This window comes from Linepithema humile, chromosome 2 (assembly GCF_040581485.1).
Source record: "Linepithema humile isolate Giens D197 chromosome 2, Lhum_UNIL_v1.0, whole genome shotgun sequence".
NCBI lineage: Eukaryota > Metazoa > Arthropoda > Insecta > Hymenoptera > Formicidae > Linepithema > Linepithema humile.
In genome coordinates, this window is record NC_090129.1 from 23,962,716 (window position 1) to 24,214,498 (window position 251,783).

At 37.6% G+C, this 251,783-nt stretch overlaps 11 protein-coding genes and 1 long non-coding RNA gene across 22 annotated transcripts; 6 read left to right on the forward strand and 6 right to left on the reverse strand.

Moving 5' to 3' along the window:
- Window positions 1–261: 261 nt before the first annotated feature.
- Window positions 262–26,443, forward strand: C15 (homeobox protein C15). 3 transcript variants are annotated; one of them, XM_067350336.1, is made up of 4 exons: window positions 262–2,817; window positions 18,709–18,937; window positions 19,729–19,777; window positions 23,781–26,443. In XM_067350336.1, the coding sequence occupies exons 1-4, from the start codon at window positions 2,043–2,045 to the stop codon at window positions 23,925–23,927; spliced, it is 1,200 nt and encodes a 399-aa protein (XP_067206437.1). In that variant the 5' UTR covers window positions 262–2,042; the 3' UTR covers window positions 23,928–26,443. The 3 variants fall into 3 exon arrangements, 2 of the variants coding, with proteins under 2 accessions (XP_067206437.1, XP_012215100.1); XM_012359677.2 differs by lacking the exon at window positions 19,729–19,777 and having other exon boundaries at window positions 266–2,817; XR_010888715.1 differs by lacking the exon at window positions 19,729–19,777 and having other exon boundaries at window positions 269–2,817; window positions 18,709–19,458; window positions 23,781–23,918.
- Window positions 2,819–87,519, reverse strand: LOC136998116 (uncharacterized). Its single transcript, XR_010888719.1, has 4 exons — window positions 87,108–87,519; window positions 86,914–86,953; window positions 12,746–12,857; window positions 2,819–3,528 (listed from the first exon to the last, which is right to left on the reverse strand). It is a non-coding gene; the product is annotated as an uncharacterized lncRNA (long non-coding RNA).
- Crz (Corazonin) lies at window positions 32,510–35,955 on the reverse strand. The gene is made up of 3 exons (XM_012359878.2): window positions 35,796–35,955; window positions 32,908–33,120; window positions 32,510–32,717 (listed from the first exon to the last, which is right to left on the reverse strand). Exons 2-3 carry the CDS (start codon window positions 33,118–33,120, stop codon window positions 32,607–32,609), a joined length of 324 nt encoding a protein of 107 aa, XP_012215301.1. The 5' UTR covers window positions 35,796–35,955; the 3' UTR covers window positions 32,510–32,606.
- On the forward strand, window positions 36,717–52,632 carry LOC105667818 (lateral signaling target protein 2 homolog). Its single transcript, XM_012359872.2, has 6 exons — window positions 36,717–37,253; window positions 42,927–43,349; window positions 43,856–44,200; window positions 44,377–46,748; window positions 47,377–47,666; window positions 48,411–52,632. Exons 1-6 carry the CDS (start codon window positions 37,215–37,217, stop codon window positions 48,689–48,691), a joined length of 3,750 nt encoding a protein of 1,249 aa, XP_012215295.1. The 5' UTR covers window positions 36,717–37,214; the 3' UTR covers window positions 48,692–52,632.
- Window positions 53,420–64,277, forward strand: LOC105667714 (cilia- and flagella-associated protein 58-like). The gene is made up of 12 exons (XM_067350347.1): window positions 53,420–53,620; window positions 53,970–54,056; window positions 54,439–54,567; window positions 54,708–54,940; window positions 55,973–56,249; window positions 56,899–57,131; window positions 57,235–57,646; window positions 59,709–59,979; window positions 60,801–61,060; window positions 61,444–61,698; window positions 62,061–62,285; window positions 62,602–64,277. Exons 1-12 carry the CDS (start codon window positions 53,579–53,581, stop codon window positions 62,878–62,880), a joined length of 2,703 nt encoding a protein of 900 aa, XP_067206448.1. The 5' UTR covers window positions 53,420–53,578; the 3' UTR covers window positions 62,881–64,277.
- Window positions 81,781–181,363, forward strand: 5-HT7 (5-hydroxytryptamine receptor 7). 3 transcript variants are annotated; one of them, XM_067350309.1, is made up of 7 exons: window positions 81,781–82,544; window positions 121,215–121,555; window positions 124,601–124,896; window positions 126,449–126,692; window positions 129,320–129,538; window positions 170,202–170,246; window positions 173,212–181,363. In XM_067350309.1, the coding sequence occupies exons 2-7, from the start codon at window positions 121,418–121,420 to the stop codon at window positions 173,890–173,892; spliced, it is 1,623 nt and encodes a 540-aa protein (XP_067206410.1). In that variant the 5' UTR covers window positions 81,781–82,544; window positions 121,215–121,417; the 3' UTR covers window positions 173,893–181,363. The 3 variants fall into 3 exon arrangements, with proteins under 3 accessions (XP_067206410.1, XP_012215298.1, XP_067206411.1); XM_012359875.2 differs by lacking the exon at window positions 170,202–170,246; XM_067350310.1 differs by lacking the exon at window positions 121,215–121,555.
- Window positions 181,364–181,650: 287 nt separating this feature from the next.
- Window positions 181,651–187,444, reverse strand: bic (bicaudal). The gene is made up of 4 exons (XM_012359996.2): window positions 187,143–187,444; window positions 186,232–186,603; window positions 185,306–185,430; window positions 181,651–185,172 (listed from the first exon to the last, which is right to left on the reverse strand). The coding sequence occupies exons 1-3, from the start codon at window positions 187,218–187,220 to the stop codon at window positions 185,320–185,322; spliced, it is 561 nt and encodes a 186-aa protein (XP_012215419.1). The 5' UTR covers window positions 187,221–187,444; the 3' UTR covers window positions 181,651–185,172; window positions 185,306–185,319.
- A 1,424-nt stretch (window positions 187,445–188,868) lies between these two features.
- Window positions 188,869–193,497, reverse strand: LOC105667887 (uncharacterized protein C2orf42). The gene is made up of 7 exons (XM_012359995.2): window positions 193,349–193,497; window positions 192,115–192,503; window positions 191,707–192,030; window positions 191,298–191,517; window positions 191,006–191,211; window positions 190,001–190,910; window positions 188,869–189,834 (listed from the first exon to the last, which is right to left on the reverse strand). Exons 2-7 carry the CDS (start codon window positions 192,499–192,501, stop codon window positions 189,665–189,667), a joined length of 2,217 nt encoding a protein of 738 aa, XP_012215418.1. The 5' UTR covers window positions 192,502–192,503; window positions 193,349–193,497; the 3' UTR covers window positions 188,869–189,664.
- Window positions 193,498–193,597: 100 nt separating this feature from the next.
- Window positions 193,598–195,270, forward strand: RpL19 (ribosomal protein L19). The gene is made up of 4 exons (XM_012359689.2): window positions 193,598–193,725; window positions 194,073–194,179; window positions 194,316–194,479; window positions 194,894–195,270. Exons 1-4 carry the CDS (start codon window positions 193,721–193,723, stop codon window positions 195,218–195,220), a joined length of 603 nt encoding a protein of 200 aa, XP_012215112.1. The 5' UTR covers window positions 193,598–193,720; the 3' UTR covers window positions 195,221–195,270.
- Window positions 195,271–195,725: 455 nt separating this feature from the next.
- On the forward strand, window positions 195,726–199,216 carry eIF2Bdelta (eukaryotic translation initiation factor 2B subunit delta). Of its 2 annotated transcripts, XM_012360030.1 has the most exons (6): window positions 195,726–196,973; window positions 197,198–197,325; window positions 197,492–197,669; window positions 197,927–198,107; window positions 198,573–198,784; window positions 199,140–199,216. In XM_012360030.1, the coding sequence occupies exons 1-5, from the start codon at window positions 195,990–195,992 to the stop codon at window positions 198,782–198,784; spliced, it is 1,683 nt and encodes a 560-aa protein (XP_012215453.1). In that variant the 5' UTR covers window positions 195,726–195,989; the 3' UTR covers window positions 199,140–199,216. The 2 variants fall into 2 exon arrangements, with proteins under 2 accessions (XP_012215453.1, XP_067206408.1); XM_067350307.1 differs by lacking the exons at window positions 198,573–198,784; window positions 199,140–199,216 and having other exon boundaries at window positions 197,492–197,744; window positions 197,927–198,071.
- A 1,334-nt stretch (window positions 199,217–200,550) lies between these two features.
- Window positions 200,551–209,879, reverse strand: Lgr3 (Leucine-rich repeat-containing G protein-coupled receptor 3). Of its 6 annotated transcripts, none has more exons than XM_067350285.1 (22): window positions 209,810–209,879; window positions 207,750–207,869; window positions 207,625–207,637; window positions 207,320–207,385; window positions 207,137–207,239; window positions 206,876–206,947; window positions 206,747–206,818; window positions 206,535–206,678; window positions 206,383–206,451; window positions 206,243–206,314; window positions 206,091–206,159; window positions 205,598–205,669; window positions 205,276–205,347; window positions 205,029–205,100; window positions 204,753–204,823; window positions 204,436–204,597; window positions 203,752–203,897; window positions 202,598–202,748; window positions 202,242–202,371; window positions 201,959–202,149; window positions 201,632–201,790; window positions 200,551–201,315 (listed from the first exon to the last, which is right to left on the reverse strand). In XM_067350285.1, exons 2-22 carry the CDS (start codon window positions 207,867–207,869, stop codon window positions 201,158–201,160), a joined length of 2,184 nt encoding a protein of 727 aa, XP_067206386.1. In that variant the 5' UTR covers window positions 209,810–209,879; the 3' UTR covers window positions 200,551–201,157. The 6 variants fall into 6 exon arrangements, with proteins under 6 accessions (XP_067206386.1, XP_067206384.1, XP_067206385.1 ...); XM_067350283.1 differs by lacking the exons at window positions 207,625–207,637; window positions 209,810–209,879 and adding an exon at window positions 208,622–209,726 and having other exon boundaries at window positions 200,551–200,716; window positions 201,190–201,315; XM_067350284.1 differs by lacking the exon at window positions 209,810–209,879 and adding an exon at window positions 208,622–209,726.
- Window positions 209,874–219,677, reverse strand: hrg (hiiragi). The gene is made up of 12 exons (XM_012359951.2): window positions 219,157–219,677; window positions 218,560–218,795; window positions 218,239–218,482; window positions 218,041–218,145; window positions 217,811–217,961; window positions 217,528–217,739; window positions 217,028–217,325; window positions 216,345–216,521; window positions 216,159–216,280; window positions 215,753–215,920; window positions 215,524–215,622; window positions 209,874–215,051 (listed from the first exon to the last, which is right to left on the reverse strand). Exons 2-12 carry the CDS (start codon window positions 218,766–218,768, stop codon window positions 214,998–215,000), a joined length of 1,839 nt encoding a protein of 612 aa, XP_012215374.1. The 5' UTR covers window positions 218,769–218,795; window positions 219,157–219,677; the 3' UTR covers window positions 209,874–214,997.
- Window positions 219,678–251,783: the final 32,106 nt, after the last annotated feature.

A 251,783-nucleotide genomic window follows, 5' to 3' on the forward strand; every position in this document is an offset into this window, starting at 1 on the left:
AAGATATACGTCTTCCCGACGTGGAAAATGGCGGGTCGAGCTTGTCGACAGTCACCATTTTAAACGGGCTCATATAAAAGGACGCGCCCGCGCATTTACGCGGGTCGGACAGCCACCCCTACAGGGTGGTGCGACTAATCGATCGTTCGTAAGGAACTTCCCGGTAAGAGATATCGACCCGCCCCCTGAGAGAAAGATCTTGGCGTGCACCTCGGAGGATAATTAGATGACGTTGAAGACTTGGATAACAATGGAACAGGATTATTGGATAATAGGTCATAGCTCGTCGTCGTAGCCTCCCGCGGTCTTCGTTTTGTACTCGGAATTTAGAATTAATAAACGTTGATGAAAAAAGATACCCTTCTTTTTTTTTAATAGAACGTTTCGCTTATACATTAAAGAGACGCAACTGCTGCTCCTGCATTCTCCTCATGGCGTCCATGATACGATAATACGACGGGGCGAATAAACGCGAAGGGGAGAAAGAGAGGGAGGAAGGGAGAGAGAAAGAGAGAAAGAGAGAGAGAGAGAGAGAGAGAGAAAACAGTAAGAATATTCTTCGTAATTAAGTCCCGCCGCTTGCACGACTTGATGCGGCGCGGCGCGTCGCTGCAGCGAGACGAGGACGCGAGTCGACGGCGGCGGTGGAACGAGCGAGCGCGGGAGAGTCATAAGGATAGTCCAAGCGGAGAACGCGGCGGGAGAAGAAACGCGCGAAGGAAGAAGCGGCGTGGAGAGCGAGCGAGCGAGAAACGAAGGAGGCGAAAAAAGGAGGCACGACGATCGAGCAATAAATAATACAGGGGGAAAAAGGCGATCGCCTGCAACATTCTGCTCAAATGTTAAATAGGTATCAATTTAACGGCGACCAATGCGCGCACCCGTGGGCGTAGAGCGCCGTCGTGCGATTGGCCGTGCAGCCGACGGTGGGCAGGCACCGGGGGCGTCCGGACGCCGGCAAGTCGGCGACGCGTCGCGTCGTTCTGGTAGGGATAAACCACCTGGTTCCGCCGGTTCCCTCACAACGTTCCCGTCTCTCTCTCTAGACGCGATCCACCGATCCGGATTCACGCACTCGCAACCGGCACACTCCAAAGGTGGTTAAAAAGCCAAGGGGTCCGAGTTTTTCGGGGAACGGCCGGACCCCCCAGTTTCGGCAGTCGCGCGAGCAACCTGTTATGTTTTGCACGAGGTGCGAAATCCTGCGGTTTTTGTACAGTGCTCCGTGAAAAAGTCGGATTGTTAGTCGAAAACTGAGACCTGTCAAAGATCTCGTTTAGATCGCGATCGCAGCATCCGGGGAATCCGAACAATTTTCTCGGCACAGTGAAACGTTTCCGATCAACGTGGAGTGGCTATTCACGAAATAGTATTCTCGTTTTTCTTCAAGATGACAGAGAGACCAGCCTCGAAAGAGGCTCGCTGGTCCCCGACTTATCTTACGGAACAGAGACGTGATTCGAGAATGGATTTTAGTTTCTGAAGACAGAGCTGGTGTATTTCGATAGACAGGATTGTTGTTTGTTAAAAAAAAAAAAAAAAAAAAAAACAATCGACGATCAGTGAACAAAAGCAGTGAAATTCGTGGTTGGAGTGTTACGCCTCAAACTATCTGAAAAAGCGCGAAGAGGACAGTGGATTCGGGAGGAAAAATCTTACGAGGGATAAACATCTGGTGAGAGATCTCCGTTCAATGCACGAATGGTACCAGCGTCGATATACATACGTAGAAACAAAATGGCCGCCGTTCAACGGGAGATTTACGAGGTGGCCGGAGCTAAATCGGTCGCGCAATAAATCGAAACGCTCGCCGCATCGAACTTGATTTCGTCGTAATCTAGTCTTTGACGAATTCTCTCCGACTCTACTGCCCCCCTTCCTCCCTCCCTCCACCGACGTTGCATTCTTCGACCGTTCTGCGCCATGCTGCGTCATAAATTACTCTAAACGCATGACAACTCGATGAGGATACCTGCTGCTTGAAGCACGTCATTTTCCAAGTCCATTCCGAGCGCCGAGTTTCTCGCGAGAGTGGTGACATCATGTCGGAGCACGGCGACAGCGACGTGGACGCGACGGAGGAGATCAACGTGGACGACTCGGACTCCCGCAGCTGCAGTCCGCGAAATTACGCGGGCCACGACGGCCGCCACGTGTCCCAGGAGACGTCCGAGTGCTCCACCTCGCCGCCGCCCAGCCAAACCGGCGCGAGAACATTGCCAAATGACTCGTCGCGGAGTCATCCGTTTAGCATAAGCCGCCTGCTGGGCGAGAGCGGCGTCCAGAATCCCAAGAGCCCGTCCTCGGAAGAACCGGACAGCGACAAGGAGAGGAAGTGGTCCTGGGAAGAGGGCAACAACAACAACAACAATAACAACAACAACCAGGCGTCGTCGGGCGGCGTTCTGGACGACGGCAGGCGGTCCTGGGGCCACGACGCCGAGGAGAAGCTGTCGGAGAAGGACGACGACGACAGCACGCCCGACACCCGCGCCAATTCCTCCTCCTCGTCGTCCGTGCACTGCGCCTCGGCGGCCGATCTGCTCGCACCGCACTTCAGACTCTTCCCGACCGGCACCGGTCTCATCTACACCGGCGGCGGCGTTATCAGGGTGCCGGCGCATCGGCCGCCGGGCACGAACGGCGCTCCGACTGGCGCCCTGTCCGCGCAGACCCTGATACCACCCTGGAGCCTGCAGGCTCTTCAGCACAGCCAGCAGCAGGCCGCAGCGGCCGGTCTGCACCGGGCGAGCCTCCTGGCGAATCTCGCCGCGCATCCTTTGCAGGCGCATCCGCATCTTAAGGACAGACTAGCAGGTACGCGCATATTTACGAATAGAAATCAGTCGGGCTTATTTCAGGTAAACGACGAAACAGGCGTCAAGCTGTGTGAATTCGAGATACGTCAGATAAGATAATCAGGCACGTTGCTCAACGATTTTAAAAACCAAACATTCCGTCACTTCTCAATTGATTTTATAAAACAATTTAATTTTCGCCCAAAATTGAAGATGTTAAATCCGTTTACTATTAATGAAAAAAATTAATATTGTGAAAAATATTATCTCAATCAGAAGATAAACTTTTAGGACTTTATATTTATTTAAATTGAGTTTATTGAATAATGATTTGTTTGATTTTTACTTAAAATTAAACACATCAAGTTTATTTACTGCTGATAAAAAAATGTAGAAGAATCTCTTATAGATTTCTTGATTTTCCGAGGAAGCGTCTTATAGCGTGTAATTCGGTCACAAAGATTACCATGATATTTCTTGGTAATTTAAAAAAAAAGTTATATGTGTTTTATATACTTCAACCGACTACTTTTTTCGTATTACATCTAATATTAATATAAAGTAAAAAATGAGAGCATTTTGCTTGTCAGATCGGCGCGCGCTTTATCTTGTTATTTCTGTGAAATGAAATAAGATTCTCGGTGAATGTATGTTGATCATTATCGACTACGGTACTCACTGTTACTGTTTCGTATTGCTGTTATCTCGTTGCGTGAGTTGTATCTTGATGCTGAAGCGAAATGATTTTGCCTTGAGTAAATCGCGTTTTAAGCGTATTTTCGAGCGTAATGAGAACAAATGAAATTTAAGTATTTTGTTCCACACGTTTGCAAGCACATGTTTGTAATTTTGAGACCGTGATACACTTTAAATGTACATTCGCTACTTCGTTAATTTGTCACGATAACGGCGATGTTTTAAAATAAAAAGCTGGCGCTTTAATTTTTAAATCTACTAAAAGCAACGTCGCGGCTTTATTAGATCTCTATAACTAGACAAATCAACAATTGGATAATTTAAAAATAATCCAGCATAACGATATTTAATGAAAGCATCGTCCGCAGTGATTATTCAAACATGCTGCTATAAATGCATATTTCGCACAAATATGCATCCGTTTCTGATATCTCGGACGAAGAAAAAAATATTAGCCGTTAAGCATTGCCTCGGAACATTAATTGGTTTATTTATCTCTCTTACTCTCTATCGCGATATCATTATTATTAGACCGTCTCTGCGGTGAGATAAAAATCGTAACGCGGATGCATGTACCATTACCTACATGACTGTCGAATTATACGTGTCTCCGCGCTAACATGATGCAGAAGGAGCAGATGATTCATGCAATTAGCGAGATTGTCGGATATTATTAATTCCGCGTTATTCCCCCGGCGGGGATTGGAGCGACGACCGGCCGGCGCTCGATAGAATCGAGTGACGAAATATAAAGCGACGAGAGAGCGACGAGAGGCGTTCCCGGTACTCGGTGTCGGCGATCACCGATGTCAACTCCTCTAATTGGGATAGGTATATCTTTAGACGGCGACGACGATCGGCGCTAGGCGTGGGTCTCTCTACTTGGTGTCATTACTGCGCTTCGCGACTGCTAACCGTATATAGAGGATATCAATTATATATTAGCGGCGAATTATTCACTCGCGCCGTCGTCGCGATCAGCCCCAAAGTACGAAATCGAAGTCGAAGACACGGGTGACACTTTAATGGTGTGCGAACAAGTCCAAGTCGTCACGTTACGTTATCCCGCCGTCCGCTCGCGCGATAACCCTTTTTGTTCTCCGCGACGCTTTAGCGATCGGCTAATTCCTATTTTTATCCGACGGTGTATTACGGAGATGAAAAACTTCGAACCTTGAATTAGACATTCAATTTGGAAGATGGGACAGAAATATCAGTCGTTTGTTACAGCGAACAGGAATGATAAAAAGTAACGTAAGAGTTTCGTCTGATTTATAAGCGTAATATTCTCGAAAAAAAAAACTACTTATATCTTGCTCGTTACCTCATGTTTCACCTCATGTTTTCGAGATATCTGTAATTTACAAAAGCATTTTTTAAACTCGCGCACGTATTTCTGTCTCTCTCACAAGGTATAATTTTAATTTGCTTTAATCGGGAGAAATACGGTACGGAAAATGTTGCCGGTTGCGAGGGATCATTAAGTGTACGGCGCGATCATTGCACGCGGGAAAAAGGACATAAAAGTGTAAATGTTAAAATGCAGGTACGTGCAAAATACATAATTAGCGTCTACGCCGGTGCATTCTCGAATGCCGACTTTTTCGTGCGGGTAATGAAACCCGCTATTACTTGCGTGGCGTGAGTGAAATGTATTTATGCGTACGAGCAACATTACTCTCGCCCGATTATTTCGTCCGAAGTAGGTACACGCTTAAAAAGCCCAAAGAGAGAAGGAGGCACACACGCTATAGCGCAACGAAACAAAGTGATCCTTCAAATAATCGTTCTCATGTAACGTTATTTCACGATTATAATACAATGCTCGCAATAATATTCGCAGGGCGTCCTGGTTGTTGCCGTACTTTCTCTTTGACATAAATGGATTGTAAATATATGTATATGCATAAAGACCAGATGCAAAAACACGTCATGTCGAGCACTTGTCGTAAAACACAGTGCGTCCCATTAATTTTTGTTAACGAGATTCATAGCCGAAGGAAATCACGCGATGCCTATAAAACATTTTATGTAAAATGCTATAATATGTTATTATATATGCGTGTAATAATGTGCTACACGATTCAATCAGTTTCTCCGGCGGTGAAGAAAACATCGCGTACGATGCGTGAACGATGCGTGTTATAATTAACGCGATGCACGATGTACACTTTGCATAATTAAAACCCTCGCGACTATTCTCGCCGCGTCTCGCTTGAACGAGGCGAAAACGCAAATTGCATTTGCTGCCATTTATTTGATACATTATCCGGAAATATCGAATCGCGCGGAACATCAGTTGGATCGATCGCGACGCACTTTCCGAAAGCGATTTGACTCGCGTGAAATATAAAAGCGCAACGTTCCGTTCGACGAGAGAACAGTAGGCAACCGTCGTTATTCGCTTTGTGCGCCTCCTCGCCTCGATTTACGTCCCACAACTTGTCATTTTGACACTGAAATGACACGCGGCACTCGATTAGGACTCGAGAGAGGGTCGCCTCGCCGAGCCGGAAACGCCATGCAAAGACGCCGCGCGCTACGTAAATCCGAAATAATTATAAATAGAAATACGACCACTAATTACCCAACTGCTCATCAATATTATTAAGCTGGTTGATCGATCTCGCAGCGTGTGAATCGTAGAGAAACTCGACGCGAGTTCGAAAGGCTTCCGTCAATTAGGCGCTGCGGAACTGGCGCTATAAAATTCGGACGGAACTGCTGCGAAACTAGGCTGCAATTTACGTTCAGAGAAACAATCTTGCCGATTTGACATAATGGTCTTTCTCGCTCCGACCGTAAGTCGAAACTCGACGAACCGTTTAGTCACTAGCGTAGTGCGGAGCGGAGTGGTATCGTTTTATCTTAATATTCAATTTCGATAACAATCAATGCTTCTGTACAAATAATTTATCGTTTCTTTTCATGTTTCGTTTTTCTCCGTCGTATCAGTAAGCCAATAATCGGAATACATTGTTCGGATATACAACAGCTGATAATAATAGACGATTAATTATAGAGATAAAAGTAAGGAAGCGATTCCTCTTCATTTTTTGCGTTAACTTTTACCTCGGATACTATTTCATTACATTTGTTCAACAAACAAGTATACGATTGAATCGGTCCTTGCTATATTGACTGGAATTTTGATATAGCGATAGCGTTTTAGGAAAGAAATCTTTTCATCATGCACGCGAAAGAAAGTTGCATGCAGAGCTACGCCAATGCCAGCTTGGCCGAATGCGCTCGTCGTTAAAAGTGGGTTCGAGCGATTCTACGAATGCTACAGAACCCGCGTCCACACTTTGCGATACTTCTCCTCGCAAATTGGTAGAAGAGTGCATTTCGAAAATTGCAATAACCCAAACAGTCGCCGTGAAGAATCGCGAACCCGCCGATGCAATGACTTCCTTAACTCTCATTTTAGAAAAATAGTCCGCGAAATCAGTGCAGAAATTCACTTCGGGGCTGTTTTATATCGCCAATTAATTGACGTGACGCGTCGAGATTTCTCGAGAGGTGAAATTATCTCAGAATAATCTATCGCATTTTCAGTAGATTGACACTTTATTGACTTGATGTCAATTGAAACGGAAAGTCGCGAAAGTGGGTCGCGATTGAAGAGCCATAAAAACGAATCCAGGTGTCAAGAATATAAAGATTAAGCTAGTGAAATTATCCATTAAAATTCGCGACGTCTCCGCTACAACACATTAAATTTACGGCGTCAACCGTTTTTTTTTTTTTCTTCTTCCCGAGCTGAAAAGTATAATAAAGACGACGGCGATTGGATTGCCTTGGAATGACACTAGCGTCTCGGTGGAACGCGTTTCGACTATTGTCTCAATTGTTTAGCTCTCGGCGTCCGGACCGGTTTCTAATTGAACATCTTCAATTGTAGTACCACGCAACGCAACGCGGGAACGGGTCCGAGCTGGATCCTCCGGGCGATGCGCGGCGCTGAGTCCGGGGATGATGCTACCCGGCCACGCTGGAAACGTTATCCCGCAACAGTAATTTTCTACAATGTACGCTCCGCTCGTCGAGGCATTCAATAATAATTAGGCCTTTCGCACTTTTACGTCCGTATATTACGTCCTCAGATCTGCGCCCTTCTGGGAAACGGCACAATGGCACGGGCGCGGCGCGGCGCGGCACGAAATCGCACTTCGTTACGTAATCGATCCCGAAATGAATACGCACTCGGCGATACCGCGATTGGCGTGGATAAAAAACGCGATTCTCGCGTTTCTCCAATCACGTGGAGAGCCGATCGATGAAGCGCTACCGCCGTCGAGCGCTATCGAGAGGCGAGCCGCATCGAGCGAACGACGGAGCGTCGGAGTTAACTTACGGCCGACAAATACACGAGGCTGCGGAAACGAACCGTGATACGCCGTGGACGAGCGGGCGCCTCGGGCCGGAGATAAGCGGGTACCGGGAACAGAGAAAAAAGGCATCGCGTGACCGAAACCTGAAAACCAGAATCCGCCGATGCCCGCGCGCCGCCGATGGCCGGCGCGACGCGGCGCCTTCGCCGATGATATTGTCCAAGTGTGTACGTATGTTGGACGCGCAAATGTGTACGAATGATTAAGCGCGCCGTCGTAACCCGCAATTTCTAATGTTTCAGCGAGCCCCGGGGCGATACGCTCGGCCGTGCGTTTTTCCCGTTTTAAATGAAATATTAGAAATTACGGGGTAGGCAAACAAAAACGCAACACTTAATCGCGCATACGTGCTCGTTTTGTGCTCGATTCGCCGGCGAAATCCGGCGAGCCCGCGAATCCGGTAGCGTTGCGGACACGTTATTACGAATCACGGTAGGCGTCTTTCTTGGCTACCGGAAATTGGAAATTCGAAGGGTCGGATATCGAGGCGTCGTGAAGGCTCAAGGTCGGGTCCACCGGTCGTCGGATCGGAGGGCAATCTTTTTGCGCGCGCGGACACCGTGGCGCGCGGTGATGGCTCACGGTAGCCGCGGGTTCGCAAATTTCTCGCACAAAGATATCCCGTGAACGGCCGCGGGCTCAAACGCGAGTGCGGCAAACATTTCTCGGTATTCGAATGTAATTTGCACCCGCACCGTAGCTCTGGTTACGCCGTGTTATTAACGCTAGACGCGCATTTCATTTTTCAGATCGCTTACAGCGGAAGCGTAACGCGAGAGAGGCAACTGACCCGCGCTGGTACTCGATTCGCGACAGGCCGCTCTTACTTTGTTTAGTGCGAGCTGTTCGGATGATACGCCAGCGCGTTGGGTTGTTAATGCAAAAATGTAATACAGAAATAACTTTTGCCAAAAAATTGACTCAATTTCTGCAACTCAGCGATTCAGACAGCATTATATTTGCACGATGCGGATAGAAATGTCGTCCTTAATGATTTTATTGAGTTGAATCACAATTTCCAATGCAAATGACAAATATTGTTTTTATTAATACGATATTTACACTTTTTCGGAAGAGACGTTCGTTTATTAATAAAAAGAAATAACTGTGATGTAAAGAAATTAAGTTATTAGAAATCTGTAGGAAAAGGTAAATATTTGTTGTCTACGCTAGAAGTTTATAACTCACACAACTCAAATGTCTGAAATGATTTAAACTTATTTTGCACACGCAAAGATGGCACGCTCGCTCTCGGTTCTTACAGTGTATACCGTATTGAAGATACTAAAGTACCGAAAAAATTTTTAAGTTGCGTTCAAAGTAAAGAGGAATGCGTATTCGAAGAAACGATCACCGCAACAAATGACTCGTGTAAAACGTAACTGCACTCGCGTTCAACGAACGAGTAACTGTAAAATCGAAATATTAAATTTTCCATTTTGTAAATACTTAAAGTATTTCGTTGTGATAAAATTGCACGTTCCAATTGATCATCAAATCAATTCAAATTACGGCGAATCAAATTTTCATTTAAATCGAAAGAGACGTTTAGCAAATATTAACAACATAATACGCTTCTCACTTGAACAGATAAAGATTTTAATAACAAGATGTCTCATGTCACTTTACTGCACGTTCTATTCTACCACAATTATCCTCGAATCTAATATAGCCTAATGAAATTAGGTGTTATTCGACGCGAGAGGTGTTCACACATTTTGAGGGAAAGCGCGAGGAGAGGAGCGGCGTAAATGCGTGGCGCCGCGAGAGCAACACGCATGCGAATACGAGTGCGGGCGGGTTTCCGTAGAAACGATAATTATTCAAGCTGGCATTACGTAGTAATTAATCTGGAGGCAGATTAGAGCCGAGCAACGAGGCACGGCGCGGGCCACGGTGGGCGTTGACTGATCGAGTTAGCGTTGAGTTAGGGATTTCGCTGGGCGAGCTTGGCATCCCCCGTAAGGTCAGGCGCGCTCGTCCATCATCGCCCCCGTTGCTCACCGCGTTCGTCGGTCGCGGATATGCCAGCCGCCAGCCAGCCACGCCGATGGGCCAAACAATAACGCGGGCGCGGGGAGAGTTATATAATTAACGTGACTTCAGTTTAATTTCGCTGCAGACAATTAGCGCGTAGAGGCGCGAGCGAGTCGATCATCTCGTAAAATCCCCGGAACGATTACGATTGGGGCGAGATAACGCGAGCTTGGATCATTTTTCTCCTTCCGCCTCTGCGTTAGTCGAAATCGGGAGTAAATGGTATAATTTCGACATACCTTATTATAATTTAAAAGACATCCGATATCCCACTTGCGAAATATCGAAACGACAATAATTTGCCAAGTTAAGTAATTAATTCACTTTGAATGTGTCTAATATTCAGTTTTCACGTTCTCTTTTTCATTTTTATGCATTCTTATTTTATTTATGAATTTGATGCATTTCTTTTGGACTTTCATGTACTCTTACTTGTCCTTTTTTTCTCGTTATGTGTACATTATTATATTAATTTGGCTAGTAGCCTTTTTGCACTATGCTTCTGTTTTAGAAAAGCGTGCATATTCGCACAGAACAAAGTATTATTATTACTGCTGTGATATTTGTTCGCGGAAAATTACACACATTAATACGCGTTCTCTTTATTTCAATAATCGTGTTTCCAATCTTGAGCAACTTATTGGAAAGTCTTGTGCAGACTTCATCATGCTTATAATAACTCATCATTCTCGAAACGTGCCGCCGGCCGTGTTTGCGAAAGAGCATGACAGGACGAATCGCGTGTGCAAAACGCGATATTTTCGCGGGGTCAATTGATTGAACCGGGCAACTTGAAACAAGCGGCCTGCATTCTCTCGCGTGCGAGACATATGAGAAATCGGCCGAATCTGCCCCTATCTCTCGCGTCGATCGAACGTCCCGCGAGACCACGGAAAAACACGGGGCGCGGCGAATCTTTTGACCGGCGCTCGGTCGTCGGTACGTTGAAAAAACGCGGAGCCGCACGATGACGATATTTTATCGCGAGACAGAGCGCGGTGCGGCGCGCCGGGGCGTTACGGTTTCCGGCATATCATTCGCGATTTTTTTCGGGTCCCCGGAGAAATCGACGGGATTTGCTGGCGGGTCTTCGGCGGCACGTCAGAGCGAATTTCGGTAGACCTTGATCGCGCGCCGCGCACTCGTCATAACGTATGGATGACTGGCGAACCCGCTGGGCTCGCCGCGTCCCCTGTGTTTCCTCGAGCCGTTTCAGTCGCCGTGATAGCGCAGTTAACGGTATAACATTTGCAAATACCGGTCTTAAGATTTATTGAACCTGAATTTCGAAAACCCTTAAAATTAACAACATCCTGTAATAAAATTTTCAATCGTTCTCGTCGGAAAAGAATAAAAGAGATAATTGAATAGTTGGACGTTTGAACGATGAAATGTATGAAAAGCTGGCTTTTATACGTACATAAATGCGGGGGAAACATATATGCCACAGTTTACGATATATTTAGAATATATATGATAGGCCCTTTTCAGGGTAACTGTAAATAATACAGCGAATTTTCGGGCTTATTTAAAGCGGGAGAGAATGTACTCGGTTCTTCGATGCGCGTATGAATACTCAATGCGATAACGGGGAAACCTGATAACAGCAACATTTAATTAATTAATATATTTTACGATACTCGTGTGTGATACTTTGCACGCAAAATATGTACAGCGAGATTTTCAATCATTTTTAGAACGTTAACTACAAGCGTGTCGCACTTGGCAACTTTGAAAAAGCAAAAAGTCGCGACTGTGAAGAGTTGAGAATAATGAGATCAGATGGATCAGAACACTTAACTACAGCGTCGCTGTACAACCTCGTAAGAACGCTGTAAAGACGTTCGCCAGCGGATTAAACGCTCGTTCGCGGCGGGAAAGCGGATGTGAGAACCACTGGCGGAACTCACAGGCTAAAGGTATTGAGTTTTATCGCGAACACGTGCGAGCTTGCTTAATTTTATGCGATTTTTTATCGACGCCTCGTAATATCGATAATGTAAGGCACCGCTGCTTCACCTCGCGCGCGTCCGCCCGCCCCCCACCGCCGGCAGCCAGGTCGAGGGGTCTATATCAAGTTATGGAGTTTGAGAAATGATCGGTGCTCGCGCGACTCTCTCACATTTCCCTTTTCCGATCGACGCGAGTGGTGCCCGCATCCATGCGTTCCCAAGTTTTCGACGTTACGTAACGATCAGTTAATTAAATCCTGAAGTACGAGGCAAGTTTAGCCAAATGGAAGATCTCGCGGGTACCGCAGCGCGTTACGCCGAGATAAAGTAATCAATAAAGTGTATATGTTTATAATCTTGCTAATTACTACACGTAACGCGGATGTACGATTAATTAAAGTCTGTCGCTAGCAAGATATTTTATTACACTTAATTTCTATGCGCGGAGTCGTTATTCCCGGATAAATGGATTCACAGGATGGAAAAGTTGTCCATCTCTTTATCGCGATCTCCACGTCGCTTTTTACGATCAAACGAATATCGGCAGGAAGTAAGATTTTTCTCTTCCCCGTTTCTTTAATCTTCTCCGAAGCGATCGGGAGTAAAGTTTAAAGAGTTGTAATTAACTCTCTTTATAGGCGCTTTCTTAGGTAATTTTCTCAATTGGAACCGCATCGGCTTTACATTCTTCGAAACACTTAGTTTTCATTTGTCTAGTTAAGTACTAACAAAACACCACCGCTCTCATTAAAGCGCCGCCGTTATCCTCGCAGGCTTTGCAGGCCTGCAACATCGTATGTGAGAATGCGGCGTTCACCGCCGCGATTCCTCGAAAGACTTTAATTACGGAAAGAGTGTCTAAACTCACCTCGGATGAGTTGCAATAACACGTTGCTTGGAGAAATATTATATTCCACTTATTCCTCCATCTCGTCCGATGGATCGCAAAAGTAGTGTTGCGGTTTGGTTTGTTTTCCTTCCTGAAACACATATTAAAACGTAAGATCAATATTAATTAAATTCATATTAATTATAATTAATCGCAAGAGAAATATCTTTGCAAAGGAAAGGAAAGGTGCTGCCGAGAAGCAAGCGGGGGGGAAAATGAGTGGCGGACAGTTCGAGCCGAGCATACGGAAAGCGTATCTAAAGTCGGCGATATTAGAGGGGTGGGCTAGAGAGCGTAATTTTATGGAATGAAATATGCTTTCTACGAATCCGTTTACTGCCATTTAACTATCGGCTACGCCGGCTCAATTAACCGTCGGCAGGTGTATATAAACGTACGCGCACGCACATGATCGTGCGTGCACATATCGGCGCTTTCTAAACAGATCCACGGTAAGTCGCGTTACAGAAGCCCGGTAATTCTTACAGTATACGATCCGTCGTAAAGATTCTGGTACGGTTGCACTTGGAATTGCGTGTCGAGATGAGAAGTATCGCGGCGCTATTACCCCAACACGATACCGAACGCGATGTCTTTCGACGAGTTTTGCACCTTTATTTCATTTATATGTCCCGCTAAGTCCATCCGTGCAGTTAAAATCGTGCGCGGGATGAGCGATATCTCAACGGAAATGGCAAGACAATATCTGTTAAATCAGCAGTGGAAATTTATTTAAGGAGAAAGAAGGACATAATACTTTGCGGCAATTCAACTCCGCGTAATTCAAACAAATAAAACACTGCGTGCGATCACAATTAGCATATATTTTTCTAATCGTAGACTTAAACAGAATCGATTATTACATTTGTTTTACTCCGATAGTATTAAAGTAAAAATAAAATATTGAATGCTAAATTAATTCGAACCGCAAAGAGTCGAAATAAAGAAGAAGAGAATTTTGTTTACGTATGGCACGGCGACGAACAACGTTTGAGGACTATCAACTTAAAACTAAAGAGGATAAACAGAGGCACAGAGGGATTATTTGAAAGGATTAAGAGGGTTCGGGTCGAGGTTTAGCGCGCACCTTCGCGACAAGTACCTCGAGCGCGAAATTTGCAAGAACCGGCGGGATCTTCTCCTTCAGCGACGACCGCAGTTGCCCGGTCGCCGTTGGAATCCGCTGTGCGCAGAAAACAATTTACTTTGAAGGCCGCAAACTCCATTACCACAGGCAGAACGTGCTCAAAGTAATGACTTTCTCTAGCTCGCTCCGCTGTCGCAGCGGCGCGGCGCGCGATTGCATCACCAAATCATTTCAACCTGACTCTTTTCTCGGTCGCGGGAGGAACCCGTCATCGTTGCACCGCTGCAAAGGTTATGTTACAAGCTCAGTGGGTCACCGAAGACGAAACCGCTTGCTATCGCGCGGAAAACCGCCGATTTTGATTTCGAGTTTATCGCCTTCTCGATCTTCCTCTCGTCACGTAAGCTCGCCATGCGACAATGAGACTTTGATCTGGTATAAAAAAAAACCTAGTTATTTCAGATATTCTTTTATTGTTTCATTGTTCTTAAATTCGGGGTATGGAAGTGTATATAAAGGAAACGGTATTTCCGTAATCATAAGCTGCTACGGAATGATGGATATCGTCGGTGGACAAATGGTCCACTTCCGGCGCGACGATAAACCGGTATTCGGCAATAAGTACTGTAATGTGCAATTTCGTATTCGAATAAGTCACTAAAATTATACAGATTAAAATCAACAGACGATTGTTATTTTAGATTTAACAGATTAGCTAACGAAAATATTGGCATTTGAACGACAATACGTGACGACTGATCGACAAATAGAACACAATGATCTTCTAACATGTCGATTAAAAATTTAGATTTAACGATAATTGTGTTGCATCGAAGGTAAAAAGTAGAAATCACAGCGATTGATCGGATGCAAGCGTTTCCGTTTGACGAGTACGAAAGCGATTGGCCCGACAAAACTTTGAACGCGAACAAGAAGCAGCCGATAGCTTTTGCTAGGAGGCTGTGTGCGCGTGTTGTGCCGTTTATTTATGCCGACCATTTTGCGGCGACGTGCCACCATCTTGTTTTTACGACCACCCCACGAGGCATACCGTGGTCTTCTGCGGCGAACAACCTTCTCGCGGTATTCGTACTTGGCGAGATAAATCTTTAAACTGATAATGCTCGGATCATAATAAGAAATAAAAATAGTGTCTAAATTTCGATAGCAATAACGAAGGTGCTGAATATTTGTTTAAATTAAACTGTTTTTCAATCATCACAAAGAGAAAAATGAATTACGTATGTTAAATAGACTACTCTAAAAGACATTTTTTTAAATTTGAACATGAAGAACAGATTGTGCAAATTATTACATCGATGAAAATTACTCAATTAATACTAAAATGTATAAAGAAACATTTTTATTTTTATTTTAATAATTTTGAAAAATGAAAACATCATCTTATTTAAGAATCCAGCGTTTCCTAATATAGAATGGAAATTATTTTTTGGAAGCAATATTCCAAAATTTGAAGTGATAAAGTAATTTTGTTTCGTAGAATTTTATTTCTAAATAATAAAGTGCAAAATCACTGTCTATTGGAACATTTTATTTCATTATTCGGCTATTTTAAGATTTCTCTTTTAGAAATATAGAAATTTTCCTCGGCGACAGTGATCTCTAACGTTCGAAAACAGTTGACAAAGTTAAACGCTTTGACCGCAAAGATTCGCCGGTGAAGTATCCCGACCGAAATTGCGCGGTAACGCGGCCGCTCCGCGATGCCGGAGTCGCTTTAACCGTCCGACAAATCGCGACGACCGAACTGTCGTTAAACACGCTAACGATACTAACGACGGCAACCGGGCGGCCACCCCGTGCGACGATATCGTTGAACACGAAAGCGCGGTCGAGCACGAACCAATTTCATATAAACGGACGTAACAAAGTAAAGATAAACGCTTCTTGAGAAACTATTTCAAACGATAAACGATAAATTTTATCAACTCTTCGGTGGATATGAAATATATTTGACTTTTTCGAATACTGTTGCGAGCCCGCAGCCTGCGCCTACGTTTAAACGTCACGATCGAAAACAAGCGGCGCCTTAAATGCAGTTAATTAACCGAGATCGAGAGTGTTATCGTCAAACGCTGAGTTATGGCCGGCAAGCGGAGTCTAATTGGTTTTACGAAACGATCGCCTTCTCTCTTTCGCGATAGCGGAAGCTATCCGGTTATACTGCGGTCGTCTTCTTCCATCGCCACAACAAACACCAATTAATTCTTTATTATCGATCGTGTGCGTTATTCGGATAATAAACATCGTTACTCGTTGAAACCGCAATGATTCGTCAGAGTGTCTCCGATGAGAAAATACAAATACAGAGATACGTATTTAGCGTTAAATGTGGAATACGAATAGCGGTCGAAGAAATCGCTATGCGGTGATTGCGAGGATCAATAATATAACAGACAGCGATTTGTTGTTTGCCATTTGTTATCATCAATATATGTAATACGTTGTTTATTAATGTTTGCTTCGATACAAGTAAAAGACGGACAGCTCGTGTCCCGCTATTTCTTCCGTTCGTGGACATCTGTGTCTTTTTTTTGAGTAAGAATATAATGGTCGGTGAGCGCCTATTTGCGTCACAAGCGACTCGTGTCACGTGAAACGTTTCCATCATCTCGTCTGCTCTATGAGAGTTTCGTCGGAGCTTTGCGGGATCCTTGTATCGCGCATGTTTCTGACCATTCCGCGAAGGCAGGTAATTATGAGTGGATTACAAGAGAGAGAGACGGAGAGAAGCCGCGTCGGCGCGGCCGCTAGACCGGTGAGTGCGCCGCGATAATATAACGAAGTATAATAACTACTAGCGCGATTATCGTCCTAATAAGCGCAAGCGGTGACGCAAGAAAGCCTCTCTCGCGCGCGCGGAATAAGAATGTGAGAGGCCAATGCGGTGCCGAAGCTCAGCCGAGTGCGAATTACGCGATTGGCCGCGAGGACCAAACAGGGGAGTCGGTGAAATATGGTGCGAGCGAGCGAGCGAGCGAGCGGTTTGCCCTTTCACGATGCTCGTTGTATTCGCAGCAATTACGCGCCATTCGACGCCGACTGCGGACATTGCGCAAAGGCAATGTTGTGAGAAATCAATCGGGAATATTCGTGCGGTCTCGAATCATTCATCAATTGTAGTTATTACATATCGTGTGCATGCGTATGTATGCACCGGCCATAATCGCGGCCTCGCTGATTATACGGCGCGTAAATCATGCATTTCTCGTAAATCACGAGAAATCAAGCGAGAATTGAACGGACAACTAATGAATCCAATTATGAGGGTTTTTTTCCCCCCCATTTTTTTCCTTCATTTACATAATTCGCGGTGTTATTGGAAGAATCATTAAAGTCACTTATATATAGATAGTTAATTATTTTAGGCGCAAGGTATTGCGGTTCATTTGATACACATTTTGACGTTCGCGGATCGATAAGGAATCGCAAATGAACGCGTAATGAGATTATTATTTGGATCGCTCGCGATTACCGCGCGATGGCATCTATTTCTGGGACGAGGAGCCGGCGATAAAGGACGGGCGTAAACGGGAGGGAGGGGAGGTGAGGTCGGGGGGAAAAAGGGGGTGCATAATGGGATAATGTTCGCTCGATGGCCCTTTTACCCTTTAACGATGATTCCTCGGTTCCCAGCAAATTGTACGGAAGAGGGATTCGGCCGACAGTCGACGAGACGAAGAGAGATGTATTTCGAATAGAAATTTAACGGATCTTTTCTTTCACGCTGCTGTTGCGTCGATAAAAAAAAAAGAACATATCTCGATAGAATATAGTTTCAACATTCATTCGTGTATTCGTATAAATATCGCTTAAACGCACGCGATCCTTCGATCGAGTTCGTGCGAGAGAGGCGTAATGAGAGGGTCACCGGAGCGTATTACTCGTGTTATTTAGCAGTAAATCAAACTTGGAAAAATATAGACCGTTATTGTACACTGCAAAATCTCTCAGTTCCTCGTCTCGAAAATTGCACGGAAAGAACGCTGGCTGTCGGTCTTGCGAGCGAAACTCGCGGGCTTGTTAGGACGAACGTGATTTCGCGTTATTAATTCTTTAATTAATTCGGCCAACAGCTTGCAAAGCTAATCGAAGAATAATCACCGAAGCGCAATCGCTGAATTCAGACTTAGCGTCGAATTCCCTTCGGATTAGCGCGTTTTAATCCATTAGCGAGACCGTCGCGGACGTCGAGGGTGGCGATTCACTCTCGCGATTCCCGATACACAGGTATCTAACGGCCAGTCCTCCGTCGCTTCTTTATTGGTCTCGTGAAATTGGTAATATCGCGCACTTACTCATTACATATGCAAATCCGCGGTGCTTAAAGCGTGCTGCGTCTGTTATTCGCGCGCTATTACTACAAGAGAGATAAGAGCTTAATGAGTCCGATAGCTGCCTATCGGACGTAATAGAAGGCGGAACGAACGGATATTGAACGCGAAACCGGAGTGATGTTCAATGGATATAAATTACATGCAAATTACGATATCTCGTCCGTCAAAAACTTTGTCCGTCTGCCGAGCTGTCGATTATATTATTAACATTATAACGATTCCGATATATGAATAATAAATGCCGTCTTATCTTTATTTGACAAGCGATTCGAGTGTAAAGTTATTTCAAATAAATTTCTCTTAGCACATACAATGTCCTGCCATTACGTATCTCCTCAGCGACGATTTCTTTAAAGATAATCGCGACAGGCTATTCAATTTAAGTGCTTCTCTTCTGAAATGCATAAGGGACACGCGCTGACGTAATAGCGACAGAATGTCGCCAGCAGTGTCACCGAAATGTTCGCTTATCAAGTGCTCTTTTTTTCTGAACGCAGTGGCCGGCGCGTTCCCGAGGCGGATCGGCCATCCCTATCAGAACCGAACGCCGCCGAAGAGGAAGAAACCGAGGACGAGCTTCACGAGATTGCAAATCGCCGAGCTGGAAAAGCGCTTTCACAAGCAGAAATACCTGGCGTCCGCCGAGCGCGCGGCGTTGGCGAAGTCGCTGAAGATGACGGACGCGCAGGTGAAGACCTGGTTTCAAAACAGGCGGACGAAATGGAGGTGAGTTCGCGATATTTTATAATGAAACAATCACGAAAAAAAAAAAAAAAAAAAGAGAAAACCGCGCCGTCTTCCCGTGACGTTTATTAGCATTCGCGTCGATGTTTATACGCGGCGATTTGTTGAGACTCGTTGTTTCGGGCGACGAATGAATTTTCGTTTGAGAGAGAAAACGGAGAACCAAGCTCGGAATGTTAATAGCGCGTTAGTTGCGGTCTGACACGTATATCTGTAAACGCATTGGCAGTCAAATGTATTGGAGTCTCTTCAAGATAAGGAAGGACGAAAACACGTCATTTAGATAAAAACGAGAGGGGGGACGGCCCGATCCGCAGCGCAGGTTAGCCCGATACCGGGCCCGTCTCGGCGGCGAGACGGCGGGGTCCTGGCGACATTCTCGAGAGGAATCCTCGTATATACCCTCGCACTCTGCCCGTCCCTCGACCTCGCGTCAGAATTTCTAAAATCGTCGCGCTGTGAAGTCCTTGGCATCGCTTCGTTCTACGAAGCGTGATAAAGAGGTGAACTTAAGCGGAGAAATTTTCGACGACGATATTAGTTCCCAAACGAGCTGCTCGATCGTGGACCTTTTCAAAGTTTATTCCATCCTTCGGATTCCCCCGCCTTTCTGCTTTCGTATTTGCTGTATTAATATTGCATGGTCTATCGACGATTAAAATCGATTAATATTTTCAGTCCGTCTTTCCAAACTACTACTCGTCGCGACAATACTGGCGTAAATAGCGTTCGTTAAAATTAAGAAGTCTTTGTTCTTCGGTCTTTTTTTTTAGACATCGACGTCCTGGCGACAATTTAGACATCGACGAAAGGACAATTTCGGTGAGTTTAATTTTTAATGTTATAATTGCCGGAGAAGGCTACCTTCGTCGATGTTTTCTAAAAAAAAAATACGAGAGAGAAAATCAGAGATTCCTTTAATTTTAATAAACGCTATCGCCAGTATTGGCACGACGTGGTGTTATGTTTAAAACGCTCAGGATGGAAATATGAACATTTCTAATTTTGCTTGTGATAATTTTGACAATATCTCGCAGACTGAGTTACAGGTATTATTCAATTCTGTGATCAGTTTGGATGTCAAAGCGATTTAAAAATGACACATACAATTTACAGATCGTAGCTTAAAATGTGCATTAGAGATTGTGTATTCTGAATTACGGATTGCAATAGAAATAAATTTCTTCAATTTGCCATCGCTGTTTTTGAAATTTTAACGCCGCGAAATTGACATTTCGAAACAAAAAGCGCACGTTTTTCGGCTCGATTTCTATTCTCTCAGAGAGCAAACGGGAGTTCCGAACCTTATCTGTACGTATCTCGTATGCATATGAAGGCGACTGAGAAATTTTTTGTCGTCGCGAGAGAGAGAGAAGCGGGCGTGAAATTCAATTTGGAATCCGACGACACGCGTTATCCGTCTCGATGTACGCTCGGAAATGTTATCGCCGTGACAGGTACATTTGTCTAGAATGTTACGACGAGTTAACTTCACGCAGGAGTGACAAGTACATCATTTTTAATTAAAGACGCACGCACACGACAGGGTAATCATGCGCGGCGATCAATAACGCGTCACCGCGCACACACGACAGACTTTTCCTCTTCGACTCACGGCCGCTACGGAAATATAGAAAAATATAAACGTACGAAATGTTGGAATTCTTTTACTCTTACTATTGATAATTTTTTTATTCGAAGATTTTTGCAATTTTGTACAGTGCACCCTAAAATTTGCGAATGTCCTTTTAACAATAAATTTTCAGATCAATTTCTGAATAGACTTTTTCCAAGCAAAACTGTCAAGAGAAGATATTATTTATCTCATCCCCCAATTTTCAATGTTATATTTTTTTAATCTTTAAATTGAGATTCTATTAAAGTTCACCTAAAACTGAAGAATTTTTTTCTTATTTATATGCAAAGTCTTTCTTTTTTAATCGCTTACGAATTCGAAAACCATCGACTGACATTTTCACTCAAGAAATATCGACTTTAAATTGATCAGAGAATCCATCCAGTAAAAGAACACTCTGCGTAAGACGCTCGCGAGAGAGAAGACGAGAAAATCGCAGGGATTCAAAGAGAATGCGTTTTTCGACGGAGTGCGTACAAGCGCGCCGTAACGAGCCTAGCGCGACGCGGCGCGATGCGTCCAGTGTGTGCAGCTGCGTTTAAAGTAACGAGATGACTGTAGGCAGAGATGAGATAACTCGGTCTCAATAATTCAGGCACCTAACAGCTTAGCCCTGTCCCGTACATAATGTAGTCTCTTCCCTACCACCCGCGCGCACCTTCCCCCCCCGGATTCTCCGCCGGTCGTCCCCCGGCCGCCCCTCCGGCTTTGACTGCCAATCCTCCGCGCGCGCCCCCGTCACCTCTTTCAGCCCCTTTCAGCCTCCGCGCGAGACGCGGGAGAGAGCTCCTTGGCTTTTAAACTGTCAAACGCTCGAATCCGTTGGCTGAATCGTTTCGATCTCCGCCACCGCCGGGCCGCCGCACCGACCCCACCGATTCGCCTCGTTAAACATTCATCGGTTACAGTGTAGGACCAGGCCGGTAACCGTTCGAACACGCATTCGCAGGGTGCGACGATACACCGCGCGCGCAATACAGCGAGGTGGTGTAAGAAAAATCAATCGGCATTAGGCATGCGACTCGCGATTTGCAAATAGTTAGAGTTTCATCGACGACTTCTGTTCCGCTCCTTGTCGAACTCGATGTTTTTATTCGCGTTTTAGAGCCACAGCTGCGTCGAAACGGCGGGGGGGGGGGGGGAATAGTAGTAGGAAGATACAGCGCGGTCTGCGACAATTTTAACTGTTAATAAAATATAAATAATGATAAATCACAGAGATATACAACGGGCTAATTGCAGAGAAAGAACCGTGAAAGCGTGCTCTCTATCCGCGAGGCGAGCTGTATATCGGGGCCTGAGCGTACGCTAAAGTATAAAGATAAGAGTAATGTGTCCCAGGTTGCGAGAGAGGATATGGTTATGCCGGCCGCAGCGAGGATGGGGCGAGGCTGGCTGCGTCGGGGCTGCAAAATGTAATCGGCACGGTGTCGTCAATTATTAATCGCTAACCGCGTTAATTACTTGCAGAGGCGTAGGTGCACCTGTCACTGCCGCAATGGCGTAGCCGCAATGGATTCGGGCTGGAGATGGGCGCGGATGAGCGAGATTCAATTGCCCCTGGCGGCTAATAAAAGCGACAAGCGCTAAATCTTGCTCGTTTTTACTCCGGACGTTCTGCTTTTTCACGACAGCGCGATAAACGCGTTTAACGTAATTTCATTAATAATAGAACTAGTTCGCATCGACCGTGACACATTACAAATGTCAACGCGCTGTAATTAAAATATATAAAGCCGAAGCGCGAGTATTATGTGGCGAGCTAAAAAACGAGAGAGAGACCTGCGAAAATACAATATATATATTTGTATAAAAATTTATTTTTCGTCTTTTATCGAAAAAGTGAAAAATTGAAAGGCAGATTTTACGAATTGCGCAGCTTGTAATTCTATTTTGCAGAAATACATATTGCTCTTCAATCACGAGTTTATTAATTACGCGTCTTAAATGATATAATAAATGAAATGACGTTTGTATTAGATTCTCAGGAGTTAAAATTTGTTTTTTTCAGTATGTGTAAGTGTTACGTGAGTTTGTGAAACGCTGCGCTTTTCACTTAGCAGCCAAGCAATTCGTTAAGATCGATTCGAACGATAACGAACGAGAATTTTACAATGTCGAAGTAGGTCGAGGCTCGAGAAAGAACCTCCGCGGCGACTTTTGGGAATCGGAAAGTATATTTCAAAGGCGAGTGTAATCGTCGACGTCGGTACCGGGTAGCTCGTTTACACGGGTATCGGGCGAAGAAAATTACAGGAAGTTGTCGAGTCCGGTGTGTGTGTGTGTGTGTGTGTGTTGCTCAACTCGCGGCCCGAAAAAGACGGGCAAAAAGAGGGTCAACGAGATAGTACCTGCGCCGCGATACCGTCGCGGCGTAATTCGTGAGGACACGAGGCGCCCGCGCCACCGGTCTTTAGAAGGTCCACGGACATTATACGGCCGAAGGAGGAACCAGTTTTAGGAAATTATAACGATCGCCGCGTAGGAGAACATCGGAATCAACTTCGGACCGGCTTTGCCGCGCACGCTCCGGCTTCGTCCTGTCACGCGGAGGTTTGTCGGCGAGGCGAAACCTGCGTCCAGAGCGAAGGGAGCACTCGCGGAATAGGCGATCGAAATGCGTTGCGAAATATGTTTTATAACAAACGGCGATGCACCGAGGAAGAAGGTTCGTTGTTCGCCACCGCTGGGCGGTCGTGCGCGCAAGCTCTATCGACCTCACCGACGGGTCGGCCATTTTGCGGCACCCTAATAGACTTAGCGCTAGAAAACAGACATCGCCCGAGCCACCCTGCGGCAAGGTGGTTCCTCCGCTTGCCGCCATAGTGACGAATCGAATTAACTTTATTACATCCGTCTTCTGTTTTCCGCCCAACGACCACCACTCTATTTTCGCCGTCCTTTACTCCGCCTCGTTTCCTCTCCGTACCTGTTCCGTACGGAATCGTCCTTATCTCGATCCCTGACGCGCACTTGTGCGCTTACTGATGGATTTTAGCTATATATAAATTATTTCCAACACAATTTCCTTGACGAACTACGCTCTTACTCGTTTAACCGTGCAAAAGAATTCAAGAATTGACGATACATTAAGCATTTTAGATTAGGAAGTTTAAGGTTTTTTCTTCTGCGAGAAGCGATTTTCGACAATAACCTAGAAATAATTCCGAAATAACGATTCTGTTGCAGGAGACAAACGGCGGAGGAAAGGGAGGCCGAGAGGCAGGCCGCGAATCGGCTGATGCTGTCGCTGCAGGCCGAGGCCCTCGGCAAGGTGGCATATCCGACGACGGTGTCCGGGCATCCGGGTGGCGCGTCAGTGTCGAGTTTGGATAGGCAACCGGCATCGGCGACCGCGCTAACCCATCCGGTGGGCCAGTGGGCCTCCCCTTACGGCCCGCCGCAGCCCCTCGCCGAGCCGATTTGCTGAAGCGCGACGACGATACGAGAGATTCCCGCCGAGTGAATCCGCGCGTTCTCGTGTTCTTTCTCGCGTTGGAAATCGGAACAAAGCCGGAGGACGAATCGGACATTAAAGCGACTCGCTCGTTCGCCACAATTTCAATCTACATTTCCGTTTTTTCCTTTTCATTATTAATTTACGCTTTATGCGAACGAAAGAATACTCACTCACCGACCGATCATAAGATAACATAGCAGAGATTTTTCTTTTCTTTTTCTAGAATAGTTATATGAACTGTAGGCTATACTAGCATCGCCTTCCTTCTGCCTTACGATATTCAGGCGACCATCACGAACATGAAACACGTCCTAAAAGAGCACCGCGAAATCGATTGTACATTGCCTTACACAGCACGTATTCGGAGCTGTCACCACTTATTAGCCACGGCTCGTAAGATTTTTGCCATATAATTGTTACGGTTTAAACAGTTAATCAGCGCGGCCGATATCGCGCGTGGACCGATAATCGTGAATTTGTCATGTACGAACAATCGGGACGCATTTAACAGCGTCCGTTTACCCGCGCGAAGTGACGATCATCGCAATTAGCTCCACGATTGACGCGACACATTATCGACACATTATACGTCTTGGAATTCGATGAAATAGCGTTTCGGAGATGAAACGCCTCTTCGAAACGTTATTTCCAGATCGCATTAAACGTACCGGACGTTCGATAATGTCCTGACCTATTCGATCCTTTCCGAAAGAGAAGTTTTCCGCATCGTGCATCGTCGAGAAGTGCATCATCGATTGCGAAAGTGAGAACTAAGATCCGTATTTACATCTTTATTTAGCATCGCGTTTGGCGCATTAAATCCGACCTGCTAATTCTGATTTTTATCGTAAAATGCATCAGCAAATTATCGCGATATTGTTGATAATTGGAATTCCTGAATTATATTACAGGTCAATAAAAATTATGATTTTTAATAAATTTAGGAATCATCTTCGTGCTTAACATGTTTTAGTCCACCTTTAAATTTTTAATAGAAAAAATATCCATCTCTTATTGGCCTATAATATATTTAAACAATTGAATACTAGTTTTTCTTTTCCATTCCATTCAAATCATCTATTTACCGAATGAAAATGTTTTCCTGGTTAAATGTGAATACTAAATCCAAGACGGAACAGTTGACGTGACATATCTACGTGTAAATACTAGGCGCTATAGTTGTAATTAGGCATCATACTTGTACGATACGAAATACTTGTATACGCAAAAGCGCTGTCGTGCCAACGTACCGACGGCGTACGTTCTCTCTTTCATTGTTAGATACGTCCTGTATATAATACTTCGTGCGCGCTGCAACGCGGCGAGATGCAATCAAGATTATATTATATCACGAAATATTATTATATATATATATATATATATAAATATATATATATTGCTACCACCACACATACACACATACACACACATCCTACGATCGTCGTCGTCGTCGAAGTATGATTAGGTATATTTTAAATTAAGTTCAGTCGTAATTATTATTATAGCGAACGATGTGATGTTATGTAAGTACATGTAACGTTGTATATACGAGAAAAAAATTGAAATGCATATAAAATGATTTAACTGCTACACATACCTCGGTATCTTTAACTGTAACATCCTTGTGTGAAAGAACGACTCCGCCGACGGTTCGCGTGGGAAGAGCCATGGAATTACGCCGATTACGGCAGGAACAATTAGTCGTAATTTCAGCATTAACTTAATAAGCAGCGATCCATTTTTTGATATACGGATAATTGTCGATCTTAATGATTTCTTTACATCCCGAGGTTGGCCGTGTCGACACTAATGAACGTTTCATTTGAAGCGAAACGATTGTCACAAAAGTTTCCGTAAAAATATAAGAATTCGACGCGACGCGGAATAATATAGATTAATAATTGAATGAACATTGCGAGGAAGCGACGCCTTCTCGTTATTTTATAGCTCGCTTTCTTTGCGGAGAAAAATTCTGTCATATCTTTGATTATTAAAAATATCTCTCTTCTTTTCGACATGGAAAACTTAGGGAGAACGAAATTACAAAGAAACAAATATCGTGATTAATAAAATTTTTTCCTCACAGTTACGATTTTTCGAGATTTCAATTATATTAAATTTTTTTAAATAATACCATATGATCTTTTAATGTAAATTGAGTTTTTTAATTATTCAGACGGAATCATCAAAGATTCAATACGAAATATTCTATATTTTACTCTGACATAGTCGGACATAAAATATGAAATACATCGTGAGATATTTACTCTTCGATATCTTCATCTTAATACATTTATGCAGAGAAAAATGATTGAGGTCCGCTTGATGATTTTCGCACAGGTGCAGCCGCGCACCTGGAACGTGTAGTTGTGTACTTTTGACGTTATTATTTTCCCTTATATCAATCGGCTCATCTCATTATTTTGTGCAATGTCATTTGCGCGCGTGCAATTTGCAGCAAATACGCGGAACGAGATACAACGTTTCATTTCTTCCGATGAGATCGGTATATCGGGGCCTGTGTAAATTGCTCCATTTAAGGAATACGAAGAAAGCAAGACGATGGGTTATCGTAACGAGAACTCATTACTTTGTGTCAGTACACCGTGTAATGCCCATCTATCATCTTCGGAAGCTTGATTTCCGTTATTTTTGCTCTCAAACGACTACCTTGTCACACGATTGCGGCGTTTTGATTCTTTACATCCGCGATACAAAACAACTACCAGTCAGTTTTCCGTTTTCTCTCTCTCTTTCTCTTTTTTTTTCTCTTTCTCTCTCTCACACCTCTTTCCCCTAACAACGTTCATCAAAGGACGCGGGTCCTTTTTCTCTCCGATCGCCTTAATCGGTGTCTTTCCTCGTGAAATTATCCCGCTTCACCTAGGCGAGCTCCCTGTACCGGATGTGGCTGCGTTTACTGCCTATAATTGCAGAGGAGATGCGGCGCGCCGTCCCACCCAATTATTTGGGGACAAATACCCGCGCCGCCACAGGAACGAAAAGGTCCCGAATACGTCGCGCAGGCACATCTCCGTGAATCGCTGAGGTATCCACGCGATACGCAACACTCACGTCTTGTCAGAGTGAATGAGTTTGAGAAATATTTTCGGATGATTAATGTGAATTAATGTGAATAATGGAAATGTCTCCGAGATAACATTGTTAAGTTTCTCCAATTTTTGTTCTCCGTTTTTCATTTTAATAATACACCGTAATTTAAGAAATAATAACAACACATTAAAACTAATTTTATCACTTTATGTGCCGATAAAATACACAGAATTATTTGAATTCAATTACTCAGCGATGACCAATTCACTGCTGACTTAGCTATTCTGTCTGGAGACAGATCGTACATACTTTTGAAAGAGCCACAGATTAAGTCTACAGATAAAGTGTATATTTCTAAAAGAGCGCATTCTTGATACGGAAGTATCTTAAACGTTTCCGCTGGTTAACACAGAAAGCTGAGTGTGAGCGAACCGTTCTCGACAGGTACCGAAAATCTACACCGACCGAATGGCGCATCATCGGCGCCCTGTAATCTCGGAATGAGGACCTTCCTGCGGTATATCTCTAGTTTTTAACGTACAATGCCGCGCCGGTGACCAATTACGAAGATCCCCGAGTATCAAGACGTTTGAAGCGGCTCCCAGAATCGAAACGCTGCCCGACGAGTCGTTGACCGCGACTCTCTGGACGTCAAAAAAAAAAAAAAAAATCAGGCAAATTAAAAACATCGTTCAAAGGCTTGGCAAATCCACTTTGGAAATGAATATGAATATGCGTTTGCGCCACGGACAATTCTCTAATGATGCGTGAAGCGCGATTTTCTCACGCACGACAGTGTAATTATGTTGGAAAAGCGCCCGGAGCGATTTCCACACCTCTCGGGAAATCTCCGTTCTAAAAATATACCTACACTTCTCTAAGCCTCGAATTAACTCTCGCGGGACAGCGGGACTCGAACGTCTTCATCGTTTAGGATTTCTTTAGGCTAACTAAGTGTACTCAGCCGCGTCGTCACGAATGGAACGTGTAAATAATACCGGCTTTTCGAGAAAATTGTAAGTCCTGAGCGGCCGGCGCGCCGATCACCGTGTAATCTCGCGAGTCACGCGCAAATCGACGCGGAATTATGCAAATTATTGATGTCGCTTTTACTGCCCATTGCCCTCTCCGACCGGATCGTATGCACACCCTGGAAATTAATCTACGCTCATGCACGCTCGGCACGCACACGCCACCACCCCTCGCGCGGCGCGGCGTTGCTCCGAGCGGTTGGCCGAGCGGAGGGATGGCACGAATTAAAAACTAATCCAATATTAGGTGCCCCCCTCCCCCCCACTACTCTGCGCTTCTTCCTTCCGCGCACTTTAGCCGGCCTGATACGACGTTTAACAATTATCTCGCCGCGTCGCGCCTCCTTCGCCTCTCGAAGCACCCGCGCGCTCTTCCGCAGAGATGCTCGCGATACTTCGATACCGCTGGCGGTGAATGCGGAGAAACGCATAGGGAATTATTCATGCATCGCGGTTAATTAGGGACCAGGTTTACATTACGTTCATTAATTTCTTGGGAGTACGTAAAATCATCCGCTTTGTCGGGCTACCTGGATTTCCGCACAACCCGACGTGGGAACGTCGTTGTGTCTTGAGAGACCCGTTAATAACACGTCGATCTCTTCGTGTACAATCGCGATACGCGCGAATAAAATTTTCAATGAGATTCACTCGGCGGAGAACAGCGGTATAAAATGAGTCCATAGAGAATATAGAAGCGGTGTTAATAACGTCGTTCCGTTTGATCGCCATTTCTGAGCACTATATTGTATGGTACATCCGCGCGTTGCCACACATAAAGCACGCGTTTGCATGTTTGTGTGTGCACGGGTGTACGCGCACACACGCATGACACGCGGAGCGCGTTTATAAAATCATGAGCGGCGCGCTGCCATATTTACACGAGCGTAGAAAATTTATTGTGATTGCACTCCGCGCGAGAGAGCGCGCGCGCGCCACGCTTTTTCCTTGCCACCGCATCGCCGAATGGCGGCTCAATTTCCGCGACGGCAGCAACGAGTCGCGCTTATGGAAATTGATAGTTTCGATGAAAAATAAATCCGCGAACGCGACGCGCCTATCCGGTGTTTCGAGATATTTTTCAGAATTATTGCGCGCGAGATAGCGACATTATAGGACTTTCGAATAATTCCAAAGAATTTCAACAACATTCATTTCAATCGTTACTCGATATTCAATGAATTTGACATTAGAAAACATTAAAAAATTTTCTAAAAAAAAATCGAAAAAAATACATGAAACAAGTACGTAAACAAAGATTCTTATTTAATAAAAGCGTGGTTTCGAGAAAGAAAAAAATACTGCCGGCGATCTTCCGGCGGAGAAAGTACTCCGATTTTGTTTCGGAGAACGGCGCAACAACACCTAGTTGGGTGGTATTTTGATCGGACGCGGGAGACCGATCAATTTTCGTGGCTGCTAAGTGCCTCGTGCGCGTTTCCTAAAACACAGTGTCGAAGCACCGTTCATTTCCTGCCCGTAAAACGGGTCCCCCCGCAACTATCTTGCGGGAGTAGTTTCTCTATTTCCGATCGTTTGCGGTTTCGCGGCGGCGGGAACAGTCGAGTCGTGTTAAAATCGAAACCGCTTTTTTTTCCAACAGACGACGCCAGACAGACTGTGATCACATCTATTCGTTCCCAGATTATCGACGACACCGAATCGTTAGGAGTAAATAAGGCCCGTGTTTACGAAGGTCGCCTGCTTAGCGGAAAAACGGGGAAGAAAGTACAGCACGATATTAATTAAAAAAAAAAATATTTAAGTACTTTTTAACACGTAGACATAATTTCATAATAAAGGAATAAATGTTATCGTTATCTTAAGAGTAAATTAATGCCTCCGCTCGGCGCTTGTGAGACAATACGGTAAACGTTAAACGTTAAACGTGTCTCCTCGCAGAGGGAAATGGGTGGAGGCGGCGGTACGAGCGAAAGTAATAAAAGCAGCGAGCGAGCGTGACGTGCCCGAGACGGAAATTGTACTTGTCAAACGCTTTTCCGTCGTTCCACGCTTTTTCGTTTTCAACTACGTGGCGCGGGAACTGCTGCTGCGCTCCCTTGTCGCGCGACAAACGACAGGCGACAGACGACAGCTCGAAAAAGGCGACAGCCGGGTTCCTGATCCGGTAGCGAGGCGCCCATTTAGGATGATTGCCCGATTTTATGTATTTATACCCGAGCGAGCCGTCGGGCCGCTTTTCACCGCGCCGACGTTTCTGTTTCTCCGCTGCTAATAGGAATTCGTTTCGCAGCTTGTATCTCTGCGGAAAGAGCGGCGTTAAACTTCGCAGACGGGCGTAATTCCGGAAATAATCCTCAATGGACTTTCGAGAAGAATGATACAACTATTATATAATTTTCGTGATGTGATTCCGTAACTTTGAATCGTCACACATTCCACAAGAATGACACTTTGATCTCTTATTGCATTATAATAGGCCTCGTTAATGTATTATCGATTTAGGACCTTTCTCATGTAGATTTTTTTATTACTCAAGCTATATTTAGATAATGCTGAGTTTTTTAACAAACAAACATGAATGTTAATTGAAAAGCATACTTTTCTCGATCCTATGTCGAAATGAACTAAATAATGACAATCGTCCGTATAATTTTTGAAATAGTTAAAGCGGCGCTGCTGATTTTTCAATTAACAAATTACGTTTTCTAAGTTTCATAAAATTTCTTATTATAGTCAGAATTAATTGCTACATTTGCGACATACTTCGACAACGTTAAGATAAGGCTTATTTATTAAAATTAATTCTAACCGCGAAGAATTTCTGGTTACTGTAATATTATTTTACTTTTAGAACCAAGCTTCGCTTTATTTCCATGCAAAATAGATATTATTTATATCTGGAATATTAAAATTTGCAAGGGACACAGGACTGTACATCATTCTTGTTACGACTCGTATATATTCAACGAGGTTCCATCAAGTTCTACATTATTTCTCGACAGGTTATATTTCGCGATCGTCGCTATTTATTTTATGAGACTGCAAAAGTTGTCGACCATCAGGCTTTATATTACTGCAACATGTATACAGATATATAATTTCGCGACGCATATTTATATCGCCACAATAATTTTACATTTTATTAGACCAGTAGAGCGGTGAATATTAAACATTTTTACTTTTTATAAACTGCCCTTAATTGATGTCCTCAGAAAGATACAGTTTATTCTGTCCAATTCTCGACAGCTCAAAGTTGTTGTCATGGAAAGCTCTTCGTTAGGAGATCAGACTCATCCGATCTGGCATCTTCAAAATTCGATGCAAAGTATTAGCAGGGACAAAAGAGGGGGGTACAATGGTTGTTCATCGGCCACTCCCGTGGGTATTAAGACGAGAAAATGGCTGAAGCCGAGCGGCACGTGCGGGTGTGTGCCACCCCGTGATGACTGACTTGTACGTCGTATTCGACAGAGACACCGGGTATACGCACGAACACGCGCGCGCACGCTCTCTCTCTCTCTCTCTATCTTTCTCTCTCGACGATATCGTCAGGACGTTTTAATATTTAATGCGATTAAACTCATTTCGTCCCGCCCGCCGTAATTGGTTTCTGATTAACAGCTAAGTTTAAGTGCATTAGCCGTGTGCAATAGTTACGTTAGAGCCCGACGTCGTCAACCAATAATCTTGAGTGCTACCGAGCACCTCGGAAATCGTCGTATCAACGCCCGACACTGGTCTCTTTAATTGAACACACCAATTATAAAGATGGCGATGAGCTATCCGTACAGTTCGTTCCGAACGCCTCGCGTTTCGTAAGGAAATACGGAGCGTAACGTGACGAAATATTTAACTGGCGTTTCCGAGCGAAACGCCCCAACGTGAATCGTTCGTCGCTTCCGAGCTTCAATCAAAAATTAATCTGTTATTCCGCTCAAACGATCCTTATCGCTAACATCTGATACTCGGGCTCGAGCATGAGCCCGCCGTATTGCAGCGGGAGATAAGTTGTCCGTAGGGATAATCCACGGACTCAGCGGGTGTCTCTATTCGGCACGGTTTCACTCCATCTTCCGTTGACAGACAAAATCCCCCGCGTGTCGAGTATCCGCCAACGACCGTCCGCGATCTATTCTATCGACCGACTGTCCAATTAAGAGAGCGAAACTTAATTAGCCGTCACGACCGAGCCCGGGTGAGAGCGACAAACCCGAAGAAACGCGCACGATAGCCGTATGAATTTAATTCCAACGCTTCCGATATCACGATTTATCGATCGTGTTCTCGGTGTTGACGATTTCCAGAGATACGAGCATCGAACATTGCGTGGATAAAATATAGCGATATTAATAAGGATATGATGTGGCGCTTTCTTGGCACATTCGTATTATAAAGGATATGAATTGTCATAATTTAGCGATGTTCGTTTATTTTGTTTTGATTAAATGCCTAAATTACATGTCGAGTACTTTCTTGCGACAATCATAATCAATGTGTGACGACCGTTCAGTAATTATCGTCATTCTGTCCCTTTTCCTGGCGCAGTTGAAGAATATAATTAACCTTCTGAGCGAGTTTTCTCAGTTTTTCCATGAAATCACTGCTGATCAACAGCGGCTGCGAAGAAGATATTAATATATTTATCAAAGTTCTCATCGTGTTAAAATTTGCAAGCAGCATTTGCGGAAGCCTTTAACATCGTTGAGACATTTAATTTCGTGTAGCGTTTACGATTTATACAAAATTCATCGCATTTTTTTTAGCGGATGCAAGCTATATATTGTGTATATTGCTTTAAAAAATTTACTTGCTCGTCGGCGTTCCCGTGCAACAGCATCTTCAATGTCTTGAATTCGCCGCTGGTGAAACGTTCGTTCCCCAGATTGGAGATTTCCGCCGTGTTCGGAAATTCGGATCGCTTGCCGTTGGTCCATCCGCGACTATATTGGAAGGTTTGGCACAGCACGGTACTTGTAACCAACGATAGAACGAAAAGGGCGAATATAGGTTTATTGGCCATCTGCAAAAGGGAAATACGGCGGCGATGCATGGCGAAAGTGTTTTCTTCGCAAATGCAGAAATGAAAATGAAAGAAATGAAAGACAGAAGGAGGACGATCAATATATAGCTTCCTTCTTCGAACATTCGCCGTATTAGTCCGTTAAATAATTGCGCAAGGACAAACGAGTCGGAACTTATTGGCAGCTTTCAAAGGCGACTAATGACTTTCAGACGTTAATTATCGCGAAGCAATCGTCGGTAACTCGCCATGAGTGACGCTCGAATAATTCGACGGATATTATTAAAACAGTCCTTCACTTTTACCGAACGGATTTCGTCGAGAGTAGCTTTAGAGTAGCTCGGCCGGATTATAGGCTATCCATTATTATCGAAGACAAGCGTGCGCTCGAGACGAAGCACAGCGACATCGCGATAATTGCAATTTTTTTAACATCGGCAGCTTCGCAGAAATCCGCTTGCGGCGTCATGAACTTCGGAATCTCATGCAATTGTAATCGAACCGTTTCGCTCGCGCAGCACGGAGGAAGAGGAAGTCTTCGCTCGTTTACAAGTGCAGAAGGAAAAACAATAGGCCACTTAACTGTCACGGTAGACTTGTCGAGGCAACGATCCGTACGAAGCCGTGCAATATAAAATTGCGCGATCACGAGTTTATGCTACAACCGCGCTGCGCGCTTTTTCTCATCGGGATATCATTTTTGATAGACCAATCGCCGGCGACGACGGTGATGCAAGCGTTGCAGCGAAATGATATCTGGAGTATTTTATACACCGCAGTTAATACTCTCTCTCTCTTTCTTTTCTCATTCACGTATTTTCAGATTACTTATGAGTGTTCGATAAAACGTTCATAAATATCTTTTCACTTACAATTAGCAGACACAATATATCCTTAAATTTAATTTTTGCTTTCCATTATTGTTTATTTCTAAAAAAAATAAAATAATTTATAAACTTTTACTAACTGCATGCTGAAGTGTTTAAACTTTGGTATTTATTAAAAAAAAAAGAGCAACGCTGCATTACCGGTGCGTGTATAAAGCGACGACATTTTTCGAAAATTTTCAGCGCGCGCCCGATTTTGTTCCGCGTGCTAATTTTAAGAGGACCATTAACGCTACGAGCGTCCCTGGTCATTAAGATAAGCGTAAGTGCTACTAAGTGTCCGAGCGGATAAGAGACGTGACCAGCATCTCCGTTGCATAGAGATGAAGCGTTCCCATCCGAGCCCGCTGCAGGAACGCCGGCAAACACGCGGATGCATCGCGTTCACCAGTAATATTAACCGATGTTTAATTTGTAGCAAAATGAGGAGAGAAAGACTTGGATCAAAACAACTTGAAGAAACGCACGGTGTTGATTATCGATAAATTACTTTCCACATGCAAATTTAAATACCTATATTATTTTTCTCGTTATCAGTAAGCAAGATTCATTATTAGATAAGAAATAAATCGCGGAGTTACTTGTTTTTCGTAATTGATAGCGTCTGTTACTGTCTTGTTGCTCATCATAAAACGGCGGTTATTTCCTAAGATAAGAAAATTTGACATCGGATATTTATTAGTTCCAAGTCGAGATGCTATTAAAATAAAATTTGTTTATATCGACGAAATTCTAATGTACATTGAGAATTAATTGGTTTGACAAGATTACAATAGCGGAATAATTAGCGCTTTTTTAGCGCTGAGAGTTTTTTTGTCGAATGCGCATTAAAAGCACATACGTGTTTCACGGAACGAAATTAAAAAAAAAGTTGTTAGAGAAGCAATTTATTTCGTCGTGCACACCGCGTCGAAGGTGTATCGTGGATTTTCCATTTCACGCTGACGGGCAATTTGTCGTACGTTTCGTAATCCATTAGCTTCATAACTGGATTGTTCCGTTCCTACGTTTTTTCCCGTAAGTCTATCTGTCCATTATGTATCATTTTCTCCATTGATACTTCTATTATCCGTATACGATTACAGACAGTCTTCCCACGATATGCGGATCTATAATTTGCGATAGCGGCAATTGAATTCTTTCGTTAAATCGCGTTTGCAGAGCAGAACTGACTTCATTTAGAAAGTAATATAACAATGACGAGCGATACAGTTTCTCCTTTCTTTGAATCACTGAAAAGTGATTGTTTAATGCAAATGAAAAATATTATTATTATAAAAACAATATCTCAAATACGATGCACTAAAAAAATTAAATAAGAATGACTTTTTAAAACAGAACCTTACTTTTCTGTCAATCTTAAACAAATTTTGCTGCGCCAAAATATCGTCTTGATATCAAAATTTTCTTTCTACTTTAGAAAAAATTATGTTTAACAGATAAAAAATATCTTTACATGTGTTTAATATTTGTAACTTTACGTGAAATCATATTATTGGAAAATTAATCAAATTGCGGCAACAATGTAAACGTCACGCCATCTCTATTACACATTGTAGTTCTGTATATATTCTTACGCTTTCACGTTTTATCCTGTACAATTCTACACCTTCGTTCACAGTACACTGTTACATCGATCGTTGATAAAGCATGTAAGTGCCGTGTTCTGTCGTGGATAAGTCAGATCTTTCTCGTAAAATCAATATTTGTAACGAAAAAGTTTTCAATATAAAAAATGAAAAACTAAAATTTTTAATTAATAATTCTTATAATTGTAATTGATAATACCTGGATGAGCTTTCGTCTCGTCGCTGGAACAGTACGCTCTTGTAGAAAATCTGCCGAAAATGTGCTCTGATTTGACCGAGGAGAAGCTTTATATACGCGTTAAGGTAAGAGGTGTGTTCTGTGGTTCAATATCGAGTGACGGACGATTATATTCTTAGACGGCAGCACACAATAAGACCGTTCATTATTAGTAATTAATATTAGTTGACATTGTGCGGAAATTGGTCTAACTTTGCACTTTCATCAAACACGGCACCCTACAACGTTACAACTTTTAGAGTGATTAGGTAATTACATAGTGTTATGACTCGCGAGAAATTACACGGCAAATTTGCATGATCCAAAATTTATACAAAGTGTCTTAAAACTCCAATTTTGTAAAATTTGTAATTTATATGTATATTAATAAAAAAGATAAAGCTAACATTATACACTTTTTGTTTGCGGAACGATGTAAATTGAAAAAACAACTCTCAGTAGAAATAACTGAGTTAATTTGTTACTAAAATTAGAAAAATTGCAATTAAAAATGCAATATTCCTATAATTTTCAAAATTTAATCTATTTTATTATTATTATTATTATTTTGTAACTTTTATACTTTCGGCTATAGAAAATAATCAATTAACTTGTCGTTAAAAATGAGTAAAATTTTAAAAAAAATTTAGTATATCTAAAATATCTAAAATTTAGGTTTATTTTATTTGTTTCTTGAAAAAATTGATTCTATATCGATTATACAAAATAACTCAGTTAATTTGTTGTTAAAATGAGTAAAAATTTCAGCTAAAAAATATTCAGTATCTCTAAAATATTTAAAACTTATGTTTAATCCATTTTTTTTTCTAAGAATTAATTGGATATCGAGATGGGACATTTCTTTAGCATGTTAGAATAAAATTACAGTGATTGTGTAAATTTCTCTCGATACAGAGAGAAAAACTGTATATTACGCGCGTTTATTGTAGTTCTCAGGTTGAACCGCTATGCGGCCACACTGGCGAGTCATCGTTTCACTATCATTCCGCTATCGTGTGGAACGCAAGCGCATTAGGCAGCTGCGTCTTTTTGCGGACCGTGCCTCGCGCTTGTCACCTCAGTTTTACGAACGCGTGTTTCGTTCAACACGCGTTTCCGCTGGTGTGCAACGGGAAGGCAGATCAGTTGCGCGAGGTCGTCGTCGTCGTCGTTGTCGATGCTTGTACGCATAGGCTGCGTCGCGTCATCGTCATCGTCGTTCGTCATCGCTCGGCGCAGCTCATCGTCGTCGTCGCTCGTGCGGGAGCTCGTGTCGCCCCAAATCCCTAGGGTGGAAGAACCCCGGAGGATAGCGACATGTCGACATCGCGAGTGTCTCGATCGCGACAGGCATAGTGACGATTATACAGTACACACCGATGACGTCAGCCGCATCACGATATGATGGAGTCCATCAGAAAATGGTTTTACAGGCCTAAGGTGAATACGTCACGCGCTTTGGTGTGCCCTCCAGTTTGCTTTGCACTCTGCTCGACCCCTCTGCGTTTCCTCCTCCCCGCACTTTGTTACACACATCTGTCCCATTCTCTTTCTCTGTCTCCCTCGTGGCTTGCTCTCTCTTTCTGTTTCTCTCTCCCTCTCTATATTGCTCTTTGTCTCTCTCGCATGTGTTTTTGCCGCTTTACATAGTTTTCTTCGCATTTTATTTTGCCTGTATTTCATTTTTCTTTCAATTTTTGACGCATGATTCCTTAATTTGCACCACATCCCGAGAATATCTTTCGTACTACTATTGAATAGATTCTATTTTCTCTTTCTCCCTTCTCTCAACACCGTCGTGCTGATCGAACGCGTGCGCTTGTTCTTTTTCCTCCTCTCTCTCGTCCTCACCGCGGACTCCTTCCTGAGCGCTGTTGCCACCTGTTTCGTGAAAATTTCGCACGGCACGACGTGCGTATTGTACACCTGCGTGAATGCGCTCGCTCGCGCGTGCACAGCATCACGTATATGCGCGCATCGCGAATCCGAATCGCGACTTTCGTTCAATTCGTTTGCAAGAGCGATCTCTGCCTCTATTGAAAGCCAGCATCGAAATATCGTACGAAATCCCAGTGAAAGTCGACGTATTCACAACTTGATTCAATGTAATCCGAAAAGATCGAGCTTTCGAATCTCGATACAGTGCTGTAAAATCGTCGGTAATGCCACGGCCTCAGCTGTTAATGAATTGAATTGAAATCAGAACCGAGTAATAATTGTGTGTATATATATATATATTAACATTATAATTATTAAAATACTGACGCATCCTTTTCTTTCCCAACCTCCCCTCCTCATTCCTCATTAAATCGCACGATGTGTTTTAAAGCCAGTGTCACATGGTATACATAATAAAGTATTCCGCACGAGACTATCTTTCGTTTATTTTCATTAACGCTCTATCTCTCGCCTGTATGTCATCAACTGAATTACATGGTCGTATTTGCCGGTGGGGAACAGGTACCTGTAGATTATGGGAAGTAATTACGCTTTCGCATATGATGATATGGCGCTTTATTAACGCTATAGTGCATCTGCAAGCTGCGTTACACTTTAATTAATAGTTATGCGAAGAGAAACAAGGATTGAAGAAGTAGCACTTTGCAAATGCTAGAGAGCGAGGTATGAAGCATTTCATTAAGATTAAAGCTCTCGATATGAAAATGAAATTCATAGTATTTAGGTCACTTCGAAAAGTTCTCTTCCGAAGTCCCTTTTAATTCGAAATTCGTCCAATTTTTTTTTTTTTTTTTGAACCGTATATAAATCAATTATTGAGAAACGATGGATAGTCGTCGAAAGAGAGAAGATTTATATTGATGTTATTAATTCATTATATTATATCATATTTATTTTTGTAATAAAATTTAGAGAACAACGCGAGGACTTTGATGTGTCCCAACGCATTGTAACAGACACGTGAAGCAGATTTCCAATAACAAAGGCAGAAGTTATCCCGGATGCAATTTAGCGTTCACGTCGCGTCTCATCGAGACAAGATGAAGCGTGCCTTTAATACTGTACGCGTGATATGGCATGATAAGTATCGTACACATTTTCGCCCGAGTGGAGCCGATCCTCGACAATTGGCGCGCAACGAAGTATTCTATATGCATGTATCATTTATTTTCAGTGTCGCGAATTTTTAAACGCGATTTAGCGTCGAATGTGAAAATTTATACGAGGTATGGAACGCACGAAGTCAATTTCGAAGTAAATGATATTAAAATCAGAGCGGGCAAATTCCTTGCGGTTAATTTCTAAAGAGCGCATAGCTCAGGCAAGATTTGTAGGGCTGTTAATGACCGCAACGCTATTAATAGCCGGAGAAATGAACACCGTGTGTCTCTGATAACGCGCACTTTGTCGTGCTTTGTTTCAAGAAGACTGTATTATCAGAATCATGGATTTCTCCTTTAGGCGTCTTTCAGAAAGTTGTCCGATTTATTTTCTGTGAATATTGAAAGAAGTTTTATCGTAAGAAGAGCCAACTAATGCAAAATTAATTTTTAATAATCTGAGATTCCTAGATGGCGAATATTTTTTCATGCCTTAATAAGATCCGATGCGGGAGAAACATCGCTACCTACGTACCTCAGATTATTAAAAATTAATTTTCCGCCGTCAAGCGCGCTCTTATTAGCTTAAAATATATATAGCTTATTGATTGCATATTCCAGAAAGCCTTTATTCGTACTTCCTATTATTTCTTAATAACAAATAACCGTGAAAAGAAGGAGAAAAACGATGTTATTACAACGCCGGCGTTATTTTATAGGGCGTTTTCGTTTGGCAGGAAGAAACTCATACATGCCGAAACACGCGGGAGCAACGAAGAAAAAAGGGACGGGGACGTGGGGTGAAATAAGGATACAGAGAGGGACCCGGCAATATAGGGTGGTGGCGAAAAGAGGGTCAATGGTGTGTCGGGATGAGTCACGGCGGCGCCCGGCGTTTTTCTCCCGCGTCTGATGACACTGCTCGTGCGAAACGAACGCGAAATGCAATCTGCCGCTGCATTGTAGAATCGATCGATGCGTCTGAGAAATGCGATCGATAGCCTTTGACGCAATAGTTTATTACTATTTTTTACTCGATTCGCCAGTGATGTAAAAACGATACCAGACGCGTCCTCGTACATTGAATTTTTAATCCGCGGCGAATTAATCACGCCTCGTGGATGACAGTTCGTAAATCATGAGCCGCGTGCTCGGCGCAGGAACACGCAACTTTCTATTAAATCGTCGTTACGAACCGTTGAGTACTTAGCGAAACCGCTAAGTAACGCAATATTCTGGAGAAGTAAGCTAGCGAGCGAGCGAGCGAGCCCGAGAGAGTGGGTTCGTCCGAATTGTTTCTCTGCCCCTCTTTATCGGATGACAGTGATCGCCGTTTTACGGTTGCAAAATAGGCCACAGTTAATTCGCCATGCACGGCTCTTCTAAGCAGCCTAGCGACAATTTGGAATCTGGAATTCTGAACTGTAAATCTTGAAGTCGTCGATACATCCAAAATTTTCTTTCCAATTAAACACTTTCTTCTCAAGGTGAGAAATATTACTCAATGGAGATATGATAATCGCCCACTCGGTAAACCGATTCATTCGATCACCAATTGAACGTATAAAAAACGCATAAATCGATTAAACGACCGTTATTACTTGCAATTTAAACCCAAGCCCCGAAGACGGAAGAAGAATGCCGAAGTGCATTTTTCAGTCCGCTAAATAAAAGACGGTGGGACGCCGTTGTAAAGTACGCGGTAAAGCCGCTCGTTTTCCGGTCATCGTGTCGTGTCGGCCGCTCCGTGGCAAATTTATTTCTCGTAATTGTGCGCGTTCCACGAATGTACAAAGTAAACGATACTGTCGCGAAATCGCCTCGTTCATTTAATCTGCTCATTTAACGATAATTGTTATCGTTATCGATAGCACACACGTATACGAACGTCCGAAAAGCGAAGACGCACAAACATTCGTGAGTGCAAATATTAGAATTCTTCGTGCACAATCCAGGAAGTCTCACAAATGTGGAATCTTCAAACCCATCGTAATATCCTCTTAAAGACAACGAGATGCATAGAAGCGCGAGATGGGTTTTTACAGAATTACCGCAAATGGCAAATTTCTGATTACATTATTTTTCACACTTGCAACGACAAGCTCCCGCGGGAGACAGCTGCTGACTATGAAACCTGGAATTTTACCACACGCTGGCAAGTTGCGTTGAATTTGCTTGTCTTTGACAAAATAAATTTTCACTCTCGTAATTATATACTATTTTAAGAAAATTGTTTCTGCTTTGAAATTGTTTTCGAGAACAAGGAGAGATACCTGCGTGTTTTTTTTCCAGACACGAAACACACAAACAAACATAGCGCTTTGTCTCGATATCTCGAAGTCGGATTGGATCAATGCCATTGTGTCAAAGCGAGAAGAACGAATGCTCCCTCCTATCGCGCGTATCGTTTTCTTGTTCTTTTGCTCGCAAACCGCAGCGTGACATTGTTTCTAATTCCACGATATCGATACAAAAGGTTAACCGATTTATTTATCGCGCTGCATATTTAAACGCGGCTCCTTGAATCATTTTCCGTACGTGATTCAATAAGAAGTATATTCGTGCAACGATAAACACGTTTCATTGTCATAATTCTACATGCATCTAAAGCACGCGTAACATTATCTAGCAGATAATGAGGGATGAGTCAACGGTCTAACACTGTGTAATATAAATGGGAATGTAATAAATGGGAATAGAGATCGTTGCGATCGTTTTTGTCTCTCCCGAGCGAGAGAGAGATTGCTTTTCCATCTCCGTGGGAAGAAACCCGGTTTCACTCATCAAAATTTAATGGACTTGTTAGCGTTAATTTGATCCATAATAAAAATTCACGTTACAAATACGCGTTTTCTTATTATAAACGTACTCTCCGCAAGATAAAAACTTATCGCTGTATCGATAAGACAAGAATAAATTCATATTTGAACTTTGCGCAATCAATGATCTGTGAGTAATGATGTTGCGATCGCGATCGGCTTATCTTTCCTTCCAATACATTTTCGCCCGATAAATCGCTCGTTACAGGCTGACTATTCTTCACGTAAATAACATTTTCGGAGCGATTGGTCTTGCGACTAACGTGAGTTCGAAGCGTTAATCGCATTCTGCAGATCGGATTCCGCCGTAATCGGATTGAAAAGTGGCCTTTTCTCAAAACGAGCAGCTTCGACTCGCCGCTTTGTCGAAATGGGCTGTCAACGGGCGCGATTTCGCAGCTCACGGTCGTCACCGTGACCTATATATCTCCCGCGAAGTATTAGATTCGTCGTTATCTTCGAATGCCACATGTTGCTTACGTGAACGCTGCAATTCCGCTAATAATTCATGGCGTATTTACCCGCTTTATCCTCGCGTGACGTCGACATCATTATTCGCGTTACGAATAAAGCGCTCGTTAGATCGACGGAAAATGTTGGGGGAGGGAGGGAGGGGGGGGAAGCTTCATGAACGATTAAATCAACTTCACCCTTTACCCTATACGCTCGACGTCATATCGGTAGTACAAACCCGCTCAGGGGGAACAAATACCGGCAGGTCTCATCGTTGTACCCTTTAATCGTGACGTGGGTCGCCCTCTTTCATTATGACGTCGACGTGCGATCAGTGTCATTGTTCAGACATGGGTGCGTATCGTGAGTTTATAAATATCGCGGACGCGGACTTATCCCTCGCGGGAACGTGGGTGGAAAGTCACCTATCTTTTTAATATCAAAAGGAAAGTTACGATACAGCCTCGAGCCTCGGTTAATCCTTTCAATGCTAAAATACCTCGCCATTCAAGCGCTTTATTTTTCTAATTAATTCTTTAACTCATTATGTTAAACTTCACACAGTTGATATATTGATGATATTTGTATGGAATATTCGCGTTTAATTATAAGAAACGATCAAGCCCGACTTGTAAAACTGAGGAACTGAGGAGATTTTGACAAATATTATTTTCTAAACGCCGTACTGGCAATATATCAAATTGCATACCATAAATGCGACATAAACGCAGTTACAGCGCTTTTGCACGAGTCGAAGAATTAATGATCTCTTTTCATTGCAGAGAGACGACACGAGTCTGCTGGCTCAGTTCTTTTATGCCGACGAGTCCTTGAACGCGGTCGCCTGCGAACTGGACTCCTTCGACGGCCGACAAGAGCCGGAGAGATGCACGTCATTGGTGAACCAGCTGCGGCACTGTCAGGACAAGGTGCTGACGATCTGCAATCAGATCATGGACGATCTGATACCGGAAAGTCGCGCCAACCGAGACTTCAGAGTGAAGTTCCCTGATGACGTCATGCAGGAAAATCTAGCTGGACAGCTTTGGTTCGGCGCGGAATGTCTCGCAGCCGGCTCTTCCATCATGAATCGCGAGGCCGAAAGCTCGGCAATGAGGCCGTTGGCGAAAGCTCTCACCAAGTCGTTGGAGATCGTCAGAAATTTACTTAGAGAACACGCGCTCAAAGGTCACATGAACTTGAAGGTATTAGTCGCGCATTATTTTAGGAAAATTCATTTAGCTGTCAATATCGCTCTTTCGAAAATCAATAACGGCGCTTTTCCGATGCGATTTGCAAAATAAGCGTAACTCACATTTTTTTCCTTTTGTTATTTTTATGTCTTTGTTACGTTATTTATTTAGCTCTGTTATATATTTCTATTATATATTCTAACTACTATTATATATTTCTGTGTGAGTTGAGAGATAAATATAAAATATCACCAACAAGTTAAATTCCAACAATTATATCATTTTGTTGCGGTTGAATGTGGCGGTAATTTTCAAAGGAAATTTCGTAAATTCTGCGTAATCAAACGACGAAGATATAAGTTATCCGGTTACTATTCCGGTTTCTTGCATCCTGCAGCGCAAGATAAATAAAAAGTATTTGCGAAAGCTGACGGGGCTTTCCACAGAACATGCTTAATTAATGACTAATTTCTTGTCTTTAGTTGAGCAATCAAGTCTATTAATAGCACCTTTTTCAGACGCAAAATCCACTCGAGCCGTCTCTGGAGAAACTCATCGAGTCGTTGAAAATTTTCGATCGGCTCTTCGCGGATTTCGAGCTATGCTACGTCGGCGCAATGGTGCCGGTGAAGTCGACGAAAGAGTACGAGCAGCAGGAACTGGTATGCGTACTCTTTTCGGAAACTTTGCAGCGAGCGCTCGAGCGGGGACTGTTGGACCAAGCGGATGTAGATAACTATGAGCCGGCTTTAATGTTTACTATTCCACGCCTGGCTATCGTCTCGGGACTATTGGCACCGCCTGGAGGACCGCTGTGTCTCAATTCGCCCGACACTATTAGCGAGATGTTTAGGCCATTTCGGGTAGGTGACAGACATATGCAATGTAACGAATTTCTTCAAAATCTATAGACACATCTTAGAAGCTAAATAAAAAAAAAAAAACAAGCTCTTGCGTCTAAGTTTGCAACGTGATAACAAAGTTATTTATTTTTACATTTAAAAGGCTTGACAAAAATATTCATACGTTTCACTTTCAGACTCTGCTGCTCAAGATAAGAGAGTTATTATGGACGTTAAACAAACGCGAGCTGTACATGCTGGAAAAGTTGCTATGCTCGAACGAGGAGCCGTCAGGCTCGATCACACAGTCGACGAAATCCGCGTGTCAGGACATACCCGATTTGGAGGAGTACGTGCACAATTTTTACAGCGGTTACCCGAATTGCAAGGAGTTCATTGTTGACTTCTACACTGTGACGAGGAATACGGGTAACAATATGGACGAGGTGGCGAGTGATGCGGTTCAGTCACTGGACGAAGAGGGCAAAGCCGATCAGTCGTCGAACAGGAAGCGCGAGGATAGGGACGGGCGTAGGAAGAGGAGGAACGGCGCGGAGAGCAGGCGAGACGGCTTAAACATATCGTTGGACGGATGTGATAATAACGTAACGTGCGACAGCAGCGGCGAAAAGGCGCAGCAAAGTGACGGGGAAAGTGTCGGTGAACGAGTGCGATACGAACGGGAACTCTCTAACGCTTCGTGCGACGACGGACCGTTCTCTCATGACTGTGATTCCGTTTCCAACGGCGAGAACAACGTTAGCGAGCACTCCGGCTCGATAGCGCGAAACGACGCCGCGGGATCAGACGCGACGGAGAGCGGCGCTTCGAACAGCGCCGAGGACGCGCGGAACGAGGGTAATTTTATGACGCTCGACGTGGCGCAGATGCTCGAAGGGTGCTCCGACAACATCGAGATCCCGCAGACTCAGTATATGCTTAATCAGGTCACCCGCGAGAGCAATATAGACGGCGAGACCGCGCACATAGAGAATTCGCTGCCCGACCTGGACTCGAAGAAGCTCATCTCGGAGGCGAATAAAACTCTCTCGAATTTATTGCTGGACTCGGGCGAGTGCCAGAACGAGATCTCGGAGCAGACGGACTCGGGCATATGCACGGTGATATCGTCCGAGAACACGAGCTTGTACGACAAGAGTCCGGAGGAGAAGAAAACGTTCGCCAATGAGATCGAGCAGGACGGATGCGGCATCTCGGACGAGGAAGATACGCAGGAGAACACCAGCTACTCGTGCTCTAACATGAACTCGCCGAAGAAGAAGAATCCTACCATCGCGGAAAACTCGTGCGTTTGCGGCATGAGGGGCGTCAGCAAGATGGTCGCGCCTGCCTTGGACCATTCGATCGACGGTCTGCACTCGAACGGCGACGGGGAGCCGGCGAGCAAGAACGTTCCGCGAATCTCGTCGAATTTCGACGGCACTAACGAGGAATTTATCGGCGTAGCGTACGGCAACGGCCAATTGACGCTCTGCGATTCGAATCAGTCGACCTTCCAAATAAACTACTCCGAGAACTGGGAAAATCTTAATCTAAACATCGACGCATCGAGCTCGAGGAAGGAGTTCTGGGGCGATCTCAAGTGCGAGAACTGCCCGTCCACGTCGCAGAGCATCGACAAGATCGGCAGCAAGATCGAGAAATACGCGCAGGAGAAAATAACGGCGAAGAAGACGCGGGACGAGAGGCAGCGGCGGCGGCATCAGCACAAGCTGGAGCGAAACGCGCAGCGAGCGCATCACAGATCGGCGGAGAAGAGACACAATTTGCAGATCATGCGGTCGGCCACGAGCACCGAGAGCTCCAGATCCAATTCCACGGATCGGTGCTTGAATCCCCGATTGACCGGCTTCGGCGCCAGCCTGCATCTTGGCCAGAACACGAGGCAGATACCGAATTTTGGCAGCCACAGTCCGCACATGAGCCCGCGGTTGCATCACTTCGAGACGCGCAGCACTCCGGGCTCCGGACAGCACTGCTGCAATCTCGGGACGCACGGGACGACGAACAGACGCTCGTCGCCGCCGAGCCGAAAGTTGTTGGATCACAGGCGATCCAAGTCCGAGCAGATCGCGCGAATGAAAAGGAGAGACGTCGAGAAGAGGGAGAAGTACGATCGGGACAAGTATGCGCGCACCGAGCACAACAAGAGAAAACTGGGAACGGGCGGAAGCTCTTCTAATCTGATAAACGACGGATTAGGCCCGCGGACGGATAAGAGCGGCTTGGTGACGGAAATCGCGTCCTCGAACGCGTCGCACAATGTAGGCTGTCACGAGTTTCAACACGCGCGGGGCAGTCACTTGCGGAGATCCGCCCGTGCGAGATTGGTCAACGCGTCAACGGTATCCGGCGTGTCGTGTTTGAACACCGATCAGTCGTCGAGCTACAAAGCCGACATAGTTTCGAGCTCCAGCTGCTCGAGCTGCTGCGAGTCGAGCTCGGAGACCAGTGAATTTCACAGCGATTGCCAGGATGACGAAGAGATCGCATTAGCGATGCAGGCCGCTGAGATCGCAAATAGAAATCAAATTAGAGCCAAGTTTCGGTAAGAGTACACATTGTTGCTTCATCCGCGCGTTGTTAACACTAACGTAATTGTGCATCAAACCTGAATCTATTGGCACATATAAATGTTTATATTTCTTGTGGTTTCATGCAAGAACGACCAATGCCACTTTTCAGTCAAAACAAGTTATGCGTTGCATAACAAGTTCCGAGATGAACACGATTCCTCACAAAAGTTAGCCTCACGAGTGAAAATAAAATGATTGCAATTCAGACTCAATTTTCCAAACATTCTTTAAATTCTGTCATGAGAAACAGCATTATTTTACTTTGTTCAAATTGTTCTTGCATTTAACGATATTTATATCATTATATTCACTAAATATTCAACAATAAGAATTTGTCAATCTAAATAATTAATTTGCTTTGTATTTTTAATGTACGTTCTCTACATCTTTTTATTTCTCTCGCGTATTTTTACCTTATGGATTTTACGTACTTTTATTCTCTTTTCTGTCTCTTATATATTCTTATTTTTCACTTCCTATATCCTCTTTTTCTCTTCATTTACGCACGCAATCTTCGCGTTATTTTATTATAATATTTTTTGCTACGCTTTTTTGTGCTATTCTTAAAAATATTCTTCTCATATATTATTATTTTTCCAGATCTTCGGAAGATTTGGTTCATCGCCTCTTCGTTTGCATAGCTGGCGTGGCGGATCAACTGCAAACAAATTTCGCATCGGATTTGCGGAACATTCTGAAATGCGTTTTTCTCATGAATAGTAGTCAGATGATCGAAGACGCTGAAGGATCGAAGGATCAAAGTCCGAACTCCACGAATCAATCAATAAATGCGCCGCTCGACACGGTGGAGACTGGAAGTATTCACGAGCGGCAAGATTCATTGGCTGAATACGAAGATATGGATGAAACCGCTTTGACACACGACCGAAGTACGAACATTTTTTTTCTTTCTTTATATAACAGAATTTCACCTAAGATTACATATGTGTCTGTCCATCATTAGCATTCAAATATTTATCATTAGACAGCCTAGATATTTTCTAGACAGTCTTATATTTTAAATATCCTTGCTTTACGGTTTAATTTAGGCACAAGGTTGCGCACACACTGGGATAAACAAAGATATGAAATATGCCACTGATATATCACGAGTCCGATTCGTGTTTCTTTTGATTGACCCATAATACATACACACACGAGTCCGACTTGTGTGTTTCTTGTGCTTGGCACCTGTAATTCATGCCGCGAGTCTTACTCGATATTAGAGGGCAAGAAGTTAAAATTTAAATATTGCAATAGTATACAAGTTAATGATTTTTTCAGTTTGTTACATTGCAAAATGTTTTATCTTTCTACGTCAAAATGCACGATTTTAATACTTTAACAACATTTTTTTTGTAAAACTGTGCGCTACTTGTAAAATTATATAATATTACTATTGCAGTCATACATGTAAAATGGAACATTTTTTATTGAATTTAGACTAAAGTACAATATATAACTTTTGTTTGGTGTGAAATCTCGTATAAAATTGTTCATCCAATTGTGGGCAGACACATATTAAAAAAATATTATTAAGTTTCTCTCCGCGAAATATGCGGACGTATATCACTCGACACATAATTACACAATTGCGTTAATTATTACCACGCTCGTGTTTCTCGCTTTCACAGCTTCTCCCGTGACCGAGAGGGGAGAGGAGTGCGTCGAGAGAGCGCCTGCTTGGGTGCCAGACAACGATGCGCCGCGGTGCATGGCATGCCAGGCGGGATTCACGGTCGTGCGGCGCCGGCACCATTGTCGAAACTGTGGCAAAGTGTTCTGCGGCCGTTGCAGCAGCAACAACGTCCCACTGCCTCGTTACGGGCACACGAAGCCTGTGAGAGTGTGCAACAGGTGTTTTCTGTACCAAGTGACACCTTTTACGGTCTCCCAGGTCACGTCTACCAGCTGAATGTTTCTGGAATGGCTCGTAAATCCGATTATTTTTTATTGAGCTCCCTACGCGCCCGTATCCCTCTTTCAATGTGCAACGTATTCACGCAAATCTGACAATTATTAATAGCGTTCAGAAAGTCGCTATTCTTGCAATAGGAACAATATTTCAATACATCCTCTTCGTAGAGAGGGGATACAAATCATGTAATTATGTGATATATTCGCCCGGTGTTAAGAACTTTAGTCCAATGAATTTAGCGTCGCTCCATTCGGAAGCTGAAATGAATTTGTCAAGCTATTTCGAACATTGTCTCCTTTTCTTCTCTTCTATCTCTCGAGTGGTATAAATGCATATATCGAAAAATCTGGTGGCATCTTCGATTTGCCCGATTTCGTCAATGTATAGTTTGTAAAAAAGAGAAATCGTAGAAACGCGTTTACCGTATAATAAGCGAGAAGAGAAATTGGAGGAGGATCGCTGCCACCGGATTACTTTCGCGCGTTGTTTGTACACTCACGTGCACTTAAGCTATAAAATTTAGATATATCGGCGCTAATCGCTCATATTTTTACACATCGTGATTAGATATTCCTGAAGAAAGTTATTCCAATTTGTGACAAATGCGACAACGCAATTTGACTTGGCTAGGTAATAAGATTTCTTGTAAAAATTGTTAAAATTCATTTAAGAGAGTTGTGTCTTCGTATTTAAGGTAAGCGATTGTACAGAGAATTATACTTATCACGAGTACCTTATGTTATTATTATTTTGATTATTATTATTTTAATAATTATTATTATCGTTACTATTATTTTTATTATTTCACTACGTAAATGTAGTCCTTAGAAAGATTTGTTGTTTAAATTAAATAATTCTTAATTGCTTAAGTTATAGTTCTAGATTATTTTCATTCTAATAAAATGATTATTGTACCATGGTTTATTTCAGAAGATGATAAAACTTCTTCCGCGCGTTCTCTTTTCCAAAAAAGAATAATAAGACTAATACGAATACGTTATCAAGTTATCGATATGTTCATAGTAATCGCAATGTAAATAATATTTCTTGGTATATGGTCATAAATTTCTAATATAAATAATAATTATTTCAAGTTATATTAAAGCGCCGCGCGCACATATTTAAAAGAATTTGAACTTTTAGCGTAAAGTGTTATCGATTGCAGCAAGACTTTAGGTCAACACGCAAGTATCATTACATTGCTGTAATCTCGATGTGAAGATTCGTTCAGTTTTAAAATGTCTAGAGATTTCTCTCCAGAATATCTTAATAATTATTCTACGCTTGCATATTTTCGGTAAACTTCGGTTGATAATTGATAAATAATTTTCCATAGAAAGTAAGCCTTCTCACGCGGAGGCTTGCGTTATTCTCTAAGCGTGAAATTATGTCTAGTGTATATTCACTCCTACGATGTATAGCGTGTACATGTCTGGAGTACATACACACACACACACACACACACACACATTTAAAACGAATAATAATAATAATAATAATGTTAAGGAAGAGAGTGCGGAAGGAAATTTTTGCATTCAACGGTCGGGTCACGTCATAAACTGTCACCGAGATAAAATTTCTAAGCATTCTACTGCCCGCTGAAACGTTTCGACGTATATACACAGGTGCGCGCTGGCACACAACACGACTAGCTCCTGTGCCAAATTTACGACAATAAGTTTTCTCTTTCTTACAACACGCACGAATTTGGTTCCTATCGGAAAAGCTTGGGCCGATACTTCCGATTAGCATCCGATTAGTTGTGTTGAAGGCAAGACTGTGACTAATAAAGGAGGAGCGGTATTTCGACACAGACAAACCCGACGTTAATGTGCACCTCGATTAATAAAAAGACTGGAATGTACAGATCGTTCGCTTATTATCGTTTTCCGAGCGTTCGTTGTAATTGATATAAATTCCAAATAATAGATTTACGTCATTATTAATTTTGTTTCCAATTATATTCTATTGTACGAATGTGAGCTGTTCATAAGATGCGAAAAAAAAAATGATTATGATTAATTTCACCAATGTCTTCTCAAATGCTCGTCGAATCTCATTTCGACGCTGCGTCGATGTTCGAATGTCAGTTAAAATATACTGAAATTGTTTGACCATTATGCACTTGTTAAAAACGATATTTAACGGGAAAGGTAGGCGGAATCGAATATTATGGTCAATCAATGTAGAAATGGAAACACATCACGTTCATATATAAACGATTGTATAAATTGGGTGCCGAGTCGATTTGCTGCGGTTGGCGTTAGCGAAGGGACGACGTTAATTGCAACCGACGTGTATCGATTAATTTGACATTTAGAACCGTATTTACATCGTTGTAGTTACGATTATCGATTTCGCGTACGGACGTAATGCGTAATAATGTTCCCCAAAATGACGAATAGTGATATCGATTCGGTGAGAGATCGGACTTCAAAATCGTTCCCAGACGACACGCGTGTCTTAAAGATATTTAAAAGACGTTTAAAAGCGACGTCTTTTAGACGTCTTTCCGATATCTTTAGGACACGCGTGTTGTCTGGATTGTGTATTATACTAGCGTGTGCGTTGTATAAATTATAAGTAGGTATTTTCACTGTTTAAAAACGAAAAAAAGAAAATAATGTACAGTATCCGTGGAACAGCGAGAGAGCGGTTGTAAGACGTGTAATAAAATTAACCAGCGAGAAAAAAAAAACTTATTTCCTTAAGAAGCACATCGAGTAGAGAATATAACTTTAAGATTACGAACACTTAGACGAAAAGTTATTTTTTACACGTAATCGATGCCTTGCTAGAATATCGTGCTTTCGATTTCGGACGCGAGGAAAAGCTGCTGGTGAAGAGGTCCAGCGGCCAAGTGCGAGGGACCGCTGGCAACATCTCAATCTCCCCTGTGCGAATCATTTTGGTAACCAGGATTTCCCCTGTGCCTAATGTCGCAGGCTAGCCTGTGAATATATTATAGAAGCAAAAAAAAGGCGAAAGAGGAAAGTGGAGAAAACCTCAAACAACACACGCATGTCTGAAAGACGTCTGAAAGAAAAATGCTGTCTTTAAGATATGCGTGTTGTCTGGAAACAGATATGTAAAAAAAAAAAAAAAAATTCAAGATGAAATAAAATGTAGAGTGGATCAAAGATCACAATCGTCGTGAATGAATTTGAATAAAGAAGCATCGAATAATATCTCTATCGGCATAATAAGAATATAAAGTAAGTAATATTAAATTAACAATAAAAATATAGATTTTATAGAGTGGCGATTGCGGAACGAAATCACGGCTCATTTTAGATTGACAATTCTAAAAGTGTTTATTGATTTTTCGGCGTGGTGATTTTGGTCCACTCGCGTGATACATCGAGGGGGTCACGATCTGCCAATAAATTAAGAAATTCCGATTACGAGGCGACAAAATGTACCTCAGAATTATTTTTGTATTATTTGCCTAAGTGTATGCGTAGAGGCGTATCCTTAGCGCGTTTGACGTTATGAGGGATCGTCTTTCAAGTGGAAGAGCGTGTAATATCGGTTTGCCGGAATGATCGATAAAGCGATGTAATTATCAATGGAACGACGTTAAAAGCGTTTAAAACGTTTAAAACGTTCATTGCCATCAGCGACGTGGCATCTGACACCGAATTTACTTGCGATCGGTAGTCGGAGAGCTAACGATGCGTCGTGATGTTATGTCAATGATTTTGGATTAGCGCGAGGAATGCGATGGTACTTGTGGACGAATGCAACTGTCAGTGTATACATGGTATATGCGTGTGTGCCTATATGTGTGCGTTACGTGCGTGCAAACGATTAAGCTATTCGCAATATTGGATCATGAGACGAGATGTCTCATCGATATACTTGAATGCACTGTGGTTTCGGTAATGGACGTATTAAAACACGAATGTAAATAAAGTTTGTTATTCAAGGTGTTTAAATCGCGTGTTTATTACTCTGCGCTGCCTTCTTTAATTATAGTCATATGTTTGTAATTTTTTTTACTTTATCTTCAATTTGAAATACATAAATCTCGATTTTTCAAAGCTTAAAATTTAACTCTTTTATGTAAAATTGTATTTCATGTAAAGAAATCATTTATGTCCACCATCAAAATTACATTTTACAGAATTATTATCGTCTCCAAAATTACATTCTTTACATTTTATTCGCCCTATTTTGTAATTCTGCTGAAACTGTGTTTTGACGGGAAGGAAGATACTATATTGATTGCTTTAATGAGGTAAAGACGAGAATGTCTTCGTTGTCATAGTGACTAGTCAACAATCTGGAATCACGACACTCGCAGTCTATCAGAAACATTCCTCCACCCGTTACATTAGCATCAACACGTTGCAAAAAAGCTTATAGAATTACGCTAATCGGTTGATATAAAAACTCGATAAAAAAACTTCAGTCTTTCGATCATAAAATTAGCATTTTATGACAAAATATTGTTTAGTGAATAAAATATTACAGGATTCGTCCGCTTACTTTTATCAACAAGTTCTAATCTCACCGATTCATCATGATGGAAATGGAGATGAACGCTGAATTGGACGGTGTAAGTAAATTTGACAGTTATTATATACATTTTACATATTAAACTTTTTTGAACTATTCCATATATGTTTGTAAAAGATTGATCGCTTAGTTCCTTACAGCATTGCTTTATATGTTTTTACATTTTCTTAAAATATCGCATTGTAGATCATTATCGAACGCGCTGTTATCGATTGTGTTCAAATAGTTGTCATTAAATATGCAACATTGACTCTCACTTATCTTTGACATCTGTGCACACGTAATGCCGTGACAAATATACGATAATTAATCATTTCTACCGGCTTCCAAATACGGCGATAATCGTTTGATAATAAGGATAAAATGGAGCGCACAGAGCAGTGGACGTCGAAACAGGACGACGATGTTATTAAAATAGAATTAATTATCATAACTATAACCTAACCGCGCGACTTTGGAGCGGTAAGCACTATAATATAGAACTTACCAAGTTCGTTTGAAAGCTGCTCGCGTGACACCGGGGCAGAGATTGTCTCAACTCGGCGCGAAATCTGGCTCGAGAGAGCTCTTGAATCTATATCAAGAACTCCGTAAGAGCGCAATTTGATACTTTCGCTTGTCTAATTGGAGCTCGTTCTATCTTGGATGTAATTAATATCGGGGCCGTCTATATGTCAGTGGCGCGGATAGGTGATGATCGAGGACACTCACGTCGAAATATCCTGTCACGGCAACTCAACGATGCTGCTTTCAGGATGACGGAAGCGAAAGCAGTCAACCGTCCACGGAGGGGAGCTCGGCGAGCAGCACGTTTTGTACCTTGGAGAAAGATTATGCGAGGGTAAGAGCCTTTGTTCGCGGAAGTGAGCATCAAAGCATATTTTCCCGTCGTGAGTCCTGGGGAAATTCCTTGACGATAATTCGCCATTTAAACGTCAATATTTTCGACGGCAAATTTCTTTCAATTAAATGCGCAACTCCCTCCGCGTTATTGCGCTCAATTAATTTTCTCGCGACAGAAATACGACCTTCGCGAGTTTAATCGCAGTTACGTCGCCTGAGAGAGATTTATACACAATCAATCTTAAATATAATTCGCCGAGCGAACATAATGCTATTATAACTGCGTTGTGAATTTTCGGTTATCAACGTACCAATTAACGTTCTAAGTCTAAAGGTACTTTATATGCATCTTAGATGCACAGTCTTCCTTATATGCGCAGATAACGAACGAAATGAAAGCTAACGAGGCATTAGCTCCCTTTGAGGCCGAGTACGCAAGACTCTACGAATCTTTGTACAAAGCGCATAGAAATGAGAAGGAACTGTCGGAGCAGTGCACCACGCTCAAGGTAAATTAGAATTGTATCCGAATTGCGCTAGAAAATCAAATCTAGTCTCTATATATCTTTCTCTCTCCTTCCGTCTGCGAGTTATTCATAATAATATTGATCGTTCACGTTTGCCGGGATCCAATCGAGTGCTTTTCCAGGACGAGATCGTGGACAGCACGTACAAGATGTACGAATTGAAGAGCACGGTCGAGACGCACGAAGACGAGATAGCCAGATTAAAGCAAGAAGTTGTGAACATGACAAAGCTGGCCGACGCAGCGCACGCGCGCGAGCAGAACGCGCAGGAGATGATTGAAAATCTGCGGCTCAACATCACAAAATTGGGTCTTGAGATCGAGCAGAAGAACAAACAACTGGCGGCCGAGAAAGAGTGAGTCTATTTTTGTGCGCAGGAGAGCCTCACTGCCGCATCGCGCGATGGAACTTCGACGTAAAAAATAACGCAATTTCCGGCCAAATTGCCGACTGACGCTTCGGTGATATAGCGAACTTTTATTTTCTCCTTTTTCTTTCTTTTATTTTCTTTCTTCTTCGTTTTTTTTTTTTTTTTTTTTTTTTTGTAACACACCAACCGCCTCGATTAATTCGGTCCATCGGATCGATGCGCCCTGTACACAGCGACGCGTGAAAGTGTTCGTAAACGGCCGGCCGAATAAAATTTCAGGAGCGGTCGTGCGCGAGGGTGCGTCATTATATCGGAGATTATATCGGAAATTCAATTATTAGAGACGTGAAATTTCGCTCGAACTGTTTTGCGATCGGAAGGAGTCGTGATGTCTGGACGTGTTCAACGCCCGCGCTCTACAATATGTTGCCGCGCGTTGATTTCTGGCCAGCTTTAATATCGGTCGTGAGCTTGCAACAAGCTCAGCTTTACATTAAGCTGAGCATTATGCACAGCTTACAAACACAAAGCTGAAGTATCAAGAATCGACCGCAAGGTGTTAGCAGCAGCAAATTTTGCGATTTGTTACTACTACTACTGGTTTGCACTGGCTTATAACTGCTACAATAGTTCCGTTCATTTTTTTTCTCTGATAAAAAAATCTTTTTAATATAAAAGAAAATCTTAAACGCGTCACTTTTATCGAATTAAGAATATTACAAAGGCCCGATGATTAAAAAATCAATTAAATCGAGTACTCGTGTCCATTGAACGATGCGACGATTAATACACCCTCGAAGTAATTTATTGTAACGAGAATTTTCAATTGCATTTAATGTCAGCACTTAGCGTAACGATGCCGAAAAAAAAGAAAGAAAGAAAAAAAGAGAAGGAACGAAAGAGACGTGTCACGTCTTGAAAGCATGGGCTTGTGGCAAATTCATGCTCCCCAATGAACTCAGTTGCTACTGTCGGGAATATGGGTTGGCTTCGTTGAGAGTTTTACGAAAATTGCAGCACCACCGTTAGCAAACAAAAGGAGGTTCTGCTGAAGGAGAGAGAGAGACTCGTGAGTGAGATGGAGACTATGCGGCAGCGCATGAAGAACATGTCCGCTTACACGGAGGAACTCGAGAAAAAGAACAGCGAGATCGATCAGCGGATAAGCGAAATGCAGGAGACCCTCGGGATGCAGCTGAACGAGATTTCGCGAGAGAAGAGGGCGCGAGAAAGGGCGGAAACAGAGGTTCAACAACTTCAAGAAGAGATCATCGTGAAAAAGGATGAGCTTGAGGTAAAAAATCGTTAGTAATTAGAGATAACGTGCTCATATTGATTAATATAATGAATGTATGTGTAATATTGAATATAATAATAAATATATGTATAATATTGATAATACTGATATGTATAAATTTAGAGAATAATAATTTAATTATTAATCGTAATTTTATTGGATTGAGTATAATGATCCAGATAAATATTTATATTTTTGGATATTCTAAATAATTCGGTTCTATTAAAAACGAATTTTTGCACCATTTAAAGTAAATGTAAGTTATTTAACGTTGGTTTTATCGACATTTATAACATATTACTTATTTCTATTTCTTTTTCCTTTCTTTTAACAAAATCAAAGGGAAAATTAAATTAATTAATTTAATCATTTATATATTACGATAAAAATCACAGAAAATCTCAGAAAATGTATCGATATAAATTTGAATAATTTTTCTAAGAAATTATAAACCAGTTTGATTGCCTTTGATAATTCTACTATTAAATTAATTAGCAGAATTGAGTTAATTAGATTGAAAGAAGTATTAATATTTCTTACATACAATTTATAATTCAAATTACTTATAATTCAATCCAATATTATTCCGTCCATTTGAAATCAATCGCAATTAACAAAGATATTAGGGAATGATAAATGAATGCAGATTGCAAACGCATCTATCGAGGCCGGCACGAGTAACGCAATGCGGCTGGAGATTCTGTTGAAGGAGCAAAAGGCAGCGAGTGAGAAGATGCAGAAGGAGATTAGCAAACTCATGTTGAAGAGGATGAATCTGCAGACGGATCTCGACAACGCAAACGTCGAGACGGAAAAGCTGGTGAAGGAACTCTTCGATAGAGAGAAGCAACTGCGGGATATCAAGCAAAAGATTACCAGGTAATGAGAAAAGCTCACGCATTACACATACAAATATTAGTCAATATTCTGAAGACAAAAAATTCTTCACACAATCAAACGTCGCGAACGAGGAATGCTTTAGAGCGCAAGAGGACAACGTCAAGTGCCATCACGAGAAGGACCTGGTGGACAAGCGGTTGCAGAAGACTGAGGCCGAGCGGGCCAAAATGGAGAGCGAGCTGAAGCAAGCCTTGATCGACGTCAACAATACAGAGCAGAAAATGCAGACCTGTCAGAAGGAGCAGCTTGACGACAAGCAGCGCATCGAACTTCTGCTGCGGGAAAAGAACACTATCGCGCGTAGCAAGGAAAGCGCTCAGGAACAAATCAGGCAGATGCACCGCGAGCTGCTGGTATGCGAGAACAGCAGAAAAAAGCTCGAGAAGGAGCTCGACGCCGCGCTGCACAGCGTCGATGATGTGAAAAATCAGATAGAAGCGGTGGAGAAAGAGAAGGATAAGTACATCGCGGTAGTGCAAGAATTAGAGCAGAAGGTAAGGTTTTACATGGCGCTGAAGATAATAGCGAATATACGCGAATACGCGAGAGAAAGTTTCCGGTGGCCGTTAATTCCGACGGTTTTGCAAAAGCGTAGAGTACGAGCGTCGAGCGGTACTCTACGCTTTTGTAAAACCGTCCTTTCCGCAAATTGAGAGGGAAGAATTAAAAATATTTTCCGCTATCATTGCACGAGAGGGATAATATTGCGGTAAAATAGCGGTACATTTTGTTGCTTTGACGTACAAGCTGTCCTGAAATTCGCGGACGTCATTTTAATGAGAGATTCTCCGACCAATTTAGAGCCAATTTTTTTCACTCTGTTAAACTAGCACCCCCACCACAAAAAATTAAAATAAAATATATACCAAAATAAAGTGTATAATATACATTATACAATAAACTGAGGGTGGATTTTGTGCGATAAGGGTTAAATATTAAAATTTATTTTTTTATATTTTGTGAACACCAAAATCAGGGAATATTCCAGGATTAAAATAAATTTTCCAATTTTATTTTTTTTGGGTACTTTACTTTTTTACGTATTCTGTTCTTAGCTCATATCTTCTAAATTTCTATAGATAGCTAAATTCTGTTAATTGCTCTTGAAAGCACTTAAAATTTTGTGGTGGGGGTGCTAGCTTAACAAAGGTAATTTTTTCTCCGTAAAAATCGAGGATGGTCATCATTCAGCGCAGCTTTCCAATTTTTAACATCATATCTCCTTAGTTAAGCAACAAATTGAAGTTTTATTAAAGTAGTAACTACTTGAAAGTAAACTAATTGAAATTGAAAAATATGGCTCTGTTATTTATTTGTCCCTGTGAGATTCAATCCCGCGAGAAGCCCTTTTTTTTCAATCGCTTACAATTCGGAAATTACATTGTCGCTGCAGAAAAATCGACTTAAAATTGGTTAGAGAATCTCTCTAAGAGAGAATAATGTTCAAAGAATATATTCTTAATTTTCGGGACACCCTATATAGTTCGGCTTATTTTTTATTCATTATTCATTATTTTCCCATGCTACATTTAAACACGCTTTCAACTTTGTCTTTATTAATTACGCAGGATATAATTTACTTGAATAAATAATTAGATTGACAATTGAGCAAACAATTAATAATGTAGTCTGTTCCGCGTAGAAACTATCGTATATACAAAGTTAAATGATCCCTTCGATATTTTTAGTAACAAGCAATTAAAACAGTAAATGAGTGGCGAGTAATTAGCCGTCTTTATTAGCTTATTAGAGCATGCAAACGTGCTTTCAGCAGGAAGAATAAACATTTATCAAAAACCATTTGTCATTCTGAACGTGAGGCGAGTTAGTTTTTGTTATTACGCTCTTTTCTTTTTTTTATTAATACTTTATTTAAAAACCAGAACTCTAATTTTTTAATCAACTCTGATTTCGCTCGGAACTGCGATGATTTTTCCCGGCGGTTAAAAGGAAAAAATTACTCAGTCGCAGCAAACATAAATCCTAAGGAGACCCGTGTAATTCGCTAGATTAGATTTGATTCTCTTATCAGGAGAATTTCACGGTCCCGCGAATTTAGAAAAAGCTTTTTCCACGGTGACCGCGTGGTCGAAATGAAATTCTCAATTCTAGGAAATGCTACGTCGAGAGATAATGCGGATAGTGACTGAGAAGTAGCGGCATAAAATGCAAAATGTAAATCTCGTAACGGGTCATTAAAGGACGAGGAGAGAGTTCTTGTTACAGTAATTCTCATCTCTCAGCCGGTATAACGATCCGCGCGGAATATCGCTGGGATCAACCGTGAATATTTGTTCGAGGGAATGATAATACGCTATTGTTCATTAAAATATCGCGATACCATCTCGTGAAACTTTTCGCATTGTGCGCCGTGATATTTTATATTCCGACAATTCATATAAATTTCGAATTTAGGTCGACATACTTTAATGAATATCACGCGTCTGTGTCCGTGCGCCCTCGACGCGCTCTGTGGTCATTGATCGATCCCGAATGAGCGCGAGTAAGCTGAAAGTGATGCGAAACGGCGCGATTGATTTACGACACGTTTGGCAGATAGAAGATTACATAAAAGAGGCTAAGCTAAAGCAAGCGGAGATTTTCGATTATAAGAAGCGTCTGGCGGAGGCCGAAACAAGGTACCGTCAGCAACAGAGCTTATCCGAAGCCGCCCGTGCAGAGCGGAACCTGTGCAGTAAGAGCCTGGTCGAGGCGCAGGAGGAGATGCGGGATTTGAAGAGCAAGTTGAAGATCACGAACCAGCAGGTCGAGCAATTGAAGGAGGACGTTGCGACGAAGGAGGCCAGTCTCATCAAGAAGGAATTCCGTAAGCCAATCCAATTTAACGTCTCTTGGACCCGCCGTTCGTTTCAGCCGGTTTATTTTAACTACCAATTTCGCCAAATAATTAACCTCGTCGTTCATAACTTTTTTTCTTCTCAATTTTCATCGCGATTTAGCGTATTTTGTTATACCGATGTCGAGAGAATGAATACATTATACTGTCGTATTTGTTAATTTATTTTCGCTCATGTGCTTCCGCAATAGTACGTCACATGGATTCTTTATTGCGATAAACAAATAACGGCAGCGCAAACGCAGGTGTTCTCGCGCTTTATTTTCATATATTCAACGCACATTCTGAATGTTTTACGTCGAAATTCACCGTTCATCACAATTTGTATATCGACTCGTTGTCAGTCCGCCAAATGTTGAATTGCGTAAATTAATAAATAACGAACTGCGCGGAGTACAATAGCGAAACGCGGACGGGACATGTGTATTTCGATACGCATGTCACGTCCAAACCTTGTTTAGCTGACAAAACAGAGAGACGCACTCCAGTGCGCAGTGGTGACGTTGTAATTGTCGCAATGCACTCGCATTGTTTATCATTTCCGTCGCCCATTCTCATTTCCGTCATTTTTACCGCCCACTCTCGCGACGACAGATATATTCCAGATATCGACGCATCTGAAAAAGAAATATAGAAACGGCCAATCGGAACGCGCGATAAAAACCTATCGCGGCGAATTTCTCATTTATCACAAAGGGAGGGAGAGGGGAGGGGCACGTCAGTGCCTCGTTTAGTCGGAATCCAGGGTCCGTGAATAAACAGGCACTTTCGGAACACCGTTTGTCTTCCAGTGCTGGGACGGGCGGAGAAAGAAAAAGAGGATCTCAAGGTCGATCTACGTGCCTCTCACACGGAAATGTCCGGCTTGCGGCGGGAAATTGAGGGGGCGAAACAGGAAGAGAAGCGCCTCAGGCAGACGATACAACAGGCGGACGTGGACATCGGACGTCGGAAGAAGAACATCGACCATGTTATGAACGAGCGCGACATACTCGGCACGCAACTGGTCCGCCGGAACGACGAGCTCAGTCTCCAGTACAGCAGAATAAAGGTTCGCTCTCGCGTGCAAATTTACTCGTGGAAAATTTACCCGTAATTCAACAAGTAACGCGCGCTGGAATTCAGCGTTTGATTAATTGGAACAACCGTGCACCGAATGACTCTGAAACTTCGTGTTTGCGTATGACGGACAAAACAAAAAAAAAAAAAGAATTACAATATGGCCACGATCGGGGTTGCCGGCGGCGGGGGGGGAAAAAAAAAAAAAAGATTGAGCTATGCGAACGCGAAACTTTTTACCGCATTCTGGAAAAAAGCTTTTATTCTCTACTCCGCTTCGGTCCGGAAAGTACATTCATTCCCGCCCTTAAAAAGGAGGATTCCGCGAATCCTTTCTCGTGCATGTCTGCACGCGTGTGTATCCGTGTGCCGCAGATGCTGAATAGAACGCTGCAGCGTGGCGAGGCGCAGTACAATGAGAGATTGGAAGATATTAGATTGCTCAAGTTCGAAGTGAAGAGGCTCAGGACCGAGAAAGCACTGCTCACGAAGAACACCGCCAACGTTAGCGACTTGCGCCAGGAAGTTTTCCACCTGAATCGCGATCTCGCCAGGGAGAGGCTTAAAGTCACCGCACTCGAGGAGGAGATTCAAACTCCATTGAATATACATAGGTGGCGAAAGCTCGAGGTGAATCTATTTTCCTTCGACACGATTGATTATTTTAACTCTTTCGCGACCAACTGGACACATATGTCCCATTTATTTTTCCACTTACAATTTTATCTCACCCAGAGTTCAATAGAACAAATACGTCCCACATACTATTTTTTAAAAAAAGGAGATATAATAAAAGTGCTTAATCATTTGACATACATTCCAGTTCTGAAACACAATCCAAGGACGAAGGATAGGAAATTCAGTCACAAAACAGTTAACATGAAGAAATTTCAATTCTTTTACGCTATGGACATTTTAGTTCCGAATAAGCGATTTTCATTTCTTAAATGTCTAATAATTTCATTGTAAACATGCTTTTTTCTCCATAATAGGGAACAGATCCTACCACCTTTGAGCTCGTTAAAAAAGTGCAAATTCTGCAGAAGCGCATTTTAAAAATGTCCTCCGACATGATCAACAAAGAGAAGAAGATAAAGAACACCGAAAAACTGTATATGAACCTTCGCGATGTTCTGTCGAAGCAACGGGATCCGCAAGCTGTGACGAGCTTGGACAAGGTCCAAAGTGCCTTGCGCAAAAGAGGGGAGAAGCTTAAAGTAAGAAATAGGACTTGTAGCTTAAACGCGTTCGAAGAAAATGTTTTGCTTCTCGACTCCGTCTTGTTAATATTTGCTTCAAGCCATTTACTTTTATTCCATTTTTTACCTCACTTTATCTTTGTCATTTTTACTTTATTTCAAAGTAAAAAAAAAAATATTAACGTTTTAAATTTGCAGTAATACGTGAACATATTACAAGACTAATAAAATTCTTACTCTTATATTCATTACTGTTACTATGTAAAGCAATTAGCGCACAATGAGGTTTTTAAGAGCTTTGTGACGAACACGCAAACGTTCCTTCTCCGCGCAGTGTCTCGTCGCTGAGCTGAATATGTACGAGGCGCAGGTAGGAGAGTACAAAGGCGATATGGCGCGAATGAGCAGCGAGATGTGCGACTTGAAAAAGAAGTACTACGCGCAAAAGAAGAAGCTGCAGAGAATGAAGGAGGCGACTCCGAAATCCACCCACTCTTCTATTCTCCCGGGCATCCTGGAATCTAGCAGCACAAAATTCTGCGGGGGTGGCTTCAAGATGACGACACCCACGCCGCGAAGTTGTTGCATTCTGGATTCTTCGGAGAGCAGATAAAATCAGATTGATAACGGATGAGCGAAGAATATTGCTATCAGACGTGGATGTTTTTATCATTTTTTTTTTTTTGCGGAGCGTTCTTAAATTATTATTACGCTCATCTGACGCGAAAAACGATGTACAAGAGCGGAAATCAATTTTATATTTTATATCAATTATATTTTACATTTTTCCTTTGCATAGCATCGCAATTTGATGCTGCAAATAAATACCAAAAATACTGGTATTTAAATACGATACTGCCAATAAAAGCCCGAAAAACGAAAACCGATACAACACTGCGGTGTTTTGCTAAGTACAAGTAACAAAATATTCGAACGATTTTAAAACAATTTCGGAACAAAAGGTTTAACGCGAAATCAGTCCATCGAACTCTGACCGAGTAAATTATCAAAAAAATTTCCTTTGCCCGCTCGAACTTCCATCGACCGCCTTCGGAAATGTAATACGGGGCCACTTATTGTCTTGAATGACGAATAACGACGTTGAAAACGTGCCGGTATCTACTTCGAGTAAATTCTTCAATCACGAAGAATCTCGTAAACGCTTGATACGCGAATCCCGCGATTTATGGCGCAAAAATTTTTCACGAATTCAAGATGCGCTACATATCACAGCCCTTTTTTTTTACTCGAATTATGCGGCCGTTACGTGCCCGGAATTCGCGGGTTGATATAATTCCTCTGGATATTCGCGCCAAGCCAAGCGGAGAGACTGCGAATTACCGAGACCGCGAGGAGTTTTCGACGAGACCGTTTTTAAGAGTACCCGGGAGATTCGGCCGGGAGCTTCATTCCGGGGAGTAAGTAATGTCTCAGCCGCGAGATGAACTCGGTAATCTTCCGCCGAACTCGTAAATCCGGATCACTGACCACCTGTGTCCGACAAAAGCACGATATTACTTTCACCTACACAACGATATTCGAAACAGTCGAGGCGCGACTGCAAATCGCCTTGTATTTGTAGCGTCGGAGCCAAGAACACGAGAGAATTCCCGATTGAAGAGAATAAATATGAGAAATCGGTTCAACGACCATTCAGGGAATTAAAAGCGATTAATATCTACGAGATATACGAGGGTGGATGAAAAAGTTTCCGGAAAGTCTTCATATTTTAAATCGCAACTAAAAGATAAGTTAACAGGAAGACCATTAAGAGCCAAAGCGCGGTAATCGGTGAACGGCATAAATTATATTTCAAATAAACATGAAATTTAAATATTAATCTGCGGTTTAAATTTGATGTGAAATATAATTTATGCTATGCACTAATTACCGCGCTTTGGCTCTTAATAACTTTCGCTTTAATTTATTGACCGTATATTAAAGAATCTGTATTATTTCTATTTGTACAATTAAATTTTTAAATAATGACTGTCCGAAAGCTTTTGACCCACTTTCATATTCATTTTGGAAAAAATATTCAAAGCAATAAAAATTTTATGACGTTTTCTTTTCAAAGTAATATTTTTCTGGAGAGAATTAACACCGCTCGTCGAGTTGTGGCCTACATAAACTAAGCGGAAAACAACACAATCATCCGAATCGGGAAGTACGTTATTACTCGTTCAACCGTTAATTGGCTCATACATATGCATACATGCCTTCATCGAGCATCCAGCCGTAACTCGAGCAACCAACGAATTCCTACGTGCTATATAGAGACATTGTATCGGTAATACGTTTATTATAGGCTGACCATAGAGCCGGAAGAGTGCGTTCATTGGCTTCGGATAAATCGATATTAGTCCGCAAATAATTTGCGCATTCAATAAGTAAACAGGCATTAATTGTACTTTACGTATCGATTCTTTGTTTCTGATTGTACCGTACGTTTATGCTTTTTCCGGTAACGTGTTTGCCACAGATTAAAGATTATAAAATAATACGATCCCGGAGCGCACAATGCGTATTGTTGCGAGATTGCGTATCATAGATTCCGATTCGAGTATTTAGCGTGTTCGAGCTCAACCGCTGACCGTTTCGCGCGAAATTCCACGTTATTGAAAGAGTCGCCGCCGCCGATTTTCTCTCGCGGTGCGATACTACTGGTGCTGGCTTTTCCAGTATTTCCGGACAGGTATACGCACGTATGTCCGAACGATTTGGGAAAACAACATGTTCGCGGCCGAACGCCACGCGGCGCGAGGTTGGCAATTGGGGTCGTTTGCCGGCGAATTCCGGAATTCGGAAATTTCGCGGCCCACGATTTGTTATCGTCCGCTCGGAAATTCGCCCAGCGTTCAGCAAAATGTTCCCCCTGTATATGCGCGCGGTGCGGTATGGTTTAACCCATTACTATTCCGAGTTTGCCACAACCGAGCAAAATCTCGGTTCACTCGCCGGTTATTTGGCAGATTTGCAAATCGATCGCGACTCCGTAATTCTTTTTCCGATAAACAATTCATTGATTTTAATGAATTTTGATCAATTTCTTTTTCTCTCTTGAAATATACATTTCAAAAATTATATATTTGATAACGCAAAAGATTGGATAGTGCTTAATAGATTTATAATAATAAACGTTAATATATAATAACAATATAAGATCGTAACATAGTAAAATAAAATAAATTAAGACTCTGGTAGCGCTTGATTATATTGTCTTTTCAAAGAGCGGATAAAGTGGCTATCTTATAAGGCACCCCCTTTAATTTAGTACATGTTCCGGATGATAATACTTTGATGAAGAAAGTTCATTTTATTTCGCTGATTAATTAAGTCGCCGTCTATCTCGCGGTCTACTCCGCCTCGACTCGCCGAAAACTTATATCCTCTCTCAAAATTCAATTCATGGAGTAAAGCGTTGCCGGCGGAAACGCGTCAAAGGGTCGGTGCGGGCGTCAGTTTGCGAGAGTCGCTCGAATAATCTCCCTAAGACGCAAATAATTTTCCGATCCAAATTGCAGATTATAACGCGTCCGTAAATTTTGTAAGTCAGAAAGTCGAAAGGTAAACTACAAACCCTCGACGCGTCCCCAATTAAAAGCTTCAACGTCTTACGGAAAGCGGGCGAGCGAGCGAGCGCATGCGCGGTTACAATTCTCATCTTATTTTCCCGCCGCCACGTCGATATACTATCCTTTTAACGCGAACTATTCAAATGCCGGAAGGATATTCCCGGAAGGATATTCCCGGAAGGATTAAAATAATTCACAGACTCGAAAATTCGTGCTGCAAAGGCCGTTGGCGATTCTACAGGGACTTCCGTGTTCGCGTTCCTAACATTCTGTACTCTAAAATGCCTTAAAGCGGAATTACACAGTACAAAGTGGAACACGTAAATGTAATAAGAGTTGGATTCACACAGGATATTCCGTTACCGCGGAAAAATTAGAACAGATTTTCCAAAATTCAATATTTTCTCCTCGATAAATGCTTCCATAATTCTCCAACGAGCGTATCGCGTAAACATTTTAATAAGTAATAGGAGTGTTAATAATTCTCATTTGCATATTTTTAACCCACCATTCCCTAATTAATATTACAAGAGAGCACTTTCTCCTTCTTTCAATAAATAGAAATTGAAACGAACAGTATAATGAATTTTTATTGCGCACCGCGTACAGTGGAAATTAGATTACTTCGAATATATATCGTCTAGCAAAAAGGAAACTTGGAAAAAACTCCGGCTTAACGCTCCGCTATCCTTGATTGAAAATTTAACCTTTAATATGCGCGACCGGCGTACACAGCTATAAATCATAAGTGTCCCCGTTCTTTTTTTTGCGCTCCAAGATTTTCTCCATTACGTGTATCGTGGATAAAAAAATTTTTTCGCATAATTCTAATATGACACGACCTGCGGTACCAGCCGGCTGAAATATGTGATGCATATTCACGAGCGACGTCGCTCGAGCGTTATCTCCGCGCTCGTCACCAATTATAAAAGTTCATACGTTACTTAGAAACGTTTCATCCCTCCTGAGGCGGGCAGGGTAAAAGCTCGCTATATTCCTCGGGTTTATAAATTTAAGCCGCAAAATCATCCACCTCAACTTATTAACGGAGATAGACGCTTTCTCAGGATATTAATGTTCCATGGAGACCCCGGCTTCGCCACGATTCTCCGAGATTCGCTAAACTCGTGACGACGCGACGTTTTTCAGCTGCTCATAAGTCGCTAATTTCACCGCTCGTGCCGAGCGCCCGCCGCGTTTTCCGATCGGATTTAGTCCGGACTAATCTGATATGCCGCTTCAACCTCGATCAATTTTGCGTTAACTATTTAACAGACGTCCGGCGAGGAATTACGATCGGGCCGAGCGCAGCGATTTTCGATTATGCGCGCAGCGAGCTTACATTTAAGTGCAAGCTCTGATTAACAAGTAAATTCACCAACATTGCGAACGCGCTGCGTATAGAGTGCAATTAATATAGCGGTTATTATTTATATAAATTAATACGTTTCTCCCATTATATGAAATAATTGTATTCGTATAATTTATTTACATAAATTAATTAATGACATCAATTAAACCGCATTATAAACTGTCCTATTTTAGCTTTAATATTTTTCAATAGTAAATATTATCTATTATCTAAATTTCATGAAACTAATTTATCGGCTTTTATGTTATCACTATCCGTTATTTATCAACTATCATTTAGACGTAAATGCAAATTGCGCCGCATCCTTGCAGCAATAACTGCGACGTTAAATACGCATGCAATCGATCGAGCTCTAATTTAGTCCGCTAAAAATGAGGCGTACAACATTTCGCCAATAACCGCATGCTTGGAATACGTCCGTGTAAAATATCCGCGTGTTGAGTCATTGCAACTATTTAATCGGAAGATCGATAAAGTATGCTGGAAAAAAAGTTCAATCTCGATTTATATCAGCAAAACTGACATATTTTACTCGCGTCACGCAGCAACAAGAAAAACACAAAAAAAAAAACTCAACCATCTTGGAGCTGAAAGATTTCCAGGTTATTTAAAACTCTAATCTTATCAGATTATATTCTTTGAATTCTTACGCGAAGCTTGAAAAAACATAGCACAGATAATGAGGCATAGTATTCAGCATATATGTCGTTTATCGTCTCCATTAGACGTTATTCTCTCCGCTTTGTTCTATACGAGATCTTGGTTATCATTTGTTCTACTTGGATCTTTCTAGCTGCAAAATGAAAGCGTATCAAAGATGCTCTGAAAGTACGACTTTCTCGTATTTTATTTGAAAGAAAAAAAAAATATTCTCTAAGAAATTGCTTTTTCGAAACATTTCATTTTCGTTTATTAAATTTATACTTTTATAATTAATTTGCCTTCTATTTATATTTCTATGTAATTTCTTCGAAAACACGGTCAAGAGATATTCAATTATAATTATTCCGCGCGTTCATGTAAATATGGTCACGGACGTCAGGACACGTTTAAGTGTGGTTGCCCATTAGTACTGCGATTGTTGGATAGTGGCGAGCTACGTCTACTCATGCGGCAGGATCGTGCTCGAGCAGAACTATGTTCGAGTATTACTACTGCTGCTACTGTCTGATCATAACTAATCATCAACCACTGGAATAAACGCGATACAATAAAATTGTTAAATACGAAATCTTGTTTAAAGTATTTTTTTTTTCCTTCTCTTTTTCAGGAAACAGTCAGAGTTTTCAAATCAAGAATAAAGGCGAAATTACCATGCCGTGCTTTTACGTCAGAAAATGTAAATAATTCTTCATATTCTGCAGCGCAATGGCAATAATGTTGCTGAATGCCTTTCTCCTACTCGTTGATTAAATTCCATCTGACGTTACATACGCATTCGTGAAATAACTCATTTCGATATATGAAAATTATTGAAATTGTGCGAAGGGCAAATTGGGTCGCGGCGTACATCAGTCCGCCGATTTCGCTACTTCGCCGGTATTTAACACGCGCCGCCACGCGCGCTAACCTCTCCCCCCCTCCGCCCCCTCCTCTCACGCTATGTAACGTCGAATATATTAATTAAACAGACATGTCCCGAGATCCGACAAGTACCGATAAGTGCTCGGCGTCACGAACGGAGGAAAATTAATGTACCGTGAAGACGAGTTAATAATTCGATTAGATATAGAACGATGTCAAATATTTACGCGCTTTAATGTGTTTCCCGGGTAAATATGCCCGCGCTATCCGTCGTCGTCAACCTTACGTCCGTTTTAAGCTTTAGGCGCACGTTTCGTCTTAATGAACTCGGAAGAGTCATCTGCTTAGTAAGCGTTCCCGAAGAACACGGTGCTGACGAAGGAGCTCTCCGACGGAATTCCATTGTTTAAAACAAAGATATTTACGCTGTCATTCGTTACGAGGAAAACGGCTACGCCGCTATTTGCAGCCTGTCAAGCGACATCGCCGCCGTCGTTCCGCGAATTCTCCGAGTTGTTCTGACGACTCCACGCCAATGTCGCAATACTTTCCAGGGTGGTTGGAATACGCGCTAACTCACGCTTCAACGCATATTATTCACACAGTTCGTTTAAGACGCGATAGAAGCGGGAGCGGAGCGGGAGCGCACCTAGCAGTTGGCGTTTTACGCGCTTCCGCGACGATGACGCTCGCGGAAGCTGTCGCGCCGAGCGTTGTCAGTGCAAATTACGGGTACAAGCGAGCTAAATCGCATAATTTCGTGGTTAAACCCGGCGAGATTGCGATGCGGCGCGGTCGGCTTACGCCGAACGTGAGTACCACTCAAAACTCCGCTAATTACCACTGTAATTTGATTGTCTTGGATGGAATATAAATTGGCGAAAGGTGAGAAAAGTGGGCTGCTGGTAAACGGAAATGGCAAAGTGTCAAGAGCGTGACTTAAATGGCACTTGGCGCATTCCGCATTCTGCATAAAAAGAAAGGTGCACAAGTTTATCCAATTAGAAAAGTTCTAATGTCATTCAGAATTCAAGGTATAGAAATTATATATATTGTGCCGCATAACTGAATTTTATGGTGATTTTCTCGTTCAGACATGAAAAAGGGTATTTTTTTAAATTTAATAATACGCATAAATGTTTAATAAAATAACTTGAAATAATAAAATTACTATTAAATGTATAAATAACTTCATTGCTCAGTTTATATTGCTCACTTTCTATTTTAAAATTTCAATTTTGAAATATAAAAATCTGAAAAATATCGAGTTAAACGAAGATTAAACCAGTATCAGTGATAGCACTCGTAGCAATAAGTTCTAATATTGATACCAAGATATTTAAATATTGAAAGAAAAAAGGGGTATTGGAGTCCATTGGTAGCTTAAAGCTCGCTCGTTTATGCATTCGGGTGCGGATTATGCGGATTACGCGATGGATGACTGCAAAAAATCGATCGCGCGATTAATGAAGCGCTATGCAAATAATCCTATTACGGTCGATTATTTGCACGACGCGATACAGCGTAACGCTGCAGGCACATCGCTTGCGAGATATCAACTTTAAAATAAAAAAAAAAAAAAAAAAAGAAGGACACTCGGAACAACCATCGTTCACCATTTCACTTCGACGAAGACGCTTTTAAAAGAAGAGTGCGGTTGGCTTAACTCTTTCAGTCACCGGTGCTTTATTGAAAGAGACGTACAACATTTTACTGCAATGTTATTACGAGTCTGTATACAAACAGTAAGGCCATTAATTCGCGTTGCCGTGTGTCTACTTCTAAGTAGATGAAATTCTAAGAGAAGAGGAGCACAACGAACAAGGCTTCGTCGATGTGTGCGTCATCGTCGTCGTCTCGCTTTGTCGCTTTTTAGACACAATGTCCCGGAAAATAACGATCCGGGTCGTTAAACGTTAAGTGAAATGTGCGCATTAACGTCCCATCTACGTAATGGTTGAATATAATCCTTCACATTGTAAAAATATCAAGAAGGATACATTTGCATCATTATATATTATTCACGTGGCAATCGAAACGAGAAAAGATGTGGCGAGTAATTTTCATCTAGAGTTGAACAAAGCGGTGAAGCAATTATTCTCATTCGCGAGAAACCATTTTGTAAACGCGCATCATCGCGAAGAAACAAATTCCTCAACGAATTCTTTCGTTCTTCGGGCAGCGAATTAGTTAACTATTGTGTGATAAATAGTCTATTTACTAGAAGCGAAAAAGTGTCATTTATCGCGTCTTTTTCATACAAGGACATTTGTGAAGGACGAAACGACCCGAAATCAATCAATATCCGAAATAAAGGAAGCTCTCGTTATTGACTCCGAGATAAATGACTGTCTCGCTGGCAATATGTCCAATCCATTTGGAACAAACTATTCTCGTCAACTTATGTTTCAATATATTACAAATACGTAAAATAGTAAACGACATCGCAATTAATAATACTTATTCAATATATATACATCCACACATACGTACACGCTATAATTATTTAATAATACAAAAAAATATAATTAATAAATAAAAACATGGTGAAGAAAATATTTTTATATACAGTTTTAATTTCTATTACTTTTTATTTTAGCTTTTAGGTATTTAAAATAAAAAAATATATTAAAAAGTTGAAGCTAAAATTATGTAGAAAAATATTGTCTCTTCTCTATATTTTTATTAAATTTGTATTTTTAACATTATTAAATAACTGAGAGAAATATATCGTCCAATAAATTATTCATATATAAAATTAGGAAGGTAGATAATAATTGTGAAACGTGTCGCGAATACGTCAGAAACTAGAGATACTCCGCGTAAGCCTTGCACCTGACCGGACGACATCGTTCGAGATAACAGACGCAGCGTAATATCATAGATGATGCGCGCAATTTATTCGCATCGTTTAATATCGAGCTCCTAATTATTCTTTTACGGGAGGGAGATTAGCGTGCGATAACATTGGTTCACCGTGTACATGTGTTATGTCGGTCGGACTTTCACGACATACACACGCGTGTGGCTGAAAGCCGAGGTTATCGCGGGTCTGCGGTCCTGACTATCCAACCAATTCCAACCCTGGCGGTGAACGGCCAGGTCGGCTCGCTCCGGCCGATACGTCGAATGCGATAGCCCGAGAGTTTCGGCCCGGCCTGGTCCGACGGCAGCTGCCCTGTCCCGGAGATTAATTGTTTCAGCCGTCATGTTAAATTTAGCGCGAGCGCAAATTGCCTCGCTTGTTGTAATGTCATCGGTTAGACGGACGTACGAAACCGCCGATTATAAAATGCATTGACCCGACGATTCGCGACGATCGGAAAAAAAGGGGCGCGATGACGTCAGAGAGACGTCCCTAGATTTACTATTTACGGTTATTTCGCGCTGTGAATAAAAATACGTTTTGCGAAGGAAAAACTTCATCCGCGTCGAAAACATGTGGCGCGATTCTAAGAAATGCAATCTTCTCGTTAATCATTACAACGTGCTATAAGCGGACGGATAGATATATAATCGATAGTTTTCCGATGACCGAATAACGGCACGCTCGCAATCGTTGGGTGTTATATCGAATGGTATCGGCGTTTCCAGAGAAACGTTATAAATAAATCTTGCGAACCGGTTATGTTACCTCTGTTGCAAGAATAAACGGAGAAAATGTTTCGCGTTATCATAGTGTTTTCCGCAACATGTACGGGGCTTTAATTTCTCACGAGATTTTACGCCGCGTCGTAAATCATCGGTGAAAACAACGAAACACAAATCATTTGCGTAAAATCGAAATGGCGGGGCTGGCGCGTTCAAAGATGAACGAAGCTAGCGGCGAGGCCGGTCGGGCTCGTTATTAGAAAATGGAACCGACAATGTATGGGAGCTGTCGGGTAGACTAACCCAGCAGACATTTCCCGTGCGAACGCGTTGCAACGGACAAATGAGTAATGAAGAAAGTTCTGTCTCCGTAAGGAGCAGCGAAGTTGCGCGAAGAGAACGCGATAACTTTGCGCGATGGTTTACGTGACCGTGATGTCTGCGACAGAAATTTTGCGTCAAGCGTCACCCGCTGCACTGTGCGAGATAAGAAAATCAAAACGACGTAACCTCGCAATTAAGCTTTTGCAACGCAAAAACCAAACTTTCGCGGTCGGATAAAACATGCGTAAAAACAAAGCTGCTTTTTTGGACTTGAGCTATTACATTTTTCTAATCTGATAGCCGCGATTTGCGCGACTAAAAACTTAAGAACAAACTGAAGCACGATACTTTCGAGTAAAAAGAAGGAAACGCTGTAAACATGAAATATTTTCTACCTATTGCCGATGTTATGTAACACTGTATATATACGAGATCTAAAACACGCAGATATTCTTTTAATAATAGATTCTTTAACCAATTTGGAATCAATTTTTCCGACAGCAAAAGTATCGAGACACCGATAATACCAAAGTTACGAATCATAGTAAAAGAAAGAAAAGAAGTTCGCTTTTCACTAAGTTTCAAGACAAACAAATGGTAGCTATGTTCTTCAGTTAGTTTCAAATATATTTTACTTTAATAAAATTTTAAAGCTTATTTAAAGAAATGTACGTTGGGAATTTAAAAAGATGCGATAAACGATCTCTCTGGATATTTTCGCTGAAAAAGAGAACCGATTTCAAACTTCTAAGAATTTTGAGATATTCTGCGTAATATAATTTAGTATTTTCCTAGTTTTTTTAAAGCTTTCTACGAATCATCTTTTTGCCATTGTTTGGATTATTGCTATTGCAAGATTAAATTTTCCTAGAAAGACGTAGTATAAGCGGATTATCTATTTCAGATAGCATTTTCGTTTCCTATGACGATAACTGGGGCTTATCTCTTTGTAATATGCATCTATGCAATCCCCTTGCTGAATTGATGCCTTAGAGACTACATCGTCGTGTAGCTTGATAAGTGCATCTAAAATGCGTAACCGCACTTCTCCCCTCTTGTCACCGACGTCGTTCTCACGGCAGCAGTTTATAAACCTTATGCGCGGAGCAAGTTAAAGTAGACACAGACGCACACACACTCACCTTATATTATTCAGTTATGTAATCCTCTCACGATACATTTTGGCTTTTCATAATCTTTTTTCAGTTTTCATTGGAACGAGTTAGAAAAGTATTGCATCTCGTAAATCCTCTTTTAAAATTTATATCTCAAATAATCGAATATGGCGATATATAAAGCGTGCAAATATGTAATGCTAAAATAATATGATAAATGATAAACTCGTTGGAAAAAATTTTACATGTTCAGAATGGAAATACGCGTTGCTGGATATCAGGATATCTAAGAACTTTATACGAGAAAAGAGAGCTCGGAGAGACCAGGCTCAGAGAGGAATCAAATGTCACAGGAGTGTACCGTGCGCACACATATAGTGGTAAAATCCGCGAAAAGCGATACGGTATTGGACTTGCTATGTGCGTATGCAGATCCATTCTGCGTGCGAGTTGAACGCGCCAGCAAGCAAACACGTAGCCGATAAATGGCGGCTGGTCGGGTATTGTGACGCGAATGAAACATTTGCGCGATGATGGTGGCGGCTCTCGGCGCGATTAATGCGCTTCATCACGTGGAATCCACTTTGACTACGCGCGTAAAAAGTCTCTGAACGCGAAATTATCGGAAAATCACTATACGCGCCAGCCGGCGGGACGGCGCATTATGCGCGACGGCGCACTTTTCATTGAGTTACATCATTATTTTAATCATCGGCTTTTGACGTTTGGTCCCCGCGTCTTTATGCGTTTTAAGCGACTTCGGCAAAAAGCTCGATTGATCTATTCCACGAAGAGTAAAAAAAAATATGAAAATTCTTCTACGATTCGTGACGGTCTGAAAGTTAGAAAATTGCCAACAATCGCGTGGAAACTAGCCATGAAAAATCCAGCTCTTTCTTTTAATAAATAGAGAAGCAATTTTGAAATTGGCTTAATGCGGTCTTTTTATTACAGCCATCTACACCGGAAATTATGCCCATTTATCCGGCGTCGTCGTAATTTGAGCTAAAAACACGCGGACGCAACTCATTCCGATCGAACAAAAATGGCACGTTTAAGCCGACACGCGGCTACTGGCTTTTGAATCGGCAGCGGATCGATAAGTCCGAAGCACGGATTTGTTGAAACAGCAAATCCGCAAAAATAAGCTTTCCGCAATGGTGTGTCGCGGTAGTCCGTATATGCGTCTATTTCGGAAAAATGTAATCGCGGTCGGATTTAGTTTCAACGGATAAATAATGTAATCGCATCGTCGCTACGGGAAGAATCCTATTCCGATCTCTATCTGGAACGAAATCGAGCGATGGCCAATCGATAGCCGGTTGGAAACTTCTAAAATACTTTCGGGATGAGGCCGCCGCGCACACATCGAAAGCGACGCGATGTCGCGGTTCGACACGCTGCGGACCGATACGCGAGTTGGGAGGATTCCAACTGTTGTCGAGTGGTTCGAAAACCAAAGGTTATTTAGGTCTGTGTAGACATTTTATTTTCCCAGTGAGCGTTTCAATTCCTATTCCGACATGAAAGGCCTTAGAGCTAAAATAAAAAAAAATCTTTAAACCGCTTTGGTTTGTAACAAATAAAACTTTAACGTTAATTAATGAAACGTTAATAATTTCTAATTCGTTGCTAAAATCACTGCTATGTCGTTTAATCCCCTTTCGGGTTGGAGCTGTCGCGCGGAAACAGAAGTTACAGCATTACAATCGAAATACCGCTTTCAAGCAATATTGTTAGTTTGCCAAAAAGCTCACGATCAGCCCCGCTAGTTACACTTAGTTACGCTACCTATTCTGGTTGTTATTGATGCTGATGCAGTCGAGGTCTCTCAGTCCCAGCGGTCTCTCTCGGCTCTCTCAGACGCTTCACGACGCAGTTTCTGAAAGGCTAACGACGGGCAACGGCGGTTCTAAGACGAACTAAATGATCACTTAGGTTCTCTAACGAAACTCTTGCATGCCCAAAAGCCTCACGCCGACCGTAAGGTCTTGCGTATGGAACAACGTTTCCGATAGTTCCTTGATTAAAGTGTTAATGAAAATAGATAGCCACTCCTCGACTAATAATCGACTTTTATTTTTACATAGATTAACTATTCCACGCTCATCTGTTTTAGTGAGAGCAAATTCCGGGGATATCTTTATTCCGGAAGTATGGAGCGTTCGTGTGTTTTCCCTGAAAAATGCACGCCTCCAGACTTAATTGACTTTTCTTGTTGGTTCTTTAATTGGAAGTTTCTCTCGGGATATTTTACAGCGCGCTTGCATTAGCGAAATGAAAGCTCTACGGAAGATTAGGAATGGTTACATAGCAACAGTTATACTATGCGTTAGTAGAGGAATCGATAGATACCAGTCGATCGGTTGCTCGCTCGCTCGCTTGCGTATTCGCAGGAATATCGTTGCGTGGAATTGACGGCTGTGTCGAACGGCTCGAATTTCGGGGATCAATTTTGCGTCGAAACGCGGGAACACCGAAACGCACTATGTTCTCTCTACGCCCCAAACGCTGCAGATTCCAGGTATTCCGTATAATCTTGATGGACACTTGCGGGAACGTGATATTAATTCCAAAATCCGAATGTACCTGCGAATTTAGCCAGAACGGGAACTGTTCCTACTGTTCCGACTGTAATTAAAGCGCGAAGCGCGAAGGCTTTGTAGGCGACTTCGCATAAAAAGACTCGTGAATTACACACACACACACACACACACATATGCATATGTATATAAGTATATACATTTGTTCCGCGTGCTCTACATTTTTTATATATTTTATTTAATTTTAAAAGTTCTTATCTCTCAGCACAACTATTAAGTGCACACTGGGATTTAGCTACAAGATTTAATTATTCTGTAATTTGCCTTCCTGTTCTGTTCTCAAGAGAGAAAAGTAATATTCTACTCGTTGGAATTTTAGGAGATCAGATCTTTCGGGATTAAATTTTATAATAGATTAGAGTTGTAGTTGAGCCAAAGTCTAAAAGGATGTCGGTCCAAAAATATTAGAAATGTTTTGCCTTTCGTGTTTTAATAAAGTATTATGTATTCAAATATTTCACATAGATTTATTCAATTATCCGAGTGAACGAATTCAAAAATTTATATTAATAAAAAATCGCTCGATAAAATTTATAGGTATCGTATTTCAAGTTTTGCAGCCTTCTAATTGACATGCGTCTATTTGTGAACCTCTCGGACTATATAAATGCAGATTCGAGTAGTTTAACTAACGCTTACGTGAGCAAGCAGGCGGATACTTCCGCTATACGCCGTTCGCAGCCGAAACTACCGTAGATTCCGAGTCGGGGGCGACGTCACCGTGAGATTCATGGCGAACTCTCGGGCATGTAAACTTCATAATTCCATTCAGCCGCTATCGATTGCCGCACTTTAACGACTAAGGAGGCTCAATATCACGCCGCCGGATCGGGACTCGTGTCGGTAAATTAACGGCAGTTCGCGCTTTTACGACTTTCGGATTTGCTTTGGCGGCAGGCAATCATCTTCTGCATTATGCGCACATAGAAAATCGATATCACGCTGCCAATCTCGGAAGATAACGTATTCCATGGCAAGAAAATATTCATTGAAGAAAACTCGAGAGAAAAATAGCGTTAGAAAATAGAGAATCGCCGCGAAGAGACGTGGGCGTCCTTTAACTGTGGTTAAATTTTTCTAACCCGAAATGCAGGTTCTTATTTTGACAAACGATGAATAGCGTATGAGCAAGATCCAGATATAAATCAAATAAAGTAAAATGTGAAAACTTTCAGAGAAATTTTACATAAGATGATTAATTTGCTACAAGAGCGCGTAATGTATCTCGCGCGTTATACGATTTATTACTTTAATTAAAGTTCATGTAGATTTTTTTTATACACCTGCGGTAAAAAAAAGTTATCGTTCTTTATTATCGTGCTCTTTATCGTGCTTCTCTTATGCCGGTTGTTCGACCAATTCGTCCGCGTTCGAGGGACAAAAAGAGAGAAAGACGTTCTTTTAATTAAAATTTCGTTACGTATTTTAATAATGTACTTACAACAAGATTTCCTATGAGAATAATTTATATCCGCGATGTAATTTCTATTGCGGATTATACTCCGGGAATATTGTAATTGCGTGCGAGTTCTAAAACGTCCCGTTTCTATGCCCCAATTAAAAACCGCGTGCACATGGCGACGAATAGCCTTTTATACATCACGTCTCGGATATTTTAGACTTAATGCGCAATATCGTGCGGCCGTTACAATGAATTTTCGGTGAAAACATTATTTTATTTTCATAGCGCTCGTCTACCTCTATCTTTCTGCCATTGAGGTTGGTTTATCGGCACTTACGAGTTGCCGTCAGGTGCTCACAAAAGCTTGAATATCCATGTATCCGGATTTTATTTCTCTGTATTAAAAATTCTGGTCAAAAAAAAAAAAAAAAACGACCGGAATTTAATAGATTCGATTGATGCTAACTATGAAAGCCCGATCGATGCATCATGTCAGTAATTTCTGTTTTTTCCTGCCATCAATCTAACGAACGATACTTCTTTCTTCATGAATAACGACGTCGATTACATCCATTAATACATGATAAATGAAACGCCAACATACGCTCTCTCCATTCGAGCGAGATAAATATGACGCTTCAAGAAAAGAAATATACGGCAAAATAGCTATCTTTTTTCTTTGAATTCTGCTACACAAAAATACAACAATAATAAATTAATTGAAATTGTGGAGATGAAATTATTCATAAAGTATATTGAAAGTATATTGATTTTCAGATGTTTGTAAAATGAAAAACAATATTTCCATTAATCCGCATTCATTAATTTCTGCTTTTAAAAATATTTTTTTCAAAAAATCCGTTTTTGTCTCACTATTATATCACACAATCAAGTAGCAATATAACTGTTGGGCAGCCGCTGATAGCGAGACGTTTCCCATCGCGTTTAATATTATTCGCACGCTAATGGAGCTAGTCCGCTAATCGAAACGCGCGAGCGCGGTCGAAAGCCACTTCAACACCCGAATGCGATATAACGCGCAGCACACAGTGGATTTCTGTTCTGCAATGATAACGAGAGAGCGACACAATGAGTATTCAGAGGTGAGAGAGTACGAATGGCGCGGATAATTCGGTACGGTGCGCGTCGCGCGGCCACCGTGCGCTCGATTCTCCCAACACTTGTTGCTGCGAACGCGAATGCTGAGCTAATATCAGATGAAAAATCTCTCGTAGATGCGTGTATCTGCGCGTATAAAGCTATTTTAAGCAGTCGGAGAAAGGATTTAAGTATTCGAGCTATTCCCTGCGTCGAAAAGAATATTTAACGGGTTAAATCAATATGCATAAAAAAATTAAGTCAATTTTAAACATTGTCGTGTTCTAAAAACTTATATCATTGATTATCTTTATGTAAAATTTTGTATAAAAATTTTTGTAAAAATATTAAAAAATAATATAGCTATTAATTTTTTAAACTAACATTTCTAAAAAATTGACTCCAATTCAGCCGCGAGCAGTAAAATAAAAATATCAAATTTCTTTTTATTCTTACAATTATCTATTAATATAAGAAAATTTTATAATTTGTTGAAATAGCAAGAAACATGTTTGTAAACTTGAGAAACTAAACTAATATTTAAAAAAGACTATTAATTTGCTGATAAGAGAAAACCATTCTATCGAAAATCTGTTACGTGACTCGATATAGAATGTATCTAAGAGTATGCGCACGAAACTTGAAACAATTCTTATTAAAAAAGTTACAAATTTTAAAGAATGCCTGTGTCTAGAAAAAAATAAGATTAAAATCTGCATTAAAAATTATTATTATTACACTTTTCGACTAGTCATTGATGTGTCTGAAGTTTTAGAGAACTATTCTCGCGACATAAAACTTTCATAAAGTGTGACAAAATGCCTTTTTCAAACTTTTCAGTTACTTAAGTTAGTTAAAGTAAGGATATTCTCTTTTTACATTTAAATGCATTCATTCATTTTCCTCATGTAATTGTAATATCTATGTATTTCGAGATGGCCGGTTATATACAATATATGATCGAGTATATAATTATAAGTTAAAGTATAATAATTATAAGTTAAAGTTAACTCTAGCGTCCCCAAGCACCATCAATAAATGACGGATGGTCTGCTGTAATCGAAACCTTCGATCTCTGCCAGATACGTGAAGAATGATGTAAGAAGAAATCCGGGACTGTTTTGCGCAGCCTTGTGACAGGCTCTTCAGTGACAATGGCAGCTTTGTATGAAAAAGAGGGAAAGAAAAAGAGAGAGAGAGAGAGAGAGAGAGAGAGAGAGAGAGAGAGAGAGAGAGTGTGTGTGTGTGTGTGTGTGTGTGTGTGTGTGTTTGTGGGAAAACTCGTTATCGGCGCTCAGTGCGCATGCCAATTAACGAATTATTTCTTGTATCTCGAAATTGAAAAAACAATTTTCTTTTTTTTTTTTTTACGCAACACAGAGAGAGATTTTTAACAGATTTACTTCGGTCGGCTCTCTCCGTCGCTCTCTTTTCTGCTTGGATAATCGAAAGGCTCTCGGCGGAGTAATCCGTCATCGTTTACTGAGTCAAGCATCTCCCCAGGGTATTTTATCTCGCATTATCGCGCCGTCGCGTCGCGAAGGAGCGACTTGCAAAAGTGCAAGATTTTCGAAAGCTCAACTCAACCTGACCTGACAGCGCGCGATGCTCCTCGACGGTTCTTTGCGACGCGATACCGTAAGATCATCTCGAATTACTCTCGCGTTTGGATTACTGTCGCTCTTTCGCCCGAGACCGTTTATTTAACTCAACGAGGGAACGACGTGAAAGCATCCCCCTGAAACGCGACAGCCACCAACGCTTGCTCCTCTCTCTCTCTCTCTCCTCTCTCCGGCGTCGAAGTTTGAATTACCTGCAAATCAATCGTCACCGCCGTGTTTGCAGATGCCTCGCGTTTCTCGCGTTCACGAAGGTAACGTGAACGTATGCTGCGTTTTATCGCAACGGCTCGCGTAAAGTTTCGACGAAAGCAAAAGAGCAGCCTTGACTAAAAAAATGATTATGCGTATATATGTATAAAATGTCTCAAAACTCGCATACATCCCTTTGATGACAAATTCAGAGCTAATTTTTTCTCAGCGAAAATATCCAGAAAGATCGCCATTTGTCGGACTTTTTTAATTTTCGACGTCATTCATCTTTTAAACTAGATTCAATAACTGACAAATTGAAATTAAAGTAAAGACCATTTAAAATTAATTGAAAAATGATCGTTTATTTGTTTCTTCAAAACTCAATTTATCCTTTTTTCCTCATAATTCTTATAACTTCTTACAATACTTTTTCTAAAAATATCAATGTTTCGACATTTATAGTGAGAAAAAAATCGACTCCGAATTAATCAAAGAATCTCATTAAAAGAATATGCGCGAGTGTTGAGGCAGCTTGCATAACTTCTTTTCCAACGGGACCTTGACAGAAACTGACATTTCCTTTCTCAAATATATTCTCATCCTCCGCTCTCGCGACATTTCTCGTTACTGAACGAAGGGTCGTGTGCTTATCAAAAGATTCAAGATGCGCGGGTAAAAGTGCATTCTCGTGTATGCATTACGAAGGGCATTTAGATCGCAAATATTCCATGTGACGTTCCAAATGTCAAATGATATCTGTCTTCAGCACAGAGAACAGTTGCTATTCTCTCGGATCGTCCGGCGGCGCCGATTCTCTTCCCGACTCGCGCTTTCGACATTCTGCCGCCCACTTCCGACGGAATATTCGTGTGGATGGAGCCCACATCCGGGCTCTCAGATTGCGAACACGCAATTTCGCGGACAAAAGCGTAAACGTAGGCGCGATTTCTCTACGTAGGGCGTTACGATGCAAGCGTTGCGTCATACATCGGCCGGCTTTTCCGGATAGGGCAGTGTAATTTGGCGACGCGGCGCTTGCGCCGCGCAAGGCGGGTCCGGGTCAACGGCAAGAACCCAGTCTAGTCGCACGACGAACGTTCAGCTGGCCTGGTTGCGTTGCGTCGCGACGCTCCGGAGTCGCGAGTCGCGAGTGTCCGCGTTTCTTTCCTTCCCTCTCTCGCACGCGCTCTATCCCCCCCTCCCCCTCTTTCTTTCACTGTTTACCCGTCCACCCTCGTCCCAGTCGCCCTTCCACCGGCAATGCGAAAGCCCGCCACTCCGCCGACGGAAAACTCGAAGCAACAGGATGCGATTGCGCCAAACGAAAACGTGCAATTTCCCGCGAAATTTTAGCCGCACGCCAAGACAGACGACGCAAAAGCCTTTCGGCTGAACATTGAAGGGAATCACCGGGCCGCGAGTGGATCGTATTGGTTTCCCGAGGGAAGAGTAATGCGCGAGTAACTGTTGAGAGGAGGAAACGCGAAACAGTGCTCTCGATAGATAATCGATTTTGGCCGCGAGCGATCAACGACAAGTTTGACACTTCCGCCGCTTCTGCGTTATCTCGAACGGGCGGTAAGACGCGGAAATAGTTAATCCGTCAAGAGAGAACGAGCGAGCAGCTAACGAAGCGGAGGAGAAAACAAGGTCGATGGACCCCGTAGTGCTGTGAAACTGTCTGGTGATGCGTGATCGAACAACTTCCCGAACGGAGGCTGTTGCTACTACTGTCATCGGCGGTCTCGCGAGCGAGCTGGTACGAAGATCGTCAATCGATTGCGACGGCGACGGGGCGGCGAGCGCGGAACCCGGCTTTCTCGGCCTATTGGGACAATCGCATGCGACGGCTTAAGCCGGTAGGTGAATCTTTCCCTCCTCCTTTCTTTTTTTTTCTTTTTCTTTCTTTTTTTTCCCTTTTTCCCTTTACTTACGCCTTTTTAATGGGAAACTCAGCGCACGGCGCTGCAAAAAAAAAAAGAAAAAAAAAGAAACGAATAAAAGCTCCGGGTGCAGCGCCGGAGAGAGGAAATTGGTTCGTATCGACCTCTCGTAAGTCCCGATTTCTCGAATCGTATGGTTGAAGATGTTTGCCGAAGGTAACATCTCACATTGTCATCATTATCTTCTCAGATAAATTCTATCCTCGGAGAAATTTATTCGCATTTATTCGGACGGGGAATAATATCACCAGCCGGCACAATTCTTACCGCCAATGATTTTTACGCTCTTCGCGACGCGCACCGCGATGATGTAATAACTCGAATGTAAAGACGCAATAGAAATGATATATCTTTTCCTTCACTAAGATTCCACTTGCGACTAGTAGAGGATGTGCATAATGGTATCATGTTGCAATATTTATAACTATTATACGAGCACGGAGGCCGAGGTTAGAGGTTGCTTGTTATGATGCTCATTGAAGAACGCGGAAATAATTGATTAAAGCCTTTTTAAAAGCTACTCCAGCGTAAAGCCGAGACGCGGCGTCAATAGAATCCGCGCTGTGTATATCCGCAATACCGGTTATATTAAAGCGTATGTTACGCATGAGTGTCGCGAAAAGATAATGATATAATGGCGATGAAAATACAGCTAGTTTGAATGTGTTCTAGAATGACATGTCTTTTGAATAATAAATAAAAATATAGACAAGGAAAGGCAGTCACGCGAAAATAGTTACAGCAAATTATAAAAATGTAATAATGAGCTCGCAAATTACAGAATTAAGTCTGGCCTTCTAGTCACGCGGAAAACACGGATTTGCTTTTAAATCTAGATTCGAATTATAAGGAAATATGTAACAAATTGAATAGCATAAAAGAGGTGAAAACTGATCACATGAAGTATATACAGAGATATATAAAATGGTATAAAGGAAAGGTTACGAAACACAATAAGGCGATGGAAAAGATAAGAATGAAATACGACGCAATATATTATATTTCGATAATGCAAGTCCTTATCGAAATTGTAATGCTCCAGATGCACGTGTGTCCCAAGTATTACGACTGCAATATGTACGGCGGCCTTAATATCTATGTAAATAAAATATGATGCAGCTACATTCGTGAACGCGACGCTTTGTGTTTACGATCTGTTTCTCTCAATCCACAAGAGGCTGCAGCAACTTTGCAATCTTATTAACTGTGCAGCTACAAATTATATCGCGCACAATTGTACTTCACGAGTATCAGAAACGCGACTTTTTCTTTTAATTCATTAAATTGTTAAGTCAATTAGTTGAGATATCATCTGCAAATTAGGAGAGACACGGAAGAGTGGAGTGAAAGAATAATATACAATACGCCGCGCGCAAGATTTATTAAGAATAATATATCTGAACGTACTTCAAGAGCATTATCGCGCGGTTACATTTATCAAACGCCGCGCGCATTCAGGTGAATGATTTATTTCGAGCAAGGAATAGCAATTAGTCGTTTTTCCGTGTTCAGCGACAATCTCGTCGTCGCACGAAAGCTTCGAAACAAATGGAAATATCATGGTAATATCATGGCACTATTAATTATCGTTACGTTGGGCAGTACATGCGCAGGGTATGCGCCACGTCGCTCACTACCAACTCCCATTGCCGGTACATTAATGCGACCGCGCTTTTTTCTAATGTACAGGCTCTCGCACCACTCTAATACCACGGCGGTTATTGCAGCGTGGAGTATTCCGTAATAACGGTACGAAATTATTCCGGAGCAGTTTCGTCGCACTTCGATCTAGAGAGCACATAATTTTTGTATTGACTTGGGAATTTAATTCCCCAAACGCTCAACGCTCAGAAATTCATAATCGATAATTGATGCCGTGGCGTGTTCTAAGTGCGTTCATGATTATTAAACACATTTATTACGTATTAAGCATATTAATAAACATGATCATTAAACTTCAGTTTCGATTAAAATTGCACGCGCGTGTACAAAAAGAAGAAAAAAAAAGACTCGCCGAGGCAATTTCTGATCGGATCAGGCTCCACCGAAGTTGCCGCGTGAATTATTCAACTCCGGAAGGAAACGCGGCGGATAAAGCGGCGATTACGAGGGAAGGGTTCCGCCGTCCCTCCTTATACAACGAGATTAGCGGCATTTTATAAACGTGATGAAGGATGAACAGTCGAAAGGCGAGAAAGATAGCGCGACGCGACGCGGTAGCCTGCCTTCCGAAATATTATTACGCGATCATATATCCTGTGGCAAAAATAAATGAAATTGTTTCATGAAAAACGTGCTCTTTATACGGTCGTCAGCGAGCTTCCTAATAAGCCCAAGAAAATCTTTTCGACACGCTGGAACCTTTAATAAATCAGCGAGAGTTTGCGGCATATGTAGTATCACTCGGCCTGTCGTCGCGTGTCTCGCGATACAGAACTTCAAAAAAATCTCTCCGCGGAGAGAAACTTCCGGCGAAAGCAAAAAGTTTCCGTTATCGGTGCACACGTCTCACCGCATTGGAAAAACTCCCTGGTATACTTTCGCGGCCAGAGACGTGGCCGATATATGTACGAAGCGTTGGAAAAGCGTGGAGCTCTGCGCGGCGCAATACGAAAGTAAGAGCTCGTTTAGCGTTAATACAAATGATCGAATTTCTGCGTTAAAAGGTTCAATGCTTTTTCGCGAAAAGAGAAGAAAATAATTCATCGCTATTAGAGAAGAAAATAATTCATCACTATTAGAGAAAGAAAAAGAAGAAAAGGAAGATGTATACAATCGCGATATAATAGAAAAATAAGAAATCGCATTAATACAGACGAGGGGAGAAGCTGAATTTTGCATCAAACGTCTGTCCAATGCTGTCTCGTGAGAAATATTGTTTTTCCAGAAAAGACATCTTTACATATGTATGCGAGGAACAAAAAAAAGAAAAAAATTGCGACGTTATTATTCATAAGACAGATGCGAACCTACCGACAATAAGTTTTTGCATACAATCGTAATGCAATAAAAAAATAAGAAATCATATTAATATAAACGAAGGGAAAAGCTGAATTTTTCATCAAACGTCTGTCCAATGTTGTCTCATGAGAAACATTGTTTTTCCAGGAAAGACATTATCTTTACATATATATATGCGGGGAACAAAATATGAAATTGCTACGCTATTATCCATAAAACAGATGCGAGATTACTGAGTTTTTGAAGCTTGGCTTGCAATTCGAATAATGAATGCGACGTCCGGTTCGCATTAGACATTGTGCACACTCGGTTGTATATTTTCTTCTGCATCTGTACGTATTTTCGCACGGTCTGTTCTCTATGTTTCCCGACGCTTACTCTTCCCGGACGGTGATAACTCGCGTTAGATGCCAACGCCGACATTCAGCTAACTGGCGGCTACCGCGCCCCACGTTTTATGCATCTCTCTCTCACTCTCTCGCTCTCTCTCTCTCTCTCGCTCTCTCTCCGCCCACTGGCAGCATCATGGTCAACGGGCACGTCCGTGTGCGTAAGATTTCTCCATTGTTACGGATGCTCGGTGTGCCGTAAATTACTAAACGTATCTCAATGTTGCAGCGCAATGCAAACTCGCGCCGTATATACATCATACGTGTAGAGATAGGGAAAATGTAGCGTTGGGAGAACGTAAAACGAGAGAGCTACTACTTCGCAGTACTGTACGAAATTGCAAGATATACCGATGCATTATGAAGGAATAGTACGAGCCATGATGCTTTATGAACGGACGGCACGGCGATATCTCAAATAGCGGATTTACACAGCAAGTATAGAGAGACGCATAGCAATATCTCAAGTAATATGTCTACGGAAAGAGCAAATAGGAAATTTGCTGCAAATATAGCTTATTTCAGATTCAAAACGAACGAGATGATGACGGACTTAATTTCACATCTCTTTAAATAGATGTCTTATAGAAAATTCGTTTAATTAAAACAAAATTTTATGTCTTATAGAAATTCTGAACCCAATCATAATAATTTTACTGCTTTTGTTTCTATTATTTAGAATGTTCTATAAATTTTTAATGTAAAATTTTTAATTCTCTTTATTTGGAAATATATAGAAAATCAAAATAAATTATTTTATATAGCTAAATATTTAATTTTTTGCAGACTACAAAAGATCAAAGTTAAAAATGTATGTGCAGCAAAAATAAAGATAATTAATTTTACAATATTCTGTATACTTTTCTGTATATTTCTCAAATTTTCGTAAATCTACTTACTTTTAAAATTAAAACAGTATTTTGATCTAGACTTACCAATACGATGCGCAGCGGTGGAGTTGGTGGCTACGTTGATCTGCAAAATACAAAAATAAATACAGATTATAATTAAACTTAAAATAATTTTCTATAAGTATAATAATTATTTTTTAATGATACAAAATACTATGCAATCATCATGAGAACAAACAATTAATAAAACAAGCAACAAATAATAAGTAATAAATTACCTTAACGTTGCTCCACCGCCTGATGCCCCCCCCCGGCCTCCTTTTCCTCTCGGTAGTCCGTCGATGGCTGCTCCTTTCTCACTCGCGAAACTATGACGATCGCGCGATATTTTAAACGGCACTATCCGATATTAATTATTTTCTCGACGCGAGCTTTGTACAGCACAACAAAGCAAAAACTCGAGAAAACACAAAATCGCATGCAATTATAACCTACGCTCGCAACGTCGAAGCCGGCGGCCAAAGGGAAATACAATATACAATCTCAGTCACTAATCACGGAAAGCTAAGTCGTACGATTACTGCATCAACAATTATTTGTAAGAAATAATCTTATAATATTTGTCGCAAGCGCAATATAAGAGAAAATGTAGCTAGTTAGCGGAGCGGTTCCCTTTGCCGTCTGCTCGACTTGAATATAGCCATGCGAATAGTAGCAAGGTGATAGCGCGGCTACAATAGCACTCGTACGGCGCGAAAATGTAAACAACTGACGTCACGAGCTAGTGTCGAAATTCTTGAAAATACTTTCACGCGTACTTGTTTACACATTACTCTGCTACCCTCTGCGATCTTTCTATTATTTATCTTAACACGAACAGAATATTAGAATATTATATTATTTCTCATGTATGGCAATAAATATAATAAATTATTTTCTACAAATAATTGCTGATTCACCGTTCGCGCGTTTGATCAACTAATATATCGCAATCTCCAGTTGCAAAAGCTAAACAATCAATAATTTCAAAAGGATTAAATCATTTTTATATCACAATTGCGACAAATATTATAAGATTCGTAATCGCTTGCGCGTATATTACCTCACGGGATAAAATTCCAGCGTCGAGCGAGTGCGTTTAAAATAGCGTAGGTCATCGTATCGATAGACGTGTTATTGACGAGCACGTAACTGACGACAGCGTAGGCAGGGCGCGAATCGTCATTGCGGCTGACAACTTTTATCGACGCGAGCAACATATAGACTACACACTTAGAAAGAAATTGATAAATCGATAAAACAATGCTCAGCATGAATACGAAAGCGGAAATGCGAGTTTGTCGCGCAACACTCAAAGAGAAAGAGAGAGAGAGAGAGAGAGAGAGAGAGAGAGAGAGAGAGAGAGAGAGAGAGAGAAACAATCGATTCAGACTATTCTCTTGATTATCTTTGGTGAGATTGCTATCACGCGTCCCAGGATAACGAAACAGTCTGCTTGAGACGGATTGAAACCTAACGAAATTAGGGACGCCGCGAACTTCTTGTGACGACTGTACTTGTTCTCTCTCTCCGAGGACTACAAGATGTATATCCCATCTGTCATTCCATCAGTATAGTGCACAAATTGAATATTAATACCGAAGTTTCGCCCGCTGTCCCCGAAGAAGCAGAAACGACGAATAAGGAAGACAAAGAAAAGAGCGAGCGGAAGCACGGAAAACTTCTTTCCTCCGAAATCGCGCAGTTTCTCTCAATTGATATGCCGCCTACGCAACCGCTCGAAAAAAAAGGATCTGAAATAGATGACCCGTATATGCGTAACTTTCACATTGAATCATACAACTATACGTGGGCATTCGTACGCGTTTGCGCCCCCTCAGTGCGGAAAACATAAAGGGTGTATTAATACATCGTTGTGCGTATATTAATTTATATACTGATATTTTTGTAATACCAAAAATGCGATCAGAATGTCCCATTTCATTCGTAGGAGGCGATAAAATGATTTTTAAAACGTTTATAAAGCGACTTAAATTAAAAGCTCTTGTTTTAAAAGCTTTATAAATGGCAAGATACATGTTGCCGAATGCGAAATCCATTCAACGAATAAGTCGGGAAATTAAACAATTTTAATAATTATTATTATTATTATTGTCGGATACGATTATCATTATTGGATACAATAATTTCATACGCAAAATCGCTGAACTGGAAAATAAAAGAAAAAAAGAATTTAACTGAAATTTTTCACGATCTGACATTTGTGAATCCAGTTTTTAATTATAATACGTAAAAATGTGCGCGCGCGCGGACTCTTAATGGATTACATTAATTATTTTGCCACGCGATAACAATAATAACAACGCGAGTATTATATTTCCGCGCTGATCCTCTGACATTACTTTGACGCGCTCCTCGGAACGGCGCAAACGCGCAATTTAATATCGCATCCCGCGCCATAAAATCTCTCTTCGGACAAGAAGCGAGCCGTCTCAAAGGTATTCTTTCACCTCGTTTAAGCTCCAATCCCAAAATGCACTAATGCGAGATTCACCGTCCTGGCACGCGACGTATTTCGGCGGAGCTGCGCAGCGCGACGTATCTTCCGCTACGCGCAATCATCTATTTCGCCTGCGGGGCATACCTACGCTGACCGCTCGGGCTCCATCGAATATTAATATATCGAGGGCTCTCCACTACGTGAGATCGATTTTACGAAAAAGCAGTCCCGCCTTCTTCGCCTGGCCTCGCCGACGACGCGGCGCGAGAGATAAAGCGGTTATAGTCAGATCTGCAATTTTATCGGCGCGCGGATGAATATAACGCTCGTCGCGAGTAAAACCGTCCAGGCCTTCGTCAGCTGGAAATATTGCAGTATTTGCATAACGGTAAAACGCGGCGCACTGTTATTTTTTTTTTTTTTTTTTTTCGGCGTAATACAACAAACGCACGCGCTCGTTGCTCTCCATAGACGCGTGCACTCGTGCGTCTTTGTCGTGTTATATGGATTAAATATATCGACACCGACCGAAAGCGCGGAGGTTTTTGAAGAGTAAAAAATGTTCTCTTCCACCGCGCTGCCAGCCAGCGGCGTGAACGTGACACGAAACGCCATACCGAGCTGCAATTTTTATCGAATAGAGGTGGTAGATGGAATTCGAGGGTTGTGCATGAATATATTATTGAGCGCACACGAGCGCGACCCGACAGGAATACGCATCGCTTTATGAGAATCCAAGAAAACGGTAAAACACGATATGCGCGGCGATAATTTTACTCGCCCCGTCAACGAAAAATTTATTTATTCAGGTGTAATCTTAAATTAAAAAATTTAATGAAATTATAACTGCAGTTGCGAATTTTTTGCTGCATCCCGCTCTTTATATATGTTTTAAAGTAATATAAATAATATAATTTTCTCCCAAATGAGAGATAGAATAGACATAAATTTAAAAATGCTAACATATAATATTTATCGTGAATTGTACATCCTTTAATTAGTAAATTAAATTTCAGATGGTAATATTCTAGTGATGATTTATATGAAATGTACAAAGTTTAAAGAAAAATTCAAAATACTGACTCTTGAAATTGAAAAATTACAATTTATTGAGTCACCATCGCTCTAAATTCATGTGGTTAACTAAATTATATACATGATTATGATGATACACATTTGATTAAAATTTTAAAATTATACTCTAAATGTAGCGAATGACATCAGTATTTTGAAAGATCATGCAAGCGTAACGAATAAAATTACTCACCGGTCGTGGTATCCTAATTAAGTGCGCTCTCACAGCTAGTACCTAGAATAATAAATTAATATTTTAGTTGTTGCAAATGTCATATATATGTTATTTATGTTAATAATATCAAGTTACAATTATAATTATACAATAAATGTTTATAAATATTTCAAAAAATACTCTTTGAAGCATGTTGACAAAGACGTAATACAAATTTTGTAATTGATAAGACTGTGTTGTCATATTATACATTTTTAAATAATGCACAAATAATTGCACTAGGATATGCAGTAACATAAACTTAACTGAAACCACAATTGAATGCGCCCGATCTGTTTGCACCAGTTAAAGGATTAAATCTATCCCTTGAATCCTTGTTCTTACGCTCCATTGTGGTTAGTACATTCAGTCTATCAATCGACAAATGTACCCCGTGCGCGAAAGGCCGACCTTCGAAATGGATGGCGTTCGGTGAACGAGCGCTATTAATTCATTCCCCCCTAACGATTTCGCTCTCAATCTCGTTCGCTCATTCACACGCTCGTGTCCGAGCGCGGCCCTCGAGCGTACGCGGCTACGAGAGAAAAAAGGTGCCCTTAACTGCGCTATTACAGCTGAGTTGAGCCCTGGGTAAATTTTAATAAAATTTTACACACGACCAACCGCGAGTCCGCAAAAGGATATAAAAATCATCGGAAAGCTTACTTCTAATGGAACATTAATGTTAAGTATGTTGTATACGACGAGAGAGAAACTTCTAATGTTTCTTTCACGTTAATGCCGGCTCTGACATTTCTGAGTGAAAAACGACCGGGTTTCGTAAATATAATATGCGTCGCGGATGCGCGCCGGAGTCGAGTTTGCAAATACTTTTGAATTTATTAATCGCGTTTCTTCGGCCTCGCGCGTGGCATGCTACGATCGAGTTAGATTTTCCGAACCGATATTTCCCTGCATGCAGAACCGCAATGACTCATTTGCATAGACGGCTTCACATTCGTATCTGCAGATTCGACAGGCGATGTTAGTCAAATAACTTTCCGTGAAAATTCATATGCGCTTTTTTTTGGATTACACGTTCAATCTATCCGCTTGCAAGTTATATCTCTTGCGCTCGCGATGGTGTTTCAAATGTCAACTCTGCCTAAATTAGATAAATTTTCTATCGACCTTTTTTTGTTTTTTTTTTCATTAATATTAAATCGTGCGTATTCACTAAAACTTGGTTAATTGCCAAGTCAACGCGGATGGATTCGTTGAAAAGAATTCTTCGTTAAAATTTGACGCTTTTAAAGAGCACGACTCTCGCAAACACGTGCAGAATGGAAAAAAGCTTTTTGATGTCCCGATAGATCCCCGTCAATTTTAATACGCACGGTTTTTGGGCGCGCGACGCCCAATACACCTGGTATTTGTCGAGTAAATATTAAACCGGTGTCCGAAGCTCGCGGCAAACGTCGTTTTTCACATCGTTTAATCTTTCTGATGTGAGACTAGGGAAACTACTGCAATTTGTCGGAGTTTAATATCCAATCGTTTCCGTGTGCGACAGAGAGTAAGGGAGAAAAAAAGAGGAGATAACGTGACAGAAAGCTACCCTCATCCGAGTAGATAGGATAGAAGCGCGCGAGCGCGCGCGACTTGATTTCTTTAAGTGAGACTCTTTTACGAAGTAATTCCTTTCACGCTGCACTCTCCATTGCCTGTAATGCGGAGGTAATTTCGCGAGGGTCATTTTCGTCGAGAGTCGATAGGTTTATGAAAGAGCAACCGACTGTTAATTCAGAGCTATCCAACGCGCTCGCGCAATGGCGGTGGCAATTTTGTCAAAAGGAGGTTGGACGGGAGCTTTAATCTGTTTGCCCGCGCAGAGAATTGATTCGCAATGCTCTGGATAGCGCGATAGCGCGTTTATCACGCCCCCAAATTGCTGTTTAACATTTAACAACGTGTCGGATTTACTGCGTTAATTAACCAGTGCAACTGATGTACATGGACTTTAAGCGAAATTAGATTTTATAGCTGCTTACTTCTCTATTCGGTTATTTTACTTATTTATTTTTCATGAAAAACGTTATAGTCGTTTTGTCGTAACGATGTGATAAAAAATAATGTACGCTATGAAAATATTTCTCTTTAACAGGGCAATCAAAATGCGAGGCTTGAAAACGAATCGATAATAAAATGGCTCAAAGTGCTGCAGCTATAGGCGATCTTAACGAGTCGCAACCTTCGTCATAATCTTACGGTACGTTGTCGTCTTTGGCGCGAGCGGAAAGAAACTATTTTCTTCAATGACAGCGTCTCTTAATTTCAAGAGCGCTCGAAGCACTCGCGTCTCTCGGCCGCATTGAACGCGCTCGATGCGCCGATCTTACCTTTCTTACCATTTCTGGCGGCATAAGCCGTCCTCTGAACCGCGTAATTAATTAGATTAGACGGTTGACCTTTTAGACAGACCGCGCTTCAACGCTCAGCGATTAATTAAACGCAAAACGGACGAATGAATTGGACCGTTCGCTGCACGAGAATATCTATTGCTCGATCATCGCTCGAAAGTTGTTACGAAAGCGTATTACCATTCTTAATATAAAATAATTTCGCTGGTGCGATATTCCATAAACGGAGTTAAGCGCTGATAAAGCGGATCACTCTCGCGAATTATCTGTCTGACCTATAAATAAATATCGGACAAGTATCCTTAATCCTGAAATGCCACGAAATTCAATCGAAACTAGATTATTCCAAGTTGCAAATTGGCGCGGGGCAAAATTGTCAAGCGATCAAGGAACGGCGGGCCGCAGTTCCCGTCGGCCATCGATCTACGCGTCTCGATAACTGGATAATGAATGACGTAATTGATTTTCGGAGTCACGCAACTGAAGTACGAGACGGCGATCCTCGCGATCGATGCATTCGCGTGGGCGTGAATACATATTGCGTACTCACCTTAGGACCGGGGCATTAATTACTGTCACCGTGTAACCCTACATCCTGGATTAAGTAATCTACGGATTATGTGTTACACATACCAGATATTGCGCAATGCCACCGAAACTCATCCGAAATTCGGACGAGGCACAAGAAGACGCAGACACGTAATCCCTCGGCTTCGTGCAATTATATTTTACAAATACGAAAGCCGATTGATTCCGCCAAAGGGAAAATTGGCGACTCTTAAGCTTAATAGGACACCGACATACATATTTAATATCGAATTATATCGTCAATATTTTCAAGCGCGCCGATAAAATATCAATTGCTTTCAACAATCGAGAAAAGAGAAAGAGAGAGAGAGAGAGAGAGGTTGAGAAACGCTGCCGCAGCATATCGCAAATAGTAATGTTACTTGTAACTGCGTAGGTCGTGTCTAACATGACGTAATAGTGATCTCACTTGTCGCCGTAATTTTCTCGCGCGGCATGTCACGCGAGAATTCGAGAGGATCGATTCGACGTGCGGGGAACGGCAACTCGCGCTTACGAATGCATGAAACGCCTGCATTTCGCACCGGCGTGAAAGATGGGCTTTTAACGATATTACGCTGAATCCGTCCCTCATTCGATTTGTCTCTCGAAATTTCTATGACACGCGTAGGTCGATATTGTAAGCATACGCGTTGTCGCGAAAGCCTCCGCCGACAGGATTCCTCGTAATCCACGTGTGGAGGACGAGAGAGCGCGCATCCTTATGCGGCCTCGTTCCCGCGCGCGCTACCGAGCTAAATGCATTTATACCGCTACGAGTCAGATCGATCTCGTTGAATTGTTATCGCGTGCGTGCCGGGCTTTCGCGATCGCGTTTGCCGGCGATTCTACGCGACGCGCTTCTCCAAACAGCGCCTCTCGCAATCCCCGCGACATTTTTATCTACGCAGAACATTTATGTACTTCGCGATTCTTCGTGAAATCGAAGTAAAGATTTACTTCGTACAGAACTCTCCTCTCGAAAAGTACTTCTCAAAGTAATACTCTTAAATAAAGATTTACTTCTTTCAAAAAGGAAGAAAGAAAAAAAAGAGGAAAAGAAAATATCAAAACTCTGATAATTTTTTTTATACGGTAAACCGAGTTGGCTTCAACAGAATTCCGAGTGAGAATTAATTACGAAGATATATATTACGGCCTTAATCATTTTAAACTTTATTAAATATAATATATATAAGTTACGCGATAGTTTAGTTAGACTGCAAGTTAGACGGCGCAAAATGTAAAGTTACTTTTGAGCCGCACCGTTTATTCTCGCTCGCGTATCTTATATCCATTCCGTCAAGTCTTACAAGCTTGACTCTACAAACTTACGATCACTCAAAGTCTCGTTACACCACTATTTGACTATACACCGCTGTTGCCCTCGGCATTGCACCTGTCTCGCCCGACGTTTGAAGCAACATATTGTACAACGAGACTCGCAGAATTCATGGCCAAGTTTTTCCCGCTACTCGTATACGCGCTTTTTCAACGCGTCACTCGGTGCAATTTTTAACAGTGACGCGAAGCTGTGTCTGCGTTATGCTATCAAATATTTATACTACGCGATTTTCAAATATTGTACAAAATTATCTCGCGCAAAGATCGCAGCTTTACAGTCCCTGATAACATCGTAGCGCGGCAATTATAAATAACGCCCATTTGATTAAATCTTCTGAAATTGAATCGAGGATTTTTAAATGCATTAATAATTACGGAAAATCGCTCGAAATTGCATGACGTCCGCATTATGTTACATTCAACAATTTATTCAAACGTCATACAAATCATATTTGTTATTGCAAGTGGCCGATAAGCACTCGTCAACTTTGCGGAATATATCGGCGACTGACAAACGAGCATCAGCAGTTAAATTGCGATCGGCCGATGCAAATAGTTCGGCTGCAGCGACGATTGAAACATCGTCGTACGGATTACCGGGACGTTCCCATAATCCGAGTGGATATTGCGAGAATGGATATTTCGATATATATATCAATATCGTTGTTTTCTAAATACCCCGTATTTCTGATAGAATTGCATGATCGACGGTGAGCCAGTTATCGGTAGCTCAGAATAATTTTAGTCACGATTAGAAATTTGCCGAATATAAATTACAATTGTCGCTGATTATATCACATAATCAATGTACATGTTAATAATAATTATAATTAATTATTTAATAATTAATGCAAATATTACAATTAATAATTCATTAAGCACATACCGCATTCTAAACAAAGAAGCAAATTACAATTAGCGCTAGACAATTAGCATTGCTTTTAGTATGCAAAGAAATCTCGTTAGACAGCGTCGCACTTTTTCTGCGCTTTGAAATTATTTCTCATTTTCCGCGGTATCAATTATGAATGATTAACTCGCACAACACGCTACAACCTAGCCGCGGTAAATATAACATTTTTATAATCATAATTTTATACTGTATTAAGTTCTATACGATTATCAGCGAGCGGCGTAATTGTGTTTCGCAGCGTTATGACAGATTTATCGGCGCAATGCAAGCGGAAAACTCCGTTTGCGTATTTGCATTCGTAATATTCGGAGCACGCAATCGGCGTAGTCAGTGCCCGCTTAGTATCCGCAGTAAAATGAGCAAGCACGGGTATAAACGCTTAATCCGTAATGTTGATTAGCGCGATTACGGCTAATATATATTGAACCTGTACTATCGGACAGTACGTTACCTCGATATTATTCGATATTGGTTTATTCACAGTCATCGAGATCGCGCGCGCGCGCGCGCGCGTGTGTTGCTCTTGACCGGACATAATCAGAGAAAAGCCGAGAATGTAGCATCGGGCGTCGGGCTTTCAGATTCTCTTTAATCTTTAAATTAAACTGAGGCACTGCGCAATAGCATGTTTTTGATTGCTGTTTCTATTAGAATGTTAACAACATATTAATTAATATATGAATAGTTTTTAATTTTGTACAAACAAAAAACTGCTTTGCCTTTCAAAGGTTATAATAAAAAATGTATAAAAAACTGTATTAATTATTTTAATTAATTTTCCATAAAACTATTACGGACTCTACTTAGGGGGGAAAAAAACTGTATACAAATTTACGTCAGAATTCTAAAGGTTAACAGCAATAAGTGCCAATAACGTTAGCACGATAATTGCGTTTTGAATGCACCCCGTACATTTTTTTCGTCGACGCTGTGAACACCGCTGGAGTAGTAAATTATCAGCGAGATCTCTCTCGGGCCGCAGAAAGCGTACTTTTAATTAACCGCTAAGCTGCAACGTGCGCGGCTAAACCGCAACGGAATATCTACGGGCAATCATGAAAGAGAATTATAGTGCAACAACGAGTGGGCGGACGGGTCCGGTAGAAGCGCATTAACGACGTAAGTGTATCGTGCAAAATTTACGGAAAGAAGGAGGAAAATATTAAAAAGCTCTCGCTCCGATGGAATCAAGACGATATTTGCCGCAAAAGCCGACGAGCCACGGAGAAAAATCATTAGGCTAAGGCGAACGGTCAGCATTGTAGACTTATCGGGCTGAAAGTTATTAAATCGGTGCCATGCCTGAAAGAGTTTGAAGTTTATCTTAGAAAATTCCACTTATCGATCGCGCCGCGGTTGGTCCGTGTTGCCGTACGTGATTTACTAAAGGCAAAAGGAAACGAGAGAGAGAAGCACGCCGCGCGCGTGCTGATGATACTTTTATAACAAAAAAATGAAAAGAGAGAAAAGAAGGGAGCGCTCTCGCGCTTACTTGCCGTTTGCATCGTATAACTATCTCGACGTCTAAGAAGAGAACGCGAGAGAGGAGACCGAGTTCGGTCCATTATTAGGATCGATAGTGCATTAGGAACGTTGACTGAATTTCACTGACCTGGCTGACGACGACGACAGTCGGTTTCTCCTATAATGCAACCGTGCCAAAACGTCACGACGATAACGACCGACCGGTGAGAACCCGGCGCCGATATCCGATGGGAATTGAAAATCTCGAGGAGGAAAAAAATTCTCGAGCTTAATTAACATCCATCATGTCCTTTTTCTTGGCGCGCGAAGCGGAAATTTGTCTTTTATTTCGCATTTCGGTGAAATTGCGAGTTCAATTAACGTAATTAACGGGAGGCGATATACATCTCGCGACTAAGATTTCAATTTTAACGACACGTTCGGTTGCCGCGACACCGATCATTTTTCTATTACACGCAATTGAACAATTTGAAAGAAAAATCTCTTTCGACAGATCGATATCGCGAATTTGTTATGCAGATAAAAATCGGAAATTCCGAAACACCTGGTATAAAGCGTTACTTCGTGAAATGAAATATTACTTCAAGAAATGTATTGCAAATATAAAGGAAAGATAGTGCGACTGTCAGCTCGAGGATTTTCATCAATTTATAATCGTAAAAAAATACAATTTTTCACGTCGATCAAAAATCGTGATAGAGAATGCAATAAAGGTTTAATGCTTCGTCAGTGGCTATAGAAAACATGTTGACAGAAGATGGTCGCGCATTTTCCGAGGTTATCTCTAGAGACTTGAAATGCTATTGTACAATATCTCAGACAGGATTTCGAACACATAATTCGAACTACATACCGGTTTATAAAGTTTTGACGTAAATGCGATAAATTTTCGTTTGCAGAAAACATTTTACGCGCTAAGACCGGTGTGTTATATTTCAGAGTCACGTGTAAATAGTGTGTCGAGAAAAAAAGCAAACAATTGAAAAATGATAATACAGTGGCGTGTCTTGTTCCGGAATTTGAAAGATTATAAATTTTAATGACAATTTGGCTCACTTTGATCGTTGTGAACTAATCAACAAGTTTCTGTACATCTCGCGAAGCGTATAAAGTAGTCGCGTATTACACTCGCTTACGTAAGTTGCAAATTGTTCTCGCAAGGACGAAATGCGACGAGATGGCGAAAGTTGCTCGAATTCTCGGCTTCGTCAAACTGGCATAGAAAACTCACGAAGAAGAGACTTGCATTCCGCGCGCCTGGCATAGCGCCCGGCGCTACAATGATGTTCGGAGTATCCAAAGTTGGACTTTTAAACTTCCTCTCCAGACGCGGAGAAAGTCTTTTTCGCAAAGCCTAGCGTGTACAAAAACTCTTTCGGCACGGTCCTGGGAAACGTCTTCGCATGACAAATAGGATGTGAGAAGGTGCCACGAATTCGTTTACAACGGTGCAGCGGATCGTAAAATGCGGCGCGATCGTCGAAGCTTGCCTCTTCACAATTACGACTGGCTCCGACTGGCATTTGCGCGATTAATTCCACAGTGCATGACAATAACGATGCTTCGAAGTCTAATTATTCTCTCAAGCGACTCAGCGAGGTATCATTTACGCGATCATCCCCATTACACAATTTCTCGAGCAACTACTTAAGGGGATAAAGAGAAGGTTTATTCAGTTACGGTATTATCGAACGACGCGCGATACTCCGTGCATAAATATACGGATATATTATATATATATATATATATATATATGCGCGCCGTCGACTCATGACGTTTAATTTATTTGTCGAAATAGCGAGTGTAGCGAAGTTAATTCCCTTAAACTGATAGGCGGTCGGACTTTGATGTATTACGACGAGGGGAGGCGACGTCGTCGTCTGCTGATATTTTATGTATGAAGCGACGAAAGCGGTGACGAACACGGAAAGCGCTCGATAATATTTGAATTTCCGTCGCGCATCATTAGAATAGGCAGGTAGCGGAGGCAAGCAGATAGTGAGTACACGACGACTATTTCGATTTCGCCGATCCGATAAGAATGAATTACCTCGCGGACGCTTCGCTCGGGACTTTTCTCCTAATTAATGCCAAAGGTGACGCCTCCGCGCGCAAATATCGCCGGAATATTCACTCGCAAACTGAAATTTTGAGAAAAATCCTAAAGAAATGATAATATGACATATTTCCATTTTCTATATCACGTAGATGAAATGCAGCATTGAAAGCTGCATTTTCGCATCCTGAAAATCTCATATTTCCTCATTTCTAGTAAATGAGCAACAAACATTCTTCTTCTGAGGTGCTTTAGAAAATTTTCGTTCCAGCTAAAGTTTCGCTTTTATAAATTTTAAATATTTTCCTCCAGCAATTTCCGAGAGATACCTGGTCACGATGCTACATCAAACTCCTATAGTGCTATAATTATTTTAATGAGCGCCTTTAATTAATTAATTTAACGAAGCTGATAGACACTGATTACTGAACGTCATGATAAACGTGTGTTATTGGAAATCGTAATCACTCGCACGATGTGTCGCGATAATCCTCACGTTAAAATTTAGTTAATCGAGACTATGTATAGTAAACAGAAAAAATAAAGAAATGTTAAACTGGAAAACAACTACTATTTTACTTTTTTAGCAATAATCAGCCATTATATCTAAAAATTTAATTACTTGTACATTAAAAGGTTGTATTTTATGCAACTCCATTTAAAAATATAAGAAATTTACTTGTATTTTGGACATACTGAGATGCAAATGGTGTAATCTCGTTAATATGCAAATTCAAAAAGAAGGTATAGAAAGTTTGTTGCGACCTTTACAAGAAGCTTACGAATGACTCTTAATCCACTACAAGTTTATCACACAAATTTTCAAGACACACTTAAAACTTGACAAAGTCTTCTCGGTGACAATGAGATAACATCATTTCCTATCCGGTTTGTCATACGAACCGAAATATTTAATTTGAAAACTCGAGGAGCTTCGTACGCGGAAAGAGAGAGAGAGAGAACTTTCATAGAGGATGGCTGCGAGAGCTCGTTGCTGGATTTACCTCGTTATCGCTTTTGGATCGATAAATCCTTCAATTCCGTTCGTTCGTTCGTTCGTTTCCATAACTTCACAAATAGCATTTCCGAACTTTGTCGTGCAAAGAACAATCTTCGCGCAATGTCCGCCCCAGTAAATTCACTCGCCCGCGTTACAAATGAAGCGCGATAAACAGTGCACATTCGCGATTTCCCATGCGCTTCTACGCAGTTACAATTTTCGGTGGATTTTTCGCGCTACACCTGTTTCCAGATCTGTTATTAAGTATATATCCGCTTTCACCTTCGCGCAATAATTACTTCCGAGCGTATCGAACTCCATCATCGTAATATCCTTCCGTTATCAAAAGCGGGCGCATGATTCGCTTTCAGATTAAAAATGCATTTCAAACCGTATATCGCCGCAGTCTTGTTTTTCTGCGGCTGATGCCGCGCGAGATGGTTTACATAAAGACGTACACTTTCATTATTCTGATTAGTAATCCCGATAATGTGCGCACACGTGTGCTAGAGCTCTCATCGCTTTTAGAAGTAATATCTGCAGAGGTCACGGTTTTTTTTTTTTTTTTTACACGGCGTCCTCGAATAGAAACAATTTTAATATTCGTGATCAGCATTTCATGCTGAACGGAGTAACAGCGGGAGAAAATCAAACAGGATATCGACAATCTCCCCGAAATACCCGAGACGGTGAATAATAAATGGCTTCTTTGCCGCTGCATCCCGAAACGCTTCCACATTACCGTTTCCGTCGAATGCGGGCGAATTTTTCGCTGCCAAGAAGCACGAAAGAACGTAGGAATCCATGTCGTCCCTAAAGAGAGGTAATTTGCAGCGAACACGTATACCGACCTCATACCCACTTCTTGTTCTAACAACCGCAGTTTAGCGTAACGATGATGCAGTAGCGCAACGCTGGCCGTATGTTCGAGAATACTGCTCGTTTCTCAAAAAAAGAATGGCATTTATCTCCGAGATTTGTGAGTTTTCACCATTTTACGTGTTGCACCCAAGGCAACCGCTTAGCACAATATATCGCTCGAATAAAAACTAATTAGACATTATATCGCGGATGAGTAATTTTACCAGTCTTCGTCCGGCGAGTGCGTAACTTTAATCCGAGCTGCACGAAAGCACGTCGAGAGAGAAAACAGCTTTATTCGAGAATACTCTTTATCTCCAGTGGGCTCGCTCGCGTTTTTTGTACAACACCTGCATTCGCGGTGCTTTGTAACGTTATATTTGAAAGTGACCCCGGATTCTGTTTGATCTAATGAAACTTCATTCGAGTGGCGAGGCGGCTATGTACGCAGTGTCCCCGTGTCAAACGAAGCTCCGATCGCATCATTTGAACGCCCGTTTGGATTAACGTGAAAGAAGACCGTCGTCTTGCCGGCCGTGATAATGGTTAAAGTTTAAGTTTACGTTTTATTCCCGTGAGTATGACTGTTTTATCCATCGTGACAGAAAGAAATTATATTTCACACGAAATTTACATTTTCATTACCTTCATCGTGAAATTATATTTATCATAAAATTTGCAAGAAATTATATCTAGTACAAAATGTTTTCGCATTTTGATATATTCGATTAACGCGGATGAATCCCCGGGAATAAAAATGAAATTATAATGTGATAACTTTAAATGTCAATTTTTTAATATTTCCAATATTTTATATTCAAATTATACTTTTAATATGTATAATTTTGTATTTTAAATGTCAATCTCGTTTCGGTATTTTAATCTGATGCAAAATAATATCCATTGGTGTTTCATGTATCATTCTCGATACGTCAGACAACTTTTATATTATGCTAATTCCATTATATCTCTACAAGCGGGAAAGCTTAATAACACGCATAATATCGCAACTGACAACATAATCGCGCGAACAGCCTGTAGCCGATATTTTGCAAAGTTCGCCATTGTTCCGACGACATGAGCAGTACCAGTGCGCAACAAGGAAACAGCTGCGTTAAAATTAGGTTGTCAATTATAGCGGGCGGGAATGGAAAGTAATAAAGATGAGTGGGGGAGGAGGGTCAGCGGTGGACATCCACTCGCGGTTGAAGGGTCAATTACCGAGTGTGACACCCGAGAGGGTTTGAACTCTCTCGACGTACCAAATATTGGAAGAGTGTTCGGGACACACGAAGTCGATAGTCGCGTATTGAAGGCGAGCGGTTGTTAAGACAACACAATAGTTTGCACGCATGCTCCGACGATCGTGCCTGCGGCTTCTTTTTTTTTTTCTTTTTTTTTTAATCTCGTCCAAACTCGCCTGTTGCATTACACCGCGAACTCGATACAGGCGCTTTCCAGCTCTCCGCACACAGAATGCTGGAATTAGGGCGCCTATACATATCGCCTCCGGTCGAGTCACGATAACTGACCGAGCAACTGGTAATCTCATCCGCTAATCAAATCAATCGCATGAAACTCGGGTCTGCTACATCTTAAATTAAACGTCTGCTCTTACAACCAATTAGCGTAATACGAGAGCTGACCTGAAATTTCGTACCTGACACTCCACGGCCAGTTTCGAGCCGAGTTTGTTGCCGGTAAAAAAATGTAACGCTAATAGTTTTGGATCGAAAATAAAAGACTCGTAGCGTTATTCAATACTCAGAAGTGGCATGATAATATATTCTAACAATATGCAAGCCTGTAGCCGATATTTTGCTACGTCATTCTAGCGTGTAACAAAAAACTATAAAACGATACGGGGTTAAGGACGTACGGAGTAAAAAGCCGGGCAGCTCATGTGTCGACCGATCCCAGTTGTTCGCGAACCCGAGAAAATTGTGCTCTCGTTTGTTTTTCTCATTTTACATAGTCACGACGGAGATATTAAGTGAAAACGGTCTCCTTGGCGAGTTTACACCGAAACTTTTATCCTTGAGCCACACAGCCGCATGGTTAAAAAGAACTTTTTATCACGATCATAAATATTCATAGCCGGACAAAGAATAACACGAAAAGGAAATGTGAGTCCTCTTTCTTTTTAAGCAACGGAGGAGGAAAGATTAAAATTTTCCGTGCGATACATTTTCTGTGTGCTTATGCAGAATTGATATGCGAAACTTCATGACCTTCGCGGAAAGTGATTTGTATAAATAGTTTCAACACACACACTCACACACACACACACACACAACTGCACGGCGAGATCGTTTATCTCGAAAATAATAGTAGCGCGCAAAAGCGTTTCTCGCAACGTAATCTATGCACCTAACGTATACGCACAGTGTACTTTATTACAACAAGCTTTGAATAACAGTGCGGAATTTATGAAGCTCGATATATGCTGTCCGTTTTAACTTAAATCACTCGGATACAACGCATAAACATGATCGTACTTGTTATCGACATGATGCGCGCATATTGAGATGGACGGTAATGGTCTAGAAAGCGTTTGTAAAGCCGGTATCAGTGGTAGATATAGAGGTGCGTTCAATAGAAGGATAGATTAGAATCGCACAAAACCTATGGTCGCCGAACAACACAATGTAATTTGTAATACAAATCGCGAAAGGTCAAATGCTACGCTATATGTATATTGAATGAGTGTCTCTTTAGGAATCGATTCCGCGCAAGACAAACGCAAAGTAACTAGATTGTCGAGGAAACATTGCAGTGTCTATTAAATTCAATCAATTGTCGATGAAATTTGATCGAATTATGCAGGAATAGCGTTGCACATGAAGTGCCAATTTTGGAAACAAGGACGTGTATCTTTAGATATTCGTATGAAGAATTAAACATACAATATAAATAGTAACTCACATAATAATTAATCAATAATGAAAATATAGTAACGTGTAATTCTTTAAACAGTGATAAAAAGACAATAAGAACTAAAAGCACGGATATTGAAATGCGAAAAGTATTATAAATCAATACACAAGAATTACAAAATACATTTCAGCTACAATTTCGAATTGTTCTCTGTTCGACAGAATGTAGAGAAGAAATTAAAGTTCAGATTACACGGATAATTATAATTTCTGACCAAAAATCACAATGCATAATATTCAGATATGATTTTCAACACGCCCGGAATTATTCAAAACTGATGCAACTTTATGTTAAAGTAAGCCTGTTTGCTCATATATAATTTGATCCAATTTTCACGGATCAAGAAACACAATTATAATTCACCCCAAAGATGCAACATTAATTAGTAAGATTAAAGATCTAAATTTCACGGATCGCTTATAAGCGAAGCGATTATAATTCACCCTGAAAATACTACATTATTTAGTAAGATTAACATAATTTCGAAATGTCGATTTCCGACAGTGTTTTGACTTAAATCGGTATGGCATACATCATACTATATATTTGTTAAGGACATAATATGCATAATGGCGCATCCAGAGTAATGGCACGCGGTATGCTCGTAAGCTGTTCCACGAAGACAGAGACAGCCGGCAGATAGTTCGATGATATACACGAGACGTTGTCATCCAGAGCGCGCGAGCGAGAGAATTCAGGCAAGTTCGTTGCCAAATATTGCTTCGAAACAAACGTGCCGAATTAATCGTGAACAAACTGTTCACCGCAACATTTGTACATATAACACATTTCATTACAAGTTAAATTAGATGAAGATTAGATTTAAATCAGAACGCGTTACATAATAAGAAAACGTTGCTATAGATAATATTTTGCATCGCGCGTTTCGTCAGTCCAGAAACTCAATTTTTTAAGGAGTTTGTGAAAGTTTATAATATTTATATATAAATGTGCATCTTTACGATAAATTAAAAAAGTAATAATTTCGTGAATTAAAATAAATTAATGTAAATAATACTAATTGTCAAAATATTATTTTAATATTGATAAAATAAATTAATTAAGCAAATGTTAGAATATTTAAACCATCTCTGCAATCATAAATATTCCGTAGCATCATTCAATAAAATAACCACGAAAATATATCGAAACTGGAAGTATTCATAAGCAAATGTCTGAGAAGTTTGTGGCTTCGACTATAACCCGTTAGGCTATGCATATATCAACATTCAAATTCCTGCTCGTTCCGCATACCAAGTTCGGGCGTCTTCCGAAGGTATTCTTAGCGAGAGGCTCCCTTTTGTACTTCCTCAAAGCGTTTTCACGAGAACTTGACGGGGAAACTTCGGGGAGCAGCACTCTGCTTCAACTTCGCGCTTTGACCTATCATGAAGAGAGCTTTCACGGCGCAAAAGGACGCTAGAATTGTCAGACGAGACGAACGGTGGCGTGAACACTTTAAGTGAGATTGTGTTCGCGAAGTAGATCGCATTATGCAAATTCACAGTTACTTAATATAAACAACGCATTGCACTTGGTTTTGCGCTTGCGTTTTGGAGGAATAGAGACTCGGTTTCGAGTTAATCGCGCGGCTAATCGCGTTACCGCAGGCGAAACCGATAGAGCTTAAATGACATCTAGGTGCATTAGGAAACACCTATGAGTATTACTGTTGCATGACTAATATACAGATAATAGCGATCCATTTAGCTCGAGACTCGATGAAGGCAGCTGCGCCATTATGCAATTCTGCGTTTCGTCTCGTACAGGAGTCGCTGGATAATTGACTGTTTTTAAGTCATTAGTCCCCGAATTATACACGCGCGGCGACAGGAATAGCTGTGACAAAACATATCGCCGCAATGGATAAATTTAAACGTCAAGTAATTAAGATGAAAGAGGAGATATTTTATATTTCAATCAGTGCGGAAAGCGAAATTCTGTTCACATGACAATATTTTTATAATAAAAGAGACGGAATATTAATAAACCAGAAAGGAGTTTAAAGGACGAGTTGACGATTCCATAAAAGAATATCATGCGTAAAATAACATGAAACTCGAAGTACTTTTAACGCAAGAAAGCGAGAGATCAAAGCGCGATTACACGCCGACATGCGTGACATTTGCCGCAGCTGCACAGAGTGGCGGCAACGTTTACGCGAGAATTTTTTTACTAAAGATTTTCTTCCTACACGCGCTGCCATGCTAAGCCTCTTACAAAAAAAAAACTTAGCGTTGCAATTAAAATTCCAATTCGATTTTCTTGCTTCTGTCGTACCTGTACCTTAATAATCGAATCAATTCCACTTTAACGATCTCCCGAGAGCAGACTCGTCGGAGACAAATTGAAATTCCGATAAAGAGTTACATTTCCGTGCTAATACTTCTGTTCGCGTGGGCTAATAGAAGCAAAGGAAAAAAAATCGATTAACTCCGAAGAGTTTTAGAACTGTGAGATTTTTCCGCGATTGTTCAATAGCTATCGTATCAGATTAGCGTTACGCGCGATAATGATAGTTTTCTCTTTTGATCATTAAAAGCTGTGGGTGATAACAGTGCGGAAAGGTGCATTCCATGCACTTTCAACGTATCTAGATCCTAATGGTATAATCACGAGAATATGATCCCTATTTTTATTCCCCCTGAAACGATAACGAAACGCGATAATTGACGATAAAGTATACGAAGATGAATCCGATTTCCGTGCATACATTAATGAAAATTGAAAATTATCGGAAGTGCGGGTTGAAAAGGTAAAGATCAGAATAATCGGCTGCGGCGAAGTGACGCGAAACTTAAACATCAGATTTGCGCGCAACTCGTCCGCGCGCTGCGTACGTATCAATTGTCGGATCGCAGAGAAGCTGATTGCGTTACCGAAGGCAAATACACGCGAACGTAATTACGGCGCACGATGGCGACGAGGACGACAACGGCGACGGCGGTGCGTACATATGTATATATTCTGCCGGCAAGGCATTACTGTCAATTCCGGTATGATGCAGGTAATGCGATAGAGCGGGTGTGCTCTATGCACACAGCGACATAGAGTAATAAAGATCGAACGCGATGTTGATCGTGTTTAAACCTCAGTATATATATCGGTGCGCTGCGGGACGTTGCTCCGAGCGGAATCCGATTTGTTTACAGTTTTGCTACATTCCGCATTTACTTCTCGCATCGCGAGAAATTTAATTGATACGATAGATATTGCGATACAAATTGAAAAAGTTCGTTCGGGAGAAAATGTTTAACCCGCTAGTTGCCAGACAAGATAAATTATCTGTTTAGTTCTATAAATAAAAAAAAAAAGAAAAATTATCGTGCTGAAAGTCCCGTAGGCAAATTGAATAATGAAGGATTCATAAGCATGATAGCGCCACTGATGAGAACTCTCATTAGCGATGTGCGCCGCGTGCGAGATCTTGCCGAGTTTAAAACAACGTTAATAAACTTTGGAATGTTGCCGGTGAGATTATCATAGAGCAGAGTTTTTTTACAAAAAAAAAAAAAAAAAAAGAGAACGAACCAAAATTTACGATAATCATTCACGGGAGACTTTCAGCAACACCCGTCTGCAAGGTGTGCCGGTACTGACAAATATTATTTGAATAAGCGTTATTAAATTCTACTCCCCTTCAGAATGAGTAAATAAAAATGTAAAATGTAAAAAACCACTCAGGTGTCTATTGCGAAAAACCGACGAAATTGTTTGCTGGCGTACCGCGAAATTAATGTCGTGCGGTCGCTGGAACACTAAACAAAAGGCGGAGGGAAATAAAGAACGATATTTCCTCAAAAATCTCTGCGCACTACATTTCATTTTAGTTTAACTCCAATTTCGCTGAAATTAAGACAATATTAGTACGAAATATACGGAGCGTACTGCTTAACTTTGTGTGAATTAACACAACTGTTCACACAACAAAACAGGACATATATACACACACACACACACACACACACACATATTTTGTGCAAGTTTACTGTAATATGTAAATTTTAAGATATTAAAAATTCTATAAATATTAGAAATGTTTCGTTCATTATTGCGTTGTTTTAAAATATTAAACGTCTCTCGCTCTTTCTAATGCTAGCACCTAAATTAATAAAAGCTCCAGTAAATTCTATAAACTCTTTTTGGCAAATAAAAAAATACATATTTTATCAAATGCATTTAAAAATTAATTTTACAGCGTATGACTCGAATCGTGAATTGCACTCTTCAGGAATGCAGATTTGATGGAATTAAAAAAATGTTTTCCCAGTAAACGCATAACTACGCTTGGTCTTTATGTCGTATGTCGTGTAAAAATCTCGAGGAATGCATGCTATCTGTAAAAGTTATCGCTACGCTCTGAGAAAATGTTCTAAATAAAACTAGAAAAGTGCACCATTGCGAATGACGACGGTATGCACAGATGAAAGGTACGTTTAATATGTTTTATATGGCGAATGTTAATTTTCGTAGCACGTGTACAAAGAGAAGGCAAGATTTTCTGTTTCTAGAACGCCTGGTATTTTAATTCTAAGAAAATTATTTCGAAATTTTATTTGCGTACCTTCAGCATATCTCTTTGAGCAATTATTGATCGTAAAAAATTGATTTTTAATCGTTTAATTTTTAATTTCAATTCTTGAATTAATCAATGAATTATATGGAAATAATGGATGATCATTTATCATCCACATTCATTTGCGCGCTTTATTTCTTTGCGGCATTTCTCCGAGGTACAAAGCTTCATTCCTTTTACAGCGGAGAGGACGTCTTGAAAAGTGGAGGCAATTAAAAAGCTGGCATCTATTTTTAATCAACTGCTCGCTCGGCGATCCGGCGCATACGACAGGCAGAAAAGAATTAAATATTCATTCCATGCTGTAGACGTCAGCTATATGTGCAAGTAATTACACGAGCAGAATCTTATTTGCAAGCTTATTTTCAAGAGAATGCGCGAACCTTGAGAAATTAATTCACGAAAGATACAAAGAGAGATGCATACTCGCGAATCCAACGAATCTATTTTCTTTCTAACTGCAAAAAAGAATTACATTGCGGCAATGCGATAAATGCCATACACTTGCTCTTCAAAAGCCGAAATGGACAGCGGAGATTCGCGGTATTGAAAAGCGCCGCGTTGACTCCATTTGGCCAAAAACGTGACTTTTCAGAATAAACGAGCGCTATGTGGCGAGACTGAATTTGATACCCACAAAGCATTATTGACGCTGCCCGGTCGGAGCCTGGACATTTGCACCGCCGCTGCTGCCGATTGCTTGCTTTGTGCGCGTGCCCTTAAGCGAGATCGGAGTACAGTGCGATGCGTGAGTATGCGACGTAGAAATATCGCGCACATAAGCGCGCGTTTCCGGCTGGCTCACGCTGGACCATAAAACCAGGCTACCTGGGTCGCGTTTCGAGGAAATTTCAGACGCGGAACTTTTTATCGCGTGGAAACGTTGTGCCCGTTCCACTTGCTCGCTTGAGTCACGACAGCTGTATGTGCAATTCTCCGAGGAGAGTCGTTCCACGCGATTGGCAGTCTGTATTACGACGCCGTTTCCCAGGTTTTTCCGTCTTCAGCGAAAAGAAATCGAATGTGGAAAGTTACGTGTGAACGGAGTATTTTGCGGCGTATACTAATCAAACCAATATATTTGTTGGAACTTAGTTACATATTTTATTTACAGCCAATATTTCTCTCTACTCTCTGAATTTAACCATATCACGATACTGCTAAATTCAAATAAAAATATTACTTTTTTTCAACGAGTATATTTATCGAGCAGCATGTAGTGTCGTGTAAAAAATATTTTTTTTCTCTCTATCTCTCTCTCACACACATACACACACTTTCTCTTTCATAAAAATGTGTATCCTTCACGAAACACGTCCCGTAGGAGGTGTCGCTTATTATCTTCTCTGAGTATTTTAACAGAAGCTTAGCACCCTCACTCGTGCGGCGGTCTTTTGAATCAGATTACACATAGAAATCCGGGTCACGTCTCTCAGAAAGAAGATTTTAATATACTGTCGCGGTTTTACGTCATGTAATCTGCCGCGATAAACTGAGAACGACGACGGCTCTCGACAGAGATTCACTCGCAATTGTTTCGGAATTCGGTCTCTATCTCTTTCTCGTTTTTTGCCGCCTTTTTACATAAAAAAGGAAACGTGAGAAAAAAAGGGCAGTGCAGTTAAACACGATGCAAAATTCCTGTTACGCAAATGTTTTACCTCAATTTAGCGGAAGCTGCAAGTTTGCGGTCAATCCGGTTGCGCCTCGCGTGCGAAATGCGTTTATAACACTGCCGGGAGTCGCATCAATCCTGTTTTGATGCATTAATGTAGCGTATGTTGTTGCGTACTCATCGTTAAAGGATGATACGCGCGCGATGGGGTTAGCCGTTACACAATGCCAATCGCATACACGATGGAAATATGGAGCAAGCTTCCCGGATAACAGACGATTATGCGCTGACGTACTGGTACACTAAGGATATCGTGAAACCGCAGTATCCCGACTCTACTTTGACGTTGTAGCTTATAGTTTACATAATGAAATTTCACATAGAATATGGAAATAAAGCACAAAAGTAGTGGTAGTGTGCATAAAGAAATTTTATGCATAACCGTGCAAAAATAAAAAAAATGCATATTTTTTATTGCATTATTTTACGTAGTGACGTTAACAATTTTTATGGAAATAAATGGAAAATAGTTGTACATATTTACAAAAAAAAAATCAAATAATTAATTAATTATTCTTTTGTATTATAATATTTCTATATTAATTATTTTTCAATACTTTTTCCAACCGTTTTCTAATTATGTATTTTCTAACTCATCGAAAAAAATCATCCGCTCGAATTCAAAATATAAAAATTTTCCTGAAATTTTTTCACTTTATCCTTATAAAAATCATCACATAATTATTACGTTAAATTTCCAACGTTAATAATCAAGTATAACATTCATACGTCAAACAATATAATTTAATGACAGAGAAATACGATTATAGAAAAGTTGAATACGCTTGAAAAGGCACTTGAAATTTCTCTGGAAATACGTCTCAGATAAATCTAAAAATAATTGCAACTTACAGTATGAACGAGAGACAACAAGATCGTTATTTTCTTTCTTTCCAGGATAATGCAGTTGAAAGAATTAGCTCTTATCGCCGTGTCGTGCTAGACGGTGCAGAGAGAAGAGCTCGGTGGAAAGAGCTTCATAAAGAGTAATGAGTATCGTAACTCGCTACAATGGCTCGTCACCGCTCGGTATACTACGCTAGCTAAAGATGTCTATATCGCGCTAGAGCATTGTCGCGCGAGATGAAGGGCCGCGGCAGGATGTATAAGGACCGAGATACCTTCTCGGCAGAGAGAAGACGCGCCGCATAGTGATCCCGCTTGATGGAAGAGATTCGCGGAAATAGTCCACCTAGGCACGTGATCTCGTTTGGAAGATACATAGTCCGCCGAGGAAATCGGCTCTTCGACTCCTCGAAGCGAATCCGTGACGTTTCAGAATATTCGAAAAATCGCAGCGGACGGGAGGATTCTGAGAAAGATTACTTTCGTCCGCGAGAATATACGTGTCTCCAGAGTAACGCTTGTCGGGCGTATTATCTCGGGCGTGAAAAAGATCGATTGCGGTATGCAGCCGATGCTCTCGGCGTTTACGATTCTGGTGATATCAAAAGCGCGAAGCTTTCTCACGGCGCGATGCGCACATAGTGCAAATACCGCGGAAACTCATTTCGCGCGGAACGCACGATACAGAGGCGTCGTTCGTCGTTCGTGGCGCGTACGTGCGCCGTTTAATCGAATTTTAACATGCGCTAAAAGCAAATAAAAGGAAAGTTTTTCATATCGTCGCGTACACATACGTAGTGTATCAAGCGGCAGCAGCACGTTTCCTGCGCGCACGATTGAATTTAACACCTGCCACCTGGCACCAGCGATTCGTTTTAATATCAATCGCTTGAATGCGAGCAAAGGTCGAAAATCTCGTCGTCGCGCAAGGCAATCCGGAATTATCCCGGGTCGCAATTTCGGGCCTATTCGGCGGCGATCGTATCGTCAATATGTCGCGGTATATAGGTGAAATTTATTACCTTCCGCACGTGAAATTGCCTCTTAAAAACGTTAATTAGAAATATAAAAATAAATTTATATATAGGATACATCTATTATATTGTCAAAATAAATTTATTACACAATAAATTGTGGAATAGATTCAGTAATAAGCGATGTTGATGCAACTGCTAGTTTGTCATCCTACGTTGTCGCTCAGCCCGGCATTTCAGACGGCCGTTTGACGGATCGTGCAATAAAATGGATACAGGAAGTTTGAACAATAAATGAATCTGTTGCGCGTCGAGGTGAGAGATACGAGCGAGGAACGACGAGCTATCGGACGTCTATCTCGCGCATACAGAGCTGGCCTATGCGGCAATAAAATCGAAATCCAATTTACAGATAGGATTGCAAATTTTTGCAATAAAACGCGACGGTGCTAGATCTCGCGATGGAACGATCGGGTTACAGAATAGTCTTCCCTCGCGCGGTATTGTTTCGCGATACGGTATTAGTATGGGCATTTAATAACGTATCAACAGAATTCGATTTCAAGATGTAACGCGATTTCGTTGTTTGTGGAAAATCCACAGACATCGCGTATGTAATGTTATCTACATTCCAAATTGGAATTAGTAATTAGTTGTACATAATTTTATTACAACGGACACGATGTCTCTAAAACTCACAGATATTCTTTTATTGCCAGATTATCCGATCAATTTAAAAATATCGAGGCGTATTATAAGGCCTATTAAATTATAGACAATTAAAAATGTGGATTTAAATAAAATTTGAACTTTTGTTAACAAGATATACAATGTTAAATATTGAAAAGGCGCGATAAATCGACGATTCCTCTTTTGATATATTATCTGAGGAAAAATTAACTGCAAATTGACCAAAAAATCTGTCATTAACAGAACATTCTCGAGTTTAAAGGCACTTGACTCAAGTGAGTCTTACGATGGGCAATATTTTTCCCAATGCGCAACACCAGCCATTGTCATAAACGTTGCAGTAGCAGTGAAAAAAGAATTATAGCTCTCTTAGCACTCCCGTAGCTAACCCATTGCTCATAAAGTTAAAATTTTAGACCCGTTTCGCTTTGTTATTATTAACACAAGGTAGAAGGGTGTGCGCGTTCATAAAGTGCCAAGTTTCAACAGCGTTTTCACTGCCGGCACTAAATCCTTGCTTAACACTTGTCACGTAAGTGTGACCCTTATATGTGTTAGAAGTGGACGTCGTCTACATCGTCATCTGCGCCGGTAAAACTTTTGTCTGTTTAGGGAAAGCATCCTCCACCTCCTAACGACAAGAAGAGCAACATTGTCAAGAAGAGAAACTTTTGACTCGTCTTAATTCTGGTGTGATTTATTTGGTTTCTGCAGATAATCGATTCAATTATATTTAGCAGAAAGTTTCGGAAAAGTTTTTCTTGTTTGTATTTAACTTTAAATTGAATTTTGCTTGAATTATATTTAGCCAAAAGTTTCAGCCGAGTTCTGTCTTTCGTGCTGTTCAATTTTCCTGACCTTTTTATGTTATCCAATTTTTTTTCCACCATTTATTCTCACAATCAAAAATGGAACTTTTACATGGACATTGAGCCGAGTGTCTCTTCACGCGCTGAGTCGTTTGACTGATCAAGTAGTGTATTCCTAGGTAACAGGATACTTTTATCGAAGGGTTCTGCTAATGGGTTAACATTGTTACGGCTCTATTTAGTCTAGCACTCTCTCTCGCGCCGAAAAAATATTAGAATCGATTTTCCGTAGCTGCCGATTATTCGTTTTTTGCCTCTCGCAATTTCTTGAAAGTGGGTCGGAGGCTACGTATTTACCAGGCAGCTTCCTTCTTATCGAGAATCTTGACGCATACCCATGTCAACGTACACAAACACGCACACGCATATATCTACCATATTTGCGCGCAAACAAACGACTGCATCGATCAGGTCTGCGCGAATTCACTCGCTAAAAGCACTTACGAAAAGGAAGATTAATCTGCCAATGAATTTTGCGCGATTCTCATAATATTTTTCGAAAGACTATTCCCAATATCTTCTTGAGCGTAATTTTAGCGGAGCAAAAATTAACTTTAATGGTAATACGAGCGGAAGTTTAATTTTGTTCGATTGCATTGGAATTGAAGCAACTTGGTGACATTTATATCTCGTGTAGTATCCTTAATTTATGAAAACCTAAGGATAAATGATTCCAGTTGCGGGAAGGTTATTGAAACTTCAGAAATACATTTTTCTCTCTTGTCCGATGCATCCGCACGCCGTTCAATAATGATTTCCGTGATTTATTGAGAGAAATTACCTTCGGAACGAAGGGAATGCGCCTGAAACAACATTTTTCTTTATGCCTGCGAGTTCGGTGCGGCACACCACCGCATTGTTACGCAAGAACGAATTCAGCATTGCACGGAAAATATTTATCTGAATTAAGTGCACGACGGAGGTTCATTTAACGCTTCATCAGACAATGCGGAGCAAAGCGAATCGATGATGTGGAAAATCACAGCGCCCAGTTTGAAAGAAACTTTGCAAACCTACGGTAAATATCTCAATGACGAAGTAATAATGTCACAGCGAAGTGTGTGCCAATATACATTACAGATTTGTAAACAACAAACTTTCATATCATACAATTCCATATTCCATTTCAAAACAATTATTTTCACTTCAAATAGAAGCGATATAAAATATTTGAAACAAAATAGCTTTCTCTATTTTTTTTGTATTACTTCGGAAGATCCAATTGATCGATCCAGCGTAACGCGGAATTGCGCGTCAAAGTATAGAGCAGTATTACAATCAAATAAACAATGAAATGCAAGTGAATGGTACGAAAGCTCAATTTCGCGTGACTGCGATAAAAGTCTAGCGGAAAATTACACACTTTTTTATATCGATACCCCGGTTCGCGCGTCAGCATGACCGATCTAACAGAAAATTACGCGAAATAATAATACACGCGCGACCGGGTCTTTTACGCGACAAAGTTCTGTGTACAACTTTTTCCGAATCCATATACTTGGATCGAAGCTCGCGCTTCTCTCGCTCCTGGATCTCTCTCGTTGATTTTTATTATCTTTTGACAGAACCGGCGCAAAGGGTTACTTTACTCAATTTTTGCTTCATCACCCTTTCTCTTTTCCTATTTTTCACTTATCACTCTTTAGTCTCCTACTCTTTTCACTGTTCTAATCTTCATGGTAAAGGAGCACAACAATCGTCTACGTAAATGCAAGGCAAAAAGGGATCAGCCGGGAATTTGCGTTTCTTTGTCAAAGCACGATATTAACCTGTCTCGGAGTACTGCGTCCGCCTAGTCGTTAAGCCCACCCTGTCTTTTGACGACGAAGAGATTTTCCCTGTAATCTGGCTGTAATGGAGCCCTGTCCCCGACCGAAGACCCCTTCACCTCCCGCCTCACGACTCGGCGTTCGTCATTTCCATTGCACTTTTGCGCCTCTTATTTTCTCACCGAAAACCGATAAGTAGATTTGCGTCCGTCTCTTTATATACAAGGAAGAAGTCGCTAGTCGGGATCGAAAAGTGAACGCATAGTATTTTAATTACAATGTTAGTAATCTTCCCGCAACCAGACGACTCCGCAAATAACGGTAGCGGCCTTACGTAAATATCGGCAGAATGTCGGCAAACACACGAAGCGAGCGGTTCAACGTCCAAAATTGCCACAGGTTGAGTCGTGACTGACGTACGATGTTACCCGAATCGTTCGCAGGGATATCGTGAAAAACGACAAAATTCTCGGCAGCGAATTCGACAGCGAATTCGACAGCGGAGATAAAAATGCGGCGAGAGTGAGAGAGCTAAAAGCTGGACTCCAATGATTTTTAATAATTCTCCACCGGCGAACACATTTCGAGGAAAATTTCGCTCTTCAGAACGATTAAAAGATATCGAATATAGCGTAAGCTCGATTGTGCGGAATCCTACGAACGATGCGAGAGCGCAGGAGAGCGCGAGTAATTAAATTGGCCGGTAATACCGTAGCTATCCATAGTCAATCCGTCAATTCTCGCCGATGCTATCGCATTTTTCGCGCGTACGATCCGCGGAAGGTATATCGATGGCCCCGATGCGCGTCATTCCGAACGATTGATCACAATTGACGAACGACCGGTGCACCGCGATGCGATGGTGCCGAACCTTCTACGCCCGTTGCTATTCTTCCACACCATTCACGCGTATAATTCCCGAGAGCGATTGTCTCTCGCATTTACTTCACGACGATGCGCCCTGAATTCGTTCGCTTTTTCTAAAGTACGATTACGCAGAAGACTTCACACAAAGGCAATATTTCAGATCTCATAAAATGTTTCATCTAAAATTAAATGAAAATCTATTTTGCATAATGTATTTCATAAAATGTACTGTAATTGTAGATTTTACATTATTTTATTTTATTTTATTTTTTTTCACTTTTAATATTCCATACTATTATTCTATTCAATATTATCTTTTATTTCAATTATTTATCTTAATTCACATCTTAATTTATTATTACAGTAAATTTTCGATTGCTAATATATGTATATTTGATTAATCTACTATTTCGAATGTTCTTGATGTTGTGTGTGAAGTTTCTTTCGAGGAATATCGATTGTTCTCTTACGACTGCTTTAATAAAATATACTTATCAGAAGAGAGCATCTGATTCGAAGTATAAATGATATAACGCGAATACAATAAAATATGCATTTTCGAGAAAATTAAGAGTGTCGAATGTAAATATTTTTTGACGAATCGCAAATTTACTGTAATAATAAGTTAAGATGTAATGGGATAAAATATTTTGGATTTTATATACAATATGTATCAATCTGCTGCATTATTATATAACAATCAAAGTACGTTTATAAAAAATAAATGACAAAAGTATATAAACAAAACAGAGGGAAATTAATGCGCACTATTGCGACAAACAATAACGAGCGAGTGTGTGAGTTTTCATCAGTCAGCTTTTCGCTTTTACGACGTTTAATCGAGACCATGATGAAGTTAAATGAGGATTGATAGTATAAACAAACAAGATAATGTTACAAATTACATAATCAATCTATTAGTCGTGCGATCCGCAACGCGCAAATTTAACACTCGCAACAGTAACAAGTACACTGTCGCATCGTTGTCATTTGGTTTAATCATTTGCTGCAGTTTTCGTTCGAGATTCGTGTTGTTTATTCGAATCCACAATTTCAATGTTATCACGCAGAATGTCCTCTCATTATACATCGTACAAGGCGATATTCCATGTCAAAACTGAATACAATTTTCTCTGAATGAAAATTTAATTAAGCATTATATATTTGTATTTACATTTACATCTGCATTATAATCTCACAGATCGATTTATCGAAACCCAGTTTCTTCTGAAACGTGCCAATAAATGTACATTTCGTATAATAAAAATAACGATAGACATTTGATTTTCAACGCGGACGATAGAATATGATAACGTGGCGAGTCGACACGTCTGCCGCTTTCAGAACGAAACTGACGGACGATTGCAAAGGAAAGTTTGCCGACGATTACGAAAGTGCATTCAGTGGTAGTATAGCAAAGCGATGTGCGCGAGCAATTTATTCCGAAACATTGAGACAAGCGCGGAACAGTCGGGAACACCAGCGCAGAAAAACGAATAAACACGCGGGCAACGATTACTCATAGCAGCCGATGGAAACTGCGCGGGTAACGTAAAAGCACGTAAAATAAATTAATCCCGCTGTACTGCGTATCGCGTATCGAGTTGCCCCGAGTATTCAGAATTTTTCATACAAATTTCATTTATTAGACGGCCCGTGTAATTTCATGCCGCTACTGCTGAGAGAAGATTCGCGATTCGCAAAGCGACGGTTTGCGTGAAATTGAATTCACTTTAATTTCTTTCTCATTCTCTTCGTGTGTCAGGCGCGTAAGTCGCCGGGACAAGCGTTCGGATTTGTTTTCTTAGTAGACGAATTAAACCGAGACGAATAGCCGGGCTCGAGTTTGAGATATATTTTATTTGTTTCCTTATTTATTCATTTGACGTTTATTTCTTCTACCCAATGCTTTACTTATTTGATCATTTATCCCGCAAAATTTCCGCGAGTCTGTCATTGAATTATTAGTTAAAATTTTATTTTCGAAATTTCTAACTTATTAATTTCCTACTGATGCTAATTTTTTGAAAAATGCGCTTACACCTCTTTTCCGAGGCATTCTGTGTACGCAATACAAACGATTATTGTGATGCAGCTCTAACGGGATGAACGGTTATTTTCGACTATTGTTTCAGTTAATCCGGTTACGTGGTAATTTCGTTTCCGTTCCATGTGTGCCGTATCCGTGCTCCGCATACGCTCGGCGTATATACCACGAATGCGAAATCAGATAGAGGCTGAAGAATATTTTATGAGTCTTAGTGAATTCATGCGAATTGAAATTATCGTCACTGTACATTGCGTTCGATTTCAGATAAAACGAAAACGCGCGGCTTTTCCATCTCTTGAAGATTGAAATAGCCAATAGGTCGACGACTATCGGTTCGAATTTCATTTTCGCCTCTGTGAAATTATGTGACGCGATCTCTTGAGCGTTCGACCTCATTACTTCAGGTATAAGAAAGAGATTCGCGGCACTTTTCCGATAAATGAACGATGATGACTTTATGTGACTATCGGATGGGATTTATGGATATTCAGAAAACTTGCATTGGAGAATATTTCAAGAAACTTAAGGTAAAAGGATTTATAGGAACATTTAAGGAACTTTCAGATTAATGCCCGCAAATATGTAACAGCTTACTGCATGGAAAAGATATCGAAAACGTGATCGGTAAATTTAATTGAATATTTTAACCAGTCGGACAGAACTAACGTAATGCTCTGCTAATTACGAAACTTTACCATTATCCATGCGCCGTTCATCTTGAGTCTATTGTCGCTCTAAGGTCAACTAAAGTCAGCCGACTAATTAATGCCACTAACTAACTTCCGTTCTAACTATTCCCAATTATTACCGGACGGTGTTGCACGACGAAACCGCGACGTTACTTTGAGATAAGAGACGCCAAAGTTTCGTAAATTGTACAACAATCTCTTTTTGAAGCGATACGACATGCAGTTAAATCTCATGTTCCGAGATACAATCTGATTCGCGCGAATAATTTAGCGAATTACGTTCCCGCGAGTCTCCCGCCGCGTAACAACTAGAGCCCCAGCACGTGACTGCTTAACATGTCAGCGTAATAGCAGTTTCTTCTACTTCATAAAGTGCCACCTAATGCACGCCTCGCGTGCATTCCCATCGATTTAATATCTGGAAATATTTTTCACCAACACATGCAATCCGAAGCGATTAACTGGAGCAATATACGGTCCATATTTTTCTTCATCTTTTTAATTCCGATAATTATAATTGCAACTTATAATTCACTCAATTTTAATTATATTATTCCGCCGCTTCGCCGTTATCGCTCCTCTGAGCCTGTTTAAATTTGACGATTTAATGCAGCGCCGGTATAATCGGATATAACTTGTCATATTTTTCTCGAAAAATGCAAAATTTATTCCATATTTGCGAATGCCGATCGCGCACTTGGCGTAAAAATTTTATTCTCCTCTTCGAAGGCAAACACATTTTTCACACACGTTTATACGGCGCTTAAGGCTATTCCGCCCGTAAAATGCTAACAACCGAGCCGTTACCTGCGGGCTAGGATTTCTGGAGTCTGGACTCGTGTAAAACGCAGGCGACACCTCGCAGTATAATTCCACGCTGTAACCGAGCGCTAAAATTCAATAAACCAGCGGCGAAATAATTAGGTCGACGACGAAGAAGCACTAAATGCCCTGCCCGCGACTCTCTCTCTCTCTCTCTCTCTCTCTCTCTCTCTCTCTCTCTCTCTCTCTCTTGTTGCTGCTACTTCGCCAACGACAACGTATTCAAAATTTCACGCGACCTGCACAACGTCTGAGAACTTTCGTAACTCCCTCGCGCCATTAAACAGTCAATTCCAATCAATACTCGCAACAAGACACTCGCACGACATTCTCGCTCGTCATCGCTAAGTACCGTCCTAACGACGACACGCGCGTTTCTCTCTCATCCGCGCGGCAAAAGGAAGAAGCTGTAGAATTTCATTCTAAAACCGTTTTAAGTCAGCAATTTACGCCGTAGTCGCCGCCGTCGCCGCTGCTGCGAGATTACAATCCGGATTTCTACTGGGCTTCCTATTCCGTAGAGTGCGATAATGGCGTTCTGCGCGAACACGGTTGCACGCTTTTGAATTTTCCCTGTTCACACCATTACCTTCCACCGTCCTACTAAGGGTTCCTACATTCGAATCGACGATCACGGTTCACCGAACGAGCGACGAAAAGCAAGATCTGGGAAATTCACAAGGCCGGAGGCCGTCTATCGCGTCTACTACCTTCTTTCTTAGTGAGGGAAATGCGTTTGACCTTTTATAGTATTGCTTCGCTTTAGCGGGGCTGCTGCGAATCCGGAAATCCACGGAAAAGCTACGTGGAAGCCACAAATCTTCCAGAGTTTTCTCCCTTGGCTAACGGCAAAATAGAGAATTTCTAGTTACCATCGAGTGTTATTATCTCTCTATAAAATATAAAATATAATAACGAAACTAAAGGTTGCTACGGTTCTGAAGTCCGCGGAGAATTACGAGGAAGCTGCGCGAATGATTTCGGGAATCCTCTGCTAAACGCAAGAGTAATCTAGTTATCGCCAAACGTTATATCTCCTTGTGTAAATATTACATAATAAAAAGAAAAAAAAAAATACAAAAGATCCGATACTGTAACAGAGATAAATAATACTTTTCCCGCGCGAAATAATCTCCGCCGGAGCTTCCTCGGAATTATCGAGTTTGTCCACGTAGCAGCTTTGTCTATGTCGCATCGCTCGCTCCGTCTAGGCTCGTCAGTCACGGCGGTGGAACGTGATTTTGCAGAGGGTGAAAGGGCCGGTCGGGACCGCCGGATAAGGGAGAGAGCCGCTGCTGAGTCGGTCCGTGCGGAATCGAGGCGAGGATTCTCATGCACGCCGCGAACTTGCCCGGCATCCCGTGGTCGAGAGGAGAGAAGGAGCATGACGTAGTCGTCGGCGAGGGGGGCTCTTGGGATGCTCCGGACTACTTCCGGCTAGGGTCGTCGTATGGAGGGGCAGGACGTAACCACCGCGTACGGCAACCTGCTTCTGAATTTCACGACCATCAACGCCACGCGAGCCGGCACCGACGAATCCTTCTATTGGGGCTTCCCCGGCAAGGACTCGCCCTACACCACCGGTCAGGTAAGCGACCCGTGGCGTAAGCTACCGTAGCTGCGCGTAACCGCGGAACGAACTCGCTCTCATTCGCTCGAGGGGGAGGGGTGGAGTGGGGGGGGTGAAAGGGGAAGTACCCTTGACGCCTCGTAAAAGTGACTCGAGTGAGTGAGAATACTTATTACGCTGTAAAATAAAATCCTTTCTTAACGCAGAAAATAAATGGCAGTAAAGGGAAGGAAGATTAGCATGTTACAAGCTGACGTTTATTCAACTTTTGCGAGGCTCTAAAGTAGACGCGACAAACTTTCAAGTCCGGACGATCTATAATTCGCGATAGAATTCTATTTATAATTTTACGTGTCGTGTGATATAGGAAACATTTGAGCAATCTCGAAATACACATACATACAAAATGTATATATGCGAGAGAATTCTTATACTTCAAATGTCTTTCATTGCATAAAATTATAAATAGATTTCTATTTCAAATTCTGTCGCAAATTATAGATCGGCGACTTTAATAGGTTTTACTCTGATTCAATACGAACAATTTCGCGTTATATCGAGAGATGCTAAAATTATGCCCACGCTGAATGTCATTGAAAGAGAGCGGAGATTATGATCTAGAATATTATTAATAAAATTTTCTCTTTTAAAATAAAATTATTTTTTACGTGGTTGTTTTCAAAGGAATTTTCTTCAAAACAGTTCTTTCTTCTTCCTTGACATTTACCTAAGCAAATACGATATACTTTGTATAACAGTTTGCTTTAGCTAGTGTTAGTTTACAGAGGAAGCTTTTTTAGGTGTAAGTAAATATTTACGGAAAAACAGTTCTCGTCTATCGCCAAAAGGGATTCACGATTGAAAATGTTACATTGAAAATGTTAGTGTTACATCTCGCAATACGGAGCACCATAAACAAAAATATATAACGTAGTAAACACGAAGTACTCCGGATATTTTTCGCTTTAATCGCGTTACGTGTCCGGGAATAAAATTAATTGTCACCTTAACGTAAACAGGTCTCGAGACTTATTTGCTCCATTTAGTGTCCACGGTCTCTCGCGTTGCTCCGGGGCTATCGATAATTACTAAAAAATAACCGGTAAACATGTAAAACATGATATTTCAGTAAAAGAGGTCGTGTTTACTTTGATAAATGCTACCGCAAACATTATGAACTTTTGTGCAGCACATTGTGTAAATTCACTTTTTTCTTTTTATAATTCGATATATAATTGAATTAATTAACGAGAAATATTCCACGATGCATGATCGGCATGACAAAATAACATAATATTGGCCCAACATTAATTTTATAAAATGAATAAAATCATTATAATTCTTGTTAATAAAAAAAACTCAACTCACACATTTGCATATATAATATACTAATATAATATTTGCATTAATTTGCATATATGATAGCAAAATCTGTTACGTCAACTGCAGTTGTTGCACAAATCCGGAGAAATAATGCATGTCGCATGGACGTACCACAAAATTGTTGCTGTATTTTCGTCATTTCACCATTTAACAATTTCATGAATTTTCCATTATTATGAGATTACGCGAACGATTAAGCTTACTTAGGGTTTACCGATGCTATTACTTGATTTTCGCAGGCATTTATGCAATGTCTCGCATTCATGTTCTTATAGAACTAGAATCGAGTATCACAACACAAACCGCGTTTCAACCATTTCAAGGGAAATTCAATGTCGAATAATGTTTGATTCTTAATAATAAACTGATCAGGATATCGCACGTGTCGAGCACACAGTATTCTCTGTGTGTAATAAATCCTTGTGCATATATTATTTCAATATAATTTAATCACACGTGATATGCTATAAGACTATACAGCATAACATTTCCTGAATTCGGATTAACACTGACGTTGGAAAGCCTGGACTAAACTGTATATAATATAATAATATGCATATGTTCCATTGTAGTACTCAACGGCGTGCTAATGCAAATTGTTGTTGCGAATTCTGAGGGGTAATAAAGCCGTAGTTTGAAAGTTCAAACATTTTGCATGGGATATTGTTTCGATTTCTCTGTAACGAATTAATAGAATAATTCATAATGGTGGGCGAAAACGAGAATTCGCACGTTAACAAGACATCAAGCGGCCCATTTATTTTATTTGGAAATACATCTCTTTCTATTAACGCGATATATTTAACACGCGAAATTGGCCGCCGGCCAGACTGCGGAATTTATCGGTCCTATCTGCAAAATTGATTACCTCTTACTCTCGCCGCACGTTTCGAGATGAATGCGAGTCGTCTGAGTTTTATCTATTTAACAGGCAATGTATGTTGGATTCAAAAGCAAAAACTTCATGCATATTTACTACTTTAATTATCGCTTTTCATTCTTTCGCTTCTAAGCATTCATTGTATAATAGGCATCCATTTTACTGCAATTTATAATATATTTTGAAAAGAGGAAATAATAGTCTTAAGTCTTAATAATGCGACGTAATAAATATCATTTTTATACGTTATTGCTAAAACATCTACAAATTTATCCTTGTACGTAAGTACATATAATATATCAATTTCTTTTTCTATTCACAATAAAAATGAAAGACTAAAAGGATTAAATCCAATAAAAAAGTAAATGTAATACGATTATTATCATAATTGGATTGTATCGCGAATGCAGGACAGAGTTTTATAATATATAATATGTTCAGTTATTATCAATTTATGATTGGTGATCATTTATCATTTAGCCTTATAATTGAAAAATAATTCGATCACTCTATAATATATATATATATATTAATTCGATTTTACATGATAAAGAATTGTAATTCGCAATTTTAGAATATAATTTAATTTGATTTTAACATATTAAAATATTCATATGACAAGGCACTGCGCCTGCATTTATCCGGCGTAAGAAACAGCAAAATTTCAAAGATGTGAAACACGTCATCGATGTGTAAAGAGGATCTTGCGTGCGTGCGAGCGTGTGTGTGTATGTGTGTGTATATGTGTGTGTATCGCTGCACGGCTTAGCGTGTACTGTAGAAACGTTTATATGTGTTAGGCAATCGCCCTCGCCCTGGTGCTCAGCAGCATCATCATCGGCACGGTGATCGGCAACATATTGGTGTGCGTGGCGGTGTTCCTCGTCAGGAAGCTACGTAAGCCGTGCAACTACCTGCTGGTCAGCCTGGCAGTGAGCGATCTCTGCGTGGCGCTTCTGGTGATGCCGATGGCATTGCTTTACCAGATATCGGGCAACTGGTCCTTCGGTCCGATCATGTGCGACCTCTGGGTCAGCTTCGACGTGCTCAGCTGCACCGCCAGCATCCTCAATCTCTGCATGATATCCGTAGACCGGTGAGTAGCAAGTTAATCAGCGATCAAGCCTGCGCCTCTCTCCGATATCCGGACGGAATTCGGCGAGTCACGGTACAGATCGGGTTCTCACGGAAGATCGAAGTCGCGTCATAGGTTGCTTCGTTGATTAATGCTTTCCCCGGATATGTACTCCGACGTTGTGCAACGTAAGATAATGTAATGCAACACGCACGATCCACGAGCGGGCGGCAATTCGACGCGCGGCTTGCCCGCCTGCCTCGCTCGCCTGCCACGCGAGGGTTAGTTGCCGTCGACGGCTTCAGTTAATTAACTCTGATTAGCCATTCCCGCGCTGGTTATAATATTGATGGTACAAGGCGAAGCGGTTAAACGCGATCAACGCTGAGCGACGTTGACGCGGCGAAACAAGCTATGAGTTCGTTGCGCATTATTAAGAACTTGACGTATGTAAATTCGTGTATCGAGCGTTGCGTATTGTATACTTCAGAGGCTCATTCAACTATTTTCATAGTGTTGAAACATAATAATGTTTAATCTACATTTAAAATCGGTTTTCTGCTGTTTGCATTTATACGAACTTTCATTGAAAGGCTGTGCATTCGAAAATTAACTCTTTCATGATCAAATTGCACATGTCCGCTTGTGGATTAAAATGATAGAATTTCCTGCCAAATATCATTGAAGCCGAAGTCGTTATGTTTCAGAATTAAATGTATGTTAAAAAAAAAAACACGTATTTATCTAGTTTCTCCTTTTGTTTTTGATTTTTGAGGAATAATATGTGAAATACATATATTTAAACTCTGGACGGTATAAAATTATAAATAAAAAAGTTGCAAGTACAAAAAATTAATAGGACACACGTATATCGCGATGGCCACGAAAGAGTTAAATAATGAATACGAGCGACCATTTCGATTTCATCTCAATTTCACTTCTATTTCATTCTGCCCTATTTATTCTCGCAGCGGAAACGTCATCATTCGCGAATATGCGGGTTCGAGTCTTGAGCCGGGCCTATTGTATATTACTCCTCCACTTACACAAGCGCAGTTGATCCTCTCCACTTTCCTCCGCTGTCACATTTTATATATTGCAGATTTGTTTTACCCCGTACGTATTTTATCTCCGGTGCGCGATTGAAATAGTTGCGGAAGCAGAAAGCGCAAAACGATAACCAACATTCCCGCTTACTGGATTTAGACGCGCCATTGTTTCAGTCAAATACCGTCCGCCGATGCTCCCCAATTTCGTTTTCGCCGTTTGAGCTTGCTCGTTTGGTTAATTGCACGAAGCACAGAAACCCCTCTTTACAATAGCTTACACGCCGTCAGACGAGTTGTTTATACACGTCAAGGAACACGAAAGTAAACGGAGGGAACGCGAGGGGGGGGGGGGGGGCAAAAAAAAACGGACTTCGTTTGTCGGTATATCTCCTCCGTATGTTTCCTTATTTCACCTTCAGCTATCACCCATCTTGCTAATTTTATTTTCGGATTTAATTAGTCGGTGCAGAAACGCGCGCGTACAGCTCTCAACATTCTCGGCACTTTGCGCATGTATGTCTAAGGTACTGGGCCATTACGAAGCCGCTGAAATACGGGGTAAAGAGGACACCGCGACGGATGATCATCTACGTCAGCCTTGTTTGGATAGGAGCGGCCTGTATCAGTTTGCCGCCTCTGCTGGTGATGGGAAACCAACACACACATCCCGAAACTGGAGCGTCGCAATGTTCGGTCTGCCAGCATTTTTTCTACCAAATCTACGCGACCCTCGGCAGCTTTTACATACCGCTATTCGTCATGATTGAGGTCAGTATGCCGAATAGATAGCCGTTTAACTGAATAAGAATGTGGCCTCCTTTTTTTTTAATGATCTAAAATTTTTGAACAAAAAAAATCTAATTTTGATAACGTAGCGAATAAAAAATTATCAAATGTAAAAAGAGTTTTCATGTACTATTGAATCGTTCAAACGATTTGTTTGTTTTTTTTTTTTTTTTGGTAGCTTTTATAGAAAATGTAGAAAATTTATTTGTAAACAAATTACTGTTATTACAAATGGGAAAATACACGCATAACTTCAGCATTCTGTGCTATCAGACATTTGGGGTAATAACGAATTAAAGCAAAGTTAAACAAACTTTCTACTTCGGATTGGCATTCAAACAGCGTATCTCTCCATAAATGTATAAAATCTGTTTTATAGTTCTCCCGCGAGAGAATACCCGGCAGGCTTAGCGTTGCTACGATACAAGCATCTCTCTGAGTTAAGGAGAAGTTAAAGAGTTAATAGGATTAATCATCGTACCCTAAACTTTATGTTACTAACCACATATGCGAAAAGTTAACATTCCCACGTCGAAGAGATAATTTTACAAGCGAATATACAAGCAACAAAGCGAAGTAAAATTATATTAACGAGCGAAAAAGATATATAATATAACATTATTTCCGGTAAAATTTTTTGATATGTTTTTGTGTAATATTTTCTTATAATAAAACATACATATATTCTCATATTTTTCAGTTATTTTTATTTATTGAACAATCTGAAATGTATAGCTATCATATTCGCTACATCTCAAATTATCTAAAATATTTCTTTCGCTCTCAAAATATTCTTCAATATATCAGAATAGCGACAGTTAATGGAAATTGCATCTGAAAAAATTGGCCTCTTTAAAGCTGTCTAATAAACAATTGATGAACGAAAATGTAAGTGCGATTGGAAAAAAGAAAGAAATGCCGTTGACTCCGAAACGCACGTGGATTAACTCGAAGCCGATAGCGGCAAAGAGGTAGTTGTGTAGGTTTTCATTAATTCAACGAGCGCGATACGAGTTTCCTAGTTTATAGCTCCTCTACATACGGCACGTGTCGCGAATATATACACACATAAATACATATATATATATATATATATATATATATATATATATATATATATATATGTATGTATGTATATACACATATATGAGCTAAACGGTTGTACGAGAACGTTATCGATTCCATGATTATCCGGCAAGATAAATTCATCGCGCGCGTGCAACATTTTAACAAACTGGAAGAGACTCACTTTCGGCTGTCCATAAGCAAAATGGCATAGTTAAAACATAGAGTTAAAACATACACTAAATGGCACTTGCACGTACCAAATTGTTTCGCGTTGACGGACAACGCTACATTAACGGCCGAGTGATTCGCACGGGATAATTCGTTATTAATACGCAATTTACGTTGTAAACCTTGTCATGCTGCGTATCTGACACGTCATAATGCACATCATCCCTCTTTATGCATTTCAATATTTACTGCGGATGGATTATAGGATGTTTAATATTCAGCACTTTTCCTGAAAACGCTTTCGTTGGAAATTCTGTTACCCCGCATAATAACACGGGAATCAAACGAATTTCAATCCGACGTTTCAATAAATTAATATCGAGCAAAAGAGCACCGGATTAGCATAACTACGTTTCATGTTTTTACGTTTGTTCGCTTTTCTGCGAATCTAGAATCGTTATTGTTATCGCAGTAATTCGTTTCTTGGAATTATCGTAATTGCACCAAGTAGGTACTCCGGTAATTATTTTAAAAATACCCAATGCCTCGCGTCGTTAATTACGCCGCTGCGCGAGCGAAGTTGTTTCTTCGTGTCTCGCGACACGATTTCCAGCTACGACAATTTATCGAGACACTTATCGTCGTAGCGACGTGCCGTCCGTTATTTGCGTTACTCATTATGCTTCACGCCGTCGACTCTTTTATGCGCCACGAAGGAAGAATTGTCTACCGCGCATGCATAAAATATGCAGAACGTTCGTGGAAATTCTACCGCACGCATTACGCGAGAATGCGCGTGGTAGAATTTGATTACACGAACACGTATATATGTGTGTGTGCGTTTCACTCGCGAATTGAAATATATTCATAAACTGTCGTGTGTCGCGCGCGCAATCGTGCAATCGTGATCTCGCAGAATAATCGCCAGAAATATCCAATGTCACGCATGATACTCGCGTAGTACACTAAAGGCAATATCGGACCCGTTCGCCGTGAGTGTTCCGCTGCAAGTAGTACATCTCGCCCGACAAGCCCGACGGTACCCGCCTGATGGCATCGCACGGTAAATTAAGCGACACCGTACTACGGATATGGCGGCTAATTGAATTTAAGACTTCAACTAAGTAAGACTAAATGGACGCGTCTCGGCAACTGTATCACACTGAGTCGTAACCGGCTTGTCATTAACGATACCTGTGAAATTGTTACTGACGTTAATTGCCGCCAAGCTACGCGGCATCGACTTTCTGGGAAGAAGTCGCTGCGCGACACTAACTCCCCCGCCTGCTGCTAATGGCGCAACTATAATTTCTCATCGAGACTTATCGGCAAAACGAGCGACGTGAATTAAAGGCTCATTAATTGTGTCGCAGGTGTACTACAAAATATTCCGCGCTGCGCGCAAGATCGTGCTGGAGGAGATAAAGGCGCAGCTTCATCTGGAGGTGCACTGCCATCTCGACATGGAGCCACCGGCCGTGCAGCATCCGACCGCGTCCACAGTGAATCGTCAATTAAATTCCACCGACACACAGACGAGCCAAAGCAGTCCGCCGGTGAAACAGCACAGAAGTTCTAGCGCGTCTACCACGGTGAGTAACAGCCACCGAGAACTCTTCAAAGCGAAATAAAGCGTGTCGCAAGACGATCATGCGTTTCTCCTTTATCATAAACCCATTCTGTCGATTTTCATGTCGAAAGAATTGATTTATCTTGAAAGAATAAAATCAGCTTTCGAGAATTAATTTCGATGTGAAAGAGTAATTATATTTTTATCGTTGGGTAAATTTTTTTTTTTTAATTTACTTCTAAATGCGTATGAATCTTTCTCAAAATAAAAAAATCGATACACAATTAATGAAAAAGACGAAATTCGACTATCTATTTAGAGTGTTAACATTGTTAATTGGTCTTCTTAAGCTGATCTATATAATATGTATCTGGGAAAGTGCGTCATACCCCAGGGACGTCTAATATGTATACACATGTAACGACACAAGTCTTCTTGCCGTGCTGCATCGGCGACGCCTCAACGGCTTCGAGCTTCGATCCTGAAATTATTAATGCGCCTAACGCTTCGTCGCCGGGCTTAATGCACTTTCACGTTAGTTTGGAAAGCGTGAAAGGACGTGAAAGGGCCGATTTACGCCGCCACCACCACGACCGCCACCGCTTTCCCACGATCAAGAGCACGATCCCGCCTGCGATCGCGTACTCCGATATTTCTGCATGCCAGCGCACGATTCTCTCCGTCGTTAAGGAGCACTCGAGCGCATCCAATACGGATCATTGGCCGGATCGGAACACACACATCAACCGATCTCCGAAAGCAAAATCAATTCCCCTTCGTTAGATCGGATTATCGTGATGTTTGTAATGATAATGCGCTCACATCACTCGAATGTACATATTATTGCAATAATACCATTTTTGAATGATTAATTTCTCATATACGCAATTTTTAATTTCTCCCAATATTATTATCATTTATTAGTTTAGAGTGCGCATTATGTATAACTTTATGCGTTTCTTCTTCAGTTATTTTCTAAATACGATTGCTTTGGACTTTGTATATTTAACTTTCAACCTTGAATTGATCTCAAAATAAAATAAACATACTCCTGTTCGTGTAAATTATATTAAATATACAGCCTAGCACAATATTCGATTAATTTGCAATGCTGCGTTTATTCAGATACCATGAAATGCCTCAACTATGTTTGCATAGTTGAACACAACACATATCACACGGGAGGACGATGATATCTACATATTTCAACGATCGATGTTTACCTAACAACAACATCAACAAACACCAAGCAATATTTTGCACGCATGACGTCAATTCAGATCGCGTGAAGTGTCGATGCCGATTGTTCGAAACAGCAAACCAGCCCGACCGTAGTTTCTGCACGAACAATGGCCAGTTTTTCCCATAATCAAACCACCAACGTGTCGTAAACACGCGGCTCTATTCTCTTTCTCTTTCACTCTCTTAATCGCCGTTCCGCGAATTTAATGGCGTTTAATTATTGCGAGAACCTCACGTGCTTGAGCCGGCGAAGCGAAGAGGACGACAGCTTTTCAACCTTTTGAATCCCGACTTGCGATAAGATCCATATCTAAGTTCCGCCGCTTGCAGAAATAATCGAATTACGCGAGATCGTACTGAACAGTCAGCCGACGTCTGGCATTTCGCGAGATTGTTCCGCTAATTAAGAACGCCTTTTTCACAGTCGGCAAAAACAGCCAGCTGAATAGACACATTGTATGTGGCCGCGTACTACGCAAGAAAGGTAAATATTGCGGGCTCTTACATATTTCCAACCAAGTCGTATTGCGGTTTACGAGATATTTTTAAAACATAGCTACGTTAAATCCGATAGTTTAACTTTTCGAGTTTTTCGCTGAGCTTTTGTTATTAGGAACGCTGGGTCGCAAGAGAGAGAGTGCGTCGTAACTTCGATATTACCGAGCAAGCTGAATGCGCGAGTACGGAATAGAGATCCCGATATAACGTCCAACAATCTGTGACACCGTTGCGCATTTTACAATCGAACCGTGCAGTCGAATCGATGCGCACGGACTATCAAAGATATTCCCTTCCTACTTGTTCGTGAAGTACAAAGCGAGTATACAACGGATCTGTTACCTCCAATCTCTGCTGAATCACTGCACGAAATACTGTTCGGTGGGATTACGATATTTAAGTTTCAACACAACCGAGAGATGTACAGATATGCGACAATATACCAGATTGAATTTCCTTTTAACGTTTTGAATTCTAATGTATCGCACGAGACACAAGCTTTAACGAGCTTAAACAAAATTAAATCTTGTTCATAAATTCTTTCATTCTTTTACGAAAATTAAATCTTATGACTGCTGTTTCGTCATAAGAGCATAAAAATAATTTTTATTAACAGTGCTATTTAAATCCGGAATTTAAAGGTTAATAAAAACGTGCAGTCTAATATGAATTATAACCAAAGAAATATGAAAGCATTATGAAGTACATTTTATATTAATAAACAAATATTAATATTTTTGCTACGAATAACTGGGAAGATAATTTAAGATTATTGTGCATTATGCATTATACATTTGCTACAAAATTATATGAATTTTATTTCATTACCTTAAAATAAATTATATTAAATTATTTTGTTGACAATGAGTGGTACGATGTGTGCATATAAATTGCCAACATGAAATATTAATATGAAAGAACTTTTAACTTGATATTTACAAATACTGCATCATTTCGAACATGGAAAGGGAAAAAAATTTTGTAAAATTCCAATCACACTTTGGTTGAAGACAAATCGACTCCGCGTCGCGCGAAGAGTCTGAAGAAAAGGATGAGAAGAGCGGCAAGATATTTGCGAAACACTCTGCATTCATGAAGAGAAATGGAGACTCTTCATATCGCGAAATAGTAGAAGATACGAGGAACACTCGACTTTGCTAGTATGATACGCTATAATAATATATCCACGAATGCATAGCGAAACTGCTAGCGCATAACTTACAATGCAAGGAAAATGCATAAGATCCAATTCCGCGTGTTTCAAAGTCGCCATTCATTTGATACAATACAGAGTGTAACATTTTTTCGATATTTCAGATTCCTCGTTTTTTCCCGATAAAATATTCATTCCCGAAATTTACCGTCCCTGGGAACAATTTTGTGCCACATAAAATTTTACGAGGGAACATAACGTTCGATGAGTATGCCTTCTGTTTTGTTTTCCGTCGTGTAAAAATTATAAACCACGCGAAATATTTTTCATTCGTACTCACATCTGTTCGTGTTCGCGTAATATCGATCCCGTAGCGAAGATGACGACGTGAGTAAAAGTTAAATGGTGAAAAGTGAAAGACGCCCGAAGAAATGGATTGGATGGCGAGTTTGAAACTATAATTTCATTTCGAACCATTATTCGGCCGTTATGTTACAGTGCGAACTTTTAAAATTGTAATACATAACAGAAATGGGGCGGCTGGCATGAAGACATAGCACTAAATTAAAGGTTTTTTGTTAATTTGAAAAAAATTACTAAATATTCCATCTTGCTTAAAGCGTAATTATTTTCGTACGGTTTATCATTAGCCATTAAATTACTTGGAAAAGATAAACGAGTTTAACCTACTTTATTTAATCGTTCATTCAAAATAAAAATCTTATTTTCACGTATTATGCTTTCAGGGGAAAATATAATTTGCTTTATATAGTTATATCTCTCTGCACTGTATTTTTCATAATTTCAAAAATAATGTTGCATCGAAGCTGAAACTTTTAAATCCGACCTCTCCCTCCTCTTTCCCAAAAACATGATATTTTATTTAAATTACCGCCGCTTACGTAAAGGCAGCGCAACACAGTTGATAGACATTTATAATAATAATGTTATAGATACGATGGAAAAGTGCGAATTAAAAATTGATCTCATTTTAGGTAACGAGTTATATTAGTCGCGTGAAACGACTACAGGCAACCATGTACGAGAAATACAAATTGAAAAACTCGCGGGCATACAGTCTTTGGCACGTGTGAAATATGAGACTTTATCGTGTGCGACGTCATATGAAAAGAATTCACTTTATAATGACAGCCACGAAGCAGATTTTTCTCAATAATACGCTACATAGCGACTCTCATATTTCGCTTGTCAAAGGAACACGCGGCTCCCCATTGAAAATGCCGCACGCATGTCCATTATACACGGTACAATGATCAGTATTACAACATCTCAATTGTTTTATGTCGCATAAAAGACAATGTAATCATTGCTGACTGCTACTAGCAATATTGCCACATAATTCGCTGTCACAAAAGTAGATCGTTAAGTTAAATCGAGACGCGGTTGATCAATTAATGCGATATATAATCTTCCCTTTTTGCAATTAAACGTATATTAAGTCCGACTTTTCGTGCTTGGCGAATAAAATGGCTTTATAATCGGCAAAAAATATTGATTACGGAAATTCTCTTTTTTTTTTTTTTTTTTTGTAAAACATCGCTTTAATCGGAAATAAATGTGATCGTGTGTGGAGAGAGAAATGGACTCTCATAATAACTGAAATGGGAGAAGAAATTCACTCGTGGGTGAATACCAGTATTAAGCGCCGCACCATTATTCCTCGCGCACGCGTAGATTCCCGCGAAGATGTGCGTGAAATTCCACGATACTAATTACAACAAAAGCGGGCACGAGCACTGGTATGTCCGCGCGAGGAATATCATGATAATGCGTTTGCACTCAATAGCGTGCGCGCGACAACAGGCATTTGAAATTTATCGCGGAAACCACCACGCTCCGTGGAACTGCCATAATATTAGCCGTCCACATCGTGGAACTAATTTCTCACGCGGCACACGCGGCGCGTAACAAGAACCGTCGGATAAATTGGTCGTCGGGCTACCGAAGTTAGTAATCGCAGGTCCGCAGCTTACCGGAAATCAGGTTAAACCGTAAAGTCAATATTGCAGCTCGTACTGCTCAACGGTGAACGGCGAGAGAGAGAGAGAGAGAGAGAGAGAGAGAGAGGAGAGAGGAGAGAGAGAGAGAGAGGAGAGAGAGAGAAGCACGATAGATAGCATTTATATATCCGATCCGAAGCTTGATAATCGATGGGCGAGATAATGAGAGGAAGGTCTGACGGACGATGGTCGTTAGTATCGGCTGCTACTTCGATTTACCCCGCGATTTATCAGCTGTGCTGCTAAACAACGGCCACACCTCGAAAAGGTCGGCACAATAGTAAGCTCAAAGAGCAATATTACTTAAGTCTGGATATTTACTATATATCTCAATAAAAATCATGAAGCGGAGAGAGATAATATTTACTTGAAAAAATTGTTTCAAAATATTTATCATCAAAGCTCTACTATTTTCTGGTGGTTCATGAGCAAAACTTTATTTTTTAAATATAAAATATTCTTTTTGCAATGAGAGATAGAGAGACACATTTATAACAAAAATATATTACTGTACTATTTTTCACATAGAACATTCGTATAAGAGTAAAATTGTAAATATAACGTATTTTTTACAGTGACAAATAAATCTGACATCCAATGTAAATAAAAATACATTGCTTAAATATTACATACATAATGTACAAAAAGTCTTTTTATTCTCAGATGCAAAGCACCAAAGTGGAAGTGATAAATTTCAATTCGATTTAAATTCATATTCATGTTACATTTAAAATTGTATTCATATTTACGACCGATATGAATATTTCGCGGCTAGAGATACAAGTTTCTCCGCATATATTACAATTACCGAGGTTTATATTTAGACGCAGCGTGTAACGAATATTATTAAGCACATCCAGATGCTTATTTCTACATCCGTGTATGTAGGTACTTTAAAATGTGTCTTTAACAGCACTCTCGGGGGAAAAAGGGGAAGGATTGGAAGCAAATCTGGATACCGCGTGCAACGCATATCCCACTGAGAATAGTGTAGCGTGATACTGTGTTCCCTGACGCCATTAACATTCGCGCTCGTCCAAAGGCAAGTGCGTATAAGCGTAAGCAATTTTCAATATTAAAGGACGCATAAGCAGCGTAATTAACGAACGTCAGAATTGTATCATGCATGTAGTATGCATCGTATATATGTAATATGCCAGGAACCTATTATGTAACCGTGGTAAGACAGTATATTCTCTTTAGAATTTCGAGATGATTATGTTTTGTGAAACCAAGAGCACGGCGTTATTACAGAGAAATATTTAATATCAATTTTATGATAGGACCCTAGGGACAAATATATAATAATGATAAAATATAGATATACATGAAATATATATAATGATATAAGAGAAAATAAGAGACATATATATGATGAATATGAGAAGAAAATAATCTGTTATCTTATTCTTCATTTTAAGTGAATTTTAATCTCAATTACTTTTAAACGGATTTGTTTCTCGTTGTTTTTTGCTTTATCGCAAATACGATTATAGATAAACCAGAGGAGTTACACATTGTTTATCCAATGTTTTACCGATATTCGGTCGCGCAAACTTTTTTAACATGCATTTATTTAAAACGTGCCTCATTACTGAAAAAGCTCGGTGCGCGTTCGCCGTCAGTTAAATAAGACGGATAAATCCGGCTGTATTGCGCCCTGACAAGACGGTGTTTTCAAACTTCGTGGAAACGCGATGAAAAATATCCACTTCATTATGCAAGCAAATCTACTTAAGTAGTAGTTACCGTTGCGTGTCGTACCAAAAAAATTAAAACATCCACTTTATCATTAAAACATTTTTGCAAACAGCATATACTTTTTACATTATTTCCATAGCATTTCCAGGTTTATATTTATATCTCTTTTTATATTTCTAAAATCATACTCTTGTACAAATTTGTATATACGCTTCAGAGTTACATTTGTCTCTAAATTAGTGAAGTAATTTAGAATTATACTCTATTATGTTATTCTTCGTGCGAACAAATCATCAATTTCTATTAGAGAGAAACTTACATCGTTATCTCATGCCATTCTGAATTACATCTTTGGGTAGGAATTTGGCGCTAAATGCCACCAAATGCTACCACGTGCCGCCAAGCGGACGGCGAGGAGCAAGCCGGGGGGGTACTAATTGCGTCCGGTTTTGTTTCGCGAATTTGCATAGTGTGTCGCGGTATTTAACGACGCGGTCACCGTCACACGCGCATTTGATGCAAACTCACGGTGCAACGAGTACAAAAAGAATCATCAGTCCCGGCGCCAGATACCGCGCGCGATCTCATGCTTCTTTTCCGGGCGTTTATTAGATAACAAACAACGCATTAAAACCCGACATAGCTGACTGACTCTTACACCGAGCGATTTGGCTTTCAAACACGCGCGGTCGTATATTTTCACATAAAAACCATCGCGAAAAGCTCCAGCGTTATAAAGTTCCCTCGCTTGTTGCAGCCCGTTCGACCTAAATGCGACGATGATGCCGCATAAATCGACCGAATATTCGAATATAATACCGGCATGCGCGTAATCCACCCATGCATGCATATCGCGTCGTGGGAAACTGGACTAGATAATGGGACAATTGATGGATATCGATATATATTGATTATTGCCGGTCGTATAGCGTTAGTAATGACTATTGAGCTATATAACATACTGGAGTGAACCTTTCCCATAAGAACCAATGTGTAATTGGCGGCCCAAGGATAGCAGTAGGCAAGAACATACATACATACACACACACACACGGTTGCTTCCTTTCACATCTACCGTGTATAGTGGGAGATGTTTAAAACGAAGACAGACATGAGACAGACGTCCCCGTCCTATATAGCTGTCTCTCTTTCACAGTGGATCATCCCCACTCCTTCGAGGCTCAATATATTATATAGCTCACTGGTAATGACGCGTTACTATCCCCGATAATAATTTCAACTGCAACGAAGAATCATTTGGCGCTATTAGCTTCTATATTTTCAGCACATTTTGATCATGCCATATAAATATATTACGATGGCTCTATAAATGAATCGGATTAAAGTGCAATCTAAAATAGTGAGTATCGGCGGTTTAATCGGGGCTATTTAGCTGAATAGCGAGATGAGAAGCACCGAAACGATGCCAAAGTTCGATCTTTTATCTGTAAATCCTTTCAGATGAAACTTTATACGGTATTTAAAGCTCTCTAAGAGCGAGAATTGCAATTTCTATTATATTACTTATACCTTTGCGTAACACGGACGCGAAAGTTAACGATTTAAATTCGATTAATGAGACGAGTGCCTGCTGTGAAACCGCGTGGAAATTGCATCTGACACGACCATAACTGTCACATCCACACGACGGAAAGAAAGAAAAATGACGAAGATAGTGAGAACACAACAAGCGCACGCGACGTAGTGGTAGTATATTTTGTATGACGCGTCCGTCCTTTGTTGTGAAATAACACCGATGACAAGCGCGAAGGCAAATTGACATAAGTGTAAAATACGATCGATTTTTACCGCCAACGCCCACGGATAAAAAGCCACGTTCTTCCACGATATTCCGTGCTTATATGGCAAAAATAGCTCCCTCATATTTTATCACGACGTTCAAATATTATTTTTTAATATATTGCTTTTTTAATAAAATTTAAAATCTCGAAAAATAACCACACGATCACGTGATAAAACTGGTCAGATTTTCGGTAATCAAAAAATCATTTATAGTTAGGAAAATAAAAAGCATTGTGTTACTCCATTAAACATTATAGGACGGTTAGAAAAGATTTTCAACGAAAGTATCATTGTATACTGAGAAATGACACGGCAATAATAGACTTTAGCGGTCACGTAAGCTCTAATTTTTGGGCGGAACACGCGAGATATGAAAACAGTAAAAGAAAGGCCATAAATGTTCTACAGTTCGCCGCGAGACTATCAATCAGTGCCTCGGCGTTTAAACGCGCTCCAAATTACTTCGACCTTCGTCTGTACTCCGGATATCGCGCTTTTGAAAATCGCTTTTCAACCACGAATTTTTCGAGATAAATTTAATCTATATATTTAAGATAAGTTATCAATTTACCACATCTCGGGAAAAGGATTTCTGAGAAACCCTATGTATAATTTAACGAAAGAGATCCCGTTCGCGAAATAGGATTGGAATATTCCACACCGAATTGAATACGTGACAGCGACGTGTCTAAACTAAAGCGAGCTTTCGCCGCCGTTCTCTCCGTTCTTGCCGCGCGTGAGTAATTAGTATACATTGACGCATATATTGATTTCCGCAACGTCGCACACACACACACACACACACACACACAGACCTTATGCGTTCCTAGTGCCAACCAATAGATTATATGGAATGGAAGAGAAGTAATTAAAAATTATTAATTATTCTGTATCTATCCTTTTTCTATAATTAAAACTCGCCTCATTTATAATTAGCAAAATAAATTCATGATAAAAGTCTAAATAATTTTATGCAATGAAAATCAATATTTTGAAAATCAAGATTTACATACAAAAATATCATTGACATACATTTTACATATGTATGTAATCTGACTTTTCAAATATCTCTTCTGTATTTTACATGACACATAAAATTATAAGTAAAATTCTATTTTTTTGCATTTTATCGGCAATTATTCAAAGTGAGTTTAACGTATAAATATTAATAATACGCAATTACGTAAAGTTAAATTAAACTGAACTTTCATAGCGCTATATCCCTCAGTAAGAAATGTAAGAAATTATACGGCATAGCTTTCGCGGTACGAAAGAAATTCCCTTTAGCGGCAACGATTGTCTGAATAATTGGATGAAAACCGCTCAATAGAGGTACGCTATTTGCCGGGAAAATTGTGGTGGAGCGTAATCTAATTGACGCAAGAGCGGAACGAAATAGTTGCGAGATTGGTGGCAGTGAAGAAAATAAAGTGTGAAACTGCAAAGAGCAAGAGACTAGCAAAGACCGAACAATATTGGTATTACGTTTAGACGACATTTACCGCTGTATTAGATATTCGAAAACGTACAACGCTCGCAACGTTGGTAAAGCGATTCGATACCATTCCTTGAGTTTCAATTGAAAACGCTACAGAAAGCAATAGCAAATCGTAATCTTTTCTCAATCGAAGAATTTAATTTTCTTTCTCGGAAAAGCTACTTTCGCTATATTTACACCACCGTCAATTTTCAATTTTTTTAAAAATAATATTAATATCCTCATTATAATTTATATTGATATTGATACTCTGTATAATTATATTAAGTGATTTTATTTTCAATTCCAAGCGATATATTTTGCCTCCGGCGAATCGGAAGATTAATGGAAGATTGATTCACGGACAGAGATATGTGATGATTCACGAATGGATTTCGGTAAACCGGTAGCCTAATGGTAGGTCAGCGACATCGGTGCTACGTACTTTCATGGAATAGCGATAGAAATGGTGATGCGCCGCTCGTGATAACGCTACCGATAACGAAGCGCACAGGTAACCTGTTACTTTCTACATACCGTGCGATCGCGAAAGCACGATTGGATGTAACGGTGAAAATGGCGTAGCCATATTTGGTATGCCGCGGTGCGAATAATTGCGCGATATTCTCCCCCTCTGGCATAAAAATGGACATAAATCTTAATCTTATACATACAAACTCCATCACATTTCCATAAAAAGAGCGATGCTACAACATGGAAAACATGAAAGCTTGGTTCGAAAGCTTTTCTCCGAACTTGAATTGAAATTCACTGACGTTAACGGAAATTTACCTTCCAGTTTAATTTGAATTTAATTGAAATCTTCATCTATTTTAACGATTATTTGAAATGTAAAATTAATTACTCGAAATTAACGTGAATCTTAATTTGTTTCAAGCATCTTGACATTTATTTAAAATTTTAACTTATTTTAAATTTATTAAAATTTTTAATATTAAAGTAATGCTCCACATATATGCGTGTGCTTCATTATCAGCTCGCAAGCAGCTGGTTAATAAACCGGTTGTTTCCTTTAAATTCCCTTCGCGTTTCTTGAGGAAATTGTCTTGAGGAATAGTTTCTCGTGAGAGCTTTCTATGTGCGAGCATGTTGCAAATGTGAAACTTTAGCACGCGTCTGGGGATCTAGACTAGCTTGTCTACGTAATGTCGCGATAAAGCTCCCTACATCGGTCCTCCACCTCTGTAAAGGACTATCGTAAAGGCTATAGCTGACTACCACGACTGTAGCTGGCATGTCTTATATACAACTGACGACCTGAACACACGTGTTTCGTTCGGTCAGAAATTTACTTCTTCTGTTCAATAAGAGCTCCCGCTCAACTCTTCTCTATACCTTCCGACCCAAGGTAAATTCCTTTTATTAGCTCGTCCTTTCTAGGCAGGATATCGATAGTAATAAAGAGCCACAGCGATGGGAACGCGCGTAAAGGGCTTTCTATCCGAAGTCTTGAAGGAGAAAATAAGCTCTTGCCGTGAATTCGAATTCACCACAAAAAGAAGAATAGGCATCGACGACCAGTCGTTTATCCGCGTTTATATCGAGTCGAGGTTTTGCCGAGTCTGATCGAGATACAGCAGCATGTGTGGATGCACCCGGGGATGGATTTTAAAGTCGGCCATTCTCGGGCCGCGGCGCGCAGGATTTCGAAGAATCTATATTAGAGCAGCAAAAGGAAACGCCTTGCTCGATAAGCCGCACCCGCGAGCGAGAGACTCGATATCGGTACACAGGGTGTCCTGGGAGGAAATAAAAATAAACCTCACCGTCGGATCACATAAAACTGATTCATATGAAGCAGGTCTCGATAGTTGTCGCGGTAATGTCATTTCTCGTTTGACATTACATGATTAATAAATAAATGAAAATGATTACTAATCACTGCGTCAAATGCACATAAATTACATTAGCATTCGGAGTTTCGCGGATTGTAATGTAAATAAGACTCGTTATAGTGGAAATATCAAATCACTCGATATTCATCTGGAATCACACCTAGCGAACGCATCGACATTTGTCGCTCGGAATTCTAGAGTTCACTGACAAAGTATTTATTGATTATTTTTTAGATAGCTAAATAATTCTAAAAATGTTTTTACGCGCGTTAAATATTACCTTTGTAAAATTGTAATTTTAACGTATACTAAAAATTTACAATTTATTTTCTTCTAATTATTGTAGATTTATTATTTCTTCATTAAATTCTATTTTAAAGAAAATATCGATTTGGACACTTTTGTAGGAGAGAATAACAAATTTCTTTCTAGATGGAAAAGTGTATTCAGGCCAGCGGCAATTATTTTAATAGAAATTATTTTTACAACTTTGGACAAATACGACAAATCTCTTGCGCGAATTCATATTTCTCCGTGGGACACCCAATATATAACCGCGGAAAAAACGCGGAAAAAGGGATAAGAAGAAAGCAAAAGAAAAAGAAGCGCGGAGAAAGGTAGGTTCGTCGCGGATGCGGGCGAATTGGTTTTGCGAAACCGACGCGAAAGAGATGAACGCTATCACCGTGAGCAACCTGTATACACTGCGGACTGCAATCTTTATACGGTGACGGCGACATTGCTTCCAGAAAATGCACCTTGCCACATTCGAGGATTATATCGCGCGCTCCAGATCTGTCGTGTGTCTTCCGCGAGCTAGGTACGTATTCTTCGGGGAATACGGAGTCAACGTTGGAAATCCGATGGAGAATGCAATTATGATGTTATGTAACGTGAAAAATCGAAACTTTGACATTACGAGAGCATAATCAAGCAGTTCTGCTTAGCAGTTAAGCGACTACGATACAAATGGCTACAATATCATAAATTAAGAGTTAAAAACTAGACTAAAAAATTACTAAAAAAATAATAGAGGGAAAGAATTTTACAAATTTTATCAAAGAATCGAAGAAAGATGTCAGCGTACGAAAAAGTTCTTCCGTGAAAAAGATTTTCCAAAGGGACTCTGTTCAAACAAAACTCCTAAAACGTTAAAAATAACCTTCCCTCTTTTTATTTTTCCAATAAGTCGACTATCGTCTTTCCTCGAGCGCACGATTCCTTTTGTATTTATACTTGTAACGTTATTCGATCGACGATACCGTTACAGCGGCGCATCGACAGTGAAGATAACGTTACAGCATCGCTGCTCAGTTCAAACAAAAGCATACAATCCGTGTTCCCTTTTCCTCCCGAGACCACTACCATCGGGTTTAATTGACATTCAAGATCATATTCCATTATGTAACGACCGACATTACACAAAGTTATGAGATTATACAATAATGGCGTAATCTCAAGAGCAATCCATGATTTTCGCGTGAGCCGGGGATACGCGACTGTGAATGTTTTTGCTAATAATATTTCTGCATGTCGCGTTCCGCTACTTTGAGAATTCGTATCACCACGAAGATCTTCATATTGAGAAAGTTTGCTAGAATAGAATATCTGATTAAACAAGCGAGAACCTATTTCCAAGTTCCAGATATATCTCAGGAGATTGCAGGAAGATAAGATAATACACACGAAACAGACGAGTAATTTCTAATTGCATATGGTTTTCTTAAAATAATGTTTAACGACTCATTATCAAGATAATTCCTCGGAATTTCAAATAAATAGCAACTGATAGCAGTCATTAAATTTATGACGCATCTGGTATTTATAAATTAATATGAATTGACTATCTTTATAGTAATTAAAAACTAAAAACTATCTGAAAACAATTATCAGCGCAATTAAAACGCGTCAAGAAAATCGACGAAAACAAAATTTGCAATATCACTGGTTCGCCGTTATCTTGCGCGTCAGAAAGTGACGACAGAATAGCAAATATTCGCGAGAATTTTATGGGTAGAACTTTCAGGACTCTCAAGAATGTGAACTACCACCACTAGGTGTTAGACGAGTGATATAACTGTCCAGTCAAACAGGCGCGGCCACGGAGAAGTCAGGAAAGAAGAACGCAATTTCGAAAGAGCACATCGCTGTGGATGTTACCTTTACTGGCGAACAATTCCATGAGAAAACGAAGTATGGTCTTCGCACAAAAACATTCTTTCGTCGATCTTTCAATCTTACGAAAACCAAGGTTTACTTTGTTATTAAACTTTGACATCGCTAAAACGTATAGAGATTGCGCTTAAGATTTATAAATGCATTTTCGAGCACCATCAATATTTTTTTTTCAACTGTTTCCTTTATTTTTCAACCAGCTACAATCTTATGACGTTAATTTATATTATTTATTTTATATAATTATTTGATTTTTATTGCATGTGACCAATAAACTACGGTACAAATAATTTTCATGAAATACTGATTTCTCTATTATAATGCTTTTTATTTGTATAGTTGATTTATCCGCGATACTGACATTGATGAATTGCCAAAACTTGCGACATTTACTTTAGTCCCTTTCGCTTAATGATCGCGATCAGTCGAGCGGACAGAACGACCGACGTACTTAGAGGGTGGAAACGAGTAAAAGTCATAAAGGCGGTGATCGATTCGTGACGTTTATTTGAGCTTTAGGTAAGATAGAGCATGGAGATGCGTTCTTATTTCGCCTCCGTCATATAATATTAAGAACGATATCGAGCCATTCAGCCTACCCATTGAATGGCGAGTACCGAATCTCATTTATCAACAGTACCTTTTCTCACCGAAGATCGATGGAAATGTTTTGCCGCAAATCAGTAGAATGGTGCCAAAGAAGTCCTCGAAGAAGGTGAGAAACTTCTCGAGTATTGCGCAAGAAAGCTATCTGCCAAACGGATTCAGAACGTTCCTCTCTCCCTTTCTGTCTTCATGTATCAATGGCATTAACGACGTGTCCTCGACGGTACGGCAAAAGTCGAGAAACGACAAATGGAATACCATTACGACGAAAATCAAATAATCCATTTCGCGCAAGACAGAAAGCCAAGTAATGAGATACTGACAAAATTGCCTTTCTGTCATATTGCAAAAATGAAATTTAATATATAATTATGAAATATATTATATTCTTTTTCATGTTAAAAATCAGTTTATACCTTTCAATTCTAATTCTCTATATATACATTTATTTCTATTCTTATTTTATATAAAAATATCACAATATTCACTTTTAAAAACGAACGTAGAAGCTATTCGCATTATTGAACGCGTTAACGAGATTTTTTAGAGCGGTGTCAGAAGTGCAGGAAAAATGTATGCATTATAAATGCATTTTCGGGCACCTTCCATTTTTTTTTCAATTATTTATTTTTCAACCAACTGCAATCTTATTTTTGTAATATATCAAATATATATTTCATCTGTGTAAAGAGAAATAAAAAATAAAGGCCCTTTTTCTCTAGTATAATAAATTTATAAAATTAATTATCTTTTTTATAAGATTTATGGGACGAGTTTTACTTAACCGAAGTAAATTGCAGAACATATACGATGATAAAGTAAATTTGCTCTAACAGTGGAAATCTCGTTGTGGATAGTGATGCATACGAATTTAATATAATTTTGCTGATATTAATTATAAGTATAAATGCGACTAACTTAGCGAATTGCCGAAGATCTAAAGTATATAATAATAGTAAGTAATAAGAAGAAATGGAATCGAACAAAATTATTTTAAATTTATTAAGAGATAAATTTACATTTCCCAAGAAATATTGTTAAATATATTAGCAAATTTTTATCATAGAAACAAAATTATCACATTATTTAGTAAAACATCTAAGTTCTAAAGAAGTTATTATACTTGACTGTATAATTATTAAATAATTATTAAATAATTATTAAATTTATTATATAATTTATTTTATTATCAATACATTTTTACTGTATTAAATGGAGAAAAGTTATTACATCATCGAATATATATTGTTAAAAATGTCAGTTACTTTTCTTGAGTTGAGATTTTTAAATTTTGAGCGATATTTCAGCGTGTACTTCAAAAGATTTTACTGCATATGCACACGTGTACGAAGAGTTTGACCGTCCTAAAGTTATTCTGTGTGACAGGAAACTTCAGTATAGTCGCGTCGGAGAAGTTGCTACTACCACTAGAACGTTAAAAGTTTACCATTGAAATGTGAAGGAAACGCAACATCAAAGACGTACATACAGTGAGGTATCGACGAGTGTATTCGATTCTTCATGTTGATATGAGTTTTCTTGTAGTCAAATATGACCATCTTTATACGAGTTTTATGATTATGTTTCTTTTTATAGTATCTTTATCTTTTTTTTATTGTGCGTCGTAATGATATGTCATCCGTATACTGATATTTCAATACGGACGCATCAACGAAACATAAAATAGTATCACCGTAAATATTCTGCAGCTTACATCACTATATTCGATAGAATATGTCAACGTTTATGCTAGCGTAAATGTTTCAAGAAAAATTTGCATTAAATATTAAATTAGAAAAATATTGAGTGCGCTGAAAACTAAAAATGTGCGAGTAAGTACATGAATTTCTATAAAATTTTGATGTTTCATGTTTTTATACTACTATATTTTTTATATTTATATATTATTTAGTTATATCTATGTTTTTTACCAAAAAAAATAACTCTGAATCGTTTAAAGAACGATTGTTGCTGATGACGCTATATATTGTGAACCGTTGATAAAACATTGTACGTGTTGTCGGCGTCTAAAAATGCTCGACGTCCGCTGGAGTTTACTGCCTTTGGAGACATGTAAAATTGATTTAGGCGTCCCTACACACACGCGCGAACATATACGGTATTGCTCGAGGGGAAGTAAAGCATGATGTGTTCCTTATCTAAAACAAAATTTACAGTGGGACACAAGTTACCGCCTGACATCATTGAAAATTTGCTTTTCTCTATTTTAACTGTATATGCTCGACAAGGTTTAATCTTGCAGCGGTCTCATGCTGACAACGGGGACACTATTGTTTCGACTGTCATTCTATCGAACACATTTCACAAAAGATTGGTTCTGTGTTATAGACATGTTAAAGCCGAGAATTCTTCTCTCATTCGTTTTCAATATCAAATTTGTAATTACTGAGAGATTAATAATGACTTTTACTATTTGCTATATTTGCAATTTAATATAATATATAATCGGTTCTGTAATGCGCTTTTGATCCCATCTCCTTTAATCTCCTGTTGCATTTTCCGAATCAGAGTAATTTTCTTGTAATTTAATTTCTTGTTGTATGCACAATTTTAAATTATCAATTTTATTTTATTCAATACTTATCAGATTTTATTGTATAAATACCAAAATGAAAGATAAAATAAACAGAAACTCTAAAAAGAAGAATATTAAAATATTATTTTAAAATATATTAAACATACCACAATGTTTAAACAAAAGATAAAAATCAGATTATGCATCAAAAGATCTAAAACTCTAGTCTTTTATTATAAACATTCCTTAGGAATTGCTTGCAATATCCACCACTCGCGTTTGCAATATTCACGGAATAAAATAAGCGTGCTGGCAAAGTTCCGAATTTGAAAGCGTATTCAGTCCAAAAAAAGAAGGGCAGATCAATGTCTTTAACATCCACTATAACTTTATCAGAAAATAAAATACAATGGAAAAGTTTGCAATCTCTCCGCACTTCGTCTCCACTTTGTAGTTGCAATTCGATGTATATCGCCATCGAACCGTAAGCAATGTGAATTTAACTCTTAGCGCTACTTTTTACGCGTAATATATATGTGTGTATATATATATATGCACACATATATATAGCTATATATATTTATTCTATTATATATATTGGACAATCCCGGTATCCTGTTTCTTTTTCATCCCCGCCGCAAATTGGATATTGATCGGATATCGATAAAATGTCCCAACTTCGGCGCGTGAGTCAACACACACGTATATTTTGGCGGGTCACCGACAGTCCGCTAAGCTGCTTATTGAATTTTAAGTTGCCCCTGGCTAAATCCATAGATGAAGTCTCAATGTCAATAAATTTAAAAACACACATATGCATGAAATAGCATTTTTTAACGTGTTTCACGTTCGAATGATTACAATTGAGACAAATGGACAAAAAAATCCGATTGTAACGTTTTTCATATTTTGTTTTTCTCCGAACAACGTAAAAAGAAAAATAGCTGTCTATATTTTTCATATATATCGCATGCCAGCTCACACACACACATATGTCGGCATTTCCCCGTTTGCCGTACCGGTGAATCCGCGCAGCGAAAGCGCAGAAATTCAATTTCTGTCATTTCTGCCGAGTTTTCCGCTCGAGCCTCGTTCTTTAGCTTTTACTCCTCATCGGCCTCGGTACGGGCTAGTCGATACATCTCTATGAAAACCTTTGTCGAAACGGCGCGGAACTTTCTCCCTGAAAACCACGGGATATTCTCGCGTTCCGAAAATAGAATACGGAGATCAATGGTAAAGCCAAAGTTCGCGACAGCTATTTTTCTAATAACAATTCAACTGTCACGCAATAAAAAAAATTGTTCGTTATACGGCGAGAGTTCGTCTTTCATCCGGGAGAATTCCGAACGTTTATATATGTCGCCAATATCATCGATATAGGTTTCACAGTTTTACTACACTGCGTTTTACTTTCGGAAAGTAACTTTCGATATAGAAAAACCCTCCAGTGGATAAAGTCGAAGCTGGGGCTATCAATGGCTACCTATCCAAGTTTTATATTTTCTGTCAAGGGAACAGCACGCGACAAACTAAGTTCCACGATGAAACATCAAAGTTTACAAAGTGTAGCGACGTATTCTGGCCACTAAATTTTCAGGCTAAATTTTAATGGAAGACAATTGCGAATTTTACAAATATTTCACCACAAAGTCGATGTGCGAAAAAACTTCTCCACAATTCGAGCAAGAGATTTGCGATACTTTGAGAAGTCTTTGAATGAAAAGTTGCAGGAAAAATGCGTTCGACAGTCGAGTTAGGAGAAAATAATGTGACGAAGATCAGTGAAATAGATTCGACAAAAAGGCCGTAGACGAAGTCAAGATATCCGGATTTCTTTGTTACGTCTTTGAATGCATTCGAAGGAAGATAACATTCGTCCATGCATCTGCGGGCAAGCACGTCGGATGCGCGACTTGGAACTTTCAAAGGGAGCGTCTCGAGTGGAAGACATCGTCAGAAGCATCCTCTCGTATCGTATCAACATCAAGCACTACATTACGCCCTTCGACAAAGAGCACGCGCTGCAAAAAGCAACGTGTACATACGAGAAGCAATTACACAGCGTTTCTAATGCAAATTAATTAACAGATGTTATTAGGCAAATGTTTCACTCCGGCGAAGTTTACCAGAGTAGATAGGATAATATTTACAGTTCATTTGTTTAATGAACGCTCAGTTTTACGTACCTATCGTAATTCATCAATCTACGTTTATTCATAAATTTTGCAAAAAAAAACCAACGCTCTCTCTTTAATAATGTTCCAATCATAATTTTTCTCATAATTTGTTTGCGAATACCAGTCTATAATCATCCTTTAAATCAGAGGTTGTAAATAATGCGCTCTCATTTCCGACTACGAGTACTTTAAGGCTTCATATTTTGTTATCGTATCTCTCGTAACGTAGTAAAAAGATAACAAAGAGGTCGGAATAAAAACGGGAAGCGATCGCCGGCAATCTTATAATTAAAATTCTGTTCTCCTTCCTGCGAGAGGCAGAAACCTACATAAAATACTAGCGGATTTTAACTGAAGTGGAAATGCAACGCGGCACGACAAAAGTATATTCTTAATTTCTTTTTCCTCTTACTCCCTTTTCTTTAGTCCGGAGTCGGTCACAGTCGCCTGCTGTGCTGTTGCGCGATTTGTTTATCTTATTTATTCGGAATTTCAAAGAATCTCTCGACAGACACGACGGCAATATCCGTCTATACGACCGAGAGAAGCAGGAAATAACGAGTTTTTCTTCTCCCAGGGCGTGCCATTCGTTCGAATAAAGTCGGAATTGCCGCCGGTCGACTGTCGACTCGAAAGCGTGAGTTGCTCGAGATTTATTACTGTTTGATTGACTTTCTCGTAAAAAAAGAGTCATTTAGAGCACGGATTATTCGTTACAACTTACCTCGCACGCGGGACCAAATTCAAAGGCGGAAGGAGATTGAAAACGTCATGCTCAAATCAGAAAACTGTGCAAGACTTACCCTGCAAAAAAAAATAATAAAAAAATAATGAATAAAATAAAATCGAAGGAAAGCAAATAAAATAAAATAAAATTAAAATAGCTCTCCAGGAGATCGCTTTATAATCTTGAAATTAACGAGACGGAAGTTATTTTTTCTATCAAGCTGAATGAACATTAATTTTCGCGCGCGCGCGTGAGAAATTAGAGGTATATTATATATACTTGTGTGTTATTAATATCAATATTTTGCTTTAATTTTTGAGATTACAATTTAGGATGAGATTGATTGGCGATCCGATTGATTAAACGAGCGAGAATCCATATTGTAACGCTATATCTCTATGATGGTTGCGGCAGTTTGTTTACTCAATAAAAGAGCAAATACGATTCGCGCGTATTTGTTCATGATTGTCCGAGGATATGCAGGCTGCCTTAATTCTCTTTCTCTTTCTCTCTACAATATCTATAAATGGATATTAAAAACTGAAATATCCTTGATAATTGCGTCCTTGATAATTTATACTACTGTAGCTACTGCCACATTTTCCCACCGATTGCAAAAGTATCCGGAGTGAACGATTACTGTAGGCAAATAGATGAGCAATCAATGTAACGACCGCACGTTTAATGAGTGAAATGCAGTACGAAATTATATTGGAATATGCGATAAACAAAAAGAATTTGAACTGCTGCCAAAGTGGGAGCCGTACGGCCCGTTTAACTAAAGACAAACGCTAGCCAGCACGTAGCTGCGTGTAATAATATATTATTGTTGTTATTACCACTGCGACCGACTATTATTACCGCTTTTATATGAGTGCCGTTACAGCGGTGTGTTAATAATATCTCTCGTAATGGACACATATTGATCGGGCGCATATTACGTAATATCACGGCAATGAATTCACGAGAATGTTACATTATGTCGCTATTATCATGCCGTGTGTGGAATATTATGTAAATAGAGAAACAAATATGAATAGTAAGTAATTGCGTGTGCGAATGTCACGTGTGTGTGTGCGTGTGCACTTATGTGCGACAGTAAATTAATTTACGCGCGCGACAATGCCTATCGCGAGTGCACATTAGGCAAGAAGAAAAAAAAGAAGGACTTTTACAACGCGCGCGTAGACGAGTCCCGATTAATCAGCAACAGTTGTTCAATTACGTAAATTTTACAGGCGACGACTATTAGATTCAATCAGGCGGCTTTTAAACTTTAAATGCGGTTAAGCGACGGACTAACGAATGCGCTTGTCGCGTGTAATCATGCCGGAGAAAAGATTGCCAGGTAAAAGCGTGTATTTACACAAACCAAATATATTTAATTACACGCCTACGAACATTATTGGTAAGTCATCGTCGGAATAATTTTTACGACAGTAATGTAATTGCACAATTATTAATCGTTGACATTTAAGTCCGTGCTCATTATTATTTCTCCGATCATTATTATTTTCTCCGCAAATAGCAATGCGAAAGAACAAACGATATAAACGCGAAAATATACAAAAATTAATGTTAATTTGGGGACGCATGACGTAAACAATTATAAACCTCGTTATGACCTTTGATATGTATATCATACACACATATAATATTGGTTGATTTAATTCATTGTAACGAAGCACGTTTAATAACTATTTGATATCTCGTATATTCTATTAATGTTTGTACACTGTAACATTTTATGAAATCAAAGTCTCGCGATAGAGCGCCGCATTAATCTTGCACGAAGATAACGATTATCGTTTTAACAACTAAATAATTCATAACTACATATCTATGTTTATTGATTTTCCATGTTAAAATATATCTTGTAGGTTCTCATGCGGGTTTACCCCAAGGAATAAACCGCCGATCAAAATTGCATGTTAATGTCCAAGATGTGGGCGTTACTGCGAAATAATTTACCTACGCAACACCTACGCAAATTCTATTTATTTTAAATTTTAAAAAACACTTTTCTCGTTTATTAACATCGTTAACTTTTGAGTTTGTTATTACTGTGTAATCTGAAACGCAATCAATGCTATCGCATGTAATGCCATGTTCTTACCTAGTTTGCAATTATCTGAAGCACGTAACCCGCTTGGATAAGTAGAAAACTAAGAGTTTATCTTATTGATTTTACACCCTTATCGTTTACACTCGCCTGTGAATATCCTTAACATCACTAGTAGGTGAAATATCGAGTTCTCTATCGCTACAGCGGTTGCGTGAGAGTGAACCGGCGAGAGAAAGGCGATGCTTAAAGCAAATTGCCGATTACAACGCAATGTTTAACCACAGTATGCGTGACTGACTATTCATTCTCGATTTCTTTATGGCTCATGAAAATATGGAATCTCTATGGAAATTTCATTCTTGACTTCTTCATTATTTTTGTATTGTCGGAAATACCGTCAATTTTTATCCGCGATCAAGAACGCTTCTAAATTAATTCCTTTATTTCAAACAAACAACATATATAAAATCATGTTATTTAATGCATTCGTCACATATCGTATGACATAACTCTAAAAAATATTAATTATTTCAGTATTTATTTAACAAGATAGCTATTTTGTACATGTATGTATAATAAAATTATGACAGCGTATATTAATTGCACAGATTTAATATTGTACATATCGGAATGTTAATTATATAAATTGATTTACATGTCCAATATCTGGGACATAGCTGTAATTCCAAGAAAGCCATAAATTTCGCGAAAAACATTATCCGGACAGGACAGCTCAATTTGCGAATTTTACTGCGCAACCAGTTCACTTGGAACGCGAAATTTCACACACACACACATACACACACACACACACACACACACACACACACACACACACACAGACGCATACAGATTGCAGAAATGAACGATAAATGCGTGTGCCGCCTGCACCCGCGGTGATAACGTCAAACGTCACAATGTCAACGCGTTGAAATGTCAGTCGAGCGCGACGACAGGTTGTAAAACACGAAGCCGACGAATTCTTTGGGAATTCACGCGAGCAAGTTTCGAGTGACTGTCATCGGCAGCTGCTGATCGTGGCGGTCAAGCTTTTTAGCGTACCTTCGGCGGACGAACGGGGGTCGATATAACAAATGATGTTGTTGCCTGCAATTTATGACGCGTCGTAAAAAGATCCCGCCGAGAAGATCGTAATTTGACACTCGACCAGTTTCTTCGCTGATTACTCTCACCCAGTTTCTTTCCGGCCATTGTTATTTCGCTGCCGGAGAACGAAGCGAGAGAAGGGGGATAAGGGAGGGAGGGGGAGGAAAGCAACCACAAGAGCTATAAGAGACACGATCATAAAGCGAGCGTCGATGACACATTGATCGTGCGAAACAATGCTCGCGCGAACAGAAGGTTATTAATGATGCTTGCGCCCGACGTACATTGATTACCGATCAATATTTAATCGTCGCCTACTCACCGCGGTGGCGGATTGATGAATAAATCGTAACCTTTGATTACGTGGCTCAGCAACTGCGATGTCAATTATATAATTATTTACTTGCCGCTTGTCAATAAAGTTCGCGTTCGTCGTCCGCGCGCGCCAACCGCATCGCGCTATTATTCGCAACCGTGTCTGGAAATGTAAAAACTATATTTCCGGAGTTTAGCAGTTTCGCGCAGTCCGACAACGCTCGGATTTTGCAGCACGATAAATCACTAAATATAGAAGACATAAATGCACAATTTCCGGCGAGGTGTGCAAAGCGGTCTGTCTAACGCGGACAATTTATAATAAATGATTTCCGTTAATTTTGCACGTGTAACATAAACAATGAAAATATGACAAAATATGAATAAAAAGTATTGTAAATGACTCTCTGGATGCTAGCGACGTAAATTTGTCTCGCTATTATTGTAATAGCCTCGACTGACGGTGCCGCGGCTCAATTACACGTTGAGAACTTCTGCGAGATTTTTGGACAATAACTAAACCCTTATTTCTCTCTAACGCGCTTAAAGTGACATCGTTTATTATATAGTATCATGCTAGTATTCTTAAAATAATAAAGCCTATCAATCAGCAATGCAGTTATATATTTAATAATTTATTTATAATTACATTAAATATATTAAATACGTTTGAGATATTTTTGTAATATATACAAATTAATTTATAACGTGTACTTTATGAAAAGACCCCAAAATAATCTTTATCGGTTTACAGTGCGCGCTGAAATAATAACAGGCTCGAGAAAATGCATGCAGTTAAAGAGAGCTCCACTCTGGGATATATCACGATGCCGACGTCGTGCGGCGCGGCGCGGCATAGATCGATTCGAATCACTGACTGTGCCAGTCGCACGCTGTGAATCGCGTTGATCGCATTTGGCCGGCAATTTTAACGTTGCTGTCCCGCCAGCTCCGAATACATTCCGACGCTGCAGCGAAGCGGAGCAACAAACGAAAAAAAAAGCAAGCCCCGGCGTGATTGACATTCGCAAGGATATATCGCGAGTAACGTGTCGATAAGTGGATTGAAAGCTCGCCGAAATTTCCGCGAAAAACATCCGTGAAATGACGAGAGGTAGACGCGTTGTACTGCGCGACACTGTAAAACGCGCCACATCAAAGCACGTGAATAATTATGCAAACTGCGGAACTCTGGTTATCGGGCTAAGTTGCTAATTAACAGACGAGCGTATTAAAAATTTGCCGAAAAACCGCGAAACGTTGCGTAATAAATATGTCAATAATTCATACGATCGTGCTAATTAATATTATCTCCCGTTTGAGTGTGACGTGATAATAATACACGATATCGATTGGGCTGCAAAAGTTGCGAAAGAGGAAAATAATTGAAAACTGAACAGCTCGGGGCGATGGCGCAGCTAAAAGCCACATGCTGAACAAATTTCAGGCGAACAACGGAAGTAGCTTATAAATCATTCATGACATCCGCTATTCTTCTCTGCAGATCTTTAAGTTATGCTTAATACCTACCATCTAAGAAAATGCGGAAGAATACTTAATCAAGATTAAAGCAAACTGAATGTATATAATCTCGTCGCTCATAATGTAAAAATTGAAAACGCCATATCGACGTGATATTCAAAGCAATTTTCAAAAATTTTAATTAAACAAATTATAACGACAATATTATACATTTTAACATATAATATTATACATACAACGTAAAATTTACTTTATATATATATATATATATATATATATATTGATTATATTTAATGTCATAATATTATTTTATGCATTATTATGTAATATTATTGTATAACACACATCAAGTGTATTTTAATATAATATGTTTAAACATTACGAGCTTTCCGATTCGGTTTGCGCCTCTAAGCCCGAATTCTTCAACTGCGGAATTCTATCGCGCTATATTATAAAGCCCGTAATTGACAAAGACGCGCCACGAAGATCACTAAAAAGTCGGCAGTACCGAGAGGAGGCAAGCTTCATTGTCGCGTAGTATTTTTATGAGACTTGGGGTGTGGCCAATAAATGGCCGGAGTTAAGTGAAATAAGAAATTCTTAAGGAAAGCGGGAGAAATGAGTGTGACAGTTCATTTTTATTACCCTCTCAAATCGCAAGCTCATCCGCCCACTCGGTGTTTATAAGGTCCGTTCTCGTTCGCAATGCAACGATTATACCGTCTTAATGTCCGTTTTATCTACGTCACAAGGCACGCATACTTCTCGAAACGATGTCGTCGACAAAGAGGGAGAAATAGAGCAAGAGAGTATAACTAATCTTTTCCCCGGAGATAAAACTCTCGGCGAAAGACGAGGGGAAACTAATTACGTAGTGCGTCTCTCGCGAATCAGACGGCGAATCAGCAAAGCGGATATCCTCGTGGAATTCGATAGCGTAACGTTTCAATTAGAATAAGATGCAGCGGGAGGAGAAGAAGCAGGAGGAGGAAGAGGAGGAAGAGATTCGAGACGGCGCACACGAAAGCTTCGGAGTGTTCGATATCCGTTATCGATGGCTTGCATCGCGACCGACCGCGCCCGCTGCCTTGGCGTACGACTTTCATTTTCTACGACGAATACTCGTCTATCTGTTCGAGTGAATCGGAATGAAAACGACCGGCCCGGTTTCCACGACTCTCCCCTCTCTTCCCCTCCCCCCCTCTCATTCCCCCCCTCTCTCACTCTCTCTCTCTCTTTCTCTCTCTCTCTCTGTGTTCCTCTCTAACCGCAAACCGGGACGAAGTTTACCAAGCGCGCTCGCGACAGATGCAGAAAATTGCAGTAGTTGGATCGCGTGACCACACGAGAGTGAGCCACGCCGGTGAGCCGGCTCGAGGGTGTAAAACTTAATTCCGTTCTTTTCCGTCTACTCGGAAAAGCCTTCTTTGGGGGCTCTCATTTGCGAACTCGTTTCAACGTGGCGAGCTTGCGACTTTTAATCGAGTCTCCGACGCCAACCGAGTTATCGCAAGCGCTGCCCGCTCGCTCGATTACAGTCTCGTCTGTCGCAAATCCCGCTTTGCCTCATACGTCCACCGGCATTTGTTTAAGATAATTATCTTCCGCTAAAACCATATTTTTTATTAAATAAATATATTTTTATTTAAATTAAATTCTAAATATTTATTTGAGATGGTTATCTTTCTATTTTCCGCGAAAAATCATATCTCCCATTAAGTAAATATATATTTTTATTAAACTAAACTTAAAAAATTATATAAAGGGAATGGAAATATACAATTTTTCTGAGAATAAAGACATTTTTTATTCATATGATTAAATTTAAATATAAATTAAACATCTCCACCAATTTTGTGACAAAATTCTGTAAAATTAGCTAATATATTTTATAATCCATAACTTTGATATAATAAATTATAATATGATTAACTGATATAATAAATATAATTATTATCAAATTGATTTTCTATTTATTTTTATATTTTATGCTCCACACACATTAATTTACTCTTATAGTTTTGTATTTATATCTACTTTATTCCTATTTATTTGTAAATCTAATTATCGTGATATTTTGATTCGTGATTAAATTATATTATGCTAATAATAATATTTGGACATAAAACACAACGCACATTCTATATTAGGCCTTTCTATTGCTATCATTTTGTAATATAATTTGACAAACCCCTTCCGTATTATTCATATTTAATACTGCATTGCATATTAATGAAAATTATTTGATCAACAAATTGCAAAATAATTCCCGCCGCTATTTCCCGTTCGCAAATCTATAACCCGCTGTTGATCTAAACTGAAAAGCTAGAAATAGAAATTGGCAATAGAGAGCGGATGTCGGTGGAAATATTTTGCCCGAGGGGGATATAGACCTGGATAATTATTTTATCGATAAGTCCACGAGAATAGTGGAGCCGCAATACAATGCGTAATCCGCTGGCTACGAACGGTGGTGGATTTAACGAAAGATTAACAATATCCAGGATGCTGGTTGAGCCTCGACACACGTTATTCCCTCGTTCTCGTTTGATAGCGAAACATTGTTTTAATACGGACCGCCGATAAAGCCGCCGAAGCGCGAATTAACGTTAACCGCTTCGTCCGGCGTAACACGCACCGGTTTATTACGAATTCACGGCTCGATTACGAACTGCTTGCTCGCAGAGGCGAGGAATTCGTCCGACACTATTCGCGATACTGGGCTGGGAATTACAATTCGGATAAATTCACCTCGTTACTATCATGACGACCCAAGGTCGCCGTGAAACGCTATTTCGCATCGCCACGTATACGGGATTTAATTATTATCGTGCCAGCGGGGCGTCGCGTTTGCAGATTGCTACCACGGATATCATGCATCACGCTATGCGGCTTGAAAATTATCATTGATAGATTTCGCAGAATTCTCCATGTTTAAACTGATACATGCACATTATGATTATTATTAATAGTATTACTTTCAAATGGTATTATTATTATTTCCGCGAAATACATGCAACTGGAAAAAGTGACGATTATTAATGTTTCCAAGTAATATTTTTAATATCATTATTTCCTTGTTTAAATTTTACAAAGTAGTTACAATCAGCGTTTATTCGTTTTTATGTGAAAACAGCATAAACAATTCAAGGTTGAGAGCACTCCCGCGGTAAAATGAAAAATATTTTCGGCGGAATGCGTACGCAAGCAAAAACTGATATTACGAATTCGAATCGATAGCTGATGCTGGGGATTTAGAAAAATGTGCCGATGTGCGCGCGCATGCATCATCGTTGAATGCAAATACAAAATGAATAATTGACATATGAGAATAACGAGAATGTATTCGGCAGAAATATCAAAATATTAAAATATCGAGTGTGCGTAATATGAGGAGCATCATGCAGAAAAAAAAATCATAACATGCGTTATCGATACATATGAATAAAAACAGCTAATAAAGACTTAATAAAGAAAGAAAAACAGCGCGATCAGTTTCATCATGTGCGTGGTATTCGTATGGATTGCAATTTCATTTATTTCCCCGCCTGTTACATGACAATGCATCAAAGCGTACGTCAATTGCACCCGCGGATATCGAGTGGAGGCTGCATCCAATTAGTCGATAGTACAGAGCTTTCGACTTCAGATCGCGAAACGCGGAACGCTGTTGGTTTCGAGCCCAGAGTCCCGGTAACAATGCGGACGATAAGTTTTCAACGGTCAGAAACAAGCCGAAACAATGTTATTGTTATCCGGCACCGCGCGAAACCTCTTGATCCCCCCCCTCCCCCCTCCCCAAGAACTTTTCGAATGAACAACACTTTGTATCGTGTATTTCGTACGTTACACACAAAGTTAAATTACTCTCGGCTGGGGCGCGATGGGAAACTTCGCGATAATGGGGACATTAACATCCCACGTGTTTTTGTATTGTAAGATTTGAATTTATATTTGTGTGCAGTGTGATCGAATTTTATATAAACGTAATTAAAAAAATAATTAATTTCAGAAAAGTTTTATGTTAATAATTTGTACATCATATTCCCGCCAATATTTTTAATAAAGATAATTCTTTGCTGTTCATATTGTGATATTTTTAGTAATTTTACGCTACGCTACATGTAATATAATTTTGCATTAAAATATAATTGAGTAGGTATTATAATATAAAATACATATTAATAATATAATAAACATAACAAAATAAAAATAACATAATAAAATATAGAATTAAAAAGACGATAACAGAGAGAATATATAATCTAACTGTAATATAATAAAGAAATTTGCATTAAAATGTAACTGAAAATCTTATTTATAAACAATGACATGGAAAGGAATAAGAACCAGAAGTGCGATTGTCGGAGTGGAAGAATTATTAACTATCATAAATTATAATAGAAAAAGCTGACTGCGCTCTTACGTGTTGTGCCGGGAGGTATTGCGTGTGCGGTCGGAGAGTTGGGTTTTTTGTATATTAATTTATAATAGTTAACAGTTTTTGCGCTCGACCACGCTTCTGGTTCTTATTGCCTTCTATATCATTGCTTATTTTGGAGCCACACTTTATAGTATTATATTAATATTATTTATGCTGGCTAATTTTTCATGAAACTATTGGGTCCACGATAAACTCATAGAAAAGTGACACGTGTAAAATAAAGTTAAAAAACCGCGAACTGAGGACGCTTAACGAAGAAAAGTGCAGAAACGAAATTTACCCGGAAACTGGATTCGCGCCGAGCTATTGCGTTCCATTAAACCCGTTTTCGTATCCGGCGGTTGTAATAAACGTCGTGCTGAAACTTCACTTGGTTTTCGCTACTGCTACTGCTGCTGCTGCTACTGCAGTTATCGAACGTTACGAAAAGTCGACCCAGTTATAAAGGCCCGGGCGAGCGCGGGGAAATGTTGATCACGTTTTATTAAAATGCTAGCCGAATGCCGGTTTCGTGCAACGCGCGAGGGCGAGAAACCTATCAAACTTGGCGAACTTCAACGCGGCGGTGGAGCACAGGTAGGCAGGTATATCTATATGGTGTATTTTCGGCGAAATAAAACGCGATCGGAAATCGCGATTAACCGTTTGTACGAAGGACGATTGCAAGGGGAAGGATGAAACTGGGGCACGATCAAATATATTCTAGCGTCTGTTGCCTTTGTGGCAAGATTGATCATATCTTCGGCATCTCGAAAAGAAAACTTGAATGGAAAAATTATAGCAAATAAAAAAATATTAAACATCTGGAATATTGCTAATAGAGATTACTGAAAGAGATAAGTATAAATATGCTAATCCTCAAAATAGCTTAATTAGAAATCTAATTTAAATAATTAATTATTTTTCTATTTATTAATAGTTTACTAATAATTATCATTTTATCAGTGTATTCGATGTACTTTGTTATACTTTGCTTTATATTTCAATCGCTATTACATTATTAAATTCTGTCGCTTGTAATGAACACATTAACGGATTGAACATTTCTAACTAGCTTCTGTTTCTATTCCGCCGCGCAACTGAAAGGATTAAATATTTCTCGTACAACTATTCGCATGCTGAGACGGCTGTCTTCCACCACAACATAACGACAAAGTTCGCGCAAAGGATCTGAAATTCCTGTTGCCGACTTTTCAGCTCGACGCTCCTTAATTGATTCATTGCAAAGAGAAACAGATCTCTATCTCCACCTCCCTCTCTCTTCCTTTCCCTCCTTTCCCTCCTTTCCCTCTGACAGTAGCTAGAAGATTAATTTTGCTTGAAACCTAATTGTGTAATAATACCCCTTCTACTGCGGAGACGATTCCACTGCAATTCCGCTTTCGACATTCACCCTTAATACTGCTCGATGGAGAAATGCTTTTGCATTCGCGATGACGACACGACCGGGGAATCGTTTTATCTCTTGCCGACCGAGGAACACGCGTCGACGCGGCCAAGGTTACATTCACTATTCCGTTATATTGTCCATGCGTCATTGTGGCAACCACAACTATACGCCCGACGCCGCGAAATTTTGGCCGAAGCCAAAAGAGATATTAATCTACGTCACAAATGAATGGGTTTAACCCATCTATCTCCTGCCACCCCATCATCCCCCTTCCTCTCCCCCGTCCCTACGCTCGTGCTTGAATCCTTCTCCCACCTCTGACCTGTCACGCGAAGATGAGAGAAAGCGACGGGAATAATTCTTGTCTAACCGGTGATGGCGATGAACGGATACAACGGGAGTCCGGTTATATAGAAAGGTGGCGAAAATAGGGACCGCAAACTGCGCGAAAACAATATTATCGGCGAGGATATATAGGCGTCAGATATTATCGATAGGAACCGCAATTCCCTCTCGCTACCGCTCATGTCAGCACATCTCAAAGTTGCGGCGAAAAAACATTGCTGATTTAGCGTTCGAATTAAACCTGAACACCCGATAAATATTAAATTTTATTTTAAATATATTAACCCTTAGTCCCGACTCATGGGTCGTTTTTGACCCAAGCGAAATTTCAAAGTGCTGTAATTTTTGAAAACGGGTACGGAACGCGCCATATCCCCTACTTAAAAAAATAATTTTTATCGAAATATTATGATTGGGACTTCAAGTTGAAGGTTGAAAGAAGCTCCATGAATTTTTTCAGATTTTTTAAAGCGTTTTTACTAATCCAAATAACGCAAAGACGCAAACGACCCATGAGTCGGAATTAAAGGTGCCGAAAAGAACCGTCGGGACTAAGGGTTAATATGTTATAAATTATAAATATTATAATAACATAATAAATGTTATATTTATTAAATTTTTTTATACCGAGCTAGAGCAACGTGTATCGAACGATTTTATTTTCCGTCGCGTTGCCGCAAAGACGTATGTTAATGCTACGAGGAGGAGAATATTACGTTAAAGCGTAACGTTAGCGTGATATCGCGAATTATATCCTGCGCCCCGACTTGATTTACTACTGCGCAAGAATACCTAACTTGGAGAAGCTGCTACTACTGCTACTGCTTATGCTATATGCAGAATCTTATATATCTGTCATGTAAAACTGGTTGTAATCTCTATTCGCAAACACGATGGTGAGGATTACGAAAAGCAAACTGATTACACGCAAAACAAATTAAAATACCTCTGCTTCTTGAACAAAAATCTAAATGTAAAAATAAATTTTTATTTCAAAAAAAAAGAATCTAAATATAAATTGCATCTTTATTTATTAAAAATAAAACTTAAGTTTATATAAATGTAAAGTCTTTATTTAAAAATATCTAAATCTCGATTTAGGACTTGCTTATTGAAAGGAAAATCTCAATATAGATTTAAATATTTATTTAAGAAAAAAATTAAAGTATACAGATTTAACATCTTTATTCACTGAGAAAAACATTTAAATTTAATGTCTCTATTTCTGAAGAAAAAATTTTAAATTTAATGCGTAAATTGTTCTATGACTAATTGTAAGCAATTTTACAATTTTTTCAAATTTTTAAATTTATAGTTTCGAAATTTAGGTTATTATCAACAAGTAAGTAAAACAAGTTCGTAATATTTCATAATTCGTCTTTTTAAGCGTGCGATATTACTGCGACGTATAAGATCTGTCTTTTCCAGAAAGCGCGGTTGTCTGGTACGCGTCGCCGCTTAAAGTAAACAAAGTCTCGGTCCAACTAACTCCGCGCGCGTGGCAAGGACAACTCGCCCTCTTCTACATATTTTTCGATAAAAATCCTCACTCGTGACACTGAATAATTTTGAATACTATATAAATATTATTTAAAATTATGTAGATATTATACGAGAAATAATAGATTTCTACAATTAGTCAAATTTTTTAATACACTAAAAATAATTTTAAGAATGTTCCCCGTGATACCAAAATAACTGTAGAGTTAGGTACATATGTTACTAAAAAAATATATAAAAAGAATTTACCTTTACAACTGGAGTGCTTTTTGGCACTTTTGAAAGCGAAAGGGTCAAAGTTCAAAAGTCCCGTCAATGCGGCAACGTTTCTCGCTTGAGAAAAAAAATCGTGTTACACTGGTTTAACTTGAAACTATCGTTATCGAGGTAAAATATCGTTACGAGGTTCGACCATTCGACCGTGAAAAAACGGATCGCGTTCCGTCTGGACGAGAGCGGAGCACACGTTTCGCTCTTGAAGACCGTGATAAATCGACGGATTTGTAAAAAGTATACGTCGTCCAGTAGTTTCATACGGTACGCTCTATATATTATGTCGGAACGACGGAGTTTTAAGGCCGTCTTTCTACCTATCCATTTCGCCACCTTGCCACCTCGCGCCTTGTAAAACGTGCCCTCAAAGGAAATGTGTCGTGAAAAGGATCCCCGAACCATTTCCGTCGAATAGAGCGACTTGGTCGCATTCTCGCGCGTTTTGCCGTCGGATAAACCACGATTAAAGCATCTTCGCGAGAACTTTTGTTATCGCCCGTAGCTTTTTCGGAAATTTACGGAAATGACAAACAAACGAGCTTGGTGTTTATGTAAATTATGATACTTGGCGTGCATTTTGTAACTGTTATAAATGGTGACAATATTTCTATTGTCGTATGGAAATTTTCAAAATGTGGAATGTAGAGCATAAATTTTTAATTTTTTTCGTCGACAATTTAAATCAAATTTAAATTTTAGTCAGAATTTTAACAAATTTCTATCAATTAATTGTATTTTTATTTTTTAAAATATCATAACATTAATGCGCGCTGCGTATTTTGTTTCTCTCTTTTATTTCTCATATCTCTTTTTTCATTTATTTATTTTGTATTCATTGTCTCATCTAGAAATACTTATAAAATAATTAATTCTTAAATCAAAACATTTAAAAAATATCTGACAAAACATATAATTGGTAAAATTCTTTTTGCCCTTTTTATTAATTAAAATACAATATTAAATAAACAATTTAAAATATAAAATAACTGCGTTATAGTTTTTAAAATAAACTTTATATGTATAATATTTTTGTAAGATATAATACTAATAAAATAAAATAATTAAAATCTATAATACAATATATTAATCATAAATAATTTTATTAGTTAATTTATAGTCTCCAGAAACAAATAAAAATATATTTATTATATAAACTTCGAATTGTATGTTATTATTAAGTCTCAAAAACTAAATGTTTTGATTTAAAAATTAAACAAAAAGAGTACATAAAGACTCACCATTGCACCAAGATAAAACGGCGACGATTCCCTTGATAATGCGCCTCAATGCTCCTCCTTAGTTCCAGATGTGTTTCCGAGACACAATCACACTCACGATAAAAAAAAAAAATAACACAGAAGACCACAATCGTGCAAATTAGCACGCACTCACTAAAACAAACGCCCGTAAACTAATTCGGCACTCCCGATGTTCAACTGAATATTGAAGAACAAACTTTTCCGACGAACAGCGATCTAGCGAAACGCGATCAATATTAGCCACGGAGAAACGCGTTCAATCGAGCGAATTGACCCATGCATTAACAATAAAACGATCGTCCGTAAACTGATTGGGCACTCCCGATAAAATATTCGTGAGCAAACTTTTCCGATGGGCGGCGATCCGACGGAGTGGGATTATTGTCGATTTGAGGAAACGCGTTCGCGACCGATCATACATTAATGTATATCCTGAAATGCCACTCGCAGACTGATTCCGGCAGTTTACGTTACCGAATGTTGAACTTCCACAGCTCATAAGCGTTATAGCAACAATCGCGCGGACAACTGTTTATTAATACGCTAGTATCTAAAATTAACGGCATTGTTGTCTCCAGACTTCTCTCGATACTCTTTTTCGATGCTCCTTTCGATGCTTTGTATCACTTCGATGCTCTTTGTGATGCTGGACAGTAAATGAAACGTAGATGCTGCAAAATAAATAAAATACGCATGGATAAATATTGGATAATAAATCAACTGGATAAACACGATAAAATGGCGGAGCGCGGTACAAGGAACACCGGTTATGAATGCCAAAATACATATAAATCGCAACTGTGCGAACGAATTACTACATTGAGAGACACTCACTCATCCCTAAATTCGATGCTAGTTCCGACGCTCGCTTGTATGCGCAGTTAATCTAGGATAGAACAAAAAGTACACAGGACGCGCAACGGTCACAACACATCTAAACACTGAGATTGCGTGACATGAAGTGATCGGCATTAGAAAATTCAACGGGTCACGTGATTGGCTCAGTGCCGGCCTTACGCACGTCAGGCCCGAAGATTCTTTACTCCGCGTGATAATTCTGTTATATGCTAACATTAAATTACAATATCAAACAAGATATTAATAGTAAGATATTAATTAAGATAATAATGAAAACAAAGAATACTAAATGAATATTAATTTCGATTAAAATATGAATTTTAATGTGGAAATAATTATTGCAATATATGTATATCGAAATTTAATTCGATTATGATTGCTTCCAACTTTATACTTCCACGTAATGCAGAAAAATTTGAATAATATTAATACGAATATTAATAATGATACCGTCGAAAATAATTTTTGTTAAAAATTTCCATATTGTTATTACAATAATATTAAAAAATCGGAATTGGTTCCAATTATATTTTTATTATTGGTTCTAATTTTAATTAATCAATATCCATCTTATATTTGCATTGTTGCATATATTCATCACACATACATACACACACAAAATTATCAATACACAATACTATTAAATTAATCAAACGAAGGATCATACAGGCGGTCACATTGGTGCTAAATGCGCGGTGAAAATACGAGCTTTGTCGCAGGTGCTCCAGCATTTAATGCCACGCGAGGTCTATTACTATAATGGTTTTCCCCTCGTTAGAGGAAGCGAGAAGGCAGTTATAGATTATTCATTGATTGGATTATTCATTGTCAAAATTGTGTATGTGTGCGATACGTTTAGATGTTTTGCACCTCGTATTTTACGGAAACGCGAATACATTTTGATATAGGTAATAACAATAACAATAAATAATCCATTACTCTTCTGTATATCAGAAGCGTAATTCATACGTAATGCAATTCATAGTCACAGAAAACCACCCTCAGACGAGTACGGCTTCGTTCTCTTCCGAGTGATTTTCAAAACCTTCTTAAGTGCACGAAACACAATTTTACGCATGAGAACAAACGTTTTCCACCTGGTAGCTCCTAAGGACCGTAAAACCCTCGCTTTAATTCGCACAACACGACCCCTATTCGCCAACTCGCATTTCTAATCAGCCTGCCTGAGAGATATATAGCAAACGAAAACGTGTAATCCCCTTCACTAAAAAAATGCTCCATATAAAATAAAATAGCACATTTATATAAAATAAAAATAAAAATCTCAATATAAGAATATAAATGCATATAAAATAAAAGTAAAAGCAGAAATAAAATGGTGCATCTATATAAAATAAAATCAAAAATCTAAATGTAAAAATGTAAATTTAGATAAAATAAAAATAAGACGGACAAAATTATAATTAAATAATACTTGAAGAATTAACCATACTGTGACATATCTTTTTCCGACACCCAAATTGTCACACCTGGGTTATTTGTGTCTGGATTATTTTCTAACAATATGAATGAGAATCTTTAAAAGATTCAGAAGAAATTCACAGGTTCAAGGTTTCAGAAGAATGTTTAGAAAAGAAAAGTTGAAGTATTATATGTAAATTTAATACATATATTAAAAGATTTGAAATAGTAAAAATAATGCATATGTGCTACTAAACGGTTAATGTAGAAGAATGTAGAAGAATGCATTCTTTCTCGTTTGTCGAAGACAAACTAATAATAACTTACAAATGGGCCGTTTAAGCAGCAGTTATCGCGGAGTTTGCTACTATAGACGCGACCCTAAGACGAATGATATCATTTCTCTTTCTCCCTACTCCCTCCTCCGTCCTCTCCCTCTCTAACAAATTCTGTTCCTGGTACGTTCGTACGCAGTCGATAGTCGATGAGCACGAGGTGCGGAAGGTTGCGGCGGCAATCGCTCTTTATTGATCGATGCGTATATTCGGTGTGCAGGATGGCCATTAGGAGGCCATGGTGCACATGCAATATGTACGCATGCATATATCCTTCACATCGTTTGTGCCTTTCAGTCGAAATAGCGTTTCATTTGTTTCCCGTCACCCGCAAATGCCCGGCTAGGCCTCGATATCGTTTGCTAAAAGAGTCTCAAACATTCATGCTTGTTGATCCGATGATCGGATGATCAGATTTCGACTGCCGCGATTTCACGGATAATCACCTGCTGCGGGCACGTCGCCGGCAGCGTTTCGCGTTTGTACGACAAATTATGCTCCACGACGAGCACGGTAGCTGGGAAATCTCGCGGTCAACAGGCGGCTGTTAATTACACACTTAATGATCGTAAATTAGAATTAAGCGCCTCTTCTTGAAACGAGATGACCGTTTCCGTTACAAGATTCTGGCGTGCAGCGGTGTGCAACGTCGACTATAAATTTATAAAGTTTATTTAGATATATATGTTTCTTTCAAATATGTGCTATTTATAATATTTTTTTTATTTATATCTCTAAAACACTTCCTCATTGAAACATGCATCAAGAGAACACATCTCGTCACAGTTTATTATTTATAAATGTAAAATAAATTAAATTTTATTATACATTTTGCAATTTCTGTAGTGATTAACATTACGTGTAATTATTAATTATACTCTTTGTGCATGATTTATATATTTTCACGTCATATTTTTCACATAAAATTTTATGATAAAGTTATCTGATAATGATTACGTAATAAAAATACTTTTTTTTAAATGTTTGCATAAAATATAAGATAAATAAATAACTTATATCTTTTCTTTAGAAAACAAAAGAAAAAATTTTATATATAATAAAAAACTAATAAGTTATATGTATCTCTCGGTGTACATATATAAGATGGCGTAAAAACTTTTTAGACATCAGAGGTATTCTATCACATATATATAATCGATATATTATATATATATATATATTATATCCCGCCGCGAAGCATCGATTTACATCACTTTGATGTTAAGTGACAACGCCATTATTCTCTCACGCAATTTCTTCCGACGCCCTAAAAGCATAGCCACGAGAATACGATGTGCGATATTCAATTCTTTACATTTTCAAATATTCAAATAGATATTCTCCATGATCCTCTATTTAAAATCTTATGTGACGGAAATCGGATGTACATTCTTTTGCTAAATCGATAAGGACAGTTATTCGAATCCGTCACGAATAATTTATATAGAATAAAATTGTAACTAGAAACACGATAGAACGTCAGAAATAAAATTATTTTTATTAATACAAAACAAAAGATGCAAAATATGTTAGAAAATATATTAAAAATAGACATTGTGTGAATAATATTTATATACATATATCTATATGTATATATAAAATGTAAAAATATCTTAATATATCTTTCTCTATAAAATATTATTAAAAAATATTATTAAAGCATGAATAACGCAGAAATAATAAAAAATGGCGATTTATTTCTCAAAAGTCAAATATATTCCAAACAAATCAAAATAAATTGCGGATCAAGTATAAACAAAGAAAAATTGTTATGTAACATGCACGTATAGCATAAACGTTCAAGGCATGATTAAAAATTCCTTCTTCGAGGAACTTTACTTGAACCAAGAATGAAAAATTTTCACGCGAACGAATATAAATAGAATGGAATTTCGATCAATCTCCAGGAATAGCAAGAAATACATTATTCGCTCTATTCGAGCTTCTCGATGACGCGAGATTCTGTATTACGTACTCACAGTAGATAACACGTTTGTCGTTTATTGAAAAGTTTGTCGAATCGTATTTAAATTTAATAAACGTTTTATTGTAATTACAGCGGCCAAACGACTGGTCATTCCCGCGCGGCGATGTACCCTCGATGATTAATTTTAATATGTTGGAACAGGAAATGCGACGAAATGAGACAGGAAATACATTGTAATATGTATTAACAAATGCAGGGAAACGCGCGTGTATATAATATTTACATCCCGACCTTTAATTAGCTATGCTTATTGGAAAACGCGAATTTCGAATAGCACAACGCGTAGTCGCTTAATTTGCAATGTGAACGAACGCCGACAACATGCGGATAAAACACGTCAACAAAATATATTCTCTCAAATTGAATTCTCAAAATGTAACTGTGCGCGTTCGTTTATCTTGTCACAAATATTAGCATTGCATACAAAAAGAATTACTTTTGATATGTTACTTGAAATATAGATATAGCTTTAGGATCACTAATTAATTTTACATGTCCGTTGAATTTGTCCGACAATTCCAACTTTTACGTACTACCACCTTTACTTCAAAATTTCTCCTTTAATCAATTCACGATTTTAGATAGGACAGATCCTGTAAAAAAAAGTTACAGACAAGCTGCTTTGTCGAATGGATTTCGAAGAAACGAAAGAAATTTTTCCTCGGAAACTTTTTAATTCGGAATGCTAATAAGACAAGATTGACCTGTCCTTGCGAAACGAATACGCTGTATATATCAGAGTGGTAAAGCGAGCTTTATAGGATATGCCACGGCACTGAAATTTTACAACGAGATTCTCGCACCATAGTCTATCCGGACGACCATCTATCACGTAGTGCATGACGTCGTTATGTCACACTGTCTCTCACGAGCACTCTAAAATCAACTAAAATCGTCATCCCGTGCTGTCACAACTCGCGCGCTCTCTCAGAGCTTCGTGATAATGGACCGACGTAACGTAAAATACTCACGTATCATGTTAACGAGTCATGGATCTTCTTGTGTGCGTAAACAAAACTCTGAAGTTGGAATTTGCGAGATAAAATTCTTCTCCTTTGTAAAAATCCGCATCCGAAACTCTAAATTCTAAAGTCTTTTGTAAACTTTTTCCTACAATTTTGTTCTAATTTTTTTTAATTTATATTTTTATAATTTCATAATTCTACGAATCTAAATTCTAAATTTTAACATTCTTCTCTAAATTTAACATTTTTTTCTAAAAAAAAGAAAATTTTTATCTCTAAAGCTTTATTCGCCATAAAAAGCTTTTTTCATTTTTAATGCTTAAGACCAAAATCTATTAATATCTTTATATTCTTTGTTGCAAAGAAAAAAATCACCTTGAAATTATTCAAAACATTCGCGATTTTTTAAGAGAAGGAAATACAAGAGTGTAGAACACTCTGTACACTTTCCCACGCGTAACATATCCGGATTGAAATCCCGTAACCGAATCAAACTCTCTTTGCTCGTTTGGAACGTTCGAGCGAGCGACATCAACACGCTTCTTCGTTTCACACTCGCCGACTAATACCGTTTGTACTTAAAAATCCGTGTCAGGGATTATGTGTCACGTGGGTTTCGGAATCTAATCGAGCGTGTCAACGACGAAAACGTCGCGCGCACTGCGCGTAGCGTATACACTGCTCAATAATGGATTTATCCTAATTTCGTGTCAGATTTCCAATTTAATTTACGCAAGCTTTGGGGATTACCAGTGCGAAATTAGTGGCTTATACATCAATCATCCGATCCTACCATCGTAGCATGCCCATATGTTGATCTCGTGGGTGTATTCATGATTCCCTATAACCCTTTCCCTTACCAGCCATATTGCATTATCTTGACTCATATCGCAATAGTAGTGAAAGGACATCGTGTCTCTGATCTGAGTCTGAAAGTGTTCGTAAAACACTTGTCTGTTGTAGATGAGATCGAAGGTACGCGCCGACAAGCCGGATAATTTGACAGTGGTAAGACATTATCTCTTCATCTACAAGTAGTTTTCCTCTCTCGCTACATGTAGACGACGCTTTTGTTACGAGGAGATGTCATCGCGGACGCTCTCAGATGCTTTTCCAATCGAAACAATCGTTCGCGAAATCGAAAATTGCCGTATAATCGAAAACAATGATTACAGAACGGCTGCAGTTTAATTAATTTATTAATTATTTTCCGATTATTGTATATTTTAATTTCTTTTATTTTGTTTGTTATTATATAGCTTTATTGCTGTTAATAAATTTCATTTAATTTGGTTTAACAATTAATCTAAAGCTGATGGCGACATGTGAAAGGCGAGGCTTTCGCGCGTGTAAGCAATGCGCTTGCAAGAACCGTCTGGACAGTCGCCTACTTTACGACGACCTGAAATCAAATATTTAACGAGTCTCCTTGACAAGACTACTGTTCTGAAACGGAACACAGAGTGAAGTAACTGTCGTGTCGGTCATTACGAATTCATACGGCAACGATGCCTTGTAACAAATTGTGAACTCTCGTTTCGTTGCAGAGCTGTAGTAGCTCACCACTCGTAATAAACTGCTCTAATCGGCGAGTTTTTAAGAGCGAAAGTATTTCAGTAATTCCGAGTTACGTAGTTAGTCACGGCGATTATATGAAAGAAGTAGAAAGTTCGTCAAACAAAATCTTCTACTTTGCCATTTTTTTTTTAAATCCGCGTTTTTTTCCAAGTACAAAAAACTTCTATAAAGAACTTTTTATTTCTAATTAACCATAATTACTTTGTATTTATAAAATAAATATAAAAAAAATATCAGATTTATTTAAATCCAGCCGACAGTAAAAGATCGATAAGAACCTGATCTTTAAAATTTATTTACAAAATTATATATTACAAAAATATGAAATTGTAAAATTAAAAATATTCTTACTATCGAAATTTATTCCCCTATTAAAATGATTCAGAAGAAATTAATTTAATTTCTAGCAAAATTAATGCGATTTTAGCTTATGCAATCGTTATTGCAAATTATTCGCAATCGCACTTTGCCTTGAGAAACTTTTAGTAGCGAAAAATAAATGAGAAGATATGTTGATCGAAACTTCCTGCGGAGAGAAGCGAGATATTTCCTAAAATTGGGGCCAGAGGAACGATCGATATCGATAGTAAAAACACGCGATTGCAAAAAAAGTCGAAATTTCTTCTCATCGAGGATCCGAGCAGATCACCGAGCTTTTTGTTGTCCGATCCTCCCTCTCTGTTTCAAAACCGCGAGTATTTCCGCTTCTCAATTACCTTAAGTGTCATCTACATTTCTGAGGTCGGAAAGACTCATCTGCATTTTGACTTAGTTATATAACGCTTCTTCGCGTCGCTCCATTTCCGCCGCGGCGTGTCGTGAATTTACATCGGTGCTTACAAAAACAAACGGCGTGTTCTAACAGTCGTGTAACTCCAAATAGAATAATTTCTCGGCCCTCCTTCTTCCTCAATGAGAAAATCAATAGAAACCGCATACGCTTGATGATTTAAACATAAAGAACCGCGCACTTTCGGCACAACCACAATCAACCACACTACGTTAAAGTGGTCGTTGCTCCAGTGGTCTCATTTGCTTAATATCTAAAGATCGTGTTCTATGTAAATACGGTCGTGAATCGCGGTGGAAGCCCGCGTGCGTATTTCACGAAGGAAAACTATTTTCAGCTCTTTGAAGGTAATTCAAGAGCAACATTCCAAGAATGATTTTTCGCGTATGAATTAACTTCGATATTCGGTACAGGTATGTCCATACCGCATCTTTTGTGGGAATTTCTAGAGAGAGAAGTACCTTTTTGAAAAGGAGTTCTCGCAAGTGTAGAAATGTCTCGCACGCAGAAAGTATTTCGCGAATGGCTTGGAAAATGCTTTAGTACTTAGTCCGCACCCGGGCTCCCTTTCACGCAAAAGTGCACTGAAATGCATTAAGATACTACGAACGAAATTGAAAATCATTTCTGAGTGTAATTCTAAGTGTAATATATACCCGCTGAAAAATTTAATGTCGCTTGCAAGGAACGTTATTTATTCCATTCAACATTAAAAAGGTTCAAAAATTGATATTCATATTCATATTGTAAAAATAGTTATAAAAATTTGTTTTTATATGATGTGCTTTTTTTCTCTCTTTTCATATATTTAATATCACTTATTCTATCAATTATTATATTACTATATAATTATATTGTTAATTGTTTATTATATCAGTAATTTTTAAATTTAATTTAACTTAAAATTAATATATTTTTATTTTATATATACATTATATATATATAATATATTACATGCGTGAGGATATGCATTTTGGATACATACTTGAATATATTGTGTCCAATGAGTAGAATGCTATCGAATAAGCCAGCCAGCGGCAATAGTCGGCGGCGTGCCTTTGATAGTGCTCATCTACTTAAATCCTTTCCGACTGAAGAAAAGCAGTTTGTGGTTTGATTCCTGACCTGTGCAAATTACACATTATTAAATAATGTAGTATTATTAAACCATATGAGAGAATTGTTTTACTAGAAATTTTATTATAATATTATAATTAAAAAATTATTTTTAATACGTATTGAGTTGATTCAACAATAACTTTGCAGGCAGATAACAAATATCTATCTCTTTTCGATCGAGTATCTCAATCCTAATGATGAGACAGTAAACAATGCAATCCTTTAAATAACTGAAGAGTTATTTATTAATAAGATGGAATCAGAGTGATATATGCAGGATGTTCAGAAAAAGATAAAAATGTTTTTGTGTCGGAAATATTATTTATGATTCAATGCATAGCATATAACGGAACAGAGATAATATTCTGAATAATACATCCCGCATGCCGAAACGCAATTCGCACTAGGCTATTTATATTTATTTCCTTTTCGTGTTCTATTCCAATTGTAAAAAATAACGCGTGTTGAATTCTTCTTCTCTTACAGTGCAGCGGTCACGCGGTTCGGTGCTTCACCGGCGGTCCACGCAAGAGCAACGAGTCGCAGTGCCCGATGCTGCAGAGGATAGAGAAGCCGGTGCTGTCGACGGCGACGACGCCGTCGATGACGTCGTCGACGGCGAAGCAGATAACGACAACGACGCTCGTACGCAACCACCTGAATAGCACGTGCAGCGTCACCAATTCGCCGCATCAGAAGAAACTGCGCTTCCACCTGGCGAAGGAGCGGAAGGCCAGCACCACCCTGGGCATAATCATGGGCGCGTTTATCGGTTGCTGGCTACCGTTCTTCGTTCTCGCGCTGATCAGACCGTTCCTCCGAGACCCGGACACGATCCCGGCCTTCCTGTCGGACTTCTTCCTTTGGCTCGGCTACTGCAACAGCCTGCTGAATCCGATTATCTACGCGATCCTCAACAAGGACTTCCGAAAGCCGTTCCGCGAGATACTCTTCTTCCGTTGCGGCAATCTCAATCACATGATGCGCGAGGAGTTCTATCAGAGCCAATACGGCGATCCGGTTAATAACTACGAGATCAAAGCGGGCGCCGGCGGCGGTTACGGCGGCGCGGAGAGCGCCGAGAGCGCGGAACATTACGACGACAGCAATCAGGGCATCGTCGAATCGGTCGACGTCGCCAGCGCGCCCAACGAAAGCTTCCTATGATCCGAGGAACGTTCCTCGCACGTCGAGGACCGTAATATCCGACGGAGACCGCCGTCATCGTGCTGCATCGAGCCCCTCCACGTCGCCATCGGCCTCGCCGGCGCGCCCAACGAGATCCTCTTATGATCGATCGCGATCAATGAAGATCGCGGTGCCGATACCGCGCGTTGTCGTTTCAAAACGTCGACGACAGGACGATTTTCATCCTTCGACCGTGTAACGAGCGAATCGCGCGGGAATGTCTCTCGGGAGATTCTCCTGTGATCGGATCTACGGTGCTGGACCGTCTGTGATCCCAACACCGATAAGAGACCAACCGAGAGAGAGAGAGAGAGAGAAAAAAAAGAGACAGCAACTGTGCGATCAGTTGCGCTGATAAACTCGAGATTCACGTACGAACTGATACCGCTAAAGGTCAAAGAGCAATTTTCAGTCACGAAAGAAGTATTTCCGATCTCATTATCGAGAACTTGGCTCGACTAACTCGGCTTTATTCGCCAAGGATAATTCAAGAGCTTATTTTCAAATTATCTTGAATCTAAACTTTTTAAAACTTGCGATTATATATATTATAAAGTTGTGGACAGCTCGTAATAAGATAATTATTTAAATTTTCTTTTTTTTTATATATAAAGAATAATAATGACATTGCATATATAAAAAAAGAAAGATTTAAATCCTTTGCATTGTGTAAGTTATTTAATTAAAAAATGTTTGAATAGTTGTCACCGTCTATGAATTAAATACATTGCATAATGGAAGAATGAAAGAAGAAAGACTTTAGCTGTTTAGTTGAACGTATTTTGGACGATCGCAACACAGAATTCGAGATATATGATTTTACACGCCATATATTATGATATGTCTGTATTTTGATACGTGCTTTGCATCCGTATCGCATATTATGATTTTGTATTCCGTGCCATTCTGTTGGGAATTATAGATCAATTAAAGCGGATTTTGCGTGTAACTTTGATTAAAATTACAGGTAATCATGAGATACACGAATCACGAAATTCATTCGGAAAAAAAATTGAGACATGCGAAACGAGATAAGATCGCTTTTTCGGGTTCTCAAATTGCGGATAATTACAATGTAATGTGCAGCTGTTCGATCGTCGAAATCAGCTGTTCTCACCTTGGCGGGAGAAAAAAGATCGTTAAGGTCAGGCAGACACGAGCACGGCGGGTGGTGAATAGCGCGCAATAAATCGTGAAAATTAATCGTCACGCAAGAAATTGTTATATCTCGGGAAAAAAGGTGACGTGCGATAGATCGGAATTATCATCGGGAACACATTCACGGAGCAATAAAGATTTATGATGTAGAAATCGTAAATGTAACGGTTGTGCGAATCACCAGCTGTAATAATCCCACATAAATTTCGGCAGCAAAACATATCGATGTCAAATGTCAAACATGAAAATTTTATTTGCGTTGTTCTAATTGTTTATTTATTTTTCAATTAAATGATTTTAATTTTGGGACAGTTTAATTTTACAGATCAAATTGATAGAATGATAACAATTATTGTGACGCAAATTTAAAAAAATATTTTATATTTTATTTTCTCTCGAATTAAAACAAATTGTCGGTGTGAGTTGAGCTTATATCTACTGAAAATTTATTGAATCAACTAAATTAAGCAAGAAAAAAATAAAATAATCAATCAACAGCATGTATAAGGCAATTTTTAGAGAGCAAAGCCAGCGAGAAATGAGGAAGTTGATTGACTTGTATAAATATCGCGCAACTTGAATGCAGACAAAACGATCGTGCAAACAATTGCGTTGTACAAGACAATCAGAAAAGAAAGGGGGCGGGATAGAGAAGAAAGGACACAGGGGAAACGTGTTCTACGACTCGGATTTTATTCTCCACGGAGACGCCAACGAGACGGCGACAGCGAGCGAGATTGAATTTTCTACATTGTCATCGCGTTGCTGACGTCGATAATCGAAGCTTCGGACTTCGGCGTGTCGGAACGAGAGAAACAGACAGAGCGAGAGGGAGAGAGAGAGAGAGAATAAAGAGCTTGTGTGTGTGTTTCTCTATACATTCGTCACGTCGCTGTCCGGCGAAATAAAAGCATTGCGGAGGAGTAGCATTAAAACTTTGCATCGCGGAAGAATGCGCATTTTCTTCTTCCCAAGTTTGCGATCGTTTATTGCAATCAATCTGACCGCTGACTCGGAAAATGCAATCGGTTACTACTATTATAGGCAGTATATCGAGTGGCTGAAGCTGTCCGAACAAAGCCACTAATGTATTTCCTTCTGATTCCTTTGTGATCTTTTGATTTCGTTAAACGGACGAACGTTCAATGTTTTACGGTGAGAGCAATCGAGCAGCGTCAACAATCATAAATTGTTCCCGAAGAAAGAACGGTACATACACAGAAGTGAGATCGCATTTTCTCGGAAATTTCTTTCCGGCCTTTAAACGTATCCAACGAAGCGGATCAACATTAAAGAAATCAAAAGCAATTGGGAATTCAAAGTAATTGCGTGTTTCGCTTGCTTGTTTCCGGAAGTTATCCCACGAGGGAACAGACGACAAATTCACGAAACGTCATTAATTTAGAATTCACGTGCTAATCAAAAAGATATGATTAGAAAATTAAATCGCTCGCTGTCTGATCTCGAAATAGATTAGACACGTTCCTTATCGTTCTTCGTTATTTCATAAGTAAGTTCCGAGATATGAATATCATACCAAACCATCGAAAATCGTGCTATTTTTATTGTAATTATTTGTCTATTTTATTTACTTAAAATTTTCAAGTAAATTTTAATTATTTGTAAAATTAAAGCTTACACTGTATAACGGCGGAAACATCGTAAACATATATATATATATATATATAGTAGATTAAAAAAGTACTTGCACATTTCCATCTTCTACGGAACAATTTTACACAAAGGAAATGTTGCTGCTAAGAGTGATGTGCGTTCTCTTTTAATTAATAATATATCTGTTATAGAGAAATATATATATTTTTATGTTGTTATACAGAGAAAATATATATATTATGGAGAGTATACTTTACTTGTTCTATTTAATATTTATATATTAATATAAATATAACTAGTATAATTCTGCGAAAAAAGAGTATATATATACGTGTATATATATATATATATTTTTTGCAGCACAATATATTTTTCTTTCTGATGTAAAATTATTCTAAAAAGATGTGAGGTGTGCAAATACCTTTTTCATTCATCATATATATGTTTCTCTCAAACAACCCGGTAGTTAAAGTTAACAAGTCTATTCATTGAAAAATGAGAAAATCGGCTCGATACCTGTTCGCGTTTCAAACAATAGGACGCCCCGAAAAGCCTATCACGCTGTACTGTGTTTACCCTATTTTGGGACTGCAACCGATTCATCGAGGCTGTTGGCGAGGGGGTGAAGGAGATACGCGGGGACAGTGGATTCCTTTGAAAACATTGATCCAAGTTATGCGGAGCGACAAGGTGCCGAAGCGAACGCTCGAGATGCATTATACTTCGGTACGAGGTAACTCGCGTCGAAGAGCATGCACCGTAACAAATGTGTGTTGTATTGTGTGTGTGTGTGTGTGTTTATGTGTGTGTGCGTTTGTGTGCGTGGTGCGTATATCTGTGTACTTTGGTGGATGGATAGTGCGGCGGCGGGCGGACTTTGCGTGTAAGCAAGACGGCAGCAATGAAATTTGCAAGACATTAGGAGTAGTTAGAGCTAGTTTGATTTTGATTGGGGTCGAATCAAGTCCTGAAATCCGACGCAAAATCTCAGGTCGAACGTCTCCCGCTTGCCTCGCGAGCCAGTTGGCTCACGATAAATTTCGAGACTCGCGTAATCACGATCGTGCAGCACGCGAGTGTTTCACTGCGATAATCGCCTCGCCAGATCGCCGGATAAGCCAAGGCCAATATCGAAATTGCACGGGCCGCAGGATAGAACGAAGGATGGTTTTAGAGTGTACCGAAAGAGATAACGAGATGACACTATCAAAATTCTGCGCGGTCGATCGAAGTAGGATCGTTTCGCGATGGGTCTATCAGAGCGCGCGGAAGCTTGTCCTAACTCTCTCATTTTCATAGTCTTTACATACATATTGTGGAAACTATCTCAATGTTTTCGGTTTTAACATATTATCTGTCGAATAATATTAATATAACATTAATATAACTGGGCGAAATTGTATTTCTAAGAACGTTTCAACAACAATTTTTTTATACCAATATAACAAAAGATAGATATTAGATTAGAATTAATTAGAAATCTCTATGATTACATAAAAATATTTTTCATTGGCTTAAGATTCATCAGTTCAGGTGTTGGCGGTCAACGTGTTAAATTTTATTTTCAGCGTAAATAATTAAAATTATTTAGAAAATGAGGGAATCGACTAATCTTTCGAGACTTTTGAAAAAAAACACAGTATTTACAATACAACTTGCGAAATTGATCAAATGTTTTTAAAATTTCAAAATATTAATTAGATATGCACTGTTTTAAAAATATATTTAATTATTAAAATATAATAATGTATCATTTAATCATATTTTTAAATACATTTTTACAATTTATTTTTAATTCTTTTAATCATAAAAACTGTAAAGATTTATTTTTATATAATCTTCTTATTAGATTAAAAAATTGTATGGAATTTTAAAAACATTTGATAAATTTCATGAGTGAACGTATACAATGCGTATGTATTTCTCTACACAGCAATGTTCCATCATGAAATATAAATATAAATAATAATAGGTATTGTAAAATCGTAATACTTGGTGCTAAAGTAAATCTTTCCAACTAACGGCAATAGATGAGATAATTTTAATCATATAAACCACATTCCGAGCATAATATATACTACACCTTCCATTGCTCATTAAAGCGACGTCATTTCCAGTCATGTGAAGAGGACTTATCACTAGCTAGACAATCCTAAATGTTTATTAAACGACCTATTTGTATGTAACGTAAATCAAAAATGTATTAAAGAATCAGAGTATCGAAGAAGTATGGAATTATCATCAATTTTGGAAGATTTGTGTCGGTGGAGCCCTTAATTCTTGCCGAACCAAACAGTAAGCAGTCTAAACTTAATTTTTCTATAAAGTCCTACGGATTCTAGAAATTAATTCTGATTAATTTTAGTTAAATTTAATTTTGCATTTAAACTTGAATAATGAAATTATATTTAATCAGAATTAATTTACAGAAATGATGTACGAATTTACACTGAAAATATGGCATGTTTAAAAAAAAAAGGCAAGAACAGTTCGCCGCGTGAAACGGAATCATTTATCCAAAACTCACAATAGCAAACGATTTATATCAATCGCGCATTAATTAGCGCGGACGCGAATGTGATAAATCTTCATGGTACAATAACGAGCTTTCGTCATCCATTGCTCGTTTTGTTTTCAGGCGGAAAATCGAAAAGAAAAACGCGGAAAAGCGCAGCGCGGTAAAACTACATCGCACGAAAGGGCTTAATACGATTAAGGGATCGACCGACAAAAAAAAAAAGGGTAGCGAAAGTCTGTATATGCATGCGAGACACGCGCGATATCACGGGGGAGGATTTATTTGTCCACTAAAAAAACGAAATGTTCGATGTATATAATTCATAACGTTGTAGCGTCATCATTGTCAAAGAAACGTATGTGTACAATCATTGCGAACGTTACAAGGTTTCGGCGAACGAGATGCATGGGGAAATAATAAACGCGTGATATGTTTCCTCTAAAAGCTCGTTACGCAAATAGAGTGTCACACTATATATAAATGCAAGATACATCATTGATGTCGTCATCTAGCCAATACGATGTTTAGGAGAATAAATGTATAAACGTATTAACACGTCGAAAGACAAAGCGAGCGTCTTTCGACAAGGTCCGTATTCGTACCTTCCGTTTAGCACTAAATCAATGTATATTAACTATTAAATATGAACGTAAGATTCTAAACGTTCTCGACCAAAGCGAAACGTTTAAATTCGATTTTCGTGAGCTCGTTCACCACTCGAAACATATTTAAATCCGCGTTTGTGGATATTAAATAAAAACTTAAGAATTAAGCATAAAGTAGCAAATCAGAGAAATTAATACAGTAGCTATTTATATACATATCAAATGCGTTTCTTATGAAACACGCAGAGTTCACGAAAGTCGAAGGAAACAACGGCGTTATTAAATCCTAACAATTAAACGCAATTATAAGACAGCTTTCATTATTGTCAATTGTATTAATAACTCATACACCTTTTTCTTTTACTTTAAAGGTTTTTCCATTAAAATAAGTAAATATTTGGTGCTAAACATGCGGTGAGAATACAGACGAATGTGTTAATGCGAATTGCGGTGCGTAATCTCTAGACCTCATCTTTGCAGCGACTCGAAATTCTCTGATAAATTTTCCATGCGCGTAAGCGTACTTTTAAACGAAGAGAATACTCTACAAAAAAAAAAGATTTAAATGTTACAATAGAATGATACAATGTTACTGGATCGTTTTTCAAGAATTTACATTAAGTCGTTTTCATATGTAATTCATCAACGACAAGCTACAACAAAATTCATTGATCGGCGCGTCGAATGATTTTTAGAATCGGAATAATAAAATGATAATAAAATCGCGTTACACGCGGAGTGCAATTTTAATATATAGATTCTTTAATGAATTGTATGTTCCTTAACAAAAAAGTTTAATGGATTATCATTAATCTCTTAATTATTATACATTGAACTTTAATATATGAGAATCTTTGAATTTTGTATATAAATGTTAAAAATAATATATAATTTATTAATTTATTATGTGTATTTATTATTGTTATTATTTATTATCAATTAATCGTATGACTTTAATTGTTGAGTGTCTTTTAATTACATCTTTTTCTATATTTTTCCCGTAAAAAAGAAATCTTTAAATTTATCAACGTATCATTAGAATTTGACTTAGAGACAAGGAGGGACCCTTCGTATATGGTTAATAATAAATTAACAATCATTATTAATGCTAATAATGAGCAACATAACGACGCACCTTCAAAATGAGTTTTATCCCAAAGGTTCGGCGATATCCACGAGACGTGAAAATTCTCTACACAATAAAAATATATACATAATTTTATCGAGGTATTTTTGATACTAGAGTGATTTCGTTATTTTTTCGCTTCAGAGACTATAACAGAGGCTTTTAGTTTTTTAACACAAGCGGAACGAAAGAGACGGTACCTTGCGCGTAACACAATCGATTATTTTTTTTCTTCTTAGATTGAAGTCTAAACGAATCGTATAATAAATGTAACTCTCTGGCGCAACGCAACTCTCCACTCTGTACATAGTAGATTGTAAACTTTTTATGTATGACCTCGAACTCAAAATCGTGTGCTAGCGCATAGTCATGAATCGACGGGCGAAACTACGAACATTCTAAAATAAATATCATGACTGAACAAAAGAATCATCTAGTATTTTTTTGCCACTTAATTTCACTTTTATCCCAATCCAATTAGTATAAACATCTTCTAATTAATATTCTTCTCATTATTTCTATATTTAAGCAGCAAACAGTTTAAAAAATTAATTTACGTTAATTGGAGATTTTGTGATTACGGTTTGCGATTTAAAGCTCAGACAGTTTTTTATTCGGTGGATTATCATAGAGGCTTATTCGTTCTTATTAATAAAAATTCAATTAGTAAAATTTACATATTAAAATATGTTGAAATAGAAAAGTGTACCAAAATATGTGAGGCTTATTACTATATTTTTCGTGTTACATGGTTCTTACAGATTTAGCATATAAATAAAAATATAAACATCGACTTCGAGCGAAAGATTGCGATTATATCGGAAAACACGATCTGTTTGAATAGAAAACTGTGTGCTTCCAATAAATAAATTTATCTTAGGATAAAATAATTATATTACAAAATATTACGTTCCATTTTCTGAACTGGAAGCTGACTGTTACTAAAACTGCACGTTTTTGCATAGTTATAGATTTTATCAATTAAAACAGAAGTGTTTTAATTATGCCGTCGACTATTGCTCGCCCTATTTTTCTATTTAAATTCTCGTGTTTCATTCAAAGTGTCTTTTCATTATTTTTTCATGTAAAACATTCGACTATATTTTCTTTCCCTCGTTTAATTTTTCATAAATATGCAATCGATTTTTCAATATTTAGGATGAAAATATATGTCATATCTAATATTATTTATCAACGTGAGCATTAATATTGCTCCTATTTAGAATAGAAATGGAAGAATCTCTTGAACTCAAAAATTCTTGAAAAAGTATACAATTATATCTATCTCATGTAAACTTTTATTAAATTATTTATGCTTCTTCATTAAACTGTTTGATTTTGAGATCATCAGCATTAGTTAATAATTCATCTTTGATGATATTTAATATGATTAGAACAAGTATCAATAAAAGAATCTTGAGAAAACATGGCAAACACTTTCAATATTTGCTATAGTTGTAGAAAGAGCCTTTGGCCTCCAGTAAATGTTGTCAGATTTATGCACATTTGATACATTTCAACATAAAAATTTAACTCTACAGTTATTAATATGCCATAAATTGTTTTAATAATTTTAGTTTTAATAAAACGTGAATTATTTCATTAAAAGTTGAACTTGTTAAAACTTAAAAAATGAACAGTTATAGAATTAAATACATGTATGAGATAATAAAATTTCTACAAAAAATTTTTTTAATAATTAATAATAAATCTTAATATTTGACAAAATTTAAAAAAATTTTCCAGTGAATCAAGTGTTCTTTGTATATTTTATTTATATACATAAATATATATTCTTTAAAATATCTTATATTTTATATTTATATACTTTTCGTAAAAGCTTCATCAGATCATATAAATGTACACAAAGGTTGACTAATAAGTCGGATTCCCTATTTTATACACATTTTTATTGATAAGTTATGCACTAAATCCAATAATAATATTAAAATACATTACTCTTACTATTTTTCAACATAGTTTTCACAAGCGTGTGTATATATATTTTGAAATGGAATTAAAATTTTCTGTAATAATATGAACTTGGCTTTTCTGATGTGTATTGCATGTCAAACAGTGGACTTTCTGCAACCTTTTCAATGGTAAATTTTGAATTATTCCACTTATAGCTGAGATCGATCCTTTAGATTTTCCTTTGTTTTGGTTGTTAAAAAAATATTTTACAAGACGACGCAGCAAAATATAGGATATTGTCTGTAATTTGTTGAAATCAAGAGCCAGATCATATCAAGATGGCACAAATAATCAGAGTAACGTATTTTAATAATCATTTCATTTATTGTATAACTTATCGATAAAAGTGTGCATAAAATAGAGAACTTTAGAGAACTTATTAATCAACCTTCATGCATAGATCTGACAATATGTGCTGTAATTTGTAAGTTTCTGTTAGACATAATAGAAATAATTCGTTATGTTTGTACAAAATTCTTTTCCTTTGATCTTCTCTTCTTACACAGAATCAATTCCTGTTTTTTTTCTCAATCAACTGTAGGAAAGTATCTCACATACAGAGAGTAAGCGAATAAATCAATTGCCTACTGACAAGCCTACAGACAGTCAGAACATTGACTTAAGTATAATATTGGATATAAATCCACAAAGTTTACCGCTAAAAAATTAATAACTAGTGAAATGACAACATCAAATATTTCATAATACATTTCAAAGTAAATTAATTTGTTTACAGTAATTGAAACAAGTAACGAAAATCAAGTTTTACAAACTATCATAATAATAATACAGTTAATTCTATTGAATATCTATTGACAAATATCTGTAAAACAATCTTTGACTTAAAATAATGGATCTTCTAACTTTGAAATGGATAACAATCTAAAGAACAAATCCAGGACGTACACTCATCAATAAAATATAGACATAAAAAAAAGAGGCTTACAGCATCATATATATGTCGTAAATATATGTCAAGATTTACGATATTCATAATATAATTGTCAAAGAAAAACATATACATATGTAATGTATAATTGGATTATGCGAGAATATTGACTGTAAGACGAAATGTTCGCATAAATATATCTTTTATGTGTTTTGTTAAACGTTTTGGTCAACAGATTCGATTCTCTTCCGTGTGAGTATATTCTAGCCTGTGAGTCTACTTTACTGTGTTGTTCGCTGTCTTCAAATTTTATTATGTACATATATGTATAATAGGCAGAAACATAAAAATTTTAAATTTAAAAAGATTGGTGTTAAAAATACTGAAGAGAATCACATCAATGATCGAAACGTTTGTTTTCAATATACATAAATAAAGACAAATTTGTGTGAACATCTGACATAAGCCCCCCTTTCATACTGATTTTTGTAATCTATATATTAGGGCCAGAATTAGATTGTATTACTTTATTCACATTATAGATATCACCCAAGATAAATCAGTCAACTCAATGCAAATAATCAACAAGATATTAAAATCTTTAAAGTGCAGAAAAAAATTTGTAAGAAAAACATACTTCAAACTCGTTAAAATGTTTGCGAGCAAAAGTATGGTAAAAGTGAGACATTCTGCATAACATTACAAATTAGATTAAATGTTTTATATATTTCTCCTTGACATATTTCTGTGTGCCACTAATAGATATTACATTTGATTAGGATAAAATAAAGGTTCTCTCAATGTAATTACATAATTATGTAAAATTCAATGTAATTTCTAAGGAAAAGAAGCATTTCTATTTATGCATTAATAATAAATTTCATAACACATTAGTTCTCTGTTACAATTCTATAATCTTGAACTCAATGCCCAAGTGCAGTTAGACATTTTAAACGTTTAAAGCGTCACACGATATTAACTGGCGAGTGAAGCTCATATCAGATTGTACATTGGAGATTGAGAATTGTGAATTAAAAATTGGGTCATCCAGGTCAATAGAAAACGAGTCAGTATTAAGAAGTATTAACTGAATTCCAATATGTAATCTGATACAGACTTAAAGAGTATTTTTGCTAATTCAAAAACTATCTTTAATAATTGCACCAAAATAAAAAAAATCTTGATGGGGAATATTTTTTTGATTTTTGTAACAGCTTTTTATTTCTTATCAACTGTTACTTATATTAGCAAGTATCATATGTGTATGTCAAGTATTTATAACGTGTGCATAGTTATGCTTCGTTTATGCATTGCTTTTACAATTCACACTTCTTTTGACTCGTCAATTACACACCTATTTCATTATATGAAATATCTGGAAAAAAAAGCAAAGTCATAGATTACATTTTATTTTATTCTTACATTATTAGATTACATATTGTGTTTATTATTCATTACAATACGATAAAAATATCAAAAACATCCGTATATATTTATTGATTCATTACCTCGACATCCTTTCTTAAGCCTCAGGCGTAGCTAATGGAGCTTCTTTCTTCTCTTCAATGATAATGGCATCTTTCTTGTCGCCATTAGGTTTATCATTTTCATCTAAATCCTTCTTTGGAGCAACCTTAAAGTATTTCATTCAAATTTATATATTTCAACATATTCTCTAGCAACAAAATAACTATCTTATTTTATTGTCTTATCTTATTTCTATTCTACTTATTTTATAATTAATTTATAAATTTATAAATTGTGTATGTAAAATAATTTTTGTTTATTACTTATCATTTTAACTTGTTAACAAGATGTAATTTTTAACTTTTCTCTGAATGTTTGAATAATTATATATTATATACACAAATAATTAATATATGTATATATATTTATATATGCATGCAAATATATAAATATATACATATACATATAAATGTGATAAACATTAATATATATATATATATATGTATAATGTATATGTGTAATTTATAAATATATATACAAAATATAAGTCACAAAATATCAAATAGTAAATGTGTACTGTGTTTTGATAATATTATTTCAATGGTAAAAGTATTTAGTTTCATAAACCAACAATAATATGTAATAATTGCTATATAAACATACATTTATAAATTATATGTACAATTATAAATTTAATACACTCACAATTTAAATATTTCAATAATTTATATGTAAATATGTTTTAGATAATTTGATTCAAATATTATCTATAATTCACATAAGCAACTTTTGTACAAAATTATATACAAATTCAATGCAAAAGATAATAATATTTAATGCAGATAGAATTTAATATTTTGCAAATTATATTGATTTAAAATAATAAAATTTACGAGAACATAATAATTTGTGTAATAATATAAACATTTATAGAAACTTTTCTTAAATATTTTTATTATACTTGTACCTCTTCTTTGCTAGCTTCATCAAAGTTCTCGACTAAGTCAGGCACCTCATCATCCTCTTCCAAAGTAGCTTTACCAACAGCGCTGCCGGCAACTGTACTCGCTAATCGTTTAAGCTGTGTCAGACCCTCTGGGCCAAGTTGGCTCAGAATTCCCGGCAACATCTCTGTTATTTGTTTATTTTCACCATGACCAGTGATGGCAAATGTATTAGCAGAAAGACTGGCTTGTGCTTTTGGATTGTTAAAGTGAATCACTGTGCCATCATCTTTGATCATATTAACCTCTTCTATACCGGGAATTGTATTTACAGAAAGCTTCTTTAGACAACTCTGTAACTTTTTGTCATCTGTGGCTGCAGTTGCGTGCACAACCTGAGAAAGTCAGAAATGACAGGAACATAAAAATAATAATGTCCAAACTTCTATAACACTTTAAAGAAAATGTTAGTGCGTTATTTAACTGTAAAGTATGCAAATATAATTTTCTGCCATTTCAGTACATTTTGTGATATTCCATGTAATACGAATATTCCAATAAATAAATAAAGTTATTTTGTTAATGTTTATTAACTTCTACATGTTATGTTTGTTAACTTCTACATGAATTAGAAGTCTATTGTCAAAAAAGCTATCACAACAGTTCTGTTGAACAAATTCTTGTGACATTAGCAAGAAATGCAGGGCAAAACAAAGTAATATACAAAAACGGAGATAACTAATTTGCATTCGTTGTCCTTAAAATAGAAATTCTGCAATATCACGCGCGTACTATTCACTTAGATCAGAATAATCTATGTGGCGACACGCGTGTTAGTGACAACGACAAATTAAGATTGCGTTGGAATGATGAAGAGATAAGGTAAAAAACGAGCTAAATTCCTACATAATACATAACATAATACGGCACCTACCTTCTTCTTGCGTCGGGGTGTACCTTTGCCGCCGATTCGCACTTGGGCCTGAAGTTTCTTAAGCTTCTCGGCATTCATATTTTAACCTCTGTTGTGCACAAACAATGATCGACGCAAGAGCGCAATAAAGCAGGAAGGTTTTTTGGCGAAAAAATCTTACACAATTTTTCGCACGAGCGACGCGTGTCGTGTGCGCGGGGACCGGCAACGTAGCACGTGCTCTACTCTCGTCCTGATGCTCGAGAATATGGAAGCGTACGCTTCTTGGGTCTACCTACGTCAGAGCTGACTTCCGGGCGGAGGCCGGCGGCGTGCGCTTCTGCCACAAACTCCCGACTCAAAATATCGTACCGATCGATCGCAAATCGCGCAAAAATGCGCGTGAATTTATCGTAAAATGTATTTAAAAAATTGATAAACGTAAAAAATGTATAATAATAAGATGGGTCAATGAGAATTTTCAGTTAGCACTTTGCATTATAGCTCGTCAACTGAGCATGTAGAAATTGACCAAGTGCACTAGGCGCACTACAGGCGTGTGTGCATGTATATTCTGTGTGCATACATATGTATATAAAATATAATATAGATGTATGTAGAAAATAACAGTGGAAAGAAGATTCCGATCCGTTCCAAATATACGAAAGCGGATCTAATATTAACTGATACAATAGTAATTATACGCATTATATATATGCGTGTTATAATGATCTTTTTATAAGATACTTGCAATATGTTGTGTGCAAGATTCATATTTGCAAAATACATATTTATCACAATATGTTAATTTTAGACAATTGTAAGCCATTCGTAGTAAACGTAAAAATTTGAAATATTTTAATAAATAATATAAATAGATAAAAGTAATGAATTAACACAAATATATTGTTTCATATGCAGTATTAATGTTGAAAACACGTAAAACCTTAAAAAATGTGATCACAATAATTATTTGATGTAGAAATCAAGTTCAAATTTATGCATATTTTGTCTAATAGTCCATATATGGACGAATATCTGTGACGCTTTAACCGTTTAATTCCATAATTACCTCGTTAGATTACGAAGAAGCTTCTATGAGAATCATTTTCTAAGGTATTTCTCGACACTTACCCTGAAATAATGAAGAAACAAGAAAAATTAATAAAGGGCCATTTTGTGAAACTATACGAATTCGAGAACTTAGAAAATCAAAGTAATATTTACTTATAATATCGTCGTCCTGTATCAAACATGAGCAAAATAACGCGCTGCAGGCTGTAAAGATGCAATCCGCTGCAATGAAACATGCGATGAAGGCCTCAAAAGATTTTATTTTCTTTGATTCTTTTCAAACTTTTCATAGACGAAACGAAGTGTATCTTCTACCCGCTCCGGAAATGAACAATGATTTAACAAATTTCTGATCATGCGCAATTGCATGATCAGGTGACAATATATCAGCACGCTGATTGGCTAACGGCTAGAGAAATTCCTGAAATCCCCTAAAAATTATTGTCACAACTGAAATTCTCTTTTTAATAGCCAATCAGCATATTTAATATAAAATTGTACCACAATAAACATTAGCTCTCTTGTTATTGGTCAAAGTCAATAAAATAACGTACTTTTGTTCTGACGGCAAATTAAAAAAATTTTAAAGATATCGAACATATATCTGTGAAAGCATTAAACTATTCTAAATAAAAAATGATATTCTTAAAAAGATATAAAACAAATATTAAAGTTTGTTTGTATATCATTCATTTAATGTAATTTTATACATATATTTCATATAATATTACACATAATTTATATATTATATATTTTTTTACGTACATATAATTTATTTCCAAATCTATATATTCACAAAATAGAGCCAATGTTAAATAATATAAATACTCTTTTTACATAACAGCGTAAAATCTAAAACGTATATTTACAATATATATCACAATATTTCAAACGCTATAACGTAAAGTAGAATTATTAATAATTTTAACATATATTTTCAAAAATTTGATAATATTCTTCTCATTATTAAGAATAAACATAGTAAAATAAAGAGTATTTGTGTCAAGTAAAAATTACATAGATATAAATAGCAACTATAGATATATCGCTACGCAAATAATACAATAGTAAAAAAAATTACTAATTCTTGTTAATTGTAAAACAAAATTAGTATTTTGTAAAATTATTTGCATATTATATTTGTTTAGCGCGATAGTTATACATCAGTCTTTGAATTAGTGATTTAAAACTGTATTAATATTTGCTAGAGAGATACTATATAGCTATTATTTGCACAATCATCACATATATAATTCAGTTATTTTATTCATCTTAAAGACAAATTAATTCTGTTAACAAAATTTTAGTTATTTAAATTCGAATGTCGGATTCTTTATGACAGTGAGTGATTATTCTCATATCGTACGTTTAATATTTGTCCTTTGGCCCATAATATTTTTATATCATTGAAATAATCACGGTAGAAAAGTAAAAATTTAGTTGCAAACGGTATTTCGAAAGTAAAAGCTTTAGTAATTTTTAGAAAGAGCAATTTTCCTCCATTTGTGACTTGTTTCATTTTTTACGTGTCCAAATTCAAATCTTATTCTAAGCTCACCAATTTTTGAAATTGGCAAAATATCCGGTATCCACTCTATCAAGAATGGTGTAGGTTCAACTTGGTTCGGAGAAGTATTTCCTAAAACAAAGCCAAGTAAAGCACATTAAATAAAAATATTTTACCGATGTATTCTATTAATGATATATTCTTTAGCATATCAATTCAACTCTTAACAAGTTCAGTAAATTATTTAGATTCTTTAACAGATAATAAAATATATTATTTTTATAACCAATCTACTTACCCACTTTTAAATATGTTTTCAACTCTAATGGTTTAATCAACGCGTTGTTATTCGTCTTCTTATAACGATCTATTTCCGTTTCCTCTCGTTTGTACAATTCGTACGTTCCATCTGCGTTTTGCACAAAACTTCTCGTAATTTCCAAAGGTATATATGGTGTCTCAAAAATACTCTTTACATGCAGAATATTTGTAATTTGCCACGTATACTTGGTGAATGTTCCCAAAGGTACTCCGTCTTTTCTAACAAACGCTGTCGTCGAATTTGGCAAACGTTTCTTCTTGCCGCCACAAGATATTCGCTCGCGCAAGCAATCAAAGAATATTTGTGGCACATGAAACACCAAGGGATCAGGTTTGCCGTCGAACTGAAAATGCATCGTCTGATTTATTCGCTCGGTTATTGACGCGAGCCATTTTATAAACGGTAAGTTCGTGTTAGCCTCGTCCAACTCATCACAAGTGTTTTGGTACTTTTTGACAATTTGCGATTTTGTCTTTGTTTTTCTCGGTTCAATCGAATTCAGATTCAAGCTGCTGCTGTTTACGGGCTTTTCATCTCTCTTTCGTTTCGTTGAAATTGTCGATTGCGTTGCGTTACCTTCTGTATTCGGTACACTTCTGTTATCGTAATGAACTATTGTGTTCCTGTCAATTATCTTAACACTGCTGTTATTTAAAATATTATTATCGATGAGCTTTGGATTTTGTATGTCTAAAACTGTAGTATTTACATCGAGAACCTTCAATGTGCTCGCGTCCAATATTTTTATGTTATCATTTAATATGTACTGACTATTATTGAGCACATTGTATTTTGCACTAATTGTCCCTTGGTCATCCAATATTTTTATGGTATTTTCTTCTCCCAATTGAACACCATTTTGATCAATTACTTCCAAATTATGAACCTGTATAATAATATGCAAAACTTAATTATTTTAAAACTTATATCTTATTGAAATAAATACTGTAACTTAAACAAATATCGTATATTATGCTTTACTTGTGATATTATGTTGTTGTCGTCCAATAAACTGCGATCACATTCTACTTCTATATTTTCAACAATACCATGCGGTAAAATCGAAGAATCCAAATTCATGGAGTCTAAATCTAATCTATTTCCATCTAAACTTTGTACAGTTAAAGTATCATCACGAAAAATTAACAATTGAGTATCAGTTTCATCTGTAGTTAAACTATCGAGATCTGAAATTTTACATTGATTATATATTAAACATTAAAAAGACACGTAAGATAGATTTTTAAATGTATAATATATTTATGCAATTTACCAATTCCAACAATTTTATCTTCCTCTTCATTTGGCGATATAATTGTCAGAGATCTTTCTATACTTGATTGCGTTTTATCTAAATTTATATAATAACTAAATTCTTCAGATAACTTTGGATCACTAGCAAACGCACAAATACATGCATAAAAGTGCACACATCGCTTTGGTTGTAATGACGAAGTACCGTCTAGTTTGTCTCCTGTTGATTTGGTTGTATTCTGTAAACAAATTGTTCTATTAAACAATTCATTATTAATTCAAATATTTATTTTTATTGTAACCATTGTAATTATTAAAAAAATTAAATCTTTTGAAATACAATATTTTATTAATTTATTCCAGAAAAATTTTACTAATATCACACTTCAAATACAATTAAAATTGTTAAAATTACATATATTACTTACTTTAAAAGTAGTACAACTGCAAAAGTAACGATGTTCAATTCTATCTTTAGATTTACTAATAAAGAAAGAAAAATGAAGATAACCAAGCGGATGTTTTGGAGAAGCTTTACATTTCACTGCCATTATATTCTTTGACACTCTTTGTACTAAAGGACCAGAAGTTTCCGTTGCTAATAACCATATCTCTTGCTTTGTTTCATTATTTACACTCATCGACATCAGAATAGAATTTTTTAAAGTCAATGGCTGTGCTTCTGCGTAACACTTCAATGCAGCTTGAATGTGTTGGCATGGAGATACTGAATAATCTGAATAATCTTTCTCCTAAAAAATACACAAAACATACAAAAAATGTAACTACAAATACATAATTTTAATATATAAAATTTTATAGTATAAAATATTTACATGACATTTGAGAACACTGGTGTCAAAATTTCTCTCGCAGCTATCCACAAAACATAACGCAGTTGTTTGCGAAATGAGTGTTGTAATATCACTTGAAATAGTAGTATTTATCAACGGCAACTGTACAAAACCGCGATAATCAGGTCCCTTGTCTCTAACTCGTACAGAGAACACTTGCGCTGATGAACCTGTGATAAGCTTGCATGCTTCTGTGGACAGTTTTCGCTTTTCACCAGGTTCCTTAAATACTGCATCGCAGTATTTGTTTTTACAACAGAGACCACGTGAACCATTGTAAGTGCCACATTTTGGACACTTTCGAACTCCGCGTAAAGTAGCTTTTCCCAAATCTGACAAAAGTTTCCTCAGGCGCTCCTCATTGGACATAGCTGTTAGAAATGATAGTTGTTAGAGATGTTACATGACAAGAAAATCAAACTAAATTATTTTTTGTTGTTTAATAGTTCCAATCTATTTTAACTTATGACTATCAAATCTTAAACAACCTCGTTTTTGAAAGTGTATAGATATGTATGTCTCTTCATATTTTATATATTTATTATTGAAAATAGTTAACTTAATACTAAGTGTTGTTATATTTAAAGAGGCATTTAAGAAGATTACAATTGCCTGATAAATTTCAGACAAAAAGCAATAATAATTCTTATTTTTTTGCTTTGATTATTAAAAAAAGAAAATTAAATGTTTATAAAAACTATAAAAGTTTTTAAAATCTTTAGATTTACTATAATTTTTATGCCAAGATAAAAAACTATAGAAATCGAAGATAACATAGTAGTAACAAGTTCGTATAATTCTATAAAAAGAACTGCATATTATATTTCAAAGAAAAAAAGGTAGAAGAATTAAAAAATATATATATATATATATATATATATATATATATAATATTATTTCAATAGAAATAGTGGATACTTCCAAAGAAAGTGAAAGAAGTCTGAAAGATACTTCAGGTAAGCTGATATTATTTTCTAAGCAAAGTATGCAATGTTATATATTAAAAGAAGAAAATTAAAAGAAAATCATCCATAAATATTCATTGCATCAAATTAAATAATAAAAGCAATAAAACGAACAAGTCGCTCGCATTATCGTTATTACAAAAGATGCTTCAAAGATGTAACGTTCGCGTGACTTAATTCCATTACAGCGAAACGCATTGCATGAGATACATCTTGTCATAATAGCGACTGAATATCGCCAGCGATGTTACCTTTCGATATCGCAGAAGCGATGCAAGAATTATAGTCGTAAGAAAAACACCTCTCTCACGACAACGTTATTCTCAGAATACTTAGCTCCAGAGAGTAAATAAATAAAGCCTGTCAGCTAAATATTCGGAGCAGATGGCGTAAGATACTCACCACGATTTCATTGATAAAATAGAAGGTTGATCGTATTGTTAATTTGCTTCAAATTGCATTTCTTAATTTACATAAAAGATGATTGTATTAGCCAATCAAATCATTGGACAAGTATGCCACTTGACGTCATGCGATATCGGCCTTTAGCTTTAATGAAGAAGGAAGTATAGTGTCAGCCATCTTGAGTTTCTTTTTTAGAGAGCAGCTTTTAGAGTTGCACCATGAGGTTTGTTCATAGCGATAAATTTAATATTATTTAACGCTCTTTTGATAAGTATTGTAATTAAACACGTTTAATTTCATTACAGTCGCGTTAAAATTTTGCTATGAATGCAAATGTGATTTTGTAGTAGAAATTTGCACATGTTTCCTATGTGCTGTTCACGTCGTTCGCGACCTATCGAGCACATGGGCTTATTACATTGATAAAATGTTGATTTCGATCAATAATCGTTCTTTCCTAGTAGATAAAATTTCATGTACATGCAATTATTTTCATGATGAAGGTTTCACGTGTCACTGATAGACGAATTGCCGGTTATGTCGACATAACCACATTTTTGTCTTTTACAGTTCTTTAAAGCTGCAGAAGAGGCTGGCAGCCTCTGTTATGCGATGTGGCAAAAAAAAAGTTTGGCTGGATCCTAATGAAATCAATGAGATTTCAAACACAAACTCTCGTAAGTTACTTTTATAAATTGTATTGTTTGCTTTATAAATAAAAGTTTACAATCAACAAGAGAATTATTTATTGCTACTTGATTCTTTTTTTTTTCAAATATCAAGAGGTTTTCAGTTTATTATGTATTTTTTCAGGTCAAAACATCAGGAAATTGATTAAAGATGGTCTCATTATTAAGAAGCCAGTTGCCGTACACTCTAGAGCCCGAGTTCGCAAAAATACTGAAGCTAGACGTAAGGGACGTCATTGTGGTTTTGGTAAAAGGAAGGGTACTGCTAACGCACGTACACCTCAAAAGGTATATATGTTCTAGAAATTATATTTTTATTTGGTAATAATAATAATTAGAGAAAAATAATTGATATGGAAAACATTTTAATATAATCAGTATATAATCAGTATCATTATATAAAGCTCAGATATGTTATAAAGTTTAACAAAATTATGACTTTATTGTAATTGTTTGAAGTTTTATAGCATATTGTACAAATAACTGCGTTTTATAATTCTAATAACATTTATATACTAAATTTACTGTTTTTTATTTTTTAATAAAATCATGGAATAAAATATTTATATAGATTTTTAACAGATGTTTATGACATTGTTTGACAACGAAGAATATTATTACGAAAAGGAACAATATACAATTATAATGATGGACAATTAATGAAGCCAAGAATATATAAAACTATTTATGTGTGTTATACAGGATCTTTGGATTCAACGCATGAGAGTCTTACGTCGTCTCTTGAAGAAATATCGAGAAACAAAAAAGATTGATAGACATTTGTACCATTCTTTGTACATGAAAGCTAAGGGTAACGTATTCAAGAACAAGCGTGTGCTCATGGAGTTTATCCACAAAAAGAAAGCCGAAAAAGCTCGTGCAGAGATGCTGTCTGATCAGGCCGAAGCTCGGCGCACGAAAGTTAGAGAAGCACGTAAACGCCGTGCGGAACGAATTGCCTCAAAGAAGCAAGAACTACTGCAATCCTACCAACGGGAAGACGAGGCCGCGGCCGCGCAAAAGAAATAATTTGTTTATCTTAAGACAATTGTATAAATAAAATGAAAAAAAGATTCATATTTACTGTCTTTAATTTTTATTTTATCTTTTCAATAGACTAATTTTAATTTTTAGATTAATAAAACTAAAAGAATGATGAGAAAAGGAAAAATAATCGACATTTAAAAACTATGTTAGAAAAATGTTAAAAAAAAATAGAATATTCAACGATCACTGAAAATTACGAGTCACAAGTAAACAATTTCAGAATTAATCGTTGATCTTTAATAATAATGAGATGTGTCTGTTATCTATATTTATATTTATACTAAAGTAGAACTAGAAAAAGGAGCACATAATAATTTCTCATGAGATAAAAAAGAATGTGTTATTTATTAATAATTATTGAATAATTTTTTACAACTATTAAAAACTGATTTATATGTATTTCTGTAATAATATACATGTATATTTGTACTATAATAAGTTGTATTGTTAATTTCTATTTGATCTGCTAGATGGAGTAATTATTCATCATGTCGGTAGAGTTGTGAACATATGTTTCTGAGTTTTGTGTTCATTCCCCCTGTTATTTTCTTGATCTGATGCAACAACATTGTGCATAACGGAAATAAAATTCTACAGACATATTTGAAACTCTACATTTGTTTGGTGATAGATAATGTATTAGATTTTTGACAGATGTTTATGACATTATTTGACAACGAAGAATCTTATTGCGAAAAGGAACAATATTTGCAGCAATTCAATCATTGGTTCTAACGACTAGCAGCCAAACATGTCGCAGAAGCTAGATGGAAAGCCAAATGTGTCGCAAAAGACAAGAGAGGAGATTAAGGCAGAACGCGAAGCAAAGAAGGCTGCTAAGGCTGCTGCCAAAGCGGTAAAAGGGAAAAGTAATGTGACGGTAGAAGAAAAAATAGACAACAATGTCACGAATGTAGCTTCAGTGTCCAGTTGTAAAATTCCACAAAAAAACGTGAAAACAGAGGCAGCAAAGGAAATAAATAGTAAAGCAGCAGATAAATCTATAGAAACATGTAACAATATCAATAATGAACACATGGTAGTTGATTGCAAGAATCCAGAAGTGGATATAAAGACAGTTTTAAAAGCACGTGTAAAAAACTTGCGATTTGCAGAAGTATCTAAGGCAAATACGATTGAATCTACAAACGTTGCTGTGCAGAATGGCACATCTGAAGATAACTGCGAAGGAAAGAGCAAAGCTGAATTACGTGCAGAACGAAGAGCTAAGCAAGAGGCTCAGAGAGCTGCAAAGCAGCAGCAACAATTGACGAAGGATAAAGCAAAAGCTGACGAACCTGTTAAACCATGTGTAGAGACAACATCTGAGTGTTTAGTGAAGAAAAGTGTTGCAAAAAGTGTAACAAAGGAGGACACGCATGAAATTAATTTATTTAAACATTTAAACTATGAAAGAGAGCTTTCGTTGATCAACATAGCTATTGTTAATTCAAATATACATCCAGCGATAGTTAGGCTGGGTGTTCAGTACAAAAGTAAAGTTATTGTTGGCAGTAATGCGAGATGTGTTGCACTTCTGGCTGCTATTAAATGCGTGGTCAAAGATTTTGAGAAACCAGCACAGGCTGATTTTATTCGAGGTTTGGAGGCTAGTTTACAAGAATCTTTAGCATACCTGCGACGTTGTAGACCATTGGCAGTCTCAATGCATAATGCAATGCGTCATCTCAATTGGCAAATGACGCAATTTTCACCTACGTTGTCAGATGAAGAAGTAATTTCATGTTAACATTTTTTTTACTTGCTCTATTGTCCAAAATTATGATATTTTTTTATTTGATATAAATCTATCACAAATAGTCAAGACTTGTGATCAAGTCCAAAAAATATGTACAAAGAAATATCTAGAAAATAATTTGAGTAATAGTTATTATTGCTTACAATTTTGTTTGAATCTTGCATTTGACTTTCTTATGTTTCATATTTTATTCTTTTCAGGCAAAAAATAAGTTACAAGGAGTAATAGACACCTATATTTCGGAACAGATTCAACTGGCTGACAAAGCGATATCCATAACGATACAGAGTAAAATATCGAATGGGAACGTTATTTTAACATATGGCTAGTGAGTATCAGATTTATAAAGTATAATTTTAAAATTAAGATTGATAATTTGTAAAATTAAATGCATAGAATCTTAAAATGGATTTACATTTCTAATTTATATAAAAGATTCCTAAGAAAACGATATATATTTATAAACAATATATAATATATTATATTTTTTTTAGTTCTTCCTTGATCCATAAGATATTAGTGGAAGCACATGCTGCAGGCAAACAATTTCGTGTAATTGTGGTCGATGGTAGGCCATGGTTAGAAGGAAAAGAACTATTGAGGCGGTTAGCAAAGCATGGAATTGAATGCTCTTACATATTGATCAATGCTCTTAGTTTTATTATGCCGGAAGTAAGCATCCATGCACATAGTAGATCCAAGAATTTATCTATAAATATAAAATTATATTTTTTTAAATAGACCATGGTATGTGTTATAAAGCTTCAAAAAATTTATAATACTCTAATAAGAAAACACGTAACTTCCGTTTTCCAAAAATGTTATTTTAAAATAATTTGGAAATAAGCTCTTGAAAGTAGTAGCTCTTCATAGTAGTCTTGACTCATGTGTTTTTGTTATTAAAGCCAGTGTATTATTTCACTGTCTAGGTCAGTAAAGTGTTTCTCGGCGCCCATGCAATATTGGCCAATGGAGCTGTAATGTCAAGAGTAGGAACTGCACAGGTAGCTCTTATGGCAAAAGCCTTCAATGTGCCTGTTTTAGTAGCATGCGAGACACACAAATCATGTGAACGAGTGCAAACTGATTCCATCGTTTATAATGAATTAGGTAAATAGAGAATATTTTGATCACTACTGTTATTCTGAAAAGCTGTATATATTTTATACATTAATATTGAGTTTTATATTTAAGTTTATTTCACTAGAACTAGAATAAAATGTATATTTTATTCATTTTTATGCCTTATAATATTTTATCATAACATTTGTTAGATTAGAATTTTAGAATGTAAATTTTCTTTACTGCATGCATTAAAATCTTAAAAAAAAATGGTTTAGAATTCTATAATATAAAATTTTAATGCACAATAAAGTTCTAGGCCTATCAAATGATATAAGATTCTAAAAATAAATGAAATGTACATTTTAACGTCTTTTTTAAGAGAGGATACGTAGTTAACAATATTTCGCATGAACTATAATTATAATTTTTAATCTTATATTTGTAACTTTTCTATTATCAGTATTTCTTGATATATTACTTATTCACTTTGTTCTGTTTTCTTTATTTCAGGTAATGCGGACGACCTCGTAAATCATCCATCAAACAATAATTCGAAAAAGTCTCTGCTGTCGAATTGGCGAACAAAGAAATCGTTAAATCTTTTAAATATTACATATGATGTGACACCGGCTGATCTTGTTACAGCCGTTGTCACAGAATTAGCGATTTTGCCATGCACCAGTGTTCCTGTGATTTTACGAATTAAACCTTCCGAGATTTAAGTATGTATATTTTCTTTCCAAAAATTATATTAGCAAATTAAATAGATATCACCAATTGGTTCTAAGCAAAATTCACTGTATTGTATTGATCAATATAAATTTATTTCATATTATTAAGCAATATAATTATTAGACTGGTGCATTAAATAATTAAATAATTAACCGTATGCATTGTATATATTTATATACAATTCCCATAATTTCTAAATAGCTGTTCTTGAATAGATGTCATGCAAATCAAATCAAATTGTGTATAAATATAGTGAATTTTGTTGAGAGAAATCTTGCTTATTAAATTTTCTAACAAAAATTAGCATTGATTAGTGTTTTATATATCTAACGATATATGTTATAGGTCGGGGTTTAATACAGGGAACATGCAATGCAATTAATATTAATTGTAAAAAATAAAAAAATGTGTTTCTGATGAGATTAATTTATTTTTATGAAAAATCACATTTTATATTTGAATCTCATTATTTTATTCATAGTTTTGTATTTATAGCTTTAATTACATAATATTCTATACTACACTATATTATACTATATACTTAACTATATAATTAACTAAGGCCTAGTTTACACCGATTGTTTAGTACGCATACCAAATACTAAATCTGCTTCTCCGATAGGTATAAATCGTTTAGTGTAAAATCTACACCAATCAAAAAAGCTGATTTAGTACTTTGTATGCCTACTAAACAATCGGTGTAAACTAAGCCTATATAATTTTATCCATTTATTATTTACATCAAAGTTTCTAACGAATAACTAATAGCTGAAGAAAAATATATTTTCTATAAATAAAATTTTTTTATAAATAGATTTGTGACTTAATTTGACAATTGAGTTAAGATATAAAGTGCACGTTCATCTGAGATATCTATTTCAGATATTTTTAACTAGTGATTTTTTAAAACTACGTCATGGATTTTTAAAATAATTTTTGGTGTTGTTGCATTTTTTGGAAAATGCGAAAATCATCATTTCAGGTTTTCACGACCATTTTTAAATTCAGTGGCCCACTTAGAAATAATCGAAAATAAAAAATCAGAATCTTCTAAAGTATTTTTTATGTATATAAATTGTGGACAAACTTTTTTTAACAAAATATAAAATTTAATTATATCACAAAATTCAATTTTTTTCCATTTCTAAGAAATTCTAAAAATATGTTTATTTTAACAGCTCTGTAAAAAAACTTTATTATAAAAAACTGTATTAAAAAAACCATTTAACAGAATAATTTGCAACTTTACGTATATTTATATGATAGACGAAACATGCCCCATTCTACTAATAATTTCAATTATATTGCCGCTATTTACGCCTTATTTCGAGAAATTTTCAAATAATTTACGTAATACAAAAAAGTGGCACTAATTCTTTCGCATAACAAAGCCACGATAGAATATGATCATACATTAAAATCAATTGTAGTTGCGTTTCTGTTTTCATCAGAAAATAATTACAGAAATAATAAGTACAGAAGAAGAAAATAAGTACAGAAAATAATTTATGTACATTTCTGAGCACAATCTTCCCGCGCGTGAGTGAATACTCACGAATATTCCGTTGGGACTTTTACATTCAAATATCTGCATATCGAGATTACTGATGTATGAAACGTGTGAAACAATACATTAAAAAACAAAAGGTGTCTACGTGTCTTTTGCCGTGTACTAACACAAAGAAATAAGAAAATAACAATGGTTTTGTAATGATAAAATTATTTAAATAAGCAATAAGAACTAAAAGAACGCGAGTGTTGGTGTGCGAAAAACAATTTATTGTAAGAATAGAAAATACAACAGAAAAATATGTAAAAGCGTTTCGGTCGGATTTGCGGACCCTCTTCAGTCTAATGATGATGCCGTCCGTTGGGTGGTCACGTGAAAACTTAGCAATATCTTGCTAACAGAATTGGCAAAACTAAAAAATATGAAAGCAGTGCATTTTCTAAAACACACAAGCAACATCATAGATTATATGTTATACCAGGACAAATTTTGTAAAAAAATAGACGAAAAAACATTTGTCGCGAGCAATGAAGCAGCATATAATTATTCTCTATGCTACTATTCTCTATGTCACAGACAATTTTTTCAGAATGAAACATTTACAATTGAAATCAATTCGATTGAATGGAAATTACACAAAGATGCAACTTCATAAAGGTTTTTTGTTTAATCAAGCGATTGGATTTCACTAGCTAGTTTTAAGCTACTCTACTCTGCTGGATATACACATGCTGTGAAGATTTATATATTATTTAAACTACGATCTATTTTGGTTCTACGATGCACGAATATCAGTAATCTATCTAACATTTAATAGAAGCGCGACATGACTAATGAACAAGTTTATTAAATTTTAATCGTGCTTCTCAAACAGAATTTTTTCACCGTTAAAGTCGATAAATAGTGATGTATTATTCTTGTCTTCATCATATTTCGTCCAGATAGATAATGATTGTATCGTGTTTTTATCATTAATCGTGGTTTTATTGGTAGTGGCCGATGACTGTGAATCTGCGATAAAAGGAATGAATGTTTTGTGAGCTTTCGGCAGCAGTATTCGAGCATTATTCATATTGAAAAATTTTCTTTTGCATTTTGCAAATTTAGATAATTGAACATCATATAATATCAGTTAATCAGTTAAACTGAATAATGTTTAACCAATTGTCTTTATTGTTATATAAATTTTTACACATACAGTTTCACGTGTAAATATCCTGCAAATAAATTCTTATAAATTTATACTTACATTAAAATAATTAAAATATTTAAAAATCTATTACAAAATTTATTATGATAGGAAACATAGAAAAAATGTATAACAAACCTTGTCTGGAATATTTCCTCGATATGTAGTTACGCACTTTTCCGCACCAACTCTCATTGAACTTCTCGCGAAATTTCGGCGTGGTAAAAGTATATAACAGCGGATTGATCGCACTATTAACCGGCAGGATAAAAATCACAATCCAAGCGTGCAAATCAGCTGAAAATTTCATCCAGTTATTAGTATTATTTAAATTTAATTAAACAATAAAAGAAAAAGCTTTCGATTTGCGTGCATATTTCAAGCGTTATTAATATTATAGTATCAATATTGTTAATGAAACGAATTGGTAGGAACGCGAAAATATGGATTAGTATTTCTACATACGTGGCACTGGATACTTCATCATTGCGAGAATCTTTAACGCTATAATCGGCGCCCAACATGCCGCATCTGTTAACACGATTAGAAAAAATCTGAAAGCAAATTCGGAATCGCCGATCGACAACGGTGTGGCGTGGCGCGTTCTCCAGATGCTGGCGAACATAGCGGTATAAACGTAAGCGATAATCATCAATCTGCAAATAAATGCAATGATAGCTTTGAAAATTCTCTTCTAATATCAGAACAACCATGAAATGAGACTCTATCAAGCTCGTATGCGATTTACCCTAAAAGATTAAGTCCCAGAAAGATAAAGGCTGAATATTCCCAGCCTATCAGATATGGATCGTCTATGTGTAGAGGAAAGCACATCCCATTGACACCGTAGAATCTCGTGCTGTTTCTCCAATGGATAACTTTGAATCCAGATAAGATAATCAATTGATTACGAAAGAGAAATATTTTCTCATAAAAAAATTTTCAAGTTTCTTAAAATGGTGTATTTTTCAGCTCAAAAACATATACGTAATATTCGAAAATTTTGGAGATTTTTCGCAATAATGAATAATATATTTTATAAAATTTCAAATTTAAATTGAATTGAAAATTAGATGAGAAAAATGTTGTTTCGCGGAAACAAACCTGGCACAAGAGCAAGGATAAATCCAACAATCCAGATGACGATCATCGACGAACGCGCAGCTTGAGATGTCATCGCTTGATGACGTTTTAAAGGAGCTGCGATTAGAATGAATCGCTCCACGGACATGAATGATAGAATAAGCACGGAGACCTTGCCAAAAAGTTTAAAATAATCTATTAAATTTCTTTAATTTTGTGACATGCCACTTTTTAAATTTATGCTAACTTTAATTTATATTTAACTGTAATATGTACATTATATTATATATTTAAACAGAAAGAAAGATAAATTAAAATCTTCTGAAGAAAGTTAATTTAAAAAAATACTGCATTTAAAAAATTCATTTATTTATATTATTAAAATCTTTTCAACAAGCTAAATATATATTAATAAAATCGTAAAAATTATGTATCTCGATTTTTTCAGCGTCCAAATTTTGTTAAGTACTAGAACAATACAGGCGCGCGCTGCGCGCGCGCACTTATTATAGTAATTTAATAATGAGGAAATCTAAATACTTAGATAAAATTTTTTTATTTTAAATAACCGTCAAAATAACCTTCGCTATCAAGCTATCAAACTATGGTTGCGTTCCCATTTCGTCTCACACAGTGCAGTATCCAGTGGCCGCCATTTTGCTGAATACTGCACTGAAGAAGCATTTTGGTAATTGGGACAAAGTGATTTGGTTCCCATTACCAAATATTTGGTAATGGGGACGATGTGATTTGGTAATAATTACCAAATATTTATACCACAATGGATTATGATCGATCCAACCATAAAATTATGGTTGGATCTACCACAATGGATCATGGTCGATCCAACTATAAAATTATGGTTGGATCTACCACAATGGATCATGGTCGATCCAACTATAAAATTATGGTTGGATCTACCACAATGGATCATGGTCGATCCAACTATAAAATTATGGTTGGATCTACCACAATGGATTATGGTCGATCCAACTATAAAATTATGGTTAATTCAACCATAATCCATTATGGTTGAATTAACCATAATTTTATAGTTTAATATAAAAATATTTATATTAAATCACTATAAGTGCGCGCGCGTAGCATGCGCCTGTATTGTTCTAGTTAGTATAAATTGAGAATTGCGAAGTTCAGAGAGGTGTTAATATGCATACCTCAGATGATGTCATAGCTAATGCTCCTAAAAGTGTGCAGAACCATGAGGACATCCACGTACTTGCTTCTTGTTTGTAGTTATCGCGGAACCTCGCGTCTTCTATAGCGATTATGAAGAGATATATTCCCATCAACATGTCGGATACTGTAAAAGGATTACATGACTTTACCGCTTTATGATTTATAGTGAATCTAACATTAATATTCCCGATCGATTATCCCGTTGCGCTTTGTTATGAACCGCAACGATAACTCACGTGTACTTCATGATTCGATAGATATTACGAATCATTTGAATAGGGATTATTCATGTCGTTGTTATCTCATGTCCATGTATGTAACAATTTTACATACATGAGATCTAAAGCAGTATGCAATTTATGACCAGCTAACAATAAGTTTTTCAGATTTCTACTAAAATTTTGATAAGCTCGAAACATATATGTATATTATCGAAAATAAGATTGAATATTAAAAGTACTTACGTCTCAAGAATCATAAAATATCAAAATACAAAATTATTACCTATGCTTATATTCTTATATAATTATTTTTATGTCATTTCAAACTTATTTTTCTTTTCTTTTTTAATTTCCAAGGCATTTAATTTTCAAAAAATATAAAAAACTGATTTATTTTCTCACAACATTTTCGATTCTATTAAAAAAATTTTATACAATTACCTGCAAGATTTCTGATAATAATACTCAAAACACGGTTCTCATCCTTGACGACAAATCTTTCCCATAGAACGAGGCTATTTCCAAGACAAGTAACACAAGATATACTCCAAACAGCAGCCCTTAACAGAGGTTTGCCCAGCAAATGAGACATGGATGACACGCCTTGAGAAAACAAGAGAAAAAAGAAAGGAAGAGAAAGAGAGACGATAAATTATTTCCTTTGTGTTTTATCACATTTGTGATTCAACACTGACTATTAAATTATTTACTGTTATAATTTAAGAAAATTTTATTTAATCGTGATATATTTGTCTTACCATCGCTAGCAGGCCTGCATTTTTGCACTTTCGGTGCGTAAGTCATGCAGTAATGGAATTTCTTAAAATATCTAAAAAAGATGAAATGTTTATATCATTATTTGTTTTAATAAAATGTTAAGCTTAAATGTTATGCATTAAATGTTTTAATAAAATTTTATGTAGCTAAAACTTCCATTCAAAAGCAAAAAATTAATAATTTTTAATTTCTTATTTTTATTTAAGGAAAGAAAAATTATAATGTGTACATTAAATAATCCTGATAAGAAGACATACACGAAATCAAGGTTTGGAAACATGTCGAACGCATTTTTTTTCATATTATCCATGTTTATATCTTCGACACCCCTGAAATTTAATTTATTATATTAATGTATTGATTCAAATTAATAAAAGGTTAAAAAATATTTGTTGTTAATATTAACTTTTTGCTAATATTTATATCTAATAGTATGAATCATTAAATTATAAAAAAATTATTCATCTGTTTTTAGAGATAAAGAAGAAGAGATATGCAACTTACAGAGAACGAAGATTTTTCAGCGGATTAAAGAGCGTCATTGGTAACTCAGCGATAGGATTGTAACCGATTAATCTAGAAGGACGAGATTACATTATACGCTTTGTCATAGTAATGAATCTTATTTTCAAACATCTAGTTTGCACGTACAAGCTTAAATTATATCCGATTGCTCGGATACGTGACGTTCTCGCTGTTTCTCATGAACAAATCTTTAGTAGTAAATACTATCTAAATAGACTTTAAGCACGTACCTAATTTAAACATTTAGCTGAGACTGATTATCACGCGAATTGTATTACAACACGAATATTTGCATACTTACAGCTTCGACAGATTATTCACAGGTTGAAACACGTTTGACGGTATCGTAATTATTTTGTTGTGGGCCAAATTACTGAAACAAGACCGAGCTTCAACAATGTTCGTTAACATTCAATCGATTCATTAGATGTATCAAGTAATATAAAATTTGCTATTATAATTGCATTGAGATAATATAATTTTTAGCTTCTAACAATATTTGTAAATTATTCATACAATATCCAATAATTTTTAAGTTTTAGGTAGATATGCAAGTTGAAATTTTGTATAAAAATGAACAATAAGAAAATTAATCGCCGTATTTCATTAAATGTGTATTTTTAAGATAATGTTGAAAAAACCATAAAGATATCTCACAGGAAAATCGATCGCACGACTTGACGTAATGATATTGCATATAATGTGATGCATTTTATCCCAATGTGATCTGTGCAATAATCGAAGACTGGTACTATTAATACAAAATCGAGTCTCATCGATATTTATGTACTTACAGTTCAACAAGTTGTAAGTTTCGGAACGCATGCTCATCGATGTTGCTTATGCTATTGTTCTCCATACTCCTGAATCATCATTGCATCGTTAGTTCTCATGAATCTTATTAAGAATGACAGTAATCGCTTCCGTAATCTACTTATGTACGTACAGTGATTTCAAACCGGAGCACCCGGCGAATAAATCTTCCGTTATTGATTCGAAGCGGTTTTCATCCAAGATTCTAAAATGCGATTTTTAAAAATAAAATAGACATGTGTATATTTTTTGTTTTAAGCAATATAGGCTTACATTTCTGTCAATGCTGGTAATCGTGGCAGCTTCAAGGCTGATGTCGTCAACATGTTTTTACTCAGATCTCTGTTTATAAATTAAACAAGATTAATATATACGTATTAACGCTTTTTCGAGTATATAATCTAATGATTTTACATATAACTTACATCAAATAAGTAGTAGTGCTATTTTCTAAGTCAGAAAAATCTGCCATTATAATTCTATTTTGATTCAATCTCAGAGTTTCTAATTTATCCAATCCTATTAAATGTCCAGGCTGTATCTTGCTGATTCTATTGTTTGTGAGAACTCTGTACAGAAAAACGAGTTTCGGGAAAATTGTGCATGTCAGTTATATTAATAAAATACATGTACTCACAACCAAAATAGCTCAGTTTGATGAACAAATGCCCTCTTTTTTAATTCAATTATATTGTTATTATCGAGAAATCTAAAATTGTAAAAGCTTTATAAGAATTTATAAAAATTTACAATAAGGAAAACTTACAGTGAACGTATCTGTGGATATTTTAATAACGCATTATGGTGTAAGCGCATTAATGAATTTCCGGTTAAAATTCTGCAAAAAATGATACTTAATATTAAATACTGTCAACATTAAGAATATTTATTGATTTATTGTTACTCATTTTTGTAATTTCATCGAAATCAATTATTCTAATTATTATGATTTTTTTCTGTTACTTAATATTTAATTATTATATTTATTATATATAAAAATGTAGTAAGATTTTTCTGTAAAACATACATCTGTGTGATGTTTGATGATAAGTTCTGAGGTATATTGGTATAATTCGTACATGTTACAGAACATGTATCGTAAATGCATCTGCCTGGAGCATCAAACGCATCTGTAGTAAAAAAATTCGAAATATTTTAGAATTAAGCAAATGTTACTCAAATTTATTTATTATGTATTTTATGCTATTACCGCAATTCGTAAAGTTTCCCCAATCTCTAGGTTGCATAAACCATTCCCAAGTTCCATGTATGTCAACTGTGCCGCAAAATGATCGATTAGAGTTAAAATTATAGAAATCTTTGGAAATATAGAAATCAAACTTTTCTTTTTCTTTAATTATATTATTATAATTGAAACAAATAAAAACTGATGTTGAGTTAAAATTTTTTCTCGTAAAAATTAACACATATTATCTTTGTTAATATTCACGAAATAATAAACAATAAGATTTTTATACAAAATAAAGTTTTCTAGTAGAATAAAAAATGTAATACACTTAGCCATTAGCTGAAAGAGAAAAATTATAAATTGATTTAAATAAAAACTAAAATGGATGTATAACAGAACGTATCTTAAATATAAGTAAATAAAGTAATTTTAAATAAAATTTGAAACACACAGCAATTTGTTGTGAATTCATCGTCATAATATGGACAATCCAATATTCCATTACACCAGTCACGTTGTGGTACGCATTTGGTGCTATTTTGACAAAGGAATGAACCGACAGGACACGCATCTAAAATATATATAAAAATATCTTAGACTGTGACTATTTTTATCATATTTTTCAATAAGCTTATAAAATTGTGAATTATTCTATCTTCAAAATTTATACAATTAACATGACGCATAAAGCTGATGATTAATTATTTTGTGTTTTTATTTTGTAGAAGCAATATAATAATTTAACAGTATCGCGTCATAACTTATCGTATTTTATCTCATACAAACAATTTGTACGTGCTAAAGAATAGAAAGTAGCTACTTAGTAATCTGCATACTCGTCACATTCAATCATTTATAATTCGCTACATCGTGAAAAATTTCCAGAAAAAAATATAGCGTATAGTAAACACAACTAGAGATTTTATGCAAGTAAACTTTTTCTTTTTGGTTCTTTTATCTTTGATAAATATAATAAAGTGAATGAGAATGTTTTTTAAATAGAAAGATATACGTTTTGAAGTTTGAAGATATAGATTTTAAAGTAATTAGAATTAAAGTAATTAGAATTATTTTAATTATTTTAAAGTAAATTTTAAAGTAATTAGTATTAACAATATTTACGTAATTTAGAAATTTTTATTTTTATAATACTCATATTTTTTTTAAATTTATTGATTTTACAATATTTTGTAAAAATCACAAGAATCACAATCAGTCTCATAATCAGCAATATTAACACATTAAATTCTTTCCAAACAAAAAATACACAATTTGCTTGATTCATTATGAATAAAATGATTCATTGCACAAATTTACTCATACCTTGATTGAAATAATACACGAGTCCAGAAAGCAGGCAAAGGAACGTGATTAATGATGCACCGACAAAACCAATATGTTTATATCTCATATTTTAATATTTTTTCTTTACTTTTTTATCACGTTTAATTATATTTTTCTTTTTAATATTTGGGTTATAATTATATTCTTAAACTTCAGAGAAAAATTGAAACTTTTTGGATTACTGCATTAAAGATTCCATATGTGCTATGGAACTGGTCGTCAGCACACAGGACACTAACTGTATGATACTAGTTGCATCCGTTTGCTCAGAGTTTAAGCTCCAACATGTCGCACACGCGCTCTTCGCCGACTTTAAAGGAGCTCTTTTCTTCATATGTATTCCTTTCAATCTTCCGATCAATTATCTTGCTAGTCTATTATCACATAAGTATAAGCATCATATAAAATTTATCATAAATGCTGCAAATTTTTTAATTTTTTGTATATCTTCTATATCATAGACGTAACATTCTAATATCATGATATAATAGTGTATAGTTTTCACAAAAATTAAATTTTTTAAATTAATATAGTGATAAAAAAGCAACATAATTATTAATCATGATTTGCTGATCACGAAATTAGAAAATTGAATAAGATAAGAATTATTTATTTATATTTCTTTCAATGCGTTTTTTGAAATGGCCTTAAAATAAAAATAGCACAACTATAATTATGTACAACCATGATTTTAACGCTGAATTGTATTAGTTCAAAAATGCGAGTAAAATTTTAGAGATAGCTGTAGCTTGCAGGAGAAAACAAAATATTTACGATATCAAAAGTGATGAGAAACATCTCTTCTATTCTTTCAAGTAAATGATTTTGAAATATTTATAAGGATTTAAAGATTACAAATTTGTTTTTTAATGTAACTTAGAAATATAATAACGTACGGTAAGTTACACAATACTTACCATAACTCGCTTGATAATAATTATTGACAATTGACAAGGATAACTAAGATTGTCGTTCGAACAGAAAATCAATGGAACATCAAAGGTCAATTTATATCATAATTGATCGCAGATAGATCGCAATACTCAGTAGTTATAAATTGTCATTGGAGGATGATAGATAGGATGTTTGAGAGAAAGAGATCTTGTCAAACGCGGCAAGACGAGACGATCATGTTCAGAATTGAAAAGAAAAAAAACATTCACTTACACATTTGCATACTCAAACGAAATCTTGAATCGTTTCGCCTTAACGTCATCGACGGCAAGTTCCATTTTGGCTGAAGGAGTTAAAAGAAAAATTTATTTCCGTTTATTTAGGAAAGATACAGAGTGTACAGTGATTAAGGATACAAATTATGCATGTTCTTACTTGTTTGTTTTACGCTATTGCCAATTATGGGCGCGCGGCGAACCGGTAATTATTACGCGCACTTGCTTACAGCATTCACGATTATGCAAGGATCTACGCATTGACGTCGCGAAGCGGCCAACACTCGTAAAATGCATTCCGTTTTATGAAATTTCCGCGAGAATATCCAGAAAACAAAATAGCATTCTTTGGAATGATCGTGAATGCTGACAGCGTATCTCGTGGATGTATCGTGAAATCGTTAAGCGCGATTGCTTGCAGGAGTGTCACGTTCATTACATGTACGATCGAAATGCGTTAAACGTAATTTATCTCACAATATCAGATAATTTTTAAAATCAATATACAGCTTCGTTCTGCAAAAAACCGCAGTTATTTGTTCATAAAAACTCCCGTATATGCGTACTGAGAGTAATCGAATTCATCATCTTCTGTCTTTTACAATAATCTTCGATACAAGACGTGAGATCCTAAAACGCGATCCGCGCGAGAGAATCTTGTGCGCACTGAGTCCGCACTTTCCGCGACATGAATTTTCACGTCTAGTTTCTCCTTCAGCTTATTTCCCGTTTTTGTTTCCTCTCCCCTTTTTTCACATATAATAAAAGGTAGGATTGTGGGTCAGAGATAGCGATCCCCCCCTTTCCTGTTATCCCCTTGCCTTAATATCGAAATTGCAAGATGCCCACGTCGGCCAACGGTGGTGGTTTTCAGGAGAGGGAGAGGCTACGTGGAAATTGAGAATGTGTGCTACAGACATGTCTAGCTATTTTTCGAGAGACAGAGAGGTACGAATCGAACGCGTGACAGCCTCGAATCAATAAAGGAGCGACGATAAGGTATGGCGCACAAGTGTAACATTGATGTTCACTGCTCGGGGATCCTCGGCCTTTAATTCGCCGACGGTACACCCCGTGTTTCTGCTAGTAATCGCGATAACAACGGCCTATATTCTTATCGCGTGTCTAAATTGTCGTTTAAGCTATGCAATGTGTACAGTTTCTTTAGAACTTAGAAGATAGCGAGTTATTAACATCAGAAATGTACGTGGAGATGATTAGTGAGCGACAATAAGTGAGCTATGCAATAAAAATCGATACCGAATGTGGCGAAAGAGATCTGTATGACGAGTGCGAGTGTCATGGCGTTTGTAATCGAGAATCGTCCGATATGGCGTTCTTGGTCGTATGAGATTAAAATAACATGGAAGAGCAATTCTCGTTTATAGAATAAAGAAAAGAGACTGACTGTGAAGCATGTGACAATAATAGTGACAAAAATTTCATTATAATAATAACACTAATAATAGTAGTAATAATAATCATAATAATTGTGAATACGATAAATGCCACGCGATGGCATACGGAGAACTTAAAGAAAAAAATAAAAGGAAAAAAAAAAAGATTCAGAAGACTTGAGAAACTACATTGTTTCAAAGTCTATAGATAAAAAAAGTTTCATCAAGATTTTTATAAATTTTCGCATGTTTATTTTATCACAATGAGATTCTTGTTCGATAATTCTCAAAAAATCTCACATGACGTAGTTATGCTTAGTATATGAATAATGAACATGAATGAAAGTGTGCAAAAGAATTATTTGACAAAATAAATATCATTTATAACAGCGTTAGTATCTTTCTTATATTTCATTACGTTATTCAAAATATGTAGTTGCAATGTACTTAATTAATCGACATTATTTTTTAACTAAAAAATGATTCTATTTTGATGAAAAAAAAGAAAAAAAAAGAACACGCGCAAGAAAATAATTACGTATTGCACCGTGATTAATATGGTTTGCAAACTTAATCATTCTATACTAAAAACATACATTATGCGCCACCACAAATTCAATTGTGTATATATGTACAAAATGTCATACTATTTTTAAAGTAAAATTGATGATGAGTATCGAATCTGTTGGAGATAACTATGTAATATACTCTTTTCATTGGTAAAAATGGAAATTTTAAGTGTATCCGCATAAATTTAAAAAACTTTATATCTGAACGTTAACAAGAAAATTATATTCGAATTCTACAAGCAGAATGCTTATTCAATAATGCTTATTCAATAACGTAATAAATAATAGATCTTGTTTATTAAAGTTTTAAAGCTTTATACATTCGTCTGGATCTTCTAATAAAGAATGAATAAAAAAAATGTTTGATAAAGCACAAAAACTAGAGGTATTTTCATTTACAGTACAAAAGACGTTCAATTTTATGATATGTGTTGATGAGCTTTATATTATTAATTCTTTTATATAGAATCAAATATAATCATTAAAAGATTTGTATATATAGATATGATGAATGATATATTTAATTTCGGAAATGTTATTCTGTATGTGATACAATACGTTATATGTTTTTAGAGTAGAAAAAAATATTCAATAGTCTACAAAAAAAATTAATCCCGAAAGAAGATCCTGCGACTGAAAAAGTTTGAAAACCGCTCATTTAAATTAATACCTAAATTAAATCAAATTTGTGTATTTAATTTAAATTTAAAAATTAATTGATTAATTTAAATTTATGCGATATCTTTGAAGATAAATAAATGGACGCGATAATGCAGTTTTATCTTATGTGAGTTCTTGCACAGAACAATATTAATATTTTTCTCTTACTTCTGCATAATTTTATTTTATTCGTGCATTACGAATCAACACATTCTTAGTCAAAATGCACAAATGATTACTAAAAATAAAACATTAATAGAACAATATTTTCCCGTTTCACGTGAAATCTACAAGAGTAATTATGATACCGATTTATTTCAAACTAAATTCATGATTTTATACTATTCCACAGTACCGTGCGATAACAATTAATAACGAATTCGGTTCTGTCATGCATTTTGATCTACCGAACCGAATTTGCTACAAGTTTCACACTTATTCAAAATAATGATTATGTGCTGCGTTACTAGTATTATATCAAGCTAACGTCACACATGGAAATCAAAAGTTGAAGATCAATTAAACTGGCCTAGTTGTTCTCTTGCACGGTACCATAATATACTTCATCAATCTCAGGTATCCGATTCAGGTATAAAATTACAGCGTGAATCCACAAAAAGGCGAAGAAACAAAGCAGCATTGTTATTATTTTTTTTAGTGTGCAGGGAAATGTGTACCCTCCCTGATCAATAAATAAAATGACAAGATAGGCCTTGAAAGGAGTGAAACCTATCACCTCAGCGCATCTACAAATATATATATACAAGTAACGGAATGATTCCTAATCACTGAACATCAAATCATAGCACTTGCAAAGTGTTACAATGCTGTCAAGATTTTCATATTATTCATAAAAATTGATTAATCCCTTAACGCACGGTTTTATCGCACGCCAGTACCGCTTGCCCGAGTTAACTCGGGCTTGCGCGTTGAGGGATTAATAGCCATTAAATTTTACATACAACGTTTTACAATAGATATTCCGCGATGGAGTCAATAATTATATTACTGATTCTGCGAGAAATAGTTCTTATCCTATCTTTCTCAATGCCAATTCCACATATTCTGTATTTTGAACCTTTGACTTGACAAACGTTACTCTGCAAGTACATGATTTTTGCGTACATTATGGTGTTCGCAAGTTTTATTTGCAAATACCAAAGAATGAACATCAAATACCTTGTAGCATACGAGAGAGTGGACATGCCTTTAACACATGAATCGAGACGGTAATAGGAAAGGTTATCGGAATCAGGACCAAGGATCAGAGCTGTAGATTGGGAGCGCAGGCAGATGAACACCTGAAAAAACTCACCAGTTGGTGACAGGTGATTTCAATCATCCAAATGTCAGCCCATTTCTATTTCGTTAAAGCTCTAACTTTGTTTCTGAGCAAAAACTAAAAGTCGGCTCCGTACGAAACTGTTTCACGCAACATATTCGTCAACAAGATAGTCAATGGCCTATTTTGAGATGTTTCATTTCCAAGTCTTTTCTCTTTTTTTTTCTTTTAAAATGACTATTATCTCTACGCGTTCTATGTAAATGAAACATCCTCGGGTTTATGCCAGTGTCAATGATTCTTTTAATGTAGTTATATTATCAATGCAGTTGCATTATAATTGTACGAGAGGTGACACATGAAGCCCACCATTCTATTTCCCTTCATTAATATAAATGGTTTTAAAGCAACTTTATTCTACAACTTGCATTGAAATACCTAATCCTTACAAATAATAGCAATATTTAAGTATCGTGTAAATAATAGTTCATATTTAGTACAAACAGTTAAGACGCTAATGATACAGTACTGTTTGCAAATTTCTAAGAAGGCAGATCACGACATGTGATTTGCGTTAATGAGTAATAAAGTTTATCAGCTACTTACAACTAAATGATACATATATGCATTTTCAAAGCATATTCCACTGTGCATTACAAAAATGCACTTTATATAAGAATATATTTAATTTTTTACTTTTTTTTTCTAACATGCGGAAATATTCGTGAATACGGAAATTTCCATCATGTAATTTTTTTTTTCGATCAGACTATTCCTGCTCGTCATATAAATTACGTAAAATTATGTTGCATCAAGTATTATCAAATCTTAAGTTCTTCTTGTTCAAGCATTTATCGATAAAAAAAAGTGTAATGTAAACAACATATACAAAAGAGAAATATAAAAAGTATGACTAATTTCTAAGCAATAATAAATTGAACTTTTATGGTGGCAAATCCCTTCGTCACAGTGATTATACCCCAATGATATGACATCACAGACACTGGCACAATCGTGTAAAGTTCGTCGTTTTGTTCCCCATTGACTGTCGATGTTTTTTATAAATACTATTATATAGCGTATATCTCACATAAACACACACAATCTATCGATTGACTCCACCTGGATAGCTTCCTCCATTGCGTGACGCTGTTTTTGCTTTTAAGAAACGAAGGACTTACAGTGGGCAGTGGATGGTTGCGTGAGAAATGTTTACAGTCTAGATGATCCAGAGGAGCATCTGTGGATTGGCATGAGATAGTAATCCCGCAATGGTCATCAAGTGCATACGAATCCCTCCTGCGCTACTGCAGATGCACCGGTAGGTCCTTCCTATAACAAACATACATCACGGAAGAATAAATCGTATTATTAATCATTGTCAATAGAAGGTCGAACACTTTTTAATGCATCTCCGTTGGAATAGACATTGGTAAAGTGTGCACAATTGTTGCCTTCATGTAACAAAAAAGTTATTTAATATTTGATAATTGTTTTTTTTCTTTAATATTAAAATTAATTAATAACCAATGATAGAACATATTGCTATTGTTTCTAACAATAAGTTACATATAGTCAAAACAAGAAAAGATATGTTAACAAATGAATATATACATGTATATTAAATTATATGAAAGCAGATAATTAAAACTATTACGTGTTATTTTTTACCTCGGTTTGGCAAGATATGGAAATAAAAAATATTTTGTAATAAATTCTGATTTTCCACTTACTATTCATTTTCTTATTTAATTATCTAATCTTGTGCTACAAAGATTACTGTTCATTATAAACAATGTCTTACGTCCTTAGTGGTTGATAGATTCTGTTTGTATTCATCCATGCTGCAACCGGAATTGCTATCTTCTCCGCAAGATTGAACCACTAATGATGCATTTTCCGCCTACAAAAGAAATTTTGGAACAGTTGAATGACATAAATATAATGCATTACAGTTTTCCAATTTCACACATCCATGAATTATTTCCATAGATTATTTCTTTCCTCTTCGAGCACTCTGCGTGTATACCTACTTGTTCTTCCGCCTGCTCATTGACTCGCCGTTTCTTTCCATTCGTATCGAGTGCCTGATCCGACAATCTTTTCCTGCTGCTTGTATCGCTTGTATTCCGTGGCGACACACCACCACCAGTACTACCGTTGCCAGCAAGGTTGCCATTCCGATGCACACTACTAGAAATCTGCAATTATGTGGTGAGAATGATTAGACATTTTAAATAATAATTATTCTTCTGAAGTGAAATTTAATTTCACTATAGATGTCTTGTGAAATATTCGATAAATTTTATAATCTCGCGATGTCCTTTTGCGTAATATCTCTTGAAATATCACCTACTAAGAATCTGTTATAAGAATTTTTAATTTAACATCATTGTTAATGTCAACAAAATGCAACTATAAGAATATACTTCGCCATACCCTCTTGTCCTTTTTCAGCAAACTTGCAGATACATAAGTGTGCAAGTCTCTTCGTTTTACATGCTTAGCCTCGATTCCCATCCCTTCCTTCAGCATGTTTATTTGTTCTGCTTGCCTTTCGACTGCAATAAATTCATATATGATTGTATATTCTACACTCTTTGCATAATTTATAATCGAACCTACTTGTTTCCACAAAGGATTTGATATCATATGTGAGGTCAATGTTGAGACTTTCGCTTTTGGCGAATGACAGGCCGATGAACCACATAGAACAGTGCTTGCCTGGTTCGGGATCCAATGGTGGAAATGCTTCAGGATTAACGTGCGCCAAAGTAATATGAGGATTCCTTTCCAATGTACCTGTGTGAAGGGTTGTGATTTCGCCATTTTGGCATCCATAGATTATTAGATAGATTATTGATGTTGCAATATATGAGTTATAGACATAGATATTTATGTAATTTCACCATTATAAGACACAGATTAAAACAGAGACTAATCCACGTAAATTATAACTGCTCCTTATTTTCCTGAAAAATGATTATTTGTTTCAGCTTGTTTCATATCTTTGCTGATTTATAAACTTAATGTTTCTGTAAAATATATTTTAATCTATAACATTAACTACGTGATAAATAATAAAACAGAAAATGATAAAAAAGTAAAAAATACAGGATACTAAATAGTTACAATCTAATTAATTGTTACGGAATTTATTCGAATAAGAATTATGTTTTTACTTTGGCTTCTGCAACATTTAACATTAATTTGTATCTGTATCCTATGGATGTTAAAAGTTAATTGCAACTTTATGAAATAATATACATGCACGTTCCCCATAGATATATTTATGCTCAATCTGTTACCTATTAAGTGTCGAATTTTTGACTCGACAAGGCCGCACCACTCAAGTTGATCTTCCGCGCTTAAACTTCTGGCCAGCAATACAATGTAATGTTTGTATTTGCCGAAAAAGTTTGGTGGCTCGAACAACTTGTCCCACGTTGCTTTACCGATGATGATCTCTTCAGTTATAGTTAGTCCATTTTCAAATGCTTCTTGCATGATGGTTCTGGTCGACACAGACACGTTGAAAGTTGAATTTTGTTGAGGGTATGCTGGCGTGATTATTGGCATCAGATGATATCTGTCAGATACATTTACCTAAAAAAACAGAAATTAAAGAATCTAAATATGAAAAATAGGTAAAATATATTGATTACTAGATTTATTTTTAAATATGTCAATAATGGCAAATAAAAAATCTTATATGTAATTTAAAATTTTGTTACATGTATTATTCTCTTGATATTGGTAAATGCAAGATTTACTTAGAAAATATAAGAATTACTAAAGAAATTCTTACTCTTGGATCCCAAACTGGATAACCGAGATTGACGTTGTCAGGTTGTTTTAATAGTACCGGTTGCGGCCACTTCCATTGAGAAAATACGAGAAAAAATTTTTCTATTAAAGTCGCAGCTACAGCGTTGGGATAAAGTTGACATGTTCGAGCAACCAACATTGCCCAGGACACGCCACCAAGGTAGCCCAACACATTACTGTATATGCCATGTCCTAAAAATAAAAAAGTAAATGTAGACCAGAATGATGTATTATATATTAAGGTTAAAAATGCACAATCTTACGTTTTGCCCATAATTTTATAGCCCTCAAAGCTAATCTAAAATTTTCTATATTAGGTACTAAACGCAATATTTCATCAGTTACTCTACAACCATTGAGACTTCTGACACACTTTTGATCCAGGTTTTTTAGTAGCATGTCATCCCTGAGATCCTATAAATATTAAACATTTATTATAAAACATAAAATTCATAAAGCATTGATTTTGTAGATAAATATCAAATGTTAATACCATTGAATCCGGAATTTCCTTAAGTGTTAATTTTGCGAATAACATGTCAATTTCTATACCATCAAAATTCATTTTTATGACTGGTACAAAGGCTTCTTCCACAGCCTACAATATTAAATAATGTAAAATAAGACAAAATTGTATTTTTAATGTATAAGATATCATGCAAATATTAAAAAAAGTAATTAAATTACATACTCTTAAATCTGTAACTTCTTCTTGCATTTTCAGTAATTCAAAAAAGGATGTAAAATAATCCGATCTGTATATGTGACGTGGCACAACACATAGTGCATCAATATCGGCACCTTTGTGATGCACACCTAATCTATATGAACCAAATGTGTAAATTTTACCACCAACTTGTTCAGCCACATTAGGCGGCATATTTCTAGCTATACTCGTATCTCTTATCCATTGTTTGACCAATGCATTCAGTTTGCTGCAGAAGTAAACAAGTTTTGATATTGATATATTATTATTATTAACAAAATAGTTATGATAACTAATCAAACATACCTTAAAATCTCCATCCTATGATTCAACTCTTCTTCAGATTCGAAAACATTGTAGGGTTTCAGGGCCTCTTTCAATTCGTTGGTTCTGGTAATATCGATAGGTTTAGGTTCCGCTACGCTAATAGCAGATGTCATACCCAGAGTGCGTAAATTCTTATCACTCGATGTAGAGTTTGTATTGGAATTATTATTACTCTGCGTGGGCCACATTGTGATATCCTTTAATTAAGTATGTACCTGTAAACATAGATTTTAATAAAATAAAAATAAAAAATTATATTGTTGATAACATTTATTATAATATAAATATTATTAACAATATAATTTTGTATTATGCTTTTATTGTAGAAAAATGAAATAACCAAAGCTATTGCATAAGAAAATTGCATATCAAAGATACATAATAAACAATTTAAAATAAGTGTGAATAATAACGAGCAAATTTTATTTTAATATATACACATGGTCAATATATGCATTTCAATCAATTAGTCAACAATGATTTAATCTAAAAACAATGGTTTGGTATATGATGCTGAGATTATATGAAAAAAAAGGATAACAAAACATAAGATTGGACAATGCGGAAATATCTTACCGATTGATAATGTTTCGTCAAAGATGCAATAGCATGATAAACAAGATGCACAAGACGGAACAAAGTACTTCGATCGTATAGCCAGGTTATAAAATGCACACGTTAACGCGGCATAGCGTGGTACACTCAATCACACTGGAAGGAAATTCGCACTCTTACGATGAACCGCGCGTCTCGTGGACTATCGTACGGTCGTCTAATAGCACGAGATTTACTCGTAAACAAATTCTGCAGAAACCAAAGGGACATTGAGTTGTGAATGCTGTATCAAATCTCGGTTCGATTACATGCGTCCACGGCGAACGACTCGCGCAGTACCGCAGCAGAACTGCGCTTCTGTTCGTATCAATCGTAGATACGTGAATCAGTCTCGACACACGTTACACTACGTAAATAAATAAGCAACAAGCGTTATTACACGGAAAATAATGGACACGTTTATTCGCATATCCCGTACTACATATACCATCTACAGTATGAACATGGCGTCCCCTGACGGCTCGTTGGTTCGTAACAGCCCGAAAGTATGTGAAGTAGTGAAGAGTAACGTTCGGAAGATCAGCAGCCAGTAATCGCCGAGAGCGATATCTGGTGATATCGAAAGAGATATAAAGTAACTCGAAGACAAAAGACTTTAGTCATATCTAGTGTTATCGCCTACGAATGACTAAGCGGTTAATATGATTTTAACATGTTTCTACAAACATAATATAAAGTTTCTAGAATAGCAATTATATATTCGCAGCGGGCGGTTCGTTCAATATATGCAGTCATTATATGGTTGTGATAATAAAATATCTAATGTGTGAGTCATTATTTTATAATTTCTATTTTAAATCTAACAGTATATTAAGATATTTAAATAATCATTAATTTTAATCAGACTTTCTTTGAAAAAATATAAAAAATGTAACATAGTCACATTCTTACACTGTGTTAAAAATATTTACAAAAACTGGATTTATTAAATTTGAATAAAAAATTAAATCATTTAATAAAATGTTTCTTAAATGTAAATATATTATTCCAGATATTGAATGAGATTATACATAGTTATTACTTCATTTAAAATAATTATTTCTAGTGATTTGCTTATTTATTTATTTGTCACTTGGGAATTGCGTGGTTTACATGCAGAGTGCCCTTTAAATTACTACACAAAATCCACGCAGCAGAAATTTAATTAGGTTTCATATTTTCCATTTTTAATATTAATGGTTCATTTTATTAACTTTTTTCAAATTACAAAACATTCGTTAAAATTATAGATTTTTAAACGCAATTGTTTTTTGTTTTACTAAAAGCGATTAATATTCACAATTTTTTATTGCAAATATTAAACGCTCTGAATGCGGAAATTATCGTTTAATTATTTTTTATTATAATTCAGAGATTATTGTTGATTAAATAAAATTTGAGAAAGTTTGGTGAAATCAATTGTAACCCACACACAGCATGTATACTTATCTGGGGGACGTTCGGAAGACATTCCGAAGATATCGTATCTTTCAAAGATATCTTGGGGATGTCTTCTGAACGTCTTTTGGATATGTGTGCTGTGTGGGAAAGATCTCGCAGCTAAATCTTACAATAAAATTCTATTACACTGAAATCCACTTTTGAAGTTATTTAAGAAATAAAATCTTTTAATCCAATAGCAATTATATATTCACAGCGAGCGGTTCACTGACGGTTCATTATACGATTGTGATAATAAAACAACCAATGTATAAGTTATTATTCCATTTATAATAGAATTAATAATATTAATAATAAATTTTTATATTAATTATAAATTGTAAAATATTTTGTCATCAAGAAATTCGCTGTAACTAAACTATATCTGGCGCGAACGCGTATCACTGAATTGCTCTGGAAATGACATAATTTCACCGGAAATTTTGTTATGCTGGCTCGGCTAACATTTTTTTGCACCTTCAAGGCAAGAAGGCCGCCGCTGGAAAGAGAGGAAGAAAACAAGGTAAGCGCGCGGAGCTCGAGTTTCATTTGCGGCTGGAAGTCTAGGCGCAGCTTACTCGGGGGAACATTTGAGCCGAGTACTTGCTATCTACCGCTAAATTAGCGCCGGAATTAATCTCCATCTACTCTCATGCTTCGCGTGCCCGTGTGGTCTCCGGCGAACCATATAACTCCGATGAATATCATATAATTTCGTATGTGTTGTAACATAACGTAATAATCCACGCAGCATGCATATCCGGGGGAACGTTCGGGGGACATTCCGAAGATATCGTATCTCTCAAAGATATGATTGCATATTAATGAACCAGTAAAACTAGAACAGCCACCCACACAGCACACATATCCAAAAGACGTCCAGAAGACATCCCGAAGGTATTCTTGAGAGATACGATATCTTCGGGATGTCCCCCGAACGTCCTCCGAATATGCATGCTGTGTGGAAAAGCGATTGACATACCGACTACAAGAATGTTAGAATAACAAGATAACAATAATAGGAAATTTTTGTGTAATTTTCAAATATATCTCATTTTAAGTCTTATAGTTATCTAATCGTAAATTATAATGGCTAGCTTTACTAGTTTTACCGGTTCATTAATATGCAATCATTCTCTCTTACCTCAACCATTCTATCAATCTTACTTTGGTAATTTATCAAATAATTTAAAGATTTTTCAAGTAATTAAGTAATTTGGCCATTTGTTAAATAATTTAGCAATTTAAATTCTTCATGTCTTGACTTTTTCTAAATTTGACATATAATTTTTTTGAGAGGTCAACAAAGAATTTTAATCAAGCACGATTAGTTTTGATGCCGAAATCGATTAAACATTCTTTGTGGCATTATTTGTTCTTCATCTAAATTTATGACATAGATTTATAGGTTCTTGTTTATGTTTTCTCGCCGTCTCGTTTAACCGGCACCAACTTGTACGGTTTTTCCTTCGTCTACATCACCCGGGAAATCACGGCTATAACGAAAGCCTGTGAAATTAAACGTCTTTGAGCCGTACGCTTCGGGATCGTGAACGGTGATTGGACTTCGTCGTAACTGTTCATCCTAAACGATTTAATGATTCTCTGCAGATCACGTTCTAGATCAAAATCAAATCAAGATATGTGCCAATGTGATAAAAAATAAATCGAATCTCAGAGCTAAAAATTTAATGTAATTTGTCAAAAAGGAAATTGATCTTTGACCGAATCTATATTATTAAAAATATCTTTTTTTAACAAGTTAATAATTTATCGTGGACTGACGTTGCCCGACTGACGTTGACGATAATTTTTTGAATTAAAAAATCAAAATATATGTTGATTTAATGCAGACAAAATTTGCTCTACTGCAAAGACTTTAAAATTATTACTGAAAATCCACTCAAAAGATACAGATATTAAAGGTTAAGATACTCTAAGATATGCAATATCGTAGCAATATCTGTTTTTTTTTAATAAGTTAATATTTGATGTTGTTTGCGTTTTAAAATTTATAATGTATATTATAAGAGAAACGCCTGATCGGAGCTCAAAGTTGCGAATTTAATATTCGCGACATGATGCGGGTGATCGCTTCTTGCGTCAACAAGGAATTATTGGCAACGGCCGCATTGGGCTTTTTCCGATCTCTTTCCTGCATATGTGTACTATGTGCTTTGCGTGCTCCGTAAATAACCGGAATTTGATTGTGCGCTACTGCGTGATTCAATAGCGTATCGAGCTGTGAATAAATACGCTCTTTGCGATTGCAAAAAGCGCTGGTGAAATGCGACAAGATCCAATAATTTCCGACGCAATATTGTATATTGCATCTTGCATTTCTCTGTTGTATCTCATCCGGAAAACAATGTCCTATCTATATACGGGCTCAGTTTTTCAACCAGAATCAGCTTCAATACTAATTCTGAATACATTTCTCACGTACAGTATCACTATATTGTTTTTCTTTTAATCATTTTATTTAATTTGTGTGAAAGATAATGCGTTTAATTTATTGCATTATTTTTCTATATTAATCCTAATTAGTTTCAGCAGTTTGTAAATACACAAAGTTATGATAAAAAAACCTTCAAAAACAAAACTAAAAAAATAAAAGTAAATAGTAAAAATAGAATTTGTGTTCTCTACCATATTTTTTCAACAAATTTTTTATTCATTTTACTTATTACTCATCTTAATTAGCTTAACAACTTCATGAAACTGTACTAACACGGCACTCCTCGCGAGCGATATGTGTTGAAAGGCACGAGTAAGTTTCCTGTAGCAAAAACAGACTTCAATGCTATCGTTTCGGCATCGTCATATAGCGCTTCTATTCGGTATACGAACCAACGTGAGAAAAGATAGAACAAAGGCGAAATCGAATTGGAGTTTCCGACCAATTCGTGTTCTCTTCACCCTTTTCTGTTACCGCTCCACCCTCGCCTCACGGATGGAGTAGTCAACTTTTTTCTTAGCGCGATGCATTGGGATAGGTAACAGATAGTTGGATTCAGTTAAGACTCTATTTTTCAATTTCCTCCTTCAGCGTTCTTTCTGTTACTGTCCTCGGGATGAATCCTTCTTCGATTACCGTAAGGTCGTTGAACAGTGGTGTAAACTGCCCTCTTTTATAAATGTTTTCGTACACGTATCGCGCGACAGAATACTACGTACGATTTTTCAAAGTTAGAAAAGATTTTTCACAGTACCAATCGCTATAAGCTTCTTACTGCGGACACGAGGATTATCCTCTTCGGTCAAGCTTCCGTAAAATATTTCTCAAATATCTTTCTTTTACAATTTTGACACTGTGTGTGATTCGTGTTTTAATATTATATATAACAATTCCATATTTTTTTTTTGCAGACTCAACATGTTACAGAAACATTTTAGAATAAATTTAAGTTGTACACATAGTTAAAATTAAAACGTTACATTTGATTATAAATGCTTTTTTCGGATTACCACTTTTTAATTCAAGTAAAGTAAAAAACAAAAGTAAAAGAAATATAAAGTTTGTTAAAAATTTAATAGATTTTTTCCAAATAATTGGCCAATAAAAGTTGTTTATTAAAATCAGCAAATATAAAGAACAAAAGTGGAATAAACATAAAAGGTTTGATAAAGATTTATTGCCAACAAAACAAATTGGAATGTCCAAATAGTATAATCTGACAGATTACATGTCTGCAGTTGAAAATTAAATTTCGTTGCAGTTGTATTTCACGAAATATTTCCGTAATTAAATCTCTAGTGTTATAAAACAACATTTCAACAAAGTAATGTTCATATTTCCGCTAAAATACTCGAAACAAATAATTACGTCCGGCGATCTGGATGCGACCCATTTGAGCCTATACAAAATCTCAGTGGCGCGCGATATTTCTCGGGCTTTTATTGCGGAAACACACGTAGTAGCTTGCGCACTACTGTGTACGCTCAAATCGCGTTACATCCCGCCATTTACCTCCATCGGACTCGCAGATAAGTACGTGCAAGCGAACGCGAGTTGCAAGCACGCGTCCGCTCATCCGTTAATCATATTTTGCACTTGGAACTTTTCCGCGCCCCTGCAGTTTACCTGGCGGCAAAATGAGTTTTCCTATTTTTCAGTCAGTATATACATACGTATATATGCGTGTGCAACTTGGTCAACGCGCGTATGATTTTCTATGAGCATCATACATCTCCATTCGTTAACTTCGCGATGCATCCGTATATTTCAGAGGTTGTAAAGAATAAATATTGAAGAACAATTCACAAAAAATGCTTTTTGTTGGTCAGATCATCCGGCGGTTCTTTAGTTAAACGAGAAATGGTCATAGCAGTAACGGAAAGAAACGGTAAGTTTCTGACGTGACTCATTAAAACTTCGCAATGTTCTACGTAATCGGACTTGTTTTATATTCGCCAGACTACATTAAAGTTGTGAGACATTTGAGAAAATGAGTAATTATAATAGTGCAACTGAATCCTTGACGTCGCTATTCGGTGCTGATAAAAAATCTGAATTTGAATTTATTCAAAGTAAATTATCTCAATGTTAAAAAAAAAAAAAAAATGTTTGTACGTATTTAAAAATAATACATACGTTTGTAATATTTTTACTAATTTTTTTTAATACTGAAGAAAATTGGCAATAATTGAATTGAATAAAATTAATTCGGATAGAATATAAAATCTTTTTTGCACTCAATAATAAAATATAAATATTTATATAATTGATAAAAAATATAAAGCTTGTCAAGAAAAATATTTTTATTTTTGCTGAATCTGTAAAACGGATTAATTTTTTCAATTTGCGTACAACAAAGAAGAACTTGTTAGTATATTTATAGCGTTAGTAAATCATGGTATGAAAGTAACTGAGCCTTTTTATCCTATATAATCTCTATTTCTAAAAATATGTGCTCACACTTTGCTCTCCATTCTCCGCGCAATACTACCTACTTGTTACTGGCTTATTCATAAGTATATGAGATGAATACGTTTCGCAGTGAATGGGAAAGCACAAGACTCGGATTTGCACTTAGGTCGCCGGCGTGTGTCGCGCGCCGACGTTATTTGCAACTGCGATATTACGGATCTACGAAATCTAACTTAATACCAAGCGCAACAGATGTCGTGGTGTTATTGTGCAATATCTGCAAGGCGTTAATCACAAGATGCCTTGCACGCTCTGAGCGGATGTCCGTTCCCTAGTTTCTCTCGATTCGGACTGCTGCTAGCTACAAGCAGCTGGTTGCATACCTACGGGGAGTCGTAGAATTACCGAATATCATTTCAGCTACAAATTCCGTGACAAATTTCATGCTGACTTCCATCGAATAAATAAATTCATTCTCGATGCCGAGTGCGATTACGTTATCAGAAAATTGCATGACATTTACGGAATAAAAGAGGGTAAAGAGCTTGGAGTGCGTTATTATTCATATGTAGCTATAACAGTGCGCACCTTTGTGTCCTGCACACACATTAAAATTCCCCGGACAATATTCTCATCGAATACTATATTCACAATCATCTACCAACGACTCTGCAAAATTCATGCCCCGCCGTTTAATTATCTCCCACGGGCGGGGCGTCAATGAATATCGCAATTTGAATTTCCTCGACGCTCCATCGAGTGTCACTATCGATATTCAGAAAGGCCTGAGTTTACCTTCAAAGGATCATTATTACGGGGGCTCGCGAGCGCTTTTGGGATAAAAGGCGGCGAGTACGAGCGGCGGATGGCCACGATGAAGGTGCCATTCGGAAAAATTGAATATCGCCGGGCGCCATAACTTAGAAAATGACGACGAGCCGGCCAGTTCCGCGGCGTAGGATTTAAAAGTAAAATGCAATCTCAGCTATGTAAATCCCGCATAAATCGGTCGGAATATGCGAGCGAGCTGCCCAGTCGTGTGCCAAGGATCAAGAATTTCCCTCGGGTTAGGAAACACTCAAAAATAAATTCGATAAATCGCGCTAAGACCCGCGCCTCTTCGCGAATACTAACAATGCGGGATGATTAGTTTAAGGCACATGCATGGAATGTCTTCGAGATTTGGCTTTCATCCTGAGAATTTTGGAGTTTAGGAATGGGGAGGACGATTTTAAGAGTCTTGGCTAAAAAGTAAATTTTTATAGCATTAAGATTTTTTGGAACATACCTAATAATGATTTCAGAACATAAAGGAAAACCTTTTTGCATCTAAACAGCAGAACAATATATATAAATTTTACGAAATAATATTATCAGAAAAACTCTTTACATTTTTTTTATATATAAATGGTGCGTTTAACAACTTTTGCATCTGCCTTTCCCTTTTTTCCTATCATTATTTCCCATCAATGGCAAGGATCCTTAATGCTGCTCGCTAAAGAATGATCAATGCGAATAGATATTTTGCAGTGTTCAACGAAATGTCCATCTGACGAAATGTCTATCCTGTTCTAATTATACGGACGCTTAATAAAAACATTTTGGATCTGCGCCAAATTGTCACGGCTGCGAGTGGCGTTCGAGGGTCGACGCGAAGGGACAGACATGCGGAGAAAAAGCGCTGACACAAAGCATCCTCCTCCCGCTGGGATACCTGGTGTATACTGGGATATTCGATGCGGCGCAGCGAAACGCGCGGCCGTGTGCATGTTACTTCCCGATATACGATTAAATCCATTGTCGCGGCAATCGGGGTGAAATGTTTCCGATGCATTAATAACGCATAAATGTCAACCAGCGTGGTTTCTGGAGCTTGGCCAGCACGCGCCCGCCCGTTTGCGCTTCAAGCTTCCTCTATTTAGGAAATCCATCATTCTCCCCAGGTCAGCCGTCGTTCGAGGCTTCGGTTGCCGGTAAGTACGCGTCGCACCGCAGAGATGCGCGTTAACTTCGACCACGGCTGTTCCGGTGAACGAGAGAAATCCGATTACGGGCTCGTGGACACGAAACGAGATTGCTTTCGTCGCGGCTCGGATCGCGCGTTGCGCGCTTGCCGACCCGTTTTCTCGGCACAATGAATCGAATTTCTTCAGTTTTCCGACGTAATAGCAACTTCGCCGTTTTGACTCGACATTTATGACCTGATATCCTGTTATCGGATAAATTCCTCAAACAACGATTTTTGCGAACTGTGCGGCGAATTAATATCGGATTAATATCGCAAAAAATGTTACTTTACGTAAGTGACAATACTTTGCATAATTGTAACATTATAAAATTTTAATAACTTTAAAAATAGATAAAAAATATTTAAATAGTAATATAAAACACTACTGTATACAATTTTAGCAGAAACTTTGATCAAAAACTAGTCGTCTATCACTCACTATTATCGTCATTGTATGCACAACGTTATCATTCATGCAGCTAAGTGAAACTGTTGCTTCACGCATTACTAAATAGCAGAGATTACGTTTTAAGCATTTCGCAGATTTCATGAGATTACATTCCCAGCTTTCCTCGAGCGGATTTTGGTGAAATGTAAGCTCGGCGCTACATGCTGTGTGTGACCCGCATAAACTACACTACAAGTTGTTTTCTCGAAATTATAGCTAATGACAAACTTCCTTTCTGATATTTTCATATTTTGAGATTTATAGAAATGTTTTAAGTCTTACATATTACATTGAAAAATAAAACAGTTCAAATAAGAGCTATTTGGTTTTGAAAGAATGATCAAAAACAGAAAAATTTAAGTCATTCTATTAAAAGAAGAAAACAAATAATGATAACAAATAAGGAAGGTTTTGTCTCTCTGGGGGTTTAGCAGCGGCATCCCACTTATCTCATTAAGGATCTCAATGAGCCTTAAAATTCCGAAAAAGAATTTTATCGCTCTCTCTTAATAGAGTTTCCGGGAAAACAGCTTGTAAATGCTTTACGCGGACTCCTTCGTATTTTATATTTTCAATTGATGTACGATGCAAATTGTTTAATTCTCACAAATTAATTGCGCCTCGTAATGAGTTCTGGCGCGAAGCCGTCGATATCATTGACGTCGCCCAAAGCACAAACTTTCCTCGCTATTCCCTCTTTCGACTTCTTTGATGAATTAACGATTGCGATGCGCGGCGGTGCACTTGACGTCGTACTAATCGTCAGTCGATCAGCGACCGATTATTATTCTCTTCGTTGCTGAGAAAATTCCACGACTATATAATTAACGCTTCAATATCTTTAATCTCGAATTTGACATAACAGTCATAATAACTTACAAAGTCAGAAGCGAAAATCATAGAAATTTCTTTCTGAAGGTATAATTGAAAAATAAATGAGCTTTTTCGCATGGTACCACTCGTGTTTGTGAAATACGTTGATGAATTTCTTTATGAGTTTCCTTCATTAAATAGCTGTGTGTTATTTTGTGCAAACGTGAATGCATTTTTATATTCTCCGGGAAAAAATGTATCGTACAACGACTGATTAATATTTACGGATATATATTAACACTCGAAGCAAAAACAAGTTGGCGCAATATTTCATAATTCTCTTCTATTTTGATTCTATTTCATATTTCTGTTTAAATGTAAATAATAAAATGCAAAAAAATTGTTAATAATATAAGAAAAAATTATATGCGTATTAAATACATGTATTTTAAAATTCTAATATAATATATTGAAACTTCCAGGATTCTGGAATTTCTGTTCTTAATTATATAGATAGTAATTAGAGCGACTGCGTTTGCGGTTTGGTGCAAATCAACACCTATCCACATTCGTATACTTGATTCTTGGCGTTAGATTGTAATAAGGGCGTTATTATTCAACGCTGTCGAGTGTCAGATTGAAACATCAACAGCTACCGCGCAATTAACTGTGCTCTAGTGGTTGTGTGTGCAAAAAATTTTAATTAGACTCACGATAGAGTATGACAGACTTTGATACGTTTACTCGTGTTACAGGCGACCCCGTTTAATAACATAGTAGGTTAATACACGTAAATATGTTGCAGTTAAAAGTTCTCATTACTGAAAGTTAATTTATGTAGATAATTTCTTGAAAAATATATTGAAAATTATAGCGTGTTAATACTTTGGTGATTAGTTATAAAATCAGAAATTTATAAGTTCGTAATAATAACTTTTTATTAATTAAATGTATAAAAGAGATAGTTTTAGATCTGCTTTCTTTTATGGAGAACATTAAACAATTTTTTATTTGTTTTAAGAGAAAATTTAGATGTATTAAACTGAATAAATATTTTTCGATTGTTCGATTATTGCGCATTAAAAAGTATTTTTAATGCTTTTACAAATTATATTAAATAACAACATTTTAATTACAACGTTAATGCTGAAAAGAGATAAAATAAAGATGAATTCAAGATATTATTATTATGATATATTATTATTATATATGTTATTTGCGTGGCAGAACTGTCAAAACGGTTATGACATTGCCATCGGGTGCATTTGCAAGCTGCTTCATTGCTATATTGTCTATAGCGCATTAGGATTATACATGTGCGATCATTTACTGTGTTTCCCCTTGGGTGTAGCAATAAATAAATCTGTTTCATTCCTGGAAACTATTCTGGATAATGAAATGTCAATGTGGAGAGGCGTATGCCCGCAACTAATTAACGACAGTGTGCACAATGCATAATTACGAGAATTCGAGTCCCTCACTGCATGACCTATTTTCGTGTAACTATTAATTTATGATCAGGCAATCAGCAAATTCCTCGAAAGAGAGATTCCTAAAATTGAGAAAAAAAAATGCTTATGATAGAATCGAGAAAATTAATATGGATTATTAATTATTAAAGAAAATACTTTGCAAATTTATGTAATAGTGTATAATTTTAGTTATCCACAGTCAGACAACTTTATATTCCTTGTAACAAAATCTAAAAACGCGTGGTTCAAGAAAGCTCAACGCGAAAGTGCTTATCTCAAGTCTTCAAGAATCGATTTCACGAGGATTTAATGAGAATTTAGTGCCGCTACAAAAAATCCGATATAATTTGCGAACAACGAATGTGTTTCTTTAACAGAGTAAAGGTGCACGGCAATCGATTATCTTGGATTTTCGCGCAAATCGTGTCTCCAGTTCACGTCCGTCTTCCCCCCTTAGCTTTACTTTGCGTACGAATTATCACAATGTCTTTTACGTGCCGTTTTTTTACAGTTTATTACCGCTTAAAGAACCGCGACGCAACGAGGATCTCTACTGAGAGTCGATCGTAAAGTTTTGTCGGCAGCAAAGCACGCTCGGCCACAAATGTGGAAGAACGAAATACACCGTGAGTACTTAGTCCAGTAATCCCGGCTGATAGGAGGCTTTCAAGCCGAAGCGGCAACAAACACCGCGCCGGATAGGTAGATAAAGGCAGATGTGTTGATGAGCAAGGAGCGTCGGCGGAGAAGCTGGAACTATTAAAGCGAAGGTCTTTGCGCCGAGAGGTAAGGCCATCGTTCCAATTTAGTGGATCGCATAGAACGCTATCGTCAAGTTAAGCGCGACTTTCTTTTACCGGGTTAAATTTAATGTATCGTATTGCAAATCTTGGTTTATATATATATATATGTTTGTAAAAATAAATACATACGTGTATACTTACAGTGTACAGTTATTTTTCGTAATGATATAAGATAAATTTTTTTTTCCTTTATAAAATTATAAAAGAAATTGCTCTAATAAATATATAATTTTATATTATCCACATACTAGTGGCATATATTTATACAGAAATTTGTGTTTGAAAAATGATACGCGAAACTTCCTCTGTGCTTTTGTCATTACGGGAAAGTGGAAAGTGGAGAGATCATTGTGCTATTCTCGCAATTATATAGAGCGATGCACCCAGATAAGTGTGCATACACTCGGATGAAAAAGGCACTTGCAGATAGTTACTTCCTCTCGATCGATTACAGCAACCGACGGGGCGGGTTTCGCATATTGCACCACTGTAAATTCATTGAAGTATAACTTTCTGGTTATTCCCCGAACTGGTAACTTTCGGAACATCTGCATTACGAGCGTATCAACTATAATAAAGCCGAAACGTATAGCTTATGCAAAATTATTGGCCGATTTTAACTTTCCCCTAAATACATTCATCCTCGCATTGCCGTTAATGCGTATCTACTCGCAGTTGCAACCATGTTAATGGCTTTGTCGTTCTATAATGACGGCAAGCCGAACTTCTGATTAATGGCACCATTGCTAGACTGTGCAAGGGCATTGCAAAATGTGGAATAATCATTGGCGCAAATGTAGACATTGTCTACAGCTGATCGTCTGCAACTGATTGTAACTGTAAAACTTTCCATAAGAAAAATCGACAGTCAAATTTCGTCGCTAAATGTACTGAACATCTTGATTTTTAAATTTGATTTATCTAAAACTAATTTTGACATACACAATGTTTTATCGCACATTTTGTATTATGTATATCAGAGCTCGGCGTTAGTTGCACATTTTGATTCTTGAGACGACGCCTCCCGCTCTCCCACTACCGCGCGGCCGCTGGCGGCCGAGCCGCCGATAGCCTCGACTCAGGAGCGTCTGTGTAACAAATAGGCTGATGATGAGTGGACACCTTTCAGAAAATAAAATTTTCTTTGTTATAGAAATAATATTTATTTTTACTAATTATAATTAAATATCTTTATTACATTCACTATAATAATTTACCTAGACAATAATATATAATATTTAAAAAATAAAAATAATTAAAATAAATCAAATTATTAAAAAATTTAACTTTTTACTAAAAATTGTATGGTTTTTTAATTAGAAATCAATAGCTTTCCACATTACCCCTGAGATACTATTGTAAATGCGTTTTTTAAAAAGTGGTTTCCCCAATAGGCCTATTTTACTAAAAAATAACAAAGATAATTTAATATCTATATAAATATGGCTTGGCAGAAAATTTTATATAGGGCTTAGATAATATTTTATATTTAAGATAAAAAAAAAAAAAAAAAAAGAAATAAAAAATTAAATAAATTTAAAAAAATAGAAATTGTTAATTTATAAAACTTTGTTGATGTTTTGGTCATTTGCATGATTTTATTAAGGACATCTACAGAAATAGAAGTTCGCATCAAAAAGAATAATGATGCATTGCTCACAAAAGAACGTCTTTCCGTTTTTATTAATTTTATTTTACAGAAAGAGTATTTGCATAAATATGTACCGAAGACGTTTATTATTAATATTCGAATTAGTTTTATGGTAAATTAATTTGGTAATTTAAATTTTAAAATATGAGGACAAAAAGAAATGTAATTGAATTAAAGTACTAAAATTAATTTAGCATAAAAGTAACCAGGGTATCGAGAGATCTTTCAATCCCTCCAGGCGGTTTTTCGAAATTCGTAAATTTTTGAAAATAATTTGGGGTGTTGGGGATTATGGGTCGCCACCATTTTTTGTTTGAAACCGAGTACCTACGTCGATGCGTCTCGTCGAGACAAGCAACTTTGGTCCTATGATCATACAGCGGACAACAAATATTTACGGAGTTATAGCTCTTTTTCGTCGCCGATTTTTTCGTTATCGGGGCCTGTAACTCGGAAACTATAGGAAATAGAAGATCAGACCATAGGACCTTATTGGCAGGGTAGCGAGAGATCTTTCAATCCCTCCAGGCGGTTTTTCGAAATTCGTAAATTTTTGAAAATAATTTGGGGTGTTGGGGATTATGGGTCGCCACCATTTTTTGTTTGAAACCGAGTACCTACGTCGATGCGTCTCGTCGAGACAAGCAACTTTGGTTCTATAAACATACAGCGACCAACGAATAATTACGGAGTTATAGCTCTTTTTCGTCGCCGATTTTTTTGTTATTGGGACCTAGCAACAATAGCTAGCTAGAAAAATTCAGTATAGCGATCTCATAAATCAATGCTAATTTTTTTGGCTACTGCAAAACAGAATAAATTTGAAAAATTAACTAAAGTTTTTTAATTTCTTTTCTGTACATTTATAAATTGTGTAAGAAATTTTTATCAAAAGAAATTGGGAAACGATACTATGTTATCACAGTTATATCGTTGTAAATCAGTTCAGAATTGTTACTACAGAATTGACAGACAAATCATATATTATTTTCACGATTAACCAAATCCATATAGGCAGCTTAAGCCTACGCGAGCACGTCCAACACAATATATGGCGTTTGTGCGATGCAGTACGAAGTTATTGGCTGAATAATGCATATTAGTCGATTCGCCAGGAACTAGCTCCAATTTCCCCCGAGATTCAATTCTCTATGGCACCGTTTCCGTCACGGTCTTTTTCAGTGTATGGCGTTGTTCGATATAAGCGACCACTGGATGCCGGTCGTCATCGTCCAGCATGTTCTGAATATATTTATATTAAATCAATAAAACCATAATGCTATTACAAATCTTTTACATTTTCCTTTTTCAATTTCTTATTAAATATCAAATAAGTCATAAATGGAAAATATTATTCATTATCTGTTCATTTAAAGACCAAGAATTGTGTAATCAAGTTTTATATAATAATTTCTGAATTGATTTTAATAAATCAATTAATTTTGGTCATGTAATTTTGTGCAACAAAAATATTAATACAACTGCGATAAAAGAGTAATATAACTATTTATAATATTTGTTGATTTTGTATAAAGTTCAGTTTTCCATATTGTGGAACATTGTTTCAAAACATTTAGCATCAATTTATTTTCAAGCCTAACATCAGTTTGTTTTATAAAATACTGTTATGGTTAGATAGTTTCTACTATTCTGACTTGACGACATTCGCATTCATTCAAACTGCTATACAACAATTTTGACTGAAAACTTTGGTCACGTCGAAAGCACCTGTTCCGCGCAGTTAGATATTGCGAAAAGTTGCGATTAAGAGATAATATTATAACATTTAAAGCATTAAAATATACATGGTTCATGTTTCATGTTATATTTTGGAAAAAATCTGACTTGTAAGTATCCATGTAATATTTATCAGAATCTAAAATAACTTGCAAAAAATATTTGCGATTATTCTCACATATATACATATAATACATATAATTATGTTATTTTTACTTTGTTATTCGATATATATTCTTGAAAATCTTGGTCATATAAATCTTTTTATTTAAACTGTATTTTAGGACTTAAATAAAAAGAGAGAAACTAAAAATAATTTATTTAAAGGTGCAAAGAATGAAGTCAGAGCGTCAGTAACGCACAGCTCAACCGCGGAAATGTATGCGACGAATAAAATTTCGCCATGCAATTACCATCTTCACTGCGATCACTTGGCGCTGCGAAACATCTTCTTGTTTCAATTGTGATAAATTATGCATCAGTCTGGCGGTCTCTTCCTCTCTTTCTTTTCGTTTTTCTCGTACTCTCTATCTTTTTCACTCTTTGCATATACGTGTTTTATTCTTCTTAAGCTCAGCAAAAGTTTCCCGCCGCGCGAGCACCGAGCAAGTGGATTACAAATTGTTACAAGACTTATATAAATATTTAAGTTATATATATCTGGCTGGACATCGTGAACATCGGGTGCCTGTTAATTAAAAGGACAAAGAAATTAACTCACTGTATTTAAGCTCTGACATGTACTAAGAATTCAGTACTAGAATTTTATATGGAAATGCATAAATAATCGCGTAAAATAAGATTCAGATGTGTAAAATATATGAATATATGTATTAATATAATATCTTGCTTTTAAATCACAATTGGTTCCATATTGTAAGAAAAAATATTTAGTTTCAATAAAATATATCTTTAATAGAATTATAATAATATAATATTATCGTAATTTGTATATATAATTTTTATTTTATTGAAAATATATTTCGTTGTCCTTTTTATATTTTAAAATTATGATTTGCATGATGTCAAAAAATTTCCTCAGAAATTATTTATATATTTAATTTTCGCGTATCTAGCATACTTTTTCTTTATAATTTTATGTGTCGCGATTGTGGATTTGCTGTAAATAAAGTGGCCAATAAATGGCATTTTCAATTAATATTCAATCCTTTCAATATCATGAGATCCATCGATAAAAAAGCAAGCATAATAAAGCATAAGAGAGCGATCTTTGAAAAGAAAATCTGAAAGATTTAATCTCGTTTTATCGAAAGACCGCTTTGATCTGCTTGATAATCAATGGACGGTAGGTATATCGTTGAAATAAATTTTGGAATAAATTCATCATTCCAAAGTTCACTAAATTTCATAAAAGCGGAGCATTATTGCTCTCAAACGATTCTGGTCCTCTTTATGAAATCTTCCTCGTTTATGCTCCCTTTAACTCTTTTATTGTCTGCTTTTCTTCTCACTTTTAGACAAAGGTATATGATGCGACTATAAAATGTTATTTTTAGTGCATTAGTCACAACGCTGCAGTTGTCATTATTCACTAAATTTTCTAATTTTCCATGAACCATACTTCTTTTGACATGTTCTTACTATTTTCGTCTCATATTTTCTCTCTCTCTCTCTCTCTCTCTCTCTCTCTCTCTTATTTTATCAAAATAATTTATAACTAAATCTAAATTTAATCAATTTTTCATAAATTAAATAATATGTATAATTAAACAAAATTATATAAATTTGTTGTAACTCTAAAAATAAACGAGAAAGTTCGGAAATTTTAGTTTTCTAGTCGCACAAGGCCACTATTGCAATCAACGTACACGTTATGTCGGCTCGTAAACTCCAAAAATATCGTATTGCATTGAAACAACCGTGTCGAGTGAAGTATTGTCGGGAAATGAAATGTAAGCATTTTTTTTCTAAAATAATATGTAAAAAAATCCTCTTGTAGTTCGCACTTTTGCGGTATCTGCATTTTGAACGTATAACACATAGAATTTTTAAACGCTTTAGAATTTTATAATAATTTCTTGTAAATAAAAATTGAGCGAAATTTAAATTTTTATAGTCCCACGATATTGTAGGCGCGTAAAAAAAAGATAACCATTTTTTCACATTTTTTATTTAAAATTTGTAATAAAAATTTTTACTAAAATCCAGTAACCTATTTGCATAGAAAAGTTTCTTGTAAAAACTGATCCAAAAGTTTTAATATTAATATTACACTTTTTAATTTTATCTCAATATTTGTTATTTCTATAAAGTAAGAAAAATAGGTAAAACTTCAAGTTTCTATATTTGGTGTTCTTTTCCGCTGACATTTTCTCCAAGTATCTGCTTTGAGAAACTCTCCCACTTTCCGCTCTAGTTAGAAATGTAAAATCATAATACAACAATTACAAAAGTAAGGTACAAAGAAAAGCGACATTCGCAAATGATTCTAGGATCTCCACTTAAATATTAACCTTTAAAAGCAAAATATGTGTCACACAGTTTATGCAACCATATTATTATGATAAACTACGAGACCTTTTATTTTAAAATTAAATTCAGAATAAAAGATTAAAACACATACTTTTATGATAAATAATAAAGTATACACTATCTACCTTAATTAATAAATAATATGGTTGACAATATATATGTGAATATTCAAGTTTTATTCTATAAAAATTTGTATAACTATTTCCAATTACAAAAGATTCTCGTCGCGCTTTCAGCGGATTCGTCAGATACTTCCAAGTTTTCATTTTCCCAACGAGATCTGGGAGAAAGAAGGATCCCTCGGAGGACATTAAGAATTAGACGCGAAGATTTTCCATTAAATGGAACATTGATTGATTGCTGTGGATAAAGTTCTACGAGGCGGCCGCGTGATAAATGGATATTTCGGAGTACTCCGGTAATTGTTTCCTTGTCGGTGTTCTATCACATTGAACGGCATTTTCCTCCTGCAAGAGGACTGTGCAAGAGTAATAATTTGTACAATATCATGAAGAAACACGCGAGTGATAGTCAATAATCATATCGTTTCTGTGTCGTGCCGTTTTCTCTCATTGAAATTGCAATTAATTTTTCGTACAAATATTTTAGAAAAAAATAATGTGATAAGTACAAGTGTGCAATTTACATTATATTATATCTCGAATATTTCTTTGTACCGTTGAAATTTTTTATGCAATCTCGCTAGATGATCCGACATAATTTCCAGAAATGATTTTCTCTGTGAAATTCCGCTATTCATAACGTGCATGCTGTTTCAATTTTTACGAGTTTGCCTCGTACAGTTACATGATATCTCCTGGAAGAGGAAACTTTTCTCGTCTCCAAACTACCGGACCGTGATATTATTTCCCCCTAATAATGGCCTATTACTCGCCGAGTAACAAAGAGAAATGAACTACTGGAAAGAAGATAGGAAAACGGAAACCGATGAATGCGCGTCTCGTTGCAAGTAGCAGCAGACAACTTATATAAGCTACAATTTGAGGAATTAGCTTAATTTCCCTATATTGATGATTTATGACCAAAGTAACATCTATGGCGATTAAACAGTTAACCTTGATTAATTGTTAAAGAATTAAATATAGTTCAATGTAATTAAAAAGCGTGCAATATATGTACTGCCGATTTTAAAGATGTGATTGTTTACTATTTTTTAAATTTATGAAATCTAATGTCCACTGTGTGATGAATTAAATAGAGAATTCAAAATAAATCTATATATTTAAAATGACCTAAAACATTAATTACTTTTATGTTTGAATGTTGGTTTATTTATCTATTTGTGATATATAGTGTATTAACTCATTAATCTTGATTCTTCGAAATTTATTTATCAGATTAACAAAAGAGGTAATAAATAGCACAACATTAGAAATTTTAACTACTACCGTTTAATGGATCTTTTCCAGCGTGAAAGAGAGAAGCTGCTGTTTGGTTCCCCGCCTGAATCGCTTTGGTAGATGGACGGCTCGTAATGAGATCGCAGCATCGAGAATGTATCTTTTTGCCGCTTTTCATTACATTTCACGTGCTTGAAATACATTTCCTACTTCTTCCATGTATCATATAATCTGGTCACGCCGAATCCTGCATTTGTAATAAAGTGCATGGCAAATACTAGCAAAGCATTCTCATGCCTTTATAATTTTGTAGTTTTTTATTCAACTAATTAATACTACTAAATTAGATATCTTCTCAGATATATAATCAATCATTAAAAAGATTAAGAATGTAAAATCTCCTTTACTGATAATCAACGTGTTTTAGAGATCAATTTTTCTTTATTAATATTATAATTATTTTATAAACATGCGTATATAACATTTATATAACGTTATATATCTTTACAATTTAAAAGTCAAGTAAATAATCTATTAACAAAAAGAAGAGAGAAAGAGAGCAGAGGAAGCAGAAAAAGAAAAAATCCGGCTGCGCGTTATTTGCGCATGAAGCGACGCTTCTTTCGGCATCCCTAATAAATCAGTGAGATAAAATTTATTGGGCTGACATTCCGCAGAAATCGAAAATCGGCACATTATCCCCTTCTCGCGCTGTCACGCGCAATCTCTAGGCGCAGAGAATATCGTCGGCGCTGCTCCGCGCTGTGCGTCGCTTATTCAAGCATGAAATTGAGTCTTACAATACCCGGACCTGCCGTGGCAGAGCAGTTTTTCCTTTTCAACACTTCACCCCCGCCCGTCGCCCATCTGCCTATCCCGATCATTTCTCAATTGCGTACCGAGCCTTGCGGAACCTGGATATTCCATGGAATACTCTCTTTTGAAGGGTCAAAAGTGGACGTGAAAATTCTCGCGTTAGCGCTTCACATCAGCGAGTTTTTGATCGATCGCAGACGCACGAAGGATGTATAAGCGATTGAATACATCGATCATATTTATTGCCCTCATCACGAATTGTGAATGCTCCGTTTATATAGATGGACTGTTTTTGTTTATAATTGTTCCTTTTACACGATCACATTCTGATTGAATAGAATTTTTTCGTTGTATAAAATAATTTATCAAATATCGCAAAATTAAACAACAATTTAAAATATATCTAACAAAATAATCAATATGTAAGTGTTTGTCTTGAATATTATAAAGTTTATACATCATTTTCTCAGATGTCAGCTGCTCTTAAAAAGTTATTTTTACTATGCAAAGTTGAGGAAGATTAATTTCTCTTACAGGTACATCCTTATAGCTGTAGCTCAAAGTAGCTCAATCTAATATAAGTAATGATTCACCTTCTAAGGGGCCATAGACTAATAATAACCTTTATCATAAATTTGAATATTCACTATTAATTTCTGATCTCTCTTATTTCACTTTTAATAAAATATTGCATTTTAATCGGAAAAGGATCACATCCTTTGTATAATTTCTACATTTCCATTTCTACATAACTTACGAGCAGTGCTATAAATTACTGGAGTTTAACAGCGTTAATCAACAAATGCCCCAAGTGTTATGAGTAGATTACGATTATTTCATATATCAAATAATTAATTTACTTAAACGAACATTTGTCGATCGATAAAACGTCGAAGACAGGTAATAAATCTATATCGGTGACGTCGCTTAAAGAAAGTCGCGCGATGATACAGGCCATGCCAAGCTGCCGTACCATCGTAAATCGTACTCCGGCCGTGTGCTGACCAGATTTATCGGTTCCTCCATGCGGGCAGATAAGGAGAAATTAATTTTCCGTAGACACCAATTTTTCATGGGTCTCCGTGTTGACGCGGTTCTAATAGCGTTCCTAAAGTTTTAACTTATCTCCTCAGTAGCGTGTGCGTTATCAAAATGGCCGATTTAGATAAGTTGAATATATTAAATAAGCCGAGAATACATACACACTGACATGTATTATTGATGCATATCGATCGCAAAAAGTGAAGGTTAGCACGGCACATTTTTCATGCTAAAAGTATGAAAAGGCTTCGCTCTTGATCCCGGGGGGACAGCAAAATAAGGAGATTTCACGTAGCATCTTTGGCAGAAATTGAAATATGGGCTTCTAGAGGTTCGATCTTCACGAATTCATCTTTGCATAAGATGTTGCAATCATTTTCGGATTATATCGGACGTGGCGTCTGCAAAAACGCCCGCGTACACTTCTAAATCTTCTACAGATTAAAGTATACAGCCCCAAAACTTTGAGCATTAATATTAAAAAACTTTAGATACGTGCGGAAAGAGAAGAAAAGAGAGAGGGGGGGGGAGGGGGAAACAGAAAGCTTAGTAATTCTGTATCGCGTTCCCAATGTTACGAAGTGATGTGATACCACTAATTATTACGGACTTGCTCCAACTAAGCATTTCAATTTCTAGCAGAAACCGCAACCGATAACGAAGGCTATATAACCTTTCTGTGCTATTATGAATGTTTTATCGGAATCTTTCTCATTATTGACACTCTGGGATTTGGTTCGTTCATTTAAATCAATTCCGCGGTTGACCGTGGTGCCAATTCTACAGAAGCTCATAAAATTCAGCGCCAGTAATGAAGGGCCGCCATAAATGATCAGCGCTTAAAGTCGGCGTAGTAATGTGCATGAAAGGGCGCACAGTATTTGAACGTTCCAAATAAAAACGAAACGGCCGACCGTATTCGTTCATTTTTTTTCGTTTATTTATGTGCTATATGCTCGCGACATCAATGCGTATTGCTCGTGGCCGTGTCACACGCTGAATAACCGAAATAGAACTGAATTTTAACCATGTTATTTCGCTGGCAAAAGCGTCACGGATTATCTTAAATATGCAAAAGTAGGCAACGTCCTCTATTTTGTAAAATTTTAAGTCCTTTTAAGTCTATTTTGTAAAAAAACGTAATTCTGCGCAAAGTACTAAATATATAAATGAAATATTAACGACTACTAATATAAGCAGTGAATAACAATTCAATGCTTCATAAATTAAAAGCGATAAACGACTCGCAAAGTGTTTGAGGCAAAATTATAATAGGTGTTTATATACGGCAAATGGCTCAACTGGAAGAACGACATGTACTTGATACAATGATAAAACGTGGTATTAAAGCGTACGTGCCATATCTTGAGAAATCCTGATGTTAATTAGCGATACACTAGCTTCACTTTTACATCCCCGTTTAATCTGCATTAGCGTTTTACGAGCGGCATAATGGCAGGCAAGTTAATTCCTACCAATTCAAAAGATTGTTAAAATATATCATTTTTGTATTATTATAAAGTAAAATATTAATTAAAATAATAAGAAAAGTTGCATAAATAATTGATTCATTTTTAAAATGTAATTTATATTAGTTTTTTTATGTTATTTTTTTGCATTTTATTAATTGATATTAAACGATTTTATTTATTTACCAATTGTGCTATTGTTATCGTAACTGTCATATGTAATAATCCTGACGTGCAAAATGTATCAATTTAATAATAATAAATTATTTAATTTGTTAAATTTGTTATTGTTTTGGCACGCAATTTTTAACAAACAATAAATATTCGGATTATAAAATTTATAATCCGTGTTTTCCTTGTTATAAATATTTTTTCTTGTAACGCTGCATAGAACATATAAAAAAAATATTGTACAAAAGATTATATTATAATGAGCACTTTTATTGTTTCAACACATTCTTTTCATTAATATTTTTATTAAAACATTACAGTACCAAAAGTATTAAAGCTTTTCGTGAATTATTCATGAAATGTTCAATTTAAAAAAAATTATCAATTCTGAAAATAGATTTGTTTAGAATTTTACTTAGAAAAAATTAATATTATTGATAATAATATTAATAAAATTTCTAGCGCATAGTTTAAAAAAATATATATAGTTTCAAATAAATAGGTTATGCAGGAACAACTTGCACCTTTGCCTATTTTGTCGAGGCAAGTTCCTATTGCGTGACACGGAAACTCGCGGGAAGGACACGTTTCTCAAATCCTCTGTGGATTTCCTGGTAAAAGGACTTAACGAGGATTAGCCGTTGCATCTACGTGACAAGTATTTGATGCGGATCGGACATCCGCCACGTGTTTTGACGAAGAAAGATTTTTTTTTGCGATTCCGCGCTATATGACCGGCGTACAAAGCAAAATAACATTGTGAAAGTAAGTCTTAATGCAATTGTTTGTCGTGCAAAGTACTGTCATGTGTAAAACCAGAGTTTCGCAACGTTGAGCTAAATATAAATAACACAAAATAAATTTAGTTGCAGCGCACAGTTGCCGAGGCGTCGCGGTTGCATCGTCGAGATACGCACTTTGATAATTCCTTCAGCAACCGCAAATAATAACCTTTGAAGCAAATAGCAGATGCGGCATTACTCATACGTTCTTCTTCCTACAGATGCAACTCGAGCTCGTTAATCTAACCCCCTGCGAGAGAAGGGACACTCGGTCGCAGCCGTTATACCAATTATAGTTGTCTCTAGATCTTCCAGCATTGGGGTGGCCCTTGCGGTCGAGCACCAAGTTGTGTAATGATTCAAGTAAGACGAATAATGTCGGGTTCAATCTTTCCAAACTTTGCATTTTAATGTGAGCGTATTAATTTATTGTAATACAAGATTACATTGATTAGTTAGTGTAAATTTGCATTAAAGTAGAGAGTAGTTTTTTTAAATCTTTCACATTTTTAAATCATATTCTGCCAAATAAATGCCAAGACAAATAATCAAGAGACAATAAGAATTAGAAGCGAATATCGAAGCTAATAAACTAATTTTTAAGTATAAATTAATTAAGTATAAATAAATTATACATAATAATTTAACCATACTTGCATTTCTAAAATAGACGTTTATTTTTGTACGATATGTAAGTATATTTATTTAAAAGAATGCAAAATAGGGCTGATGAGTAATGAAGAAGTGGTTGACAGAAGTCCGCGGCGAAATATAATGCTCAAAGCTTATCATTGAGTGGATCGGGAATATGCAAAATGTCGCGGAAAGTACTTGCGGCGATGTGCTAGTGGCAAGCAAATAGACGTATATCCAGTGGAAAAACGGAGATTTCCGGGCTGGAAAGCCTCTCGCACGAGCGTATACATATGCGCGGCATACGAATCCTTGAAACATTCATGATTCTTCACTGAGAAAGTGGTGCTTTATCCCCTCCGTATACAGTTGCAAAACGATGCAAGCGTCCCTAGATGCATATTTAAACGCGAGATATGAATTTTCGACTCATCATATTTTTTATTCCCCTGTTGTTACGAACTATTTATATTTCAGCAATATTTTCCTTCTCGTGAAGGACGTGTCGCTCTGATGTCGATCGTCTATTTGCTTGTCAAGCGAAGATCGCGAACTGAAAATTAGCTTAGGACTTGGAGAATAAACTTTCGGTCACTCGGCCAACTATTTTCCATAGTGTTGATTACTTTCTTAGAAGGGAAATTTCCTGAAGTTAAATCCACTTTATCTCTGAAAGTTTTATCTATCCGTTCTACAGTTCCGTTATATGTATAATACATTAATACTATAGTATGCTGGTGTTGTGTCTTTATTACGTAATAATAATAAGTTAAAGCTAAACATAAGGCAAAAAATGTCGTATTGGATATAATTCTTGGCTTTGTAAAATCATACATTTCTTTAATATGGAGAAAACATTACCGTTATATACAGGCCCCTCGTTGCAAGCGTTAAAATTTTTTACATTCCTAATAATGTCGCGTTTGCTTTATTATTAAGTCGTCGCCATTTCATTCTTTATTATTATAGAAAAAAAAACAAATATGCATTTAGAACTGCACAATTAAAAATTAATGTGATTTTTAAATTATATTTCCGGTATTTTCTTTTGCCAATTCTCGTCCGACAAACGGAACATCAATGCGCTCATCTCGTTCGATCCGGCTTGGGTTTTCTTATATATGTCGCTCGTAAAATCTCAGCGCGGATTATAGATTCAAGCTATTACGCGGAAGTGAAAAGCGGACTTGGCGGCGGAAACTATTTCGAATTATTGCGGTAACCCGTTTTCCGTGCTATCTTTAGTCGTATATTCATTCCTTCTTTCGTCTCTTTTCTCAGACACTTCTTCCGTCTTTGCGATCAGTCGCTGCGCTTTTGACGGCTTACTTCGTTTCTTTTTCTTTCTCGACTAAGCGACAGTGATCAATAGTAATACCATGTGTCACCATGTACAAAATGTACTACTTTAATCCGCACACTGAGAAATATTGTAGAAAATAAAACACAAATTTTCTTGAACAAATTTTGTAAAAAAATTTTTTAAATTAATTTTTGTTTCCGTCATTCTGTCATAATTGTTTTAATAAAAACAAAGTATTCCTTTGTAAATTTTATTTTGTTAATTATAGAATTGTTATTTTGTGAGTTATATTAGATTTAACTGTCATAATCAAACTCACTGTTTATCACAAATGCAACATTACATCATATTAAAACGTTACATTATCTAACAGTTTAATTTCATCTTTCACGAAGTTCCAGTATAATATTACATTGTCGCAAATGTCGAGAACCGGCGAAAGAGAGTGGATGTTCTCTTTTTCTCAGCTCTCCGGGATACCTTCCGGGAAAGAAGATCCTCTTTGCTATAATTGATGCGAATCACGTTGAAATTTCAAACCGAGCTACGTATTTTTAAATTATACTACCTGATGTCCTTTCGCTCTCATTTTCAGTAACGGAAGAATATTGCGTTACCTTTGAAAATTTTCACAAAACAGTAATGTATATAGTACGCTCTATAAAACACATATTTTCGGAACAACAGCAGAAAGAAATTGTAAAAATATAAATAACATTAATTAATAATTAATTATTAACAATTAATTATTAATATTACCAATAATGCTTTTAAGATCTTTATAAGATCAAGCTAATTAGAGAATTAAATTAATGTTAATAAAAATAGAGATAAAAACATCCTGAATTTGACAATGGGATCATTGGACCGAATCTCGCGTTCTTATGTATCGATTCTGTAGAAAATCTAATTTATCGAATTTGAAATAAATTCCGTCTGCTCGATACAGAATTTTTCTCGCGGCGCCAATTCACCGGTTGTTTGTTGCATTCCGGTGCAATTCAATTTTGGGCGCAAATTTGTTCCGAGTCTGCCGGCTATTTTATGCCTCCAGCTGGAAGACATTCGACGCAATTTTGCCTCAAAGTCGGCACACACAACACACGATGCAACTTTTCATCTAAACGCCACATAAGATGTCTGCAGATTTTTACGAAGCTCTATGATTGAATTACCAATGTTTCATATTTACGTTGGCTTCTTACTATCTGATTTTTAAAGTACATTATGGTAATACATAACTGTTTACTTACGATCAAAGTAATTATATTTTAAGACTGGTAGCTCTCTCTTAAAGTGTATTTAATCTACAAATGGAAAATCCTAGTTATTTACCAGAGAAAAGAGATTAACAAATATCAATGTCTAACTCAAAGTCAATCTTAATATCAGTTCCTATTTTAAAATTCTTAATATAATAAAATAATAATATCGAAGAGGGATTGCAACGTAATTTAGAGTTAAACATAGATTTACTGAAAATGTTTACTCTCTAAACGTAGTTTATTAATTTCTTAAAGAAAGCACAAAGAGTAATTTCAACTATGTAAAGTAATTTATAACGAAATAAAAGTAGTTAAATTTCTTCATCAAAATGTAAATAAATCTTACATATGCATATCAACTTAAACAGAATTTCACTGATTATAATAACAGTCTCAACAAATGTTTTTGCTGGATTTCCTGCTGCGCATAGATATGTATATTCTACATAAGATGAAGGATGCAGCCGCGATTAGGATATCGTAAAGCCGTTTCAAAGGAAGCGATTTCATCAATACGTAATTGGTATTTTGAGAGGTAATGCACGTATTGCAAGATAACAAGCTTAGGCCCGGTGTATATAGGAACTATTCAGGCGTGGTGCAACCAGCTTTTCCCAGAATCGATCGCATCTATGGTATTACTTGAGGTCGACGGCTGGCGTAATCGATCGTTGCTGCTGATTTGAATAAATAGATATTAGCAGCTTATAAAAGAAGATTTATTCGGGCCGCTTTTCCGTCGAGTTACTTTACGAACTATAAGCAATCATTTCTAATATCGTGAGATCTTTTTAATTTAATTTAATTTAAAATTACTATTCTTGCAAATTAGATTGTGCTCTTGATTCATCGAATTCACTGAGATTATCGTAAATTATCTTTATATTCTTCATGAAAAATTTAAACAATAAATGAATAATGAATATCTTCAAGAATATTTTTAATTTACGATATAGCGTAACTGTTAGCAAATTGCATCAAGTCGACATACTTTCGATAAATAGCTGTGTTTTTAATACGTTTTGCAATTGCATCTTATTTCGTTATTTTAAAATAAAATTTATTTTGTAACTGCGTAAAATAATATAGATTATTCATTACCAAGAAAAGAGTTGAGGCATTTTGTTGTTCTCTTCCCATGATAGATGATGAAACAGTGGGGTTGTTTAAGATATAAGATCTTTAGATACCGCAGAGGCGATGGCGATTAGGTCAAGGATCTAAATCCTTGTCGGTGCGAGCGGTGGGCGAATTTAATCATGGCTTCGTACGACAATACGGGGCATAGTCGTGCCGACATTGTACGAAGATAATTACGTCTCGCACACTAAGCACCTATTTGCGATGCTCTCACTGTTAATCCGACGTTAGGAAGTGAACATGAAAGAAGAAACTATCTAATTTTTAGACAAAAACGTCAATTTTAGCTCTTTTTTCTCCCTTTCTTTCTTTTCGATAAAACGTTTGTGTAATAAATCAAGCTATTTTTAGGTTCGTATTTTTAATACGCACTCAACACTAAAAATTAGCCATTGGAGCTCAGAATTCTCGTTTTTCTAAAGAAGATTGCATTTATTGTTGACACAACGTAAGTATCAAATAATCATATTTATCGCTAAATACGGAGCGGGAATATGGGTCATAGAGTCTTAGCCGAGCTCATTATTCCCAAGTTTCAACGATGAAACGTGCTGTTCTGCACACGTGTGTATCAGCACACCAGACACGTTCTCGCGCACCAGTTAAACGCGGCACGGGATAAATCCAATGATTTGGTGGAAAGTTTACGGGCAATAGAACTGTGATGGCGGTAAACATCCATTACATTTCGATGTTACAAAGCGATTTACACGACCAACGTGTCATGCTAATTATCGGTTGGAATTCCGAGTATTTTCATGATCTAGTTCAGCGTTTGGTGACTTTATGCCCCATGAGATACACCAACAAATCCAAAATAAATTTTAAGCTTTCACATATTGACCTCATTACACAATGCAATTCCTCATTGCATCGCGCAGCTTAATTCATTATACTGCTTTGTTCTGTCGTAACTTTGAATTCCGATTTTTTAACTATAAAATCATCAGCATACTGGCATATCGCACTTTACTCAATCAGATATTTCTATGTATTGTAATTTTTCCCTTTTAATTTTTCAAACAAAGATTGCATACAATTATTCTTTGTAACTTATTTAACGTATTTGATATTGAAAATCAGATATCGCGTCCATCGATTACAGCGCCGACGAGCTATAGGAACGTTGCAATTCTTGCTTTCTGTTTGTATGTATATTAATGAGGCACGACAGAAAATCAATGGCAAAAAATATAAGTACGTTTGCGTGCAATCAGTTATTACAACAAATGCACATTACAATGTATTGAAGTTATTCGAAAAAATCTTCGGAATCGTGGATTTATTTGTGCCACCTCGGATTTTCTAAATGTATAGAATAAACATAAAGAACTTGACAGTGTGACGGAGTGAGGTTCATAAAGGCTTTTTTTATCATTGTCGTAACAACAGCTAACGCGTTTGCACATCTTAACTGTTACTTACTGTTACTTTGTTATATAATTTTTATTTCATCCGTGTCCCCGGTTATTTGCATGATAAAATTTAGTATGAGATGGAGAACAGTCACCATTATAGTAAATCGACCACTTTTTACCGTCCTCATAAATCCTGCCAGCGTTATTCCGCCGAGGAGATTTCGTCGCATTGCATCGTAAAAAAAAGGTGAGATTTTTGCAAAATAAAAAATCTTCTGCGGCCGATTGAAAATCAATAGGGGCATCATCTTCCCCTTTCATAAACCTGTTTATAGTCTGCTTCTTATTCCTTATTCCTCTTATTCCCTCTGGAGCGCATTTTCTTTTTAAGAATCTGATCGAATGTTCCACAAAAGGCAGTGATTTCGTACTACTGCTGATTAATTAAATGATACCATCATTGTAAAGGTGCGCTTTCCACACTGACAAAGTTCAGCTTTTGCTGTACTCGTATATTATTCACTGCGTAACATGGGGTTCTGTCAACATTTCAGTGAATTCACTCGGCTGAGAGAGCCTTTCTTGAGTGGAAATGCTGTGCACAGTTGTCGAGTCATATATAATGAATCTTAAACACCATTGTGCTTATCTGCAAATTTTTAACTCTACACTGTGGTCGAGATTTAGTATTGAAAAATGATAAAAAAGATAAATAATATTATAAAATTTAATAAAAATGACAATTTCAGAATTGAGCAAGCATTAGCTGAATGATAAACAGTTTTAGAAACTGATTTAGAAATAATAATTGAAAAAATCCTAAATCCTTTTAAAAGAAAAAAAGAAATACGAGATATTTACTATAAATTTCATCTATAAAAAGAGACGTTTATTTTTATTACGGTTATCATAAATGTTACGTTACGTTTTACGTAATACATAAACGCATTATGTTTTATTGCGATTACATTTGTACGTTTTTATTTCAAATTTCGCAAAAATCTAGTAAAACAATATCAACACATTTGAAACTTTCAAAAAATAATTACACATCGGCGTCACAAATTTCTGTTAAATCTTCTATTTTTTCTTCTAACGAGATTTACTCTTCAAGGTTTTTATTACGAAGAAGAAAGTCGAGGGACGATGTTCGAAAAGAAGTGCAATAAAATTGGCGGTATAAAATTGGTAGCAGCAAGGCCGCGGGTCACCCTTTTGCCGTTACAAATATCTACGCTGATAGAAGGAGATCGGCCCTGTCATCCGCGACAAAAGAACAGCTTCCTACGCTCTCTCTTTCGGCACAATGGCCAGCTTTCTGCCACGCACAAAGGCTTTCTAATCTCTCTCGATCGGGTTTGTCATTGTCAAACGTACATCCTAAGCTTCTGATCGTTCCAAATCTATCGTTCGCCATCGACGAGTCTTATCGACTGATTTTATAGATTGATAAATGTCTGTCCGAGCGGATAACTGCCGGAAGCGATATCAATCACTCTGCCCGATATTAATATTTACTCTCAATTCTTTAAAAAAAAAATATAAAGAAATTATAAATAATAATTGTAAAATATATAAGTTGTTATATGTATTTTACATTTCTGTGTCATTATTACGTTGTGTTGTTTAAAACTTAAGAAACAATAAGGTTTTCGAATACTATAATTTTCCCTTGGAAATATGTAAAGTAATTGAATGTGCACGCTAAGCAATCGTGGTCCACCAATGTCCAAAATAATAATATATATGCTGCAAAGTAAGTTAGGCGAGTATGTTTTGACTAAAAACAAACGCAGTCGTTGGACGATGTATAGAATAGTCGCGAGATTCACTACAACCTCGAATTAATTAAAGCATACGATAGAAGCACCTCCGTGTTACGAGCGTGGGCGCTCCGTTCATGCGTCATGATTACAAATGGTAGAATTTTGCTCGCTAACCGCCAGTTCTCGGGGAGAGGTATACAGTAAATGCGGCGTCGTAAGAGCGCCTATGGCATTGGGCCGGCCATTTGCGGCATGATACATTAATTTATTTGCGTTGATGCACTGATTGCTAAGAGAGTTTCCGAGTTACATTCGCATGCGAAATGAAAGATACAGCGTACACCATATATTCTCTAAAATACGTTATAACGTCTTTTATATGCTTTGATAGGATTCTCTCTTTTCATCCTTTTATTTTTGTATGACATTTCTAAAGAAAATTAACGCAGATATCTTCAGTTATTTAAGCAAAAGAAAGAAAAAACAAATTATTATTATTAGTAACGCAAAAAAACTCCGTAATGCTGGTATATAATTCTTATAATGCGTAATGTAATAGAATCAGGCAAATTGAAAATTATATGTGCTTATTATGCAAATCCTAAACTATGCTAATAAACACGTAGTTATCTCGTTATGCAGCATTATTCATAATGCATTGTAATATAGCTACATCGATATGCGCTGTTTAAAATAAATTAAGTTAGACATTTTATTGTTACGAGCAAACAATCATTAACATTGCAATTTTTAATTAAGAATGTGTATGTTTATATAATTAAAACGTATATAGATACATATTTTTAAAATGTTATTTTTGAAAATGCTTGGATATTTATTGGCACGGTTAAAAAAAAATTAGGAAAGATTTGAACACTGCTTTATGTAGCTTTATTGTACATTAAAAATGCAAGGAAGCTAACGAAAAATGCATAAATAATTATTTAACACAGAGAGAAAATCTTGCTTTGTTAGATAATTTCGTTGTTAGACAAGAAATTAATTGACTATCCACAAAGTGATTATTATTACAGCAAAGTGTTCATAATTTAAGCAAATCTGGCAAGTACCATATCGGCCGTGCATTCTGAATAATGGTTTTTAATAATCCAAAGTGAAATTTGAATTCATATTTCATGCCCGCTCTAACGCTGATTCGTATCGCATTTCTGGCTCACTGATATTTTCGCTACGCATCACTGCCTTTATATTTCTTTTCTTCAAAACGCCGGCTATTCTGTCGCTGCATAAGGAATTGGCCCGTAGTCTGCGTCTCATGCGGAGGAAATAAAGCTGAGCGAAAGATTATGGTCGCTTCTGATTTATGCGAGTAGGTCGCGGCTATATTAGATTTCACGACCATAGGAAAGATGCAAAATACATAGAATAGCTGCACCTATATGCGTGCACGGTAACACGTATGTTTACTCAAATGTGTATCCCTTCACAGAAAACGAAAATAAAACTGTTTGTTAAATTAAAAATTTGAGATTTAAATAAATCATAACCATAAATGCATTTTTCAAAGTTTTAATATTAAAGATTTTTATAAACGTTAAAAGATTTAATTACTAAATATACAGTGCATTGTACAGTTGCTTTTTTAAATAAAAGCAACATCTACTAAATAAAATTCCATAAAAAATAAAATTTTTTTCTTGATTCGCGTACCTACAAATTTTATAAAATTTTATAAAAAATTTTTATAAAAAAATTTTTTATAAAATTATAAAATATATTTATAAAAAATATATATATAAATATATAAT

Bases quoted from the DNA above. Each gene is read 5' to 3' on its own strand.
- C15 (XM_012359677.2), top strand. From the start codon at position 2,043: ATGTCGGAGCACGGCGACAGCGACGTGGACGCGACGGAGGAGATCAAC. The intron at 2,818-18,708 runs GTACGCGCATAT...TTCTGAACGCAG, and splicing joins TCTTAAGGACAGACTAGCAG to TGGCCGGCGCGTTCCCGAGG. The intron at 18,938-23,780 runs GTGAGTTCGCGA...ATTCTGTTGCAG, and splicing joins AACAGGCGGACGAAATGGAG to GAGACAAACGGCGGAGGAAA.
- Crz (XM_012359878.2), bottom strand. From the start codon at position 33,120: ATGGCCAATAAACCTATATTCGCCCTTTTCGTTCTATCGTTGGTTACA. The intron at 32,718-32,907 runs GTAAATTTTTTA...TCTTCTTCGCAG, and splicing joins ACGGGAACGCCGACGAGCAA to CCGCTGTTGATCAGCAGTGA.
- LOC105667818 (XM_012359872.2), top strand. From the start codon at position 37,215: ATGATGGAGTCCATCAGAAAATGGTTTTACAGGCCTAAG. The intron at 43,350-43,855 runs GTATTAGTCGCG...CACCTTTTTCAG, and splicing joins AAGGTCACATGAACTTGAAG to ACGCAAAATCCACTCGAGCC. The intron at 46,749-47,376 runs GTAAGAGTACAC...TTATTTTTCCAG, and splicing joins CAAATTAGAGCCAAGTTTCG to ATCTTCGGAAGATTTGGTTC.
- LOC105667714 (XM_067350347.1), top strand. From the start codon at position 53,579: ATGGAGCGCACAGAGCAGTGGACGTCGAAACAGGACGACGAT. The intron at 56,250-56,898 runs GTAAAAAATCGT...AAATGAATGCAG, and splicing joins TGAAAAAGGATGAGCTTGAG to ATTGCAAACGCATCTATCGA. The intron at 61,699-62,060 runs GTGAATCTATTT...TCTCCATAATAG, and splicing joins ATAGGTGGCGAAAGCTCGAG to GGAACAGATCCTACCACCTT.
- 5-HT7 (XM_067350309.1), top strand. From the start codon at position 121,418: ATGGAGGGGCAGGACGTAACCACCGCGTACGGCAACCTGCTTCTGAAT. The intron at 121,556-124,600 runs GTAAGCGACCCG...TATATGTGTTAG, and splicing joins CGCCCTACACCACCGGTCAG to GCAATCGCCCTCGCCCTGGT. The intron at 124,897-126,448 runs GTGAGTAGCAAG...TGTATGTCTAAG, and splicing joins TGCATGATATCCGTAGACCG to GTACTGGGCCATTACGAAGC.
- bic (XM_012359996.2), bottom strand. From the start codon at position 187,220: ATGAATGCCGAGAAGCTTAAGAAACTTCAGGCCCAAGTGCGAATCGGC. The intron at 186,604-187,142 runs GTAGGTGCCGTA...TGACTTTCTCAG, and splicing joins CACCCCGACGCAAGAAGAAG to GTTGTGCACGCAACTGCAGC. The intron at 185,431-186,231 runs GTACAAGTATAA...AAATACTTTAAG, and splicing joins ATGAAGCTAGCAAAGAAGAG to GTTGCTCCAAAGAAGGATTT.
- LOC105667887 (XM_012359995.2), bottom strand. From the start codon at position 192,501: ATGTCCAATGAGGAGCGCCTGAGGAAACTTTTGTCAGATTTGGGAAAA. The intron at 192,031-192,114 runs GTAAATATTTTA...TGTATTTTTTAG, and splicing joins CCAGTGTTCTCAAATGTCAT to GAGAAAGATTATTCAGATTA. The intron at 189,835-190,000 runs GTAAGTAGATTG...GCTTTGTTTTAG, and splicing joins GAAAACATATTTAAAAGTGG to GAAATACTTCTCCGAACCAA.
- RpL19 (XM_012359689.2), top strand. The intron at 194,180-194,315 runs GTAAGTTACTTT...GTATTTTTTCAG, and splicing joins GATTTCAAACACAAACTCTC to GTCAAAACATCAGGAAATTG. The intron at 194,480-194,893 runs GTATATATGTTC...TGTGTTATACAG, and splicing joins ACGCACGTACACCTCAAAAG to GATCTTTGGATTCAACGCAT.
- eIF2Bdelta (XM_012360030.1), top strand. From the start codon at position 195,990: ATGTCGCAGAAGCTAGATGGAAAGCCAAATGTGTCGCAAAAGACAAGA. The intron at 197,326-197,491 runs GTGAGTATCAGA...TATTTTTTTTAG, and splicing joins GTTATTTTAACATATGGCTA to TTCTTCCTTGATCCATAAGA. The intron at 198,108-198,572 runs GTAAATAGAGAA...TCTTTATTTCAG, and splicing joins CATCGTTTATAATGAATTAG to GTAATGCGGACGACCTCGTA.
- Lgr3 (XM_067350283.1), bottom strand. From the start codon at position 208,709: ATGAGATATAAACATATTGGTTTTGTCGGTGCATCATTAATCACGTTC. The intron at 205,101-205,275 runs GTAAGTTGCATA...ATTAAATTTCAG, and splicing joins CTGAAAAATCTTCGTTCTCT to GGGTGTCGAAGATATAAACA. The intron at 200,717-201,189 runs GTGAAAAAATTC...CATATTTTTTAG, and splicing joins ACTATTTATCGACTTTAACG to TTTTGCCAATTCTGTTAGCA.
- hrg (XM_012359951.2), bottom strand. From the start codon at position 218,768: ATGTGGCCCACGCAGAGTAATAATAATTCCAATACAAACTCTACATCG. The intron at 217,962-218,040 runs GTATTAACATTT...TAATATTTATAG, and splicing joins AGGAAATTCCGGATTCAATG to GATCTCAGGGATGACATGCT. The intron at 217,740-217,810 runs GTAAGATTGTGC...TTTTATTTTTAG, and splicing joins TATAAAATTATGGGCAAAAC to GACATGGCATATACAGTAAT.